We start from the raw sequence: 288,358 nt of genomic DNA on the forward strand, positions 1-288,358 counted from the left end.
GGGGATTATTACTGGGGCACTGCATAGGGGGACCACTACTGGGGGCACTGCATAGGGGGAACTACTACTGGGGGCACTGTATAAGGGGCATTACTGGGAGCACTGCATAGGGTGACCCCTACCTGGACACTGCATAGTGGAGACCACTACTGGTGGCAATGTATAAGGGGCACTACTGGGAGCACTGCATAGGGGGGACCACTACTAGCAATACTGTATAAGGGGCATTACTGAGGGCACTGTATAAGTGACACTACTGGGGGCACTGCATAAGGGGCACTGTACAAGGGTGCATTACTGGGGGCACTGTATAAGGGTGCACTACTGGGGGCACTGTTAAGGGGAACTACTGGGGGCACTACTACAGGGGGCATTGCATAAGGGGCACTGCTACTGAGGACATTGCATAAGGGACACTATTACAGTGGTCATTGCAAGAGGGGCACTACTACTTGGGGAATTAAGGTGCATATGGAATGGAAAGGAATGTTCCCAGAGTGACGAGAAATGGGGCGTGCGCACCTACTTGTGGCAGTGAAGCTCTGTTTTTTTAACTTGCCCTGGGCTCCAAATACCCTAGTTACGCCACTGATCCTACCTAAATAGGACAACATAAGGTGACGCCACCGGGACAGTTCACCCACTACCTCTGGAATAAGCAACTTCATATTAAGATCATATAAGTCCTCAATATGACGTGGTAATTCAATTCCCAGATATCTAAGAGAGAGGTATTAGCCCAAACAACAGGATAAAAGTCACCCCAGTGTGGCCTCACCATGGGTCCTAAATACAGCATTATGTATTATTCAAATTAATACTAAAGCCACAAACTTTAGCATAATCTGACAATTTATCAAAGATCTTGTGTAAGGTCTGTTCTGGATCTGAAATATAAAGTAATAAATTATCAGCAAAGGCCTGGACTCCTGGGAACCCACCAGTATACCTTTAAAATCTGGCCAGGAATATGCAATAATGGGTCCAAAGCTATATTAAAAAACAATGGCGATAGAGGGCAGCCTTGTCGAGTGCCTCTCGTCATTGTAATAGGGGAGCTACAGGTGCCATTAATTATCTGGGTAGTGGTCGGCGAACAATATAAAATGTGAAACAGGTCAGAGAAAGGTCTACCAAAATCACGTAACTCAAAGATTTTAAGCAAATGACCCCAAGACACTGTGTAAAATGCCTTTTCCAAGAAAGTGAGTGAGACACTACAGTTGCCAGAGCCATTTTAATCCTTTTTTACTGAAAATCTACCACGTGTAAATCCCAATTGATGTTGTGTTAGGATGCAAGGTAAAAAGAATTGAAGGTGGTTGGCCATTATTTTGGTCAATATTTGCAAATGCATAATTTTCAAACCTTCCCAGCTACAATTCACCATTCTGAATTTTTTAAATGTAGAAAAATACAAATCACAATTTCAAAAACGTCAGGAAAACCTGCCGGAAGAACGTGAGAATAAAAGAGGAAGTGATGACAGGCATGATAGCTCAAAGTGCCGCATACTTGACTACTGATACATCCGAGAGACTCCTGAATCTCCCGGATGTAGAAAAAAAACTTAATAGATGGCACGCCAATCAGGAGAGTTCTTTCATACCTATAGAGAACAGAGATTGATGCTGAGTAGCACAGCCTGTTAGTAAAGAGGAGGAGGGATTTTGTTTTTTGTAATATTAACAGTTTCCCCCAAACCACATTGGGCTTTGGCTAAACCATAGAGGTCTATGTCTAAGTGTTGGAAAATGGGTCAAAAGCTTTAACCCTTTGATAAATGACATGAAGCAGTGAAAATACTATTTCCCTGCAAATATTTCATATTATAAATTAGAATTACCATTGCAAATTACATAATACATGTAATCAAAACCAAACAAGTTATCTAAACAATTAGCAAAATTCAATATGAATAAAATTGAATGTAATCACCACAGTCTCATGGTTATAATATTCAGCCTTGTTCTCAGCAGAATACCCACCACAATCCAAATTATATAAAACCCAGTACCCAGCATAACAGTCTCATGCTCACAACAGTTCAATGCCAACCCTGTTGAATTGGGCCTAGTCGATCAGTCTTTTGTTCTGCATATTTAAAGCCCACCACATACAGACACATTTCCAAGTTCTTTGGTGGTCAATGGCAACCCCTAGAAAACCTGAGGTTCTTTATATAAAATTATCCCCCGTTTTCTACCACCTACTGTACCTCAAATCAAAACCATACACAACCAAGATATCCAGTGTCCAGCATAACAGTCATATGCCCATCAAAGTCCAATGCCCGCCACATAAAGGTCAATCTTACAGGATCATGTTTCAAAAAAGTCTATTGTCTGCACCTTTGACCTCTTTCCTTAAGAATCACCATTTGTACAGAAAGATGAACTACAATTTCCTCAGCCTCATAGATACTAGAGTCTCCTGGAAAATAAGAGAAAATATCAGCGGGAACTGATCACTTCCTTCTCGGGGGGGTAGATAAGAACTAGTTTAGGGGACAATCTCCATTTATAGGCAGATTACTTATTTAATACCATTGAGAAATAGTAATTTCCCTGCAGTAACTTGTGTAGGCTGAAGTCTTTGTATGGGCGGCCATAATAGATGTTTTATCATACACACACACACAAACACAAACACATTCATTCATACACACACATTCATACACACACATTCTTATACACACACACACACACACACACACATTCATATACACACATATTCATGCACACACATACATTACATACATATAAATTCATACACAAACATTCATACATACACACATACACACACATTCATACACACATTCATACAAACACAGTCATACACACACATACACACAAATTCATGCACAAACATTCATACATATACACACATACATACACACACAGTCATACACACATTCATACATACACACACACAGTCATACACACACATTCATACACACACAGTCATACACACATTCATACACAGTCATACACAGTCAGTCATACACAGTCAGTCATACACACATTCATACATACATAGACACATATTCATGCACGCACATTCATGCACACACAGTCATACACACACAGTCATACACAGTCATAAATACACATACCGTCATACACACACAGTCATACACATATTCATACACACACAGTCATACACACACATACATTCATACACACACAGTCATACACACACAGTCATACATACACATACATTCATACATTACACACACTGTCATACACACAGTCATACACACATTCATACACACACACAGTCATACACACACAGTCATACACACACTGTCATACACACAGTCATACACACAGTCATACACACACTGTCATACACACATTCATACACACACACAGTCATACACACACAGTCATACACACACTGTCATACACACATTCATACACACACTGTCATACACACATTCATACACACACACATTCATACACACACAGTCATGCACACACAGTCAGTTTAGCTATACAGGTGATTCTACTGAAAGCAGCAATACGTTTAACATGTCATTGCTCAAACATTACTATCGTCTATTTACAACCAACAATTTCCGTTGGCCGCGCCTTCATCTTACTAAACGGTGCATAGATATTCAAATTTAAATGTATTTTTCCTCATATACAACCTATCTGGTTCCTGTAACTAAAATTACTATTATTGAGAATAATTAGTTTAATTCTGCTTTTCAGAACATCGTAATTAAAAATAATGCTTCCAGGCAAAAATGAAAGGATTCAAATCTACCTTCATCACCAAGAGGGAGTCGTTCTTAACTAACGTATTTCAGCAATTTGCTCATTCAGCGTGGCACGCACAGCTGCTACATGATAATATAAAAAGATAGAAACAAAACAAGACACAACACATTTATATCTATATTATATAACTGGTGTATTATTCACATTCATAGTGAGATAATGGGGGAGATGTACCAAAGCTTGGAGAGAGATAAAGTGGAGAGAGATAAAGTACCAACCAATCAGATCCTAACTGTCATTTTTCAATGACAATCTGTAAATTGGCAGTTAGGAGCTGATTGGTTGGTACTTTATCTCTCTTCACTTTATCTCTCTAAGGCTTAATACATCTCCCCAAATATAATCTACTTACAGACCAGTATCTACTGTATAACAGTATTATATACTCTGTTATAATTGTTTAATAGTGACACCAAAGTTTAGTAGTGAGTATTATTAAGACTGTTAGAACATCATTAGGAATAAAAACATACCTTCTAATGTATATATGATATAAGTATATATACTTATATCAGTTACTGTAGGAGATGATTGGTTCGTACTTTATCTCTCTCCACTTTAACTCTCTCCATGGCTTAGTACATTTACTCCAAAGTACCAGCCAAGCAGCTCCTAACTGTCACTTTATAGGGTGGATGTACTAAACCGTGGAAAGAGATAAAGTGAAGAGAGATCAAGTACCAACCAATCAGCTCCTAACTGTCATTTTATAGGGTGGATGTACTAAACCGTGGAAAGAGATAAAGTGAAGAGATATCAAGTACCAACCAATCAGCTCCTAACTGTCATTTTACATTGTTTGAAATATGACAGTTAGTAGCTGATTGGTTAGTACTTTATCTCCCTCCATGGCTTAGTACATAGACCCCTTTATGATTATCTCTCCACTATATCTCTCTCCAAGACTTAATACATCTATCCCATAATATAGAGTGCAGCAAGGTAAAATATTGTACTTTCTAGCTGGATTTTCCTAACTCTAAATGGGGCCCATAGTGGATAACAACCCCTCTAAAAGTTATTTTATTAATTGTAGTCGCTGAGAACTAACTACAGGTAAATTGCTGTGAACAAGTAGGGTCATTTAAAAAACTGCAATGCTACAGTCCCTGTAGTGCAAATGTGATTATATGCCAGCCTGCACCTATATCTACGTAGTTGTACCCGGGTATGTGAGCATTGTGCTACTGTATTTGTGGTGGAGAGATCAGGGAGACTCAAGGCTCCCTCATTAGATAAAGGAATCATATTGTGATGTTACCATGAGGCAGAGGAGACCTGACACACCTCTTTCCTGCATCTAATGGTAGTCAGCTAGTCAGCTCACAAGTCCCTGTTATAGGTAGAGATGTGCGGTTCGGTTCTCCAGAAATCCAAATCCACTCAATTTTCGTGAATCCAGACAGATCCGAGTCCCAATTCTAATCTCCTGAGGGGATCTGGATAAATAAGAGTTGCATTTCTGATTTTCCAGCAGTTTGGAAGTTGGATTTTAAATTTGAATTTCGGGTTTTGGATTGCAAAAATGACATGACTTTAGCTGTTTTTAAAAACTTTTTAGAATTAAAAAAAAAAAAAAATCCAGATCCAAAATAAAAAAAAAAACACTTGAGGGTGGTTTTGCAAAACCAAAGTCAGTACCCAAGCACGAAGATAAATCCAGATCCAAAACCAAAACATGGAGCTCTAGTTATAGGGAGAAGATTCAGTTAAGCGCAAGGGGGTCTATGTACAGTACTAAGCCCTGCAGAGAGATAAAGTGGACATAGATAAAGTACCAACCAATCAGCTCCTAACTGTCATTTTTCAAACACAGCCTGTAAAGTGACATTTAGGAACTGATTAGTTGGTACTTTATCTCTCTCCACTTTTTCTCTCTCCATGGCTTAGTACATAGACCCCCAGGTTCCTACACAAGGTTTGGCTGTGCACATTGCGGGTAATTACAAAAGGGAAAATCTCTGCCATCAGGGACAATAAGGGCTTTACTATTAAGACTTGAGAAAGGGGGGCAATAATAATATTAATCAAGTTAATTAATCGAGTTTTTTAAGTATTAGTAAATGTGTGATCAAAATCGATTAAAATGGACCTTTAGTAAATGTACTCCTTATGGTGCGTACAGACGGTACGATAAAAATACATGATATGAATGATAACAATATCAATCATATCGTTATCGTTCATATCGTGCATTTTTTGGTGCCTTCCAACCCACAAACGACCAGCGAAGCGCGGGCACGTATGGACGATAACGATATCGACCATCGCCTGTGCAGGCCGACCTGGTCGATATTGACCAGGTTACATAGGGACCCACGATCGTTGATTGCGGGTCACTGGCCCGTCGTTGGTGGGTTGGTGGTGTGCTGGATAATTGATATCGATCATCCTACATCCTGGGAAGGTGCAGGGAGATCGTTCAGCGATATTGTTTACATTTGGGTGTTGATACTCTTTATAGTTACTAGGTAGCGTTTTGTCACTGGGTGTCAAAGTTCAGCTAAATATAATGCAAACAGCACAATGACCTTATACATATTTCTGGTAAAGGTACCGCATGGTGTTATAAATCAAAACACTATTAGATTAGTATTAAAAAAAACTTCAGTGGTAAATTTTTTTAAAATAAATAAAACAATATATCTTATACCCAGTTCTAAATCACATAAAATAAAATATAAGGTTGGACACGAATACCTATTTCTAATAGCTTAGCTCAGAGGTTCTCAAACGCAGACCAACAGTTCAGGTTTTAGAGATATACATGGTTGAGCAAGGGTGGTTAAATTAAATTGACTGAGGTACTAATTAAGTCACCTGTGCTTAACTCAGTGGCGTCACAAGGAGGGTGCAGGGGTGCGGCCCAAACCGGATGTCACCCTTCAAGGATGTGACACCAAAAAGAGCAGCGCACAGACCCGCAGGCTGCACCACAGCAGACACGTCCGCTGCCGGACACCCCCTTCCATGGCACCACCGCACCCCCGCCGACCCCAAACATGCCCTGCACGCCGCCGCTGCGGGTCACTTCATTCTCACCGCGGCCGGCGTCCAGATCCACATACAGACACAGAGCACAGAGCATCTCTCTGTGTCTGTGTGTTGCTCTGGACGCCGGCCGCAGTGATGTCATCACGCATGCAGCACGCCGGAGGGAGAAGGAGGTGTGCTCCCGGACACCCCTAGTGAAAGTCAGCCTGAACATCGGGAAGAGAGGTAAGTAGTATTGCACAGGGGAGGGGGCACAGCATAAGGGGCATTACTGGGGGTGTTCTGGAGCCACTGCATAGGGGCACTACTGGCGGTACTGTATGGGGGCACAGTATAAGGGCACTTATGGGGGCACTAATATCTGGAGGCACTACTGGGGGCACTGCATTAGGGGAGCTCCTGGGGGTATTGTATAAGGGGCACTACTGGGGGCACTGCATAAGGGGAGCTCCTGGGGGTATTGTATAAGGGGCACTGCATAAGAGCACTACTGGGGGTACAGTATAAGGGCACTACTGTCTGGAGGCACTACTGGGGACACTGCATAAGAGCAGCTCCTGGGGCTATTGTATAAGGAGCACTACTGGGGGCACTGCATAAGGGGGCACAGTGTAAAAGGCTCTAATACAGGAGACATTGCATAATGGGCTTTAATACAGGAGGCATTGCATAAAGGGCTATAATACAAGGGCATTGCATAATGGGCTCTAATACAGGGGGGATTGCATATTGGGCACAACTACAGGAGGCATTGCATAAAAGGGCACTACTAAAGAGGGAACTGCATAATTGGCACAGCTACAGGGGGCATTGCATAAGAGGCACTACTACTGGGGGCATTGCATAAGGGGCACTACTACAGGTGGCATTGAATAAGGGGCACTACTACTGTGGGCATTTTATAAGGGGCACTACTGTGGGCATTGTGTATAAGGGTCAATAATGTGGTCATTGTGTAAAATGGGCATTACTGTGGGTATTGTGTAAAAGGGGCACTACTGTGTGTTGTAACATAAATAAGGGACACTACTTTATGGTGTAATGTGATTCAGGGGCACTATGGGCCTGATTCAGACCCGCTCGCGAGCGCTATGTGCTCGCAAGCGGGTCGATGGTGGCCCAGTGCGCATGTGCACGACAGAGCCTGCTCCGTCATGCGCATGCGCGAGTCCCAGATAGCGATGGGCAAACCGTCGCTCTGGGTCTCGTACCAAAGATACGTGCTGTCGATGTTGAGTGACAGCACGCCCCCTTTGGTGGGCGGGCCGGGGGCGTGGCTGCCCAGACGGAGGCGTTCCCATAGGGACGCCTACCGTCTGGGGCCGGCCCCACTGACATCACAAGTGATGTCAGTGGGAGTGCTTTCGGCTCTTGTTGCACTCTAGGGCTTGCGGCAACAAGACCCTACCACAATTGTATAAGGGGCACTACTGGGGGCACTGCATAAGGGGAGCTCCTGGGGGTATTGTATAAGGGGCACTGCATAAGAGCACTACTGGGGGTACAGTATAAGGGCACTACTGTCTGGAGGCACTACTGGGGACACTGCATAAGAGCAGCTCCTGGGGCTATTGTATAAGGAGCACTACTGGGGGCACTGCATAAGGGGGCACAGTGTAAAAGGCTCTAATACAGGAGACATTGCATAATGGGCTTTAATACAGGAGGCATTGCATAAAGGGCTATAATACAAGGGCATTGCATAATGGGCTCTAATACAGGGGGGATTGCATATTGGGCACAACTACAGGGGGCATTGCATAAAAGGGCACTACTAAAGAGGGAACTGCATAATTGGCACAGCTACAGGGGGCATTGCATAAGAGGCACTACTACTGGGGGCATTGCATAAGGGGCACTACTACAGGTGGCATTGAATAAGGGGCACTACTACTGTGGGCATTTTATAAGGGGCACTACTGTGGGCATTGTGTATAAGGGTCAATAATGTGGTCATTGTGTAAAATGGGCATTACTGTGGGTATTGTGTAAAAGGGGCACTACTGTGTGTTGTAACATAAATAAGGGACACTACTTTATGGTGTAATGTGATTCAGGGGCACTATGGGCCTGATTCAGACCCGCTCGCGAGCGCTATGTGCTCGCAAGCGGGTCGATGGTGGCCCAGTGCGCATGTGCACGACAGAGCCTGCTCCGTCATGCGCATGCGCGAGTCCCAGATAGCGATGGGCAAACCGTCGCTCTGGGTCTCGTACCAAAGATACGTGCTGTCGATGTTGAGTGACAGCACGCCCCCTTTGGTGGGCGGGCCGGAGGCGTGGCTGCCCAGACGGAGGCGTTCCCATAGGGACGCCTACCATCTGGGGCCGGCCCCACTGACATCCCAAGTGATGTCAGTGGGAGTGCTTTTGGCTCTTGTTGCACTCTAGGGCTTGCGGCAACGAGACCCTACCACAATTGTATAAGGGGCACTACTGGGGGCACTGCATAAGGGGAGCTCCTGGGGGTATTGTATAAGGGGCACTGCATAAGAGCACTACTGGGGGTACAGTATAAGGGCACTACTGTCTGGAGGCACTACTGGGGACACTGCATAAGAGCAGCTCCTGGGGCTATTGTATAAGGAGCACTACTGGGGGCACTGCATAAGGGGGCACAGTGTAAAAGGCTCTAATACAGGAGACATTGCATAATGGGCTTTAATACAGGAGGCATTGCATAAAGGGCTATAATACAAGGGCATTGCATAATGGGCTCTAATACAGGGGGGATTGCATATTGGGCACAACTACAGGGGGCATTGCATAAAAGGGCACTACTAAAGAGGGAACTGCATAATTGGCACAGCTACAGGGGGCATTGCATAAGAGGCACTACTACTGGGGGCATTGCATAACGGGCACTACTACAGGTGGCATTGAATAAGGGGCACTACTACTGTGGGCATTTTATAAGGGGCACTACTGTGGGCATTGTGTATAAGGGTCAATAATGTGGTCATTGTGTAAAATGGGCATTACTGTGGGTATTGTGTAAAAGGGGCACTACTGTGTGTTGTAACATAAATAAGGGACACTACTTTATGGTGTAATGTGATTCAGGGGCACTATGGGCCTGATTCAGACCCGCTCGCGAGCGCTATGTGCTCGCAAGCGGGTCGATGGTGGCCCAGTGCGCATGTGCACGACAGAGCCTGCTCCGTCATGCGCATGCGCGAGTCCCAGATAGCGATGGGCAAACCGTCGCTCTGGGTCTCGTACCAAAGATACGTGCTGTCGATGTTGAGTGACAGCACGCCCCCTTTGGTGGGCGGGCCGGGGGCGTGGCTGCCCAGACGGAGGCGTTCCCATAGGGACGCCTACCATCTGGGGCCGGCCCCACTGACATCCCAAGTGATGTCAGTGGGAGTGCTTTTGGCTCTTGTTGCACTCTAGGGCTTGCGGCAACGAGACCCTACCACAATTGTATAAGGGGCACTACTGGGGGCACTGCATAAGGGGAGCTCCTGGGGGTATTGTATAAGGGGCACTGCATAAGAGCACTACTGGGGGTACAGTATAAGGGCACTACTGTCTGGAGGCACTACTGGGGACACTGCATAAGAGCAGCTCCTGGGGCTATTGTATAAGGAGCACTACTGGGGGCACTGCATAAGGGGGCACAGTGTAAAAGGCTCTAATACAGGAGACATTGCATAATGGGCTTTAATACAGGAGGCATTGCATAAAGGGCTATAATACAAGGGCATTGCATAATGGGCTCTAATACAGGGGGGATTGCATATTAGGCACAACTACAGGGGGCATTGCATAAAAGGGCACTACTAAAGAGGGAACTGCATAATTGGCACAGCTACAGGGGGCATTGCATAAGAGGCACTACTACTGGGGGCATTGCATAAGGGGCACTACTACAGGTGGCATTGAATAAGGGGCACTACTACTGTGGGCATTTTATAAGGGGCACTACTGTGGGCATTGTGTATAAGGGTCAATAATGTGGTCATTGTGTAAAATGGGCATTACTGTGGGTATTGTGTAAAAGGGGCACTACTGTGTGTTGTAACATAAATAAGGGACACTACTTTATGGTGTAATGTGATTCAGGGGCACTATGGGCCTGATTCAGACCCGCTCGTGAGCGCTATGTGCTCGCAAGCGGGTCGATGGTGGCCCAGTGCGCATGTGCACGACAGAGCCTGCTCCGTCATGCGCATGCGCGAGTCCCAGATAGCGATGGGCAAACCGTCGCTCTGGGTCTCGTACCAAAGATACGTGCTGTCGATGTTGAGTGACAGCACGCCCCCTTTGGTGGGCGGGCCGGGGGCGTGGCTGCCCAGACGGAGGCGTTCTCATAGGGACGCCTACCGTCTGGGGCCGGCCCCACTGACATCACAAGTGATGTCAGTGGGAGTGCTTTCGGCTCTTGTTGCACTCTAGGGCTTGCGGCAACAAGACCCTACCACAATTGTATAAGGGGCACTACTGGGGGCACTGCATAAGGGGAGCTCCTGGGGGTATTGTATAAGGGGCACTGCATAAGAGCACTACTGGGGGTACAGTATAAGGGCACTACTGTCTGGAGGCACTACTGGGGACACTGCATAAGAGCAGCTCCTGGGGCTATTGTATAAGGAGCACTACTGGGGGCACTGCATAAGGGGGCACAGTGTAAAAGGCTCTAATACAGGAGACATTGCATAATGGGCTTTAATACAGGAGGCATTGCATAAAGGGCTATAATACAAGGGCATTGCATAATGGGCTCTAATACAGGGGGGATTGCATATTGGGCACAACTACAGGGGGCATTGCATAAAAGGGCACTACTAAAGAGGGAACTGCATAATTGGCACAGCTACAGGGGGCATTGCATAAGAGGCACTACTACTGGGGGCATTGCATAAGGGGCACTACTACAGGTGGCATTGAATAAGGGGCACTACTACTGTGGGCATTTTATAAGGGGCACTACTGTGGGTATTGTGTAAAAGGGGCACTACTGTGTGTTGTAACATAAATAAGGGACACTACTTTATGGTGTAATGTGATTCAGGGGCACTATGGGCCTGATTCAGACCCGCTCGCGAGCGCTATGTGCTCGCAAGCGGGTCGATGGTGGCCCAGTGCGCATGTGCACGACAGAGCCTGCTCCGTCATGCGCATGCGCGAGTCCCAGATAGCGATGGGCAAACCGTCGCTCTGGGTCTCGTACCAAAGATACGTGCTGTCGATGTTGAGTGACAGCACGCCCCCTTTGGTGGGCGGGCCGGGGGCGTGGCTGCCCAGACGGAGGCGTTCCCATAGGGACGCCTACCGTCTGGGGCCGGCCCCACTGACATCACAAGTGATGTCAGTGGGAGTGCTTTCGGCTCTTGTTGCACTCTAGGGCTTGCGGCAACAAGACCCTACCACAATTGTATAAGGGGCACTACTGGGGGCACTGCATAAGGGGAGCTCCTGGGGGTATTGTATAAGGGGCACTGCATAAGAGCACTACTGGGGGTACAGTATAAGGGCACTACTGTCTGGAGGCACTACTGGGGACACTGCATAAGAGCAGCTCCTGGGGCTATTGTATAAGGAGCACTACTGGGGGCACTGCATAAGGGGGCACAGTGTAAAAGGCTCTAATACAGGAGACATTGCATAATGGGCTTTAATACAGGAGGCATTGCATAAAGGGCTATAATACACAAGGGTCTCGTCGCAAGCCTGATGGTCGCGATGGTCTTTACCATCATCATGGCCGCTCGCTATAGCTGTGGGTGGTCACCCACAGCTATACGAGCCGCCAGGAGGTCGCTCTGAAAAACAAGAAGGACGGCCCTGATTCAGAGCGAGCGCTCTGTCAGAGCGTCCGGCTGTGAATCAGGGCCAAAGTGCAGTGTAATGTGGATAAGATTGTGCTACTGTGTGGTGTAATTTGAATTTGGGATAGTATTGTATGACCATTCCCCTTTCTTTCAAGATCACACCCCTTTTTTGCAAGACACGCCTTAGGCGCACGCTGTCCTTTTATAGCTAAATCGACGAGGAAGGGGGAGGGGTCATTCCAACACGTCTCTAGGACCACTTTAAGCACTGCTACCCAGAATATCGGGCGTGGCATCATCACCTGGCATTCTGGGAGGAGCACAGTGTGACTGCTGGACTGGTAAGGGGGAAGAGTTTGCGGAGCTATGCACTCCGGTCCTGAATTTTTTTTTTCTTGGTGGGGGGGGTGTTATCGTGCATTACAGCACCGGGTGACACCAGCCCTAGTGATGCCTCTGCTAAAACCTGAACTGTTGGGGAGTCTTGAGCACTGAGTTTGGGAACCTCTGGCTTAGCTAATACCTATTTTCTTAATGGAATCCAGAATATAATTTTGGTAGAAGTTTAAGCATGTTGAACACATGACTGAGCTTTTGTGATGGTGATGGTGATGGGGGATTTAAATCATGTAATAATGAGATAAAAGTAGCCACAGTAGCTAGTCTTCTAGCTGCCCTAACAGTAGGCTATCCTAGGTTGACTAGTTTGTTGGCCTAAAAGGACCAACAATGCTGATTGGCTACTGAACGCAACGTACATGTTCACCTGGCAGCTACACTAAATGGATCTGTCCAGTTTGGAGGCATACACCAATGCTAACAAGGCATGCTTGAACTTGTAGTTTCATAACAAGAAAAAGAAAAATCACTCTGAGCTGAATACTCACTGTTACCACTTATCTCCCTTCTCCCATAACTATGCTGCCTTATCAAGTGCAGGGAAATTAATACTCATTTGTTTGAGATTTACATTTTATATTGTAAATCACATGTAAATATTAACCCATAATAATCAGTAAATCATTCATAAATTACATCCACAGCATGATAGAGAGTGATGTAAAGTGATACAAGTGAATGATTCAGTGTTACAATGTTACACTGTCAGCTCCTACTCTAGTTATAATAATTAGTAGTGCAGCAAAACGTGTCTGCAATGCAAGTTTAAAGAATAATTCTATACAAATAAATCAAAAGATATGTTTAACTAGAACCAGCATCCCTCCTGTAGGTGGTATGAGTGCAGTCTGAGTACTGATATGCATGCAGCAATAACATTGCATGCAGGGGCGGGCCCCAATGTACCACCCAATGGTGAAAAATGTATATAACACAAGTAACTTTGACAAGGAATATAAGCCTCTCTAAGCTCTGGGCCCCTAGCACCTATGGTAGATTGCATGAGTTGCTACATTGGAACCAGTGGCGTCACAAGGGGGGTGCGGGCCGCACCCGGGTGTCACCCGCTGAGGGGTGGCGCCAAGCTGCTGGCTCCGCCTCAGTGACAGGAGCCGGGTGCTGCACTGTAGCATTGAGTGCAGCACTCAGCTCCTGTCACAGTGAGGGAGCCAGAACTCTGCACCTCCGGCACCCCCCAATTATGATACAGAAGGTTTTATACTCTTCTGATGATACCCAAGGCATGGGCCGGGGTTCGGGCCGCGAGGCCATGCCCCCTGTTAGCGAGGCCACGCCCTGCTCATGAGGCCACGCCCCCTTTTTAGCGCATGGCATCCCTCCCCGCACCGGGTGTCATAGGTCATAGTGGGGAGGGACGCCACTGATTGGAACCAGTCTTGTTCTGACACTTATCCCAATAATAATTGCAACACCTATTATTATTATTATTAGTATTATTATTATTGCTATACATTGACTGAGCATTACATTGAAAACAGGTGTCCCTTCTATGTACACATGCCTCAAGCAAGAAAATCTGGCTATACGACCAGGCCACTCCCATTACTCTCCCATCAGATGGATCTTTCAGCTGCCCAATTGCCCCCCAGAAATGCCAATTATCCAGACGGGTAGATCTTGCCACACATGGAGTGAACTGGCTGCTCACCTATCCTCCGTGAAGGTTGTCCGGCGCATTCGCAGTCTGCCATTGTTTCTTGTGGCGCATGCAAAGTCTGCCTAGAATCGTGAGAAGCGTCCACAGCTGGAGCTGAGTCTGACTCAATCAGGCCCATAACCTTTTATGGGAGGATAATTCATTGGGTCATATATCCTGGCTCTGTGTATCTCAATGTTGTTTTAATTCACTTTACTAGCAGAGCCAGCTTAACCATGGGGCGGATAGAGCTACAGCTCCAGGCCTCAACATAATAATAGGCCCATCATCATGACAGTATGATGATGACCAGCCACCAGCTGGCCACACAGTCGGCCATAAATCATTAAGTATTAAAATTGTATTTTTATTTTCCTCACAATATTATGCAATTTTTATACTTGTACCTGTTTATGAAGACATTGGGGCTGATATTGTAGGGAGGGCCACACCCATACGGCACTGCCCACACCCATAAGGCACTGGCCACATCCATATGGCACCGGTCACACCAATATGGCACTGGTCACACCAATATGGCACTGGTCACACCCATATGGCTAACTTTTGGTCATTATGTGACACTAAAATTCATCCGAGTATGCATAACATTACACAAGCGGAAAAACAAGCTATTAAAGCACTTGCCACTAACCCCTCCATTGTCATCAAGCCAGCTGACAAGGGAGGTGGTATAGTTGTTCAAAATACTGACGATTACATAAGGGAAGCAAAACACCAGCTCGATGATCCTACTTTCTATCAAAAGCTGACACAGAACCCTAAGGCTTTATTTCAATCAGAACTTAAATCGCTTTTACAATTAGCGTTATTAGATGGTGTTCTTAATAAGAATGAGTATGGTTTCCTCTACCCCCTCCACCCAATAACACCCGTTTATTATCACCTTCCCAAAATACACAAAACACTTCACGGTCCCCCTGGGTGACCTATTATTTTGGGGATTGAGGGTTTAACCTCTAATTTATCATCCTACGTTGATCACTATTTACAACCACATGCTTCCTCTCTGAGATCTCACATCAAAGATACTACTGTCTTTATTAAACTTATTGAAGGGACACTATGGAAAACAGATTACATGCTCTTTACCTGTGATGTCCAAGCATTACAGGTCATCGGTAAGGCGATGGGGACCAGATTCGCACCGAGTTTTGCGAACATCTATATGGGCTGCCTACAGCAAGAACTGATCTGGGACGGTGCCTTCGCTGCGAATCTGGTCCTCTATTGCCGCTATATCGACGACCTGTTTTTCATTTGGAGAGGGGACCCTGATTCAATCACTAATTGTATGTTCTATTTGAATAATAACACTTATGGTTTATCCTTTACTTGCACTCACGATCTGTCACGTATTAATTATTTAGATATCACATCGGAGGTGGTAGAGGGAAAGATAGTCACCTCTACATATAGGAAACCTGTTGATGTTTGTAAATGTATTCCCTATTCCAGTAATCATAATTAAAAATGGCTCAATAATGTACCTAAGAGTCAACTACATCGGATTAGAAGGAACTGCACCAATGTTGATACATTTTGGGTTCAGGCATCAACCCTGGTGGATTCCTTCAAAGAATGCAAATATCCGCAATCTATTCTTGATCAAGCTATTGCACAATCTTTATTTTTAGATAGGACTGAAATGTTAAGCAAAAATAGATTAATGAACCAACAATATAAGAATAATAGTGGATTCAAACAAAATCCAAGTTTGACATTTGTTTCAAAATGTAATGTGGCAGCTAACAAAATAACTAATATAATAAGAAAAAATTATAAACTACTTTTTACGGATCTGATCCTAAAGAAAAGTATTCATACAAAACCAACTGTAGTTTTTAAGAGAGCTAAATCTTCGTAATTTTCTTGAGCAAAGTTTTTTCAAAAATAATACATATCAAAATAAGCCTAATACCGGATGTACATGGTTAGGTATCCCCATTACTGGATTCTATAGATGCAATTCCAACCAATGTATCACATGTCTTTTTGCACTTAATAATACAAGAACAATATGTTCAACAATAGGGAAAACTCTATTTTCTATAGATACACATATTAACTGTAATTCTCAATATGTAATATATCTACTCATTTGTCCGTGTGGACTCTATTATATAGGTCGGACCACATGGACTCTAAAGTTAGAATTATGGAACATAGAAGAAATATACTTAATAGATTTCTTAAACATAGTGTTCCTAAACACTTTATGGAAATGCATTCAAGTGGCCCCACTGGTTTAAAACTTGTTGGGTTGGAGGTGATACCCAAGACTCCCAGGGGTGGTGATCGCTTTAGATTACTGTGCAGACAAGAGGCCGTATGGATTCTGAAAATGCAGTCTCTCAAACCACATGGCTTAAACGATAACATAGATCTGGAATTTATATGATTCTATTTGTGATCTAGTATATTGTTATTCTATTACTTTTAAAGTATTTATTCATTTATTTTTTGTTCTAGTTATCATTGGGTTCTTCATGTATTATCTATTTAAGCATATATACATGAATTTCCACTTTGTGTCTATTTTATTTATGTTCATTTTTATAAAATATTATTATGGTCCCACCCATGCTTCTCTTTATAAGTCAGATGAGGTTTATTAATATCTATATGCCTATAACACACCCTCTCTCTTGATATATTTAATATTTTATAGTACTATCTAATTATTATAATTTTATTGATTAGTCCTGTATAATTATATATTCATATGTACTTTATGTATAGATTTGTCTATCTACTTTATTTCTATTGCTCTATAGTTCTCTCCGTTTATTGCTTAATATTTGTAATTTGTCTGTGTGGCAGGTTCTTATAATTATTACTTCAAAACTATTATTATATTGCATATTATTATAATACACAATTTATTATTTATAACTTCTTTTTTTTTATTGTGCTTTTTCCTGATTTATTTAATGTACGTAAATCTGGAGGAATATAGCCCTATTGAAGGCTGACTGACAAATAATTAATCAGTTAATTAAACAACAGCTTTGGAGGAGGTATTTAATCCCTCCCAGGCAGGGCCAGATTAAGGTCTGTGGGGGCCCCTGGGCAACAAACCTGTGGGGGCCCCTATCAATAGAAGTTGAATATATATATATATATATATATATAGTGTGTATATATATATATATATATATACCAATCTTCCAGATTCCTGGTACTCGCTCCTGATGAGATGTTTAATGCACTGGTGCCCTCCTAGGAGCAATACCAACTGGCGGCACTCAGCGTCTTCGTAGAAAAGTTATAATTTTATATCCTACGTTTCGGGCCTCCGCCCGTTATCAAGAATAACTTCTCTATGAAGACGCTCAGTGTCTCCAGTTGGTGCTGCTGATATATTGTCTATATACTGTGTGTATATATATATATATTAGGGGTGTGCACCGGCCACTTTTTGTGTTTTGTGTTTTTGGTTTTGGATCTGGATCTTTGTTCGTGTTTTGGATTTGGATTGGTTTAGCCAAAACCACCCTTCGGTGTTTTGGGTTCTGGGTTTTGTGTTTTGGATCTGTATTTTTTTTAAAAAAAGCATAAAAACAGCTAAAATCACAGAATGTGTTGATTTTTCTGCTCCTATGCTATTATTAACCTCAAAAACCTTAATTTCCACTCATTTCCAGTTTATTCTGAACACCTCACACCTCACAATAGTGTTTTTATGTCCAAAAGGTTGCACCGAGGTAGATGGATGACTATGCTAAGCGACACGAGTGGGCGGCACAAACACGTGGCCCATCTAGGAGTGACACTGCAGTGGCAGACAGGATGGCAGTTTGAAAAACTAGGCCCCAAACAGTACATAATGCAAAGAAAAAAAAGAGGTGCAAGATGGAATTGTCCTTGGGCCCTCCCACCCACCCATATGTTGTATAAACAGGACATGCACACTTTAACAAACCAGTCATTTCAGCGCCAGGGTCTGCCACATGACTGTGGCTGAAATGATTGGTTCGTTTGGGCCCCCACAAAACAAGCTGGAAATTAATCTGGCCCTGCACAAACTGGCTCTACGGAGACAAGATGTCATCCTCATCCTCCTCATTCACCGATTCCTCACCCTCTTCAGTGTTGTGTACATCCTCATCCTCACAGAGCATTAATTCGTCCCCGCTGGAATCCACCACCACAGGTCCCTCTGTACGTTCTGGAGGCTGGTCTCCCTGGAAAAGTTGATAATTCATTTTTATGAACATCATCTTCTCCACATTTTGTGGAAGCAACCTCCTACGCTTTTTGCTGACAAGGTTCCCGGCTGCACTAAACACTCTTTTGGAGTGCACACTGGAGGGGGGGGCAACTCAGGTAAAATAGAGCCAGTTTGTACAGGGGCCTCCAAATTGCCTCTTTTTCCTGCCAGTACATGTACGGACTGTTTGACATGCCTACTTGGATGCTGTCACCGATGTAATCCTTTAACAGACAGACGCACGCTTGTCGCTGCTTCTTTAAGGATGCAGGTGCGGCTACAGCCCACACATTTCACAAAGACAGAAAAAAAGAAGAATTTTTTTATTGTTTGTGGAGCACACTTTGAGGGTTACACCACCCTTTAACAGACAGACACACGCTTGTCGCTGCTGCTTTAAGGATGCAGGTGCGGCTACAGGCCACACATTTCACAAAGACAGAAATAAAAAGAAGAATTTTTTTATTGCTTGTGGAGCACACTTTGAGGGTGTCACCACCCTTTAACAGACAGACGCACGCTTGTCGCTGCTGCTTTAAGGATGCAGGTGCGGCTACAGCCCACACATTTCACAAAGACAGAAAACAAAAGAAGAATTTTTTTATTGTTTGTGGAGCGCACTTTGAGGGTTACACCACCCTTTAACAGACAGACGCATGCTTGTCGCTGCTGCTTTAAGGATGCAAGTGCGGCTACAGCCCACACATTTCACAAAGACAGAAAAAAAAAAGAATTTTTTTATTGTTTGTGGAGCACACTTTGAGGGTGTCACCACCCTTTAACAGACAGACGCACGCTTGTCGCTGCTGCTTTAAGGATGCAGGTGCAGCTACAGCCCACACATTTAACAAAGACAGGAAAAAAAAGAAGAATTTTTAAATTGTTTGTGGAGCGCACTTTGAGGGTTACACCACCCTTTAACAGACAGACGCACGCTTGTCACTGCTGCTTTGAGGACAGTATCATATGCAGTGACAGTAGACTTGTCAGAAATTGTTGGCATGTCCTTCAGTCCGGACCAGATGTCCAAACCGGCCCTTGACTTATGACACAGGTGCACGCTTGGCGCTGCTACTGTGTTGATGCACGTGTGGCTACATCGCACACAAGTCACAAACACATAAAAAAAATAGTTTTTTATTTTTTGGAGCACTTGAGGGTTACACCACCCTTTAACAGACAGACGCACGCTTGTCACTGCTGCTTTGAAGATGCAAGTGCGGCTACAGCCCACACAATTCACAAAGACGAAAAAAAAGAAGAATTTTTTTATTGTTTGTGGAGCGCACTTTGAGGGTTACACCACCCTTTAACAGAAAGATGCACGCTTGTCGCTGCTGCTTTAAGGATGCAGGTGCGGCTACAGCCCACACATTTCACAAAGACAGAAAAAAAAAGAAGAATTTTTTTATTGTTTGTGGAGCACACTTTGAGGGTGTCACCACCCTTTAACAGACAGACGCACGCTTGTCGCTGCTGCTTTAAGGATGCAGGTGCGGCTACAGCCCACACATTTCACAAAGAGAAATAAAAAGAATAATTTTTTTATTGTTTGTGGAGCGCACTTTGAGGGTTACATCACCCTTTAACAGACAGATGCACGCTTGTCGCTGCTGCTTTGAGGATGCAGGTGGAATCTAGACGGGATTTGGAACCGGGGACACACTACCTCCATCAATTGTCTAAATCCCACTGCACTAATGACGGATACCGGACGCACGTCTAACACCAACATAGCAGTCAAGGCCTCAGTTATACGTTTTGCTTCAGGATGACTGCTGTCGTACTTCATCCTCCTCGCTAAGGACTGTTGGAGGGTCAATTGTTTAGTAAAAGTAGTGGTGTTGCTACTTCCTCTCTGGGATGATGAAAAACTCCCAGCAGCAGCAACAGCACTAGGAGGAAGTGGTTCTTGATCTTTCCCTATTTTATTTTTATCGGAGAAAGTTTGGTCCTCCATTTATGTTATATTGATATATATGTGCGGCTTAGGCGCACACAAACACAGAAAATATTTTTTTATTTTTGCTGGAGAGTAGTGCACTTTGTGGGTTACACCACCCTTTAAGAAATGAGCCAGCCAGCTCTTTACTTATGGGACACAGGCGCATGCTTGGCGCTGCTCCTTTGTTGATGCACGTGCAGCCACAGTGTACACAATTCACAAACACAGAAAATATTTTTTATTTTGTTTGGAGTGTACTTTGGGGGTTACAGCACCCTTTAATGGACAAGCCAGCCGGCCCTTTACTTATGGGACACAGGTGCACGCTTGGCACTGCTCCTTTGTTGATGCACGTGCGGCCACAGTGCACACAATTCACAAACACAGAAAATATTTTTTTTATGTTTGGAGTGTACTTTGGGGGTTACAGCACCCTTTAGTGGTCAATCCAGCCGGCCCTTTATTTATGGGACACAGGCGCACGCTTGGCACTACTTTGTTGATGCACGTGCGGCTACTGCGCACACAATTCACAAACACAAAAAAAAATATTTTTTTATTTGTTTGGAGTGCCCTTTGGGGGTTACAGCACCCTTTAGTGGTCAATCCAGCCGGCCCTTTATTTATGGGACACAGGCGCACGCTTGCCACTACTTTGTTGATGCACCTGCTGCTACTGCGCACACAATTCACAAACACAAAAAAATATATTTTTTAATTTTGTTTGGAGTGCCCTTTGGGGGTTACAGCACCCTTTAGCGGTCAATCCAGCCGGCCCTTTATTTATGGGACACAGGCGCACGCTTGCCACTACTTTGTTGATGCACATGCGGCTACTGCGCACACAATTCGCAAACACAAAAAAATCTATTTTTTTATTTTGTTTGGAGTGCCCTTTGGGGGTTACAGCACCCTTTAACGGACAAGCCAGCCGGCCTTTTACTTATGGGACACAGGCGCACGCTTGGCGCTGCTCCTTTGTTGATGCATGTGCAGCCACAGTGCACACAATTCGCAAACACAGAAAAAAAATATATTTTTTGCACTTGGGGGGAGCACCCCTGACGGACAGAGCAACCACCCCTTTAGGACTGGGACACTGCACAGGACTTTGGAGTGGACACAGCCCCTATGGACAACTGACTGCACAACACAGTCCAGCCAGCCCCTATGGACTTTGAAGTAGTGGACACAGCCCCTATGGACAACAGCAGCACAGCGCAGCACAGCACAACACTACACTGCACTACACTACAACACTACACTACACAGCCCAGCCAGCCCGAACTCCCACCCTCCCTCTTCAATGTCCACAGCCGACTGAGAAAATGGCGCCGACGCGGGTACCTTATATAGGATCCAAAACCCGCGAGACCCGGAAGGCGGGATGATGATGTTTTGCCTCGATTTCAGATCAGAGTCAGGTGGTAAAAGTCGAGCCTGACTCGGATCGGCCTCGGATCGGGGGTGATTTCAGAAATCCGAACCCGCTCACCCCTAATATATATACACACACACACGTTTGTATGTAAATACATACTTAAATACTTATATATGTATATTTTACATATATGTGTATATATATGTATATACATATATGTGTATTTGTGTATATAGAGTAAATATGTATAATTAAATATATATATTTATATAATGAAAATACATATATATGATATACAGTATATATATATATAAAATGTATATATATATATATATATATATATATAAAATACATATATATATATATATATATATATCTAAAAAGTAGGTCGACTGGCACTCCTGGTTTACCAAGAAAAATCAGCTGCGTCCGGTGCCTTCCGCTTTACCTCTCACTCCAGTGAGGGACAAATGTATAGAATGAGTGCCGCCGGGTGGAATTCTATATATATATATATCTATATATATATTATATGTATGAGGTATCCGAGTATAGGGAGGGAGAAGGGGAGAGAGGGGACTCACAGAACTCACCGGTGGACGCTGGCAGCCTTGCACTGTTCTGTATCTGCTGACTGATAGAACTTGTGACGGAGGAGGCTGGAGACTGGCTGCGGAGAAACTGCAGGCGGAGCGGTCAGTGGTGACGGCTCCGGGCTCTGCAAAGGCTCATGGGAGGAGCCGCTGCGGTAGCTCCCCCGTCGGCCAGTTTTTTTCTGTGTAAGCTGCCCGATCGGAGCTTAAAGTTCCGATCGCGGCAGCGGAAGCTTGGGTAGGGGGGTGAGTGAAGGGCTGGCTGTGCGGCTGCCGGCCACCAAAGGCACCAGCCCAGTGGGACCTTGCCCGGAGTCCTGGCGGCAGGTGGCCGGGGTTCAATAGGAGAATGTGGCTGGGGATAGTGTGTGGGGCCCCTTATGCGTGGGGGCCCCAGGACGACCGCCCCTGTCACCCCGCTTATAATCCGGCCCTGCTCCCAGGACATGGAAAGGAATCTCTGCTTCTCAAAAAAGCTGCCGTGTGCAGAGAAACGCATTGAAGTTTACGGATTCCTTTACACCAGACACTACCTGTTATTGCCATATCCAGTGGCGTCAGCATCAGCTTTTATTGCACATGCCCGTTTTCCACCTGTTCCCGTGACCGTGCAGTTTGGAGCAGCCTAATCACCTGGAGGTGAGCACGCAGCATGGAAGCCCTGACGGGGGTAGAAGGCAGACGTCTGCTACACTGGTCCCTGTGAGCATCACGCTGCAGGACACCCACTCTGTAAGGCTAAGCACCGAGCTTCCTGACGGTAACTATACCTCACCGTGCTGGCATTACACTCCAGGACACCCTCTCTATAAGGCTAAGCACCGAGCTTCCTGACGGTAACTATACCTCACCGTGCTGGCATTACACTCCAGGACACCCTCTCTATAAGGCTAAGCACTGAGCTTCCTGATGGTAACTATACCTCACCGTGCCGGCATTACACTCCAGGACACCCTCTCTGTAAGGCTAAGCATCGAGCTTCCTGACGGTAACTATACCTCACCGTGCTGGCATTACACTCCAGGACACCCTCTCTGTAAGGCTAAGCACCGAGCTTCCTGACGGTAACTATACCTCACCGTGCCGGCATTACGCTGCAGGACACCCTCTCTGTAAGGCTAAGCAACGAGCTTCCTGATGGTAACTATACCTCACCGTGCTGGCATTACACTCCAGGATACCCTCTCTGTAAGGCTAAGCACCGAGCTTCCTGACGGTAACTATACCTCACCATGCTGGCATTACACTCCAGGACACCCTCTCTGTAAGGCTAAGCACCGAACTTCCTGACGGTAACTATACCTCACCATGCTGGCATTACGCTCCAGGACACCCTCTCTGTAAGGCTAAGCACCGAGGTTCCTGACGGTAATTATACCTCACCGTGCCGGCATTATGCTGCAGGATACCCTCTCTGTAAGGCTAAGCACCGAGCTTCCTGGCGGTAATTATATCTCACCATGCCAGCATTACGCTGCAGGACACTCTCTCTATAAGGTTAATCATCGAGCTTCCTGACGGTAATTATACTTCACCGTGCCAGTATTACGCTGCAGGACACCCTCTCTGTAAGGCTAAGCACCGAGGTAACTGACGGTAATTATACCTCACCGTGCCAACATTACGCTGCAGGACACTCTCTCTGTAAGGTTAAGCATCGAGCTTCCTGACGGTAATTATACCTCACTCTGCCGGCATTACACTTCAGGACACTCTCTCTGTAAGGTTAAGCATCGAGCTTCCTGACGGTAATTATACCTCACCATGCCGGCATTACGCTGCAGGACACTTTCTCTGTAAGGTTAAGCATCGAGCTTCCTGATGGTAATTATACCTCACCGTGCCGGCATTACGCTGCAGGACACTCTCTCTGTAAGGTTAAGCATCGAGCTTCCTGACGGTAATTATACCTCAATGTGCTGGCATTGCGCTGCAGGACACTCTCTCTGTAAGGTTAATCATCGAGCTTCCTGACGGTAATTATACCTCACCGTGCCGGCATTACGCTGCAGGACACCCTCTCTGTAACGCTAAGCACCGAGGTTCCTGACGGTAATTATACCTCACCGTGCCGGCTTTACGCTGCAGGACACTCTCTCTTAAGGTTAAGCATCGAGCTTCCTGACGGTAATTATACCTCACCGTGCCGGCATTACGCTGCAGGACAATCTCTCTGTAAGGTTAAGCATCGAGCTTCCTGACGGTAATTATACCTCACTGTGCCGGCATTACGCTGCAGGACACTCTCTCTGTAAGTTTAAGCATCGAGCTTCCTGACGGTAATTATACCTCACCGTGCCGGCATTACGCTGCAGGACACTCTCTCTGTAAGGTTAAGCATCGAGCTTCCTGACGGTAATTATACCTCACCGTGCCGGCATTACGCTGCAGGACAATCTCTCTGTAAGGTTAAGCATCGAGCTTCCTGACGGTAATTATACCTCACCGTGCAGGCATTACGCTGCAGGACACCCTCTCTGTAAGGCTAAGCACCGAGGTTCCTGACTGTAATTATACCTCACCGTGGCGGCATTACGCTGCAGGACACTCTCTCTGTAAGGTTAAGCATCGAGCTTCCTGACGGTAATTATACCTCACCATGCCGGCATTACGCTGCAGGACACTCTCTCTGTAAGGTTAAGCATCGAGCTTCCTGACGGTAATTATACCTCACCGTGCCGGCATTACGCTGCAGGACACCCTCTATGTAAGGTTAAGCATCGAGCTTCCTGACAGCAATTATACCTCACCGTGCCGGCTTTACGCTGCAGGACACCCTCTATGTAAGGCTAAGCACCGAGCTTCCTGACGGTAATTATACCTCACTGTGCCGGCATTACGCTGCAGGACACCCTCTATGTAAGGCTAAGCATCGAGATTCCTGACGGTAATTATACCTCACCGTGCCGGCATTACGCTGCAGGACACTCTCTCTGTAAGGCTAAGCACCGAGCTTCCTGACGGTAATTATACCTCACCGTGCCGGCATTACGCTGCAGGACACTCTCTCTATTAGGTTAAGCATTGAGCTTCCTGACGGTAATTATATCTCACCGTGCCGGCATTACGCTGCAGGACACTCTCTCTGTAAGGTCACGCACCGAGCTTCCTGACGGTAATTGTACCTCACCGTGCCGGCATTACGCTGCAGGACACCCTCTATGTAAGGCTAAGCACCGAGCTTCCTGACGGTAATTATACCTCACCGTGCCGGCATTACGCTGCTGGACACTCTCTCTGTAAGGTCACGCACCGAGCTTCCTGACGGTAATTATACCTCACTGTGCCGGCACACAGTTCACCACTCTGGATTATTTATCAGCGCTTAGAGACTGACAGACACGCTTTTGAGAGTCTCTACCTACCTATACTATCTGCATTATTCCCGATTATGAGGAACTCATTTATTATTCACCATTGACTTTCTATTTATTTACTTTTAGTTGCTCTTTGATACATGTATCAGCTGCCATCGTATGGATACATTATCTTTCTAGAGATTGATAATCTATCACCACATGCTACTGTTATTTCCATTTAGCAGTGCGCACGATTTGTCTTTATTTCATTTATTCTATGTCTGGTGTATTTATAGATTGTTTTTTAATTCATTGCATTACACTCCCGGGAGTATTTTTTATGTGCATACCCCGTTCATATTTACAATACAAATTTTTGAATATATAGCAGCACTCTGTGTATTTTTATTCTTGTTGTGATTATTGAGGATTGGCAATCCTCTTTTCAGGTTGGTTGCTGCTAGTTTTATATTCATGGTTCTGTGTCACGCCTGTCTGTCTGCCCCTCCCCTTTAGAATGTAAGCTCTCATGAGCAGGGACCTCTTCCCTCATGTCCTTCTCTTTTACATTTTCTTCGCCTCTTTTCTCATAAGAGCACCTAACACGTCTCTGCCAACTCCCGGCTGCTTATTGTGAGTGTCTAACTGCTATTGCAGCAATGTATATAAATTGTGTCCTTGTCTTGCACTGTAATGTACTGTAAGTTACTTGTTTCTTGTTCACTTGTTAGTTCTATGTACTATATATATAGTGTATAGTACATAGTATATATGTATATAGAAACCGTTGTAATTCCTACACCGTTCACCTGATTTGTATGTAATTACCCTCAAATTAAATCTGAAAGTCTTCAGTTAAAGCACATCTTGTTTGTTTCATTTCAAAGCCATTGTGGTGGTGAATAGAGGCCAAAATATGAAAATTCTGTCAATGTCCCAATATTTATGCACCTGACTGTATATGCTGTGTGTCAGTTCTGGGACTGGTTTTGGGGTGCGGGGCTCTCTGGGCTGGTATGGCTGGACTGCTTCATGGCATCATAATGTACATTTTTCCACCTCTTTAATTTTTTTTATATATATATGTAGCACTTTATACACTTTTTATTATAACCTCCTACTTATGTAGGATTTAACACATAGGCTTTCTTCTTTAATATTCTTTAACCCTCACTTTAAATCTCACACTAGTGTGATGCCATGGGGCGGTTCTGCTGGGTTGGCCTGGGTGGTCCCGTGCCCTGTATTTGTTCCATAGGAGTGATAGGGACCTGCCTGATAGAGGTCACCTGGACGTGATGGGCAGGCCCATAATTATGGCCATTATTATGCTAAGAACCTCTCGGATGCAATTTAGCAGTATTATTATTAGGTTCAGCATGGTTAGAGTGTGCACTTACATTTGTCTTTCTGCTTGCAGCACTACAAGTCTCAGCAGGTAGCACCTCACATTGTGCTTAGGGTGTACAATCTAGGGCCCCTCCCCCTATGTAATGCCATCTTTAGATGGCGTTACCCATTAGATGCCTATGGGCTTCTATTTGCAAAGTGTGTGAGAGGGATCCCTCCCAGCACCCCCTGCAGCATATGCATCACTCGACGCATATGCAGAAGGACTCCTGGGTCATAACCCCGGAATTCCTTCTATCACAAAGGACGGCTCTTCCCGGGAAAGTTGTCTTTTGCGATTTTATTCACGTATAGGACCGTCATGCATGTGATGAGTGTCGGGAAACATCGCATGCAAAATGCAATGCGTCATACATCCCGCCCTGAAAGTGATATTATTTTAATTCCCGAACCAGTCAGTGCCACCTATCTGTACCCTGCTTCTTTTTTGTCCCATCTACGTATTTTCACAATAGCCACAGAAAGCTTCTTACTTCCACGGGAATTGATATGATATTTGGACGCATGGGATGCCGGCGGTCAGAAGACCGACAGCAGCATGCCGATGGTGAAGATCCCGACAGGGGCCAGTAAGTAACCTAACCCTCCCCATCTCCCCCTCTCATCCTAACCTCCCCCTCGGTGGTGCCTAACCCTAACCTCCCCCCCGGTGGTGCCTAACCCTAACCTCCCACCCGGTGGTGCCTAACCCTAACTTCTCCCAAGTGGTGCCTAAACCTAACTTCCTCCCGGTGGTGCCTAACCCTAACTTCCCCCCGGTGGTGCCTAACCCTAACTTCTCCCCAGTGGTGCCTAAACTTAACCTCTCCTTCCCGCACCTTAAACCAAACCCTCCCTGGGTGGTACCTAGCCCTAAGTCCCCCGCCCCACAGATTAACCCTAACCATCCTCAGTCAATGCCAAACCCTAACCCACCCTGGCAGGTCCCTAAATCTAACCCCCCATCCCTGGCCTAACCCTAACCCGCATACTTACCTTTAGGATGATGGTGGTCGGGATGCCGACGTTGGTATCTTGATCCCTTCGGGATGCCGGCGTCGGCATTCTGACAAGTGTTGGTATATTGTTGTCAGGATTCCGGCGTTGGTATCCTGACGTCCGGCATCCCGTCCGCCGGCATCGTGACTGGGTCCCCTTCCCCGGAGTATAAGTAAAAGTCCATCTCCATACATAAAGTGGTGTTGTTTTTACGAAAAAGCGCCTCTTTACGTAATTTATTCACATTACGCAGCAATCATTTACTCTCAGGTGCGATCTGTTTGCTTAGAGTAATTTGCAGTTGACTCCTCACAAGAGCAGGTTATCACCATTATAATTAGCCATTGCTATTATGTTGGGAACAACCGTGTAAAAGGATCTTTCCTTCAACTTCAAACACTTCATTTGAAGTCCGCATTCACGGCAAACAAATTGTACATCAATAACATACCACGGCAGTTCCTTTTCATACGTAAGGAACAAATATGTTTTTGAAGTCGCTGGTTTTCCCCTGTACTCACGTTTTCTCCCCCGACCATTTTGGTCACCAATTACTTAGGAACTTAGGGAAAAGAAAAAAAAAAAACATCAAACACTAATTCTGCATTAGCAATTACAGCAGACTAAACCGTACACCCAGCTCACTTTTTCCATAGTTCATTGGTAATATGTGTTTAAAACTGCAACCCTTAGCCTTGATAAATAATGTTTGTAGGATGTAATGGGCCATGTAAATGATACAGAAGGTCCTATTATTCATCAAGTTAGTCATTATAGTCATTTGTGTTGCTTTATATATTATTATGCTGTGCGATAGTAGATACAGCTGTTTGTTACATGCTGCATAGGTACTTAAGGCATACGGTCATACAGTATGAGGCTAATGAACCGTACTATACATTAGTTACTTTACTTCATCCTTTAACGTTTACATTAAGTTTAAATATAATTGAGATTCAACGAACTTCACCTACATTTCCTATAAATACTGTGATATATGCCTGTGCCGCGGAATGTATAAATTAAATGTATAAAGCTGGTTCTCGCTAAGCCTGTATTTGTTTTGCAGAGAGTACAGTACAGCCACATGCAGGCAAATAACCCGCAAACTCTGCTTTATGAGATCTAGACATAAATGTTTTGTGAGATTAAAGTTACATTACTATTAAAAGCCATGAATATTTTTTTGCTCGCCATCTAAAGTGGCTGTAGAAGGGTGAGGGCAATCAGGGGCTGGGATGTCATTCACATCAGTCTTGGTTGGGATGTATCAAAGTACAGGATGTGGTACAGGGTTCTATTTACTAAGCAGTGTTAGGAGACAGAGTGAAAAGTGATAAGGTACCAGCCAATCAGCTCCTAACTGCCATCTCACAGGCTGTTTTTGAAAAATGACAGTTGGGAGCTGATTGGCTGGCACCTTATCGCTTTTCACTCTGTCTCCTAACACTGCTTAGTAACTAGACCCCTAAACCTCTGAAAATTGTCGTTTTTGAAGGTTTACAACAATATACGAGGGTGAATCAAAAATGGTCCACCCTCCAGTTATATTAAAACTTCTGTTGGCCGCACTGTCTTATCAACGCTTTCTGTACTAGGTCACTGTCTCCCCAGTCACCGCTGTGTAAGTTTGAGCGTGTTACGTCAGTTTATTTGTGATTGCAGTGCAAGGAAAAATGGCTGCCCCACTTGTGATTTGCACGAAAGAAGAACAGCGTGCAGCGATTCGTTTTTTGTGGTCTGAGGGTGCGTCTGGTGCCGATATTTATCGAAGACTTTGTGCACAGTATGGAGAAAGTGTTTTGTCGCGAAGAAATGTGTATGAATGGATAGAGAAGTTCAAAGAAGGTTGCAAAAGTGTCAGCCATGAAGAAGGACCGGACGCCCGTCCACGTCCACGACTGATGAGAACATTGAGCGTTCACATGAACTGATCCTGTTGGATAGACGAGTGACAGTGGATTATGGGCCTGATTCACTACTGCACGAAACTGCGAATGCTATAAGGATTACGCACGCAGTCTCACTGCGATAGTATGCTAGTCGCCGCTGCACTACACAAGGTCGGCCACTTTACTTACCACACATCCGTAATGTTTAGCAATACTGCGAAACCATCAGTACAATGGAGTACCATCGCAGCCTCACGCGCACTTGCACAAGCCCTGACCTTACTCAGAAATTGCTAACAACCATGCACGCTATCAGGCCACAGGCCCGTAGGCCATCGCAATGGATAATTTATGCACGCCCCTGCAACGGCATTGAAATGCACTGGCACACCTACGTTTATCCCGCCCCATTACCACCCACAAACGTCACTTCCTGTCAATCACTCTGCGATGGGTCTGCGTGGTCATTGAGATCGCAGTCCCAATTGCAATGGCTAGTTCGCTGCGATGTATTCGCATGCGCAGTACGCAACAATTGGCCGATTGCGTGTGTAATCACAGTTGCGTATGGTAGTGAATCAGGCCCTATGTTGCAATTCATTTGCAAATCAGCCATGGCTGTGCCTATGCAATAATCCACGACAGACTTGGGTGAAGACAGCGGTGCATTCATGGCTTGCAGCTCAGCCTAAGACATGTTTTAATGAGGGAATATGAAAGCTTCTTGACAGATGGACCAAGGGCCTGATGAAGTCCCTCTCGCAAGTGGACGCTCGCTCTTTCGCGGCCAATGTTTTGCGACCGCGCATGCGTATGGTCCGTTATGCGCATGTGCGACCGAGTCCTTGCGATCAGATTTTCAGTTGCTCGTACGGACTGCGAGCAGTTAGTGACTCCCGTTAGTTGATTGACAGGAAGGGCCGTTAGTGGGTGGTAACAGGGGCAGGCCACTGGAAACAGGGGAGTGGAGGTTCGAACTCAGGCGTTCCTGAGAATCTTAACGCTGTTTCAGAGGCGTGCATTATTAGCAGCAAGCGTCATAGGACACATCACCTGGCTGGTTTTTACATTGAAGTGCTTGCGGTAGGGTATGGTCTGCCACAAGCGCTGCGATCGCAACCGATGGTTGCATACACTTCTAGGAGATGACGTGCGCAAGTGGGCGTCAGCAGACACAAAGTGATCGCCTGCCAAGACATAGTGGGCATGTTTATGCCTTGCCATGCAATCGCCTGCCTTGACGTCACTGAGCCGAATTTGCATACACTGGGAGCGAGCGTCCGCATCTAGCGAACGGGTCTAAATCAGGCCCAAAGTGTATTGAAAAGCAGGGGGATTATGTTAAAAAATAATGTTATTGTCTTTTCTGAAAGTTGATTAAAATAAATTCTACAGCCAGAGTGCAGATCATTTTTGACTGACCCTCGTATATGGATTCCTATATGTATTAAAAAGGTCCACAGCAGATATCAGAAAGAAAACACTCACCCTCTTTAGTATGTGCAGTAATATATCACTAACTGCCCCAATGTTACCTGGTCAGTGGTAACTATGCTGTATTACTGTTGTTTCCTGGTTCTGTATGCCCACTTATGCTAGACCAAAGCAATATTCCTGCCTACCTATTAGCTAAATACCGGATTACCTCATTCAATTAACTTTACATTAGTAAGAAAGTTCCTCTGCATGTCTCATCCTGATTACAAAATTAGGCAACTCATGGACATAAGGGATTAAAGTTGATGGGCTTCATTCAAGTGTCAGAAACATGCGTGTTAGGCTGTCATATGAATGCATACCTACTTCACACATCTGCACGTATCACACACTGGGTCTATTTACACGGAAATCCATCTAACCAAATCCTAGTCAGGTCCCATATATGACTCTGGTGTTCTGCACTTTTGGAAATCGATGGGTATAGATAGACCAGGGGCGGGATGCGCAAATCCCCTAGAGAACGCCCTGAAAGGACCCAGCCTTTGTGCAGACTATGGCCCTCATTCAGAGGCGCTCGCAAGAAACGAGCACTCGTTCTGAATGAGGGCGGCCGCTTGTATTTTTAAGTGCGGCCTCCTGGTCGCTAGCTAAGCTGTGGGTTACCACCCACAGCTTTAGTGACCGACCAGGTTGATGGTTGCGATGGTCAAGACCATCGCGACCATCGGGGCTTGCGACGAGATCCTAAGGTTGGGTCTAGGCAACTGCAAGCCCCAGGGAGCTTCCTACTCTGATCGAGCAACAAACTCCCCACTGACATCACTGCTGATGTCAGTGCGGCCGCCCACAAAACGTTTGTGAAACCACGCCTACAAAACGGGCCGACCTGTCGATCAACATCGACAGCCGGCCCTTTTGTAGTGAGCTCCGGAGCGAGAGAATTTCTCTCTTGCTCCGGGGCTTGCGCACGCGCAGTGCGGCCGCTGCGTGTGCGCAGGGCCTAAACATCGACTTGGTTGCGAGCGCTCAGCGCTTGCGACCGGGTCTGAATGAGGTCCAATTTCTCTAGGGAATGCGCAAATCACCTAGAGAACGCCATGAAAGGACCCAGCCTTTATGCAGACTATTTCTACCTATGACCAAAACCTAGGCTGCCTGATTTGCCATAGACAATATCTCAGGCATACATGGAGCATAAGAGTACATATTATTTATTTACTAACATTTATGTTATCCCGCCATTTTCTACAGCAATAGGGAACACAGTAATAGAGCAAGACCGGGTATTAACAATCAAACAAATAGGTAAGAGGGCCCTGCTCATAAATGTACACTCCATACGGCAGGCACAACTATTATACACATATGCAATCATGATATTCAGTAAATAGTGTTAAACGCTCAAATAAATGACCTTTAATGGTGCAACTGCATTGACAGCCAATGGAAACGGGAAGTAATTATGCAGCCGCCGGTCTCAATCCCGACAGTGTAATCCCGGCAAGGGATTTAACAAAGGCGTTAAAATACCGACACGTATGTTAATCCCAATGCCGGAACGCCGGACGTATCTTCCTCTCTGCCAGGTAAGTATACACTTAGCCCGGCGATGGGGGGGTTAGGTTTAGGGACCCCCAGGGGGACTTAGGGTTTGGCACCCCCCCGGGGAAGGTTAGGGTTAGGCTAGGGGAAGGGGGCGTTAGGGTTAGGCACTAGGGGGGGAGGATAGGCACCCTCCCCGGTAGGGTTAGGTTTAGGGTGTGGAGGGGGGGTTAGGTATAGGCACTATGGGGGAGGTTAGGGTTAGGCACCCTTAAAGGAGAGTTAGGGTTAGGGGGGAGAGGGCAGGGTTAGCATACTTACCACCGGGCATCGGGATCTTCACCTGTCGGCCTGTCACTGTCGGTATTTCAATCCCATAACGTGATTTAGTGAACAGTATAACTCTAATCTAGTCTGATTCTCTATTCTGGCAGGACAGCCCTGATTTAAAGACAGTCCTGTTGTCCCATGCAGTCAGTAAGTTGTACCAAGTACACAAGGCTGTCAGAAGGCATGTACCGGTTACTGCTAGGCCAGGTGAGGCATGTACCGGTTACTGTAGGCCAGGTGAGGCATGTACCGGTTACTGCTAGGCCAGGGGAGGCATGTACCGGTTACTGCTAGGCCAGGGGAGGCACGTAACGGTTACTGCTAGGCCAGGGGAGGCATGTAACGGTTACTGCTAGGCCAGGTGAGGCATGTACCGGTTACTGCTAGGCCAGGTGAGGCATGTACCGGCTACTGCTAATCCAGGGGAGGCATGTACATAAAGCAATTAGGATGAGTCAAGAGGTCTCTCTCTCTCTCTCACTCCCCCTCCTTGACCCTATAGTTATGCCGGCCGCACTATCTCACGGTCCCTTCTCTTCGTTAGCGGGAAGGGGCACCATAGCTCCCATGTCAGACTTGGTAAAAACCACCCACGATTAGTTTACAAAGTAACACATTATTATTAATAATTAGTTATTAATAATTTGTTTTTAATAAAAATAACAATGTTCGCCGTACCAGCATAGCTTTGTCTGCAACTCCCGTCCTTTCATCTCCCAGTCAGGAAGCATTCAGTAAATTCAGTTTCAATTCAGTTTGCGTACATCTCCGATGGTTGGAGAGCTGCATATGTGCAGGTCTTTTTCTGTGACTACAGCCTCAGTGCCCTTAACCCGCAGCATGGTTGACATGCTGCGGCCATTTGGGGGCAAGAAATGGGCGTCATCGGCCAGTGTTCCCTAAAACAAGGGCATGTTGGCCCCGTTATCTGGGAGGGTATACAATCGGGAAGCCGGCTGCCTTAATACCAGCAGCCGGCTTCCCGACTGTCATATCCCGGCGAGGGATGAAATGCTGGGCGTCTAGATGTAGACGCCTGACATTTCCCCGACGCCGGGTGACAGTCGCCCGGCATCCCGATCGAAGGGATGCCGGGCGCCACGAGCGGACGACCGCGGGGGGGAGGGTTAGGTTTAGGGCACCCAGGGGCAGGGGCTGGCTGGCAACTTTTAGCCTGGGGGGCAAATGCATGCAGGCGGCCCTGGCAGAGGAGTAGCGTGTAGCCAGGGTGCCTGAAAGAACGTGCGTGCTACGGCGGCCCCCCACCCCTCAGGAGAGAACACCCTTATGCAGGCCTCGAGTAGTGCCCCCAGTAGTGATCCCCCCTATGCAGTGCCCCTTGTGCCCTCAGTAGTAAGCCCCTTATATAGTGCCCCAAGTAGTGGCAACCCTTATGCAGGGACCCCTAAATAGTGGCCCCAGTTGTAGTCTTCCCCCTATGCAGTACCCCCACTATTGCCCTTTATATAGAGCCCCCAGCAGTGGTCCCTCGATGCAGTGCCCCCAGTGGTAGTCCCCTCCCCCCTATGTAGTGCCCCTAGTAGTAGTCCCCTCCCCCCTATGCAATGCCCCTAGTAGTAGTCCCCTTGTAGTGCCCCTAGTAGTAGTCCCCCCAGTAATAGTCCCCCCCTTGTAGTGCCCCCAGTAGTAGTAGTCCCCCCTTGTAGTGCCCCCAGTAGTAGTAGTCCCCCCCTTGTAGTGCCCCCAGTAGTAGTAGTCCCCCCCTTGTAGTGCCCCTAGTAGTAGTAGTCCCCCCCTTGTAGTGCACCCAGAAGTAGTAGTCCCCCCCTTGTAGTGCCCCCAGTAGTAGTAGTCCCCCCCCTTTGTAGTGCCCTCAATAGTGGTCTCCTCCTTATAGTGCTCCAGGTCACGCCGCCGAGATCAGCTCCTCCGTCCGCCGCTTTGCATTATGGAAGTGACGCGTCACTCCCATTACCCACTGTGGGAGCCGGAAGATGTCCAGCTCTGGCAGTGGGAGCAGCAGCCGATGAGAGTATGTCTGACTCTCATCAGCTGCTAAAGCAAACACACAGCTGCCAGCTCTGGCACGGTGACACAGACATGGCACCCTGCCCCCCGGCCCAGCTCGCCACTGTCCAGGTGGGACTTAGGGTTAGGCACCCCCTTGGGAGGGTTAGGGTTAGGCTAGGGGGAGGGAGGGTTAGGCACCCCCGGGGGGATTTAGGGTTAGGCACCCCCCTGGGGGACTTAGGTTTAGGCAGCGGGGAAGGGGGGGTTAGGATTAGGCACTTAGAGGGGGGATTAGGGTTAGGCACTTGGGGGGGAAGTTAGGGTTAGGCACCACTAAGGAGGGTTAGGGGGTTAGGTTAGAGAATACTTACCTATCCACGATCGGGATTTCCAGCGCTGTCAGGCTTCCGCTGCCGGGAACTCTGCTGTTGTCGGCCAGGCGCTGTCGGCCAGGCATGGCCGGCGGTATTTCATACCGATTCCTCTGGGAGTGGTGAGTTCAGTATCTGAGTCTTTCAACGTAGATTTACTGGCTCAGCTTGGAGCTGCGAAAGCCCTAGGCTCACTCAGATGGCCAATGCCGAGACCGGTGGTATCGATGTTCATTAAATGCTGCACTTCAGAAGCAGCACTCGGATCTGCGATGCTGGCAGTGGGGGTCTTTGATCCTCAGACGCCTCCTGCGGCAAAGTATATGTTCACATCGATGCTTTGTCCAAAGACACAGCAGCCAAGCAGATAGCGTCCATTTCTGAATGAGGTCCAGTGTTTCCTACAGTAATTCATTAGTTTGTCAGAGATGAAGCAAACTTTGTTCTGTAGGATGACAGAGATGTCTTTGCTTATTATGTGGCAGATCCTATCCAACTGTTCATATATAACCTGGTTTCCATTTAAATACAATAAAATGAGATTGTTCTTCGCACAGACCCTTAGGGGATGATTATCTAAAGATGACTGCACCCTGTGCGGCTTCCTATCTGTTATAACAAGCCTTTAATGTGGGCAAAAGGATCTGTGTTTGTGCCAAGACAAGTTGTAGCTTTGTGGATAGAGCAGTAAAACAGAGTTATGGAGATTGACAAGGAACTTCAGACACTGATAACAAACACGAGTCCATTGAACATATTCGTGAGCTGCATTGCCGCAGATCACAGTGGTGGAAATTAATACTAAGACCAGAATTGCAGCGTGAGCATTTTTTAATTGCTTTTTCTTTTAAATGAGCAACATATCTTTTGGACGTGTATATCAGTCTTATTTCAGTTCTAATCCAAAGTGTTTTCATTTTATCTTCTAGATGTTATTTTTTTTGTTTGAGAATTAGTCACCGTGGGGATTAAGTGGATCATGTACTAACTTTAGGCAAACTTTTAATAAGTTAAAAACTGGAGAGAGCACATTGGGCAAATAGTTCTGTGTTTTGTAATCCATAGCAACCGGCCAGATATTTGCTTTGATCGGTCGGGTACAAACCAAACTAATGAGAGCATACCTCTAATTGTTTCTTTAAAAAAAATATATATCTGTTTGTGTTGCAGAACTATATACAATAAGATTCAATTTCATTAAATAAAACTGATTTTTTAATGTATGCATTCTTGTTTTTTTAAAAGAGTAAAAACAAACAGAAAAAGATGTTGCAGATATGTCTACAGATGTACTTTTACACCAGAATTAGGGGGAGATGTATCAATCATTGGAGAGAGATAAAGTGGAGAACCAATCAGCTTCTATCATTTCACAAACTGTACTAGATAACATGGAAGCTGATTGGTTGCTTTGGCCAACTGCTCCACTATGTATTACACATAAATATACAGTATACAAAACAAAAAATATATTATACAAGTACATTTATTAATGTATGTAACAGGAGTAGAAATATTTTATAGGTCTTGTATTAAAAGTTTTTTGTTAATACTGAGCACACATATACAGTAGGTGATCTGTACCAGAAATAAATGAATAAAGGCTTATCTGTGTATATCTTTGAAGGCCATCAAGGTGTTCATACAGTATACTTCATAAAGTTTTCATCAATGATATTTCCATATATAGGGCGGAATATATGAAGCTGAAAAATGCGGTAAAATCAAAACTGAAAGTGGATAAATCAATGGGGCCGAATGGGATATACCCAAGCATACTAACAGAGCTTAAAGGGGTCCTGGTAACAGCATTAACAGAATTATTCAACCAGTCGCTAGTATCAGGAGTGATTCCAGAGGACTGGAAATGAGCAAATGTAATACCTCTGTACAAAAGTGGAAGCAAAGAAGAAGTACGGCCCTAACTGTGTGGAGTTTGTATATTCTCCCTGTGCTTGCGTGGGTTTCCTCTGGGTGCTCTGGTTTCCTCCAGCACTCCAAAAATATGCTGGTAGGTTAATTGGCTCCCAACAAAAATTAACCCTAGTGTGCATAGGGGTCTATTTACTAAGCAGTAATAGGAGACATAGTGAAAAGTGATAAGAAAATGATGAGGTGCCAGCCAATCAGCTCGCAACTGTCATCTCACAAGCTGTGTTTGAAAAATGACAGTTGGGAGCTGATTGGCTGGCACCTTATCACTTTCTTATAACTTTTCAATCTGTCGCCTAACACTGCTTAGTAAATAGACCCATAGACCCATAGATTGTAAGCTCCAGTGGGGCAAGGACTGATGTGAATGGCCAACTATTCTCTGTAAAGCGCTGCGGAATATATGTGCGCTATATAAATAACTGGTAATAATAATAAGTAATCAAGAAGTAGGGGAGTTTAATTGCGCACTGGACTGTTTCCTAATGAGCGGGGGTGGCTGCAGTGATAGAGAAGGGTGTCTAACCTTCTGGTTGAATTGGTAAAATGAGGATAATAAATGCGCTCTAAAACCCCCTTGGTGATTGAGTGTGATGAATGAGGTACAAAGGAAGAGTAATCAGTAGGGGTGTGCACCGGACACTTTTCGTGTTTTGTGTTTTGGTTTTGGATCTGGATCTTTCTTCGTGTTTTGGATCTGGATTGGTTTTGCCAAAACCACCCTTCCGTGTTTTGGGTTCTGGGTTTTGTGTTTTGGATCTGGATTTTTTCTTAAAAAATAAAAAAAACCCGCTAAAATCACATAAATGGGCCTTTTTTTGTTCCTACGCTATTAATAACCCCAATAACATTAATTTCCACTCATTTCCACTCTATTCTGAACACCTCACACCTCACAATATTGTTTTTAGGCCAAAAGGTTGTACCGAGGAAGCTGGATGACTATGCTAAGCGACACAAGGGGGCGGCACAAACACGTGGCCCATCTAGGAGTGGCACTGCAGTGGCAGACAGGAAGCCAATCAGCGTTATGGTGCCCATTTGCATGTAGCACGAACCCGGGAGATCCGTGCTACATGCATCTGTGTGATTGGCACAGAGCAATGACAGGTCCGTGAGACCCGTCTGTGCTGCTGTGGTAAAAAAAAAAAAAAAACCTGTGTAAAAAAAGAAAAAAATGGCGTGCACCCCCCCAAAAAAGAGCAACCAGCCCCGGGCATTAGTAACCCAGTGCTGGGTGTGCTTAAATACAGGGGACAAACGACGTAGGGGTCCCCTGTACTTAAGCACAACCAGCACCGGGCTAGTCAGAACCAGCGCTGGTTGCCAAAATACGGGGGACAAACGACGTAGGGGTCCCCTGTATTCTGCGCAACCAGCTCTGGGCTCTGATCCGGTCCTGGTTCTGGAAATATAGGGGACAAAAAATGAGTAGGGTTCCCCTGTATGTTCCAGAACCAGCACTGGACTTTTTCTAGCGGGGGGCTGATGCCACAGCCAGGGGAGCCCTTTCACCGGGCCCCCCAGCCGCAGCATCAACCCTGACCGCTAGTCAGCCCAGGCCGGGGATCCCTGGAGAGCTGGGGACCCCCCCAATAAAGGGGTCACCCTCTCCAGGGCACCCCAGGCCCAGGCTGATAGCCCGGGGCTATCCCCGCCACCCCTGGTGGCGGTGGGTGGCGGGTTGATTGTGTGGTGTGGTGTAAATAAAGAATATCAAACATTGTCTTTACAAGTAGAACTGCAAGTCCCAGCTAGCCTGCCCCGCATGCTGGTACTTGGAGAACCACAAGTACCAGCATGCAGGGCATTAAGGGCCCACTAGTACCTGTAGTTCACCTGTAAAAAAAATGTTTAAAAAAACACAGGACACACACACCGTGACAGTATAAGTTTATTAAACATACATACACACACACACATGTACACATACTCACCTATGTAACCTGTAGCATCGGTCCACTTGTCCGGTAAAGTATCCCTAGGGGACCTGTGAAAAAAAACATACTCACCATCTCCTATGCGAGGTTCTGTCCTCTTCGTTCCAAAGTAGGCATCCCCGGACTTGGCAAAAAAAAAAACGAAAACGCGATCCACGAACTTAGTACCGTTCTATAGAACGGTACTTCCCGAATGAGAGCTTAGCGGCGGGGTATCACCATGGAAACCCCGCTGCTAAGCGTTCATTGGCTGAGAGAGGTCATCTCCCGTCTCTCAGCCAATGAACGGCTCCCTCCATTGTAGTCAATGGTGGGAACCGCAGGGTAAACTTTAATAACCTTGCGGCTCCCAGCATTGACTACAATGGAGGGAGCCGTTCATTGGCTGAGAGAGACGGGAGATGGCCTCTCTCAGCCAATGAACGCTTAGCAGCGGGGTTTCCATGGTGATACCCCGCCGCTAAGCTCTCATTCGGGAAGTACCGTTCTATAGAACGGTACTAAGTTCGTGGATCGCGTTTTCGTTTTTTTTTTTTTTGCCAAGTCCGGGGATGCCTACTTTGGAACGAAGAGGACAGAACCTCGCATAGGAGATGGTGAGTATGTTTTTTTTCACAGGTCCCCTATGGATACTTTACCGGACAAGTGGACCGATGCTACAGGGTTACATAGGTGAGTATGTGTACATGTGTGTGTGTGTGTGTGTGTGTATGTATGTTTAATAAACTTATACTGTCACGGTGTGTGTGTCCTGTGTTTTTTTTAAACATTTTTTTACAGGTGAACTACAGGTACTAGTGGGCCCTTAATGCCCTGCATGCTGGTACTTGTGGTTCTCCAAGTACCAGCATGCGGGGCAGGCTTGCTGGGACTTGCAGTTCTACTTGTAAAGACAATGTTTGATATTCTTTATTTACACCACACCACACAATCAACCCGCCACCCACCGCCACCAGGGGTGGCGGGGATAGCCCCGGGCTATCAGCCTGGGCCTGGGGTGCCCTGGAGAGGGTGACCCCTTTATTGGGGGGGTCCCCAGCTCTCCAGGGATCCCCGGCCTGGGCTGACTAGCGGTCAGGGCTGATGCTGCGGCTGGGGGGCCCGGTGAAAGGGCTCCCCTGGCTGTGGCATCAGCCCCCCGCTAGAAAAAGTCCAGTGCTGGTTCTGGAACATACAGGGGAACCCTACTCATTTTTTTCCCCTGTATTTCCAGAACCAGGACCGGATCAGAGCCCAGAGCTGGTTGCGCAGAATACGGGGGACCCCTACGTCGTTTGTCCCCCGTATTTTGGCAACCAGCTCTGGTTCTGACTAGCCCGGTGCTGGTTGTGTTTAAGTACAGGGGACCCCTATGTCGTTTGTCCCCTGTATTTAAGCACACCCAGCACTGGGTCACTAATGCCCGGGGCTGGTTGCTCTTTTTTGGGGGGGAGGACGCCATTTTTTTCTCTTTTTACACAGGTTTTTTTTATTTTATTTACCACAGCAGCACAGACGGGTCTCACGGACCCGTTAGTGCTCTGTGTCAATGACACAGATGCAAGTAGCACGGATCTCCTGGTCCGTGCGTGCATCTGTGTCATTGAAATACACAGCAGCACAGACGGGTCTCACTGACCCATCTGTGCTCTGTGTCACTGTCAATCACACAGATGCATGTAGCACGGATCTCACGAGTCCGTGCTACATGCAAATGAGCACCATAATGCTGATTGGCTGAGAGCCGTGACAGACGGCTCTGTCAGCCAATCAGCACTTTGCCCATTAAAGGCAAAGGCATTTTTTTTTAAATGGCCGCTCGAGGCAAAACCTCGAGATCCGACAGCAGATCTCGAGGTTTTGCCTCGGGAGAGGGATCCGGGGCAGACAGGGAGATCTGAGCTTGGGCTCGGATCGCCCCGGATCCCCGAAGTTCGGGTGGGTTCGGTTCTCAGGGAACCGAACCCGCTCATCCCTAGTAATCAGTGACAATGGATATGGCAAATGGAACTTTACTTTTTTCGCAGTAATGAAACAATAAAATGTGTAAATATATCTACACAGAATAAATGAAAATAACTACACAAAATTGATGTTAATGCTGCTGCACATGCACTGATCATGGAATGAAACAATAGTAGCTCTGAAATATGTGCAAGATCTTACACAATAAGTGTCACAATAACTGGTGATAATAATGGTCAGAGTTCTGGTATCTCTGAGTGGTGTGTGAAATCACACTGTGAATTAATCCTGTAGTAGGTTAATCAAACTGATTTGGGTGAGTAATGAGGTGATGGAGGACCATGAAGTTTTGAAAATTAAATATATATGATACTGACTGCAGCATCCCGCTGGTCGGTGTCTTTCTCCTGGTGGTGAGTGATGGCGACTCTGTGTGCCTGGGATAGGGTGTTCTTAGGGCAAGTAGTACGGGGACCGGAGATCACAGGGACAGGAGTCTCACAGCTGTACAGTCCGGCACCTGGTGTGCGCAGCAACGCCCACCCAATTGGAATGACGAGCACCACTAGCACAAGGTGGGGCGGACTGCACTAGCCTGGGGTGGAGGCATAGCGGTTGTGACTTGTGGAAACCAAAGACCGCACACCCCTTCGGATACAGACTTACCTCCCTCGCACTCGACGGAGTCCCGCTCTTGCCCCTTGCCGGCTGATGTTGTTTGAAGTCCTCTATCCTTTGACTGGCACTTCCGGGTCCCGTGGTCCGTCCGTGGCTGACTGAGGGTGGATGTAACGATCGCGGGTAGATGGTATAATTCTGGTTGCTCCTGGTATAGTCTTGGGTAACGGGGATAATGAGAGACAGGTGTACAGTAGGTGCTGCAACGCATTTCGACCCTCTCAGGGTCTTCTTCTAGGCAGAGATGCATGAGAATGTTCTATTCGGGGAGGCTGTTAGGAGACGGGGAACTATCCAGCTACAATGTGATAGGTTCTTTCATATGTGTTTTGATTGGTGGATGCTTCTAGTGTATGCTGACTGGATAGAGGTCTTGTCATTCAGATGTTGGGTTGTTTTGCTGGATCAAATGCGTTCATCCAGAAAACATGTTTAAGGAACACATTGAAAGCATAAATTATGTCACGTTGTTTAGCTGGAGAGTGATCTTAATGCCTTCTACTGTTTTTAGAATCATAAATTAGAGCTGTGTAAATAAATGGTGCTTGTGTGCAGATAACACGTTTGATGATCGTGAAAGGACACGATTGTATATGGTAAGTTGATACATGGTAAGTTGATATATGCATGGGGGAAGCATATTCAGTGAACGCATTATCGGTCTATGATGTATTGCATGTTGGCTGATTGGTACACCTAAAAAATAATTTGTTTGTTGAAATTTGAGAAATGTCAGTCAAGCATTGGGTTGACTATGCATGCATTCAGGGGGGATGAACTGTGGTCATAAAGTGACATGTGGGACATATAGGATATGAAAAAATATCAAATAAAATTAAGTATATGGTCTGGAGTCGTAAGGAGGTCCGAATGAGTATAATTAAATATTTGGCTGGTGTGACCTAATCTACTAGTTTGCTACTGCTTCTGCTAGAATCAATATTATTGTTACTCACAGATGATGGATCTAATTTCATTGTCCCGATTAAGACCCCAAAGATGGAGGGACCCTATGTTAATCATGATGCGTAATTCTTCTCTGTTGATTTGTTTGATGTAGTCGCTGCCTCTCCAGTTGGGTTTTACTAATTTGAGGGCAGTGAAATCAAGGACCGAGGGATCTGACCTATGGTGGGTTTTGAAGTGCATGGAGATTGGATGTTCCTCACATCCTTTTCTGATGTTGCATATATGTTCACTGATTCTTAATTTGAATGGACGGATGTTTCTCTCTATAAATTGTAGTGGGCAGGGGCATTGTAACAAATAAATCACGCCTTTGGTGCTGCATGTCAAATTTTCTCGTATCTTGAATATTGTATTGTTCGATGTGGATAGTACTGATTTTTTCGGAATAGTGCTTCTTTTCCTCGTGGTGGTGCAGGCCTGACACGTGCCACAATAAAAGAACCCTCCCTCTTCCTCTCCTAATGTTTTGTGTTTCCAGATGTCGGTGAGTGTATTTTGCTTCAAGACTTTAGGTGCTAGGTGATTTCTTACTACTTTGGTTCTAAGTTCTGGAGCTTTACAGAACACTACCTGGGGTTTGGGGGGTAGGGAGGCACCAAGGATCTCATCCCCTAGGAGTATTGACAAGTGTTTGTTAACTATTTTTTCGATTTAACGTGCTTGACTGTTGAATTGGGTGATGAAAATATCTTGTTGTCAGTGTCTGTGTTTGGTTCTTTGTTTTTATATTATAAGAGTGGACCTCTGTCTGAGTTTTTTATGGTTTGAAAAGCTGATTGTACTTTACTGACATTATATTTCTTGTTTATTAGTTGTGTTTTCAGTATGTTGCCTTGTGATTCGTAATCGCTTAATCTGGAGCAGTTATGTCTCACGCTCTTAAATTGTCCTGTGGGTATCCCATTGAGCCAGCTGGGGTGGCGACTTCTAGTGGCTAAAGTAAAACTATTAATGTTCACTTGTTTGTGGAATATGCTAGTGCGAATGTGGTTGCTGTCGATGAAAATGTTTAGATCAAGAAACTCTACACTTGTCTTTTTATATTTGGTAGTAAAGGATAAGTTGTAATTGTTGTTGTTGATATGTTGAATGACAGTTTGAAGGGATTCCTCGTCCCCTCTCCAGATGAAGAAGATATCATCTATGTATCGTGTCCAGAGGACGAGGTTTGCGCCAAAGCCATGGTTGGACCAGATGGATTTGTCCTCCCAATAGCTCATGAAAAGGTTCGCATAGCTTGGCGCAAACCTCGTCCCCATCGCTGCGCCAGTTGTTTGTAGGTAGAACTGGTCTTCAAACCAGAGGTAGTTGTGTGATAAGATGAAGGTAATAGTTTTAAGAATGAAGTCAGATTGTATGGAGGTCATTGTTGGGTCCTGGTCTAAGGAATATTTGGTGCTATCTAGTCCTTGATTGTGTCTAATAACTGAGTAAAGGGACGTGACGTCGTTAGTGACAAGCCAGAGGTCCTGATCCCATACTATTTGTGTCAATTTGTTGAGTATGCTTGTGGTGTCTTGAAGATAAGATTTCAGTTGTTTAACGTATGGTTGTAGGTAGGTGTCCAAATACTGGGAAAGGTTCGAGGTGAGTGAATTTATCCCTCTTATTATAGGTCAGCCTGGTGGGTTTATGTGGTCCTTGTGGACCTTTAGATGATGGTAAAACACTGGGATAATGGGGTGTGCAGTGTTCAGAAAATCGTATTCTTTGGTGGGGAGTATGCCTTCTTGTAAGCCCTCTTGTAATAATGTGTATAGTTCCTGTTGGTACTGTCTTGTGGGATCCTTCTTTAAAGGTTGATATGTAGTGTTATCCTGAAGAATTCTTTGTGACTCTTTAATGTAATTGTTTTTATCTAGGATGACTATACTCCCTCCTCTCCTTATCTGCCGGTTTGATGTCTATGTCTGTGTTTGATTTGAGTTCTTCTAGTGCTCTGTGTTCAGCTTTGGTTAATTTGCTCTGTTTATATTTTGATGTGTTTTCACTGAGTTTCCCTGAATCTTATACTAATATGTTGGTAGATGTGGAAATATGATTGCCTGTTGCCTGTACTGGGTAAAATTTGGATGGGGGTTTGAGCCCACTGTGTAGGTAACAATCTTGGGTTAGGTGGTGATGAGGTGATAGTTTTTGTTGAAAAAATCGTTTGAGGGTTAATTTTCTGGTGAATTTCTGGATGTCTAAGTAGGTGTTGAATCTATCCACGTGTTTTGTTGGGGCAAATTTGAGTCCCTTCTCTAAAATGGAGATGTGGTCGTTTGTTAATGTGAAATTGCTAAGATTGAAAATGCCTTTGCCTTTTTCTAGTGTTATTCTATTCCTTGATCTGGCCTTTTTGACACTCTCTCCTCCCCTACAACCTCTTCTAATTTTCTTTTTGTTTGTTTGGGTGGGGGGTACAATGGTAGGCCTGTCTGTTCTAAAAAACGGTCTACACATGATTGATCTTGTTTGGATGGTGATGTAATTAGGTCAAGGTTATTGCTCCTATGTGGATCAGTGGCATTATACAATGTATTCGAATTGCTAGTTTCGTGGATGGTTAAATCTAAGAGCTCTGGTGCTATCTCTAGCCAGTCTCTTTCTAATGTGTGTCTCGCAAGTTCGTGATCAGTATTTTCTTCTGTGCAATGTAGTGAGAAGAAATCTTCACTTATAGAGCTGGCGTCAGAGACTGATGACGCTGTTGGTGTATTGTCTAGAGTACTGTTAGGTCTATTGGCGTGATGATTTTCTTGTTTATGAAGTTTTGTCTGGTATTCTTGATAAGTTAAATTTAACCTTTTGTAAACAGGAGTAACCCTTATTTTCCGTGTTATTTTCCGTGTTATGTGTTTGGAAATATGCTCCTTTTGTCTTGTGACCTGGTGGTGAATACCCTTTTCTGGTATAGACGGAATCCTGTGCAATGTCATTAAGCTAATAAACAGGAGAGGCAAAGGGGCCTGGCAGAGCTCGTAAAACTGTGGCGACAGCGAAACTGGTTGGAAATTCGCGATCAGCTGGTAATACGACATAACATCAACCCCAAGACCCATCTGTTTAATATTCAGATTCTTATTCCACCTACCAAGATAAGGTAAACTGCAGGCGTACCATGATCGGTCTGGCCTCTTTGGAACTCAAAAAACAGAAACGACGGTGAGACAGCGATTCTGCTGGATAGACCTGTGGAAGGACGTAGAGACCGTACTGCATGCAATTTGCGGCGACCATTACCAGAAACTCAAAAGGCCCCACTCCATCCTATAGTGACTAAGCAACCATTTGGAGTTAGTCACAATTGATCACGTGAAGCTTCAAAAAAGCCTTGCTGGATACGAATATGCCATTACCATAGTGTATCACAATACCAAATTTGCCGTAGTCTTACCCGTTAAAAATTTGACAGCAAAAATTACTGCAGAGATTTTTTGGAGGGCATTTGTGCGTCCATATGGATACCCTACCAAGATCCTAACAGACCAAGGCCCTGCCTTCACATCAAAATTATTTCAGGAACTATATCTCCTCTGTGAATGTAAAAAATTGCAAACCACAGCCTATCATCCCCAAGGGAACGAATTGTGTGAACGGACCAATCAAATGCTTATCCACCTGTTATGTGCCTTACCATCACAACAACATCCCGAGTGGCCAACCTTATTAGCAGAACTGATATACATCTACAACAATACTACCCATAGTTCTACCGGCTATACGCCCTATTACCTCTTATTTGGACGACAGGGACAACTCCCTGAAGATATCCAATTAGGAATACTAACGGACACATCAGAGGAACCTTTTCCAGAGACTGACTGGGTGTCGGAACACCAAAGGTGTCTAAAAACCTCCCAACAATTAGTCGACCAGCAGATGGAAAGAGTTCGGAGTCGACAAGAAGAAAATTATAATCTCTCCGCTAAAGCCGCCCCATTAAAGGTGGGGGATCGTGTACTAAAGAGGAATCAACAACATCACAGCAAGTTGTCTTATTATTGGGAATCCATCCCTTATAAAGTGACAGAAATTCCCCAACCGAGGGTGCCGGTGTACTCTATTAAACGAGAAGATGGCACATGATTGGGGTTGATCCATAGAGATCAACTTAAACCATGTTTTGATCAAGTCAATAATCCTAGGCAGATAACAATCTCAACATGACCGAATAAGCGCCTCATCTCCCAAAGACTCTTACAATTATCTTAGCCTTATGATGAACAGCTTTTGGCCAACTATCTCTAACAGAGAATGAAATGAATCCATCATGGAGTCTGAAGGTCAAGAACCAGAGGTTCCAAGTAGTGAGTGCCCAGAAGCACCCTTGCTAAGAAGTTCAACACGGAGTACAAAGGGAGTAGCACTGCTCCGTTACAGACTATAATGCACTGTTATACTGGTGTTAAAGTTAGTGTTGAACCTGTTTAAATCTGTACTCCTAATGAACTGTAATAGAATGTTATCGGTATAATTGTTGTTGCTAACATTTGTAACAAAGTTATTCTTGCTACACTTGTCATAGTGTAGCTAAAGGTGATAATTGTAAATACAGTTTGCTTACACTTGTGAGGAACATGCGTGAGGACACGCATGATTCAGTAGGGAAGGATGTGATACCCCCAGTCTTAGGAGTATCACTAATAGTTGCCTTCTAATGTAGAACCCCATATATGTATCCATGTGTTTTTGGGGTACTATTTAATTGTGTTTCCTAGCATGTATATTTTAAATAGGCACTTATATGCTTCTATAAGTTAGTCAAAATGTCTATGCACCCCCCCCCCCCCCCCCGCTTGAGCTTGTGGACAAGCCCCTGTCGTAGACTATTCATAATGAAGGGGCACGAGCCTAGGACTCCTCCACCAGACTTTACAGGGGGGCCCGGTTTGCACTCCTGTAGTGAGTTATGGCCAGTGACTGTATTATGACACGCGCGCCTGGTGGGAACACGGAGGAGCTGCCCAGCTGACCGTTGGGCAGTCCTGAGGCAGCAGAGTGTGGTGCAGGGTCTGGGTGCACTTACCTTGAAGACCCGTGGAGATCATCAACGGGAGCTATGCTGCTGGTCCGCTGTCCGGGATGCAGCCATCGGCGGTGCTGAGAGAAGTCCTGTGCCTGCTGGGAGAGGAGGCGGGCCAGAGGGACGTGAAGGCGGGCTGTGGGAGGCAAGAGGTGTCGGAGACTAACTCAGAGGAAGGAGGTGTGCCGGAGGTGGAGACTCCCCAAGGGATCCCTCCTTTCGCATGTAAAAGCTGCCAGAGAGGTCTGTAAAGAAAAAAGCACATAACATCATCCCGCATTAGAGGGGCGTTACCCTGTGGCCAGGTTATCTGAACATTTAGTTACAAGAAGGGACAGCTACTGTGCCAGTGAGCTTCAGTTGTAATAACCTCCATGGATAATTACTTCAGGTAGTAATAGCATGATAGACAGAATAGAGACTGTGACCCTCAGCTGCCTGCATTAGACTCAGCACCCAGTCAAGGATACCCTCCAACTGTGTGGGCAGTGTATAAACTCCATAGCTCTGTCAGTCAACCAAAACCTGATTATCCTCTTAAATAAAAGTACCAGCAAATTGCATAAGAGTTGCAGTGTTAAAAAAACAGGGACTATTTTCTAGCGATAACTACGATTCTAAACAGGAGATTAAAATACAATTACCGGTCACTGGTTAGTTGCATTGCATCATATCCTACCCTCACGATCACTCGCTACCAACATAATAGTGACAGTATAGCTGCCCCTGCAGTTCAGGAAGCCATATCAGAAAAAGCAGCTAATGTACATGAGAGAGTGTTGGTTCTCTGCACTTACCCACCACCAGCGCACTGTTGCCCTATGAACTGCATTACTGTAGCAATTACTAATTATAGTCTGCATAGAGAGTACATCCTTACTGAACTCAGCAAACCAGTACCAGCGCCGTAATATTGCAACAGTATTGACAGCAGGGCCGTCTCTTCCATTGGGATTTTAGGGCTGTTGCCCAAGGGCCCAAACCTTCAAGGGGCCCTCCAGCCCCCTGCAGCCGCTGCCTGTTACTAAATTTTTTTTTTAAAGCACTAGTCTATGCTAGTAGTTGTCCCCCGCCCGTGACGAGTGACCTCCCCCCTTCTCTGTGACACAGCTGCACCGCGTGTGTAGCGCTGACTGGACGAAGTTTGGTCAGCACTACACAGTGACAAACACACAGCCGCCGGCGCCGGCAGATGTGTGTTTGTTTTAGCAGCTGATGAGAGCCAGACAGACTCTCATCAGCTGCTGCTCCCACTGTCGGAGCTGGGCATCTTCCAGCTCCTGCAGTGGGTAATGGGAGAGATGTCATGATGTCATGACTTCTCTCCCATAATGCAGAGCGGCCCGGCCAGGGAGGATGGACGAAGGAGCGGATGGCGGCAGCGGGGATTCAGGTAAGTGTTTATTTTTTATTTGTCTACTGGGGAGTGGTGGACCACTACTGGGGGCACTACAAGTGGGGTTCCACTACTGGGGGAAATACAAGGGGGGGACTACTGCTGGGGGCAATACAAGGGGGAGACTACTACTGTGGGCACTACAAGGGGGGGACAACTACTGGGGGCACTACAAGGGGGGGACAACTACTGGGGGCACTACAAGGGGGGGACTGCTACTGGGGGCACTACAAGGGGGAGACTACTACTGGGGGCACTACAAGGGGGGTCAACTACTGGGGGCACTACAAAGGGGAGACTACTACTGGGAGCACTACAAGGGGGGACTACTACTGGGGGGCAATACAAGGGGGGGACAACTACCAGAGGCACTACAAGGGGGGGACAACAACTAGGGGCACTACAAGGGGAGAGGACTACTACTAGGGGCACTGCATAGGGGGGGACTACCACTGGGGGCTCTGCATCGGGGGGCCACTACTGGGGGCTCTATATAAAGGGCAATACTGGGGGTACTGCATAGGGGGGGACTACAACTGTGTCCACTATTTAAAGGACACTGCATAAGGGGTACCACTATTGGGGACACTGCATGGGGGTCTACTGCTGGGGGCATTTCATAGGGGGTATCACTACTGGGGAAACTGCATTGGGAGACCACTACGGCGGGCACTATATAAGGGGCATACTACTGGAGACACAACGGGTGAGTAGTGGCCCCAGTGCATTGCTTTGCCCAGGGCCCACACTGCTGTTAAGATAGCCCTGATTGACAGGATAAAACAGAATTTACCAGTGCTTTGTAAAACAAGAGGAGAGATAGGAAAGTGCAGCAGACACAATAACAGGGACCTAATAAGTTTATTGAGGCAAGTCATCTGTGTTTCTCATGAGATAATAGACTCATTAAAACAATGATTGTGCACCACCTTTAAAGTAATAGCTGGCCAGCATTTAATGAACTTAATTTATATTGTGGATGTTTTAGTTATTTAAGATAAGTTGCAGGATAATACTATATTGTCTATAAACTGTTATTTTGCTAACCTTGATTCATGTTTTAGGAACGGTCATCGGGTGACTTGTTAGTCAGCAGCGTTCCACCAATTCAATTGTTGTATGTGTACTTACTTACCTGCAAATATATTTCTGTATTTCCATTTTACAAAGTATTGCGATTTGTTTCATTGCCTATACGGTTAGCTTAACCATTGTGAAGGCAAATAAAGTACCACAAACTTGTTGACTCTTTTAGGTCAATTTATTGTGTGAGAACTTGGTTTTCCTAATCTCTATTGGGAAAGCACGTCGCTGAAGGAAAAGTTTGTGAGTGCTACCTACATCAGTGGTAAGAAATCCATACCTTACTACACAATTCAATCCTAGTGGTCAGGGTATCACACATGCACTTCAAAACCCATCATAGTTCAGATCCCACGGTCCTTGATTTCACTGCCCTCAAATTAGTAAAACCCAACTGGAGAGGCGGTGACTACATCAAACAAATCAACAGACAAGAATTACGCATCATGATTAACAATGAAATTAGATCCATAATCTGTGAGTAACAATAATATTGATTCTAACAGAACCAGCAGCAAACTGTTAGATTAGTTTCAGACACGTTCCAGCATCCTCAATCTAATACGTTACGGACCCCAGAGTCCTACCCTGCACAGTACTCTGCTAATAATTTTAACATTGTTTTTGATTGTGCAGAACTTTTGTAGAGCCTCATGAAACTCAACAGTCTTTCAACAGGTCGAATAGATTCTTAGCACCATCATGTGCCACAAGCAGTGGGGGTCAACAATGGAGGCACATGGGAATGAGATACAGGCAACATCTTGACCTCGAGGATTCCGGTGGTCAGAATGCCGGCACCAGAATCCTGATGCTGGGATCCCGACCGCCGGAAGCCCAAAGGTATGTAGCTGGGTTAGGGGGAGGGTTAGGGGTTAGGGTTAGGCACTAGGTAGGAGAGTTAGGTTTAGGGTAAGGGGAGGTTAGGTTTAGGCACTGGGGGGATGTTAGGTTCAGGCACCAGGGAGGGAGGGGGGAAGGGTTAGGGGTAAAGAGAGGAAGAGGGTTAGAATACCTACTGACAAGTGTCAGGATCCTAACCCTGTCAGGATGGCGGGATCAGTATTCTGACCGCCCTCATCCCGACTGCCAGCATCCCGTACCCATCCCATGGAAAGGGATGCAGTCAGGAAGCCGACGGTCGAAATGCCGACCGCCGGCTTCCTGACTGTCTAAACCCGGCAGGGGTCTAATGACAGGCGTCAAAATCCCTAGTTGTACTTACCGAATCCCTAGTTGTACTTACCGAAATCATCTGTCTGGATCTTGACTCCTGCTTGCTTGTCTTTCGCTGTCAGGATTTCAACCGCAGGCCATGCGGCCGGCAGTCAATCATACTGATTCCCATGGAAATGCCTGGTTACAATCTTCACTAAGACATTTATCATCATAAATACTAGTCAAAGGGCGTTAGAGAAACTCACTCTCTGTCATAGGGAGGCACGATATCTTGTACTCCCCACCCCGTCTCACTGGCTTGTAGATAGCAGTCCCTTTAGAAAGCAGCATGGGCAAGAAGTGGTGAAGTGCAGGAGGGGGCGGAGTTGCACGTTGTGTAAATGGTTGCATATTGCCTCTCTAATACTACAGGCAGTGCACAGCCCAGACTACATAGATGCCAGACCAAGACACAGCTCACCCGACCAACCCTGCCTCCCTCCCAGCGCCAATGCTGGAGCCCCCTTCCCTTCCACCTTATAAGCAATTCTAAAGGAAAGTTAGACTTGCAGATGTTGCAAAGTGACAAACTGTGGAACTGGGAACCTCAAATATAATTTCAAACCAGGCAAGCATATTTCAAGGAGTGTTTCTCAAACTCACCCCTTAAGGCACCCTAAAGCTGCTTGCACACTACTGTATACGGTACATTGTAACACATATCGTTCTATCATGGAACAATGTAATGAATGACCCAGTGCTTTTACAAGCAAAATGTAATGAAACATTGCGTCATCATACACCGGAGCAGGCAGTGTGCACTGGCTGCGCAATGTATTATTACATTGCATCGCACAGTCGCTGGGTACACAGATCACAATAGTGTGTACCTAGCTAAACAGTCCAGGTTTTTTCCCTGCATAAGCACCTGTGACTTAATTATTACCTCAGTCAGTTTGTGATTAGGCATGGATATCCTTAAAACCTGGACTGTAAAGCTGCATACACACGTAAAGATTTTCTGTCCAACCATCCAACTAGTTGATTGGTTGGAATGAAAATCTGGTAATGTATGGGAGTAACTGATGATCAGCATTTTGCTCCTAAATGCCAGAAAACAGATGAAAATGGTCGTTAGACAAGTTTGTTAAACGATTGATCTAAACCACAGGTTCTTAAACTCGGTTATCAGGACCCCAAACATTGCATGTTTTCCAGGTCTCATCATAGAATCACAAGTGAAATAATTAGCTCCACCTGTGGATCTTTGAAAATGTGTCAGTGAGTAATGAATGCACCTATGCACCTGCTGGGTGACCTGGAAAACATGACCTGTGTGGGGTCCCGAGGACCGAGTTTAAGAACCACTGATCTAAACAATTTGTTCAAACAACAGTATTTGTCCATTTTCCGGTGTTTGGGAGCAAATTGCTGATTGTCCTTTACTCTCATACCTTACCAGATTTTCATTCTAACCAATCAACTAGTTGGATGGTTGGACAGAAAATCTTTACATGTGTATGCAGCTCAATACCCCTTTTACACCTAAATTCCGTGTCTGACCCGGAGTTGGAACAGGGCTCCAATCCGGATCAGACCTGGAATTTTGCCTGCGCCGACCCAGGACATTCCCAAGTCGGCGCCGTTCACACCGGAGTTGGGTCTGCATAGACCTGGCTTTTCCGGCGTTGAAGTGGACGCTTGGAGATGACTGAAGCCGGACCAATCGGTCGGCATGCGACGCGCTCCATGTCATCGTGACCCGGAGTACGCCGTTCACACTGCAGGGTTTCACGGGTTACTCCTGGGTTAAACCCTGCAAGTTACCTGGGTTGGATTGCAGAGTCACTCGACCCGGCGATCCAACCCTCTCCCCTTTTACACCAAGGAGCTACCCGGGTTAACCCTGCAATAACCAGGGTTTTAGCTCCGGTGTAAAAGGGGTATTATAGTGCCTTGAGAACCAAGTTTGTGAAACCCTGTCATAAAGTATCAATATGCTTGATAGACATTTACTAACAAGGAGGTAAGGCAAGCCCCAGTGATTGCAAGGATTCATTTAACCTAATCAGTGCAAGTCTTAAACAAGCTCTAATTCTACAAGATGCAAGAGGCTTGTGTTGAATAACAATCACACGTTTTACAATATATAATTGTTTCTTTTTTCAGATCACAGCAAAACATTTACTGTAAAAACATTAAACAGAGTTGTTACAAAATCAGCCAAAGATTACAAAAAGAAATAAGCAGGGAAATTAGCCAATAACAGCGCAAACTCATCCTTATGTAACTATTGATTTAACACACAACGGCTCGGCTCTCTCGGCAGTGTAAGACATGAAAATGGCAAAACTCAAGTGCTAACGGCAAAAGAACAAACAAAACAACATTTAACTAAAAGCTAAATGTAAGAAGCCTGATATAATGTATAGTATGCAAACATGAAAAAGTGGTACACAAATTTTTTTTTAATTAATATACTGTTATTCTGCATTGTTATTGCTTGCTAACTAACTGATAGACTCAGAGCAGTAACTAGACTGTTTGGTGCCCTGTGCCAGAGAGAACTTTGGCACCCCCCCACCGTTTTTAAATAGGGACATAAGATAGTGTATCTGAAAAAGGGGCATGACTTCATGGGGAAGGACCAGGGAAGAGATAGGGGAGGCCAGGAGATGCTGGGGATAGAGGAAGAGGAGGCTACAAGTGAGAACGATAATAAACAGGAAAATTGACAGGCCCAAACAGCGCCCCCTGCGGTGCCCTGTGCCATGGCACTGATTGCACCACCCTAGTTATGGCCCTGGATAGACTACACCCATAGCACACCTTCCAACAATCTTATTTAAAAAATCGGGACCCCCACATGCCGTTTTCCTCACTCTGGGAGCTCCCTGAGATGCTGGGCTGTCCCCAGGCTTTCCCCACGCAGTGAACAGATGCCGTGCGCATGCGCACAGCATCTATTCATCCACTGCTCTGCACAACAGCGGGTGTATAGCTGCAGAGCAGCAGTGAGAGTGCTCTCACCCAACGGGACACTGTGGCACGCGGGTGGGACAGCGGGACAGCCCCTGAAAAGCATGACCGTCCTGCCGTAATGTATGCCATAAGGTACGAGAGGTATGCTAATATCCATCTGTGCACGCCTGTAATCTGTCTTTGTCCAGATCCCCAAATCACTAGACAGATATGGGAGATGGATGATTGACAGTTAGAATGTCAACAAGCAGAAGTGGGACAGCGGTATGTCAAACCCTGCACGTCGGCAAGCTAGCACTGCACTGTAAAGCACTGTAACCATGTCGGCTTTAGAAGTTTAAACATGTTGGTAAAGCTGAAGCATCAAGCTGTAAAGTCGAGATGGTGGCGATGATTTACAGCGCAGTAATAGCATGCCAACAGGTCGGGTCCTTCATAACGCTGACCCCTTCTACCTGTCGATAAGCCGACTACTGTACACCCTACTAAACAAGATGAGACTAAATTGCGATGACCGTGGCAGATGTAATATATAAATGTACCCCAATATAATTTCCTCATGCAATAACTTGTGTGCCAATCATTGATACGAAATGTGTTTAAAAATGAATTATTTAGCTAATAATTAAGCGATTGGAAAATAATTGAAAAATAATAGGGATGAAAGGGAGCATGTCATCTTGTTCCTGGCTGGATAGTGATGTAGCCCTGATAAAATCTTTGAGTGAAGAAATGGACAAGTGGAGAAGGGCAACCGATCAGCTACTACCCAGCACTTATCAGGCACATTCTATAAAATGATAGGTAAAAGCTGATCTGCACCTGTCCACTTCTCCACTATTTACAAGGGTTGATACATCTCCCCCTGGGATGCTGTGTGGGTGGAATACACAGGGAGATTCTTCCGCCTTTACCCACCAATTGAACAAAAACATTTTTGCACAGAATTATTTCATGTATCCGCAGGGCCTGCACTAACACAGGAAATAGTAGGACCACTCATTCAGGATTTTTTGTCTGTCTGTTGGGGTCACTAAATAACAGACACTAAATTCACAAATTGGATTAATGTGATAGACAGATAAACAGATGTCGACAGGCAATGTGTAGATATTCTCAGAAAGTCAACAGTTGGAAGATCGACATTAGGTTTAGGCTGTGGACTTCAGGGTTTCGGTTAGGCTGCGGTGTCAGGTTAGGGCTAGGCTGCGGGGGTGGGAGGAGGAGGTTATGCACTACAGGGCTGGTTAGGGGTAGGGATTAGGGATAGGGAGGAATTACTTACTGGAACGCCGAAGTAACACAGCTGTGACACAGAAGTCACATGATCGCCAGGACCCGAAAGCCGTGCTAGATACATTCTAACATTTCAATATTTCATCACTGTCTACATGATGGATGTCAATATGGTCAATTTTGACATGACCATGCCGACATTCTCATGTCGACATTATGCCGATCTACATATCATACCAAACCCAAATTAAATACTGCAAACCCATCAATGTGAGCAATGCATAGGAGTATATGCAGGAGCGCCAAGAGGGGGGGGTAGTATTTACCTAGGCCTGTTGGAGGGGCCCAGTGGGGGCCCAGGTCCTGCATTCCACCCCCGTCCCCTACCCTCGTTGCAGCTACTTAGTTAGGGCAGGAAAAGAGAGAGCAGACTGCTGCTGCATCAGCCTCTCTCCTCTGCCCAACACACACACTGCTGTCACGCTGTGTGCTGGCCGGACTAGGGAGGGAGGTTACTACAGAAGCAGTCAGCTCTCTCTCGCTCCCAGCATTATATGCAGGGTGGGAGCGATTTTACCACCACCCATGACACCCGTGCCCCTTGTGTGGCGGGCACGGCCGCAAGATTATTATTGTTTTTTTAACTTTTGTAAGGAGGGAGTCTGGCCACACCTCCTTGGGTTGGCCACGCCCCCTCCCTGTACTTGGGCCCAACAAAGCTATCGGCAGCCCTGGGTATATGTAGCAGGTTGTGAGATCCGTGAACCAGTGCAATCTCAGTGATTAAGGCTGTAGGTTTAAAGCAGCAATAAAGCTTGGTTTTACCTTTGAAACTAATGCCACTTAAAATCACAAGCCTTAATGGCCAAAATGTTGCTGGTGTGAAGATCTTTGATAGAGTTATAGCTAAATGTAGTAAGCAAATTATATATAGTCTTTTAGAGCAGACAAAGCAATTCTGACATACAAGAAAATATGAACAATATATGTCACCCTCCATTGTAAAATATTAAAAAGCATATCCTTTTTTAACAACTGGAGCATTGACCATAATTTAAAAAACAACACGCAGGGACAACACTGGTTTCGAATCAAATTATTACTATACTGCTGTGCCGAAATCACCATGACCGATTCTGATGAAGTGGACAGTTGACCAGTGAAACAGGTCAATTTGCAATTTGGTTGAAAAATCCCTTGTTCACACCTAACAAGTGTTCTTGAGTTTGGGAAATTGTGAATCACTTTACCATCAATTCTATGTTTTTAATTGACTATATTAAAACTAGATACTGAATTGAACCACTGCTGGAATAGACTACATCATTGGCTACCACACCATGCCAAAAGGGGAACTACCTCTTTGAAGTCTACATTTCTTAACCATAACTGACCTTAAATGGTGAGTACCTATTCTACATACTGCTGAAACAAATTATACTTTATACAGGGTATACTATGCAATTTTTTTTTAGTACATCTGTCCCATAGAGAAGTCTTCTCTACTTTTTATTTCCTGGGTATCTTAGACCAATGTAGTTTACTCATGCCCAAATTAAACTGCATAAAATATCTAGTTTTGACTCATTGCAACATTGCTTCTAATGTCTCCATACCAGGGCAGTGCTTTACTCCATCAAGTCATTTTTTTATCATTATACATTATACAATAGTTTACAACGTTGTATACTTATTCTACACTATGCACACTTTTTTCCTCCTAAATATTGGATTTCAAAGACAGTTACAGCAACTTCTACGATGCATATAAAATATGCATAGAATGGGTGCTCCAGGGGTGGGGCTGCAGCACAGTCCAAAATTCAAATAGGGGAACCACACCAACTGCCCTTCCAAACGCTGCCAAACATCGCCAGCCGGGACTCACTGGCAGTTGGTGTGGCTCCCCTATTTAAATTTTGGACTGCGCTGTAGTCCCACCGCTGGAGCGGAGCCACCGCTGGCGGGGACATAAAGAAAAAGAACTGGGGAGGAGAAGGAGAGAGACGGAAAGATGGTATCAATCACCAAGTACACCTATCACCTACACATATGGGGGAATATTTATTAATTAATTTAAATTGACCAAATCTCCTTTCTGACAGCCCCTTTTCAACTCATTTGTACAGCTTGGCCCAAAACCACTCCACACTACCAATAGGAAAATTCTCAATAATTAATCTCCGCCAGGTCCCCTCATAGACTTGGGGGAAAGTGTCATGAAGAGCTACTTGCCAAATACATTATTATCTGCACTATTAGCTCCGGGATTTAAAGAGACAAGTTTTTTAAAGGCCAAACCTGCCATTTTGGGTGGAAAGATAGATATTTCCAGACCCAAAATACCAGGTTTTGCTGTAAACAAACTGATACTTTAAATCCTGTCACATAGATCCCTTTTCACAGTTTGAATACCCCAATATCGCTAAACATGAAATAATTGCTTTCCAGACTTTGATTGTGGTTCCAAAGCACAAAAAGTTCTTATTGCAACAAAAAGTAAGTTACACGCTTTGATCTATCACAATTAGTACAAAGACAATGAAATACAAAAGGTACAGAAAATACATATGCATGCGCCCCGGATCCAGGTCCCAGTCATCAATCCTGACATCTGTGGTCATCAAATGGGTATGACTGAGATCTAGCCTCAAAAGCACAAGCCTATATACCTTCCGGAGTGTTACACCAACAATAGAGACAAGCTTATGTGATTTCATTGGTTCTTGATTCTTGTCATTCTGGTACGATACAGGCCATAGGACAGTTCATATGGTGACAATAGGGATATGGTCCATCCCTCCAAACAAGTTAAAACTGATTAAGACACTACATACAGAGTACACATTCTAACCAATAAATCTCCAACCGAACGCAAGATGCGACTCCTTCGCCGATAGATTTGGATATCTGGAATTAAACAAGGTGTCAGTATGATACCAAACACGACATGTCTACTAAGTTCTATACCTTAAATATCATATATATATACATTTTACACCATAATGATTAGCTAACAAAACCTGTAATATTACGCTCAATGCTAGGGAACCTTTTATATATGTGCTTGCATAAGTGAATGTGAGATATTTACAGGAATTCATCAATATGTGTTGTGTGTCTGTATATTGAAATAGCAACTATGTATATGTATGTGAGTATGCATGTAAGCGTCTATGTGTATGCATGTGGATACACATGTGATCGTCTATGTGTATGCATGTATATATGTGTGTGCAAATGTGCATCATTGTATGTGTCATGGAGTAATATATATATATATATATATATATACACATTCTAACCAGTATTTCCCCATAATCCATAACCACCGAACGCAAGATGCGACTCCTTCGCCGATAGATTCGGATATCTGGAATTAAACAGGGTGTCAGTATGATACCAAACACGATATGTCTACTAAGTTCTATACCTTACATATCATATATATATATATATATACATTTTACACCATAATGATTAGCTAACAAATCCTCTAATATTACGCTCAATGCTAGGGAACCTTTTAATTATGTGCTTGCATAAGTGAATTTGAGATATTTACAGGAATTCATCAATATGCGTTGTGTGTCTATATATTGAAATAGCAACTATGTACTGTATATGTATGTGAGTATGCATGTAAGCGTCTATGTGTACGCAAGTGGATACACATGCGATCGTCTATGTGTATGCATGTATATATGTGTGTGCAAATGTGCATCAGTGCATGTGTCATGGATTAATATATATATATATATATATATATATATATATATATCGCTTTATCCATTAACTGCCATTTTTGATATTATATCTGTCTGAATCTAAATCCAAGGAGTCATGTACAATGAAGTTGTTCTGCTCACAGGTGACATAGAAAGCTTTTGCAGGAGTCAAGAAGTCTGATAACTCAACAAAGGCTTCCCTATGCTTATTTACAATATAATTGTCTGTTCTTCTTAACCACATTAGCATTGAACACAAGGCATACAATTGCTAACGATAGTCAAACTTCTGACAATTGTTTCTAACTTTGAAATTAAAATATTCCTAAACACTTCACAGTATCTTTGTGTATTTCAATTACTAGTTACAGACATGTATTCAGAACCTGTTTCTCATCACTGACTAAACCTTGCATAGATATAAATATACATATACACATTTGTGCGAATCAGATTTCACCGATGCAGAGCAGCGTCCGATTTACTCTTTATCAGCCCACAGATGACTAGATCGTCATATAATAATTACAAATGATCATAACCAATTATTTGACTTTGACAGTCCACCCTTTGATAGCAAACAATACGCTATCACACTCTGATCTTAACCTTTTGTAGTCATGCACAATAATGTATTATTCAATGTTATAAACGGTGCAACACAAGTAGGTCACTGAACCATTAATAATGCATTTCAAGAGGGTAGAACAACCCTTATACACCATCTGCGGATCTATAGGGATCATTGGTGGGATGTGTGATCTCATCGAACCTATAAAGGAAGTTTGGGGACTTGAGATTACATTATCTAGGATGTCTGAAAATAACTTTAACAATACATCCATGCATGACCACACGGTTCCATATTCCATCATCTGATGGTACACTCTAATTCAGGGTTGTAAGGCAGTTCTTCCTTGACCTTGGTATCCATACTATCATTGCGTACCACCATCATAATCTCTGTTTCTCTGTTTGGCCTTGTACATTCTCCACACTTCAAGACATTAGGAACACACCTGACACATAAGCCAATTACTAGGATGACAATAAGTATGAGGATCAGGAGCTTACCCACAATAGCAACCAGTTCCTGTACCCACTCTCCTAGACCGGAGAACCATTTCACAGGGGTCAACCAAGAGAACCACTCTTCTACCTCTTCCTCTACTTCAGCCAGTGAAGCATTATGGTTCTTTCTAAATTCCCATTTCAGCTGCATAATTTCATCCATCTTCTGGTCTATCACCTCCTTGGGGTCACTAGTGTTATTGGTGATGTACGTGCAACACTTGACACCAAATTTGGTGGCTAAATCAAATAGTACCCTCCAGTAACATCCGTTAAATAATTTAACACTAGCCTATGTTGCACAAGTTCTTTCTTATAAGCCTGTAACTCCTTACCTGTATACCTGAATGTGTTATCATACATCTTGGTGATATTATCTATTAATTTAGCAAGATCTTGGATGCATCTAAGATTTAAAGTACCCCGAGCGATCCTGGTGAGATCTAGTGCTACCAAAATTTAGAAACCAGTTGTTTCGCTAATCGACTGTGTAGCTGTATGTATTTCACTAGGTATCATGTTTCTTTTGTCACGGTGTTCATAATGCGTATGGAGACATGGGGATGGTATGTCTTTATGGATACCAAGCATTTCACCATGTGTAAGGGTCATAACCTCTGGGAGTACCCTTCCCAGGTAACATAAACCTTCAGAACTCAGAGAGAGCCATTTATACGCTGTCCTTCCACATATAAAATACACATCATCTGGGAGTACATAAGGATTAGAATGCATCATTATCATCGGACACAATTCTCTGACAAAGAATCCTACCCCAGATTTTCCCATTTGACTGATACATGTTTTAGGTTGTACAATAACAGCACAGTACCCTTCTGATACTCTGCCAACCATTATCCTTGGTAGAACTTAGTGTATACCTATACCGGAAGTATCTCCCACTGGTAGTAATGTTGCATATAAGTACATCATCTACTGGTTCATTATCAGCTCTATGTGAAAAGGTCATTGTCTGATTGTTCCCGGACACCTCCCAATTTCCTGGTTTAAACATAGCAGGGATCTATCCACCGGGTACTGCTGGAGCTTAAAATTTGAAGGCTTGAACATAATAAGTTTTCCATCCAGCGTCTTCCCCTTATGTAAATTAAGTAGAATGGCACTAGTCCTACATTATGCTGCCGTGAGAGCACACCCAACATTCAATCTGATTTAAGACTTTGCCCACCAAGGCATGATAATCCTCTAAAGGATGCCCACCCCAATACTGGTTATACTTGGGCTGGCACCGTTGGAGGCATCTCTCATCGATTAGGGACCCACAATACTCACAAATACAGTATTCCTAAGACAATAACCCCTCACACTGTCTCCGATTTTCTAGGATAACAGATCTCTTAGCAATTACTGTACTGAGTTTGGTCAGATACCGCCCTGCTGAATGTATTGATCCTTCTCCTGACTCCACTCTATCGATATCACCATCAACCTCTCCCTCCATCATCTGTCCTCCGTTACAGAAACAGGACATCCCGAAACAGACAAGAATGAAGAGAACTCTGGAAGGAAACAGAAACGCAACCCCAGCCCGCCACTCCATTGCTGTAATAGTGGACTGCAAATTTCCCTAGCTCAGGTATCTCACTGCAGTCTTTAACTCTCCCGGAACAAAATCGCAATTGACAGGTCTACATTATCTGCCTCGACTCAGCCTTGTATCTCCTCCAGTTGGTTGACCTTTCTACAGTGAGTGGAATGGACCCAGGAATCTCTCTCTGCCACTTTCAAGGATGTCATACTTGTCAGCAACACTTGATACGGACCTTCACACCAATCTGTCAGACAACCTGAATGTAAGAAATTTCTGATCATAACAAATTCTCCAGGTTCAACATCATGACAGTTTGTTTCTGGCATATCAGGTGACAACAATTTCAGTTTCTGCTGCTGCTGTTTCAACTGTTTACTCACTGCTATAAGATACTTCACAGTAACCTCATTGTTACTCTTCAAATCTTCCTGTGGACTTACAATCAGATGAGGTTGTCTCCCAAACAGTATCTCAAAGGGGGACAGATTAAGAGGGGGTCTAGGAGTTGTCCTGATGCTATGAAGGACTAGCGGTAAGGCTTCTGGCCATCCTAGTCCAGTTTCTGCCATGATCTTACTCAGTTTGTTCTTAATAGTACCGTTCACTCTCTCCACGTTCGCACTGGCCTGTGGTCGATAGGGGGTGTGAAGTCTACTATTAATACCCATTTACTTACACATGTTCTGGAAGACATCACCTGTGAAATGAGTACCCCTATCACTTTCTATGATTCTAGGGATATTGTATCTGCATACAAACTCCTGAACAATTTTTTTAGCAGTAAACGCAGCAGTATTAGTGGCAGCTGGATATGCCTCTACCCAATTAGAAAACACATCTGTACAAACTAATACATACTTGAGATTCCTGCAGGGTGGTAATTGGATGAAATCAATTTGTATTACCTGAAAAGGTCCGTCTGTGGGAGGGATGTGAGATGGCTCGGTTGGTATTGTTTTCCCAGTGTTTTTCCTCAAGCAAGTCAAGCAGGACATTATCCTCTTTTCAGCTTGGGAAGAGAAGCCCGGTGCACACCAATATGCTCTGACCAACTTGCACATACTTTGCTTTCCCAGGTGAGTCAGACCATGCGCTGCCTCAGCCAAGCTTGGGTAGTATGCCTTGGGTGCCACTGGCTTACCTTGTCCATCTCTCCAGAGTCCAGAGGACTCCTGTCCACATCCCTTTGATTTCCAGACTGCCTTTTCCTGAATGGAACACAAATTTTGCATCTCAATTAACTTCTGAGTATCAATTGCTTGAAAAACCATAATTTGATTAACTGGCATGTTAATGCTTAACCCTGCTGCCCATTTGGCAGCTTTGTCTGCCCTGCTATTGCCCAGTGACACGGGGTCTTCTTCACATGTGTGGGCTTTATATTTGATGACGGCTGCTTCTTTTGGTAGCTGAATTGCTGTCAACAGTCCTTTTATGTGGTGTGAGTTTGCAACTGGTGTACCTGCTTGTGAGAGATGAAGCAACAATAGTTTAGTATCATTCAAACATGACATAAACGGATTAGAGTACAACACATATTCAGCAAACCCTCAAATCATAAACTGCAATATTATATGTGGTTTACATGCGATCTAATACATAGATAATACAGTATAACACACCACATGTTACCTTACTAAGAAGTGAATTCCTTAACTGCTGTATTGCAAGGATTTGTTTTTCAGGAGTACATACACATGCGCACATACAAAACTCCAGACAGAAAATTCTCAAATGCAGCATGTACAAACTTATACATAGAGAACCTTCATATTTGGGTTTGATGTGATTAATTCTGAATGCATAAGTTTCACTGCAGATTGCCTAGACTTTCAAGGAGATCAAGGAAAAATTAACACATATAGTAGCTATTTTGGCTTCAGTTCTCAATCTCAATATTTACTGTAAACAAAGACACCTGATCTTTTCCTAGAGGTGCAATGACTAAGGCTTGTACACACTTAAAATTCCTAGAGGTGATTTAAAACACATTTTATTTATATTTTTCAGTTACATTTTTCTTTATAGTTACTTGTTACGATTTTTAGAATTTTTGGTATTGGCTGCACCATCGCCTGCAGTCGCATAGGGCGGCGGAGGCGAGCATGCGCTAATAGCTAAACCTTGCGCAACTCTACCTTGTGGTGCGTGCACACTCCCTTATTGCGCGCACCTGACGCTAACTGGCGTCGTGGCTATGTTTCCTGGTGGTGCCTGCCCAATGCTGTTTTGCATTGCGTGCACGCTCTTTTGTGTAGTGCTCACGACGCTACTTAGCAGCGCGAGCGCACCGCTCAACCACATGTTCCCTTCGTGCTGCCACAATTTTAAACAGTCATTATACTTTACTCATTTATTTAGAGATTTCACCATACAGATGCCATCCCTAACATTCAACACCTCCACATCAAAACTGCCAATTTTAGGAAAAGGTTTCACACATCTCTCGGTCATCTTAACCCATACATTACAGTATGCAGTGGCATACACACCATACTTAGTATACATTATATGCCTTGCCAATCCTGTCGGCCCTTCCAAAAGCAGCACATCGTCGACCATTCCCAGCGTCAGCTTGGCATCCATCTGGGAAAACGCTAAGCAGCTTTTCGCTAGTGAATGTGGACCGGTGAACGATTCCAATAGAGCTACGTTGACGCACTCCTATCCCGTTGTGCATAACCGGCCCGCTAACCGTTATGGACGGCGCGCACAACGAGGTACAGAATAACGTCTTATATGATTATACTGTCTTTCCGGACACCTTTCAGCCCTTGTCCGGTAGCTCACCCTTTTTGAGTACTCTCCCCTGTTAGAATTTAAGTGTTCCAATAACACTTACCCTTTCCAGTGATTTCCTCCACTACAACCCAAGTCACAATCACGGTCTACCCAACCGTGCGGTCTAGTCGCAGTGTCCAGAGAACCTAACTGATCAATGGGCTCTGCGACCACTATGGGGAGCTGAATTTCGAAAACCCCTTGTTTACTTCAAGGTACAAAATCCCTGTCCTTGCTGCAATACACCTGCTATGTGTACATACTCAGCAGTTTTCTGCCTCATCAAACACCTACTGAGTCTTTCAGGCCCGACACACGGTACCTCGCCTATAGGTCTGACACACAGTCCCTATCTACATTACAAGCACACGTCTGTTTTCATACACTCTTAGTTTTCTGCGCAGAAAAGAAACTTTTTTTCTAATATGGCTGTATGATTTAGAGGTTTTAAACAATGTAATCGCTATAATACAACAATACTATCAGAACAATTGTTTGAAACACTTGACAGCAATACAGGAAACATGTAGATGCTATTGTGCGAATCACACTTTAGCGTCGAGACAGACAATGAAAGCAACAAACTTTTCTCTCCTGCCCCAGGTTCTAGCCAGCGCTCCTTGAAATCGCACAATAAAGGATATCGGTTTCACAACACTGGATGGTGCAGGTTTTGAACACAGTGCGTTTTTTCCTGAGTATGTCGTCTGTCCACCCTTTGTTGAGAAATCGAGATCCGGCCGCTATCGTGCGATCGCATGGTAGCGTGACCTCCAAATCTATGAGCCCCATCTATGAATACCCCAATATCGCTAAACAAGAAATAATTGCTTTCCAGACTTTGATTATGGTTCCAAAGCACAAAAAGTTCTTATTGCAACAAAAAGTAAGTTAAACGCTTTGATCTATCACAATTAGAGCAAAGACAATTAAATACAAAAGGTACAGCCAATACATACGCATGCGCCCCGTATCCAGGTCCCAGTCATCAATCCTGACGTCTGCGGTCATCAAATGGGTATGACTGAGATCTAGCCCCAAAAGCACAAGCCTATATACCTTCCAGAGTGTTACACCAACAATAGAGACAAGTATACGTGATTTCATTGGTTCTTGATTCTTGTCATTCTGGTACGATACAGGCCATAGACAGTTCATATGGTGACAATAGGGATATGGTCCATCCCTCCAAATGAGTTAAAACTGATTAAGACACTACATACAGAGTACACATTCTAACCAGTATTTCCCCATAATCCATAACCACCGAACGCAAGATGCGACTCCTTCGCCGATAGATTCGGATATCTGGAATTAAACAGGGTGTCAGTATGATACCAAACACGATATGTCTACTAAGTTCTATACCTTACATATCATATATATATATATATATATATATATACATTTTACACCATAATGATTAGCTAACAAATCCTCTAATATTACGCTCAATGCTAGGGAACCTTTTAATTATGTGCTTGCATAAGTGAATTTGAGATATTTACAGGAATTCATCAATATGCGTTGTGTGTCTATATATTGAAATAGCAACTATGTACTGTATATGTATGTGAGTATGCATGTAAGCGTCTATGTGTACGCAAGTGGATACACATGCGATCGTCTATGTGTATGCATGTATATATGTGTGTGCAAATGTGCATCAGTGCATGTGTCATGGATTAATATATATATATATATATATATATATATAGCTTTATCCATTAACTGGCATTTTTGATATTATATCTGTCTGAATCTAAATCCAAGGAGTCATGTACAATGAAGTTGTTCTGCTCACAGGTGACATAGAAAGCTTTTGCAGGAGTCAAGAAGTCTGATAACTCAACAAAGGCTTCCCTATGCTTATTTACAATATAATTGTCTGTTCTTCTTAACCACATTAGCATTGAACACAAGGCATACAATTGCTAACGATAGTCAAACTTCTGACAATTGTTTCTAACTTTGCAATTAAAATATTCCTAAACACTTCACAGTATCTTTGTGTAATTCAATTACTAGTCACAGACATGTATACAGAACCTGTTTCTCATCACTGACTAAACCTTGCATAGATATAAATATACATATACACATTTGTGCGAATCGGATTTCACCAATGCAGAGTAGCGTCTGAACTACTCTTTATCAGCCCTCAGATGACTAGATCATCAGATAATAATTACAAACGATCATAACCAATTATTTTGACAGACAGCGCAGGGGACCTGTGAATAGCACAATCTGCTGTATCTCAAATTACAGCGACCCCCGTGCTTTCGTTTTGTATCTGGATTCAACTTTGTGTTTTGATTTTGGATCTGGGTTTAAAAACTCGGATCTGTCTGGACCTCCTCAGTAGATCAGAACCGTGACTAGGATCTGTCCGGATTCACAAGATTCGGGTGGATACAGAGGCCCTGATTCAGAGCCGGACGCTCTGATAGAGCGCTCGCTCTGAATCAGGGCCGTTTTTTTTTTAACGGCCTTCTGTGACCACCCACAGCTATTGCGAGCGGCCAGGAAGATGGTCGCAATGGTCAAGACCATCGCGACCATCGGGCTTGCAACGAGATCCTTGCTGCAAGCCCCAGAGAGATTTCGGCTCTAACAGAGCTGAAATCTCTCCCACTGACATCACTCGTGATGTCAGTGGGGCCGGCCCCAAATGGAGACGTTCACATGGGAATGCCTCCGTTTGGGCAGCCACTCCCCCGGCCCGCCCACCAAAGGGGGCGTGCTGTCACTCAACATCGACAGCACGCCCCCTTTGGTACGAGACTCGGAGCGACGGATTGCCCGTCACTATCTGGGTCTCGCGCATGCGCACGACAGAGCCGGCTCCATTGTGCGCATGTGCTCTGGGCCACCATCGACCCAGTTGCGAGCGCTCAGCGCTTGCGACCAGGTATGAATCTGGCTCAGATTTCTGGAGGGCCAAACCGAACATCTCTAGTTAGCATCTGTTCCTGCATCAGTAGAACCTACCACATGTAAACATACGTACACAATAGGGTTGTTTATTTACTTTGTCTGAAGTCAATGAACCTACCAGTAATGTTATGGAGTGATAAATTACCGGAGCACCCGGAGGAGGCCCATGCAATCATGGGGAGAACCAGTGGTGTTTTCTATAATGTGTACAGAGTGTGCGCTTCATATGGGATCCTGGGCCCAGGGCGTTCAACACCGCACACATATATTATACTTACCTCTCTGGTGTCCCGCATAGGTGCTGCACAAATTACCAGGAAAAAGGGGCGGCATTGTGGAAATTGGTGGGAATCAAACCTGTGACCTTGGTGCAGTGAGGCAAGCTAACCACTGCACCACCGTGCCGTTCATCCTACCAGCTTTTTCAAATACTTTGCTTCTCTTTTTCTTTTTTTTTGCTTTTTTACCCTCCCTAATTAAAAAAAACTTTAAAAACATGTAACATTCATTGTGGTTTTATACATAGCTCAGGTCTCTTCATTAGCTTCGATGCAAAATTAAGATTTCTTAACGCAATGGTGTGATCAACAATGTTACAAGTATTTTGTTCTATTTTAATGTTCTTTGATCGTGTTAAATAATGCAGGAAAAATGTCAGTACTGCAGAAAACCGCTACAATGACATGATCAATACAACTAATCATTTTCAGCAGAGAGCTTCAACAAGAGAACAGTCGGACGCAATGACAATGTTCAAGGGGTTCAGCATATTTTTTTATTGCGCATGCGTTAAAGTTGCACTGCGCATCCATCCTAATTGTATTCATACCACATTGCAGTTGCGATGTTCAGATGCACGCACAGAGAAGTACACTGAGAATGTATTGCGCGTTTCTCGGTTACTGGGAAGTGGCTATTCAGTAGGGGTGTGCACCGGTCACTTTTCGTGTTTTGGTTTTGGATCTTTCTTCGTGTTTTGGATCTGGATTCGTTTTGCCAAAACCACCCTTCCGTGTTTTGGGTTCTGGGTTTTGTGTTTTTGGATCTGTATTTTTTTTTTAAAAAGAATAAAAACAGCTAAAATCACAGAATGTGTTGGTTTTTCTGCTCCTATGCTATTATTAACCTCAATTTCCACTCATTTCCAGTCTATTCTGAACACCTCACAATAGTGTTTTTATGTCCAAAAGGCTATGCTAAGCGACACGAGTGGGCGGCACAAACACGTGGCCCATCTAGGATTGGCACTGCAGTGGCAGACAGGATGCCAGTTTGAAAAACTAGGCCCCAAACAGTACATAATGCAAAGAAAAAAAAGAGGTCCAAGATGGAATTGTCCTTGGGCCCTCCCACCCACTTTTATGTTGTATAAACAGGACATGCACACTTTAACAAACCAATCATTTCAGCGCCAGGGTCTGCCACACGACTGTGGCTGAAATGATTGGTTCGTTTGGGCCCCCACAAAACAAGCTGGCAATTAATCTGTCACTGCACAAACTGGCTCTACGGAGGCAAGATGTCGTCCTCATCCTCCTCATCCACCGACTCCTCACCCTCTTCAGTGTTGTGTACATCCTCATCCTCACAGACTATTAACTCGTCCCCACTGGAATCCACCACCACAGGTCCCTCTGTACGTTCTGGAGGCTGGTTTCCCTGGAAGAGTTGGTAATTCATTTTTATGAACATCATCTTCTCCACATTTTGTGGAAGCAACCTCCTACGACTTTCGCTGACAAGGTTCCCGGCTGCACTAAACACTCTTTCGGAGTACACACTGGAGGGGGGGGCAACTCAGGTAAAATAGAGCCAGTTTGTACAGGGGCCTCCAAATTGCCTCTTTTTACTGCCAGTACAGGTACGGACTGTCTGACATGCCTACTTGGATGCTGTCACTGATGTAATCCTCCACCATTCTGTAAATGGTGACAGTATCATATGCAGTGACAGTAGACATGTCAGAAATTGTTGCCAGGTCCTTCAGTCCGGACCAGATTTCCAAACTTGGTCCTGCCTGCCCTGCATCACCGCCAGAGTTGCTTAGGATACCTAAGTTTTTTCCTGGCAGCCCCAGTTGCGGGAGAAAATGAAGAAGGAGCTGTTGACGTGTCACGTTCCGCTTCAGCTGACAGTATTTTCACCAGCAGGTCTTTGCACCTCTGCAGGCTTGTGTCGGCTGGAAAGAGAGACACCGCATAGGCTTTAAACCTAGGATCGAGCACGGTGGCCAAAATGTAGTGGTCTGATTTCAACAGATTGACCACCCTGGAATCCTGGCAAAGCGAATGAAGGGCTTCATCCACAAGTCCCACATGCCAAGCGGAATCGCTCCGTCTTAGCTCCTCCTTCACCTTCTCCAGCTGCTTCTGCAAAAGCCTGATGAGGGGAATGACCTGACTCAAGCTGGCAGTGTCTGAACTGACTTCACGTGTGGCAAGTTCGAAGGGCTGGAGAACCTTGCACAACACGGAAATCATTCTCCACTGCGCTTGAGTCAGGTGCATACCCCCTCCTTTGCCTATGTCACAGGTGGATGTATAGGCTTGAATGGCCTTTTGCTGCTCCTACATCCTCTGAAGCATATAGAGGGTTGAGTTCCACCGCGTCACAACCGCAGGTTCAAGAGTGTTTGCTGGCGCTCCAGTCTTCGGCACGCAGACGCTGAATGGTGAAAGTGGCCAGAAATTTTTCGGGCCACCCAAAGCGTCTCCTGCTTGCCCCTGTCGCTTTTCAGAAAATTCTGCACCACCAAGTTTATTGTGTGAGCAAAACATGGGACGTGCTGGAATTTGCCCAGATGTAATGCCCGCACAATATTGGTGGCGTTGTCAGATATCACAAATCCCCAGGAGAGTCTAAGTGGGGTAAGCCACTGGGCGATGATTTCCCTCAGTTTCTCTAAGAGGTTGTCGGCGGTGTGCCTCTTACTGAAACCGGAGATACACAGCGTAGCCTGCCTTGGAACGAGCTGGCGTTTCTGAGATGCTGCTACTGGTGACGCTGCTGCTGTTGCTGCGTAAGGTGATACATCTACCCAGTGGGCTGTCACAGTCATATAGTCCTTAGTCTGCCCTGTTCCACTTGTCCACATTTCCGTGGTTAATTGGACATTGGGTACAACCGCATTTTTCAGGACACTGAGGACACTTTTTCTGACGTTTCTGTACAGTCTCGGTATCGCCTGCCTAGTGAAGTGGAATCTAGATGGGATTTAGAACCGGGGACACACTTCCTCCATCAATTATCTAAATCCCACTGCACTAATGGCAGATACCGGACGCACGTCTAACACCAACATAGCAGTCAAGGCCTCAGTTATACATTTTGCTTCAGGATGACTGCTGTCGTACTTCATGCTCCTCACTTAGGACTGTTGGAGGGTCAATTGTTTAGTAAAAGTTGTGGTGTTCATACTTCCTGTCTGGGATGATGAACGACTCCCAGCAGCAGCAACAGCGGCAGCAGGAGGCGTAGCAATGCAGGATCCTCCGGAGGAATCCCGGATAGGAGAGTTAGTCATGCCAGTGACATGGCCTGCAGGACTACTTCCGATCCTAACTAAGGAGGAAATTGACGAGGAGGGAGTTGACGGTGTGGTTTGCAGGCGCTTGGATACAACAGGACAACGGGATTTAGGTGTCCCTGGACTGCTTACGGTCTTAGCCAAAGTTTCTGAACTTGACAGTAACTTTTTATGAACGCGCTGCAGGTGCCGTATAAGGGAGGATGTTCCTAGGTGGTTAACGTCCCTACCCCTACTTATTTCACCTTTACATATGGTACATATGGCAAGACAGTTGTTGTCCGGATTTGAATAGAAATATTGCCAGACCAAAGAGGTGGAATGTTTGGTCTTCTGCCCAGGCATGACCGTGATGGGCTTTTTCATCCCACGGACAACAACTGTCTCCCCCGGAGCCTGATTTAAACAAACCACATCACCATCAGAATCCTCCTCGCCAACTTCCTCCTCAGCGCCAGTTACACCAGTATCCTCATCCTGTTTTACTTCAACAGTGACATCTTCAATTTGCATATCAGCAAGTGGACTGTGGGTGCTCCTTTCAGCACTTGCAGGGGGCGTGCAAATGGTGGAAAGAGCCACCTCTTCCCGTCCAGTGCTGGGAAGGTCAGGCATCGCAACCGCCACCACACTTGGACTCTCCTTGGGGATTTGTGATATCTTCTTAGAACGCACAGTTCTTCGCTGTGCTTTTGCCAGCTTAACTCGTTTGATTTTTTTAGTGGGAGGAGGGCTTCCATCGTCATGTGAAGCTGAACCACTACTCATGAACATAGGGAAAGATCTTAGCCGTTCCTTGCCACTCCGTGTCGTAAATGGCATATTGGCAAGTTTATGTTTCTCCTCAGATGATTTAAATGTTTTTTTCAAGGTCATTTTCCTGAACTTTGTCATTTGGGATTATATGTGCCCTCTACTATGACATTGGGCATTGACCTTTGCAGAGATGGCATGTTATCGTCTATGTCATGACTAGTGGCAGCAGCTTCAGCACTAGGAGGAAGTAGTTCTTGATCTTTCCCTATTTTATTTTTATTGGAGAAAGTTTGGTCCTCCATTTATGTTGTATTGATATATACGTGCGGCTAAGGCGCACACAAACACAGAAAATATTTTTTTCTTTTTGTTGGAGACTAGTGCACTTTGTGGGTTACACCACCCTTTAAGAAATGAGCCAGCCGGCTCTTTACTTATGGGACACAGGCGCACGCTTGGCGCTGCTCCTTTGTTGATGCATGTGCAGCCACAGTGCACACAATTCACAAAGAGAAAAAAAAAGAAGTTTTTATTCTTTGTGGAGCGCACTTTGGGGGTTACACCACCTTTTAACAGACAGATGAACGCTTGGCGCTGCTATTTTGAGGATGCACGTACAGTGCAGACAATTCACAAGCACAGAAGAAAATGTTTTATTTTTGTTGGAGTGCACTTTGGGGGTTACACCACCCTTTAACAGACAGACACATGCTTGGCGCTGCTCCTTTGTTGATGCACGTGTGGCTACTGCGCACACAATTCACAAACACAAAAAATATATTTTTTTATTTTGTTTGGAGTGCCCTTTGGGGGTTACAGCACCCTTTAATGGACAAGCCAGCCAGCCCTTTACTTATGGGACACAGGCGCACGCTTGGCACTGCTTCTTTGTTGATGCACGTGCAGCCACAGTGCACACAATTCACAAACACAGAAAATATTTTTTTATTTTGTTTGGAGTGCACTTTGGGTATTACAGCACCATTTAACGGTCAAGCCAGCCGGCCCTTTACTTATGACACAGGCGCACTCTTGGCAGTACTTTGTTGATGCACGTGCGACTACTGCGCACACAATTCACGAACACAAAAAAATATAATTTTTTTGCACTTGGGGGAGCACCCCTGATGGACAGAGCACCCCCTGGACAACACTACAGCACCCCTTTAGGACTGGGACACTGCACAGGACTTTGGAGTGGACACACCCCCTATGGACAACTGACTGCACAACACAGTCCAGCCAGCCCCTATGGACTTTGGAGGAGTGGACACAGCCCCTATGGACAACTGACTGCACAACACAGTCCAGCCAGCCCCTATGGACTTTGGAGGAGTGGACACAGCCCCTATGGACAACAGCAGCACAGCACAACACAGCCCGCCCCTATGGACTTTGGAGGAGTGGACACAGCCCCTATGGACAACAGCAGCACAGCACAATACAGCCAGCCCCTATGGACTTTGGAGGAGTGGACACAGCCCCTATTGACAACAGCAGCACAGCACAACACTACACAGCCCAGCCAGCCCTAACTCCCACCCTCCCTCTTCACTGTCCACAGCCGAGTGAGAAAATGGCGATGACGCGGGTACCTTATATAGAATCCAAAACCCGTGAGACCCGGAAGGCAGGATGATGACGTTTTGCCTCGATTTCAGATCCGAGTCAGGCAGGAAAAGTCGAGCCTGACTCGGATTGGCCTCGGATCGGGGGGGCTCGGGGGGGTTCGGATTTCAGAAATCCGAACCCACTCACCCCTACTATTCAGACGCACCAAGCTGTATTTCAGCAACAATAGATGCTGAAAGTGGATGTCTCAGGGAGAGATGTATCAAGTCTTGGAGAGAGATAAAGGGCCTAATTTATCAATGAGTTTTATCGTACGAAACGAGTGATAAAACTTGTTGTGTATGACAGTGGTGCTCCAGCCAATCAGCTCCCAACTGTCATCTGCTTAAAAAATGACAGTTGGAAGCTGAGTTTTATCACTCGTTGCATATGATAAAACTCGTTGATAAATGAGGCCCAAAGTACCAAGCAATCAGTGTCTAATTGTCATTTTTCAAGTAAAGCCTGTAAAATGACAGTTAAGGCGCATATCCACTACACGATAAATTGGACGATTTGAACGATAACGATATCATTATCGTTCATCATCCACAATATCGTCCAGTGGATATGCCATCAACGACCAGCAATGCACGCTCCCGCTGGTCGTGTCCAACGTCGCTCATCGCCTTAACCTGCTGTCCTACCCTGACGATATATCATCAGGTTGTGCAGGTTCGGGGATGAGGGAGGGTGCCGGCACTGAACGATATATCGTACAGTGTGGGATCAAAGTCCACTGCACAATATAATGAACGATAACGATATCATTATTATCGTTCATTATATCGTGTAGTGGATACACGGCTGTAGGAGCTGATTGGTTGGTACATTATAAAGTGGAGAGTGATAAATGACCAGCCACTCAGCTCCTAACTTTCATGTTACAGGCTGTGTTTGAAAAATGAGTTAGGAGCTGATTGGTTAGTCGTTTATCACTCTCTAATGTATCACTTTCTACAGCTTAATACATCTGCCCCATTATCTCTCTCCACTGTGGCTCTCTCTTCTAGGCTGATATATCTCCCCCTCAGTACTTGCACATTCATATGCACAGATTTACCCCAGGGAATGGCTTTGTAATGGCATTTGCATAAAGTCGCAGACGTACGGCAAGCAAAAGACACAGACCTGGCTGAGTTCAAATCAGGCCCTATGTGTGAAACTACTCGTTAATTCTCTGCAGCTACTGGATTGAACCAATATGACAGAGAGATTTCCAGAAAGATTCCAAAGAATTGAAATAACATGATTGTGTCTGGCTCTATGAATATAATTTATAGCTGCCGAAGAGTATGTTAATTATATAAAATTGAATAGCTCCAGCAACTTTAAAACTGCTTGGGGAGGAAACAGTATTAAGCTTCAGTGTTCTGCACAAATATATCAATTCATTTGATTGAATATATCAAATGGGACATTTAACACACCAGATCGTTACTGCTAAATGAAAAAACAATATATTTAAATTGCTTAGCAATATAGAGCTGATTCAGCAGAGGACCCAATGACGATTTTTTATTCAGAACGAGCAATTGTTTGCTATTGCGCAGCAACGAATGCTGCACTGCACATGCAAAGCATTTGCATTGCGATTACTCTCGTACATAGTAATCACTCGCAAAGTAAGTGACAGGTAGTCAGTGTTTGGGGGTGGTAACGGGGGGGGGGGTATTTATAAAAACGCTGGCGTATCTGCCTGTGTGTATGCCGTTTCATGGACGTGTATAAATTAGCCATTGCGAGCTCCTGTGCAGCATGAGAGCTCTCTGCCTGTATTTGCGGTTGGTCAGATTTGACTTACAAGCTGCGTGACTGGCCAATGTGCTTCGATGTTACCGATGTTTACGCTGTTGCACGTCATCGGACGGATACGAGAAGGCAGCTGTGGGTGTCCCTATGCTAGATTAAGCTTTGGAAGGAATTAGCATATTTTAGCAAATGCGATCCGTAAGAGATCGCAGTTGCGAATGCATTAGCGTCCTCATGTTGAATCAGCCCCTTAGTAAAGATAAGATTTATATGACTGTGCTGCTCATTTGCATTTGCTATTAAGCTGAACAAATACAATACAAAGTGGACAGTATTTGCAATGAACCAGAAACACAAATAATATATGTGTCAGAATATCTGACATTGTTGAAGGTTTTAGACATGAGCAGGATAAAAAGGGTCTTGGGTCTCGGAATAAAAGCTGTTTATAGAGGTTTCAATGAAGTCATTGTGAAGTGGTAACTCTTTCAGCTGTTCAATAAAATGTCCTTCGCCCCCAGGTCACAGTGCATATGTAAACACTTAATTAACTTGGATTTCACACAGTGAGAGAGTACAATTTCTCTGGTGATGCTATTTTATAGTTCATTTCATATGTCCTCACATGTCCCATGTTATGTTACTTACACTGTGGAAATATTATGAAACTAAAGGGTTGTTTTATGTCCTACTGTATATTATACTTACACTGGATTAATGCTGCGTCACAGCCAATTGTTATGACAATGTGTTTGCTGCCCACAGGGCCGCCGAGATAAACTACGGGACAGGGAGAGACAGAGGGTAAATTCTGTGAGGCATGGCCTTCAGAAAATGTAAACAGAAAAATTCTATGAGCTTGGATCAGTGACACGTGCAGTGGAGAGGGTTATTTATTATCAACTATAGCTCAAGCAATGACGGGCATGGGTAATTAGTGCCCCTCTCTACACCCCTGAGCAGAGGAGTAGCGTGGAACCATGGTGCCCGAAGAAAGTGCATATCATAGCGCCCCCCTCCCTGTACTGAGCCAGTGGGGTATGGCCAGCCTGCAGGGGAATACTGAAGTGAAGAGAAAAACGACAAACCGTGGCAGTATCAGGCTGGGCATTGAGGTACGGTACCATTGGGGGAATATAATGCTTCGGTGATCTGACAGGTATGCACACGGGAAGCCAGCAGAACTAATCCCGACAGCCGGCTTCCTGACTGCTTAATCCCGGCGAGGGTTAAATGGCAGGTATCTAAATCTAGACACCTGTCATTTTAACGACGCCCGGCATCCCGATTAAAGGGATGCCGAGCGCGGATAGCCGCGGGGGGGGGGGAGGGTTAGGTTTAGGGCACCCGGGGGGTACTTAGGGTTAGGCACCCCCCCCCCCGGATGTTAGGTTTAGGCGGTGGGGAAGGGGGGGTTAGCGTTAGGCACCCCCGGGGGGGACTTATGGTTAGGCGGCGGTGAAGGGGGGGGGTTGGTTTAGGCACTTTGAGGGGGGGTTAGGGTTAGGCACTGGGGAAGAAGATTAGGGGTAGGCACCCCTAAGGGAGGGTTAGGGGGTAGAATTAGGTTAGATAAATCATACTGATTCCATCTGACATTAAGGGGTGGCTCCTTTGGCACTGTTTTATTTATTTATAGCACCTAGGATGTGACTTTTATCTCCTTTGAATCATTGTTATCAGTCAATAGAGCAGATTGTATTATATATTCTGATCATTTAACTTATATTGACAGAGTACATGTGCTAGAGTGAGATTCCACAGGGTGCACAGCTTATTACTGCAATTACTGCCCCAAGCAGCTATCACTGTAGTGGGGACACATATGGGAAGCTCCCTTCTCAGCTTTGCTCGTACATTGCATATATACATTGCACCTATATTAATGTGAGTGCTACTAACCATGTCATGTTCTGTCTACCACCATTATTATTATTTCAGGACTCCTAATATTTTTAAAAATCTGTAGCTTATTTAGGATATAGAGCAAACTAACCGAGATAAAACTAACAGGCGGCCGTTATACTATGTAGCACCCCATGAATTCCGGAACTCTGGATGGTACCCTCTGTCCATTTGGGCGCCCGGAGCTCATGCTCCACTGGAACCACCTTCGCTACTCCCCTGTCCTTGAGTACCCAAGGAAATATGGCCTAGAAGATCTAGACTGGTTGTGTAGCAATGCCGCATGTAAAAGATCATGCATTTTTAAAGATACAAAGAGCAGGGAGCTTGTACTATCAAGCAGAATAATTTGTACCTGGTAAACAGTCTTCACATCTCTGTAGTGGGGTTTTGGAGTCTCTCCAAAAAATAGAGTATGTAGTTCGTTTTGGATAAGCAAATAATGTTCCCTACAGGAAAGCAGCTTCCTATTCTCCTTGATACTCTTTCAAACCTACCTTCATCCTCAGGTCTGGTGCCGTATCCTTACAGAATAAGTCCACTGTTTTTTCCAAAGGCTATTTAAAAGGTCTCCTTCACACCAGTGGATGTTTGCAGACAGTGAATGCAGACAGTCCTGCAGAGTGCGGAGGAGTTAGACCTCTGAAGAGAGAAACATCTGTGCACTACTGCTAGTGTGACTTACACTCTGCTTCATAGTGTACCCAGCAACAAGCCTGCAAATAGGTCTAGCAGATAACTGAGTGTGGTGATCTCACTAACACAACCCCATGTCATCGGGGTGACCTGTCCAATGAGGTCATCCATGTGGATTGTCAATTTACCAAGTCACCACGCAGCTTGACAATTAGGTCAGCCCAGGTGAGCCTAGGAAAAAATCAATCTAAAGCAAAGGACCCCCCTTCTCATTGCTAGTTGGAAGGCATGAGATTGCAGCAATCTCCTTGGTTTACTGACTAATTGAGCAAGGAAAGATAACCCTGCACTCAAAGGCCAAACAGTGCTAGGCGAAATTTGGTTAAGGGCCCGGTGTTGCTGCTTTGGTCTCCTAGGCAAAGAACAGAGCTGGTGGTTACAGGGCTGTAGCTAGGGTAGTGTGGCTGGTGCCATGGCACAGGGCACCACAGGTCAGGGGGCGCTGTTTGGGCCTGTCAAATGTCTGTTTATTATCATTCTCACTTAGCTTCCTCTTATTTCACCCCCAGCATCTCCTGGCCTCCCCTATCTCTTCCCTGGCCCTTCCCCATGAGGCTATTCCCCTTTTTTGGGTGCATTATGTCCCTTTGAAAAATGAGGGGGGCGCCAATGCTCTTTCTGGCACAGGGCACCAAAAAGTCTAGTTACGGCTCTGGGTGGTTATATTGACCATGGACTGTACTGAGCTTACATCCACTGTGCATGTGTGCGCTGTTCAGATGAGGCCCTCCACTCTGTATTTTGGGAGCAGAGTGCTGGCAGGGATTGGCACATCAGGTGGCGAGCAGGGACCTTAGACTATGAGAGCAACTGGGGATTGCCAGGCCACCCTCAACCTTTAGCCCCTTAGCAGTTGTATCACCTGTATCAACAATAGTTCTGTCACCGCGTGCATCCGTCCTCATTGGTAGAAGTTCTTACAGAGTCACAGATGGAAGTCTTTATTTTACTCTAGTACAAAGAGTTGGGTCAGCTTTAAAGCTTGGCAGCTTAAATTAAAGCTACAATTAGACCTAGAGTTATGAACAAGGATCCTAATTATATTATTCCCAATGTAATTCACTTAAAGTTTATCCAACATTATTATGCTCCCTAATTAGATACAGGAGAAGTTTGTATAATTATTTAAAAAATATCTTTTAAATGTCTTTAATGGGATCCTGGTTACTGAGAAAGAGCCATAAAGTTTTACATTTTAAGATGGCGGACGGAAGACCCAGTGGTCACCACTGCATATGTCTCAGCTGTCCCACTTTTTATGAGTTGGGTTAAGTTGTAGAGTTGGCGATGTTAGAAAACGAATGACCTGAGTAAATTCAGGGATTGGTTGGTTTTGTCCCAGGTATATCCCCTCTGGAAATTCTCTAGAACCTTGAAACAACAGAATTATCCAGAAAACATATTTTCTATTTTCCTTAATACCCGCTCCGTATCAAAAGTTAGAATTATGCGAACACAGCCTGTTTTACCATAATTATTAGCATAATCTTATTATTACAGTTGATTATGATCCAGACCACCCATGAAACAAGTGTTAAAATATTTATCTGAATTAATAATAAATTAATCAATGAATTGTTACATTTCACTGAAATATTTAAATGTATTTTAAAGCCAATCAGTTTCGAGACCTCTTGCGGCTAGATAATACAAGGATTGTGTGATACCTAATGCTGCCCACTCATACAGAAACTTAGTGGGGGTAACATGCCGATTTTCTATCACAGTTACCCAGACATTGCTCTGTTTGTTGTCTGAAAAATATTTTAAGTAAGATCATTCATAATTTGACTGTGGATGCTGCAAAAAGACAGCGAACAGATGACCGTATCTGTTATATGCGCAGCCATTGCCTGACTGCGCTAATCGGGCCCCGTGTCATCCTATTGTCCGAGCCAGCTATAAGTTTTACTAATTGACCACATGTGGGCAAATCAAACACAGATGCAATCACAGGCTGTTGTATATCTGACTAATTGGCCCCATGGTGCATGCATTGTTCAACATCTATTGTTTGTAAAGGTTGTAAACTATAGTACCATTTGGTCATTAAAGACTAGGGCGTCTATTCATCATAACTTAAAATTCGATGGAGGTAATTAGGTTTAGAACTCGCATGGAGTTCTACCTAATTACCGGAGGAATTCATCATTCCTCCTCTCTATAACTATCTATTTTGAAAAGCCGTCCCTCTCTACTCTAACTTCCCGCAGCTGTAATCAGTGCTGCGCATGCGCTGTTACATTCGTAAAACCAGCGCATGCGCAGCACTGCCTACAGCTGCGGTCATTTTGTGTGTCCCCCCCAACCCCCCCTTCCCTCTCCGCATACCTCCCTCCCGTCCACGACTTACCTGCCCGCTGCAGCGCCTCCGGTGGCTGTTCTGACACGTGTTCTCCCAGCTGACCACAGTGCAGTTTAGAAAAAAAAAAAAAAACTTTTTTTTTTCTTTTAAACATTATTGTGTTCTGCTGGGAGAACACGTGCCGGGCAGCCATCCCAGAGGAGGGATCAAAGCGCCGGAGGAAGACGCCGGGGACTTGCACACGCTGACAAAAGTAAATGTTACCTGCTATACGCCACCTCACAGTGGCGAATAGTAACTCCATCAATTTCCGAAAATACATATTTTTCGGAATTTGATGAATACCATAATTTCCATATCCCCATACTAATTTACTAATGCACTAATGTATAGGGAGTGTGGAAATTAACGCAGGGGGACTTAACCAGGAGATATCAGTGATATCTCCTGTGTTAAGTCTCTTCATGAATACTAAGACAACGGTAATTAAGGAAAATGTCCTTAAAAACTTTATTTTAGTGTTGATGAATAGGCCCCTATGGGTTCTGTTTATCAAGTAGAAGATCATGAGGAAACAGCAGTTACATCATGATTTAAGCATCATGCCTAAAGTACAGGAGATATCTCTGTGCAAGACAAACTAATACCCCTTTCACACTGCCGAAATAACCCAGGTTATTGTCAGGTCGACCTGGGTGTGAAAGGGTCCCTGAAAAATAACCCGGGTCGAGTGACTGTACAGTGTGAGCGGTCCGACCTGGGTTATCCAACCTGGATCATGCCTACACTGAGCTGATTGGTAGCTGTGGAGCAATCACCACTCACTTTTTATGACCGCACAAGTTTAGCAAGGCCCGGGGTATGGTGTGAACGGAGCATACCCGGGAATAACCCGGGTCGAAGGTGCAGTGTAAACAGGGTCTGACCTGAGATTCATATGGGACTGACCCATGTTTAAAAGTTTTGGTCGGACCCGGGATTTTGGTGTGAAAGGGGTATTACACTGGTGTCTGAGTCAATTTACCAAGCTCTGAAATGCAGAGCCATAATGGCACAGTTGCACCCTGTGCCAGTCCTGCCCACTGAGCGCACAACGACATTACCTCACGCAGAAGGGGACATGATCGACTGCTCCGGTAAGTGCATCGCTGAACAGGCGTCTTCAGGACGCCCGATTGACTGTTTACACCTACCCTCCAACATGAACAGGAGCAGAACATTTTGTACCTAATGAAACGGGTCATGTTGGAGGGTCTGCATACACTGCAGGGTGCCTGTCTGGAGTCCACAGGACACTCAGCAGCAATCCTGGCTGATGGGCTGCCGTTCCCTGTTAGCCAGGAGCAAGGGCTGGGGGGATGGGGGGTGTTGGTGCCACCCAAAGAGCCTTTGCGCTCTGTGCGACGGCACCATTCCCCCATACGGCCCTGCTGAACTGTTACACAGTCACTAAGAGCTTGGTCCCAAAAGCTAGTTACATCTTCAGACGTAGAATGTTGGCTACAGTTTCGCTGGAGCGCGATCTTCATATTCCTTCCCAGCAGCTTGATAATTGCGCAGTACCTACAAACACCTCCTTACCGATAAGGTCCTCGCTGGGACAGCCTCCTATCAAAATCTCTGTCATTTCCGGAACAGCGACCTATCGGATGCATTGTCACGGCATGACTTCAATACTAAATTGCCATGTTAATTAATCTGCTATCGCTGCAATCCCAGATTAATTAACATGGCAATTTAGCATTAATCAAGTTTTTAACCAACACTTAATTAATAAGCCCCACTAAAGATAGGTACACTCCTGACCAATATATCCGCAGATCAACTGATCTGCAGATGTATCTGCAGACTATGCAGAACATATGATCTGCATACAGACTGCCTGATTCGTCATGACTGACGTCACCAGGACCGGCAACAGAAATCTTGGGGCCCGATACACTGATGTCTCTGGGAGCCCCACCTTCTCCCCACCACCCCCGATCCCGCACATCCCTCGCCTGCATGTGTGATATGTGAAGCATGATAATGTTAACTGAAAAACATGCTAGCCTTTACATAAAGTAATAATACACTATGACTTACCACACAGTCTCTCTGTCACTGACGATGCAGGCTGTAGTTCTTGTCTGCAAGGTCTTCTTGATGTAGTGCTGTGGATGTCTCAGGGGTAGGAGGGATGGTGTCTGCAGCCATCACCTTCCTCAAATTCAGTCCCCCATCACCTTTCTCCAACCCCAGACCCCATCCTTACTCCCCAGCCCCTTTCACCCTCTGCTCCTTCACCTTCCACTGCTATCAGCCCCTGTCACCTTCTGCCCCCAGTCCTCATCACCTTCCTCTGCCCCAGCCTCCTTCATCTTCCTCTGCCTTTTCACCTTCCTCTGCATCCAGCCCCTGTTACCTTCTGCCCTAGCCCTCATCACCTTAATCTGCCCCCAGGCACCACCGTCTTCCTTTGTTTCCAACCCATGTCACCTTCTGCCCCCAGGACCTTCCTCTGCCCCCAGCCTCCTTCATCTTTCTCCGTACCCAGGCACCATCACCTTCATCTGCGTCCAGCCCGTCACCTTCTGCCCCAGCCCACATCACCTTCCTCTGCCCCTTTCACCTTCCCCTGCTTCCAACTCATCACCTTCTGCCCCAGCCCGCATCACCTTCCTCTGCCCACAGCCTCCTTCATCTACCTCTGCCCCCTTTACCTTCCTCCATCCCCAGGCACCATCACCTTCGTTCAGCCCGTCACCTTCTGCCCCAGCCCACATCACCTTTCTCTGCCCCCTTCACTTTCCTCTGCTTCCAGCCCATCATCTTCTGCCACCAGCTCCCATCACCTTCCTCTGCCCCGGCCTCCTTCATCTACCTCTGCCCCCTTCACCTTCCTCTGCGTCCAGCGCGTCACCCTCTGCCCCAGCCACCATCACCTTCCTCTGCGTCCAGCCTCTTTCACCTTTCTCCGTCATCAGGCACCATCACCTTCCTCTGCCTCCAGCCCGTCACCTTCCGCCCCCAGCCCATTACCTTCCTCTGCCTCCTGCATCTTTATCCATCCCCAGCCCTAACAGTAGCCTCAACTACTTACCAACTGATGGCCGGACGACCGACTGGACGGGGATCCATCCATTATTGCCCGGGCAGGTAAGATGTGCGGCGACATGACTTATGATGTCACACCACCATGTTGCAGATGTAAAGGTCATGCCTGGCCCGGGCCTCAGCTTAGCCACCTGGAAGAGCCCAGCGCTGCCCGGTCCAGGCTACAAGGGAGCTGGGGCTGGATGGCAGTGGCTTTGGTTCCCGTCTGGACTTCGGGGCCCCTCTGGACCTCAGGGCCCGGTACGGCTGTTCCCGTAGTCTCCCCCTGTACCCAGCATAAGTCTAGAGCTAATACTTTTAATTTACCTTGCTACATATGAGCTACACATGAGCCAGAGTACAATAGATTGAATGATCAATAGAATGATCTAAGGGCTGATTCAGACCCGTTCGCTAGGCTGTGTTCGCACGTAGCCTGCCAATGTTTGCAATCTGTGCATGCATACAAGATGCAGTGCGCGTACGCAAACTAGTCTATGCGATCGTGAAGCATTCGCCCCCTGTGCACAGACGCCCTGAAAACATGAGTGACCGGACGAGCCTATGTGGGTAGTGACGGGATGGTCGCTGGTAACAGGGGTGTGGTGGTGCGAACGCAGGCGTGTCTGTGCGTCTGAACGCCGTTTCAGGGGTGTGCATAATTAAGATGCAGCGTCAGCATACACATCACATGGCTGAATTAAACAAAGCAGCAGACGCAGTGCTTGCGGTAGGGTATGGTCAGCCACAAGTGGTGCGTATAGGTCCGATGTTACCAATTGTCTAATACACTTTCTGGAGATGACGTACTGTATGTTATTTAGGGAAAGTGGGCGTCTTGCGTCAGGCTGGTGGGTGTCTAAATACACACTGCGATCGCACGGCAAGACATAGTGGGCGTGCTAATGTCTTGCTAGCGATCGCGGGATTTGCATACTCAGGCTGCTGACGGCTGCGTCCTAAGAACCAAACTCAGCGCAGGCAGTGGGAGAATAAGAAAAATACTTTTTTTGTCTGCATCGTTTTTATAGTTTATAAACATCCAGCACTAAAACATTTGGACTAGTTACAGAGTGCTGATAAAAATACTATCATTCATTAACTACCGTCTTATCTGCAAGTGTGCAGACACATTGTAATGCAGATCTCTGTACTATGTTATCTGAAACAGAAATGAACCTTGAATTTATGGACATAACTATAGATTTCAAATGTTTACATTAATCATCCTAGTCACTCTCTAAAGACATTAATCCTATTTTCAGCATGCGGAGGGTAAAATGGGTATTTATGTCATTTCAAACTCCACTTTTTTGGGAAAGCATTTGTAATATGCTGTACAGAGGTTATGAGGATGTATACAAATGTCTTCTGAAGGTTGTAGTATTGTAACAGATATACAGTAGGGCCACTTATAGACTTGGATGAATTTGCGCATCGAATGCATTCAAAAAGAGCGCCTTTACCTGTATATTGGAACGTAGCGTAGGCATGCGACTTTACAGTGCGTATACAATAAAATTATTAGATTTTTACATTGTATACGCACTGTAAAGTCGCATCTCTACGCTACGTTCCAATATACAGGTAAAGGCGCTCTTTTTGAATGTATTCGATGCGCAAATTTTTATTTATTTATTAACAGTTTCTTATATAGCGCAGGATATTCCGTTGCGCTTTACAATTGGAAACATTTATAGAACAAAACAGGGTAATAACAGACAGACATAGAGGTCAGAGGGCCCTGCTTGCAAGCTTACAATCTATAGGGAAATAGGCATTGATACACAAGGATAGGTGCTATATATTGCATTTTGGTCCGGCCAGAATGCAGAGTTTCTTGGTTGGCTGCATGATCCAGTCACACAGGAATGTCAGCCAAATGTCATGAGGATGTGAGAGAAAGACAGTGTGTGAGATTGTGTGTGGACTGTAAAAAGGGGGATGTAATTAGATATGGAAGCTATGAAGGTTATGTGGGCGGTTCTGGAATCTGATAAGCTTGTCTGAAGAGGTGAGTTTTCAGGGAACGCTTGAAGGATTGACGACTAGAAGAAAGTCTTATTGTGCGAGGGAAGGCATTCCATAGAGTGGTGCAGCCCGAAGAAAGTCCTGTAACCGTAAATGGGAGCAAGTAATGTGTGGGGATGAAAGACGCAGTGTCATACACATATGTCTTTCAAACTTAACTGGCAAATTAAAAAAAAAAGTATCAGAAATGTTTAATTTTTTAACGAATTAATTAGGTAAATATTATTTATTTAAAATCATATTTGATAAGGATATTAAGCATGGATAGCCTTAAAACCGGAACTGTTAGTGTGCCTCGAGGACTGAGGGCCTGATTTATCACGGATCGCAATTGCAATAGCGTACGCAGATCGGCCAATGGTGCGTACTGCGTATGCATATGCACCGCAGAGCGCGAGCGCAGGCCATCATTGCAATCACACTGCGATCACATACGCAGATACAAAGCTATCGCAGACTTAGTGACAGGACGTCAGAGTTTCGGGTGGTGACGGGGGAGTGGTTGGAGAAACACAGGCATGCCTGTCCGTTTAAACGCCGTTTCCTGGGCATGCATTAATTAGCCACTGTGACGGCATTTGCAGCTTGAGTACTCGCTGCGTACGACGAGAGTTGCAATTTCTGAGACAGGTCAGACCTGCTGTAATTCTGCGTGAGGGTCCGATGCTATTCGATGTTACCGATATATATGCAGGATTGAGAGGTCGGTAGTGGGCGTCTCTATGCTGGCTGAGCAGTTGCAAACATTAGCAAATTTTCGCAGCAGAACTCCGTGCTTAATCGCAACTGCAATCGCAATAGCGATCCATAATAAAACAGACCCTGAGTTTGGAAAAAAACAATCTACAGTAGACTGAGGGCCTGATTCAGACCCACTCGCAAGCACGTCAATGGTCGACCAGTGCACACGCGCGGCGTTCACAATGTGCGTGCACGAGCCCCGAAACGAGTTAGAAAATGGGACGGCTGTCGATGTTGACCGACAGCTCGCCCCGTTTTGTAGGCAGGGACGAGGGGGGGTGGCTGGACAAACGGAGGCGTTCCCAAAGGAACGCCTGTCGTTTGTGGGCGGCCCTACTGACATCATTCGTGATGTCAGTAGTGAACTTCCTGGTCAGAGCAGGAAGCTCACTCGGGCTTTCGGGAACCGAGACCCTACCATAAGGGTCTCGTCGCAAGCCCGATGGTCGCGATAATCGACCATCGCCAGGCCGCTCGCAAAAGCTGTGGGTGGTCACCCACAGCTATGCGAGCGGCCTGGAGGCGGATTTTAAAAAAATCCGCCCTGATTCACAGCGAGCGCTCGCAAATAGCGAGCGCCTCTGAATCAGGCCCTGAATCCTTGCCAATGAAAAGTCAAGTGTGCTGAAATGGGCCTTGGGGGGAGAAGTGTGGAGTTAGGTTGAAGCTCTGCCTAGGGCGTCCAGGATCTTTGCACCTGTGCTGGAGTTTCAACCAGTCTAATGCTCATCCATTATGTCCTGAGTTTTCACATGAGCAGTAATTCTGAACAACCAGCTCACAATGAGGAGCTTATTCGCCTGCTCCTGCCTGCATTGCCAAGTTGTATGGATATAAAATGACCTGGTTCATTGATCAGCCCGGTTCAAAAGCGGTATTGTGAAAGATCATTTTTGTTCCATGTCAACTTGCACCAGAATTTTGAGCTGCATTTACAACACCTGCCCAAGTGTAGTTCCGTAAGAACAGACAGACGTAAATGAAGCATGCCGCTGTGTCTAATATTGTGTTATTTTCATTTTCCGACTGTCACCCAATTGGGCATAGAATAACACATTAGTATGTTTAGATACTTGAAATGTTTAGATTTTTTTTTCCACCTGTAGATAAAGCCGTGACATGATATACCAGTGAGATGAATCTGTTTGTATATAATCCAGCTTCCTCAGTATAATCCAGGTACATCTTCACAAGTAAGTCTTATTAACACAATTTTTAAGGTATTTCAAATATTCTGTAATGAAGTGAGCTGGAAGTGGTAAAATTCAGGTACATCTTACTAATCGCCCCCAGGCTAAATATAGTCATTAGTCTAGTCTTGGCAAATAATTATTTTCCATTTGTGTCTTCCTCAAGTGCGATCTGTAGAGTAATGATAAGACTGAGAGCTGTAAACCTGAGATCTCTAGAGATAAGAGAGCCCCAGGCATACTTACCAATAACATTTATTACTGCTGATGCGACAGAATGATTACAGTGATGTATTAGTGGTCATTTTAAAGTCTGAAATATTGTAGCTTCTGTGTTGCACTGCAAATACACAGGCTGGCAGTCCATTTGATATATTATATTACGGCTTGCTGCCAATGGTTTATATGCATGTTTTTAGTCTCATTTCGAGATGGACCTATATGTACTTAGAAAAGCATATATTGTATTTAGTCGGACATATCTCGAGCTCAAAAACAGTAGCATTTGTACCCGGTGTACATCATTGTGGATAACTACACCCCATGTTTGTGTAGAGACTTGACAGGGTTATTTTTGAAATTCTAAATATACAAATTGTTTTCCCCTTAAAAAAAAGCCAGTGGTAATCTTCAGGGCTGTACTGGGGGCGATGGGTGCTAGGCCACAGCCCCAGTGTCCCCTGTGCCCAGCTCATACCATACTCAGGCCCCTGGCACAATAAAGGGCACCCTAAGGCTCATCTTTCTACAGGTTCTCTTCTCTTTGCAGCGCACATGGATTTACAACGCTGAGCGTGGAGACGAGCCATGAAGAATAGAAGAGAAGAAGAAAGAAAAAAGAGAAGTAGAGACAAGAACAGACAGAGGTCAAAAGAGGAGGGTGAGGGGGTGGGTGGAGAGAACCTAGAACTTAATCATTGCTTAAATATTTATGGAGGGGTTGTATAAGTGCCAGAGAGAGTGTGGGGTGGGGGTAGTTTTGTATTCTATTCAGTCAGTGTTAACTGTTTTATATTTTATGATATACTTATTATATGTATCAACTGCGTACTTGGGGCCTGATTCAGACCCGCTCGCAAGCGCTATGCGCTCCCAAGCGGGTCGATGTTAGGCCATTGCGCACGCACGGCGTGCGAAATGCGCATGCACTCGCTCCAGGGTACGCTACAAACGGGGCGGCTGTCGATGTTGATCGACAGCTCATAATAAATAATAATAAAAAAGTGCATGCTGTGTATGTCGTTGAATATGTATTAGACATACAGTATATTTAATATTTTTCATGTATGTACTTATAGAGAATGAAACAGTAGCTTTTCTGTTACTCAGCAAGTGGTCCCCAGTATCAGGTGTTTTACTTAAATGCGATGTTTACGCAAATCTCTGATGTCTTTCCGTCTGCACGTGTACAGAAGCCGCACTGCTCATTTGCAGATCTGGGGCTGCTGTGCTGCTTGCAGTGTCCCAAATACTGCAGCATGATTGACATGCAGCTGGCGTTTAGGGGAGGCGACGGGGCGGCGAAAAGATGCATCCCAGAAAATGGGGCCGTGCCAAAGCCAGTGACTGCAGTCTTGGATGCAGCATGATTTAAAAGTGTTAAAGGTGTTCATCTCTGAATTAGGCCCAATGCACTGTGGGCTGTATTCAGAGGCGGCCGTACGGTCTACGACTGCACGGCCGCCTCGATGTTTGTCTAGTGCGCACGAGGGAGCCGGCTCCTTCGTGCGCATGCGTGAGACCCACTACGACCGACAGCGCCGGTCATAGCGGGTCTCTTTCCAAAGGGGGCAAGCTGTCGATGTTGATTGACAGCTCGCCCCGTTTGGAAGGCGGGCCGGGGGGGTGGCAGCCCAAACGGAGGCGTTCCATGGGAATGCCTGCTGTTTGGGGGGAGGCCCCACTGACATCACTAGTGATCACTAGTGATGTCAGTGGAGAACTTCCGGCTCTGACAGAGCCAGAAGCTCTCCGGGGCTTACGACAAGTGAGACCCTACCCTAGGGTCTTGTCGTAAGCCCCGATGGTCCATCACGACCCACAGCCTAACGACGGCTGGTCAGGATGCAAGCGGCCGCCCAGTTTCTGAGCGACCGCTTGCATCCTCCGACCGCCTCTGAATGAGGCCCTGTATGTGGAGGGGGCAGAACACTTTGGGACCGGTGAAGAGTTGCAGGCAAATCAGTTTGCAGACAAATCTTGCGGTTAACAGCCAAGCATACGTCATGCTGAGCAACTACTGTACTTAGCGCAGCATCATCTGTGCTGGCGACTGAAAGGGCGGAACTGGGAGGTTATTTTTTCATTATTTACTGAGACTTTTACTTTGCATATGAATCAGTTGTGACCTTGTTGGCTAATGTCTGTATAAAGGATCTATTCTCCATTGTTCTGAGGCATTTTTAGAAGCAGTGTGACCACATATGAACTGATTGTGATCCTACTTGCTTACCCCTGATGAAGTCCCCAAGTGGATGAAACGCGTAGGATTATATATATGCCGACGCTAATGGCTTTGTTTAAAAAAAAATTGTCAAGTTCAAAGAATCACAAACTACAATAATCCACAAAGTGACATTAAGCTTGATATCATTTTATGTAAGAACAATTATCGTTGTATTAAACATATTTTACACAGGAAGAAGTTTTATTAGTGTTTATTAATATTTTTTACATTTGGCCTCATTTTCTGGGTGAATAGTTTTTGGTGAGTGGGTATAATTACAGACGCCCATGAAGTAGTCAAGCATATCCTTCCGGAGTTGATTGAAGGTATCAAGAGTATCAAGCAACCCACACTGTGAAAAATATAATATTTTTAATACTGTACTAGCGCCCTTTGAGATTATTGGTTTTATATTGTTTTGTGGGGTTCGGCTAACAGAGGAGCCTCTTAGTGGTGCTGCATTATCAGTTTTTTATTGTAAACATAGATCTGTCTGATTTGTGCCACACATTCTGCCATCAGAGGCGGCACCCGAAATGGCGCACCTTCTGCCCACTTTTATACAAACTAGTTAAAATTTTTGACTATAATTAGTGTAATGTAAACTATAATAACAGGCAGAACATCTTATCAGATAAAGGGTAGGTCTCCATGTCAACCTCTCATTGCTACTGATCCATATTACTCCTTTTCCATGGCAGCAAAAACCTGGGTTATTGCCGTGTCAACCTGGGTCGCTCAGTGGAAATTGGTTCTAGGAAAAATCCTGGCTCTAGAGCATGGTTTTACATGGGATATTCCTGGGTCAGACCCGTAGTGGAAAGGGGTAAATCCTGGGTCTGACCTGGCTTGGAACTGTGGGCCCGATTCAGAGCCGCTCGTAAGCGGCCGCTCGTTCGCTCCGAGCGATGTTCGCACATCTGCGCATGCATATGGGTCGTAATGCGCATGCGCCAACCAGTCATTGCGGTCGGAAATCGAGCACTCGCAAAATAGCGAGTGCCTGCTAATTTGAGTGACAGGATGAGGCGTTTGTGGGTGGTAACAGGTGAAGGTGCTTGAAAACGGGGAGTGGAGATCCGAACGCAGGCGTGCCAAACGGTCAAAACGGGCGTTTTAAGGGTGTGCATAATTAACAAAGCAGCGTCATCGGCCACGTCACTTGGTTGTCTCTTATACCCCTTTCAGACACACAACCCGGGAAATTTCCTGCTCAGACCCGGGAATTTCTCCTGTGCAAATTCCCGGGTATTTGGTCGAGACCCCCCTTTCACACTGCAGTGTCTACCCGGGAAATTCCCAGTAGACCCCTTTCAGACATAAGCCAGGTTTTTTAGTTTTAAATATTACCTGCCTCTCCGCTGCTCTTCTTAACCTAGGAAGCCATCCAATCAAAGTGCAGCCTCTATTAAATAGTTAATATAATAACTCCTATCTATAATATAATAACTCCTATCTACCCTGGTGGTCCAGCGGGAGTGCGGGCGGCCCGCTGTGGCTGTAAACCACCGGTGGTCTCCAGCGCCGGTGTGAGGACCATGCCATGGTCGCTGACTCGTTTGTCAGCGCCACAGCCACCGGTGCGGGGGGTGATGAGCAGCAGCGCAGAGCGTCCTGTCGGACGCCCTGCACTGCCAACTCATTGTAATGAGCAACAGCGCAGAGTGCTGTCAACTCATTGTAATGAGCAGCAGCGCAGAGCGTCCTATAGGACGATCTGCGCTGTCAATGTAAAAGCTGCTTGGTGCTGCCCGGGAGTAGTAAATTCCCGGGTAGCACCATTCAGACAGAAGCAGGGTAATTTCCCGGGACTTAAGTCCCGGGAAAAACCCTGGTCGATTGCAGGGGCGGCTACCCGGGAACATGTTCCCGGGTAGGCACCTTTCAGACAGACTCGGGTACCCGAGAATTTGGCTGAGGCAGGCAAAATTCCCGGGATTCTCGAGATGTCTGAAAGGGGTATAAGTCTGAACTGTTCGCATGATTGCGGTAGGAAAATCCTACCACAAGCACTGCGAGCAGTTCAGACGCCTTTCGATGTACTCGATTAATCTAATAAATAGCGGAGATGACATAGGATGCGAGCGGCCAGGGGGGCGTCTTTACAAAATAGTGAGCGCATGTTTCGTTCGCTCGCTCACACATAGAGGCGTCAACAGACCGCAAAGAGCGAGCGCTCAATTAAAATATCCGTCCCCTTTTTCTGAACGAGCGAACGCAAATAGCGTCCGGCTCTGAATCAGGCCCTGTGTTCCAAATCCAGAGTCAGACCCGGGATTTCGGTGGAAAAGCGGCATAACTGTATACAACAATAATTTACTTGAGGGCCCAAAATTTTGTATTTAGTTTCAGATATTGCACATGCATCTCATATATACAAAAACTAATGATTAATGTTTGAAATTTGCTAGTATTTTTTTTCTAGGCATTGTAAACAGTGGGTTATTATAACCCTTCAATAGGCAATCTTCACTTCAAAATATATAATACTTATCATTCTCTTTGTGGCAAACTGGTTGACCTTTTTTTGTCTTTTGGGAATTCCCACCCAACAAATGGGATCATTATTAATTAAGCTGTTTCATTAAAACACCTGAAAGGACAATAAATCATTGTTTCATCTCACAATAAATGCTAAGTGTGGCTGGTAAAAGTCACACTTTACTCTTTGTGCCAAAAAAATACTTTTCACTTATGATATAAACCCACATAAATATTATCTGTATCTGCTTTGTATCTGTGTGTGCTTTAATCTGTTTGTACTTTCATATGAAGGACCTATAGATGTTCTACCATGTGCCATCACGTAGAGGCCATTTGATGATACACACTGCCATCTAGCTAGTTGTTACGTGTTCCCTACAGCTGGTCCTAGATAATATTTAGTCACAGATAGACCAATAGGTTTAGGTACTTGGTGAATAGGCTGATCACGTCAGCTGATAAGTAAGAATATTTTCTATTGCACAGATTACTGTACATAGGTCAGTGGGGGCACAGCTCTACTGGCCGGATCGAAATTCTTCCTGACCTGATATGGATTTAAATGGGTGCTCGATTTGAGGTCACCTAGCCAGCGCTTATGGTCTAATCCCACTTACTACAAGACAAGAATGCAAGAGCTAAATACACATCAATTATAAAAAGACACACTTGTGTCTCAGACTTTGTAATATTGCTATAAATAATATAGCTTAAATAATAAACATGAGGGTCTAAATGCACATTTTGATACAATTGGGAATGCACATCAAGATAACCTCATTCAACATCAGAATTATCATTATACGTGATTAATTAATTATATCACTGAATGTAATAAATATCAATAATACAGAGTCTAATGCTGCAATAGTACATTACAAAGCACACGGTCCGACGAACGGATAAGGGCTGTGCGATGGCCCGATAATAGCCGTGCCTCCATGCACTGAACAACGTATGCGTGTGAAGCACAGATCGACGCATGGAATCGGCTGAATGACGATCAAACATGTTGGATAATCAAACGATCCCGACTGTTCTGTTGCTATTTTCAGCTTTGTACAATTGTCGTTCATGTATATACATTAGGCCTGATTCAGAGTTGTACGCTAATTCCGTTACAGCTGCGAATTTGTAAGCATCCGCTATGCAAAAACACGCAAATGCCGCAGCTGCCAGAAGAGGTACTGGGACACCCACCTGCGGCTCTGAAAATCCAAGCAACTGTGTAAAATGTTGCAGGATCTGCGTACAAAAATGCATTATCGGTCCCATTGTTGCAGTCTTGACTGAGTCTATGATCCCGCAGAATAGCCATGGGATTTGAGACACTGGAGCCATATTCCTTGCGTACGGGATCGCAGTCGCAGGGTGTGACCTGCCCCTAAAATGGTTGCAACTCGTATGCTTTCTTTGTTGCCACTCCCCGTTACCTCCTCCAAATACTCCCTGACCGACAAACACACTGCGAATAAAGGGCCTGATTCAGACCCACTCGCGAGCGGCTGAGCATGCGCACGACGGAGGGAGCTCCGTCGTGCGCATGTGCCAGACGCGACGAGCGAAGGAAAGTCTGATCAAAGGGGGCGTGCTGTCGATGTTGATTGACAGCACGCCCCCTTTGGTGGGCATGCCTCCCTGACGGGGGCGTTCCCACGGGAACGCCTCCCATCAGAAGCCAGCCCACAGACATCACTAGTGATGTCAGTGGGAGTGATTTTGGCTCTGATAGAGCCAAAATCACTCCGGAGCTTGCGGTTGAAAACCTCAACCGCAGGCTCCGGCTCGCAGTTTCGATGGTCACGATGGTCACGACCATCGCGGCCATCAAAATGCACACTCGTATAGGCTGTGGGTGGTGACCCACAGCTATACGAGCGTCCAGGAGGACGCTCCATTTTCGCTCTGCTCAGAGCGTACGGCTCTGAATGAGGGCCAAAGAGTCCTACAGTAATAGTGCTACTCCTTCACAGCTAACAATAGTGCTGATATGGCAGGGAAAACAAATTAAGAATAGTTGGTCCTCTGGAAGACCACACATCCAGCCGTGGATATTTACATGATTCTTTGGTATTGTTTTTAAGCCGTTTTGTTCCATCAGCGACTTATGAGGAAAGAGTTAATCATCACGTAACCTAACAAACAACAAAAGTGAAGTGCAACATTGCAGTATTTGTGTTAACATAGAGAGGACTCATATAGCGTAGTAGGATATATAGAACTGTGTGCAGAATCTAAAACAATTTCATGATATAAATAAAATAAAAAATAACATTACACAGTACTGTGTGTAATAAATCTTTGATGATCATAAATATTTTCTTAGCATTAAAACGCATCTAGGCAAGACTTTCTAAGGGATATTTCAGGACTAATTTTGTAGCTGCCAAATCTCACAGGCGTTAAAAATAATTACTTTTTTATGACACTACCCAAGTATAAAAAAAACACAGTTTTTTCTTAAAGTGGGGAAAAAAAACAACATAATACATGTGAAACATTCAGTAGTTCTACGTTCTCTTATGTTTTAGTAACACACTAAAATATGCTGTAAGTGTCCTTAAAAGCTCTCTCTGGGGGGTATAAAACTTAGTTATTTTCAGTTGCAAAGATCTTTGTCCTAGAAAACATCACAAATTCATGTCTCCCTTTTCGAATCTGTCAGATCAAAGTACAATTAATGTAAATGCTTAGTCACAGGTAATGTCTTCTGGTATATATCTTTTACACCAGCGGAATCTGTCTAACATAATCTACGTTAGTAAGCAACTTTCAAAGCCATTATGATCTTGTATTTCAAGTTAACTTGCAAATATCTACGTGTGTATGTTGTATCCTTTTGCGCGTAACGTAACGGATGTGTGTATAGTTCAATAAATGAGCAAAAACAATGTTTGTATACACGAAAAAAAACAGTTTAATAAATAAGCCCTGAAACTGTAGGGATGGGGAACTAGCTGACACTTAGAAAACAGATGCAGTCTATGCAGACTGGTAAAAAAAAGTCCCAGCAGATTGTATCTGAATACCTCATCCTTACATACCCGCACTATCTTTAAAGTGGTCAGTGGATTACTTGAAAATAAACTGAGGACAGGATGAGTCACTGTAAAAATGCTTATGTTTGCTGGAGTTAGGTCAATACACTTCTTTTGAGACTAGCACATTTTTCAGGGGAGATACACAGTGCTGGGGTTATTGCTAATGAATACAGTGCTGCTTATTTACTAAGCTTTATTCAGCACCGATATAGTGGAGGAGAAAACACACTTAGGAATGTGATTAATGATAGGGTTCAAAATGCAGAGTACGGGCGAAAATTAATAGGATCACATTTACGATCTATGTGCTTGGCGCTTGGACCGTTTGGGCGGGTCATTGACAGCATCAATAGAAATGTATTATATGTTCAACTCTACAGTGGGTTCTACAGTAAATGGAATTGCTGGTGCATCTGATAATCACGCTGCAGTCCAACACTGATGTCTGAAATGATCCTCTACAAATATGCCCAGTTATATTGCTGCCGCTGGCGCAGTGAATCGCACTACGCCTAGCGCGAGAAACATGCACCCTTGATCGGATAAGCGCACTGCATAGGCAGATGTGTCTCCATAGGAATGTCTGGTGTGATAGCAATGCGTGCCATAGCGTATGCAGGCACGGGGAATCGCATGGCGTGATGCATGTGCACCAGGGCTGGATTAAACCTTTGAGGGGCCCGCGGCACTTAAGACAGAGGGGCCCTCCCAATCTCGTCAGCACTGCCTCCTGGCTGTGCCTGCTGTGTGCCTCCTCCCAGTCCCCCCAACACTTTCATGAAGCAGCAGTGCAGGTGTTACCTGCACTGGGGGAAGACTTCTAAACCTCCTCCAGCCTCCGCCAGCAGCAGCGTGTCATCTATTGTCATGTACCTGCTGGGAGAGCTGCTGCTGGGCTGTAAAGGAGTAGAATCGTCCTTGGACCTGGGGCAAACACCGGAAGGGGAGAGTTTCTATCAATTATAATATATATATATATATATATATATACACACACACACACACACACACACACAAATACATGAAAAGTCATGCACTCTGGCTACAATCAAGTCGGGTTTGATGATATAGGAAATTGTGTAGCACATAATTTATTGAGAGTACGGAGAAGAATTATGGAGCATATTGTAGGTAGTGCATAATGCTGTAGCCATTACCATGGAGGGACATCCACCTCCCAGACAGACAGTGGAGCATGGTGCCCACATTACTCACCTCCTGAAGCCAAATGGCATTGTGTACCGCCTCCCACCGAAACTGGTTTTTGACTTGCAGGGGCTGCTGCGTGGGAGTCACAATCTCTCTGCAGGGTAGACACAGAGGAACTGGCATCCACAATGGGTTGATGCTACACCTGACCTAACCATCAGTGGTGCTCAGGAGCCGGCTGTGATTGGGAGCTGAGCTGACTGTGGCCCTGATTCAGAGCCGCCGCTATTTGCGAGCGCTCGCTCTGAATCAGGGCGGGACGTATTTTTTAACCCCGGCCTCCAGGCTCTTCACTCAGCTGTGGGTGACCACCCACAGCTTTAGCGGGCACCCTCGCCATGGTCGAGACCATCGGGCTTGCGACGAGACCCTTGTGGTAGGGTCTCGTCCATCGCAAGCCCCAGAGAACTTCCCGCTCTAATAGAGCAGGAAGTTCACTACTGACATCATGTGTGATGTCAGTAGGGCCGCCCACAAATGGCAGGCGTTCCTAAGGGAACGCCTCCATTTCTGCAGCCACCCCCCGACCCACCTACAAAACGGGGCGAGCTGTCGATCAACATCGACAGCCACCCCGTCTTGTAGCGATCCCCAGAGCGAGTGATTTCTCGCTTCTTCCGGGGCTCGTGCAGACGGAGTGCGCATGCTGCTCGTGCGCACTGCCCGGCCATCGACCCGCTTGCGAGAGCCTCTGAATCAGGCCCTGTGGCAGAAAAGTCACATCCGGCCACAGCTTCAGGATGGCATCACTGTATACAGTCAGAGAGCTCTGCCAAACAGAGCTCTGAGGAGCTGCCACGCAGGCGCAGGCACAGCCCCCTGCAGCACCCCAGGGGGGATGTAGTTAGCAGACCGGCGGACGGCATGCCACCAGTCTGAATCCCAACGGTGGAAGCCCGACATGGGACTTAAGATAGGCGTCGAAATACGCTTATCTTAATCCCGATACCAGAATAAGTCAGGGGCGATTTAGCTGTTAGCCGCGGGGGATTGTTAGGTTTAGGCAGCATAGCGGGGTTAGTCTTAGGTTTTGGGAGGGGAGGTTAGGGTTAGGCAGCCCTAGGAAGGTGGGGGGTTAGGTTTAGGCACCACTGGGGGGGTTAGGCACTAAGGGGGTAGGGTTACCGACCATCGGGATGCAGTTGTTGGTATTTTGACAGGATGCATCCCAACAGCCCAACTGCCGGTATTACATACCATTCCCCCCAGGGTGCCACAGAACCCGATTTGGGAACCATTGGAGTAATCCAAAATGGCTGACAAAATCGTTTGTGTCCAACAGCTGCGCAGTCAACAGGCCTGCAAATAGCAATAGACATCTATGCTAAAGTTACTGTAGATCAGTAATGTTATAAATGGGAAACCAAACAGTTTAATACCATCATTCTCATAATCTAAGATGGTACTGTATATATCTCTTTTATCTTATACTGACTTGCTGACAAAACAAGTTCTGTGACGGGTTCAGTGTATTGCTCTAATAAGCAGAGGGCTCATCAAACAATATTAATATCCTCAATTTGCATGTACTTCCCAATCTGTCCTTCATTTGTTCAGCCAAACTTGTATGTCTCAGGCAATGAACAATTTACCTACAATACAAATGACAAGATTTAGTTTAAAGTACATATGTGTATGTATATTGCTCAGCTCGCTGGCTGCTGATTGGATGATACAGATTCCATCTTCTGGTCTATCCATCACTGTCTTTCTTTCCACATCAAGCTGAGAGTTCAAAGGGTCGAATTCAGGCCCTGATTCAGAGCCGGACGCTCTGGCAGAGCGCTCGCTCTGAATCAGGGTGTCTTTTTTTTTATGGAGCGGCCTTCTGGCCGCTCGCATTGCTGTGGGTTGCCACCCACAGCTAATGTGAGCGGCCATGATGATAGTCGCGATGGTCAAGACCATCGCGACCATCGGGCTTGCGACGAGACCCTTGTGGTAGGGTCTCGTGGCCGCAAGCCCCAGAGAGCTTTTGGCTCTAACAGAGCCGAAAGCTCTCCCACTGACATCACTTGTGGGTACGCCTCCGTCTGGGCAGCCAACCAAAGGGGGCGTGCTGTCACTCAACATCGACAGCACGCCCCCTTTGGTGCGAGACCCGGAGCGACAGACTGCCCGTCGCTATCCGAGTCTCGTGCATGCCGGCTCCGTCGTGCGCATGCGCTCTGGGCCACCATCAACCCGGTTGCGAGCGCTCAGCGCTTGCGACCGGGTCTGAATCAGGCCCTCAATTCAGTGCGATGTTGAATAGCCGCCGGAGGGAGCTCCCACAGCTATTCAATTCAACGCGCTGTTTGTCTGGTTGGGAAAGCAGGCAAGTCTGAGAATGCCGGTTCTCGCGACTTAACCTCGGTATTAAGGCGCGGTAACCAGCATTCTCCAACTAAAGTTCTGGGTGCACGGCTGTTAGCGCTATGCTAAGCCTGCAAACAGCTGCACGCCCGGCACTTTTGTTGGATTTCTCCTCGCATCCCCAGGGGGGTGAGAGAAGAAATCTTTTAGTCGCCCAAACAGCGCGGTGTATTGAATAGCTGCGGGAGCTCCATCCCGCGGCTTTTCAACATCGCACTGAATTGAATTCGGCCCAAAGTTTGCTAAATGAGACATTTTCTCAATGCGAGATTCTCTACCAGGACTAAGCATCTCTTACTACCCAAGTTATAAAATTTTAATAAAATGTCCGGCGGTTGGAATCCCGACACCAGCATCCCGGCAGAAGTAGAAATTTCCGATCGTCCTCAGGTAAGTATTAGCTAACCTAATTCTACCCCCTAACCCTCCCTTAGGGGTGCCTAACCCTAACCTCCCCCTCTGTACCTAACCCTAATCCCCCCTCTAAGTGCCTAAACGTAACCCCACTTCCCCGCTGCCTAAACCTAAGTCCCTTGGGGGGGTGCCCAACCCTAACCTCCCACTGGGGGTTCCTAACCCTAACCCCCCCTTCCCCTAGCCTAAGACTAACCTCTCGGGGAGGTGCCTAACCCTGAGTCCCCCCCGGGAGCCCCTAACCGTACACTCCCCCCCCCCGCCGGTAATCTGCGCTCGACGTCCCTTCGATCGGGATGCCGGGCGTTGGGCTCCCAGCGTATGTCTAATGACAGGCGTCGGCATATCGACGCCTGTCTTTAGACCCTTGATATGACAGTCAGGAAGTCGGCTGCTGGGATTAGGTCCGCCGGCTTCCCGGCTGCATACCCAGTAAAATATATGATCTTACTCAGGGCAGTTTCTAGCCAATCCGGCTCCCAGTGCGAGCATTCAAAATGCCCCCCGTTATAATATTTTCACAAAAATTTCTTTTTTGCCCCTACTGTCATAACATGCTCCACTCCCCAGACATAACATTGTCCATACCCACCTGGCATAACATGTTCCACACCACGTGACATAAAGTGCTCCACACCCCCTTGCATAGCATGCTCTATCCCCCACCTGGCATGGCATGCTCCATACCCCCGACACAGCATGCTATACACACACACTGACTGTAATAACATGCTTCACCTTCCCCTACTGACATAGCACATGCCTCACCCCCCCAACTGACAGCACATGTTGCACTCCCCAACTGACATTGCACATGCTGCACCCCCCAACTGACATTGCACATGCTGCACCCCCCAACTGACATTGCACATGCTGCACCCCCCAACTGACATTGCACATGCTGCAACCTCCAACTGACAGCACATGCCTCACCCCCCCAACTGACATTGCACATGCTGCACCCCCCAACTGACATAGCACATGCTGCACCCCCCCACCCCTTCCCCCCCACAGAGGTGCAGTTACCTGGTGAAGCACATCTCTGCTTGTCCCTTGCCCAGTGCCCAGACCGGAGTGCAGCAGTTGGGAGCGGACAGCCGGGGCCCCTACCACTATGTGAGACCAGAGGGGACAGAACTTAATCTCGAGCGGCATCCGGAGTGCGACCGTGAAGTGTAGAGGGCAAAAGTGAAGGAAGGAGGTCTCAGCCAGCGGAGGTCTCAGTGCAGCGGATGTGAGTGCCAAGCGGATAGAGCGGAGAGCTAGGGCCCTTCCTGTCATGTGACACCCAGGAGGAGAGGAGGGAAGGCGGCGATTGGATGCGAGGTTACTGCCGCCGTGATGATTGGTTAGGGACACGCTGACAGCGCTGGTGCAGGACCCGGTAATTTTTCAAGTTTGAGTCCCACGCTGCCTGTAGCGCAGCGCATATTTTGCGATCATTGGTCAGGGCGGAGCGCCCCGTTCGATTGCACGGGTTGCCTGCCCCTAGAAACGGCCCTGATCTTACTCAACACCTGGACATAATCCTCTGCAGCTTCATGCTCGATATAAACATCTTGTGGGATCATGGAACTGAGGGCCTGATTCAGACCCGCTCGCAAGCGGGTCGATGTTGCCCAAGTGCGCATGCGCACAACGGAGGCGGCTTCGTCGCGTGCATGCGCGAGACCCGAATAACGATGGCCAAGCCGTCGTTATGGGTCTCGCACCAAAGGGGGCATGCTGTCGGTGGTGATTGACAGCACGCCCCCTTTGGTGGGCGTGCTGGGGGCGTGGCTGCCCAGACAGAGGCGTTCCCTACCGTCTGGGGCCGGCCCCACTGACATCACAAGTGATGTCAGTGGGAGTGCTTTTGGCTCTGATAGAGCCAAAAGCACTCCAGGGCTTGCGGCAGACGAGACCCTACCTTAGGGTCTCGTCGCAAGCCCGATGGTCGCGATGGTCTTGAACATCGCGACCATCATTACAGCTATGCGAGCGGCCGCTCTTAAAAAAGATAAGGACGGCCCTGATTCAGAGTGAGCGCTCTGTCAGAGCGTCCGGCTCTGAATCAGGGCCTCAATTCTGATGATGATCTTTCACATAGTTAAAAAAACAAAACAAAAACAAAGTTGTGGAACGTGTTAAAAATACCTCGTGTCTATTGTAGATTGAATCACTAAATGGAGGTTGCATAGGAATAAATTGGTCCATATTTTTTAAAAAATTTACCCACTACTTACACAATGGACTTGAAGTCTGATGCAAGTGGAAATGTGAATGGATCTTATGGCCATGGATACGTGCAAACTCAGGCCATGATTCAGAGCTGGACGCTATTTGCGCTCGCTCGTTCAGAAAAAGGGGCTGGATATTTAAATAGAGCGCTCGCTCTTTGCGGTCTGTTGACGCCTCTATGTCTGAACGAGCGAACGAAACATGCGCTCGCTATTTTGTAAAGACGCCCCCTGGCCGCTCGCATCCTACGTCATCTCCGCTATTTATTAGATTAATCGAGTACATCGAAAGGCGTATGAACTGCTCGCAGTGCTTATGGTAGGATTTTCCTACCGCAATCATGCGAGCAGTTCAGACTAAAAGACAACCAAGTGACGTGGTCGATGACGCTGCTTTGTTAATTATGCACACCCTTAAAACGCCTGTTTTGACCATTTGGCACGCCTGCGTTCGGATCTCCACTCCCCGTTTTCAAGCACCTTCCCCTATTACCACCCACAAACGCCTCATTCTGTCACTCAAATTAGCAGGCATTCGCAATTTTGCGAGCACACAATTTCCGACCGCAATGACTGGTTCGCACATGCGTATTACAACTAGGGGTGAGCGGGTTCGGATTTCTGAAATCCGAACCCCCCCGAGCCCCCCCGATCCGAGTCCGATCCGAATCAGGCTCGACTTTTCCCGCCTGACTCGGATCTGAAATCGAGGCAAAACGTCATCATCCCGCCTTCCGAGTCTCGCGGGTTTTGGATCCTATATAAGGTACCCACGTCGGCGCCATTTTCTCACTCGGCTGTGGACAGTGAAGAGGGAGGGTGGGAGTTAGGGCTGTGTAGTGTAGTGTAGTGTAGTGCTGCTGTTGTCCACTACTTCAAAGTCCATAGGGGCTGGCTGTGTTGTGCTGTGCTGCTGTTGTTAATAGGGGCTGTGTCCACTACTTCAAAGTCCATAGGGGCTGGCTGGACTGTGTTGTGCAGTCAGTTCTCCATAGGGGCTGTGTCCACTCCAAAGTCCTGTGCAGTGTCCCAGTCCTAAAGAGGTGCTGTAGTGTTGTCCAGGGGGTGCTCTGTCCATCAGGGGTGCTCCCCCCAAGTGCTAAAAAAAAAATTATTTTCTGTGTTTGTGAATTGTGTGCGCAGTAGCCGCACGTGCATCAACAAAGTAGTGCCAAGCGTGCGCCTGTGTCATAAGTAAAGGGCCGGCTGGCTTGACCGTTAAGGGTGCTGTAACCCCCGAAAGTACACTCCAGTCCAAACCAAAAAAAAAATTATTTTCTGTGTTTGTGAATTGTGTGCGCAGTAGCCGCACGTGCATCAACAAAGTAGTGCCAAGCGTGCGCCTGTGTCATAAGTAAAGGGCCGGCTGGCTTGACCGTTAAGGGTGCTGTAACCCCCGAAAGTACACTCCAGTCCAAACCAAAAAAAAAATTATTTTCTGTGTTTGTGAATTGTGTGCGCAGTAGCCGCATGTGCATCAACAAAGTAGTGCCAAGCGTGCGCCTGTGTCATAAGTAAAGGGCCAGCTGGCTTGACCGTTAAAGGGTGCTGTAACCCCCAAAGTACACTCCAGTCCAAACCAAAAAAAAATTTATTTTCTGTGTTTGTGAATTGTGTGCGCAGTAGCCGCACGTGCATCAACAAAGTAGTGCCAAGCGTGCGCCTGTGTCATAAGTAAAGGGCCGGCTGGCTTGACCGTTAAAGGGTGCTGTAACCCCCGAAAGTACACTCCAGTCCAAACCAAAAAAAAAAATATTTTCTGTGTTTGTGAATTGTGTGCGCAGTAGCCGCACGTGCATCAACAAAGTAGTGCCAAGTGTGCGCCTGTGTCATAAGTAAAGGGCCGGCTGGCTTGACCGTTAAAGGGTGCTGTAACCCCCGAAAGTACACTCCAGTCCAAACCAAAAAAAAAATTATTTTCTGTGTTTGTGAATTGTGTGCGCAGTAGCCGCACGTGCATCAACAAAGTAGTGCCAAGCGTGCGCCTGTGTCATAAGTAAAGGGCCGGCTGGCTTGACCGTTAAAGGGTTCTGTAACCCCCAAAGTACACTCCAAACCAAAAAAATATATATTTTCTGTGTTTGTGACTTGTGTGCACTGTGGCTGCACGTGCATCAACAAAGGAGCAGCGCCAAGCGTGCGCCTGTGTCCCATAAGTAAAGAGCCGGCTGGCTCATTTCTTAAAGGGTGGTGTAACCCACAAAGTGCACTACTCTCCAGCAAAAATAAAAAAATATTTTCTGTGTTTGTGTGCGCTTTAGCCGCACGTATATATATCAATATAACATAAATGGAGGACCAAACTTTCTCTGATAAAAATAAAATAGGGAAAGATCAAGAACCACTTCCTCCTAGTGCTGTTGCTGCTGCTGGGAGTTGTTCATCATCCCAGAGAGGAAGTAGGAACATCACTACTTTTACTAAACAATTGACCCTCCAACAGTCCCTAGCGATGAGGATGAAGTACGACAGCAGTCATCCTGAAGCAAAACGTATAACTGAGGCCTTGACTGCTATGTTGGTGTTAGACGTGCGTCCGGTATCCGACATTAGTGCAGTGGGATTTAGACAATTGATGGAGGTAGTGTGTCCTCGGTTCCAAATCCCGTCTAGATTCCACCTGCATCCTCAAAGCAGCAGCGACAAGCGTGCGTCTGTCTGTTAAAGGGTGGTGACACCCTCAAAGTGTGCTACACAAACAATTAAAATATTGTTCTTTTTTTTTCTGTCTTTGTGAAATGTGTGGGCTGTAGCCGCACCTGCATCCTTAAAGCAGCAGCGACAAGCGTGCGTCTGTCTGTTAAAGGGTGGTGACACCCTCAAAGTGTGCTACACAAACAATAAAAATATTCTTCTTTTTTTTTCGGTCTTTGTGAAATGTGTGGGCTGTAGCCGCACCTGCATCCTTAAAGCAGCAGCGACAAGCGTGCGTCTGTCTGTTAAAGGGTGGTGTAACTCTCAAAGTGCTCCAAAAAATAAAAAACTATTTTTTTAATGTGTTTGTGACTTGTGTGCGATGTAGCCACACTTGCATCCTCAAAGCAGCAGCGACAAGCGTGCGTCTGTCTGTTAAAGGGTGGTGACACCCTCAAAGTGTGCTCCACAAACAATAAAAATATTCTTCTTCTTTTTTCTGTCTTTGTGAATTGTGTGGGCTGTAGCCGCACCTGCATCCTTAAAGCAGCAGCGACAAGCGTGCGTCTGTCTGTTAAAGGGTGGTGTAACTCACGAAGTGCTCCAAAAAATAAAAAACTATTTTTTTAATGTGTTTGTGACTTGTGTGCGATGTAGCCGCACTTGCATCCTCAAAGCAGCAGCGACAAGCGTGCGTCTGTCTGTTAAAGGGTGGTGACACCCTCAAAGTGTGCTACACAAACAATAAAAATATTCTTCTTTTTTCTGTCTTTGTGAATTGTGTGGGCTGTAGCCGCACCTGCATCCTTAAAGCAGCAGCGACAAGCGTGCGTCTGTCTGTTAAAGGGTGGTGACACCCTCAAAGTGTGCTACACAAACAATTAAAATATTGTTCTTTTTTCTGTCTTTGTGAATTGTGTGGGCTGTAGCCGCACCTGCATCCTTAAAGCAGCTGCGACAAGCGTGCGTCTGTCTGTTAAAGGGTGGTGACACCCTCAAAGTGTGCTACACAAACAATTAAAATATTGTTCTTTTTTTTTCGGTCTTTGTGAAATGTGTGAGCTGTAGCCGCACCTGCATCCTTAAAGCAGCAGCGACAAGCGTGCGTCTGTCTGTTAAAGGGTGGTGACACCCTCAAAGTGTGCTACACAAACAATAAAAATATTCTTCTTCTTTTATCTGTCTATGTGAATTGTGTGGGCTGTAGCCGCACCTGCATCCTTAAAGCAGCAGCGACAAGCGTGCGTCTGTCTGTTAAAGGGTGGTGACACCCTCAAAGTGTTCTACACAAACAATTAAAATATTGTTCTTTTTTTTCGGTCTTTGTGAAATGTGTGGGCTGTAGCCGCACCTGCATCCTTAAAGCAGCAGCGACAAGCGTGCGTCTGTCTGTTAAAGGGTGGTGTAACTCTCAAAGTGCTCCAAAAAATAAAAAACTATTTTTTTTATGTGTTTGTGACTTGTGTGCGATGTAGCCGCACTTGCATCCTCAAAGCAGCAGCGACAAGCGTGCGTCTGTCTGTTAAAGGGTGGTGACACCCTCAAAGTGTGCTACACAAACAATAAAAATATTCTTCTTTTTTCTGTCTTTGTGAATTGTGTGGGCTGTAGCCGCACCTGCATCCTTAAAGCAGCAGCGACAAGCGTGCGTCTGTCTGTTAAAGGGTGGTGACACCCTCAAAGTGTGCTACACAAACAATTAAAATATTGTTCTTTTTTTTTCGGTCTTTGTGAAATGTGTGGGCTGTAGCCGCACCTGCATCCTTAAAGCAGCAGCGACAAGCGTGCGTCTGTCTGTTAAAGGGTGGTGACACCCTCAAAGTGTGCTACACAAAGAATAAAAATATTCTTCTTCTTTTTTCTGTCTTTGTGAATTGTGTGGGCTGTAGCCGCACTTGCATCCTCAAAGCAGCAGCGACAAGCGTGCGTCTGTCTGTTAGAGGGTGGTGTAACCCTCAAAGTGTGCTCCACAAACAATAAAAATATTCTTTTTTTTTTTCTGTCTTTGTGAATTGTGTGGGCTGTAGCCGCACTTGAATCCTCAAAGCAGCAGCGACAAGCATGCGTCTGTCTGTTAAAGGATTACATCGGTGACAGCATCCAAGTAGGCATGTCAGACAGTCCGTACCTGTACTGGCAGGAAAAAGAAGCAATTTGGAGGTCCCTGTACAAACTGGCTCTATTTTACCTGAGTTGCCCCCCCTCCAGTGTGTACTCCGAAAGAGTGTTTAGTGCAGCCGGGAACCTTGTTAGCGAAAGGCGTAGGAGGTTGCTTCCACAAAATGTGGAGAAGATGATGTTCATAAAATGAATGATCAACTCTTCCAGGGAGACCAGCCTCCAGAACGTACAGAGGGACCTGTGGTTCCAGCAGGGACGAATTAATACTCTGTGAGGATGAGGATGTACATAACACTGAAGAGGGTGAGGAATCTGTGGATGAGGAGGATGAGGACGACTTCTTGCCTCCGTAGAGCCAGTTTGTGCAGGGACAGATTAATTGCCAGCTTGTTTTGTGGGGGCCCAAACGAACCAATCATTTCAGCCACAGTTGTGTGGCAGACCCTGGCGCTGAAATGATTGGTTTGTTAAAGTGTGCATGTCCTGTTTATACAACATAAGGGTGGGTGGGAGGGCCCAAGGACAATTCCATCTTGCACCTCTTTTTTTTCTTTGCATTATGTACAGTTTGGGGCCTAGTTTTTCAATGCCATCCTGTCTGCCACTGCAGTTTCACGCCTAGATGGGTCACGTGTTTGTGCCGCCCACTCGTGTCGCTTAGCATAGTCATCCAGCTACCTCGGTGCAACCTTTTGGACATAAAAACACTATTGTGAGGTGTGAGGTATTCAGAATAGACTGGAAATGAGTGGAAATTAAGGTTATTGAGGTTAATAATAGCATAGGAGCAGAAAAACCTACAAATTCTGTGATTTTAGCTGTTTTTATGCTTTTTTTCAAAAAAATACAGATCCAAAACACAAAACCCAGAACCCAAAACACGGAAGGGTGGTTTTGGCAAAACCAATCCAGATCCAAAACACGAAGAAAGATCCAGATCCAAAACCAAAACACAAAACACGAAAAGTGGCCGGTGCACACCCCTAATTACAACCCATACGCATGCACAGTTGTGCGAACATCGCTCGGAGCAAACGAGCGGCCGCTTACGAGCGGCTCTGAATCAGGCCCTCAGGGCCTGATTCAGAGCCGGATGCTATTTGCGCTCGCTCGTTCAGAAAAAGGGGCCGGCTATTTAAATTGAGCGCTCGCTCTTTGCGGTCTGTTGACGCCTCTATGTCTGAGCGGGCAAACGAAATATGCGCTTGCTATTTTGTAAAGACGCCCCCTGGCTGCTCGCATCCTGCGTCATCTCCGCTATTTATTAGATTAATCGAGTACATCGAAAGGCGTCTGAACTGCTCGCAGTGCTTGTGGTTGGATTTTCCTACCGCAATCATGCGAACAGTTCAGGCTAAGAAACAACCAAGTGACGTGGTCGATGACGCTGCTTTGTTAATTATGCACACCCTTAAAACGCCCGTTTTGACCGTTTGGCACGCCTGAGTTTGGATCTCCACTCCCCGTTTTCAAGCACCTTCCCCTGTTACCACCCACAAACGCCTCATTCTGTCACTCAAATTAGCAGGCATTCGCTATTTTGCGAGCACACAATTTCCGACCGCAATGACTGGTTCGCACATGCGTATTACAACCCATACGCATGCACAGTTGTGCGAACATTGCTCGGAGCGAACGAGCGGCCGCTTACGAGCGGCTCTGAATCAGGCCCTCAGTATCAGGTCCAGTGTAGGCAGCCATTTTGTGTGTTGAGCCAACATTCCTAAGAATGCAGCCACCAGTTCACTGGGAACAAGTGACGTCTGCGGAGGCCTGATAACTAACATTTTCATTGTGGAGGACGAGTTTTATCAGGCAAGAGGAAGGGGTTTGCAAGGGGACAGACCCTGCCATACTGTACATATAATTGGGTGGATATACTATCTTTTTAGGTTGATTTAAAAAAAAAAAAACTAGAAAAAGTATGGGGACAAGGCAATCACCCACCGCAATAATATATATGATGTTGCTTTCATTTGTCTGCTTGCACTAGACTGCTAAAAGCTGATTGTTAATTGGTTGCTTTGGGTTATAGAACATTTTTGCTCTTTGCACCATGGGGGAGATGTATCAAACTTTGGAAAGAGATAAAATGGAGAAATGACAACCATGTCATTTTACAGGTTGTGTTTGAAAAATGACAGTTAAGAGCTCATGGGTTGATACTTTATCTCAACTTAATCTCTCCAAGGTTTGATACATCTATCTCTTCAAACGTTCATGTGACAACAGTCATAGTCTGACCTGTTCAACTGATTAATAAGTAATAACTGTTATAGACGCACTTACATTCCCTCCTGGAATGTCCGGAAGACTTACAAATTTCAGGAAGTTCTCTGGGACTCCTGGGACAGCAGTGCTCCCTCTCAGATTTCAGAGGAACACAGTGCTGGGGGTGGAACAATGTGCTGGTAGTATAATGTAGTCCTGGGGGAGAAGGCTGTGTTGAGGGGAGAAGGCAGTGCTGGGGGGGGGGGGTGAAAGTAGTGCTAGGGGGAGAAAGGAATCCTGGGGGGACAAGGCAGTACTGGGGGAAGCAGGCAGTGCTGGGGGAGATAGGAATGCTGGGGGGACAAGGCAGTGTTGGGGGGAGAGAAAGGAATCCTGGGGGGACAAGGCAGTGCTGGGTTAGAGAAAGTAGTGCTGGGGGGGAGAAAGGAATGCTGGGGGGACAAGGCAGTGCTGGGGGGAAGGAATGCTGGGGGGAGAAAGGAATGCCTGGTGGGAGAAGGCAGTGCTGGGGTGAGAAAGTAGTGCAGGGGGCACAAGGCAGTGCTGGGGAAAGAAGGAAGTGCTGGGGTGGAGTAAGTAGTGATGGGGAGAAAATAATGCTGGGGGAGAAGGCAGTGCTGGGGAGGAGGCAATGCTGGGGGAGAGAAAAAAGTACTAGGGAGAGAAAGGAGTGCTGGGGGTGAAGGCAATGCTGGGGGGAGAAGACAGTGCTAGGGAGAGAAAGGAGTACTGGAGGGGAAAAGGCAGTGCTGGGAGGGACAGTGCTGGGGAGAGAAAGGAGTACTGGAGGGGAAAAGGCAGTGCTGGGAGGGACAGTGCTGGGGAGAGAAAGGAGTACTGGAGGGGAAAAGGCAGTGCTGGGGGGACGGATGGCAGTGCTAGGGAGACAAAGGAGTACAGGAGGGGAGAAGGCAGTGCTATGGAGAGAAAGGAGTCCTGGGGAGGGAAAGGAGTACTGAAGGGAGAAGGCAGTGCTAGGGAGAAAAAGGAGTGCTGGGGAGAGAAAGGCGTACTGGAGGGGAGAAAGGAGTACTGGAGGAGAGAAGGCAGTGCTAGGGAAATAAAGGAGTATTGGAGGGGAGAAAGGAGTACTGTAGGAGAGAAGGCAGTGCTAGGGAGACAAAGGAGTACTGGAGGGGAGAAAGGAGTGCTGGGTAGAGAAAGGAGTACTGGAGGAGAGAAGACAGTGCTAGGGAGAGAAAGGAGTACTGGAGGAGAGAAGGCAGTGTTAGAGAGAGAAAGGAGTACTGGAGGAGAGAAGACAGTGCTAGGGAGAGAAAGGAGTACTGGAGGAGAGAAGGCAGTGCTAGGGAGACAAAGGATTACAGGAGGGGAGAAAGGAGTGCTGGGGAGAGAAAGGAGTGCTAGGGATAGAAAAGAGTACTGGAGGAGAGAAGGCAGTGCTAGGGAGATAAAGGAGTATTGGAGGGGAGAAAGGAGTACTGTAGGAGAGAAGGCAGTGCTAGGGAGACAAAGGAGTACTGGAGGGGAGAAAGGAGTGCTGGGTAGAGAAAGGAGTACTGGAGGAGAGAAGACAGTGCTAGGGAGAGAAAGGAGTACTGGAGGAGAGAAGGCAGTGTTAGAGAGAGAAAGGAGTACTGGAGGAGAGAAGACAGTGCTAGGGAGAGAAAGGAGTACTGGAGGAGAGAAGGCCGTGCTAGGGAGACAAAGGATTACAGGAGGGGAGAAAGGAGTGCTGGGGAGAGAAAGGAGTGCTAGGGAGAGAAAAGAGTACTGGAGGAGAGAAGGCAGTGCTAAGGAGAGAAATGGAGTACTGGAGGGAAGAAAGGAGTGCTGGGGAGAGAAAGGAGTACTGGAGGAGAGAAGGCAGTGTTGGGGAGAGAAAGGAGTACTGGAGGAGAGAAGGCAGTGCTAGGGAGACAATGGAGTACTGGAGGGGAGAAAGGAGTGCTGGGGAAAGAAAGGAGTACTGGAGGAGAGAAGGCAGTGCTAGGGAGACAAAGGATTACAGGAGGGGAGAAAGGAGTGCTGGGGAGAGAAAGGAGTGCTAGGGATAGAAAAGAGTACTGGAGGAGAGAAGGCAGTGCTAGGGAGATAAAGGAGTATTGGAGGGGAGAAAGGAGTACTGTAGGAGAGAAGGCAGTGCTAGGGAGACAAAGGAGTACTGGAGGGGAGAAAGGAGTGCTGGGTAGAGAAAGGAGTACTGGAGGAGAGAAGACAGTGCTAGGGAGAGAAAGGAGTACTGGAGGAGAGAAGGCAGTGTTAGAGAGAGAAAGGAGTACTGGAGGAGAGAAGACAGTGCTAGGGAGAGAAAGGAGTACTGGAGGAGAGAAGGCCGTGCTAGGGAGACAAAGGATTACAGGAGGGGAGAAAGGAGTGCTGGGGAGAGAAAGGAGTGCTAGGGAGAGAAAAGAGTACTGGAGGAGAGAAGGCAGTGCTAAGGAGAGAAATGGAGTACTGGAGGGAAGAAAGGAGTGCTGGGGAGAGAAAGGAGTACTGGAGGAGAGAAGGCAGTGTTGGGGAGAGAAAGGAGTACTGGAGGAGAGAAGGCAGTGCTAGGGAGACAATGGAGTACTGGAGGGGAGAAAGGAGTGCTGGGGAAAGAAAGGAGTACTGGAGGAGAGAAGGCAGTGCTGGGGAGAGAAAGGAGTACTGGAGGAGAGAAGGCAGTGCTGGGGAGAGAAAGGAGAGCTGGGAAGAGAAAGGAGTACAGGAGGAGAGAAGGCAGTGCTGGGGAGAGAAAGGAGTACTGGAGGGGAGAAAGGAGAGCTGGGGAAAGAAAGGAGTACTGGAGGGGAGAAGGCAGTGCTAGGGAGAGAAAGGAGTACTGGAGGGGAGAAGGCAGTGCTAGGGAGAGAAAGGAGTACTGGAGGGGAGAAGGCAGTGCTAGGGAGAGAAGGAGTACTGGAGGGGAGAAGGCAGTGCTAGGGAGAGAAAGGAGTACTGGAGGGGAGAAGGCAGTGCTGGGAAGAGAAAGGAGTACTGGAGGGGAGAAAGGAGTACAGGAGGAGAGAAGGCAGTGCTGGGGAGAGAAAGGAATACTGGAGGGGAGAAAGAGCTGGGGAAAGAAAGGAGTACTGGAGGGGAGAAGGCAGTGCTGGGGAGAGAAAGGAGTACTGGAGGGGAGAAGGCAGTGCACAGCACCAACTGTCCCAAATTGTAAATCAGAGCCAATATTTTCCCTGTTGATGTTCTCATTTTTCAGTTTTGAGCGCAACAATTCCAGTTATACCAAATGTGAAACAACTCTCCCTCTCTCACGTTATTCTCTGGGTTTGTACGTTAATATGTAAAATGGAAATAACAAAACTTAATAACCAATTATTGCATTTATAGTGCTTCAATATGCTTTCAGGCAGCACAATGTGTCACAGGCTTAGTCAAACCTGCAAGGCAGGAAAGTGTCCTTGGTCACTGTTCTACAAGAATGGGAACTATGTATTTTGTATTCATACAGAAACATGACAGCGGTCACTGACTGATCATAGAAGAAAATAGAGTTGATCATGACAAAAACATAAACCTTGGATATCATTAGCCATAGAAGGACATAAGCTAGACACATACAGCAAGCCTCCATTATTAATGTGTGATGTCAAACAGGATGGTGCAAACACCATCCTTGGGTCACATTTCTGTTCTTGTATCCCAAAATCTCAGAACAAAGTGGAAGAGGAAACAATTAAAGTGATAACGACAGGATGTTATCATAGGCCGGAAATCTAATGTGAAGACATGTGCACGCTGTTAACCCCTTGTGCTTCTTACTGAAATACTATCAAGTAAATGCAATTATAATTGAAGATATATAATAATATTAAGCTAATTTTGTCTACATCTAAGATTAAGGGGCCAATTTAGTTAGCGCAGGTTTTCACAATTTATTAACACATAACTATCAGTGAAATCATAATCTGAATCGCTGAATCGCATAGATCTCTACGGGGCATAGGCTTCGCGCAATTTACTAAGTGACAAAGGCATTACCATACACCTGGCTTCGCTTTATCCCCGCTGGGTCAGGCTACTGCCTGCGTATGTGCCTTTTACTGCAACCCTTTGTCGCCAGCACTAGGCAGAGGTGGAGGGTTTTCACCTGTGCTCTTTTGGAAGGCCCAGGTTGGTAAATCACAGCACAACTAAAGTCTGTATTGTTTACATTAGCTGCAAAAACGATTTTTAGCTAGCAGACAATTTAAAATAAATAGACGCCTAAAGCAGCAGGAAATTAATTCTTTTTTTTCTGCATATTATCTTTAATTGACAGAAGTAGCATCTGATAATTTTGTTGATGTCTGCCCCGTTACTCCAAGGTCAATTGATCCCAAATATTATTATTATTACCAGTTACTTATATAGCGCACACGTATTCCGCAGCACTTTACAGAGAATATTTGGTCATTCACATCAGGCCATACTTGCCTACCCTCCCGATTTGGTCGGGAGCCTCCCGAAAATCAGGTGCCGCACCCGACCTCCCGGGAAGGCAGGCAATCCTCCCGGCCCCGGCGATGTGTCTGCACCCCCTCGCGCTTTTAAGTAAAAACCCAGTGACGCGATTCGTGCTGAGTCGCATCATCATGGCTCCGCCCCTGGCTGCACAATGCCATTAATCACGGCATTGTGAAGAGGAGGCAGAGCCCGATGACGCGATCGCGCTGTCACACCCCATGCTCCGCCCCCAACGCAGCATCATGTGCCGGGCCCCTTCCCATTTGGCCACGTCACGCCCCCAGCCCTGTAAGCCCGACAGCTCCCTTCCGGAAGGAGGGAGTTAAATGTCGGCAAGCCTGCATCAGGCCCTGCCCCAGTAGAACATACACACTAGGGTTAATTTGTGTGGGGAGCCAATTAACATACCTGTATATTTTTGGAGTGTGGGAGGAAACCGGAGCACCCGAAGGAAACCCACGCAAGCACAGGGAGAATATACAAACTCCGCACAGGTAGGGCCGTGGTGGGAATCAAACCCATGACCTCAGAGCTGTGAGGCAGTAATGCTAACCACTACACCGTCTGTGCTGCCCGAATAAAGTTTAACAAGCAGCATTTATTTGAAACCAAAATGAAAAGATTTGCACTGCAGTGTAGGCATTTTTCTCTACAGCGTGCGTCTTTGGGATTTAAAGAAAAAAAATTGCAGTGGAGAGAGATAAAGTACCAACCAATCAGCTCCTCTCATTTTACAGGCTTTAACTCTCTATACTTTATCTCTCTCCAAGGCTTTATACATCTCGCCCATAATGGAGCACTGAATATGTGTGGTCATTGTCCTACCACACTATGTACCCCATGCCATACTTGCCTACCGTCCCGATTTGGTCGGGAGCCTCCCGAAAATCGGGTGTCGCTCCCGACCTCCCGGGAAGGCAGGCAAGTCTCCCGGCAGCTGTCGACACCTCCTGTCCCCCACCGCAATTACAAGAAAATCCACGGCAGCGTGGGGCCTGTGACGCGATTCACGTCCCAATCGCATCATTTTTGCCCCACCCTCTGCTTCACACTGCCTGTAATATCGGCAGTGTGTAGCGGGGGCGGGGCCAATATGACGCGATCGCGTGACCCTGCCCCCCGCCCTGCCCGCAAACTCTTGTAGTCTGGCCACCCCCGCCCCTGTTTGCTGGCCACGCCCCCCCAGTCAAGCCGATCTGGCTGCTCCCTCCTGGAAGGGGCAGCCAGATAGTCGGCAAGCATGCCCCATGCTCTGCAATATAAATACTGTACATAAATAAATACATACACTTTTATTGGAACCTATTCATCGCCACTTATGGTCACCAGGACCGTTTCTAGAGTTTGCGGAGCTCAGGGAGAGAGTTTCCTTTGGTGCCCTGAGCTCAGGCGGTGTAGCTTAATTGAGGGTATTGCTATGGGCAACAAAAAAAAAGCCATAAAGAAAATAGTAATTGCGAGGCCGCACGCTGCACGGGGACGGGGGGGCTCTGTTTGCCCAGGGGGAGGAGGGGAAGGAGCAGTTTGCCTAAGTAGTACCATGTGAAGGCAGATGGATCCCTCTTCCTTGCTGCTGCTCCTCTGTCTTCTCTCTCCAGCAGCCGCTCCCAGAATGCCATGCTTGATGATGTCACATCCAGCAGTGGCAGTTTTGGGAGATTTGGACTCCTAGTGGTATGGTGCCATGGCCAATTGTAAATATGGTACCTCGGCCGCTGCAGCTTATATATGGCTTTGGCACCGTCAGATAGGGTTGTCTTGCCCATACCTAGAACCACCACTGATGGTCACCAATGATCTCTAGAAGCTTAGATACATATTTTTTCTTTTCTTAGTTGGTCTTCTGCATAAATTAATTATATTCTATTTTAGGTTTGTTATTTGGTTTTGCATTTACTGTAAGGCAAACAAACACTCCTCAACATATAGAAGTTTTTTTTTTTCTTAATGTTTATAAAATGCTCATGTATTCAGACACAAGCTGATTAATGAAAGGGCCTCTATATATAATTCACATTGTCATAACTGTTTTAAACCCTACTGTTTTCCATGGAGACTCCCTGGCCTGACTGGGTCACGCGTCCTCCTCCAGATGTATACATTATTACCCCTATAATATATGATACCTAACTGAGCCTGCAACCGAGAGTAGTAAAAATAAATGCCATGTGTACACTATTCTTTGCTTATCTCCCTTAAACAATTTAGATTCCAGAAAGTTTGATGAACAAGGGAAGTTTCTAATAGGCAGAAGAATGTTGGGGTCAGAGGGCAGGTAGTTGCTAAGAGCCGAATTTACACGAATGTGAAGGCCAATATGAAGAAAAGAAGGAGATACTGTTATATACAAGAATACAAGGTATTCCCGTCACCACTATAGGAAATAATGTAAATAATCATTAGACCGATGATACGTTTAGATCCTGTAGAAACCTCTCATTAGCCATTAAAGAAAAAAAAACTGAGTTGGGTTCCCGAGGGCTGGATTGGCCTCACTGGGCCCTCTTCCTCAGTTTTGTTCCTGCTTCCACTGTATTGTACAGAGAGTGTATTGTATTGTTCACTGTATTGTACAAAGAGTGGACGAGGGCATTGTAAGAAGTGTATTTTTAGGTGTTTCTTACTGGGATAATGATGTCAACTTCTGGAAACCAAAGGCTGATGCCGTATGTCTTGTAAGTTGCTAAAAAATTATTAGTTTGCCATTTAAATACAGTAGATACAGTAAATATCTATTATATGGAGAGTTATAGATAGAACGGGCCAGGCACCTGCACTTTTTTGACCAAATTAGACCAATGATATAGCAGGTTTTCCTTCCAAATGATCATTCAATGCTATCAATATTGAGATTTATTGGATAGCATCTGATAGGGATAAACAGAATATCTGGTTGGCTTATAAACTCTGCGTGAGGTCATCGGCTGATCTGAAAGCTGGCAGATCTCCATTTACTGTACCTACGAGTCCGTTATCGTTCTGCTTTCCCCAACAAACCATGGGTGTGTAGCATAAGTTACACCGTATTCTAAGCCGCGTGTATGCCAAGGAGACGCCATTTCACTTGTATATCTTGAAACTAGAATGGGGTAGGTATGATAGGTGATGATAATGATGACATCTGTTTTCGTGTACAGAAAAGTTGGGCCGATGCGTGCCCATCAGGACATGTATACAATGAAATTAGCATTTGATTTGCATTCAGAGGGAGCAATTCATTTATTTTTTTGGGCACCCAAAGTAATGGACGGCCCTCCTGATCGGGTGTCCATTATTTTTGACGAGCTCAATAGCACCGGGTTTAGCCTCGCAGAGCGCCTAAGCCCGCCTAAAGTCTGTGTTAGGGTGCCCAAACCATGGACCTAGAGTACATCTCTGCTCGCCCCCTCAGGAGGCTTGAGCAGATATGGGCGCCCAAATGGCAGAACAATTGAATTGCTATTGGGGGGCGCCATCTAGTGGTGGGCGCGTGAAAACACTTGAATCGCCTCCAGAAAGCTCCCACTTTTGGATCTGCGAGCAACACAGAATCCATCCCTCTTTCACCCTAATGGAATATGTACTATCCAGAGCAACCTGTATTCTTACATTTCACCGAACATTTGCAAAAAATTTCAATCTACTTATAAATAGTTTGTATTTTCCTGTAATGCGTGATTTAAATAAATCTTATATGCATTTCAAGGCTCATACATCTGATTAAACCCAAGCGCTGCCGTTATTAGGAGATACATCATTTAAACATTACTTCTGCAAACGTTCTTGTAATGTGATTGGAAGGATGAATACAGGGCTTATCGCTCAGTGAGTTATAGCATTAACAATGGTACAATGCATTTATTAAGCTTCTTTATAACAATTTAGAAGGTTTGATCCATAAAAAATCATCAGACACACAAACCATTTAGAATACACTCTATGCAGACATGTTCTGCATACATAGCAAAGGGCTTTCAGGGTCGAACCTAACTTTTAAATGCCAGCTATTGTACAAAATAATAATAATAATAATAATGTTATTAAATGTACAGTACATTAAAAGTCAGATTTTACTATTTTTGCTGAAGCTCCAATCGCATTAAAAGAGACAGCTGAGTTCATGACGGTCATGGAAACCAATGGGAAATATATTATCGAACTGCAAAATGTTCAATAATGGTGATAAAAAAACAAACCAGCGGGTCAGTCAGCAGCCGGCCCAGCCTGAAAACATGTGATGCTCCTGTCAGATAAGTCTGTGATGAAGCGACAGACCTACTGTGATTAGGGGGAGACAGAGCCGGCCCTCGGCAATTTGGTGTCGCAGGCAATATTTGTAATATATATACACATTAGCCACAAGGAAATGTGTATATATATATATATATATATATATATACAGTGTATATATATATATATATATATACAGTGTATATATATATATATATACTGTGACACAGTCAGATTAGGAGGTCCCTCTCCTGGGTAGAGGTCTCCTTCCTTACACACACACACACAGCAGCAGGGAAGCAGCACACCAGTCTGGATGCGAGTACAAGCTGGTCGGCGCCAGTCTTTATTGTACAGTGTCGGAAATAACATAAAGAAAACATAAACATAAATCCTAGCCCTGTCGGGGCACTAACTTCACAGGTGGTTCCCTCACTACCAGAACCTGGCAGGGCCTAATGCCCTCACCAGCAACAAAGGCACAGCACAACACTCACAGTTAGGTTTTCAAGTGTCTCTGAGCAAACTCCCTGCCTGCTCTCCCAGGTGAGACAATCAGCCCTCAACACACTAGGCTTATATTGGCCACTCTCAGGTGGAAACCCTAACAAGCCTGTTACCAGGCTGCAAGGCCCAAAACCTGGAGCGGCCATGGGTGGAGCCCTCCCTCTCCTCTCACCCACAACCCCCAGGTCCCAAACCGGCTTTTCAAAAAGCCGAGACTCAAGCCTGCTACACTGCAGACTTTCTCCTGGGGGTTTAAAACACATGACAAGAATCTGGGACAAATGTACCTGCCACAGACCACTTTACCAGTGATCCTATCACATATCCCCCCCCTTTGTTTCGACCTATGGGGCGGAACAACTGAAGCCCCCAAACAATGAACGCGTGACAACGCGTCTGCTTTAGACAACAGGCCCCCTGGCCTGTGCTCCACTGAAAATTTAAAAGTTTGTAACGCCAAGAACCATCTCGTAATTCTCGCATTACTGTCCTTACTCCCGGACATCCACTTCAAAGGGGCATGGTCAGTGATCAATTTGAACTTTCTTCCAACCAAGTAGTACCTGAGAGCCTCTAACGCCCACTTTATGGCCAACGCCTCCTTCTCCACTGTGGCATTGGGTAGGCATCGAATTTTGATACATTGTTCAACTTTCGGAAGTCATTGCAGAAACGCACACTCCGGTCAGGCTTTGGAATCAACACAGTGGGACTTGACCATTCACTATGTGACACTTCAATAACCCCTAACTCTAGCATATTTTTAATTTCTTTCGACACCGATTCTCTTGGCGCTTCTGGTAACCTATAGGGCTTTAGATTAACTTTAACCCCTGGGTCAGTGATGATGCCATGTTTAACGACCGAGGTTTTCCCAGGTACGTCAGAGAACAGCACCCTATTTCTGACCAGAAACTCCTTGACCTCTTGTTGTTGAATTGCCGACAGGGTTTTTGCCACTGTCACTTCGGGAACTAAGGGCCCTGGATTTACTGGAGGGGCTCGGATGGCCGACAGTACCGTTCTATCTTTCCAGGGCTTTAACAGATTTATATGGTATATCTGTTCCGGCTTTCTTTTCCCCGGCTGGCAAACTTTGTAATTGACCTGTCCCACTCTTTCTAAGATTTCAAAGGGCCCTTGCCATTTAGCCAAAAGTTTATTTTCCACAGTGGGAACCAACACTAACACTCTGTCCCCAGGAGCAAAGCTGCGTAACCGGGCATTGCGGTTGTATAACCTCTGCTGTGCCTGTTGAGCCTGTTCCAGGTGCTCTCTCACTATCGGCACTACCGCAGCAATTCTCTCCTGCATTTGAGAAACATACTCAATCACCGTTTTGTAAGGACTAGACTGCCCCTCCCATGTCTCTTTGGCAATGTCTAGTAACCCCCTTGGGTGTCTCCCATACAACAAGTCGAAGGGTGAAAACCCGGTGGAGGACTGGGGAACCTCTCTTATGGCCAACAATAAATACGGCAATAAGTAATCCCAATACCTACCATCCTTGTCGACCACTTTCCTAAGCATGTGTTTTAACGTCTTGTTAAACCTCTCGACCAGCCCATCGGTTTGGGGGTGATAAACCGAAGTTCTTAACTGTTCAATTTTGAACAGGCTGCATAACTCTTTCATGACTTTTGACATAAACGGTGTACCCTGGTCAGTTAGTATCTCCTTGGGTATACCCAGCCTGCTAAAGACATGAACTAGCTCTCTGGCAATGGTCTTGGTTGACGTATTGTGCAACGGGATCGCTTCCGGGTACCTGGTAGCGTAATCCATTATCACCAGAATATACTGGTGTCCCCTGGCAGACTTCATTAAGGGTCCAACCAAATCCATCGCTATTCTTTCAAACGGCACCTCTATAATAGGCAATGGAGGACCCTTAAAATGTGGCCTGGGAGCATGATACTGACACTCAGGGCAGGATGCGCAAAAGTCAGACACCTCTTTATGAAGCCCGGGCCAGAAAAACCTCTGCATTATTCGCTCAGTGGTTTTCTCTACCCCTAGATGGCCTGCCGTTATATGACCATGGGCCAGTTCCAACACTGTTCTTCTGTAGGCTTTGGGAACTATTAGTTGTTCCACAATATCTTCCCCCTTCTTAGACACCTGATATAACAAATCCTGACACATTGCCATGTGGGGATAGGACAAAGGACTATCAGGGTCTACGGGTTTACCATCAACTACTTTTACATTCTCCCTGGCTTTTACCAAAGTAGGGTCATTCAACTGCTCCACTGCAAAGACCTCTCTTCTGACCTCTAAATCAGGCAGACGATCACCTGGCCCAACAACACTTCCCACCTCAATGGGAGGCACATCAGTTGGCGAGCCACCGTCACGCTCTGCATTCTCTAGTTCGCCAATCATAGTAGAAAAAGGGAATAACTCTGACTCAGAAGAAACTCCCTCCTCCACTACATCGACAACCTTCTCAAATGGATCGGGGTTGTTCAGCTCTGGAACAAAACGGCTTTCCCACAACTTCCAGAAGTGAGCAAAGTCTCTCCCCAATATTGCATCGTACACCAGACCATGCACCAAACCCACAGAAACTATAGCAGAGCCACATGGTGTCTCGATGTTCACCTCGGCATTAACATAATATCGAGTATCCCCATGTATGCAGGTCACACCAACAGTTTTCCCCTTACGCCTCAAGGGGTTCACCAGCTCAGCTTTTATAAGTGTCACCAAGCTACCAGAGTCTAACAGTGCCTCTACTCGGTTGCCATCTACAGTGAGTACACACATGTGCTTATCAGTCTCAGCCTGCCGGTCACCGTACAGGCTGTCTGTGCAAAGAAAGACCCCCTGTGGTAGACATGAGCAGTATCACATTGCATAGGTTCAGTTGTAAGTGAACAATTAGCGACAATATGGCCGAAGCCACCACATCGGAAACACTGAGTCATATTAATGTCTAGTCGTTTACGGGGCAAGAACCTTCCTGGCCTGGCAGGCCTGTCTCCAGGTTCTACACCCTCAGTCTTAGGTACATTCCACCGCCCAGCACCCTTCTCCCCTGGAACAGTCTTACCAGTGTCTGTGGGAGTTCGCCGGTGCGCCATCGGGGCTCGGTGGGGCATACTCATCAGCTCCTCAGCCGCCACGTACCTCTCCACCAGCTCGACCAACTGGTCCGCGGACTTAGGGTCTGCATGGCTCACCCACTTGCGCAGAGTCACAGGTAATGACCGCAGGTACCGGTCCATCACGACCCTTTCCACGATCTGTGGTCCCGTCAGCGTCTCGGGCTGTAACCATTTTGAGGACAGATGGACGAGGTCATGCATCTGTGAACGTGGAGGCTTGTCCTTATGGAACTCCCAGCGGTGGACCCGTTGGGCACGAACAAAGGTGGTGACTCCCAAGCGAGTTAGGATCTCCTGTTTTAATTTTTTATAGTCCTTGGCATCAGCCAGGCATAAGTCGAAATAGGCCTTTTGTGGCTCCCCAGACAAAAAAGGTGCCACCAGACTTGCCCACTGCTCCTTGGGCCAACTCTCCCTTTCGGCCGTTCTTTCAAACGCGGTGAGATAGGCCTCCACATCATCGCCCGAAGTCATCTTTTGGAGGAAGTGACTGGCTCGTACGGAGTGAGTGGGGGTGGGAGGACCAGCAGTAACCTCTCTGGGCCGGGCGACCAGGTGCTGTACCACCTCTCTTATGGCCTGGCTGTTTTCCGCTAAGGCCTGGCGGGTTTCCTCAATGGCGACCTGTTGAAGTCTGTTAGTCTCCTGCTGAGCTCTGGTAGATTCCTGCTGAAGTTTGTTTGTCTCCTGCTAAGCTGCTGTGGCTTGGAGCAAGGCCTTAATAATGTCCTCCATTTTGTCCTGGGGTGTAGGTTGGAAGCTGAACCTTGCCTCTCTGAGCATTGGCTGATGCCTCCTCTATGGGACTCCAAGGACACAGTGTTATTTCCACACTCACAAATTGGGTGTCTGTCCCTTTAATTTTTAAACGGAAAGTTTTCCTCTCGCTGCAACTTCAGTGTGTGTGGGTGCCCGCATTCTCCACCATATTGTGACAGTCAGATTAGGGGTCCCTCTCCTGGGTAGAGGTCTCCTTCCTTACACACACACAGCAGCAGGGAAGCAGCACACCAGTCTGCATGCGAGTACAAGCTGGTCGGCGTCAGTCTTTATTGTACAGTGTCGGAAATAACATAAAGAAAACATAAACATAAATCCTAGCCCTATCGGGGCACTAACTTCACAGGTGGTTCCCTCACACTACCTACTCCCCGCTCCCACATCCTGCACCTCACTCTACATGCTTCCCTCTCTAACATCCTGCACCCCACACTACATGCTTCCCTCTCACATCCTGCACCCCACACTACATGCTTCCCTCTCTAACATCCTGCACCCCACACTACATGCTTCCCTCTCACATCCTGCACCCCACACTACATGCTACCCTCTCTCACATCCTGCACCCCACACTACGTTTCCCTCTCTCACATCCTGCACCCCACACTACATGCTTCCCTCTCTCACATCCTGCACCCCACACTACCTGCTTCCCTCTCACATCCTGCACCCCACATTACATGCTTCCCTCTCACATCCTGCACCCCACACTACGTTTCCCTCTCTCACATCCTGCAGCCCACACTACATGCTTCCCTCTCTCACATCCTGCACCCCACACAACATGTTTCCCTCTCACATCCTGCACCCCACACTACATGCTTCCCTCTCACATCCTGCACCCCACACTACATGCTTCCCTCTCTCACACCCTGCACCCCACATTACATGCTTCCCTCTCTCACATCCTGCACCGCACATTACATGCTTCCCTCTCACATCCTGCACCCCACACTACATGCTTCCCTCTCACATCCTGCACCCCACACTACATGCTACCCTCTCTCACATCCTGCACCCCACACTACATGCTACCCTCTCTCACATCCTGCACCCCACACTACATGCTACCCTCTCTCACATCCTGCACCCCACACTACATGCTACCCTCTCTCACATCCTGCACCCCACACTACATGCTACCCTCTCTCACATCCTGCACCCCACACTACATGCTACCCTCTCTCACATCCTGCACCCCACACTATGTTTCCCTCTCTCACACCCTGCACCCCACACTACATGCTTCCCTCTCTCACATCCTGCACCCCACACTACATACTTCCCTCTCTCACATCCTGCACCCCACACTACATGCTTCCCTCTCTCACATCCTGCACCCCACACTACATGCTTCCCTCTCTCACATCCTGCACCCCACATTACATGCTTCCCTCTCTCACATCCTGCACCCCACATTACATGCTTCCCTCTCTCACATCCTGCACCCCACACTACCTACTCCCCACTCCCACATCCTGCACCCCACACTACATGCTTCCCTCTCTCACATCCTGCACCCCACACTACATGCTTCCCTCTCACATCCTGCACCCCACACTACATGCTTCCCTCTCTCACATCCTGCACCCCACATTACATGCTTCCCTCTCTCACATCCTGCACCCCACACTACATGCTTCCCTCTCTCACATCCTGCACCCCACACTACATGCTTCCCTCTCTCACATCCTGCACCCCACACTACATGCTTCCCTCTCTCACATCCTGCACCCCACACTACATGCTTCCCTCTCTCACATCCTGCACCCCACATTACATGCTTCCCTCTCTCACATCCTGCACCCCACAGTACATGCTTCCCTCTCTCACATCCTGCACCCCACACTACCTACTCCCCACTCCCACATCCTGCACCCCACACTACATGCTTCCCTCTCTCACATCCTGCACCCCACACTACATGCTTCCCTCTCACATCCTGCACCCCACACTACATGCTTCCCTCTCTCACATCCTGCACCCCACATTACATGCTTCCCTCTCTCACATCCTGCACCCCACACTACATGCTTCCCTCTCTCACATCCTGCACCCCACATTACATGCTTCCCTCTCTCACATCCTGCACCCCACACTACCTACTCCCCACTCCCACATCCTGCACCCCACACTACCTAGCCTGAGGGAGCTGCAATATAGAACCATGTCAAAGTGTAGGAGGGACTTGTTAAACCATCACACAACACAGCTGTGATCCACTTACATAGAGATAGGACAGTGACATTCATAGTACAAAGGAGGGGGGGGGGGTATCTGTACTTTGCTGGGCCGAAGAGCTTACAGTCTGTTACACTGATGTACACACATATACTGTAGAAATCTGAAGATCCCCACAGCTGCTATTCTTCTACTGCAGCAAGGGATCATGATAAACAAAGATGAACTGTTCTGCATAGGCGTAACAGGAGAAAGGAGTTTGTACTCATGAAGCCTCTGATCACTGCAGTTCTCCTCACCCGTGAGGAGCCAGGCACGGGTGATACTTACCTGACCTCAGGCTGCTCTGGTAGTAGAATATTAAAGTATGAAGGAGCCCAGACATGTGGCAGGTCCTGGTCCATCACCCTGCTTCTCCTCATACTGCATAGAGAGTCAGCCCTGGCTGAGTGTGGGCAGAGCACATGGCCTCTGAGTCACTGCGTTTAGCCTGCACTCTGCTTTCTTGGCCAAGGAGGAGCCTGCACAGGAGTGTTCCATACCGCCATGGAACACTCCTTACAGCCATGAATACAGCCCCCTCCCCCCACCCCTGCATATAACACTAAATACTCCCCTCTCTGACCCCCTGTACCTGCCCAAGTCCGGAGTCAGCGCTGACAGTCTAGTGCAGCTTTTCCTCCCCTTCCCCAGCAGGCGGTGGAGCTCCGCTGGCAGATCTGCATCCTCCTTCCAGGCTATAGACTTGGTGCCGGCTTTGAAGTTGAACCAATCACGGCACGGAACAGCAGCCAATCAGATGCAGCCGCGTGGCTGCTTCTGATTGGATGCCGGTCCGCAAGCCATGATAGGCCAGTGACCAGCCCAAATTAAAATGACCACAGCAGATAATTCTTGATTCGGGCGCCGGTCCTTGATCGGTTCACGACCGGCGCCGGGTTTGTAATACTGTGGCCGCATCTGTCATGGTGCCGGGAATCATCCTCACCTCCATGCTAGATCAGGCAAGAGCTGCTTGGAGAGGTGTCCCCAGCAGGACACTTCTCCACATTATGCTGCAGCTGCTCTTTAGCTCCCAGCGCCGTTGGAACACTGGCTGAAGTAGCTGTATAGCATACCGCTGTGTGTGTGTATATATATATATATATATATATATATATACCCAGCCCCAGGCCACCAGTGGCTCTCCATTCCAGCAGCACAGCCAGGCCGGCACAGTCACTCAACATCCCAAGCAGCATCTCTGAGACTCCATCTGATGATGACCCATCCAGCAGGCAGCACAGCACCCCTCTGCCCAGTACTCCTCAGCACCCCAGGCAGCACCTCTCATCAGAGCCGGATTAAGGGGGGGGGGGGGGGGAAATGGGGCAAGTAACCCCGGGCCCCCCTCTCACAAGGGGTCCCCCTGGACCTGTAGAAAACTTTGTGGCCAGGTCCAGCACTGCTGCTGCTCTGTGTTGAGCAGTACTCTGTGCCCTGTATGCAGTAAATTATGCAGTGTGCACTGCAGGGCTGTGAGTGCGCTGTAGAGATGGCTAGTGAGTGAGTGTCTCAACACAGTGACTCGAATCATTCAGATGAGTGAATGATTCGAGTCACTCAGTGTTTGGTGTGTCGAGACACCCACCTCCCTAGCCTCTCTGTCAGTGGGAGCCAGAGTGAGTGCCAGCTCCGCCCCCTACACTGCTGATCCAACCTGATTATACTTCTCCACCGAGTCAGATCAGCAGTGCAGGGGGCGAAGCTGTGAGTGACTCACTCTGAGTTGCGCAGCTACTGCCAGGGCTCGGGGGAGTGCACTGACTCAGGAGAGTCAGTGAGACCCCTGAGCTGTAGTGCTGGGCTGTGGGGGGGCGGAGCTGTCAGCGACTCACTCTGAGTCGCTGGCTCCCCTGCTGGCTACAGTGCTGCACTATCTAAAGAGTCGTGTCACTTCTCACTGACTCGAGACACTTCTCTTAGTTGAGCCATGTGGCTCAACTCAGTGTAGTGAATCGTTCTGTCCATCCCTAGTGCGCTGCAGTAAGGAAGCCTCTTTCTCCTCTGAGGCCTCCCGCTTGACTCCGCCCCTTTGCTTCCATTAAGCCCCGCCCCTTTCCCCCACTCTACCCTGTGTTTAGTCTTCTCCCCCCTTAGTCTCCACCCACCGCCCAGTCCTCTTCTCTCCCTCGAGTCCCCTGTCTGTGTAGGGCAGCCTGTCTCTCTCCTCCTCCGAGCTCTGCAGTGACAGTCTGCTGAAACCAGGACACATGATCTTCCTGCTGAGGTAAGTACAGTGGATGAGAACGTACGGTGTATGTTAATACAGTCTGGGGGTGGGGTGCATTAATGTTATCTGTGGGGGTACTGTTAATAGGATGGGGGGTGTATTAATATTATGGGGAGTATATTACTACCATCTGGGTGGTGGGGTGGGAGTGCAGATATATTATGGGGAGTATATTACTACCATCTGGGTGGTGGGGGTACAGTAATATTATGGGTGGTATATTATTGCCATCTGGGTGATGGGGTGGGGGTGTAGCAATACTGGGCCTGATTCAGAGGTGGATGGATCTGCAGTAGCAGCTGTGACAAAGTCGCAGCCACTACAGCGTCTTGATGCTAATGCCGCGGTCAGTAGGCATCTTATTGAGACACCCACCGGCCGCAAAACAAATCCGCTGATGCGCACATGAAGACGCACCATCAATCGAACATCAACTGCACCATCAGACATTAGAGCAACCTTATGGTTGCTCAGAATGTCTGCGGCGGTTCCAGTGAAACTGCGTCCGACACCAACACGGTCCTCGCCATTTAAGTCCCTGCCCAGGAACACCTATTGAAATTGCATAGATCCACGTGCAATTCCAATATGCGTCCCCGTCGGTAACCATAGCTGCACTCACCTCGGAATCAGGCTCACTATGTGGGGTGAGGGGTATAGTAATACCATCTGGGAGCATATACGGCAGAGCATACACCCATACACACACATTATATGGTAACAAAATACATATTTTATATAGCGAGAGAGTGAGAGAGATAATTCATCTGCCTACCTCTATAATAGGGCCCCCTGTCTGATGTACCCCGGGCCCCCCCATAGCCTTAATCCGGCCCTGCCTCTCATAGTCAAACTCAGTGAGTCAGATCAAGCGGGCAGCAGCACCTCTCTCTGCCCATTGCCTGCCCCTCTCCCAGCCTGAGCTAAGACAGACTCACTCTTGTATGGTGGTGGTCTGACCGTCTGCCTCTTCTTCAGCCAGGCCTACAGTAGGAGTGGGAGTCAGGAACGTCCCTGCTGCAGTGCCGGTGCCTTCTCTTGATGCCTGGATGGGCGCTGGGCGGCAGCTAATGGAGGCGGTCAGTACCTCTCAGAGTCAGACTCAGATCTCATCCAGCAGGCAGAAGCACCGCTGGCGCCCAGTTCCCGTCCCTCTCCCAGCTCAGCTAACTTATTTAGAGGTAGAGTGACTCTGGTCTGCCTACTGTCTGTCAGTCTCTTCTTCAGCCAGGCCTGGGGGAGTGGGGCCGTCCCTGTTGCAATGCAGTGGCTTCGCCTGGATAATGGGCACTGGGCCGCAGCTAATGGAGGTTGAGCCATGAGTTGTCATTCACGACTCAGCTCCGTAAAGGCCCATGGGAGGAGTGTCGACAGCTGGGCATGTGCAGCATGCCCATCTGCGCCCATCTTACTTGTCATGTAACCAAAATGAGCTTCTGTGCAGAAGCTTATTCTGACCTGACCGCAGAGCACCGATCACAGTAGCGCCATCACTGTGTTACAGCCGGCAGCTGCAGGTCCGTGGGATGTCCTATAGTCATTCCAGGTGCCTTAGGCATTTGCTTAGAATGCATATGCCTAGGGCCGGGTCTGTTGGGAGATGTATCAAACCTTCCAATGAGGATAGTTGGAGGTTGCTTATAGCATCCAATCAGCTTTTATAATTTTATTGAATGTACTTGATAAAGTACAGCTAGAAGCTGATTGGTTGCCACTTGTCCTCTTTCGAAGTTTTTGGTACATCTCCCCCTAATACACTTTAGTGTTAATTTTATTGTAGATTTGTAGATTGCTTTGATCATAGAGTTTTAGAAACAGTCTACTTGTTATGTTACTAAATCACAATGCACAGCATGAGAACATTTGTGCCTTTGCACTAAATTACACTATAGACTTATTTGCAATCTGTTTTTCTTCTTTTGTATATATCAGATGATTTATTTGATTTTCTTGTCGTATTGTTGCTTAGCAGCACAACATTAAGTTTGTGGTAATACTAGTCCTATTAATAAGAAATACTAAAATAATGTACACATTCTTAAAGTTGCAACTTTACTCAGTTTTGTTTGTTTTTAAGCATCAACTCTTGTACTTGTCTTGTACTTGCCTAAAATCAAGCTGTCACTTTCTCTAGAAAAATAGTAGATTTGCATTCCAGCACTCAAGCTCAATGCCAAGGAGTCCTCCACGTACATGATGACAGGGGAATGAAGAGGGGTGCCAAGAACAGGGGTCGGGTACAAACAGGGCTGTCTTAACAGCAGTGTGGGCCCTGGGCAAAGCAATGCTCTGGGGCCCCTACCCACCCATTCATGGGGAAAAAATGTAAATGGTCATATATGCTGTCCAGAACAATGATATGACACAGCCACCATATAGTACACAAGAGAGCCTGCTGCCCGCATTGGGAATCAGTATGAGGTTAAAATCCCGATGCCAGAAGACCGTCGCCGCTGGGTCCGTTATTATCAATGTGGATGATGTAGTCCTCCTGTGCAGTGTTCTATCACCATGGGCCCACTCCCAATAGCTCTTCCCCTTTCCCCCAAAGCAGTGTCATAAACAACCTGAGCCCCCACTCCCCATGTGTTTCTGCCTTCTGTCCTCCCCCCCAATAGCAGTGTCCTCAGCCCTGAGCTCCCACACACCCTTGTCCCTACCTCCCCCCTATAACAGGTCATCAGCCCCCACATATATCTGCCTCCTCCTCCCCCCATAGCAGTATCATCAGCTCCCTGAGTCCCTACACCCCATGTATATGTCTCACCCGCCCACAGCAGTGCCATCAGCCCCCAATCCCCATATATATATATATATCTCCCCCTCCCCCATATAGCAGTATCATCAGCTCCCTTAGCCCCTCTTTGTCTCCCCCTCCCATAGTTGTGCCATCAGCCCCCACTTTTCAAATGTTTCTGCCTCCCCTATTCCAGCTCTTACCTTTATCCTATGTGGTGGAGCCGGGGCTGTCAGCAGCTCCGCAGGTGTTGCCTGGCTTCTCCTCTGTACTCCGCAGTAGCTCGCGTCAGCCTCATGGGCAGAAAGTGGAAGTGAAACTAAAAACACTTCTTGCCTGTGTGAGTGCCCTGCTACTGCAGCCGCCTGATCTCTCCAGCTGGCTGCTTTGGATTACCGCACCCGAGCAGCTCAAAGAGAGAAAAAAGGGCGGGCCCTGCTGGCGGACCCCTTGAAGCTTCGGGCCCTTGGGCAACTGCCCAACAAGCCCAATGGCAGAGACGGCCCTGGGTACAAAGTACACCGTCCTGGGACTCTCTGGGGGTCCAGGAGTGCAAAGAAAGCTATTTATGCCTCTAATATGGCACAGCCCTGAGCAGGGGCAGATTTAGGGTGCCCACATTTCACCCCCCCAGATTCTGACAAGACTTCGCCCCCTCCAGCTACCTGTTTTGGCCTTTTGCGGGCTCCTAGATTGTACATGCAAATGCTTACAGATTTTCCCCGATATGAACCTAACCTTCCAGGCTCCTGAACTGCTCATGTGCCCAATCTTGAGACTCCCCGATGCATCATGGGGGATGTAGTCTTTGTTCTGTGTCCGTATAGCAGCGGCAGAACTGGGGGCACTGTAAAGCTCTGATGCAGAGGGATTGCTGTGCCACCCCTAGCCAGTGGGGAATCCAACACTGGCCCTGAGAATGAAAGATGAAGGATTGTGCTGTGAATAAGCATAATGACAACTTGGATGTCACAATGGTATGCTGCTCACTACACAATATAGTATGTCATGTTTATACCGTTCAAAAGAATGTCTAGTCCCAGAACACTTCACTTATTCATGCAGGTCAGTGGACCTTTGACATTTAGCTGATGCCAGCTTCGATGGTAGGACCAATGGTGCAAAGATGATGCGTCTAAAGATGCACCAAGACGCATTAGCACAGCTGCAAGTGATTAGTATAAAAACGCTACTACGACAAAAAACGCGGCCGCAGAATAGGCCCAAAAATGTTTTTATTTACTACGGTATGTTTTTGCTATTCAATTTAAAGATTTGGTTGAATTGTAATAGTAAGAGAGCTGAGTGCGGTCTGGGGGTGCCTCCCCGACCGTGACTCTATACGACCACACAGGTTTAAAGGATTTGAAAACAGTACCTCACAGAGCCCCTGTCTGTCCGCCAAACTGTTTGATATGAGTTAGTCACCCAAATGAGTCTGGGATATGATGGAAAAGTCTTGCAGGAAAATGCATCATGTCACATCATTACTATCCCTGACTGACAGTTCCATACACATTACCTGACTCACTTACAGCAGATGTTCAGAATAAGATGCAGCTCGGGTCTGCGCCTCACTGCACCGCAGGAATATCATCTTAATTATCCTACTTAGATCACTACGTGTCTCAAATTAAATCTTCTGATCGTGTCAGTTACAGGCAGATTTATACTGTAGCTAGTGAGTTTTTGTATAGCGCCAGTGGATGTGGCATACCAAACTAGAATACAAAGAACAATCTTGATAGGCACCCCCCAGCACCAACTGGGTGTCAGCTAAATCCAATATATATTAAATAGTGGTTGGCAACTTATAGTAAAGTAAAATATAGACAGTGTGATCAGATCACAGCGCTCTAAAGAGCCACAAGATGAATGAAAGTGCTTATGTGCCAACAGTGCAAATAATTCATGCGTGACTTAAAACATCATACATAGTTAAAAGTTAGTTTTGGGCCTAATAAGTAATAAAATATACATAGAGCACATAAATGTAAAAAAGGTGTACATTTATTGAGAACACAGATATAAAATATACGATGAGACGAAAGTAAAAAAAATTAAATTAATAGTTGTGGATGAGGTAGATTGAATACATAAAATAGATATAAGCTTATCTGGTTTTAGATGTAGAGGATCATAGTGTCAATAGGGTACAGGTGCCCAACGCGTTTCGTCTCTGGTAGACTTGTTCAAGGGGATGATATTGCATGTGGGATGTTGCTGTTTTTATACCCTAAAGATTGGGTCAATTTCCTGCACATGAGTTCAGTCATGATGTCACTTCTGGTGACGTCACTTCCGGTTCTATCCGGAGAATAATTGTTGAACTTTGGTTTGCCAACATATTTATGAGAGATCACAGGTAAGGTGTAGTCCTTAAGATAATCTATATCTGGAGTTCAAAATATAAATGGATATATGTTTGTAAAATGATGTACTGTACTTATCTCAGAGAAGCCAAAATCACAGAAATGAAAATGAAAAAAGTTATCAAATAAAAAATATATAGTACAAATTAGAGAAATGATTCAGCAAAGTGGAATTTTAAATTGTATAACTTGCATGACAAAAACAATAAACACTAACTGAACAAAGCTTAGTTTATAAGACTTTGCCTATCCTTAAAATGCATTTTTGTTGCCTTTTTTCTTGTTTCAGTCATAAACGATATGTGATTTGATTTGCATGAAATAGTATAATGGTTTCAATATGGCAAATCATTACACAAAATGAACTTTGGGAAATTTGCGCCCCCCATAACAGGCTACGGTACATCAGGTAGGGATTGAGAGGAGACTGTTGTAGCCTCTCTCCTCAGTCCCTGCTGTGAACCACGGTGCAGGAAATTAAATCAGTCCTCGCTCTCCCTGTATGTTGTGGTGTTTGCGCATATTGTTGTTTTACATTTTTGTAGGGGGGGGGTGGCAATGCCTTCCCCAATTTGGCCACGCCCCCAGTACCGGGCTCTTCACAGCTCTCGCTGGCCCTGTGTAGTGTAGAGCAAATATTGATTGCTAATGGAAGCTTAGCCAGTTAGACTAAAAGTGTCAGTGCTAGACCAATGTTTCCTAATTGATTTGAGATAATATTTTTTCATCGCTTCAATAACTTATACTGTGATAATTGGCATTGTGATTTTTTCTAAACACTATAATGCCTCTTTCTACAGACAATTTTAAGGGGTCGAAAAAAAGAGGGTGGGGGATCTTATAAATATTGAGCACAGTACATACTGTATGTGTCCACATACAGCTATACTCAAATTGTGCCAAATAGCCCCGTTTGGCGAGTCAGGGACTCCAACACACTTTAGTATAAAATGTGACAAAACTACAATGCACAAGTACCCTGCACCCCTTTTGTGCTGATAGTTGCTGTGTGCTACTCAGAAGATATCCTGGGTAAAAAGATAAAGGACTTGGGAGCGATACATGTGAGCCACGCCACACATTGTTGTGTTTTATCTGCTACTTTATATCAATTACGTTATGACAAAAATACTAATCGTAAGTACCTAAGACACTATGGGGCATATTCAATATGGGAGCGAAAAGTCCGTGCTGGACTTTTCACTCCACATCGGAGGTTTGCGTGGGGATAAAGTATCGGGCACGTGCCTGTTATCCCTGTATTCAATTTAAAAGGTGAGGAATCGGGACCCGGCGAAAAACTGACTGGCGAAAAGTCCTATGAATTTTTGGGAATTGATCCCGGCACACACCAAAATATGTCCTGACATGGAGAATCATTTCTCCATGGCCTTCTGCATTTTTCCCCGACATTGAAGAAATGATGAAGAATAGCACTTAGGTTTTTTGGGGGCAAAAATGTACTATGCCAATCAAATTTGGGGTACATGAAAATGGATGCAAGCATATTTTTAAGTCCCTATAGTGCATTTTGAAAAGTCTTCAAAAATGCACCTGCGGCTACCACCCGCATTCTTTTAAACACCTGCCGCATACTTGGGAAACCCCCCCTCAATTAATTTCGTTATTTAAAAACTTTCCCATATTTTATTTTATTTAACTCCAAAATTAAAATAATTTTTTCTGGGGTGTCCCTATTTTTTTATTAAACTTTTTTGACACAGTTCATTTTCAGGGCTATTCCCAGGGGTGCAGGCTATTTTTTTTAAGCCTGCACCCCTAAACCCCAATTCTGCACTTTTTTTCGCCATGTAAAACATGGTGAAAACTTATCCCCGATTTTTTTCAAAGACTTTTCGCATCAGCGAAAAGTCTTTGAAATTGAATACTGTGATAATTAAATCAGGCGAAAATGACGTCATCTGCGGATTCCAACATTTCGCTTCAAATTGATAACTGACTGTAGATGTGGTTACAATACACATACAGGGGTATTCAATACGGGAGCGATAAGTCCGTTTTTGAGTTAATATCGCACCTATGATGTCATTATCGCAGGTTTTAGTTTTACACCGTATTCAATTTCAAAGACTTTTCGCAGGTTCGAAAAGTCTTTGGCAAGAAACAGGGATAACTTTTCACCACTGAATAGGTGGCGAAAAAAAGTGCAGAATTGGAGTTTAGGGGTGCAGGCTTAAAAAAGATAGCCTGCACCCTCCAGAATGACCCCATGAAATGATCTGTGTCAAAAAAAAAAAAAAAAATCGGGACACCCCAAAAAAAGCACTTTGAATTTGGGGGCCAAAAAAAAAATGTTGGGGAACAAAGTTAAAAAATAGCGAACTTGACTCTGGGGGGGTTCCCAAGTATGCCCCAGGTGTTTTTTCCATTGCGCAAAGTAGCGGAAGGTGCATTTTTGCAGAATTTTTAAAAATTACCTTTAGGGACTTAAAAATATGCTAGTACCCATTTTCATGTACCCCAAATTTTATGAGACCACTTAAAAAAACTAAAAAACAAACCTAAGTGCTCTTCTGCATCACTTCTTCAATGTCGGGTAAAAAAACACCTGCACAGCTATTTAAAAACCCCAACTTTCTTCTGCAGGCAAAAACGGGGGTACCCATAGTGATCCCCAAGGTCTGGACATCTTTAGGGGGCTCCTACAATTAATTCCTGAAAGTTCAAGTTTTTTTTCGCCGATCCAAGTATCGCCGGTTCCCGTTTTCGATGATTTCAAATTGAATACGGGGATACGCTGGAGCGCGCGCGATACTTTTTCGCTGGCAAAACCTCCTATGTGCGGTAAAAACCTCGCTGGCGTGGTTAACGTTTCATATTGAATACCCCTAATAGAGGGGTATTCAATATGGGAGCGAAAAGTCCGTGCTGGACTTTTCGCTCCACATCAGAGAATTTTCTGGGATAAAGTATCGGGCGCGCGCCCGCTTTATCCCCGTATTCAATATAAAACCTCTGAAAACGGCAATGCGAAGTGGGATTTGCGTAAAAAAATGAAATTTACCTGAAAAAAATTGTAGGTCCCCCCCTAAAGTTGTAAAAACATGGGGGATCACTATGGGTACCCCTGTTTTAGCCTGCAAATGAAAGTCAGGGATTTAAATAGCTGCGGCAGGTGTTCTTTTCCTGACATTGAAGAAGTGATGCAGAAGAACACTTAGGTTATTTTTTTTCATTTTTTAAAGTGGTCCCATCAAATTTGGGGTACATGAAAATGGGTACTAGCATATTTTGATGTCCCTAAAGTAAGTTTTTTAAAATTCTGCAATTGTGCACCTGCCGCTATAATTCTATTCTAGAAAACAGCTGCCGCATACTTGCAGAATAGCCCTGAACCTATTTCCCTATTGTTAAACAATTTTTTCCCATTTTTTTTTTTTTCACCCCAATTTTTAAATGAATTTTTTGGGGTGTCCTATTTTTTTTTTAAACTTTTTTTGACACAGTTATTTTTAAAGTGACATTCCCAGGGGTGCAGGCTATTTTTTTTAAGCCTGCACCTCTAAACCCCAGTACTGCACTTTTTTTCGACACCTATTCAATGGTGAAAAGTTATCCCCATTTTTTATCAAAGACTTTTCGAACCTGCGAAAAGTCTTTGAAATTGAATACGGTGTAAAACTAAAACCTGCGATAATGACGTCATAGGTGCGAGTTTTCACTCCATATTGAATTCCCCTAATAGGACGCTAAATTCATAAAAAAGTAAGGAAGTCCTGTTTCGCTACAAGTGGCTTCTAAGTTGCGCCATGTGTCTCATGCTAAAGGATAGGTGTAAGAGGACACATTTGTAGTTTATTATTTAACTTCATATATGTTTGATACTTTACTCTTAGAATCATACTTGCCTAAACTCATAATTGCCTACTCTTCCGTTTTGGGCAGGAGCCTCACAAAAATCGTGTGACGCTCCCGCGCCCCCAGAAAAGCAGTCAAGCCTCCCAGCCAGCCACTGACCCCTCCAGCCCCCCCGCAAGTACCACACAAACCCCCGCAGCGGAGGGGAGGGGGGGGTGAAATTTTGTGATTCGCAATTAATCGTGCCATCATGACCCTGCTCCCCGCTTCACAGTGGCGAAAATATCGGCATTGCGTAGCGGGGGCGGGGCCAAAATGACGTGATTCTGTGGCCACGGCCCCATTACCGGGTAGTATCCTTTGCCATGCCCTCTCTATCGCATCACACACCCCTGCTTGTTCGATCTGGAGGTGGCTGCCAGAATGTCGGCATGTCTAAACTGCCAGAGTGTCTGGTAGACTCCTTATTTTTGGGGACCTCTTCTAGAGAGTAGACCAGTCTCCATGATCCCACCCATTTGAAGTGAACTATTCGAGGGCTTCATGACACAATTTTAGGACAGTTGGTTAATTATGACCCAGTCCCTTCTGCCCAATGATGCAATCTGTGAACCCACGCGGGTACTAATTACCAGGCCCCCAGCCTGTTTGAGCGTACGAAGCAGTACTGTGCATAGTATTTTACATTGTTTTTTTGCAGAGGGGGCAAGGGCACACCTCCCTGATTAGGCCATGCCCCCACAGTACCAGGCCCCATGGATGTCTCAACGGCCCTTCTCCCACCTGTGCTCTCTCCCAGAGAAGACAAAAAAGGCAAGTACAGTTACAATACACAATACTGTATGTAATTAATACAAATTGTAGAGCGCAATAAATGTCAGTAATAATTAATGCATCCATACTGTACAGTACATAGGTGTTTTAAGTGATTCCAATAATAAATGTTTATAATTATTTTTAAACTCCAGGTTTTTAGTTTCTTCTAATTTGTCATTTGTCCACAGATGACTTTTAGTGTTTTTCCCCATTAAACTAAATAAATAATGAAGGAATGCAAAGTAAGGGCAAGTACTTAGAGATGAACGAAGACTAGGATCACATCAAAACATCTTCCTTCTCAGACAATTACTTTGGTCACATTTGCTTGTCAAGAGGGGTCTAATTTAGTCTCCGTAGAACGTCAAATAGGCGATAGATGTGTAATACAGTTACAGTTGAAAGAAAGCCTTGTCAGGTGGAAGATGAAGGCCTTTTCATGTTTCGCTAATCAATCTACAGTTTTTTCCAAAGTGTGAGGTTACGGAAAAGACATTCAGAGCACACCTGCAGCATTTTTGCTGGTTGTCAGACAGGGTTTTGTGTTGTTATAGGGATTTTTTACATTCTACCATAATACTTTAATAGATCAATTGGCAGCGGGAGAGATCATCACAGCTGGGAACAAGTTGTCAGAGCTTACATACTTGCTGTCCAGCGGGAGTATGAAAGAAGTGTTCTGTCATGTGACCTCAACCAGTAAAAGCCACAAAGAAACCTAAAACGAAAACAATTACCGGTAGGAAGACCACAAAACACAGGATAAAGGAGTCCTCCAAATTACAGGACCAGACGTAAATACGCTGTGTGGGGGTCAATGTATTAGTCACTTTTGTGTGTTTCTCTGAAAGGCAACATTTGGCGGACTGTTACACGATAGAACATCATGGACCACTTACAAGGAAAATACACATGGAGGCGAAAGGTGAAATAAATGCAAATCTTGTTTGCAGCAAATAATATATATATATATATATATATATAAATAATTAATTACAGGAAAACAACAACTATTAGCAATAACACACAAACACTCACATATTCAGTATTAGTGTATAACAAAATATGGCAGATCATGCTTCATTAGATCATGTACATATTTACAGTCAGGTGCATAAATATTGGGACATTGACAGAATTTTCATATTTGGCCTCTATTCACCACCACAATGGCTTTGAAATGAAACAAACAAGATGTGCTTTAACTGCAGACTTTCAGATTTAATTTGAGGGTAATTACATCCAAATCAGGTGAACAGTGTAGGAATTACAACGGTTTCTATATGTGCCTCCCAGTTTTTAAGGGGCCAAAAGTAATGGGACAAACTAAACAATCCTAAATCTAACTTTCACTTTTTAATACTTTGTTGCAAATCCTTTGCAAGCAATTACAGCCTGAAGTCTGGAACGCATAGACATCACCAGACGCTGGGTTTCATCCCTGGTGATGCTCTGCCAGGCCTCTACTGCAAATGTCTTCAGTTCCTGCTTGTCCTTGGGGCATTTTCCCTTCAGTTTTGTCTTCATTGAGTGAAATGCATGCTCAATCGGATTCAGGTCATGATTGACTTGGCCATTGCATAACATTCCACTTTTTAGCCTTAAAAAACTCTTTGGTTGCTTTTGCCGTATGCTTCGGTTCATTGTCCATCTGCACTGTGAAGCGCCGTCCAATGAGTTCTGAAGCATTTGACTGAATATGAGCATATAATATTGCCCGAAACACTTCAGAATTCATTGTGCTGCTTTTGTCAGCAGTCACATCATCAATAAATACAAGGGAACCAGTTCCACTGGCAGCCATACATGCCCACGCCATGACACTGCCACCACCATGCTTCACTGATGAGGTGGTATGTTTTGGATCATGAGCAGTTCCTTTCCTTCTCCATACTCTTTTCTTCCCATCACTCTGGTACAAGTTGATCTTTGTCTCATCTGTCCATAGGATGTTGTTCCAGAACTGTAATGGCTTTTTTACCACAGTTGTTTTCCGTGGTCTTCCGGGTCTTTTGTTGTTGCTGAGCTCTCCGGTGCGTTCTTGTAGATAGCAGCGCCGATAATGACAAGGGCACAGTACTTGTGTGTTATGGACACACAGTGGGGTACGGCCAGCAGAGTCACAGTACTTGTATACATAGTGGGCTATGGCCCAAGGAGTCACAGTGCTTGTATACAGTCACTTGTATACACAGTGGGATATGGCCCAAGGACTCACAGTGCTTGTATACACAGCGGGGTACTGCCAGCAGAGTCACAGTACTTGTATACATAGTGGGCTATGGCCCAAGGAGTCACAGTGCTTGTATACACAGTGGGGTATGGCCAGCAGAGTCACAGTACTTGTATACACAGTGGGCTATGGCCCAAGGAGTCATAGTGCTTGTATACACAGCGGGGTACGGCCAGCAGAGTCACAGTACTTGTATACATAGTGGGCTATGGCCCAAGGAGTCACAGTGCTTGTATACAGAGTGGGGTACAGCCAGCAGAGTCACAGTACTTGTATACACAGTGGGCTATGGCCCAAGGAGTCACAGTGCTTGTATACACAGTGGGGTATGGCCCAGAAAGTCACAGTGCTTCTATACACAGTGGGCTATGGCCCAAGGAGTCACAGTGCTTGTATACACAGTGGAGTACGGCCCAAGAAGTCACAGTGCTTGTACACGTAGTGGGCTACGGCCCAAAGAGTCACAGTGCTTTTATACACAGAGGGCTACGGCCCAAGGAGTCACACTGCTTTTATACACAGTGGGCTACGGCCCAAGTAGTCACAGTGCTTCTATACACAGTGGGGTACGGCCTGCAGAGTCACAGTGCTTGTATACAGTACACAGTGGGGTACAGCACAAACAACTGTTTTTTTTAAAGTTTTATTATTTTTTTTTACTTTTTTAAACGTTTAACTTTTCTTGTGTTAACTTTTCATAGTACTTGTGTGCTAGGAACACGCAGTGGGCTTCGGCCCAAGGAGTCACAGTGCTTATACACACAGTGGCTACAGCCCAAAGAGTCACAGTGCTTGTATACACAGAGGGCTATGGCCCAAGGAGTCACAGTGCTTGTATACACAGTGGGGCACAGCCAATAGAGTTACAGTGTTTGTATACACAATGGGCTATGGCCCAAGGAATCACAGTGCTTGTATACACAGTGGGGTACGGTCCAAGGAGTCATAGTGCTTGTATACACAGTGGGGTATGGCCAACAGAGTCACAGTAATTGTATACACAGTGGACTATGACCAAGGAGTCCCGATGCTTGTATACACAATGGGGTACAGCTAAAAAAACAACAGTTTTTTTATTTTTACTTTTTAAACTTATTTTAAAAATATTATTTTACTTTTGTTTACACTGGAGCAGATGGGCATGAGTACAGCATACATCAGCATGCCTTGTACACACAGACACTTGTGAGTCTGGACACAGCCACTTTAATCAGCAGACTATAGTGCAGCATACATCAGCGTGCAGTGTGCCGCTATACACAGTCACTTTACCAGCACAACCAATTGTGAGTCTGGACACAGCCACTTTAATCAGCAGAGAATAGTGCAGCATACATCAGCGTGCAGTGCGCTTCCTATACACAGTCACTTTAACAGCAGTGTCACTTGTGAGTCTGGACACCGCAACTTTAATTAGCAGAGTATAGCGCAGCATACATCAGCGTGCAGTGTGCGTGTGGTGAATGGTATGTTGCCAATTTTCCGTTCTCCTGCACTAAGCTTTAGAGGTGTTTTTGTCTTTACCCCTGTAAAATCTCAATTTTTTTTATTTCAGATACCCTGATTTTATAAAGCCTCTACGCCCTTGAGCATCAGCTTTAGATGATAGTGAAGGACTAGTCTCGTCATCATGACTGGTTGCAGCAGCTGCAGTGCTAGCATTTGCTCATGCTCTCCTCTCGGTTGGTTGTCGTGATCCATATTGATGAAAACACTCAAGTTGTACAAAAACGACTTACTAGTATTATGTATTTACTAATCACCACTCACTGCAGAGTCACAGTACTTGTGTGTTATGGACACACAGTGGGGTACGGCTAGTAGAGTCACAGTACTTGTATACACAGTGGGCTATGGCCCAAGGAGTCACAGTGCTTGTATACATAGTGGGCTACGGCCAAAGGAGTCACAGTCCTTGTATACACAGTGGGGTATGGCCTGCAGAGTCACAGTACTTGTATACAGTACACAGTTGGGTACAGCACAAAAAACTTTTTTTTTTTTTTTACTTTTGGGTGAGGGGGCAGAGGCACATGGGAAAAGGAGAAGAGGGCATAGATAGGGAGGGAGCAGGGGCACAGATATGAAGGGGGGACAGAGGCGCAGATAGGGAGGAGCAGATGCACAGATACAAGGGAGGCAGAGGCACAAACAAGGGGAAGGGGCAAAAGCATAGAGAGGGATTGGTCAGAACAAGTGAGTGGGGTAGTCTGAGTAAGGCACAAATATTGGGAAGCAGCAGAGTCACATATATGAGGAAGGGGCAGAGGAAAGATCGTAAAGAGCACAGCAACATAGAAGGAGGGGCAGAGGCACAGATATGGAAAGGGGGCAGAGGCAGGAATGATAAAAAGGGCGGTGAGACAGACTATATGGGAGGAAGGGCTGGGGCACCTCTGTGTATGGCAGCACTGTCTCACTCACATTGCAATCTTCTGTGCAGTACATGCACACTACGCCTGGTCACTGGGAGCAGGAGAGGAGAGCTGGCAGTTGTACAGGCAGAGATAAGAAGGGAACCTTATCCGGTGAAGGGCCAGAGAGAAGGTACGCTCCTAACTTCCCATAATCTGGCAGGTGCCAATGATCTCTGTGGGGTGTAGTAACAAAGTGACTTTCCCGGGTCCTTCCCTGTCCTTCACGCCCCCCTTTGTTATGGCTCCGGCCCATTTCTGTGACAGCAGCCAATCAGAGGAGCCCAGGGCATATACATATTCCGGCTTATGCATATGGATAAGCGGGTCGCCTCCTCTGATTGCCCGCTGCCCAGACAGTGCCCGCTTGCTCTGCCCTACCTCCGCCACCACCAGTAAGGTGACCCGACATACGGGCAGCACAGATGGTAAGCATTACTGCTTCACAGCACTGAGGTCATGGGTTCAGTTCCCACCACGGCCCTAACTGTGTGGGGTTTGTATATTCTCCCTGTGCCTGCATGGGTTACCTCCCACACTCCAAAAATATACTGGTAGACTAGTGTCTACCCTAGTGTGTATTTGTGTGAGCCTGTGGTAGGGAACATAGATTGTAAGCTCCACTGGTGCAGGGACTAATGTGAATGGCCAAATATTCTCTGTAAAGCGCTGTGGAATATGTGATGCGCTATATAAATAACTGGTAATAATAATATCCATATGCCGGGTCACCATTTCTACTGCCCGCTGCTTTCCCTTGCACTGCACCGGGTCATCTCACTCTGCTGAGTCCCTGTTGCGCCCCTGGACTGCATTCTGTGTCCCTCTTCCTCTGGTCTGCATGCTGTGTCCCTCTTCCTCAGGTCTGCATGCTGCGTCTCTCCCTCTCTGGTCTGCATGCTGCGTCTCTCCCTCTCTGGTCTGCATGCTGTGTCTCTTCCTCTCTGGTCTGCATGCTGTGTCTCTCCCTCTCTGGTTTGCATGCTGCGTCTCTCCCTCTCTGGTCTGCATGCTGTGTCTCTCCCTCTCTGGTCTGCATGCTGTGTCTCTCCCTCTCTGGTCTGCATGCTATGTCTCTCCCTCTCTGGTCTGCATGCTGCGTCTCTCCCTCTCTGGTCTGCATGCTGTGTCTCTCCCTCTCCGGTCTGCATGCTGTGTCTCTCCCTCTCTGGTCTGCATGCTGTGTCTCTCCCTCTCCGGTCTGCATGCTGTGTCTCTCCCTCTCCGGTCTGCATGCTGTGTCTCTCCCTCTCTGGTCTGCATGCTGTGTCTCTCCCTCTCTGGATTGCATGCTGTGTCTCTCCCTCTCTGGTCTGCATGCTGCGTCTCTCCCTCTCCGGTCTGCATGCTGTGTCTCTCCCTCTCCGGTCTGCATGCTGCATCTCTCCCTCTCTGGTCTGCATGCTGCGTCTCTCCCTCTCCGGTCTGCATGCTGTGTCTCTCCCTCTCCGGTCTGCATGCTGTGTCTCTCCCTCTCTGGTCTGCATGCTGCGTCTCTCCCTCTCCGGTCTGCATGCTGCGTCTCTCCCTCTCCGGTCTGCATGCTGCGTCTCTCCCTCTCTGGTCTGCATGCTGCGTCTCTCCCTCTCTGGTCTGCATGCTACATCTCTCCCTCTCTGGTCTGCATGCTGCGTCTCTCCCTCTCTGGTCTGCATGCTGCGTCTCTCCCTCTCTGGTCTGCATGCTGTGTCTCTCCCTCTCTGGTCTGCATGCTGTGTCTCTCCCTCTCCGGTCTGCATGCTGTGTCTCTCCCTTTCCGGTCTGCATGCTGTGTCTCTCCCTCTCCGGTCTGCATGCTGTGTCTCTCCCTCTCTGGTCTGCATGCTGTGTCTCTCCCTCTCTGGATTGCATGCTGTGTCTCTCCCTCTCAGGTCTGCATGCTGCGTCTCTCCCTCTCCGGTCTGCATGCTGCGTCTCTCCCTCTCCGGTCTGCATGCTGCGTCTCTCCCTCTCCGGTCTGCATGCTGCGTCTCTCCCTCTCTGGTCTGCATGCTGTGTCTCTCCCTCTCCGGTCTGCATGCTGTGTCTCTCCCTCTCTGGTCTGCATGCTGCGTCTCTCCCTCTCTGGTCTGTATGCTGCGTCTCTCCCTCTCCGGTCTGCATGCTGCTTCTCTCCCTCTCTGGTCTGCATGCTGCGTCTCTCTCCATCTTTGGTCTGCATGCTGTGTCTCTCCCTCTCTGGTCTGCATGCTGCGTCTCTCCCTCTCTGGTCTGCATGCTGTGTCTCTCCCTCTCTCGTCTGCGTGCTGTGTCTCTCCCTCTCTGGTCTGCATGCTGTGTCTCTCCCTCTCTGGTCTGCATGCTGTGTCTCTGCCTCTCTGGTCTGCATGCTGCGTCTCTCCCTCTCAGGTCTGCAGGCCTCCACACACCCCCGCATTGCCAGAAAGGAGTATTTAGGGAAGAAACTAAAACACAATGAAAACCAAATAGAAGACCGGACCGCATCCGACAGCATATATCGCATCTCTTCGCAAAACAGGTGAGGGTAAATGAATGGCTACTTATTTAAGCTATAGATCGCATCAAACTGATGTGATCTATAGTGATAAGTAACAATTCTGTACTGCAAATCTTCATGAATAGACCCCTATATATGAATATACAGTATGTACTTATGGATATGAGTGTATGCGTGCATATTGGGCATTACAGTGTGGCGCAATGTGTAAAGGGCATTACTGCATGTGACATAATGTATTATTAAGGGCATTACTGTGTGTGGCATAATGTGTTATAAAGTACAATGTGTTATCAAGGGCATTACTGTATAAGGCATACTGTGTAAGGCACCCCTTTCCGCGCACAGAGGAGCACCTTCTATTAAAAAAAAATTCGGGGGGGGGGGGGGGGTGCAACTGGGAACATTCGCCCTGAGCTTCACAATGTCTAGAACCGGCCCTGTATACATGGATCTCATACCCATTATAAAATAATCAGGGTCTAGTAACTTTCTATACATGATTTATTTTCTTTATTCATTGTATCAATTTATTTTAATGATGAAAGACATGCTGTCATGGAAACTGTTTTCATTCAATCTTTTTGGTCTTTTCCTTGGAACGTTTAATAATTCCCTGGAGGCTAATGCCAGAATAGGCAGGATAACAATTAAATATGATGTTCACAATACCATTTGCACCAAATGTACTGCAATAGATTGGTACCAGGTCATCCACTTTGCACGGTTGGCACAAGAAAGTGTGGAAGTGCCTGAGTGCAACACCCAGACGCCAGACTTCAGCAGATATGATAACTGAGAGGGGAAGTGTCACCCAATATTAATTCTGGGTAAAGTTATCCTCTAAGTAATTCTACATTCAAGGGGCATTTATTACAGTAACAAAAAGATAGACTTTTATGGTAAAAATATGGTAAGTAGGTAACTCTTTCACACTTAGGGGCTCTGGTTCCACAGATTTTGCTGCGTGAGTGCCGTAACAGGGCGTTGTTGTGCCCTATGCTGACCCCGCCTCCTAAGTGAATAACGTTGCACCAAGTAGGCAGAGCTGATAGCTCCGTGCGGTATGGCACTGCCAGGAAGATTATGAGGGGGGCGGCTGTACAGGATGCTCCTGGTGGCGCTGCATCAGTGATGCTGGCTGCTGTTCCATGCACCCTACTAGCCAGATGCCCAGGCCACGGGGCAGTGACAATGGCGCTCCCTGGGCCGTGCTTCCCAGGCATTGGCACCGCTCGCATAGCCCTTGGCTGCATTATGTGTTTTGGAAATAATTGAGGATCGCTCTCACCCTGCATTCAAGGTTGGTCACATTTATGCAGCCACACGGTGCAATGTTATGCGCTTAGGGGGCGTGATTCATTATAGGGCACAACAACGCCCTGTTATAGCACTCATGCAGCAAAATCTGTGGAATCAGCACCTAAGGCCCATATTCAATTAGAGGTGAAAAGCCGCGACCTGTGAAAAGTTTTCGCACATGCGCGGTTTTCACCTGTTTTCGCCGTATTCAATTCCTGGATGTTTTCACCTAGGCGAAACTCCATAGGCAAAAACAGGCGAAAAAGTTTCTCCACCAAATGGCAGGAGAAAAGATGTGCAAAATCCAAATTTTGGGGTACAAATGTTGGGACTCTTTGGACACCCCCCTAATGACTAAATAAATGAAAAAAGTATCTTAATTCACCCCCCAAAAAAACATGTCATTTTTGGGGTGAAAATGTAAAAAGTATAGGAAAATGGGGCTTAAGTACTGGGATGGGTATTTTGGGGGTGCTATATGGAGGGGGCAGGTGTTTTTGGATTGCAGGAGGCTGCAGCAGGTGTATTTTAAAAATATTATTCTGCACTTTACAAACCCCAAAATATATTAGTATCCATTTACATGTACCCCCAATTTAACTACAGCAAAAAATTTTCCACATTTATGCAAATATGGGCTGCACAGATGGTGCAATGGTTAGCATTACTGCCTCACAGCGCTGAGGTCGTAGGATCGATTCCCACTATGGCCGTAACTTTATATTCTCCCTTGCCTTGCATGGGTTTCCTCCGGTTTCCACCCACACTCCAAAAATATACTGGTAGGTTAATTGGCTCCTAACAAAAATTAACCCTAGTGTGTATGTATGTGTGTATATGGTAGGGAATATAGATTATAAGCTCCACTGGGGGCAGAGACTGATGAGTGGCCAAATATTCTCTCTGTAAAGTCCTGCGGAATATGTGTGCGCTACATAAAGAACTGGTAATAAATAGATATGCATAAAACAGCCCTTTGACTCAAAATAAGAGCCCTAATTACTTCTATTATGGCTAATAACACAGTTCTATATTGATTCCCCAGGTGAGTTAGGCTTTATTGAGGATACCGACTAAATTTCCCCCCCAAAAAACTGACCTATTCGCTGCATTCGCCCATATGCATTTTCGCCTGTTTTACAATTAAATAGGGCAAAAAAGCAGGTGCGCGCATTGAGTAAGCAGGCGAAAATTTTGCTTCAAAACACGCGAATGAGCCAAAAACATCTCGGCTTTTTACCGATTTCTACTTTTCGCGGCTAATTGAATCCACCCCTATGTATGAAAGAGTTGCCTACTTACGATATTTTTCCATAAAAGTCTATCTTTTAGTTTTTACTGTATTAAATGACCCCTGAATGTAGATTGACTTAGATAACTTTACCCAGAAATTTAATTAGGTGACACTTCCACTCTCAATTATCATATCTGCTGAACTCTGGCATCTGGGTGCCGCTCTCTGGCACTTCTACACTTTCTTGTGCCAATCGTAAAAAATGGCTGACCTGGTACCAATCAATTACAGTACATATAGTGCAAATAGTGTTGGGGTAACTCAAATTTAAATGTTATCCTGCCTATTCCAGCATTAGCTCTCAGGGAATTATTAAACGCTCTCTAGAAAAACCCAAAAAGATTGAACAAAAACAATTTTCCATGACAGCATGTCTTTCATCATTAAATGAATTGATACAATGAAAACAAAAGAAACCATATATAGGAAGTTACTAGATCCTTATTTTATTATGCGCATGGGATTCCTATAAATGCAGATTTCAGTAATAAATGCTGCGCACAGACATGTGCCGATGAAATTAGCCATGTAAAATCAGCAATTTAGTACATTACAAAGCAAATAAATGTGTCTCTGTACATACAGTAGTAACTTGTTAATGACAGAAGGCAGAGTCTGCTATCTCAGCATTTCCCAGTGCCAGGGCTTGGGGAACATGTACCTAAAATAGAAAGGGCGTTCCATTCGCTATACCTTTGCAAGGACTTGTACCTTGGTGCGGTTTTTTGCTCTGCCAACAATTTTACACATGGAATATATTATTGGTCTAATTAAAGGAAAATAATTTGAAAATAAGGAACTCTTAAAATACTTTATTCTACAAGGGCTGCAGAATCTGGCTGACTGATATATTCTCAAATGTTGGTAACTGGTAGCTGACAGGCTCCTTTATGACGGGATCGGTATGAATGACTGTCGGACCTATGTCCGGCGGTTCAAATCCCGACGCCGGAAGACCGGCAGCAGTGAAGATCCCGACAGGGGATTAAGGTAAGTAACACTAACCCTATCCCCCCCTAACCCTCCCTTAGGGGTGCCTAACCCTAACCCCCCTCTAAGTGCCTAGCCCTAACCCCCCCATAAGTGACTAAACCTAACCCCCCCTGTCCCCACAGCCTAAACCTAACCCTCCCGGGGGGGTGCCTAACCCTAACCCCCCCTTCCCCTAGTCTGACCCTAACCCTCCCAGGGGGGTGCCTAACCCTAAGTTTCCCCCGGGAGCCCTTAACGTAAAAGCGCGGCTGTACGCACCTGCCACCCGGCTTAACTTCGTTCGGTATGCCGGGCGTCGGGCTCCGGCATAGGAATAATGATAGGCATCAGGATTTCGACGCCTATCATTAGTCCCCTGACGGAATTGCACAGTTGGGAAGCTGGCGATCGGCATTTCGACTGTCGGTTTCCTGACTGCATCCATTTATGGCATACTTGCCTATTTTTGAAAAAGCATTTCAGGGAGATTGTGAAAGCAACACCTATGAGCGCGGCGTTAAAGTGGGCGTGTACTGCTACATCTTAGAGGCGTGTCATAAAGTTGACTTACATCCAAATGTAAATGAGCCCCAAAGCAGTTAGTAAGATCTACTTGTTGATGAAAACACACTGATGTGTATGTAGCCATAGGGATCACTGTGCCTTGTTATAACTAAGGATCCCATTTGTATGTATATATCTCTGTTTTTGTTTTTATGTATGGGGGTAAGGTGCAATCAGGGAGATTGTTAGACTTTTCAGGGAGTCAAGGAGATTGCTACTATTTCAGGAAGTCTCCCTGACAATCAGGGAGAGTTGGCAAGTATGCCTTATGTAGAGTTGCCAAAAGCCTGGTATAACATGGATTTGTCCTCTGTTTAAGAGACAAATCTGGTTGTAGATGATATTAGAATGTAAACTCTCACGAGCATGGCCCTCTGCCTCTTGTGTTCTCTTTACTTAAAATTTCATCTACTCCTTACACCCCACTAGGGCACCTAACACTTTCGCCCAGTTACTTATATGAGTGCTATGAACGCTAATGCCGCAATGTATATGAACCATGTCCTGCATTCTATTGTATTGTACTGTAAGTCACTGGGTTCTTGTTCAATAAATTGTTTATGTACTATGTAAGGCGCTGTGGCACCATATAAATAAAGGATAATATTAATAATTGGTGTCTGAGAGCAGTACACTGCTATTCTTGTGGTTAGCAGCTGTCAATAAACAGTAATTCAGGATGTTCTTCTGACACTAGGTGCAACACCCAGTAGGATAATAGTGTCTACTCCAATGGCATACCTCCCAACATGATCCTCTCCAGAAGGGACACAATGCTCTGGTCCTGGACTTCCCTGGTAATTTGTGATTGGTGGCGGCTCCAGGGGTGGGGCTGCAGTACAGTCCAAAATCCAAATAGGGGAGTCACACCAACTGCCAGTGAGTCCCAGCCAGTGATGTTTGGCAGCGTGTGAAATGACAGTTGGTGTGGCTCCCCTATTTGAATTTTGAACTGCGCTGCAGCCCCGCCTCTTACCAGGGAAGTCCAGGACCAGAGCATTGTGTCCCTCCTGGAGAGGGTCATGTTGGGAGGTATGCAATTGGGCGTTAGGCACCATGTTCTCAGAGCCTCTGTTCTCATAAAATGAAGTTGATTATTGAAGTTTGGTATGACTGGGTTTCATGTTCCAAGTGTAAAATTACTCAGGGGTCTATTTACTAAGATGCAATTTTTCGTGGTGAGAAGTGCCCTCCTGCTTCGCCTGCTAGTGCTGCGAAGCAGGAGCTGGCTACTGCATGCATTACTAATAATAGACCCGCCGAGGAGGGTGAACGCTAAGTCACCCCCTCGGCTGTGTAAGCAGCACACATGAGACGCTGTACTCGCCATCACCAGGTCTCCGTGCAACAGGAAGCGGAGAGGTCTTTTTTTCTCAACAAACTTTATTTACAAACGGCCTACCTGACACAGCTCAAGTGCTGCTTCCCCAGTGAGGAGAAGCAGATACCGGCAGCTACAGGAGGCAATATCAGCGCTGGAGAAGACACCCAACGGTAAGTGACATCTCCTCTTAGTAATACCTGGGGCACGTATCGCTGCCATAGGTGTTTATGGCAGCACTAAGTGCCCCAGGTGCATTGTGATATTGTAGCGCTGGCAGGCTGCAGGCTGAGAAAATTCCTTTAGTACATACTGAGACGCGGTATGTACAGGGGTTCTGCCTTTAGCATTTCTAACACCTTTTCTCCCCTTAGTAAATAGACCCCTCAGTGTTTCAGTAACTGAGGGCCTGGACGCAGTGACAATGATTGCGTAGTTGAGCGAGTATTTGCTACTACGCATGCGTGGAAAAGTCCTGGAATCCCCTACAGCGCATCTGTACCACTGAGTGTACGCAGAGACTGCTGCTGCATATGGAGTCTCTTCCATATGAGCTAGTTGCGGATAGCCATGGTGCAGATGGTGGCATATAGACAGACATCGGCGGTATTACAGAGCAAAGAGACACTGCAGACGCTGAAAATGAGCGACGCCGGCTACTACGCCAGGGAAAGGCTGATACTAGCATCTACATATTATCGCAGCCACGACTCCGGCAACAAACAAAAGAGCGGACACAGCAATGTCCATCTCTGAATACGCCCCATAGTGTTTTATCCCTTTATGCCTGTCTTACAGATATGTGGATACTATAAACCTAATACAACTTGCACCGACCTAGGGCTAGATATACTAAGAAATGCGTTTGACTTCTTAACCAAATCGCTGGACATCGCCGGCAGTTTAGAAGGTCAAAATCCACGAATGTTCTAAGCCGAGTTTTCGAGTGTCTATTTCATTCTGATAGTGATACTCATCGGTTTCTTCCGCGTACGATTTCAGTCGGATTTCCCCAGTGACGATAGGCTCCGCAGCTAAATCGAATTATGAATCCGCAGACAGTCGGCAGCGGAAGCCACTGCACAGATTAGTGCAGGCTTTGGTGTGTTAAAGAGTATAGAAAGGGTTAATAAATGTAAAAAATTTACGTGACCCCCCCCAAAAAAACAAAAACGCATAACCAGCCCCGTACCTCAGTGCACAGTCTGGTACTGGAAAATCATTGGAAAAACCAGTGTGGGGGTCAATGACACACACTCAAAGTCACTGCACAAGCTGAAGCCTCCATGCTGCTCCTGCCACCAACTGCTCCTCGATCGGCAATGTGGGAGAGACATAATGACGTTTCTCCCTATACACTGTGCAGGAGTCGAAAAGTGAAGCTCCAAAGATTGCAGAAGGAACCGGGCGCAACGTCCTGCGCGGCGGCTGCACAGAGTGCTCAGCTCTGCTCGGCATACTAAAAGACGGGGCATGCCACGAGGCCAGGCCCCCGTGACTCACGGCATGCCCCCGTGAAGTGTTACCATGCCCCCTTTTGCTGTGAGGTCACGCCCCTTTTGCGGGCACGCAAGCATCTTCGGCACATGCAAAAGGGGACTGCCAGAGCTGCTTAGCAGTCCCAGTCCATCCATGGTGGGGCCACACCGTCAGTGTCATTATGCCCTGCCCCCTCTCAGCAAAATGAACGTATATAAATGCATAGGGAGCCGAAATACTAGAATTGAATTGTCACTAGACTCCGCCCTCTTCACGGACTGCGATTCCAGGTATTATTCTCCTCATCCTGCCCACTTCATTAGGACGGGACATGGGAGGAGTACACACCCTTCCGGGAGCCTGGGAGACTGCCTGAAAGTCTCTCCCACAGCTTCCGGATGTATGACATACATAAGTGTGCTTTTTTGCTCAATAGACTTTTTCCGGAGTGTAAAATCTGCTAAACTCTAAATGAGGCCCTAAGCTTCTTATCTTACAAAACTCCAGGGGTGAACATGACGCCTCTATGTAAACCTGATAATCATGATGCCAGAGGCAGCAGTGTAGCTGGGCTCCGGAATGCCCTGCGCTGTCCCCGCTTACTAAGCGCATGATTATGGGCAGAGGGGGCTGGGCCGCAGGCGCAGGGAAGTGCAGCACTGCCTGGAGCATTCTGAGGAACCTCTGATCGGCTGTTCAGACTGTAGGGTCCCTGTCATGGAGGGTCCAAAGGACGCTGCAGCAGCGAAACTGGCTGCAGGGTGCCATTCCAGGCACCCTGCTAGCTAGAAGGATTGGCAATAGGGCAGCAACGGTGCCAGCCACATAGCTCTGCGGCACCGGCCACACACCCCTAGTTATGGCCCTGGTCAGAGGGGCTCTATGTGGAGCATAAATGTATTTGTATATTGTAGTACCCCTTTCAAAACTTTTTGAAAGTGCAAGTCAGTGTACGTCCAAATATTCTATTCTTTCCTTCAGTTCATTATATTTTGTAAATTACATAGAGGAATTTTACTGTATATTCTAGAACAGGCCTCCACAATGCCATGAAGTGGGGCAAAATGATAAATTTTTCATTCTATGGGGGAGATGTATCAAACATTGGAGAGCGATACAATGGAGAGGCATAAAATACCAGCCAATCAGCATCTTAAGCTGGGTACACACTAGCCGATTTTATAAACAATTAGTCGTTTTCCGATGGATCAGAACGTCAAATCGCTCCAATTGGCCAGTTTTACACACTATGCTCACTCCCACTGTGTCGTCCGTTGCTTCTTCAGAAGAAAGTTTATGTGAATTCCCGCACAGAACTTTATGTATTAGTCTTAAGCCCCCATTCATTTTATTCTCATTTATCTATGCACTGACTTCATATTTACTATTAATATTTATATTTGTATATTTAATTTCAATGAATAATTTGTTCACTTACAACACTATTAAATGTGCCAGATTACTGACACTCTGAATATCACATTATTATATTAGTTAATATTTTTATACAACCTTTCACCTTTATAATTTTTACTTTTTATCTTTTCACATGATATTAAATATTTTTTTGATAGATAACATAAATCAATAATAAAAATAATATATCTTCCTATACATATCTTATTAAATAAGAAAAAGTGTGGGAGCATATTTATACAGTGAAACATAATGATTTATTTGCAATTTACATGTTTACACATGATATTGTGAAATGCCCATCATATCTGTAATGATGGATGACCATACAACCTATATAGATACTATTTCTATTTATCTTTGGAAACTCATAATTATTTTATTAGTTAAATTATAAACAATTTAAAACAATACCTATTAATCTCTGGGAATCTATAACTATCATACAGCAATGGAATAAATACGATAAAAAAGAATTATCCTTTATTGAGGAAGAAAATAGAATGAGATCCATAAAACACACCCCCTAGCAACGGTATCTAAACACAAAGTATTTAAACCATATCAAGGGACCCGCTCGGCTCGCCCTGAAGAAGCCGGACATCCGGCGAAATACGTATTGGCTGTTGTCATTTCTGACCACGGAGTCACAGTCTGGGTGGTCCACAGTGCTAGCGCGCCTGCAAATCCCGGCGTCTATGCTAGTGTACGATCAGAGTACTTCATATGACCAATGTAAAATAATGAGGCTGCGGCTCACTCCAATCTCAGTCTCCAGTATATAGTATCAGCGCGTCTGACTACCACGGCACCGAAGCTGGCGCGTGGTTGGAGAAACTTTAGATGGCTGATTAATTAAACACACTAATAACAGCATTTATTGGTATGCGTGTCTAGCATACATAAGCGCTCATGCTTTAACGACAACGAAATATTACTCTATGATATGTACTCAATCATGTGTGTGTTCTATCATTAATACCTATATGAAGTCAGTGTGGTTATGTTAAGAGCATACTAATATAAGAATTCCTATATATCTTCACACATTAATAGTGCACAATAGACTAAATATATCTGTGTATAAATATTTGAATAAATCATGTGAATTTAAATACTTGGGGCACATGAATAAGTGTTTGTGGAATGGTTAGGAAAACTATAAATAATAAAGAATTATATCCATATAAGTTTTTTGGAACATACCCTTTACCAAAACAAATATGAGTCCCTAAAATAGGAATTCGAGAAGATTGCTTAATAGAAAAGCGGACGTGCTGCATGAATATATACTAACAATTTGCTACAACACACATGAACTGTGGATCAGAGCAACAGTGAAGCAATAATTAGCTTACACTGTTGCAGTTGCTCTTTCTTTCTAACTGTTATAAGACTATTCTGTGTATAAGGATATTTACTATGTTGCCATTACATGCCACTGTTTAACTAGCAGGAACATATATTTTCATTTCATTTTATAACTACACAGAATTTCTTTTACATGACGGCATGCATTAAATAGCTAGCATAAATATTAGAGCCAAGAATATTGTCCGACTGTGACTCAGTGGAACGATCTGACTGATTTTAAAACACTTTTTCATACTATAGCACTTCTTTCTTTGCTTTTAATTAAAAGAAATAACAACATGTTAACATTAATAGATATTTTTTATATAAGAAATAAAAGTTAAGTTTTATTATTTTGTAAAAATAATTTCCTTGTGTCTTAGTGTGCACCTTAATAGTCTCACACTGTTCTCCTTTTTTTGATCTAATATTATTTCGTCCGTTGCTTCCTCAGATCTGCCGTACATGCTGTTCAATCTGAGGATGTGAGTGATGACCCCATGCATTTGAATGGAGCGAGGGAGTGACATATCGTGCGGTCGTTCACCAGATAGTGTGGTGTGTACGGGCTGCACGACATGTCGTTCGTTGCATTGGCCGTTGGCCCGGTACACAGGTCATCTAGGGTGCACCAGGCATAACAGTCATGTTACAGGCTGTGGGGCAGATGTATGAAGCTCTGGTAAAGTGGTGAGTGATAAACGGCCAGCCAATCAGCTCCCAACGGTCATTTTTCAAACACAGTCTGTAACATGACAGTTAGGAGCTGATTGGTTGGTCGTTTATCACTCTCCACTTCATCACTTTACAGAGCTTTATACATCTGCCCCTGTGTTTGAAAAATCACAGTTAGGATCTGATTGGTTGGTACTTTATCTCTCTCCAAGGTTTGATACATCTCCCCTTATGTCCTTTAATATATAAGGTTATCCTGCTGTAGATTGTAATTGTATGTTATTACTAGAGATGAGCAGGTCTGGTTCTCCGAGAACCGGACCCACCCAAACTTCGTGTTCAAAGGCGAGATCCGAGTCCGGCTCAAGTTTTCTCGCCTGACTCGGATCCGAAAACAAGGCAGAACGCGTCATCCTCCCGCTGTCGGATTCTCGCGGGTTTTGGATTACATAAAGGTCCCCACGATCGGCGCCATTTTCACTAAAGCTGTGGAGAGAGAATCTACCAGACGTGTAGTCACTAGTCAGTCACTCACTGTGTGGGTCCAGTCAGGGTTTTGGCCTGAAGGCTGTTGCTGTGTTGTCCATAAAGGCGCTTAGGCTGCAGTATATTGTCCCATTACTTTTGGCCCCTTAAAAAGTGGGAGGCACATATAGAAACCGTTGTAATTCCTACACCATTCACCTGATTTGGATGTAATTACCCTCAAATTAAATCTGAAAGTCTGCAGGTAAAGCACATCTTGTTTGTTTCATTTCAAAGCCATTGTGGTGGTTAATAGAGGCCAAAATATGAAAATTCTCCCAATATTTATGCACCTGACTGTAAAGGGGGGCTTCCTTTAGTGAGTGCTGCAGCTGCTGTGTCACTTGTCCTGTCAATTAACTGTGGCTGCTGCTGTGTTGTTGTCCTGTCCATCAGGCTAGGGCTGCATTCCATAAAGGGGTGCTGTGTTGTCCAGGGGGGTGCTCTGTCATTTAGGGGTGCTCTTCCCCAGTGTAAAAAAAAAATAAAAGTACTTTTTTTCTTGTGTGTGTGCATTGGCAACTTAGCTGCGCTATTATTGTTCGGTGACACTGCCGCAGTTTATCGTCCATGTATTCTTGACTCTACAGGTGGTCTGTCCGCACTTGGCAGGGCTGCTTTGTTGTCCATAAAGAAGGGGTGCTGTCTGTGTTGTTTGTCAAGGGGCTGCTGCCTCATTCAGGGGTGCTCTTCCCCAGTGTCAAAAAATAATGTTTGGTGACACTGCCGGTCAGATCGCAGTGTAAGTTTGTTGATATGGAGGACGATCAAATGAGAGAGCAGGAACCACATACCAGTCTTGCAGTTGCTATCAGCAGTCATGATGACGATGCAAGGCTGTCAACGTCATCTACGAAGGCCGATGCCCTAGGGTTTAAGTCAAAATCAAACAAGCAATGTTTTACAGTGTTAAAGAAAAAAAATTAAAAGCTAGTTAGCTGCAGAGAAACAAAAAATTGGCAATATGTCATTACTACACAAAGTGGCAAGGAAAGGATAAGGCCTTGGCCTTTATTTAAGACTGGTGGTTCTGCATCTTATGATGATGTAATCCCTGTAGAAGTGTCAAAAAATTAAAATTGCTAAGGCACATGAACCAACTGTGTGCTCAGAAAAGTCACAGATCCCTGAGGAGAGTACAAGTGTGTCCGCGGTTGCCATGTGTGAGCCTGACTTTTCTAATACTGTACTTGAAGAGGATCCTCCTTCCACCATTTGTGTGCTCTCTGTAAATGTGGGGATGAGCAGCACAAGTCAACATGCTGACGTAGAAATCGAGGATGCTTCTATGGAATTGCACCAGGACTATGAACAGGATATTTCTGTTGTTGGCGCTACAACCAGGGGCGGAACTAGCGGCGGTGCAGCCGGTGCCTTGCACTGACCCGCTGTTGTGCAGGGGCCCATGGCCGCCTGCATCCGACAGCGCCGCTGCCCGCCGACCTGGTCCCCATTAATTAAATGGTTGGAGCCGGAGTGGGCCCGCTTTGGCCGCTCTGCCTCCAACAAGACAGACAGCCGCTGTGGCCCTGCCCCTGGTTATGACACAGCGCGCGTGACGTTATGATGTCACGTGCGCCATGTCATAACAAGGGTCCGGGCTGCTGGAAGGGATCGAGAGGAGCAGAAGAGGAAGAAGCAAATAAGGTAAGTAAGTGGTGGTGGTTTGGGGGGGGAGAGAGAAAGAGGCTGACACACATGCTGGGGGGGAGAGAAAGAGGCTGACAAACATGCTGGGGAGGGAAAGAGGCTGACACACATGCTGGGGGGGAAAGAGGCTGACACACATGGTGGGGGGAAAAGAGGCTGACACACATGCTGGGGGGGAGAGGCTGACACACACACTTGGGGGGAAAGAGGCTGACACATGCTGGGGGGAAAGAGGCTGACACACACGCTGGGGAGGAAAGAGGCTGACACACACACTGGGGGGGAGAGAAAGAGGCTGACACACACACTGGGGGGGAGAGAAAGAGGCTGACACACACGCTGGGGGGGAGAGAAAGAGGCTGACACATGCTGGGGGGGAGAGAAAGAGGCTGACACACACGCTGGGGGGGAGAGAAAGAGGCTGACACACGCTGGGGGGGATAGAGGCTGACACACACGCTGGGGGGAAAGAGGCTGACACATGCTGGGGGCGAGAGAAAGAGGCTGACACACACTGGGGGAGAGAGAAAGAGGCTGACACACGCTGGGTGGGAGAGAAAGAGGCTGACACATGCTTGGGGTGGGGGGGGAGAGAGGCTGACACGCTGGGGGGGAAAGAGGCTGACACACGCTGGGGGGGAAAGAGGCTGACACACACATTGGGGCTTTGGGGGAAAGAGGCTGACACGCTGGGGCTGGGACACGCTGGGGGGAAGAACAAGGCAAAGACACGCTGGGGATGGAGGGAAATTGAGGCTGAGACGCTGGGGCTGGGACACACACTGGGGCTGGGGGGGACGAGGCTGACACACTGGGGCTGGGAGGGGAACGAGGCTGACACACGCTGGGGTTGGGGGTGAAAGAGGCTGACACACTGGGGCTCGGACACACGCTGGGGGGAAGAACGAGGCAGAGACAAGCTGGGGCTGGAGTGAGAATGAGGCTGACAGGCTGGGGGAGAGAATGAGGCTGACACACTGGGGCTGAACAGACTGGATTTACTGACTGGGGGGGCAGTGAGGGGTGGTGAAAAAACAAGGCTGGGCAGCAGGACAGACACTGGATTTAATTACTGGGGTGGAGTGAGGGGTGGAGAAAAAATTTTGTGGTGCGGCGTGCCAGGAAAGGGCGGGGGGGCAAAGCATAATATTCTTGCACCTGGGCCCGCCACTCTCTAGTTCCGTCACTGGCTACAACATCCTCAATCATGATCGGAAGTAGTCCTGCATTCAATTTCATAAGATTAACTGACTCCTCTCCTATCCATGATTCCACAGCAGGATCCTTGAGTGCTACACCTGTTTCTGCTGCTGCTGCTGCTGCTGCTGCTGTGAGTGGATCTTCATCCCAGAAGGGGACCAGGAAGAAAACTAATTTTAGTAGTTTAACAAAACAACTGACTGTCAAACAATCATTTGCATGGGGGAACAAGTATGACAGCAGTCACCCAGTTCCACAGCAAATTACTGACACCATAACAGCTATGCTGGTATTAGATAAGTGTCCAGTATCTGCCATTAATGCAGTGGGTTTTAGACAGTTAATTGAGGTCATGTGTCCCCGCTACCATGTACCTTCTATATTCCACTTCACTAGAACAGTAATTCCCAGTCTGTACAAGGACATTAAAAAAGAACTTATTAGTGTCCTCCGAAATGCCGTTGTGCCCACTGTCCACTTAACCAGAGATATGTGGACAAGTGGGACAGGGCAAACTAAATATTACATGACTGTGACAGCCCACTGGGTAGGTGTGTTGCCTCCAACAGCGCAAACAGCAGCAGCAGCAGCATCTAACAAATGCTACTTCATCAGAGGCAGGCTACTCTGTGTATCACCGGCTTCACTAAGAGGCATAGTGCTGAGAACCTCTTAATTGCAAAATGGCTTACCCCGCTTGGACTCTCCTCGGGATTTGTGATTTCTGACAATGCCACAAATATTGTGCGAGCATTACATCTGGGCGAGTTCGAACACGTCCCATGTTTTGCTCACACAATTAATTTGGTGGTGCAACATTTTTTTTTTAAAAGACAGAAGGACAAACGTTGGGTGGGGATGAGTGATATGTAGTGTATTAACACGGGACTTATAGACAAACTGTGTCCTTCTGTATTTTTTAATATATATGTCTTAACACAATGCAGCCGGCTAAGCACCAAAATCTAATTTGAATCAGTTTGATAGAAACCATGCCTTTGTAACATTGGAACAAATAACATTGTCTTTTATAGTACTCATGACCTAGCGTGAAGTATTTATTATCACTGTTCCATATTACATTGTATTGTGTTTTAATTATCAGGCATAGCAAATATTTAACAAATCACCAGAACAGAAATCTTATACACACCATGTACAGTAAATATTAGCAGAATAGACATAAAATAAAGACATATAAGGTCAGCGCTAGGGTAGCACCATCTAGGTGCAAAAATTATATTTGACGATTTCTGTAAGTGAGGTTGGTAACCTCATTCCCAAGCAGCTTGCGATTTAGGTGTCAATAGTTTTTTGTAGGGCAGTGGTACATACCCCTTTGTCTGTGGTGCAAAGAGCCAGCAAAGCTTTGTGGCCCATTATTTCCACAGATAAAGACCTACTAGGTCTACATAATAAAATACAGATGGCGTGGTTTAAAAGAGGTTGCAATATTAGAGATATGGTGGTCCATACGGACATCTCCAACTTTGCAGAAAAAGGACCTACTAATCCCCCTCCTTTTCTACACAGACCCTCAGGGTGCATATGATTACGGGAAAATTATTCAAACATCCACACAAAGAAAAATTCTATAACATTCCATTTGTCTTAAACTGTCAATACTCCTATGCCATATATGTAATCATCTGCCCTTGTGGACAATACTATGTAGGTAAAATGGTATGCAGTTGGGAAGCTGGCAGACATAATCCCGAAAGCCGGCTTCCCGACTGCTATATCCTGGCGAGGATTAAATGACAGGCGTATAAATCTAGACGCCTGTCATTTTACTGACACCGGGAAACCGGCGCACCGACATCCCGATCGAAGTGATGCAGGGCGCCGCTGCGGACAGCCGCGGGGGGAGGTTTAGGTTTAGGGCTCTGGGGGGGACTTAGGGTTAGGCACCCCCCTGGGAGGTTAGGGTTAGGTTATGGGGAGGGAGGGTTAGGCACCCCCGGAGAACTTAGGGTTAGGCACCCCCCTGGGAGGTTAGGGTTAGGGGGAGGGAGGGTTAGGCACCCCCGGGGGGGACTTAGGGTTAGGCACCCCCCCCGGGGGACTTAGGTTTAGGCAGCGGGGAAGGGGGGGTTAGGTTTAGGCACTTAGAGGGGGGATTAGGGTTAAGCACTGGGGGGAAGGTTAGGGTTAGGCACTCCTAAGGAGGGTTAGGGGGGGGAGGTTAGGTTAGTTAATACTTACCTTGGGATGATCGGGATTTTCAGCCATGTCGGCCAGCCGCTGTTGGGACTTGCGTCCGGCGGTAATTCATACCGATTCTGGTAAAATGACCCGCACCATAAGGGAAAGAATGGCACTATACCGCTCAGCCATCAAACTGGCTTTGAGTCGCAAGAATTCGGATCAACCAGTAGCTCGCCATTTTTATGGAACATGGTCACACACCTGGATCACTTAAACATATGGTCATTGACCATATACCAATATTGCTACGTGGAGGTGATAAAGATAACAAATTATTAAGGCTCGAAACAAGATGGATCTACCAGCTTAATACCATCTCTCCACTCGGATTGAATAAAAAAATTAATTGGAACTCTATTATGAACTGATACATATTAAGTTCATCATTCCGTAGATAGAGACTCCAGACATCATGGTTTTCCTTTCTTACTGTGTTATATATATATATATCTTATAGGTTCCCATAGGTGTTACATTCACGGTTTAGACATGTGCTTCATGTCCTCAGTAGCTTTAAGCCACTAGTCTAGACTATGCAGACACGCTGTTGGTTACAGAATGCCCTACAGATTTTTTTGATACATTATATCCTGCATACGTTATGCACATATCAGGACTCTCTTCATTTGTACTCAGTAACATGAAGTGGTCCAGGCGATACATGTGTTCATTTCATGTTATACAGTATTGTGCATTTAGCCTATTAGCAAGGACTGAGGTTTCTCTGCATGGAACTGTTTAATACAGCTCTCCTCGTCAATATAGCCATTTACCCAGTGACATTCACTTTATGGCACAGAGGCAGGTATCCTACATGTACAGCCAGGGTTGGACTGGCCCACAGGGGTACAGGGGAAACCCGCGGTGGGCCCCACTGCCTGAGGCCCACCTCCATCTCTAGTGATAAAGTGATCTAATGATAAAGACTGTGCACTTGAACTATACATTATACACCGACAATGCATTGCTGTTATTAATCTGGTACATTGTCATGCATCCACTTGCAGTATTTACATTTATTTTTAAAGGGGCCCAGACCATGCACTCTTTAATGGTTAGCCAAACCTGTGTAGAGGCTGGTCACTCCCCCTCTGGAGGCTGCCCGCTCCCCTAAGTATGGGCCCCTATTACTGCATTCCCCCAGTGGGCCCTTCATGTCCCAATCCGACACTGTGTACAGCTACTTTCAATGTTTGGACTTGCTACAGATACTAGATATGCACTCATGTATCATTAACATTCTGGTTTCGCTTTGGTCTGCAGCGCGGACCAGGGAGACAGACTCGGCGCATGGCAGGTTGCCTTGACAACTCTGCCTGACAGCGCTGACGTCATCGCGGTGAGACTCCGGCAGCTGCGCCGTCATGGTCCTGCGTCCACCCAGTCTGCACGCAGTTCAGTGACACAGATCATCTACTTAAGGTATACAGATATACAGGATATATGTGTATGTGTGTGTTTGTGTGTCGAAATCCCCCTGTAAATATCCTGCGTTTGCCCCTGGGGATAAGACGCTCTGCCCAATGACTTTGTCATCAGCTGGAGAATACTGAGTCTGGCTAACAGAGAAGTTGCAAGACACCTGGAGGTCATAGTGGGGAAAAAGAGGGAACTTGCTAAAGAGCAACTAATGCACACTGTGTATTTTTAGGGGGGTAATCATTCATTTGGCTGCACCCATCACTGCTATTTATGGCAACACATAAGAGGTAGGTGTAAATATTTGCACTGTTGGTGGCTTCAGGGAAGCATTTGCAACACAGGCACTGAATATCCCCATTTTTTTTAAACCCTTTGTAAACATTATTTTATTTATTATTCTTTCTGTATTATCCACCTCTGATTTTAGAATACTGCTCCCAGACCTGCTCTGGTGTTCCCCTTTTATTTCTACAGCATTCTTCTTCCAGTGGACCCTTGAGAGATCCCACAAGCAGGTGAGCACACATACTGTATACTAGAATCCCCTATACCGTACTAAACAAAGAGTAAAAAGTAACAGGCAAAGTAGACATAACTTTCAGCTTAAAAAAAAATAAATCAGTTTTTTTTTTTTCAATGTTTAAAACATGATGCAAATCAAAAATAAATTCACATTCTCCATGTAGGTTTTTCCTTTTACAGGTACTTTCTCTATCATCTATCCAATAATCCTTTTTCTCTCCACCAATTCATCTTACTTAAATGAGGATTAAGTTGTTACCATGGAACCAGATTTTCTCATTCCGGTAAATGGACAAACACAGCCTGCACTGTTCTCTATACAACTTATACGCTTGTAGTAGCTCAGCATATGAAGCGTACAGAGCACGGGGTCAGCTCAGACAAACATGAAGGGAAAGGAAAACTAGAAAAATGACAAAGAGCAGTTGAGAAATACATTTATTCAGAGGCTATAAAATGACACACATCAAGGCCTGCGATAATGTTAACTGTCTGATTACTGGCAATCGTTTTTTTCTCTATTAAGATTTTCAAACCTTGAACACAATAGAAGATGTTTCTTATTAGAAAAGGAAAATGTTATGATTATTGTGACAGTCACAGCATTGTAGAGAGGGAAATATCTTTCCTTAATAATAATTCAACTATTGCTCAAATGATAACTGTAGATATAACCCAGTTTTTGTAAATGTAAGGTCATTATGGGCAAGTAATCTGAATGTCCTTTTGCTAGGTTTAATCATCCGGTGGTATTTATCACATAAGGAGTGTAAAGGAATACCAAAGGTTATTAAATGCAGAACACATGGAAGGCTTTCATTAGTATGTAAATCACTAATGAAGCCTGAAGGGGGGGTCTGGTGTAGTTTTGTTAAATGTGCATCCCTTATGGTATCCTGTCAGCAGGAAAAAGCAGTTAACTGGACAGAATAGGAAGACAAAAGCCCTTTTCATTTAGGCTTCCATATAGATTAGTTGGAGAAGAGGTGTAGCTGGCACTAAACACAGCAGGGGCAAGCTCTCAGCAGTCTGGTCAGCAGGTGTGACTGTACTTAAACAGAGATGAAAGATCTCATCATATTTCATCTGTTTTTTTACATTAAATTGATATTTCCATAATAGCTGGGAGTTTCCAAAACCATAGAAATATACCAAAAGTCTATACGCTGGTCTGATGTGATTTGGGAGTCACTAGGATGTATAGTTTTAGATAAATGAGGTATCTAACCAATCACACATCACAGAACAGTCATGATTGCACTCATATAATAGCTTAAATATCAGAGATTAATGCGAGTATACCATATTTCATGTAGCTATTGCATAGGGGAAATTATGTACAATTATTTGTACTTAGCAAACAGTGTCCACATATTTATATAAGGACACAGTTTGCTGTGTTTGTGCAATACAAAAGTGCATATGTTTATGCCACAAAAACTAAAGTATGTCCAATTCTAAATAGACCCCTGTATGTTTTTTGCTGAATAGAAAAATTTGTATCACTTACATATATGCATGTTACATTCTTCTGAGTAGTCCTGATTTTGAAAGTATAGTTTCTATTGTCACATAGGCTGTGTGGAATGTGGATGTAGACATGGCAGTTGAAACATCAATGGTACTGAGGGGGCGTGACCAAATCTGAAAGACGTGTCCATGCCCCTCCAAAGAACAAACTAATGTAAAGTACTATGTGCAGTGCCACAAAGTTGCATGCTGCAAAAGGAGACCCACTCAGTAGCTGGTCCAGGCTCCTGCCAGGTCCCCCCAACATATCCGGGCCCAAGTGAACAGTATCTGCCCTATTTCAACATATATGGGTGTAGGTGGTCATATCTTGGTAAGCTTGATGAGTGGTTTGGCAGATTGAGGTCGTGATCAATGGTGGATTTTATCCAGTAACTCCCCCTCCCCAGTCATATCCTTCACCTTAATTGAGCCAGTGATTGGAAGTGGCTTCTCATTGGAAACGCTATCTGCCAGTCACACAAAGAACAGGCAGTCCCAGGAGGAGGTGTTTTCTCTCCCTGGGACTGCCAGTCAGAGCTGGGATTAACAGTGAGCGTGCTTCCAGTGGGAAGACGGTCCTCAGCCTTTCGAACAGCCCTACCCAGCTTCTAGGGGCTGCAGCCGATGCAGTGCTTTGCTCCAGATGTCCTTCAGGGGAGCTCTGCCAGGGAAAGAGACACCTCCCCAGATAGCTTTTCTGTTTTCAGAGGACGATACAAGTTACACAGAATATTTCACAATAAGACTCTAGAAAAGACAAATGATGCAGCTGTGGTTATCACGCAGCAAACTATGACTGCCACCTTATGGTGAGGACAGTTATGAAAACAAGTAGAAAAATAAATGATAAAATATAACGGTATTGTCTAAAGTAGCCAATCTGGTTCTAGTTGCCACTGTAAGGGTAGTTTAGAAAATAAAAGCAAATATCCGACTGGTTGCTGTACTACCAGTCACTTAATTGCGGCTTTCCAGGCAAACACTGAGTGCACTCATCTGAAGCAATGACCAATACTTACTGATTAAAAAAAGCAAGACAAAATTGGCCACGCCCCAATCCAAACATGTTCTACTCCTGAACTAACTGCAAGTCTAAATGGTGGACACTTTAAAAGTGGGAGCTGTTGGAAGCATTGAAAAAAACTCCAAGTTTCTAATGGTTTTCTAAACTGCAATTAAGGGATGAATAACAGACTCGAGGCTTGTCGGAATGTATATGTAATGCAGGCTGTTGGGATGCCTCCTGTCACAATACCGACAGTGGTATCCCGATTGTTGGTATCCCAACAGGGGGCGGGTAAGTATGCTTAACCTCGCTTCTTCTCCCCCTAACCCTAACCATCCCTTTTTGTAGCATATCCCTGACCCTCTCCACCTGTACCCTAACCCTCCCTGTTTGTGCCTAAACCTAAGTCTCCCCCCTTCATGCCTAAACCTAATCCTCCCCTTAGTGCCTAACCCTAACCCCCCCTCAAAGTGGTGCCTAACCCTAACCCTCCCCCCTAGAGGGGCCTAAGCCTAACCTTCCACCCACAAAACCTAACGCTACCCCTGCTATGTAACCTAAACCTCCCCCCCGCGGCTAACACTAAGGACGCCCCGGACTTACCTCATTCTGGCAGGCGTCCTTCTGTGTTTCGGCGTTGGGATTAGGATAGGTGTTGGTATTTCGACGCCTATCTTAAGTCCTACATCCCGGATGTCTACCAGCAAACATGTCTCCCATCTCATGTCCCATGTAACACTTCACTGACACACGCAAACAATGTGAATAAACCATAAACCAGTGCATAAACCGAGAACGTGATTCTATTCTCATTAAGTCATACGTGTTTTTTTCAATCTGGTAATTAAAAAAGAAAATCATATTCCATTAGTGTGGCTTTTACAGCATTGACATCTGAACTCCCAACGTGAAAAGACTTTGAAGACCAACCAGAGTTTGGGAAACTTTTTGCTAACACAGAACGATCCTGGCCCTGTTTTTTTTTTCCTGAAGGAAAGAATCTTCAATTTTACTAGAAAATAAACTAACTGTAATTCTTTGAAGTCAACACACAGATGTTATAGCCAAGACATCAGTGTGTAAACACTAAACAAAATGTGAGTGAAGTACAGGAAGTTGGTCAAACCACAAGCATCCAGCACGATGGGGTAGGCCTGGAGCAGCTGTAGAGGGAGGAGTGGGGGGAGTACGGCAAGCTGGACCGATTGTCTTAAATAAAATATGCATTCTAATATTTCCATGAAGTGCTGAAACAAATGTTCAGTCTTTTCTCTTGTCTATGTGAGGAATGCTTAGATGTAACTGACAGACGGAGAGTATTAAGGGGGGACATGTACTGTATCAAACCTTCTAAAGAGGAAAAGTGGAAAAGCTGTTCCATAGCAACCAAACAAATTCTAGCCATCATTTATCTAGCACAATATATATATAAAATGACAGTTAGGAGCTGATTGATTGCCATTCTGCTTATAAAAGTGGTGTCGAATGAGGGTTCCGGACTATAGATAGGGTCGACAATGTCTAGATAAACACCAGGGGCCATATCTAATAGGGTGAGTTTAGAAAATGAGAGAGTTTAGCAGTAACCTCTCATACTTTTTAAACTCGGCCACTGTAATAGAGTCCGAGAACATGCAAACTCGCATCATGTTGTAGAGTCAAAAAACTCTCACGAATTAAACTTCTCATCCAGATGTTTTTCCATTTTGAAGATAAAACTCGACCAATGTGAGAGATTACTTCTAAACTCTCACATTTTCTAAACTCTCACCATATTACATTTGGCCCCTGATGTTACACAGTCAATAGGTCGTCTGGGACGAAAGGTCGACAGGAACAAATTGTTGACACACTAAAGGTCAACATGTAAGTAGGTTTGACAGGTACAAATGGTTGACAGGGTGAAAAGGTTGACACAATAAAAAAGGTTGACATTTTTTTTTAGTGTTAGGCACTTACCGGAGGGTAGGCACTTACCCGGACGGTCAGGGTTAGGCACTTACCCCGACGTTTAGGGTCAGGAACCAGGAGGGAGGGTTAGGCACTTACCGGAGGGTTAGCATTAGGCACTAGAAGGGACGGTTAGGGTCAAGTACCTACCCCAACGGTTAGGCACCAGGAGGGAGTGTTGGGGTTAGGCACGAAGGGGAGGATTAGGGTTAGGGTGAAGATTAGGGCTAGAAAAAAAACCGTGTCAACCATTTTTGTTTTGACTATTTTTGTGTCGACCTTTGACCCTGTCGACACTTTGTACCTGACAACCTTCTTACATGCCGGCCTTTAGTGTGTTGACATCTGGTCCCTGTCGACCTTTTGTCTCAGTCAACCTATTGACTGTCTAACATCAGGTGTCTATCTAGACACTGCCAACCTTTTTACTTTCTATCTCTTAATCCACACCCATGGAACGACTAGTCGATACTCAGTAGGTCGCCATTCAGAATGTTGACAGGTTGAATGTTGACAGTTAGAATGTCAACATGGATGTTAGTTAGACAACTGATATGTCGATAAACAATTACGTCGACATGGTAAAATGGTGAGGTGCTCTGAATGTCGACATTTAATATGTCGACACCGGAATGTTTACTTTTTTGCTTATTTTAGCCTAACCCTAAACCTATCCCTAAAAATCAACATAAAACCTTGTGTCAATGTTAAAAGACGATATTCTGAGCGTGTTGACATGTTAACCATGTCGACCAAATTGTATGTCAACATATTGGTTGCCGACCTATTGTCCAAGTAAGCATTCTGACTGCTGACATTCAGAACCTGTTGATCTTCTGAGTATTGACTAGCTGACCGGATACCCTTTACAAGGTTTGATACAGTACTGTACTGTACCATCTAACCCCCATGAGTAGAGATGAGTGGATTGTTTCTGTAGACATTGATGCAGAGCTGAGGGAGATGAACACTGCACATGCTTAGAAAGTGTCAATGCACAACTGCACTAATCAAAGCTTAGAACCAGGGAGCATGGGTGGACCCCGATCCTGAGGGTGGCTGGCCAGGAATGGGCGTTGCTACAGGCTTTTGGGTGTTGTTTGCAGTAGATATATTTTGCAATTATGAGCCCTGAGGGAGGCGTGTACCATTTTTGGGGGTCACGGTTACGCCTCGATGACAAGCCCCTCCTTGGAGACCCTTCGTACGACTGACCATCGGAGTTGGGAAGGAAAAAATTCTCATGTAGGTAAAATTCAGGTAAGGCTGTGTTCATGCAAATGCAGCTTATGCAGACCAGCAAGTAAGTATATATACAGTGGGCCAAATGTAATTGGGTGAGAGTTTAGAAAATGTGAGTTTAGCAGTTACCTCTCACACTTTTTAAACTCGGTCAAAGTAAAAGAGTCCGAGAACATGCAAACTCGCATAATGTTTAACTCTCATCCAGATGTTTTCCCAGTATGAAGATAAAACTCGAGCAATGTGACAGGTTACTGCTAAACTCTCACCCTATTACATTTGGCCCTGTAAGTCTGATAGGAGGCGTATCTTTTACTCCTTTTACTTTTATATGTACACACAGATGATAACCTGTAGTACGTATGCTGCCAATGCTGAAGCATGTGCACGGGAGTTTCTTATGAAGGGAAGGGGCCGGGTGCTGTGTAGGAGCACCTCACCCTTGTACCAGCTCACTTTGCCAGAGTATACCATGCATCTGTATATCCTCGGGCAAATGGCATAGGGGGCATTTTCACTGTGATTTCTCTACTGCTCATACACACATCTCCGGGAATATGGCACCATTTTCCCAGAGATTTCTTCTGAGTCAGAGGCAGCCACCGTAGGAGGTAAAGGTGGGTACACACCTAAAAGATATATCTGCAGATGATGATTGTTCATACACTCTGGCCCACCATCATCTGCCATCTGGACGCAGGTCCCGTTGGCCGGGGGACGCATCGAGCCTTCCTACCCACGGCCTCTGAAGCAAGTGTACGGGTGGTCAGGCTACACAGCCAATGCGATATGTCTGTGCACGTCGCTCATAGATATATCACCTGTACACACTGGCTGACGTGCACGCGATATATATCGGCCGTTCGATAGGCCAGTGTGTACCCCCAGTTTATGGAATGACTACATGGTGTGGTGTGTGGGCCTCCATGGACCAAGGGCCAAGGGACCCGTGTACACCACACACCCGGCACCCATTACAGATATGCCACTGTTCATCTACAGATACAGATTGGCATTTGGGCACAAATAGGTATTTTATGCCTACTGTACTTTGTTACCAACTCGGCATCTTCCCCTGAATGTATTAGTGAGCTTTAATATTCCGAAAACAATCGTCATCTAAGAAGTTGTGTCTCTTACACTTACTTTTTTAAAATGATACTTAACATCTTAATTTGAACAAATGTACATTTTAAAAGTCTTTTTATAATCTAAATATTTTTTTTAATAATTTAATAAAATATCAAAAATGGAAATGCTGGACCCTGGGCCTTAATCAGGTTGGATTGTATCGCTGCGTTCGCACGCAGGCGGTCAATGTTTGTGCTCTGCACATGCATATGGATCGCAGTGAGCACGCAGTTCAACAGCATAATGATTGACATGACGTGACCATTTACGGGTGGAGAGGGGGGGTGGTCGTCGGAACGCAGGCGTGCCTGTGCATTTGAACGCCGTTACATGGGCGTGCATAATTAAGCCCCTGCTATTGTATCATTGTAACCATGGAGGGTGTCAGTCTTATTAATCAGGGTGTCTTGAGTATATAAAATATACATTTACTAACTTACTGTAAGGTGCATTGTTCACAGTCAGTGAACAGCTAAAATTTCCGAATCCAGAACCGAGTTTGGTTTTTAAATCCGAGTTCCGAACTGGCAACAGATCCAAACTGGGACTTGGTTCAAACCGTGTCAGAAGAGTGAATCCAAACCTTGACCCGGTTCTATTCGGAACCCCTAAATTCGGGTGTGTTTGGATTTCAGAAATTCAGACCTGCAGATCTCTAATTATTGTACAGTATTAATAATTGACCCTATAGATGGTCTATATCAGTGCACCCCTAACAGTGCATGTTTTCCAGATATCCTAGTTGGTGCACAAGTACAGTATATTCATTACTGGCTGAAACATTTTAAAAGATCAACAGGTGGTGCTAATTATTTCATTTGTGACACTGAGGGGATCTTAAAAACCTGCAACTTTAGTATTATATGCTATTTCTATTGTTGTCATCATGGTCTGGGTTAGAGAGGGGGGGTCTCCAGAAAACCGGAAAAGTGTAATATATTCAATGTGCAAGTAGTCCTGGCACTAGGCAATAACCAAGTCTGTATATTATTGAGTTAAATGATACGTCTGAAGAGTTTTAATGTACAATCTGTTTAAGAGACATTAGCTTCTCTGTCATCTATTATTCCAATAAATTATAGAAGTCTGCGTGACAAGATTTATAGTCGTCTAAGCAACATTAATGCTGTATACAGAATGGTGCATTCAAAAATATAGAATGATCCATCAATATCATCTCACCAAGCACAACTGACACGCTCTGCTTTACCATTTGAGCCTTTTATATTTGGAGCCTTTGCCATTTTCTAAGAGATGGGTCTTAAGTTTTTAGCTCTTTATGATACAGTAGTTGGGGCAGATACCACCCATAGGAGCCTAGTCATCACTTAGTTTTTACAAAAGTAGTGGAAAATTAAAATTTTCACCATCAATTGTAAAAATTAAGTTATCGGGCCATTCACTGATATGGTATCACAGATATCTCCTGCTTACCTTCCTCTAGCGGAATAACCCACTGTCCCCATACACTAGTATCACAGATATCTCCTACTTATCTTCCTCTGGCGGAATAGACCGCTGTCCCCATACACTAGTATTACAGATATCTCCTGCTTACGTTCCTCTGGCGGTATGGCCCGCTGTCCCCATACACTAGTATCACAGATATCTCCTACTTACCTTCCTCTGACGGAATGGCCCGCTGTCCCCCATACACTAGTATCACAGATATCTCCTGCTTACCTTTATTTCCCAGAATGGCCCACTGTCCCCATACACTAGTATGACAGATATCTCCTACTTACCTTCCTCTTGCGGAATGGCCGCTGTCCCTATACACTAGTATCATAGATATCTCCTACTTACCTTTATCTCCCAGAATGGCCCGCTGTCTCCATACACTAGTATCTCAGATATCTCCTACTTACCTTCCTCTTGCGGAATGGCCCGCTGTCCTCATACACTAGTATCACAGATATCTCCTACTTACCTTCCTCTCCCGGAATGGCCCGCTGTCCCCATACACTAGTATCAGAGATATCTCCTACTTACCTTCCTCTTGCGGAATGGCCCACTGTCCCCATACACTAGTATCACAGATATCTCCTGCTTACCTTCCTCTCCCGGAATGGCCCACTGTCCTCATACACTAGTATCACAGATATCTCCTGCTTACCTTTCTCTCACGGAATGGCCCGCTGTCCTCATACACTAGTATCACAGATATCTCCTGCTTACCTTTCTCTCACGGAATGGCTCGTTGTCCCCATACACTAGTATCACAGATATCTCCTTCTTACCTTTCTCTTGCAGAATGGTCACTGTCCCCATACACTAGTATCACAGATATCTCCTGCTTACCTTCCTCTCCCGGAATGGCCCGCTGTCCTCATACACTAGTATCACAGATATCTCCTACTTACCTTTCTCTCACGAAATGGCTCGCTGTCCCCATACACTAGTATCACAGATATCTCCTACTTACCTTTCTCTCACGGAATGGCTCGCTGTCCCCATACACTAGTATCACAGATATCTCCTACTTACCTTTCTCTCACGGAATGGCTCGCTGTCCCCATACACTAGTATCACAGATATCTCCTACTTACCTTTCTCTCACGGAATGGCTCGCTGTCCCCATACACTAGTATCACAGATACGGTATCTCCTACTTACCTTCCTCTGGCAGGATGGCCCGCTGTCCCCATACACTGGTATGTGGACAGAATTCATCAACCCCTGAAAATATTATATTTTCGGAGCTTGAGTACGGGGGTATTTACCATCTTCGGATGGCAAATACTCAATGCTCCCGATACCCGCTCCTTCCCTACGGGAAGGAGTCCCGGGCCGCGAGGAGGGATCCTTTCAGATCCTTCCTGTAGGTCGCGCATGCGCACTCCCGTCACTGCTCTGAAAGGAGCAGTGAAAAGATTCACTGCTCCGAAAAGGAGCAATGAAGCCGCTCGCGGGATAGATGATTTTCGCATCAGCTGTCACCGGAGCAATGATTAATTGTTTCGGAATCCGCGGCGAGTTAGATTGTTAATTATTGGGGTCCGAATGGTAATTAACATCATGAATAGTCCTCTTTATCTTTGTTTCAAGTTGCAACAGGAAATAAGTGTGTACTGCATATTTTCTCTTTATGATTCATGTACTGTATATGAAAATTTAAATTTGTGGAATTAGCTGCCCTTGAGATCACAGACTGTCTCTGTACACAGTTTGTACAATGGGAAATGGAACAGGGCTGGAAACAAGGAGTTGCATTATTCAGCTCCTGTGAGGTCCTCCACATTTGGAAGTTCATCTAAGGCCTTGTATACGCTTAGGGGTCGCACTAACCAGCACCTCCTGAACTTTCCTATCCAGGAATTTCACTCTGCTGAAATGTTCCCACATCCTGGATTTTCAAAAGTTATCTGCACTAAGTGAAATCAGGAATCATGAGACTCATTTTACAGAATGATCTGAACCACAAAGCATGCCAGTGCTATATAAATATATGACAGATGACTATCAGTTACACAATGCAAAGCTATACTCTGACACAAATCATGTCTGCATCTCGCTTTCATCATGAGCACTTGTGTATTATATAGTAACATAATCCTGGGGTATGTTATAAAGATATCTGAAGACACTTGTCAGAAAGACAGTAGGACGAGGATAATTGGATACAGGATGATTTGCACAACAATAAGGCAGATGAGCAATATTTTAGGCCCCCACAGTGTTCCATGTCCTGTGTAAATCAGCATATCTTTGCATGGAACATACTCAGTTACTTGTATAATAATAACCTCTTATTAACACCAAAACCATTGAAGAATAGCTGCTAAACCAAAGTTTTCAAGCATGATCCAACGCTAATTGATATCCCGATATTTTCTAATCAAAGAATACAGTAACATGCAGTTACACAGACCACAGACTAATCTGCCCCTTCATATCGGGCCCTGCTGTTCAGCATTGCTCCTAGACCTCATGCGGGGGGGAGGGATACATTCACTTGTTTCCCCTTACCCTCACTAAATAAATAAATGTGTGTACCTTACTTAATTAAAATGTTACGTGTGCCTCCTTAGTGTAATATGATGCTACCTGTGCCTCCTTTTCTATATTAAGTCTTCTAAGTACCTTTATATATTGAACTGATTATTGTTATTATTATTATTATTATTATTATTATTAATAATAATAATAGTAATAATAATAATATATTTGCTCCCTTTATTAATTTTAATTAATTTATGTGATCATTTATTAAATTTCATTCATTTTAATTTTATTCCTGATTAGCTTATGAAAGGGTGCTTCTTATTGGCTGCCTGTCTATAAAGTAGGGAAGCCTATTGTAGCTCATTTGCATCAGGAATGGTATTGTAAGGGTATGCAATCGGGAAGCCGACTGCCTAAATACCGGCAGCCGGCTTCCCGACTGTCATATCCCGGCAAGGGTGAAATGCCGGGCGTCTAGATGTAGACGCCCGGCATTTCCCCGACGCCGGGAGACCGGCATCCCGATCATAGTGATGCCGGGCGCCGCGAGAGGACAGCCGCGGGGGGGGGGGGGAGGGTTAGGTTTAGGGCTCCCGAGGGGGACTTAGGGTTAGGCACCCCCCCGGGAGGGTTAGGCTAGGGGGAGGGAGGGTTAGAGTTAGGCACCCCGGGGGGGGACTTAGGGTTAGGCACCCCCCACGGGGACTTAGGTTTAGGCAGTGGGGAAGGGGGTGGTTAGGGTTAGGCACTTAGAGGGGGGATTAGGGTTAGGCACTTGGGGGGGAGGTTAGGGTTAGGCACCCCTAAGGAGGGTTAGGGTTAGGGGGGTTAGGTTAGACAATACTTACCTATCCACGATCGGGATTTCCAGCGCTGTCGGGCTTCCGCTGCCGGGATCTCTGCTGATGTCGGGCTGCCGCTGCCGGGAATCGAACCGCCGGCGGTCAGCGGTATTTCATACCAATTCCATTGTAAGCTTTACATTAAGAGGAAAGAACTGCCTGACCAGCTGAGTACTATTCCTGTTTTACTTGGTTGCTTTGAATAGCAAACACTGTTCAACAGTCAACATTGCTGTTCAACTTTAGGACTGTCTGGCGTACCCCTTCCTACGTCAGACTTCATTCTGCGTAACATTCCCTGCAGCTGTTAGGTCTGTACAGGCATGAATGAGTCTGTAGGTACAGACAGCTTGGTGATGATTTCTCAAGGGAGAGATAGATACTGCGAGTTCCAAAACCAAAATACGGGGGTCAGCGCACATCTCTAATATAAAAATTATATCTCTCTCACTTTTCTGTCTTACTGTCACCTCTCATTCATTTTCTCTTCAATTATATTTTTCCGGTGCCCGTCTATGTCTCCTGCAAATTTATTGATTGATTTGATTTATTCCTCTTGCTGATTCTCTGGCCACAATTTTATATTATGCATCGATAACAAAGATTTTCCATCGCCACCCATCACGGTGATAGATAATCTTTCCATTTATTTACAAAATTTTGCTAATGCAGCTGAGAGATACGGAGTTTCACTGGCGATACTGGCTGGCAGTGGAGAAAGGTGTCTTACCGCTATGGCAGTTAGTCAGAACTTGGTCTTCCAGTTCCACTTGCACTAAAAATTAAAAATAATAATAAAATTTAAAAAAAATACATAAAAATAAGTAAAGAAAAAATGGAATAAATATTGAAACATTTTTAACATAAGAAAAAAATGCATTATTTAAATAATAAAGCATTTCCTCTTCGAAGGATCCTCTGCAGCCAGTAGAGCTGTTGCTGAGTTGCCCCTGCAGTCTGTAGAGCCACCCGGAGCATCCTAAGGACACTCTGGGCAGTGCTCTTCCTGGTGTTGATGGCCCCGCCCCCCCTCAATGTGATGTCATGATGTCACATGTTTGGGGGGCACCGCTGCAGACTGGAAAATCGCCCTGCTTCAGCCCTGTGCCCACGCATTCACAGTCTTGTACTATGCTGCCCAAGCCAGTTCAGTAATAAAACTTCGTCCCACGTGCTGCTTATTCATAGCACGACAAGAGGGGAAAGTAGAGTTTAGACATTACGCCAGCCTTGGCCCCCACAGTGCATATAATGCTCAGAGCACCTGCTCTACTTCCTCTGCCCACGCTACGCCCATGTGCACTGTGCAGAAGCATAAACACATCAAAGTCGCGCTATGGGAAATGTCTTTATTGCATTCAACCAGGAAAAGCTTGAATGAATTAAGGGGGGGCGGTCCAAACGTGATTGGTTGATAATACTGTAGGGTATTTGCTTCACGTGCTCCTTTTATTTCTCCTTAAAGTAAATTTATTAAGCTTCTGGTCCACAGAGCGTTGGCAGCGGACTCTCCCTTGCGATGTTATTAGCTCAGTCTCTTGTATTTGTATTAAAGTTGCCAAAAGCTTTGCTTGCATAAGTTTCAATGCATTTAGAACAATAAAACAGATTAATGTAATAATAACTGATCCATTATTGATGAATCCCGGTGGCATGGTAATTTTATTCTAAAGGGGAAAAACAAATCTATCAATATGCGCTCAGAATAAATATTTAGGCAGTAATAATGTTATATATTTACATAATTGTTTTTCACATTATACAGCGCTTTCTGCCAGCCCTGAAAGTAGGGTCCTCAAAGCATAGAAGAGATCAGCATTTAAATAAATATATGTGATGGGGACAGAGCAAAGACCATGCTGGATGTGCCTGCCGTGATGCTATGTACTATACATGCCTCACAGCTTTGTTTTCAGGTTACGGCAGATCTGTAAAATGCTGTAAGTGAAATTGAGCAGCGCCAGTTGTTTGTGCATTAGAGAGCAAATTGCTGATCACAGGACATGATGTATACCAGAGGCTGCTGTGTATTACTGAGCGATAGCGGTGATGATATAGCTGAATGAGGCAATTACTCCCATCCATGTACTCACTAAATAGGGGAAGGAGTAGGAAGACAGAAGGCATTTTGTATCTGAGTCTGAGTCGGATGCAGCGGAGCCTATGTCTTCATGTTTTACCGGTCACAAGTCTGCGACTTTAAGCAAATAGCTCTACAAGCCCTTCCCGGGCGTCCATCTGTGCATCTGAATGTGCAGTGACTAAGACGCCCACTTTGAGCGTCTTCAGATGCTGCAATCGTGCTTGGTGCGTCTTTAGATGCCACCATCATTTGCACCATTGAAACTTGCCCCAGCCCCATGCTAGGTGCAGATTTTGCCTCCAATGTGAGCGATTATGCCACTGTTTACGCAACCAATTCAGCGACACCACCATAACATGCCCATAAGATGGACCATCTTCGTGCCTCTGAATAGCCACCTCCCAGTCACCACCCAGTCACCACTCAGGAATGTCCCATACATTTCAATATTATGTGCATGTATCGTTACTGCGACTCTGTGCGAGCACAGTCAGAACGCAAGCATGGGCAACTTAGCCATATGCGCAGTACTCAAGTTTAGGCTGATTCCACCCTACTCTGGACAGCGATGGACCTTTTTGTGTAATACCTTGAGTTGTTGTCGATGGGCTGGGAGTAGGCCCCCATCTAAGCCTTGAGTTGTTGATGATGGGCTGGGAGTTGGTACCCCATCTAAGCCTTGAGTTGTGCTCGATGGGCTGCGAGTTGGCCCCCCATCTAAGCCTTGAGTTGTTGTCGATGGGCTGGGAGTAGGCCCCCATCTAAGCCTTGAGTTGTTGTCGATGGGCTGGAAGTAGGCCCCCATCTAAGCCTTGAGTTGTTATCGATGGGCTGGGGGTTGGCCCCCATCTAAGCCTTGAGCTGTTGATGATGGGCTGGCAGTTGGCTCCTGTCCAGCGGCACTGCACCCTCTGCTGACTACGCCCCCTGCTGGGTGATATAATGAAACCACCCCAAGGGGGCAGGCCAGTTCAGCATTGCCCGCAGCATCCTCCAGATTGCAGTGAGCATGTCTGGAGCATCTAAAAGACACTCTGGGTGACATGGCAACAACGTTCCGGGCTGCAGGGTGCCCTGCGCTCTGTGCGGTGGCTCTGCTCGCACATCCCTTGTTACAGCCCTCCTCCCTTATACACCTTTTATTGGATTATTTTGGCAAGATGGCGATATTACTGTATGTCTAGGGTCGTTCTTTCTTTGCCACCATACCTTTTCTCTAATTTCAATAAATATATAAAGCTGCCCTGTTTCTCCACCAATATGTCTCCATGGGCTCTATTTACTACAATCCGCATTGGTAATGCAGATTGTAGTGTGATATTACCGAGTGAATTCGCATTGCGAATTCAGGCAATATCACAGGGATTTACTACAAATCCCTTGCAGGGACAGAACTTGCGAGAAAGCTCTGTCCCTGCGAATCCCCTCCGCACACTAGTCACGGTATTTTCGCCAAAAAATTCAGTGACAAGTGCCCCGCGCATGCGCCGACCGGGCCGCCGCTGCTACCCCCCGACGCTAAGCCCCGCCCCTGTTGCCAAGCCCCACCCCCGCAATCGCGGACCCCCCCTCTCCCTTAATTACACTTACCTGCATGATCCGGACTCCAGTGATATCCTCCATGTCCTCCGGTCAGCTGACATCCCATACTGCACTGGGACCTGGTCAGGTGACGACCGGGCCGCAGTGCAGCATGGGAGACCAGCTGACCGGAGGGAGGACATCACTGGAGCCCTGATCACCGGTCCCTGAACCCAGGTAAGTTTGGGTTTTTTTACTTTTCTTTTTACAGTGAATCAGTGTGTGGTCTGTTTAGACCACACAGCTGATCACTGGGGCCAACTCCGGGCTCTGGGCCTGATTCAGAGCTGCTCGTAAGCGGCAGTATGCTCGTTCCGAGCGATGTTCGCACTGCGCATGCGTACGGTTTATAATACGCATGCGCGAACCAGTCAGTGCGGCCGAAAAACGTTTGTTCGCTATATAGCGAATGCCTGCTACTTTGAGTGACAGGATGAGGCGAATGTGGGTGGTAACAGGGGAAGGTGCTTGAAAACAGGGAGTGGAATTAAGAACGCAGGCGTGCTTAAAGGTCAAAACGGGCGTTTTATGGGTGTGCATAATTAAAACAGCAGCGTCATTGACCATGTCACCTGGTTGTTTTATAGTCAAAACTGTTCGCAATATAGTGGTAGGAAAAACCAACCACAAGAATAGCGAGCAGTTCATACGCTGATCGATGTACTCGATTAATCTAATAAATAGCGGACATGATGTATGATGCGAGCGGCCAGGGGGCGTATTTTTCAAATAAACGTCCGCAAGTTTTGTTCGCTCGTTCAGACATGGAGGCGTGAGCAGACCGCAAAGAGCGAACGGTTCATTTGAATAGCCACCCCCTTTTTCTGAACGAGCGAGCGCTAATTGCGTCCGGCTCTGAATCAGGCCCTCTGCTCTCCCCGTCAGAGCGGAGCAGGAGTCCGGTAACCGGGGGAGACCCTGGATAACGCCACCTCCAGGTGGCGTTATTATCACAGGGCTTTCCCTGGTATTTTTTCACAATTTATTATTAGTAACTTTGGCCAGATCACATTTCCCATTACAGTTATGGGAAATGCGATCTGCTTACTAAAAATAAGAGATAATTAGGGGTTGGAGTAGAATTTTACGAATTCCACTCCAATTGCCCTTTAGTAACTTTAGGTGAAACAAAAATTATGTGAAAAGGGTGTGAAAACACCCTTTTCACTTTATTTTAGTAAAAATAATGTTAATAAATAGAGCCCCATGTCTTTATTGAAGATATGTTTTTTCCACTATTCACCATTTGTAGAAATGTAGGCTGACAACAGTCTATGGGAAGTTTAAAGGTTCAAGTTCAACAAGGGATGTGCAGTCAGGGTAGGCAAGGGTGGCAGAGCCTCCCCTGTCAAACTCCTGAGATTTGATTTAAAAATTATTAGAATAACACGAATGAGATATTTATAACTTATAATTATAAACAACTTCTTTGTTTATTGTATTCATTTTTATAGTTAACACTCATCAGCTTTGTGAAGCTCCTTGGGACTGCAAGGAGATGAGAGATGAGGCAGCATCAGCTCAGCCTTACTTCTGTATAGTCAGACACTGCTTGCAGAGCTGGAGGTGGGGCCACACCTCGGGCAGTAAGCTGCAAAGATAGAGAGCTAATAGAGGCATGCCTCTGAGTATGGGGCGCGTGCCTTGAGCACTGATGGACACATTGGATGTTTCGTGTGACCAGGAAGTGTACTGCAGTATTTAGAGATCGGAGCTCAGTCAGCAGCAGCAAGAGAAGACACAGTGATGCAGGCAGGAGAATCAATGGACACTGAACATTAGTGTAGTGAGGGGAGAGTTACAGTGTGTAGGTGGTGAGACAGGCTCCCATCACTCAGACACATCTCCATGTGTGCCTCCCCAGCCATTGACCTCACCGCAACACATAAGAGACTCATTTGAGGAGATTTATTAAAGCTTCTAAAAAGGATAAGTACCGGTGCTGAATCAGATTCTACCTTTAATTTACCAACTACATTCTACAAAATGATACCTATATAGGCAACACCTCCTCTTGTCCCCTGTAGAAGAATAGTGAGCGGTTGCACTATGCACGCACTGCTTCATAGTACTGTAATGTGCATATACAGCTTCTCTCTCACCTCTATACATTGCCAATCTGAAACATTTCCCTTTATTGACGTCAGACAAGGAAGAAAGGAGGAGCAGGAAGCTGGACTCTTCCCAGCAGACTGGAAGTCCCGACTTTCTCCGGCAACTAGTAGGCTGTAACGGCACTCAGAGATGGCATCAGAGCTATGCTTTTTGCCATTCGATAATTTAAGCAACTATTTTTATTCCATAGCTGGCGATATTGGTGACGATATTAAACACTAGGTTTGGCACTGCTTTAGAAAACCCTGATTTCTCCACGGAATGCCTTTGCATACATATGGAGAAGTGGTACTAACGCCTTCGGTGCAAATGCTGAAGAAAGGAGTTGTCACCACTTGATAATCTGCCCCTCAGTGGCTTATCTAAGGCTGGAGCATCTGATACAGTGGGTATGGAGGCACAGATCTGGATTCCCATGTTCTGTTTTTTGTCGGTAAATGTGCAGTACAGTAAATAATTGATTCAAAGCTGAAATCCAATTGGGGCGTCACTGCGCATGTGCCAGTCCCTGTGTTTGTGCCGGTTTACTGTCAGCAACCAACTGTCACCATAAACCTGACTCCAAACAGTGGGAAGTGAAAATAAGGAGGGAATAGCTATCAATGGGAAAACTATTTTGCCCAAAAGAAAGACATTAACTGTCAGGAATCACACTCACTCTAGGCGTGCTCCAGAGGTGGATGCACGAGTGCCCGATGTTTTACCTCCGTGCATATGTAACACCCCCAATTTGGTGGGATGTCACTGAGTGGATCGTACCTGCTTTTCTTCTGGAACCTGCTTGGGCGTGGATCAGTGCAGTTCCTCTTTCAGGCTCCTCCTATCACAGCAGAGAGACAGGAGACCCCCCAGAACCCAGCGCAGAAACAAGACCAATATAAAGAAATGGGGGTTTATTACTCTGGATCACTTTTCTACTAGGACAATTCTAAATGAACATTAGAACATGCAATATTGTTGCAATGCAAAAGGTACATATATAGGATATCACATTAATAAGCTTAGATTCACTCTATACATACTGTATACTTCTAATAAAACCTCAGACTAAACATATGAATGCCAACCTGCTCCCTCTATGTGTTAGAGGCGGTTAAACTAAATATAACAAGTTGCAATTGTAGTTGGCAGAATCTCGAATGATTCAACTATAAATTCAATAGAGAGCACAATGTCCCTGGGAGTACTCAGAATTCACTGTACAGCCTTTAGTTGGTGCACAAACTTTATAGAGGACACTGAACTGTATTACTGGTATCCAACATGGTGTCACTGTCTCTGCCTATGGGGCCACTGCACAGTTCTGTGTTATACACTACTGCTGTATATCCTGCTGCAGGCTTCTCTCACTGTACAGCAGTATGCTGGCTGCCCTGAGATTACAGACTTCTATATGCTGACTGATCTCAGGGCCTGATTCAGAGCCGGACGCTAAAATTTGTGCGGCCGTCCATGATGATGGTCGCGATGGTCAAGACCATGGCGACCATCGGGCTTGCGACGAGACCCTGCGGTAGGGTCTCGCTGCCGCAAGCCCTGGAGTGCTTTTGGCTCTATCAGAGCCAAAAGCACTCCCACTGACATCACTAGTGATGTCAGTGGGGCCGGACCCAGACGGTAGGCGTTCCCATGGGAACGCCTCCGTCTGGGCAGCCACGCCCCCGGCACTCCCACCAAAGGGGGCGTGCTGTCAATCACCATCGACAGCACGCTCCCTTTGGTGCGAGACCCCGAGCGACGGCTTCCCCGTCGCTCGCCGGGTCTCGCGCATGCGCACGACGGAGGCGCCTCCGTCATGCGCATGCGCATTTGGGTACCATCGACCCGCTTGCGAGCGTCCTGCACTCGCGAGCGAGTCTGAATGAGACCCTCAGTCTTTACTGTGGTGCTTTTCACATGACATGTGCTGTAATGCTTGGGGTACCTGTCCAGATGCCAGGACTTGTCTTTGCAGCATGCACACTCTCTCCTCTCCTTTGGGCTGCAGCAGCTTCAATAGATCTGTGTCCTATCAGATTCTCTTATCCTGCTGCCTTACATGGAAGGGGTCTCCTCCTCACAGTTACCCCAATCAGCTGCTGATGCCTGGTCTCTGTGCCCTCAGTTACAGCACTCGCCAGCACACACCATGGCTCCTGCCATGCTCTTCTCTCACTTCCTTGGTTTTACTTTCAATCCTGTGCTGTGTAGTGCTGCTCACAGTTGGCTGCTCCAGGGTCCTAGAGTCCCTCCTCACTGCAGATCCAGTACATTCCCCAGCACAGGGCAACACATAAAAGTCCACATAAATGAGATCCTTATGGGGTATCACACATATAGGCCCTCATTCAGAGCCGTACGCTCTGAGCAGAGCGCATGCTCTGAATGAGGGCCGGGCTCTATGAAAATGGTGCGTCCTCCTGGACGCTCGTATAGCTGTGGGTCACCACCCACAGGCTATACGAGCGTGCATTGTGATGGCCGCGATGGTCGTGACCATCGCGACCATCGAAATTGCGAGCCGGAGCCTGCGGTTGAGGTTTTCAACCGCAAGCTCTGGAGTGATTTTGGCTCTATCAGAGCCAAAATCACTCCCACTGACATCACTAGTGATGTCAGTGGGCCGGCTTCTGACGGGAGGCGTTCCCATGGGAACGCCCCCGTCAGGGAGGCACGCCCCCGGCACGCCCACCAAAGGGGGCGTGCTGTCAATCAACATTGACAGCACGCCCCCTTTGATCGGACACAACGAGCGAAGGACTTTCCTTCGCTCGTCGCGTCTGGCGCATGCGCACGACGGAGCTCCCTCCGTCGTGCGCATGCTCAGTCCATAACATCGACCCTCTGAATCAGGCCCATAATGCGTCTCGGATGTTTACAGCTGGGAGACACAGTTTGAAATTGCAAGGACAGCCATGCTGTTTTCATGGGCGTTCCTGGATGGTAACTGGGGGGGAGTGGCTAACAGTCGCAGGCATGTCGGTGTCAGCGGTTGTGTCTAAAGACGTAGATGCATTGAAACCGGCAGTCATGGTCACTGGGACATTCTGTGCCTGCCACAGGCAGGTACAATGTCCCTTCTTTGTACGCACGTTGGCGGATTCGCTCCGCAGCTGGTGGGCGTCTCAATAGGAGGCCCAATGGCCGCAGCATTATCAAAAAGACAGTACTTCTGAAACTGCGCCCACCTCTGTATACCCCCTCTGTCCGTGACTATGGCTGCTGCTGTAAGGTTCACTCAGTATTTCAGCACTCCATCTCTCAGTCACCTATCACTCAGATCAGGGGCGTATTAACTGAGGAGGGGGCCCATGTGCAGTCTCTGTCCAGGCCCCCTCCTTTGTATTGCTAGTCGCCGGCAGCACAAGCTAGTAGTAGACTCTGGCGCTGTACCAAGGTCTACTGCACATGCAGAGATCACCGAGAAAATGGCCACAGCGCCATTTTCCCAGTGATTTGCACAGCTTCTGCTGCTGCGGGACTGCGAAGAGGTAGGTATTAAAGAAGTTAAAGAACATGGGTACAGGGTGTGGAGTGTGGACCCCCCTGGACCCAGGGGCCCATGTGCACCGCAAGCCCTGCACCCATTATAGACATGCCTCTCACTCAGATACAGATTTAGCTGAACTATCCCAAAGCAGTGTTCTTACATCCAGTTATCAGTAGGGATGTGCTCCGGAACATTTTTGCCGGATTTGGTTCTCATTCGTCGTCCGGCTTTGGATTTGGATTTGCCAAACTGCGGTGACTGGCTTTGGATTTGGATTTTTTTACAAAAATTGACAAAAAAAGCTAAAATCACATAAATTGGTCTTTTTTTTCTTCCTAGAGTATTATTAAACTCATTAACATTAATTTCCAGTCAATTTAGAACACCTCACAGCTTATAATATTGTTTTCAACATTATTGGCCAAAGGTTGCAGTGAGCTGACTGGTTACTAAGCGACAAAGCAGCGGCACAACGACACAGACACCACAGTATAAAGCACATCTATGACACATTGTCACACAGCAGTGGCAGAAATGAAAAGTAGTGCACCCACCCAGTGGGGTACGGCCAGCAGAATCACAGTACTTCTTTACAAAGTGGGCTACGGCCCTAGGAGTCACAGTGCACAATCTTATTCACATTACACCGCACATAGTGCCCCTGATTCACATTACACCATAAAGTAGTGTCTCTTATTTATGTTACGACACACAGTAGTGCCCCTTTTACACAATTCCCACAGTAGTGACCCTTTTACACAATGCCCACAGTAGTGCCCCTTTTACACAATGCCCACAGTAGTGCCCCTTTTACACAATGCCCACAGTAGTGACCCTTATACACAAAGCCCACAGTAGTAATGCCCCTTATGCAATGCCCACAGTAGTAGTGCCACTTATACAATGCACACAGCAATAGTGTCCCTTACACAGTGCCCCCAGCAGTGGTGTCCCTTACACAATGCCTAGAGTAGTGGTGCCCCCTATGCAGTCCCCTTAGCAGTAGGGCCCCCTATGCAGTGCCCCCAGTAGTAGCATGCCCCCAGTAGTATGCTCCCCATTAGCAGGCCCCCAGTAGTATGTCCCCCCAGTAGTAGGCCCCCATGTAGTATGCCCCCCTGTAGTATGCCCCCCCAGTAGTAGGCCCCCCAGTAGCAGGCCCCCTGTAGTATGCCCCCCCCTGTAGTATGCCCCCCCAGTAGTAGGCCCCCCAGTAGCAGGCCCCCTGTAGTATGTCCCCCCCAGTAGTAGGCCCTCCAGTAGCAGGCCCCCTGTAGTATGCCCCCCCAGTAGTAGGCCCCTCCATTAGCAGGCCCCCATACACACATAAAAAAAAAAAACTTACCTGTATCCCCGCTCCAGCTGCCGTCCGCTCTGCAGCCACGCAACGAGGAGGGAGCCGGAAGACGGAGCTCCTGAGTGAGCTCCAGCCGGCTCCCTCCGTGCAGCAGCCAATGAGAGTCTGTGTGACTCTCATTGGCTGCTGTAACAAACACACAGCTGCCGCTGGTGGCTGTGTGTTTGTTCTGTGTAGGGCAGACCGCTATCACAGCGTTCTGCCCTACACTCGAGGAGCCCTGATGTCGGATTCCGACAACAGGCGGCTGCCGTTCGGCCCCGAACGGGGATCCGAGTCAGGGTTCGGGTGGACTCGGATCCCTTATGTTCGGAGCGGTTCGGATTCCACAGAATCCAAACCGCTCATCTCTAGTTATCAGTAATCAAACTGCCACCATTTACTGACTCTAGCTTTCTGTGAGCCTGCACACAGGTCAGGTACACATGTTGTTATTCAGAAGCATACTCCTTACATACCAGGGGCGTTTTTAAGAGAGGAGGGGGCCCATGTGCAGCCTCCGTTTGGGCCCCCTCCTCTCTAACTGCGGCTCAGTGGCACTGAGCGCTGTAGATTCTGGCTTCATGCCAGAATCTACAGCGCATGCGCGGGTCTCCGGGAAAATGGCACCCGTGCCTACTTTCCCGGGGACATCTTTTCTGCACATGCGCAGATCACTGGGAAAATGGCCGCGGTCATTTTCCCAGTGAGTGTTTGCTGCTCTACAGCGCCGGTCCGGCGCTGCGAAGCAGCACTTTGGGAATCAGCGGAGAGGTAAGTATAATAACCTATGGGTGCAGGGTGTGCAGTGTGGGACCTCCTGGACCCGTGTGCCTGTGTGCCCCGCACACCCTGCACCCCTTATAGATACGTCCCTGTGACATATGCTAGAGCCTCTAGCAATGGAAGGGTTCATCTTTTCTATTCCTATTATAGCGTTCCCGCTAGGCTGTTTTAGCGGGCAAAAAGCACCCTGCCCTCCAGGAGGAGGGCAAAAAGCGCCCTGCCCTAACAGCCTGCGGGAGCCGTTCTCACCCGCAGGACGCAGCGTCCCGCGGGTGGAGAAACATGCGGTGACCCAGTCACCGCCGGAGAATAGACGCCGGGCACATGCGCCCGGCATCTATTCTCCCTGTCTGCAGGGCTTGGGGGCTGCCCGGCGTGTCCGTAAGTGCCGGGCACGCCCCCAAGAGTGACGAAAAGGGGACGCGTCTTATAGACACGCCCCCTTTTCCGATGACCACGCCCCCTTCTCAGCCGCGGGCATGCCCTCTCTAGCTCCGGCGCCCTGCCTGCCGCCGGAGCTAGAGGGAACACTATATTAATCATACTTGCCTACTCTCCCAGAATGGCCGGGAGGTCCCCACAAATCAGGTGGTGCTCCTGGCCACCAGGAAGAGTGGGCAAGTCTACCGGACAGACGCCAGGAGGCGTCTATAGGAAGCAGAGGCTTCCGTAGACATTGCATCGGACCAGCATAGCGACCATCTGTCAAGTTGCGAGGCCAGAAAATCTGTGTCCACCGATGCAGACCCTGGCTTTGCCACTCCGGGGAATGTACCCACTCCACCCTCGTGTCCGGGAAAGCAGCCCAGGCACGCCCTCGCTCAGTACCCCAAACGCAACAGTATGTCAATCATGCAGCATCTTGCGGGATCTGCAGACCCCATACAATCGGTCTTGCGGGATCTGCAGACCCCATACAATCGGACTTGCGGGATCTGCAGACCCCATACAATCGGTCTTGCGGGATCTGCAGACCCCATACAATCAGTCTTGCGGGATCTGCAGACCCCATACAATCGGTCTTGCGGGATCTGCAGACCCCATACAATCGGTCTTGCGGGATCTGCAGACCCCATACAATCAGTCTTGCGGGCTCTGCAGACCCCATACAATCGGATTAGTACGTAAACCATCAGCTAATTAGAAGCTGCAGATAATCATCAACATTAATATCATTAAGCATCATTGCAGCAGCCCTCCATAACTTGGAAGAGTTAAACTTTGTAACAGATGTAGTGCGTCTGTAGATACAGTACTTCTATCTAATGGTGTCACACATCGGTTACCATGCCCCTATGTGCCTGAGCACTATATCGTGCATTTTTCAAATGAAGCAAATAACAGCAACATGTATCCCGAAGCACCACTTTAATAATTTTTTAATGATAGAAACAAATCTTTAAAGATTTGAATCACATGCTTTTTGGGATAATTTAATTTAAACGGACCAATTTCATTTCATTAAGTAAAGTAGGGTTAGCTCCTTAAAACGTGCCATCAGAGAGTGGAGGAGTTGAGAGCCAATAGCATAGTGCAATGGTTCCAAAACTGGGTACCGAAGGGCAGTTGCAGGGGTGCCATGGGTTGGTGATCCAGGACCAAATCAAATTATTAATGATTGACAGACAGAGTCATTTAAGGGGCGGTGCGGGGGCGGCTTTCCAATTGCGATCATTGCTGAATCAGGGCCCTCTATCTGTGTCACAGTCAGTGAAATGTGTTGCAATATCTCTCAGCATACAGATAAACTTTCTGCTAGTTACTTCAATAAGTTAGCTGGCAAATACTACTTGTAGTTGTTTGGGGACACTGCCCGCAATCGGATACAGGTTTCCAGTTCCAGGCATTGCTTGCACATGCGTAACGACTAACCCATCTGTGATTAAATCTCCGCCCCTTAGGACTTATAGGGGCCTATTCATCATACCTAAATATTCTCTGGAGGTAATTAGGTTTAGAACTTGCATGGAGTTCTACCTAATTACTGGAGGAATTCATCATTCCCCATAAATATCTATTCCGAAAAGCAGTCATTTTTGCGATGACAGCTTTTCGGGAAATAGATAGTTTTCCCTCTCTACTCTAACTTACCACAGCTGTAATCAGTGCTGCGCATGCGCCGTTACATCTATAAAACCAGCGCTTGCGCAGCATTGCCTACAGCAGCAGTAAGTTTGTGTCCCCCCCAACCTCCCCTCCCTAATCCGCTCACCTTCCCCCAACCCTGCACTTACCTGCCCGCTGCAGCGCCTCCGGCTCCGGTGGCTGGTCTGACACATGTTCTCCCAGCTGACCACAGTAGTTTAGGAAAAAAAAGTTGTTTTTTTTTCTAAACTTTATTGTGTTCTGCTGGGAGAACACATGTCAGACCAGCCTCCAGAGCCAGAGGGCGGACCAGAGCGCCAGAGGAGGACGCCGGGGGACCTGTCCATGCTGACACAGGTAAGTGTCACCTGCTATTCGCCACCTCACAGTGGCGGATAGTAACTCCATCAAATTCTGAAAATACATAATTTTCAGAATTTGATGGATACCATAATTTCCATATCCCCATACTAATGTACTAATGTATGGGGATTGTGGAAATTAACACAGTGGGACTTAGCAAGGAGATATCAGTGATATCTCCTGTGTTAAGATAGTTCATGAATACTAAAATAACGTTATTTAAGGAAAATGGCCTTAAAAACGTTATTTTAGTGTTGATGAATAGGCCCCATAATGAGATCTCAGCTAGCAGTGCTAGGTGATTGCTCTGTGAACTTACATTTATGCATACACTGCAAATTTTGTCTGAGACATTGGGGCCCATTTATTCATGATCACATTTGCAATGAGATCTGGGGATGATATTATGCAGATGATCGCATTGCAAAGTGTGATCATAGTGCTGGAATGTATCATACAACACCCACATAAACAGGGCCTCTGAAAGGATGTGCCCGGAGTGCTGCCGGGGCTACTGCGCATCCGCAGTCCCGCTGATTGCACATGCGCGGTCGCCATTGTCATGAAGGTTTCAGAGTCAGCTGTATCTATACGACTTCAATGCCCCTATGCACTTGTGTCATCGCTGTCAGCACAGATTTACACCAGCCCTATCCTGGGTGCCAAAGATCCATCTGAATTTGTGCCCGCTCAGTGGAAGGTGGTTTCTAAGCCCACTTTCAGGGCTGTAACTTGGGGTCTGGAAACTGTGCCATTGCACAAGGCGCAGGGCCCTGGTAGCAGCACCATCGCTGCCTCACAGCACCTGCATGTGGCTTGCAGCGTGCCTGGAACGGCTCCCTGCAGCCATGGTACTGCTGCTGACCTGCCAGGAGGATCTCTGCAGCCTGTGCAGCTGGCGCCCTGGAGCATCCCTAGGACGCTTTGGGCAGTGCTTTACTTCTTAGAGCCGGCGTCCCCATCCCCTAGGTCTGACATCACTACGTCACAGATTTAGGGGGTGAGGCCAGCACAGGGCGACATGGAGCCCTGTTCTGGCCCTGCCCACGTCATCCCATTAGTCACATTACCGACTAACCCCCAGCCCCCCCTTCACCCCACTGAAGCCAGTAACTTGAGCCAGGTTAACTGTCATTTAAAAAATCTTTCATTGCCGACATTGTGTCACCCCAATCGCATCCCCTGAATCCGCTGCTGGCTCCCAGTCGGTTAGGGTAGCAGTTTAGCAGGAAAGTTTGTAAGTAAAAGGTACAGTAACTACTAGGGGTGAGCGGGTTCGGATTTCTGAAATCCGAACCCCCCCGAGCCCCCCCGATCCGAGTCCGATCCGAGTCAGGCTCGACTTTTCCCGCCTGACTCGGATCTGAAATCGAGGCAAAACGTCATCATCCCGCCTTCCGAGTCTCGCGGGTTTTGGATCCTATATAAGGTACCCACGTCGGCGCCATTTTCTCACTCGGCTGTGGACAGTGAAGAGGGAGGGTGGGAGTTAGGGCTGTGTAGTGTAGTGTAGTGTAGTGCTGCTGTTGTCCACTACTTCAAAGTCCATAGGGGCTGGCTGTGTTGTGCTGTGCTGCTGTTGTTAATAGGGGCTGTGTCCACTACTTCAAAGTCCATAGGGGCTGGCTGGACTGTGTTGTGCAGTCAGTTCTCCATAGGGGCTGTGTCCACTCCAAAGTCCTGTGCAGTGTCCCAGTCCTAAAGAGGTGCTGTAGTGTTGTCCAGGGGGTGCTCTGTCCATCAGGGGTGCTCCCCCCAAGTGCTAAAAAAATAATATATTTTCTGTGTTTGTGAATTGTGTGTGCAGTAGCCGCACGTGCATCAACAAAGTAGTGCCAAGCGTGCGCCTGTGTCATAAGTAAAGGGCCGGCTGGCTTGACCGTTAAAGGGTGCTGTAACCCCCGAAAGTACACTCCAGTCCAAACCAAAAAAAAATTATTTTCTGTGTTTGTGAATTGTGTGCGCAGTAGCCGCACGTGCATCAACAAAGTAGTGCCAAGCGTGCGCCTGTGTCATAAGTAAAGGGCCGGCTGGCTTAACCGTTAAGGGTGCTGTAACCCCCGAAAGTACACTCCAGTCCAAACCAAAAAAAAAATTATTTTCTGTGTTTGTGAATTGTGTGCGCAGTAGCCGCACGTGCATCAACAAAGTAGTGCCAAGCGTGCGCCTGTGTCATAAGTAAAGGGCCGGCTGGCTTGACCGTTAAGGGTGCTGTAACCCCCGAAAGTACACTCCAGTCCAAACCAAAAAAAAAATTATTTTCTGTGTTTGTGAATTGTGTGCGCAGTAGCCGCACGTGCATCAACAAAGTAGTGCCAAGCGTGCGCCTGTGTCATAAGTAAAGGGCCGGCTGGCTTGACCGTTAAGGGTGCTGTAACCCCCGAAAGTACACTCCAGTCCAAACCAAAAAAAAAATTATTTTCTGTGTTTGTGAATTGTGTGCGCAGTAGCCGCACGTGCATCAACAAAGTAGTGCCAAGCGTGCGCCTGTGTCATAAGTAAAGGGCCGGCTGGCTTGACCGTTAAGGGTGCTGTAACCCCCGAAAGTACACTCCAGTCCAAACCAAAAAAAAAATTATTTTCTGTGTTTGTGAATTGTGTGCGCAGTAGCCGCACGTGCATCAACAAAGTAGTGCCAAGCGTGCGCCTGTGTCATAAGTAAAGGGCCGGCTGGCTTGACCGTTAAAGGGTGCTGTAACCCCCAAAGTACACTCCAGTCCAAACCAAAAAAAAATTTATTTTCTGTGTTTGTGAATTGTGTGCGCAGTAGCCGCACGTGCATCAACAAAGTAGTGCCAAGCGTGCGCCTGTGTCATAAGTAAAGGGCCGACTGGCTTGACCGTTAAAGGGTGCTGTAACCCCCAAAGTACACTCCAGTCCAAACCAAAAAAAATTTTATTTTCTGTGTTTGTGATTTGTGTGCGCAGTAGCCGCACGTGCATCAACAAAGTAGTGCCAAGCGTGTGCCTGTGTCATAAGTAAAGGGCCGGCTGGCTTGACCGTTAAAGGGTGCTGTAACCCCCGAAAGTACACTCCAGTCCAAACCAAAAAAAAAATTATTTTCTGTGTTTGTGAATTGTGTGCGCAGTAGCCGCACGTGCATCAACAAAGTAGTGCCAAGCGTGCGCCTGTGTCATAAGTAAAGGGCCGGCTGGCTTGACCGTTAAGGGTGCTGTAACCCCCGAAAGTACACTCCAGTCCAAACCAAAAAAAAAATTATTTTCTGTGTTTGTGAATTGTGTGCGCAGTAGCCGCACGTGCATCAACAAAGTAGTGCCAAGCGTGCGCCTGTGTCATAAGTAAAGGGCCTGCTGGCTTGACCGTTAAAGGGTGCTGTAACCCCCAAAGTACACTCCAGTCCAAACCAAAAAAAATTTTATTTTCTGTGTTTGTGAATTGTGTGCGCAGTAGCCGCACGTGCATCAACAAAGTAGTGCCAAGCGTGCGCCTGTGTCATAAGTAAAGGGCCGGCTGGCTTGACCGTTAAAGGGTTCTGTAACCCCCAAAGTACACTCCAAACCAAAAAAATATATATTTTCTGTGTTTGTGACTTGTGTGCACTGTGGCTGCACGTGCATCAACAAAGGAGCAGCACCAAGCGTGCGCCTGTGTCCCATAAGTAAAGAGCCGGCTGGCTCATTTCTTAAAGGGTGGTGTAACCCACAAAGTGCACTACTCTCCAGCAAAAATAAAAAAATATTTTCTGTGTTTGTGTGCGCTTTAGCCGCACGTATATATATCAATATAACATAAATGGAGGACCAAACTTTCTCTGATAAAAATAAAATAGGGAAAGATCAAGAACCACTTCCTACTAGTGCTGTTGCTGCTGCTGGGAGTTGTTCATCATCCCAGAGAGGAAGTAGGAACATCACTACTTTTACTAAACAATTGACCCTCCAACAGTCCCTAGCGATGAGGATGAAGTACGACAGCAGTCATCCTGAAGCAAAACGTATAACTGAGGCCTTGACTGCTATGTTGGTGTTAGACGTGCGTCCGGTATCCGACATTAGTGCAGTGGGATTTAGACAATTGATGGAGGTAGTGTGTCCTCGGTTCCAAATCCCGTCTAGATTCCACCTGCATCCTCAAAGCAGCAGCGACAAGCGTGCGTCTGTCTGTTAAAGGGTGGTGACACCCTCAAAGTGTGCTACACAAACAATTAAAATATTGTTCTTTTTTTTTCTGTCTTTGTGAAATGTGTGGGCTGTAGCCGCACCTGCATCCTTAAAGCAGCAGCGACAAGCGTGCGTCTGTCTGTTAAAGGGTGGTGACACCCTCAAAGTGTGCTACACAAACAATTAAAATATTGTTCTTTTTTTTTCTGTCTTTGTGAATTGTGTGGGCTGTAGCCGCACTTGCATCCTCAAAGCAGCAGCGACAAGCGTGCGTCTGTCTGTTAAAGGGTGTTGTAACTCTCAAAGTGCTCCAAAAAATCAAAAAAAATTTTTTAATGTGTTTGTGACTTGTGTGCGATGTAGCCACACTTGCATCCTCAAAGCAGCAGCGACAAGCGTGCGTCTGTCTGTTAAAGGGTGGTGACACCCTCAAAGTGTGCTACACAAACAATAAAAATATTCTTCTTCTTTTTTCTGTCTTTGTGAATTGTGTGGGCTGTAGCCGCACCTGCATCCTTAAAGCAGCAGCGACAAGCGTGCGTCTGTCTGTTAAAGGGTGGTGTAACTCACGAAGTGCTCCAAAAAATAAAAAACTATTTTTTTTATGTGTTTGTGACTTGTGTGCGATGTAGCCGCACTTGCATCCTCAAAGCAGCAGCGACAAGCGTGCGTCTGTCTGTTAAAGGGTGGTGACACCCTCAAAGTGTGCTACACAAACAATAAAAATATTCTTCTTTTTTCTGTCTTTGTGAATTGTGTGGGCTGTAGCCGCACCTGCATCCTTAAAGCAGCAGCGACAAGCGTGCATCTGTCTGTTAAAGGGTGGTGACACCCTCAAAGTGTGCTACACAAACAATTAAAATATTGTTCTTTTTTTTTCGGTCTTTGTGAAATGTGTGGGCTGTAGCCGCACCTGCATCCTTAAAGCAGCAGCGACAAGCGTGCGTCTGTCTGTTAAAGGGTGGTGACACCCTCAAAGTGTGCTACACAAAGAATAAAAATATTCTTCTTCTTTTTTCTGTCTTTGTGAATTGTGTGGGCTGTAGCCGCACTTGCATCCTCAAAGCAGCAGCGACAAGCGTGCGTCTGTCTGTTAGAGGGTGGTGTAACCCTCAAAGTGTGCTCCACAAACAATAAAAATATTCTTTTTTTTTTTCTGTCTTTGTGAATTGTGTGGGCTGTAGCCGCACTTGAATCCTCAAAGCAGCAGCGACAAGCGTGCGTCTATCTGTTAAAGGATTACATCGGTGACAGCATCCAAGTAGGCATGTCAGACAGTCCGTACCTGTACTGGCAGGAAAAAGAAGCAATTTGGAGGTCCCTGTACAAACTGGCTCTATTTTACCTGAGTTGCCCCCCCTCCAGTGTGTACTCCGAAAGAGTGTTTAGTGCAGCCGGGAACCTTGTTAGCGAAAGGCGTAGGAGGTTGCTTCCACAAAATGTGGAGAAGATGATGTTCATAAAATGAATGATCAACTCTTCCAGGGAGACCAGCCTCCAGAACGTACAGAGGGACCTGTGGTTCCAGCAGGGAAGAATTAATACTCTGTGAGGATGAGGATGTACATAACACTGAAGAGGGTGAGGAATCTGTGGATGAGGAGGATGAGGACGACTTCTTGCCTCCGTAGAGCCAGTTTGTGCAGGGACAGATTAATTGCCAGCTTGTTTTGTGGGGGCCCAAACGAACCAATCATTTCAGCCACAGTTGTGTGGCAGACCCTGGCGCTGAAATGATTGGTTTGTTAAAGTGTGCATGTCCTATTTATACAACATAAGGGTGGGTGGGAGGGCCCAAGGACTATTCCATCTTGCACCTCTTTTTTTTCTTTGCATTATGTACAGTTTGGGGCCTAGTTTTTCAATGCCATCCTGTCTGCCACTGCAGTTTCACGCCTAGATGGGTCACGTGTTTGTGCCGCCCACTCGTGTCGCTTAGCATAGTCATCCAGCTACCTCGGTGCAACCTTTTGGACATAAAAACACTATTGTGAGGTGTGAGGTATTCAGAATAGACTGGAAATGAGTGGAAATTAAGGTTATTGAGGTTAATAATAGCATAGGAGCAGAAAAACCTACAAATTCTGTGATTTTAGCTGTTTTTATGCTTTTTTTCAAAAAAATACAGATCCAAAACACAAAACCCAGAACCCAAAACACGGAAGGGTGGTTTTGGCAAAACCAATCCAGATCCAAAACACGAAGAAAGATCCAGATCCAAAACCAAAACACAAAACACGAAAAGTGGCCGGTGCACACCCCTAGTAACTACAGGCAAATCCAATCTGTCTTGTGATATGTATCAGGAAAACGATTGCGATGCAAAGTTAGGGTCTGGTAAAGTGGATGGTCTAGGCTCCCTGTGCTTTATGTGTCTACATATTAACCTGACCCTGGATGGTGAAACTGGCGCTGTCACTTTGCATTATCCACCAGTTACATTAGTAGGTTCTCAAAAGACTTGGCCCACATCCCAGCTCACAAAATACGCAGTCGCTCCTATCATGCATATGGTATAAATTTACAGGTGACACTAATCAAAAAGGACATTGCTGTTTATGATCGTTATTCTAGAGTTAGAATCACAAATCCATTTAGCATACTGGCATTTGGGCATGAGCAAAGACGGCATTTTCCCCAGGGGGCAAGTGGGTCTATGATTTATTTTTGCCAATCTCACCTTTCTACTTTGAGCAGAAGGGGAGAGATGCCCTCTCAGGACCTTACTAGCCCACTCCTATTGTGTGTGCTTCCTGGAGCCTGCCCTGATGCAGAGCTGAACCCTGCGCTGGCACCTGCAGTCATCTCTGGTCGCACCATCGAAACTTAAACCAGCCCTATGCTAGGTGCAGAATTTCCGTCAGAGTATGACCTCAATGTGAGCAATTAGGGATCTGAGTTCAGCGAAACGCCCATAACACACCTGTCGCACCTTCCACTCACTGCCCAGGACATTTCCAAGACACTTCAGACACCGCTAGTCTCAATCACAACTGTGCGTACACACCGCTTTTGACGGACTTAGGGCCTGATTGCAATGGCAATTATTTGCTAATGCACATGCGCGAATGCCGCACTCCGCACGTGCCGCGATTGCATTGCGATCACACACGCACTCGCAAAGTGAGTGACAGGTAGTCGGCGTTTGGGGAAGGTAACAGGAGGTGGTTAGAAACACGCAGGCGTGTCTGACCGTTTGGACGCCATTACGTGGCCGTGCATAAATTAGTCATTGTGTTCTCCTGCGCAGCATGAGACCTCTCTGCGTGTCAGGAGAGCTGCAGTGTTTGTGGCTGGTCAGACTTGGCTTACATGCTGCGTGGCTGCCCGATGTGCATCAATGGTGCCGTTGTTTACACTGTTGCACGTCGTCGGACATATATGAGAAGGCAGCAGTGGGCGTCCCTAGGCCCGGCTGTGCTTTGGAAGGCATTAGCATATTTTAACAACTGCGATCCGTGAGAGAATGCAGCTGCGATTACATTACCGTCCGTCTCTGAATCAAAGATGGATGTGCAGTTGAAAAACATCAACCACTTGCGTGAATATCAGCATTGCATGCAGGCCCATAATCCGCTGCTAAAGTCACTGATAACTTTATCGAAAATAGGGGAATATACTGTAGCATTGGCATTGAAAGCAGGGGCACCTTAAGAGAGGAGGGGGCCCATGTGCATTCCCCTTGTCAGACTCCCTCGCCGGCAGCAGACTGACTCGGCTGGCCGGCCACCGGCAGAGTCAGTAGACTCTGGGCACTAGAGTGTGCCCAGAGTCTATTGCGCATGCGCAGAACGCCGGAAAAATGGCCGCGGCGGCCATTTTCCGGTGTTCTGTGCAGCGCTGACACCCGACGCGCGACCACGGACAGGTGAGTTTTAGATAATGGTGGGTGCAGGGTGTGCGGTGCGGGGCCCCTCTGGACCAGGGGGCCCGTGTGCATCGCACACCCTACACCCAGTATAGATACGCCCCTGGTTGAGAGTATATTTGAAGAGTCTGTACAAAGCAGCAAGCAATAAGGTCTAGGCAACCAGTAGCTGCTGAGAGACATTCTCGGTGCAAACTTCCTAATGGTCACCTCTATTTTCATGCAAACAGTATTATCTATTTGTTTTTTTAATAAAACTTGAGATCAAAAGGAACTGGCTGTAGGAAGTCTAGCAACATACTTTTTAAAGTGTATATTCAAATATTCAATACCATATTTGCCTACGTACATCTCACAGGAGTGTAGACTAAGCTTCCGGATCCCACCCACTTCACTGGAGATTTGATGGCGCAATTTGCTGTGAATCGTGTGAGCATGGCAAAGCCTCCTACTGCACAATGTCCTGCAGGAACAATAAGAAATGTTGGTGTGTTCCATACACTTTGCTAAGGTTCCATATAAAGGTGATGCTTCTGGGAAAGTTATCTTGGTTCTGATTCTGCATTGGACGCGTCCGGCCATGTCAGCCTAGTTACTTGGTTATGCTGATGTGAGTATCATCCTACCTACATGAGTTTCCCTGCATCTAGACACCTCTGTCGCACCACCTACTGTCTTTCCATCCGTGGCCATAGGTGTCATCATTAGTATCGGCTGAGTCAAAAGATCTGTCAAAAACAGGCGTCTCATTTGTATCTGGATGCCTGAAACAAACACAGAAGTTGGACTACACGCCCACGACAATCCCATGACACTCCCACCAGACGCATCTGTTTGGTACATCCGCATGGTTGCCATCCAGTTGCCACCTAGAAATGCCCATTTCACAATATAGGCTCTGTGCAGGTCGTACGTAGCTACTTGCGCAGACCACGTTTTCAGTTTTTGATCAGGGGTGCCGAGAGGGGGGGAAGGGGGCAGGTACTAACTACCTGGGTCTCTTGGAGGGTCCTGGGGTGGGCCTGGGTCAACTACTGATGGCGATAAATGTCCCACTTTGCAGTGTGTGGTACCGCGCATAATATTTAACTTTTTTGGAGGGGGTGTGGCCAAACCTTCGGAGGGGGACAAGTGTTCCCTTTGTAGCACAGCGCACTGCAAATGCCCCCCTTTGCAGTGTGCCACACCTTCTGGATTTGCCCACACCCCTTTCAGTACCCAGGCCCCTGGTGGCTTACTCAACGGCCCTGTTTTTGACATATGAGTAGCCGACAGCAGAGACGTCAAGATGGGGGCAGGCGGAGCGACAGCTGACCCAGGCCCCCTAGCTTGTTGGAGGGGTCCAGAAGCTGCTGGGTGGGACCTTGTATTGGTATTTTCTCACATCCCCCCCCCCCCCCTTCCCAGTACTCAGGCCCTTGTCGGCTCTCGACAGCCCTGGTTGGCAGAAAATTGCGTGATGCACCCATTTCTGCCAATGCGTCCGATTCAGAATCAGCTGTCTTGTGTGAGGGAGGGATGTGTACATGATTACAACCCCCAAAATGTCCTTGGGAGAAAGTAAGGAGTGTGGATGGGAGGCACAGACCTTGGGCAGAGCAGAGGGGGTTAAGTTTAGCGATGTCTTGCGAGAAGCGAAGAGATCTATGTTGGGGCAGTTTTGTTAATGGCTTGTATATTTACTAGCAGTATTAGCCAAATTAAAATCTTTCATGGATCTGATTCTTTGACTTCTTTGAACTTTGTGAGATATAATGAGTTTGATCAGCAAGAATGGAGTAATTAAACGGAATAGAAGAGAGGGTACGCTTCCTACCGTCATACTTTTTTATTTATTTTTTCACAATGGCGCTACTGCTAACAACTTCAAACAACAGATTCAAATATTAGCTTTCTGTTAGCGCAGCAATTAGTATTCAAACTGCTAACTCCTCATGTTCTATTCTACATCATAAACTCATCTAAAGGTAAAGTATTAATGATGCCTTCTTTGTACCGAATACAGATTTCTGCGTGCTGTCTTATGTAACATTTTGTGTAAATGTTACTGTGTAATTGCCACTGTGTTCCGGTCTGTACATTAATCTAACAAGTCTCTTAATACTGAAATTAGACTGATTCATCAGTTAATACAGAACTGAACAAAGCAGAGAGATATTATGTATTTAATTGATATGATTTTTGTTCATGTTAAAGGCAGTAATGATAAGATCTGATTAGTTTTACAGTTCACTCCTACCAAATATGCAATTTATTCAATGGTGATATGATACCGTAATGAGGTGACCATAGATGTTGTCCAGTATTATCATTTAAAGATAACTGAAATGCTGCTTAGCCTGCAATACAAGTTAATAAAAAATATATATACACAAATATAAATGTGTATTTTAAGAGCTTACAAGTATTGAAGATATTTGAGATAAAGTCATCAAGGTATCAAAATTTGTCTAATTTGTACAGGTTGGGTATGGGTTCCCGGCAATCAGGATGCCGCCGGTCAGCATATCGACATTAGCATCCTGACATACAGAATCCCAACACCCGTAGATAAGTATAATACTACTAGGGGTATGCACCGGCCACTTTTCGTGTTTTGTGTTTTGGTTTTGGATCTGGATCTTTCTTCGTGTTTTGGATCTGGATTGGTTTTGCCAAAACCACCCTTCCGTGTTTTGGGTTCTGGGTTTTGTGTTTTGGATCTGTATTTTTTTTTAAAAAAGCATAAAGACAGCTAAAATCACAGAATTTGTGGGTTTTTCTGCTCCTATGCTATTATTAACCTCAATAACCTTAATTTCCACTCATTTCCAGTCTATTCTGAACACCTCACACCTCACAATAGTGTTTTTATGTCCAAAAGGTTGCACCGAGGTAGCTGGATGACTATGCTAAGAGATACGAGTGGGCGGCACAAACACGTGGTCCATCTAGGAGTGGCACTGCAGTGGCAGACAGGATGGCAGTTTGAAAAACTAGGCCCCAAACTATACATAATGCAAAGAAAAAAAAGAGGTGCAAGATGGAATTGTCCTTGGGCCCTCCCACCCACCCTTATGTTGTATAAACAGGACATGCACACTTTAACAAACCAAACATTTCAGCGCCAGGGTCTGCCACACGACTGTGGCTGAAATGATTGGTTCGTTTGGGCCCCCACAAAACAAGCTGGCAATTAATCTGTCCCTGCACAAACTGGCTCTACGGAGGCAAGATGTCGTCCTCATCCTCCTCATCCACCGATTCCTCACCCTCTTCAGTGTTGTGTACATCCTCATCCTCACAGAGTATTAATTCGTCCCCGCTGGAATCCACAACCACAGGTCCCTCTGTACGTTCTGGAGGCTGGTCTCCCTGGAAGAGTTGATAATTCATTTTATGAACATCATCTTCTCCACATTTTGTGGAAGCAACCTCCTACGCCTTTCGCTGACAAGGTTCCCGGCTGCACTAAACACTCTTTCGGAGTACACACTGGAGGGGGGGCAACTCAGGTAAAATAGAGCCAGTTTGTACAGGGACCTCCAAATTGCTTCTTTTTCCTGCCAGTACAGGTACGGACTGTCTGACATGCCTACTTGGATGCTCTCACCGATGTAATCCTTTAACAGACAGACGCACGCTTGTCGCTGCTGCTTTGAGGATGCAAGTGCGGCTACAGCCCACACAATTCACAAAGACAGAAAAAAGAAGAAGAATATTTTTATTGTTTGTGTAGCACACTTTGAGGGTGTCACCACCCTTTAACAGACAGACGCACGCTTGTCGCTGCTGCTTTGAGGATGCAAGTGCGGCTACAGCCCACACAATTCACAAAGACAGAAAAAAGAAGAAGAATATTTTTATTGTTTGTGTAGCACACTTTGAGGGTGTCACCACCCTTTAACAGACAGACACACGCTTGTCGCTGCTGCTTTGAGGATGCAAGTGCGGCTACATCGCACACAAGTCACAAACACATTAAAAAAATAGTTTTTTATTTTTTGGAGCACTTTGAGAGTTACACCACCCTTTAACAGACAGATGCACGCTTGTCGCTGCTGCTTTGAGGATGCAAGTGCGGCTACAGCCCACACAATTCACAAAGACAGAAAAAAAAAGAACAATATTTTTATTGTTTGTGTAGCTCACTTTGAGGGTGTCACCACCCTTTAACAGACAGACGCACGCTTGTCGCTGCTGCTTTGAGGACAGTATCATATGCAGTGACAGTAGACTTGTCAGAAATTGTTGGCACGTCCTTCAGTCCGGACCAGATGTCCAAACCAGCCCTTGACTTATGACACAGGCGCACGCTTGGCGCTGCTACTATGTTGATGCACGTGCGGCTACATCGCACACAAGTCACAAACACATTAAAAAAATAGTTTTTTATTTTTTGGAGCACTTTGAGGGTTACACCACCCTTTAACAGACAGACGCACGCTTGTCGCTGCTGCTTTGAGGATGCAAGTGCGGCTACAGCCCACACAATTCACAAAGACAGAAAAAAGAATATTTTTATTGTTTGTGTAGCACACATTGAGGGTGTCACCACCCTTTAACAGACAGACGCACGCTTGTTGCTGCTGCTTTGAGGATGCAAGTGCGGCTACAGCCCACACAATTCACAAAGACAGAAAAAAGAAGAATATTTTTATTGTTTGTGTAGCACACTTTGAGGGTGTCACCACCCTTTAACAGACAGACGCACGCTTGTCGCTGCTGCTTTAAGGATGCAGGTGCGGCTACAGCCCACACATTTCACAAAGACAGAAAAAAAAAGAAGAATATTTTTATTGTTTGTGGAGCGCACTTTGAGGGTTACACCACCCTTTAACAGACAGACGCACGCTTGTCGCTGCTGCTTTGAGGATGCAGGTGGAATCTAGACGGGATTTGGAACCGGGGACACACTACCTCCATCAATTGTCTAAATCCCACTGCACTAATGGCGGATACCGGACGCACGTCTAACACCAACATAGCAGTCAAGGCCTCAGTTACACATTTTGCTTCAGGATGACTGCTGTCGTACTTCATCCTCATCGCTAGGGACTGTTGGAGGGTCAATTGTTTAGTGAAAGTAGTGATGTTCCTACTTCCTCTCTGGGATGATGAACAACTCTCAGCAGCAGCAACAGCACTAGGAGGAAGTGGTTCTTGATCTTTCCCTATTTTATTTTTATCGGAGAAAGTTTGGTCCTCCATTTATGTTATATTGATATATACGTGCGGCTAAAGCGCACACAAACACAGAAAATATTTTTTTATTTTTGCTGGAGAGTAGTACACTTTGTGGGTTACACCACCCATTAAGAAATGAGCCAGCCGGCCCTTTACTTATGGGACACAGGCGCACGCTTGGCGCTGCTCCTTTGTTGATGCACGTGCAGCCACAGTGCACACAATTCACAAACACAGAAAATATATATTTTTTTGGTTTGGAGTGTACTCTGGGGGCTACAACACCCTTTAACGGTCAAGCCAGCCGGCCCTTTACTTATGACACAGGCGCACGCTTGGCACTACTTTGTTGATGCACGTGCGGCTACTGCGCACACAATTCACAAACACAGAAAATATATATTTTTTTGGTTTGGACTGGAGTGTACTTTGGGGGTTACAGCACCCTTTAACGGTCAAGCCAGCTGGCCCTTTACTTATGACACAGGCGCACGCTTGGCACTACTTTGTTGATGCACGTGCGGCTACTGCGCACACAGTTCACAAACACAGAAAATATATTATTTTTTTTTTGGTTTGGACTGGAGTGTACTTTCGGGGGTTACAGCACCCTTTAACGGTCAAGCCAGCCGGCCCTTTACTTATGACACAGGCGCACGCTTGGCACTACTTTGTTGATGCACGTGCGGCTACTGCGCACACAATTCACAAACACAGAAAATAATTTTTTTTTTGATTTGGACTGGAGTGTACTTTCGGGGGTTACAGCACCCTTTAACGGTCAAGCCAGCCGGCCCTTTACTTATGACACAGGCGCACGCTTGGCACTACTTTGTTGATGCACGTGCGGCTACTGCGCACACAATTCACAAACACAGAAAATTTTTTTTTTTTTGGTTTGGACTGGAGTGTACTTTGGGGGTTACAGCACCCTTTAACGGTCAAGCCAGCTGGCCCTTTACTTATGACACAGGCGCACGCTTGGCACTACTTTGTTGATGCACGTGCGGCTACTGCGCACACAATTCACAAACACAGAAAATAATTTTTTTTTTGGTTTGGACTGGAGTGTACTTTCGGGGGTTACAGCACCCTTTAACGGTCAAGCCAGCCGGCCCTTTACTTATGACACAGGCGCACGCTTGGCACTACTTTGTTGATGCATGTGCGGCTACTGCGCATACAATTCACAAACACAGAAAATAATTTTTTTTTTGGTTTGGACTGGAGTGTACTTTCGGGGGTTACAGCACCCTTTAACGGTCAAGCCAGCCGGCCCTTTACTTATGACACAGGCGCACGCTTGGCACTACTTTGTTGATGCACGTGCGGCTACTGCGCACACAATTCACAAACACAGAAAATTTTTTTTTTTTTGGTTTGGACTGGAGTGTACTTTGGGGGTTACAGCACCCTTTAACGGTCAAACCAGCTGGCCCTTTACTTATGACACAGGCGCACGCTTGGCACTACTTTGTTGATGCACGTGCGGCTACTGCGCACACAATTCACAAACACAGAAAATAATTTTTTTTTTGGTTTGGACTGGAGTGTACTTTCGGGGGTTACAGCACCCTTTAACGGTCAAGCCAGCCGGCCCTTTACTTATGACACAGGCGCACGCTTGGCACTACTTTGTTGATGCATGTGCGGCTACTGCGCATACAATTCACAAACACAGAAAATAATTTTTTTTTTGGTTTGGACTGGAGTGTACTTTCGGGGGTTACAGCACCCTTTAACGGTCAAGCCAGCCGGCCCTTTACTTATGACACAGGCGCACGCTTGGCACTACTTTGTTGATGCACGTGCGGCTACTGCGCACACAATTCACAAACACAGAAAATAATTTTTTTTTGGTTTGGACTGGAGTGTACTTTCGGGGGTTACAGCACCCTTTAACGGTCAAGCCAGCCGGCCCTTTACTTATGATGACACAGGCGCACGCTTGGCACTACTTTGTTGATGCACGTGCGGCTACTGCGCACACAATTCACAAACACAGAAAATAATTTTTTTTTTGGTTTGGACTGGAGTGTACTTTCGGGGGTTACAGCACCCTTTAACGGTCAAGCCAGCCGGCCCTTTACTTATGACACAGGCGCACGCTTGGCACTACTTTGTTGATGCACGTGCGGCTACTGTGCACACAATTCACAAACACAGAAAATAATTTTTTTTTGGGTTTGGACTGGAGTGTACTTTCGGGGGTTACAGCACCCTTTAACAGTCAAGCCAGCCGGCCCTTTACTTATGACACAGGCGCACGCTTGCCACTACTTTGTTGATGCACGTGCGGCTACTGCGCACACAATTCACAAACACAGAAAATAATTTTTGTTTTGGTTTGGACTGGAGTGTACTTTCGGGGGTTACAGCACCCTTTAACGGTCAAGCCAGCCGGCCCTTTACTTATGACACAGGCGCACGCTTGGCACTACTTTGTTGATGTACGTGCGGCTACTGCGCACACAATTCACAAACACAGAAAATAATTTTTTTTTTGGTTTGGACTGGAGTGTTCTTTCGGGGGTTACAGCACCCTTTAACGGTCAAGCCAGCCGGCCCTTTACTTATGACACAGGCGCACGCTTGGCACTACTTTGTTGATGCACGTGCGGCTACTGCACACACAATTCACAAACACAGAAATTTTTTTTTTTTTTGGTTTGGACTGGAGTGTACTTTCGGGGGTTACAGCACCCTTTAACGGTCAAGCCAGCCGGCCCTTTACTTATGACACAGGCGCACGCTTGGCACTACTTTGTTGATGCACGTGCGGCTACTGCGCACACAATTCACAAACACAGAAAATAATTTTTTTTTTGGTTTAGACTGGAGTGTACTTTCGGGGGTTACAGCACCCTTTAACGGTCAAGCCAGCCGGCCCTTTACTTATGACACAGGCGCACGCTTGGCACTACTTTGTTGATGCACGTGCGGCTACTGCGCACACAATTCACAAACACAGAAAATATTTTTTTTTTTGGTTTGGACTGGAGTGTACTTTCGGGGGTTACAGCACCCTTTAACGGTCTAGCCAGCCGGCCCTTTACTTATGATGACACAGGCGCACTCTTGGCACTACTTTGTTGATGCACGTGCGGCTACTGCGCACACAATTCACAAACACAGAAAATAATTTTTTTTTTGGTTTGGACTGGAGTGTACTTTCGGGGGTTACAGCACCCTTTAACGGTCAAGCCAGCCGGCCCTTTACTTATGACACAGGCGCACGCTTGGCACTACTTTGTTGATGAACGTGCGGCTACTGCGCACACAATTCACAAACACAGAAAATAATTTTTTTTGGGGTTTGGACTGGAGCGTACTTTTGGGGGTTACAGCACCCTTTAACGGTCAAGCCAGCCGGCCCTTTACTTATGACACAGGCGCACGCTTGGCACTACTTTGTTGATGCACGTGCGGCTACTGCGCACACAATTCACAAACACAGAATATAAATTTTTTTTCGGTTTGGACTGGAGTGTACTTTCGGGGGTTACAGCACCCTTTAACGGTCAAGCCAGCCGGCCCTTTACTTATGACACAGGCGCACGCTTGGCACTACTTTGTTGATGCACGTGCGGCTACTGCGCACACAATTCACAAACACAGAAAATAATTTTTTTTTTGGTTTGGACTGGAGTGTACTTTCGGGGGTTACAGCACCCTTTAACGGTCAAGCCAGCCGGCCCTTTACTTATGACACAGGCGCACGCTTGGCACTACTTTGTTGATGCACGTGCGGCTACTGCGCACACAATTCACAAACACAGAAAATAATTTTTTTTTGGTTTGGACTGGAGTGTACTTTCGGGGGTTACAGCACCCTTTAACGGTCAAGCCAGCCGGCCCTTTACTTATGACACAGGCGCACGTTTGGCACTACTTTGTTGATGCACGTGCGGCTACTGCGCACACAATTCACAAACACAGAAAATAATTTTTTTTTTGGTTTGGACAGGAGTGTACTTTCGGGGGTTACAGCACCCTTTAACAGTCAAGCCAGCCGGCCCTTTACTTATGATGACACAGGCGCACGCTTGGCACTACTTTGTTGATGCACGTGCGGCTACTGCGCACACAATTCACAAACACAGAAAATAATTTTTTTTTTGGTTTGGACTGGAGTGTACTTTCAGGGGTTACAGCACCCTTTAACGGTCAAGCCAGCCGGCCCTTTACTTATGATGACACAGGCGCACGCTTGGCACTACTTTGTTGATGCACGTGCGGCTACTGCGCACACAATTCACAAACACAGAAAATAATTTTTTTTTTGGTTTGGACTGGAGTGTACTTTTGGGGGTTACAGCACCCTTTAACGGTCAAGCCAGCCGGCCCTTTACTTATGATGACACAGGCGCACGCTTGGCACTACTTTGTTGATGCACGTGCGGCTACTGTGCACACAATTCACAAACACAGAAAATTATTTTTTTTTTGGTTTGGACTGGAGTGTACTTTCGGGGGTTACAGCACCCTTTAACGGTCAAGCCAGCCGGCCCTTTACTTATGACACAGGCGCACGCTTGGCACTACTTTGTTGATGCACGTGCGGCTACTGCGCACACAATTCACAAACACAGAAAATAATTTTTTTTTTGGTTTGGACTGGAGTGTACTTTCGGGGGTTACAGCACCCTTTAACGGTCAAGCCAGCCGGCCCTTTACTTATGACACAGGCGCACGTTTGGCACTACTTTGTTGATGCACGTGCGGATACTGCGCACACAATTCACAAACACAGAAAATAATTTTTTTTTTGATTTGGACTGGAGTGCACTTTCGGGGGTTACAGCACCCTTTAACGGTCAAGCCAGCCGGCCCTTTACTTATGACACAGGCGCACGCTTGCCACTACTTTGTTGATGCACGTGCGGCTACTGCGCACACAATTCACAAACAGAGAAAATAATTTTTTTTTTGGTTTGGACTGGAGTGTACTTTCGGGGGTTACAGCACCCTTTAACGGTCAAGCCAGCCGGCCCTTTACTTATGACACAGGCGCTCGCTTGGCACTACTTTGTTGATGCATGTGCTGCTACTGCACACACAATTCACAAACACAGAAAATATATTATTTTTTTAGCACTTGGGGGGAGCACCCCTGATGGACAGAGCACCCCCTGGACAACACTACAGCACCCCTTTAGGACTGGGACACTGCACAGGACTTTGGAGTGAACACAGCCCCTATGGAGAACTGACTGCACAACACAGTCCAGCCAGCCCCTATGGACTTTGAAGTAGTGGACACAGCCCCTATTAACAACAGCAGCACAGCACAACACAGCCAGCCCCTATGGACTTTGAAGTAGTGGACAACAGCAGCACTACATTACACTACACTACACAGCCCTAACTCCCACCCTCCCTCTTCACTGTCCACAGCCGAGTGAGAAAATGGCGCCGACGCGGGTACCTTATATAGGATCCAAAACCCGCGAGACTCGGAAGGCGGGATGATGACGTTTTGCCTCGATTTCAGATCCGAGTCAGGCGGGAAAAGTCGAGCCTGACTCGGATCGGACTCGGATCGGGGGGGCTCGGGGGGGGTTCGGATTTCAGAAATCCGAACCCGCTCACCCCTAAATACTACTAACCCTAACCCCTACCCTAACCCTCCCTCTCTCCCTGCTGTCTAAACCTAACCCCCCCCCCCCCCTCAGTGCACCCTAACCCTCCCTCTCTGGTGCCTAAACCTAACCTCCCCCTCCCCGCACCCTTAACCTAACCCTCCCCCTTAGTGCCTAACCCTAACCCTCCCCCTAGTGCCTAACCCTCCCCTAACCCCCGATACTTACCTACGGGATGCCGGCGGTAGGGATACTGGAGCCGGGATCCCGTCACTGTCGGGAATTCGGCGACGATATTTAGACCGTCGGTATCACTCCGTGCCGGGATGCTGACTACATCTCCTTTGTACGGCTGGCTTCTAATCTTAGAAATAATTCCGAGCAAATGTGACCATTTAATATTGGAAGCAGTTTGTCAGTTACAGTAAGATAAAATATTTGCCCAACTGCCGAGTCCCTATGCTGCATTCACATAGACTCCTGCCCTCCTGATGCAATCAAACATGATCGGTAGTCAAATACTATTTCCAAGTGCTTGTGTCACTAATGAGTCGCAGTTCCATTTACTGGGCATCTGTGATCCATTCTTCTGTCCAACACCCCCTTTCCCCAATTTATAGAAACAAAGTTGTCGATACAGCTGATTGGTCAGCTACTATGTCTTGTCCAATCAGCTGCGTTGGTAATATTTAATGACACCAGTGTACTTTAAAACTCCGGGATTAGACGAGATTAAACTGTTTCTGGTACGCGTGGGGGGTGATAAATCATCAACTATTTGCAGAGGTGCATTCAAAATATCACTGTTACAAATGTAGGGGTCTATGTACTAAGGGGAGAAAAGGGGTAAAAATGGTAAAGGCAAATAAAGTGTGTACTAAAGGGATTTTCTCTGTCTGCAGCCTGCCAGCGCTAAGTGCAGGGACCTATGGTAGCACTAAGTGTCCCAGGTGTAACTAAGGAGAGAGGTCACTTACCGTTGTGTTGTCTTCTCCAGTACCAGCTTCGCCTCCTCTTGCTGCTGTTATCTACCTCCTGCAGTGAAGTAGCAAGAAGTGAGCTCTGTCACTTTTGTCCATTTTCAATAAAGTTTGGACAAAAAAAAAGTCTCACTGCTGCAGCGCTACCGAAGGGAGGGTGAGTCCAGTCTCTGCACTGCTGTTGTCATCGCCGAGGGGTTGACTTTTTGTTCACCCTCTTTGGCAGCACAGATCTTAGTACAAGTCGCGGTAGCTGCTTCCTACCAATAACACGCAAAGCTTTAGCGCTGCTGTATGTGTACTCTTAGGGGTATATTTACTAAAGTGCGGGATTTTAGAAGTGAAGGTGTGGCCTATAACAACCAATCAGGTTCTAGCTATTATCTTCTAGAAGGTGTTAGATAAATAACAGGAAGAATCTGATTGGTTGCTATGGGCTGATATTTGTAGGTGCAGGATTTTGGGTGCAAATGAACCTCTCCAGCACGTTCCATAAATGCTAGATTGGGTTCATGTCGGGCAAACGTGGCGGCCACATCATTCGTCGGAACTCTACGGAATGATACTCAAACCAATTCTGGACAACTTGAGACCAATGACATGGTGCATTATCTTGCTGGAATATTCCATCGAAGTCCATGAAGTGCTGCAAATTGTCATCAAGCAATGCAGTGTAGCAGTCACTGGTCAATAACGTATTCAGGCGGACCAGCTGACCCGACCCATGCCAGATGAACACACCCCACACCATTATGAGAGCACCACCAGCCTGCACGGTGCCATCTGAGGTCCATGACTTCAAGGGGTCTGCGCTACACCCAAACCACACCACAAGCCCAAAACAACTGGAGCAGCGACTCATTGGACCATACCACATTGCCAGTCCTCTAGGGTCCAATTAGCAAAGTCACGAACCCAGGTGAGGCACTGTGTCTGGTGTTGTAGTATTAACAGGGTCACTCTGGTGGGTCCCTCTACTCCCATGTCCCATGAAAACTAAACAACACTGCACTGATCTCCTGGATTGAATGTGGATGTGATTTGAGCCAGTGTCGCCTGTCTGTTACAACGGAAAATTCTGGGCATACACCGCTGGTCACAAACATTAAGCACTCATGGTCCGCTTCTGCGCTGTCCACGGTGTTCGGTAATGCCTTCCAAGAGATATTCCCAGGAACATGTGACACCGTAGATTGAGGAATGTTGAATGTCTGCACAACTTCGGGAATGAAATGTCCCATCTGTCAGGCAGCCACTATCATGCCTCGTTTGAACTCTGATAATTCACGTCGCCTTGCCATTAGCAGCTGAACTGGTGTTCAAACTGACTGACAAGATTACAACTGATCTAGGTCTGGTCATTTCCAAGCCGTCATAGTACGGTGACACCACCTACCATTGCATACTGCTATCCCAAGACTTTTGGTACTTTAGTGTATATGTACACATTAGTCTCCTTATACACTGGATAGTATATGTAATACAGTATTAATAATTATCATTACAGAGTGTATATATTAAAGACTGCAAGGGAAGGAGTTAATGAGTGAGTGTCTAGCATGTGCGCATATTGACGCATACGCATGCACAGACAGGCGACTCTCGGCCATAGCGTGCATTCGCGGCTTAGCGTCCGGGTCTGAATCAGGCCCTAAGCGTACAAACATACAGGTGATGCATAGTTGTGTGTATTTCAAGCACATCTGCACTTGCAACTGAAGGGGATTTAACTGGGTTGTAACGAGGGTTCTCACATAAGCAAAGTTCAGAGAGGGCATATCCGGGATTGACTGGAAGCTTAAATATGCCTGTTTTCAGACGTATCTTGACATCAGTGCAAGTGCGCACTAAATTACAATGATAACTGGTGTCAAACCAAGCGTGCGAATAGGAGCGGTCCGGTCAGGATGAATACAATTCTGCAAATGAATTTATATTTCCACTTATCAGTGCATCTGTGGCCAAGTTCTGTTTAACTTTGCACGAGGTACTAGTTGTGAATCAATACTTTAATCCAGCATCCCTGGTTTCTGCGCGCTCAGTTCTTTTAATTGGATCTGTCAGGTTACTCACATTATTGCGCTAATATTTAGCATACTGCATAGGCACTGGTACAGTCATCCTTCCCATATATTAAGCACTGATAGGGAGTTTTGACCCAATTTGCAGATACTGTATGTTTCTGCAGGATAAATATTGTAATTTTCTTTCTCTGTTATTGCCATTCCCCACAGTTTTGTTATTTTGCTTTGCCTATCCCCTGCTACGTTTTGCATGCCTTAATGACATTGAAAATATGGGGCCAGGAAGTTGCCCTTAGATTTGTATAGAACCCTTTCTAATATATCCTCCTGGGTCTCGCCTGCTAAATAATATATGTCTTTGTTTGGGACTAAAACCGGCTCCTAATACAATCAGCCGGGGCTTCAGCTGCACATAAAATAAACGACATAAAATATTCACAAGAATGTCTATGAATATTTCTTAAAATGCCTGGCATAACATGAGATTACATCAGAAAACACTTCTACGTTACTGGGGTGGAAATGGGATCTCGCAGTGATTTTTTTTTCCCCCTTGTAGGAACAGCTGGATGCATTTGACATTCCTGGGAATTCTACAACATGGAGGCCAAGAGGTGAATCCTTTCTGTGCCATGAATTCAGATGGCTTAGCAGTTTGGATTTGCTGTTTATACACTACTTTGGCCTTTTAATTGATTTCCGTAAAGGCGACGTGCTCCCAGGAAAGATTGATGGTTGTTTTAGATTTGAAAGCTTGTCAGAATATTTTAAGAAGAACAAAGTGGTTAAACGGAGGAAGTCGAGACCTGTGTTTTGTTTGCAATGATCCATAATTACAGAAGTGGGGGGATTATATAATAATACTGATCATTTTATCCCGTAGAGTACAGCACACACCATGTGGACACCAGATAACTTGTATTGATAAAATAGGATTGTGTGGTCTCTGTAAATCTTCATCCAGAGAAAAAAAAAAGGACTTTGCAAGTTAGGTTAAGCTGCCGTTTACAGTCTCATAAATATTTATTACTGATGTGCAGAGAATATGGACTAATGAAAAGGATGTAACAATAACCAAAGCTGGCCATGTGCTGTGGTTTCGGAAGTACTGTAAATAAGGCCCTGGACTGTGAGTATACATACAGTATATCAAAGGCAGGGCCATAATGAGGAATGTGTGACTGGTGTACAGTGCCAGATAAAGGTTCATGTGGGCCTGGAGCAGAAATTTATGAAGGGCCTGTTGTGTACTGCTGCAGGGGGTGTAAACAGCGCCATAGGGATGCGTGTTGTGATGTGGGAGGTGTGACCAGTGTTGTGGGGGTCTGCACAGGGGATATATTAATAGTGTAAATGTTAAAGTCTAAGAACAAAGGGAAATACTCCTTGTTAACCTAACCAGACAAAAAAATGTCTATCTCTCTATTTATCCATCTATCTATTTTCAGGGTCATTTAGGTCCCTTTCCTATGGGGTGTCTCAGACATGCCGAGGCCTCCAACTTCCCAAGTGACCCTAACAGTCCCCTTTGGCAGCCACACCCTAACCGTCCCCTTTGGCAGCTTAACCCTAACAGTCCCTTTGGCAGCCTAACCCTAACCGTCCCCTTTGGCAGCCTAACCCTAACCGTCCCCTTTGGCACCCTAACCCTAACCGTCCCCTTTGGCAGCCACACCCTAACCGTCCCCTTTGGCAGCCACACCCTAACCGTCCCCTTTGGCAGCCTAACCCTAACCATCCCCTTTGGCAGCCTAACCCTAACCGTCCCCTTTGGCAGCCTAACCCTAACCGTCCCCTTTGGCAGCCTAACCCTAACCGTCCCCTTTGGCAGCCACACCCTAACCGTCCCCTAGTGCCTAACCCTAATACTAACAGATGGGGATGGTAATCAACAATTAGTTGAGATTAATAGGGTTTATTAGCCCTGTTGTTTAGTTTATGTATGAGGGAGTAAATTAATATAATGAAAAGGCAATAGTATTATAGGGTGGGGGTGGGGAAAGGTGAGCAGACAGGGACAGATAAGTGTGGGGAAGCAGAGGGGGAAAGGGGGATGCTGGCAGTAGCAGGAGACCGGGGTTTGTTCGATGCTGCAGAGACGACGGGATTGTGAGTCACTGCTGCCCGGGTGCTGCGTGTGGGTGGGTGTCTCATTGCATTAAACCCTTTTAATCTCAACTAATTGTTGATTACCATCCCCATCTGTTAGTATTAGGGTTAGGCACTAGGGGACGGTTAGGGTTAGGTGGTGCGTACACACTACACGATATGCTCCCTGAGCGATATCGTGTAGTGTGTCCCCGGCAGGCTGTGCTCAATGTCGTTCATGACATTGAGCACAGCCGCTGAACGATATCATTAACGATCTCGTTCAGCGCCGGGCTCTCTCCCCCATTCCCCAACATGCAGCAACCTGACGAGGTCGTCAGATTGTGCTGCATGTTCAGGCGATGGACAATGTCGGAAACGACCAGCGGGAGTGCGCATCGCTGGTCGTTTCCGACATAAAAGTGCACGATTTGTGCACGATTACTGAGCGATTGCACGATTACGATGTCGTAATCGTGCAGTCGCTCAGTAATATCGCCCAGTGTGTACCCACCATTAGGCTGCCAAAGGGGACTGTTAGGGTTAGGCTGCCATAGGGGACTGTTAGGGTTAGGCTGCCAAAGGGGACTGTTAGGGTTAGGCTGCCAAAGGGGACGGTTAGGGTGTGGCTGCCAAAGGGGACTGTTAGGGTGTGGCTGCCAAAGGGGACGGTTAGGGTTAGGCTGCGGGAGGTGTGGGTTAGGGTTAGAATACTCACTAAGATTAATCGGGAATTTGACCATCGTTATTCCGCTGCCTGTATTGTGATCATTGGGATATCGTACCCAACATGTCTGTGGAGTGCCTACTTTTTTACTTTACAGTATATTCATTACTAATTTGTTAATGATGTGCATTGTGCAACTGGGCTTGAATATTCTTTAACTGCCTCTCTTGGCAGCTTCTTTGTGTCTTCACCACATATGACAGGCAGTTACAGGTGCCTGGGGTTGCAATAATAGTAAGACACTGCTACATACATCATCACAGAGGGCCATTTGTGACAGTATGCTGCTCTTCCTATGTTTCACACGTGATATTGTGGGTGGCACAGTGGGCATGATGGCACAATCACATCATTATGGACCCAACCTTGCTACACAATGTGGCAAATCAGTGTTGTGAAGCAGGGGACAGGTCCACAATGATGCGAATTCCCACAAATCGCGTCATCGGCCATCTTGACCGCCCACTTCACTTGGGAAGTTGGAGGCCTCGGCATATCTGAGACACCCCATAGGAAAGGGACCTAAATGACCCTGAAAATAGATAGATGGATAAATAGAGAGATAGACATTTTTTTGTCTGGTTAGGTTAACAAGGAGTGTTCCCCTTTGTTCTTAGACTTTCACATTTACACTATTAATATATCCCCTGTGCAGACCCCCACAACACTGGTCACACCTCCCACATCACTACACGCATCCCTATGGCGCTGTTTACACCCCCTGCAGCAGTACACAACAGGCCCTTCATAAATTTCAGCTCCAGGCCCACATGAACCTTTATCTGGCACTGGCTGTCTCAGCGGTGCAGGCTTTATAAAAGCCGTGCCTCGGCCAGTGTGAAGCGGTACCCTTCTCTGTCTTGTGGGGTCCCTGGAGATGTAGGGCACATCCTTAGGACGTGCCTGGCAGTCATCTTCTTGCTCTCCTAGCGATTGTTCTGTGACATGATGATGTCATTTGCGCTAGGGGTGGGGCTGCGGCCTGCTACGGCACTGGTCAAAAGGCCACTCATTGTCTGCAAATCCAGCAGCTACCGAGGCTACTACAGTGAATATGCATCTAGTTCAGTCATTGGTATTGCAGTATTAGCCAGTGTCTTATAAAAGAGCAATTCACTTGCACCAGGGGCGAGCATACCAGTTCATGGCACCTCTGCGCCATACTTACCGACATTCTTGGGCACCTTTCTGGGTGCAGCCAGAGGGGACCTGCTGCTCTTCTCTTTGGGGGGCGGGGCTGGACTATAGATGTCATTAGGCCCCACCCCCTTTACAGGAAACACCCGCACTTTGTGTGAGGAGGGGGCGGGGCTAAATGACGCCATTTGCTCCATTTAGCCCCGCCCCTTCCAATATGGACCCGTAACTTCCACCTAAAATTTCCTCATCCTGCCCACTTCAATAAGAAGTGGGCGGGATGCGGGAGATATGCCTACTCTTCCAGGGGTTACCCGAAAACTTGGCGCGTGCGCAAGCCCCGGAGCGAGAGAGAAATTCTCTCACTCCGGGGCTCGCTACAAAAGGGGCGGCTGTCGATGTTGATCGATAGCTCGTCCCGTTTTGCAGGTGTGGTGGGGGGGTGGCCACACAAACGGAGGCGTTCCTGAAGGAACGCCTGCCATATGTAGGCTGCCCTACTGACATCACCAATGATGTCAGCAGGAAGCTACCTGGGGCTTGTGGTAGATGAGACCCTACCGCAAGGGTCTTGCTGCAAGCCCCGATGGTCGTGATGGTCTCAACCATCGTGACCATCACCTAGTCACTTAGCGAGAGGCCAGGATACCACCTTTCAAAAGAAAAGCGGCCGCCCTCATTCAGAGTGAGCGCTCGCATTTTGCAAGCGGCTCTGAATGAGGTCCTATGTTCTTTAATTGGTAACTCCATTCTCATTGGAGGCAGGCCCTCTGGACCTAATGTCTCCAGTCTGTCCCCTCCGCCTCAATCTATTTGTACACTGTCCATCCTTTGTGCTAGCTCTACTGTATGCAGGGCCATGGAAACATCCACAGGGCCCGGGTACTGAGGGGGCATGGCCTAATCAGATAAAATGACAGCAGCTGACTGGTTGTTACTTTATCACTCTCCAATTTATCACTTTCCAGAGCTTAGTACATCTGCCCCCATCTGCCTGAAACGCTGCAAAGGGGGATATTTGTCCTTCTCAGCAGCCCCTCCAACAGTGCAGATTTGTTGTCACATGACTTGTATGCTCATGTACAGTAACTTGTGTCTTATTTGCATTTAATTGTTCTTCGGCTGTCCGGTTCCGTGGACCATTAGGTGCCTTTTAAATAGACTTTGATGATGAGGACGATGAGGATCATAGTGGTTGTTAAATGTGTACATGCAGAGTAGCTTGTCTGTCTCTCTTTTTGGCTCCCTTCCTGAGTATAGTAAAGAAGAATTATTATAACATAATGAAGATGTTGGGTGCCGGCACAGTTAGGAGGTTAGTAGGATGGATGAAGAGTCAGTGGCTTTCTAGAAACTTGAAGTGATAGAAAGATTAACAATAATGTTATAGGTAAGATTGTGAAGGTACTGTCATTGTATTTAATTGCAATGTAGTACTGCAATGGTATGTGGGCCAGGCGCTGTTCTACATATGAATTTGAGAATTGTCTATTAGGTTGTACATGCAGATGTGCAAAAACAAAACAATAAATAGGAAATACATTAAGGGCCTGAGGCAGTATTGTCAACAATTGTGCCCCAAATATTTCCTCTTATCTCCCAACCATTCAGATTACGGCAGGATAGTCCAGATTCCAGGGGAATGTCCCACTGTCCAGCTATAAGGGAATTCATCCAGATTTGAAGTTTCTACAGTGTGATGTGCATGATGATGCTACTTCGTTCCCTTGCCCCTGTAAGAGTTCCTGCAGTAATAAAGTGTAGGAGTTGCCAAAAATGGGAGAAGTAACCAATTGGTAATACCATGAAGAAGATGACTGATTGGTGACCAGAAATATTTGAGGGCTGGGAGTAGAGTAGCATCCTGCTATGATTCAACAGGGTATCTCTCCTGCAATACCCTCCTCAACAGTAGATTCCTATATACTTATTCCATACCACCAGACCCAGGGAGGCTCTCTCATCTGGGGTTCACTGTGGTTCCTGGCAAACCCCAGAAAGCAGAAGCAAGGCTGGGCTCCTAAATATTGTCTGCTTTAATTTTCTCTCACCATCAATTGTAACATAACAGTTACTATTAACTTTATTACCGTCATAGGGCATATTGTGATTGATTACCTATGTTGAATTGATCGTGATTGATTACCTTTGCTGGATACCTTATGGCATACACTTTGGAATCAACCTTGGATATTTTAAATATTATGTTGACCTTTTTTGTTTAGATGGTGGTGATTTATATTATATTAGGCCTATTGACCGCTTGAAATAGGTACATATCTAAAGTCTTATTCATATTATTCTGTTTATGCAGACCGGGACTGTTTTGAAGCTGTACAACATATCCCCACTATATTATCCACACTATATTTATAATTTCCCCATCACCCATTTTGGGATATTACATTGATTCCCCTTACCTTACTCTACCCTTATTTATTACCGTGCACATTTGTTACTTCTTGTGCTGTTTCTATCTGGGAAATAACTATTGACTAGCTTGTAGAGTACTGACTGGGGTAGGCCAGCACCACAAGCCTACAGGGAGAACCTAGCAAGTGGTAGTGGTTCTGGCGATAACTCCGGCTGTGGCATGTATCTGGTGCCATGTGATTGTGCCACGTGACGGATGGATGCTTTTGTCGCCACCTCTCCCTTTAACTCCACCCAGCCGATCCAAGATTCTTTTTCTTGTGAAGTGGACAGGTTGGAGCTTTGTTGCATCACTGCCCAGTGATGAGTGAACCCTGAGTAACATTATTATTATTACATTGCGCCATCATGACCCTGCTCTCTGCTGAGCTATAATGTGAAACACTTAACTACGCACTAGACATACTTACCTACTTTTGAAAATGCATTTCAGGGAGATTGTGAAAGCAGCACCTATGAGCATGGGGGTAAAGTGGTTCGTGTACTGCTACATCTGAGAGGCGTGTCATAAAATTGATTTAAATAAAAATGTAAATGAGCCCCAAAGCAGTTAGTAAAATCTATTTGTTGATTAAAACACACTGATACTCCTCGGAAAATGCATGTAGCCATAGGGATCATTGTGCCTTATAACCAATGCAGGGAAATTATACTAATGATCCCCTTTGAATTTATAGATCTGTTTTCTTTTGTATATAACAGCTACATAATGGGGGTAAGGTGCAATCAGGGAGATTGCTAGACACTTCAGGGAGACAGGGAGATTGCTACTATTTCAGGGAGTCTCCCTGACAATCAGGGAGAGGTGGCAAGTTTGGCGCTAGGGGCTGTGGCAAGTATGGCACGCCTTTGGGTTACATATTCTTTCCCTTATCATCATTATTTATATGCTTTATGCTTTCTGGCATTGTCATTAGTCTCTGAGATCCAGCATCTGTTTCTAAATACAATACCTCTGACCGGTTTCCTCGTGCAAACCTGATAAATGTCTTCTGGAAAAGGTGCTACATTCATTGACGCTATTTCATGAATCATCACTGTTTATCATAACAGATTTTCAAGCAGGCCTGATTGGATATTTTGATCTATATAGTTAAAATGCACAGGGCTAATTACCAAACATGCCAGTTACACAGACTGTACCACTCACTTCAATCCTAATCAAATCCAAATGCAGCCCTTATTTAGGAATGCTGTGCTAGTGAGCCTCAAACCATTTCCCAGCTCATGGCAGTGGGGCAGTAACCCTTTCACGTCCGGCCAGGGCTGACTCTCAGACGTGATGACATACAAGACATTGATGCACCTTTGGGTGACCTAAGGGTTAAAGTGTATGACAATTATAGTGTTTCCAGTCTTCAGAGCGGAGAATTCCCTTAGCAGGCATTTTCCACCATGAATAATTCTGGATTGGGAACTAATTGCTCGAATGTCTGTCTTTTGTTTATACCACATTTTGTCTAATGAACAAAATACTTAGAAAGCGAATGCTGTTTCCAAACAAATGATACTTTACAAGCAAATGTTTTTTTGTGAAGTTTTGTCCGATCCTAAGCTACGGAGGGATTGACAGGGAACAGGTAAGTAAGATGTGGGAGGGTGCTGTGCTGTAATGATAAAGGGGGAGATTTATCGAGCTTTGGACTCAGATAAAGTACCAACCAATCAGCTTCTAGCTGTCATGATGCAGGCTGTGTTTGAAAAATGACAGTCGGGAGCTGGTTGATTGAAAATTTAGCTCTCTCCTTTTTATCTCTCTCCAAGGATCGATACATCTCCCCCAAATTACGGGGCAAAGTCAATCGTGCTATTATAACAGGTGTTATTCATGAAGCCTTCACATTGTTTCACATTATTTTAGTATTAAGAGAAAGCAATAAGGTAGGGTTAGGGGAGCCCAACCACTATTCTCACTGCTTGATACATCTCCCCCTAGTCTGACGGCAGGCGGCTCCTCCATGCTGACTTTCCTGACATGTTTCTGCAGTGAAGGTCTTGCGAGATTGATAGCATCACCTTGCAAGACATTTGGCTCCACGACACCAGCCTTAAGCTGGGTACACACTCGTCCAGTTATCATCTAGTTCAACCTCCGACCTCAGGGCCGGCTCCAGGAGGAGCCGCGCCCTGTGCAGAACGGGACTCAGGCGCCCATTAACCATGCATGTCTGAAAATGGGGCGTGGCCTAATTACCATAGGTGACCCCCCCTAAATTACGCTGTTTGGGGACGGGCCCATAAGGCACGCCTCCCGTTTAACGTCAGGCTGGTGGCGAGCCCAGCACTCCTTCAGTAACTGGGCTACCCTCCCGCCCTCTCCCTATACTGATTGGATGCCGTGCACCATTCCTCTTCTCCGAGGTCCGGCTCCGCCGCGCAGCTGAAATCAGGATGGTTGGGAGGGGTGCGCCCTCTATGGGGTGGTGCCCCTTTTCGGCCGCACTGGTGGAACGTGCCTCGAGCCGGCCCTGTCCGACCTACTAGTTGGTCAGACATTGGTAGAGTTTATACCCTCACGAAAACTGTGGTTTCATCCAATCCTGGTCGCCTGTGGAAATATCAGGATACCAGATGGACAATCATCAGACCAATTTAGAAGTCTGTACGCTTCTGAGACTGGTTTGCCCATTTATTTTCTTAATTCATCCCTGTGAGGGGAAAGCTGATCTGCTACAGATTGGAAGAGTACGGTGACACTTGAAACGTGCATTAGATGGTATCAGCAGATGCAGTTTGGAGATCTGCAGCAAAATTGGACAGGTGTGTATGCATAGATTGGATGTTGAATCTGGGATCAGGTCTCCAGTAGGATTGTATCAACACTTTGGCCTGGAGTTGGATCCCCTGAGGAATGGATAAGTGTGTACAGTACTTATCCATTCCTATCCCAGCTTAACAGCAGGAACAGATTGGAACAATCCCAGGTCAGTGAATGTCAGGAATCCTGGCAAGGCCACTGACAAGTTGCAGGCTGTACGGCAGCCCTTACGGTCTCAGGTTTGTTGCACCAGCTGCTCTACCAGCAGTTCCTCCGCTTAACCTATTAATTATTTGGACTAAACAGAACCAAGACATTTCACCAGGAAAAACATTTAAGGGTACTTAGCTAAATATATTTAACAGTGTTTGTGCAATGCAGCAATTACGGACTGTTTCCTATAAAGGGGTATACATTTGAAAACCTGAGTATGCAACCAGCAATTTGTAAACATCCATGTCACAACTGCGAAGAAATGCAAATATACAAGTTGAAGTGAATAAAAGACAATCTGCAACACTGCAGAAAGCCTGACTGCTCAACAGGGTGATATATTATAATAATCATCAGCATTACCATAATCATACCTATATCGCTCTGGGGTAATTTCATATGCGACAGCTGTGAAATATTATTTTATATTCAAGAGGTCTATGACAATATGCTCATTTAAAGGACAGCAGTGCTTACATTCAGAGCTTAATCTGAATTTCATTATCATTTCGACATGCAAAGTATATCCCCAGATATTAGTTATTAGCAAGACATGTATTGTAGATCTCATCACATGCTTCTCTCAATTTCTAGATGGGTGTAGTGACAGAGGCAAAACAGAGTGATATATATGTGTATATATATATATATATATATATATATACATACACAAAATGCAATAAAATATTGGAAATATGGTTTAGATATGATTTATAGTTTCTTGATTAAAAAACTAGGACAAATTAGACCAGAACCTTATCTTCATGACCGTTCCATAGTGCTACTCGACCTAGGAATTGTCATCAATGGGTTTTCCATTGATGGTGCCATTGGTGGTTTACATCGATGGCAGAAAATCGACTCTGTGGGCCATTCAGGGAAGGAGGCAGGGCTTTGTAGGACACTTCAGGGGTGGCGCTAAGCTTCGTGCCCCAAGCACTGGTGGAGAAAAAATGAAAAAACTTTGAGTACCATTGGATCCCTGCTATCAATGGCAAAAGCAAACCCTCAGTGCAAACCATCGATGGTTTTTAACCAACGAGGATCGATGGCAACCCTAACAACTCCAATCTTTTCAGGTCATGTTTTCAGAATTTCTGTCTGTGGAAACAGATGGGATACTCACTGATCCAGCAAAAAAGATTAACTCACCTTTGCATGATTAATGGAGACCTGAAAACATGAGCCGTTGGTGGTACCCCATGATACACATTTGTCCCTTCTATGTGCAGAAATCATGACAGACGCAAAACTTTCTAACAACATTTATATAACATTGTACAATACAATAATTGGGGTTCCCTCTCTTCATCCCCCTCCTGTCTATATTGGCATTCCTAGAGTTCACAACTTTCCCACATGCATCCCCTACTGGGGGGAGTCTCATTGTTCTTCCTCTTCCTGAATCATAGAGAGTTCCCCAGATTGCTGAGCGTCAGTGGGACTCATGACTGATATGAGCCAGGAACTGATGGCACACTGTCGTCATGTCCCATCCACTGCTAGGCGGCCAGGACACCGCGTCTCGCTGCACTCATCTGTGGCTGCACATCTGGAAGTACCAGAGGGGGTTAAATGCATGCCAGGGGAGCGCGCCTTCCCTGTCTCACAGCCGGCGCCTCCCCCGCTGCACACAGCCCTTGCTGCAACACGCCGACTGTCCCTGTGGCAGCGCTCCTCCCCCAGACCAGCCTCCTCTCTGCTCCTCGGCGGCCATCTTCAAGAACGCATGGTGAACGCTGCTGGAAGTCTGGACGGAGGCATCGTGGTCTGGGTCCCCCCGCATACCTCTCCTCCGCTGTGGTCAGGTCTGTGTATGCAGCGCTATGTCCTACCAGACTCTGTGTCTGTGTAGTTGATTTATCAGCGCTGGTTAGTGCAGGAATTGAGTTTCTTTGCATTGTATGTGACTGTGCTAGCGCTGCTGCCTGTACTTTCCATTTCTGACTGTCAGCCTTATTACTGTTCCTGTTCTTTCTGCTAAAGCCCTTGCGGTGCTGTGCTGCAGGGTGGTCTCTCGCCTTTTTAAAAACAATTGGTGAGAGGGGTCACATACTTTGTACCATCATGTCTGAAAGTGACTTTCCTCTCCGGCTACAGTGTACTACGTGTAAAGTACCTTTAGTGGAGGGGGAGGGTAGCGCGGAGGGCCTCTGCCGGCAGTGTTTGTCAATGGCGCGGCCTATTACGGTTACAGCACCGGTACAGGAGCCCCCCTGGGCTTGTTTCGCTCAGGCGCTTACAACCTTAGTGGGCCAGTTAGCTCCGCAGCCCGCGTTTACGCAGATAGGTTTTTCCAAGCAATCAGTGGTGTCGTCACCCATGCAGGGTTTCCCAAGACAATTGGTGGTACCCCGCAGCCTCCCTATTTCCCCTCTCCCGGTTTCTCAGGAGCCGGCGTGGGTTAACTCCCTGACGAGTTCTGTACAGCACTTGTCGGATGTGTTGCAGGGGGAGGCTGTGATGCGGCCACATAAACGGCCGGTGGCATCTCTGTCGGCTCCTTATGAGGATGACGAAGGGACGTCTGATGATGGGGAGATTCTGGATCCTTACGATCAGGAACCTCTCCATACTAAGGACGCAGACGCTAGGTCCAAGGTGTATATTCCTGGACTTATTCGGGCAGTCCGCACAGCCTTGGTGATTGAGGACGAAGTTCCCCCAGCGGCTAAATCCAAGTATGCCTTTTTTAAGGATGTGAAGGGTGACGCCACAGTCTTTCCTCTTTCGGGTCAGTTGGTGGACCATTTAGAGGAGGCGTGGAAACAGCCTGGCAAGCGATACCAGCCGCAGAGGCGCCTGGCGGTGGCTTATCCGTTCGCGGATAATTATTTTGCTAAGTGGGAATCCCCTCCACAGGTGGATTCTCATGTACACGTCTTGTCCGTAGTGCCACATTACCAATGCCATCCATGTCTTCCCTTAAGGATGCTACGGACCGCAAGGTGGAGATCGGCCTGAAGTCCGCTTATTCCCTTGCGGGGGGGGCAGCGCGGCCGGCTATGGCCATTTGCTGGGTTGCCAGAGCTATGGAGTGCTGGGCGGATTCGTTGGAGTCGTCCTTCGATTCCGACTGTCCGGCTGAACAGGCGGAGTTGATTGGTAATCTCCGTGATTCGGCCAGTTATATCAACGAGGCGGCCTTAGACATTAGTACCCTGGTGTCTCGAATTTCTTCAGCAGCGGTGGCTGCTCGTCGCACCTTGTGGTTGCGATCCTGGAAGGCGGACGCTGATTCCAAAAAGGGTTTGGAGGCGTTGCCCTTTAACGGAGAAGTTTTCTTCGGTCCAGATCTGGACAAGATTGTGGCCACGCTGGCGGCAGCCAAATCGGCATGTCTCCCGTCGGCCGCTGTTCCTTCTGGTTCAGGACCATCGTCCTTTCGGTCTTATAGGGCCCAGGGCAGGCCCAAACCACAGTCCTTTCCCCGACAGGCTGGTCCCAAGAAATCGGCCAAGCCCCGGAAGCAGGCATGGAGTACCAGACGTCCGTCCCCTAAGCCAGATGACAAGCCTGCGGCCTGACGGTCCGGGCCTCCCTTTGCTGCAGTTCGCCCGGTGTTGGTCGGTCACCACGACAGACACTTGGGTTCTCGAGGTGGACTCCCATGGGTACGCCCACTCTTTCTGGCACAGACCCCCGGCTCGATTTTTCACCACGGGTCTACCATCAGACCGGAACAAGGCCACGGAGCTGCGGAAGGTCTTGCACACTATGCTCCAGGCTGGAGTTATAGTGCCTGTTCCATTCTCCCAGAGGGGCCAGGGTTTCTATTCCAATCTCTTTTTGGTGCAGAAACCCAATGGGTCGTATCGTCCGATTCTCAACCTCAAAGCTCTCAACAAGTCTTTGCGGGTGCTGAAGTTTCGGATGGAGACCCTACGGTCCATCATTCTGGTGCTGGAACCTGGGGACTACATGGTGTCATTGGACATACAGGACGCTTACCTGCATGTCCCTATTCTTTTGCACCATCAACAGTTCCTCAGGTTTGCAAGCCGCAGCGACCACTTTCAGTTTCGGGCGTTGCCTTTTGGCCTGGCGACAGCACCGCGTGTGTTCACCAAGGTGATGGCGGTCATGGCGGCTTCTCTGCGGCTGCAGGGAGTCCGCATGTTGCCGTTCTTGGACGACCTTTTATTAGTGGCAGGATCTCTGGAGCTCCTTCTGCGCCACTTGGACCTGACCATTGCGCTACTGCAACGGCACGGCTGGTTAATAAACTGGCAGAAGTCCACTCTAATCCCGTCTCAGCGGATTCTGCACCTCAGAGCCTTATTGGACTCGGGACAGCAAAGGATCTTTGTGACGGGGGAAAAGATCTCTGCTTTACAGTCGAGGGTGCGCAGTTGTCTGCACAGCCGCCGGGTGTCTCTACACTCGGCGATGAGGTTACTGGGCTCCATGGTGTCGGTGTTCGACATGGTGGAATATGCCCAGTCTCACTCCAGACCTCTGCAGCACCTGATCCTGTCCAAGTGGAACGGGCTGCCTCAGTCTCTAAAGTCCCAGACGATAGTGCTCACCCCGGAGGTTCGCCTGTCCCTTGCCTGGTGGTTGCAGACGACCCTTCTCAACAAGGGACGTCCGTTCTGGGTACCAAATTGGGTCCTGTTGACAACGGACGCCAGTCTTCGGGGCTGGGGAGCAGTTTCGGGCCCACACTTGTTCCAGGGCAGGTGACTCCGACAGAAGCGGAGCCTCCAATAAATGTCTTGGAACTCCGTGCGGTCTTCAATGCCCTCCAGCAAGCACATCGGGTTCTCCAGGGTCGCCCAGTGCAGGTCCAGTCGGACAACGCTACCACCGTGGCCTACATAAACCGGCAAGGAGGAACCCGAAGTCGGGCAGCTCTCATAGAGGTGTCTCGGATCCTGGTATGGGCGGAGCGCAATCTTCCGGCCATATCAGCTGTCTTCATCCCGGGAGTGCTAAGTTGGGAGGCGGACTTTCTCAGTCGCCAGGACGTTCATCCGGGGGAATGGTCCCTGCACCCGGACGTTTTTCAACTGCTGGTGGACAAGTGGGGTCTTCCAGAGATCGACCTCATGGCGTCCCGGCACAACAACAAGTTGCCGGTGTACGGGTCTCGCACAAGAGACGAAGAGGCGTCTCTGGTGGATGCTCCGTCCGTCCGGTGGACGTTCCGGTTCGCTTACCTGTTTCCTCCGGTTTCCCTTCTTCCACGGATAATCCGGAAATTCAAACAGGAAGGAGGGACGCTTCTGTTGATAGCTCCCACGTGGCCCAGACGGCACTGGTTCTCAGACCTTCAGGGTCTGTCTGTGGACAGTCCTCTGCGGTTGCCGCTACGACCGGACCTTCTGTCGCAGGGTCCTTGTCTTCACCCGGACCTGACTCGGCTGTCTTTGACGGCGTGGCTGTTGAGACAGCCATGTTGAGGTCCAGGGGGTTTTCCAGCTCTGTAGTGTGTACCATGTTACGAGCTCGGAAACCGTCTTCCGCGAGGATATACCATCGCGTGTGGCATACGTTCTTCCAGTGGTGTCGACTGAGAGGTTATGCACCGCGGGAGTTTTGTCTGTCTCAGATACTCGCCTTCCTACAAGCGGGACTAGATCATGGGCTTCGCCTTGCTTCTTTGAAGGTACAGGTTTCGGCCCTGTCTGTCTGGTTTCACCGTAGGATTGCTACAATCCCAGATGTGCGCACCTTTATGCAAGGTGTTCTCCGCATTCAGCCACCCTTTGTTCCACCTGTGGTGCCTTGGGATTTGGCTGTGGTCCTGAGGGCTCTCCAGGGACCGCCGTTTGAACCACTGGGCTCAGTGGATCTTAAATGGCTAACAGCTAAGACTGTTTTCCTTCTGGCCATAGCTTCGGCCAGACGTGTTTCTGATTTAGGGGCTCTTTCTTGTAGACCCCCTTTCTTGATTTTTCATGGGAACAGGGCAGTGCTACGCACTCGTCCTGAATTTCTTCCCAAAGTTGTTTCCCAGTTTCATGTTAACGAGGAAATAGTTGTTCCGGCTTTTAACTCACCTGGCCTTTCAGTGCACTTTGGATGTTGTACGGGCCTTAAGGACTTATGTTGACCGCACTTCTTCGTTTAGGAAGTCGGATGCCTTGTTTGTCCTCTATGGCTTCCGTAAAAAGGGTTGGCCTGCTTCAAAGCAAACTTTGGCAGCCTGGATCCGTATGGCTATTTCTGAAGCTTCATGAAGGTCTGCCGGTTCCTCCTTCTCTGAAGGCTCATTCCACTAGGTCTGTGGGTCCTTCGTGGGCAGCTCGACGTGGTGCCTCTGCAGTCCAGATCTGCAAGGCTGCTACGTGGTCCTCTGTCCATACCTTCGTTAGGTATTACAGGTTTGACACCTTCGCCTCTCAGGATGCTTCCTTCGGGCGGCGGATTCTCCTTTCAGCACAGGTCCCCACCCTTAAAGGATACTGCTTTGGGACATCTCCAAGGTATCCTGTGGATACCCTATGGACCCTGAAGTAGAAAATATGAGATATGGTAAGAACTTACCTTTGTTATCTCTATTTCTATGAAGTCCATATGGTTCCACAGGACTCCCGCCCTGTCGAACCTGTGCTGCAGATGGGCTTTGTTCTGGTCACCAGTTTTTCCGTCTCCCTCTGGTGAGAGTGTGATTCTTGTGTGTATCCAGATCTTCTTTTTCTCTCTTCCTTCTCCTCCTCCGGCCTATGGCTTGGTACAAAACTGAGATGCCTTGGCTCGGGGGCGGGGTATAGGAGGGGGACCCTAGTGCATCCTGGGAGGCTGAAAGCTTAACTCTATGGTGCCTGATGACTGACGTCACGCCTATACCCCCAAGGTATCCTGTGGAACCCTATGGACTTCGTAGAAATAGAGATAACAAAGGTAAGTTCTTACCATATCTCATATTTTAGCAATAAATAAATAAATAGAGGTTTTTAGCATAATCATTATTATTATTATTATCGTTTATTTATATGTGTTCTGCAGCGCCTTACAAAGTGCATAAACAAATAGATTGATTTACAGTGACTTACAGTACAGTACAATACATTACAGGACATGGATAATATACATTGCTACATTCGCGACCATAACACCCAGGTAAGCAACAATGCAAAGCAACCAAGTGTTAGGTGCCCTGGTAGAGAGTAAGAAGTAGATGAAGGTAGAGTAAGGAGAAGCACAAGAGGGTAGAGGGCCCTGCTCATAGGAGCTTACATTTTAAGGGGGAGGGACAGACAAACAGGGGTAAAACAGATGGGGTAGTCAGGGAGGGAGGAAGGAGTATGTAGCAACAAGTTAAGATGACAGCTGGAAGGCTTTGATGAAATAGTGGGTCTTGAGGCCAAGGTTATGGGCCTACCCACCATATCTAGGTAACCTCTGTAGGGTAGGTCCCTAACATACTAGGGTTCAAATCCAGAGTGCAAGACACCCCCAAACTAGCTCAGCCGAGCCACCCCAGGGCATCGCTCTAATGAGAAAGGTGAAGTGTAAAGTAAGATAGGTAAGAGCAGCTACGGCTGCATATATAGGATAGAGAAGTGAAAATACAAATATAATAAACAAACAGTAAAAGTGTTAAAATGTCCAAAAAAGGAAAAATGTGTTATAATGCGATGCTTTGAAGCAGACCAACCAAAACAATCAAGGGGACCCCTGGAGCTGAAAATTGAGTAATATTAACTAAAAGTGTAGTAGACAGCAGGATAGCCTTCCAACAGAGATGGTAGAGGTTAATATGGTAGAGGAAGTTAAACCAACTTGGGGAACACATAAGACTAAAAACAAAGCTAAGGATTAGATAGGGTCTGAGATTTTTAGGATAGATTGGGTACAGGAAACAAACCATTTGGTTCTTATCTGCTGTCAAATTCTATGTTACTATGCAAGGCAGGGATGCATTTGGAATCTTGCCTGAGCTAGGAAAACAACTGGCCCTGCTCCTGTGTCCTCCGGGAGCTCTAAGCTTTCCAGAATCCTTCACTCTTACGCTGAGCTAAAAAGTTACTGTGATCTATGATTTATGCATTCATATTTAGTAGAATTGCATAAGGCAAGACCAGTGCCTGAATGTACTTTTCAAAGCTACGGAATCAGCCACTGGATTTAAAGGGGTAAATAAAATTACAAAACCAGGAGTGTTCTGTATTGAAAGTAACTGCCCCTTTAAATTCAGCAGCCGAAATTTCTGAAGACGGTGCTGCTATGCAAAAGCGCTACATACTGTAGTACACTTACCCCAGATCTCTGGTAATCAAACATGGCCTGATTCTGAGTAGCATGGGGATATGTTCAGTATCCTGGTACAAGGGATGCTGGCACTTAGAATACCGGCGTCAGAATCCCGACACTGGCATCCCGAAGGTAAGTAACGGGGTTGGGGGGAGGGTTAGGGTTAGGCTCTAGGGGGGAAGGTTTAGGGTGCTGGGAGGGGGAGGTTAGGTTCAGGCACTGGCGAGGGATGGTTATCAGCGGAGTTGGCCGATGTTTTATGTACTGCGCATGATTAGGCTCACCGTACAATCCCTTTAAACCGGGACACTCATGAATTACACAGGTTCTCTGGCTGATTAAAATCAGGTGAAATGCAGGCTTGAAGTCGGCCAGCCACAGAACCTGTGTAATTCATAAGTGTCCCGGTTTAAAGGAATTGTATGGTGAGCCAGCGAATGCATCCCGATTGTTACCGCACAGACAGATCAAATTGGATGCAGGGAGGGTGGTTTTTAGGAGGCGTTTCTGGGAGATAACGGGAGTGGCTAGGCAGATGAGGCTGAGTCGCTGAAGGAGGTTGCATCTAACGATGCACAACTGCTCACACAGGATGCCATTTTCAAAAGGAGAATATGCACCTAGCGTTCCCGCTAGGCTGTTTTAGCGGGGCGCGCCGCCCTGCCCTCCTTCTAGAGGGCAAAAAGCACCCTGCCCTCCAGAAGGAGGGCAAAAAGCGTCCTGCCCTCACAGCCTGCGGTTGCCGTCTTCACCCGCGGGACGCAGTGTCCCGCGGGTGGAGAAATGTGCGGTGACCTAGTCACCTCTGGAGAATAGACGCCAGGTGCATGCGCCCGGCATCTATTCTCCCTGTCTGCAGCGCTTGGGGGCTGCCCGGCGTGTCCGTAAGTGCCGGGCACACCCCCAAGTATGACGAAAAGGGGACGCGTCTTATAGACACGCCCCCTTTTCATGGCCACACCCCCTTTTCGGGTGCGGCGTGCGCACACAGTTGCCCTCTCTAGCTCCGGCACCCTGCCTGCCGCCGGAGCTACAGTGAACACTATGCACCTGTCATAGGACTGCTGCAAGTTTCGATGGTGCGTCCGATGGTGCAGTGATGGTTGGTCCGATGGTGCAACGATACATTGTATAAGGATGCACCAAGACATTTCCACAGGCGCAAGATGCTGCAAGCATGTTTTAAAGACATCGACCGCGACATTAGCATAAGACCCACAGAGTTTTCAGGGAAAAAAATTCTCCCCCTCTTTTAATCTTGATTTTGCATGCCGGGTTTGCAGGGGCATAATCAGAGGTATGGGGGCCCCATAGCAAAATTTCCTCGGAGCCCCCTAGGTCTACCTATACAGTGCCCCTGTAGTTGTGTCCATTATGCAATGCCCCCTGCATTAGAGCCCATTATTCAATGCCCCTTGTATTAAAGCCCCTTATGCAGTGCTCCCAGTAGTGCCCCATATACAGTGCCCATTATGCAGTGCCCCCTGTAATGCCCCTTATGCTGAGCCCCCGGTAATGCCCTTATGCTGTGCCCCCTCCGCTGTGCAGTACTAACCTGTCTTCAGCGCTCCAGCTTCACTCCGCAGTCTGTCCGTGCCTGCCACTGACTGGATCTAACTAGATCCTCACATGTCAGGTGATGCGGGTGACGTCATCACGTCACCTGCACACCACCGCACTGCATCAATGGGAACGAAGGAGGTGTCTTTAGTCTCTGATCGCTTCAGAGACCAGCGTTCCCAGTTGCACCAGCTACAGAGGGTGCAGGGGGATGCTTGCTGGGCTGGTGGGACCCCTAAGCCACCGAGCCTCATAGCAAGTGCACCCCCTGCACCCTCTATAGTTACACAACTGCGGGTTTGGCATACTCATGCATATAGTTTGTGCTCAGCAACTTTTGCACTTTGTAAATTACCATTTTAGTAGCAGGTTTTTCTTATCCAGCGCAAATACTGAAAATACCACATTATGGGGCTGAATCTAAAGGTGGGTACACCCCAGGCAGACCTCTCTGCTGACCAGCCATCCCTCCAAAAGAACGGCAGATCAGGTAAGCTATACACACTTACCGATTGGCCGCTCGACATGACAGCGCTGACATAACAACTGCCCTCCCAGCTGAGATGTCAATCATCATCATCGGTCCCTGCAGCATGTGTACGGGTGGTTGGCTGACCGTCCGTACACACAGCAAGATGCATATGTATCAGACGCCTGTGCTGCAGAGAAGATGTGATATGTCTGTGAACGACTTAGGGCCTGATTCAGAGCCGGTCGCTATTTGCGCTCGCTCGTCCTGAAAATAGGGGTGGCTATTCAAATGAACCGTTCGCTGTTTGCGGTCTGTTCACGCCTCTAGGTCTGAACGAGCGAACAAAACTTGCGGTCGTTTTTTGGGAAACTACGCCCCCTGGCCGCTCGCATCCTACGTCATGTCCGCTATTTATTAGATTAATCGAGTACATCGAACAGGGTATGAACTGCTCGCTATTCTTGTGGTCGGTTTTGGCTACCACAATTTTGCGAGCAGTTCTGGCTATAAAATAACCCAGTGACGTGGTCAATGACGCTGCTGTTTTAATTATGCACACCCATAAAACGCCCGTTTTGACCTTTAAGCACGCCTGCGTTCTGATTTCCACTCCCCGTTTTCAAGCACCTTCCCCTGTTACCACCCACATACGCGTATAACGATCCGTCCGCATGTGCAGTTGGCCAAACATCGCTCGGAGCGAACGAGCTGCCGCTTACGAGTGGCTCTGAATCAGGCCCTTAGTTCACACACATTTCAGGGATACACACCCGCCGACGTGCTTGCGATATATTGGCCGATCGATACATTGCCCAGTGTGTACCCAGCTTAAGGTGGGAGTAAAGTAAAAGAGAGCTAGTTAAGGTGCCCATACACGGTGCGATATAGCAGCCGATCCGATGGATTGGTACGATATCGCTGCTATATCGTACCGTGTATGGGCATTATATCCGACAGAGCGTGGTCCCGTGGGGTCGTACATCGCACCTCCAGATCTTACTGCAGGTTCACTTGATCTGGGGATGCGATGTACGATCCCATGCAGCGCTATGCGGGTGGGGGAGGGGGGGGTGCCGGCATATTGGGCGGTGGGCCATCCCGATCGCACCGTGTGTGGGGACCGCCCGATATGTTGGCCGTTGGATCCCCCGTCGCATTGCAAGGTGCATATCACACCGTGTATGGGCGGCTTAACTTTGCACCTTAGCAGACCCCGTGGGTGGGGCAAAATGTGCAGAGAGATTTAGATTTGGGAGAGGCGTGTCCAAACTCAAATTTAAATTGCATTGAAAAATTAATCTGTCCAGCATTTGCGGGCACATGCAAAAGCATGCAAAAATAATAAAAGTATTTGCACCCCTTGCATTGCAACAGTTTTGGTCCAGATACAAGGTTACTTGCTTGTTTTGCTTTGCTCCCAAATCAGACCCAGCCGCTACATGCACCTCATTTATAACAATCCTGCACTGTTTATATATATTTGAACTCTACTCTACCTGGTCCCAGTTTTATTTCTGTGTTTATTCTGTAATGTGTTTGATTTGGGGAATGAGTCACAATGTTTGGGTCATTCATTTCATTTTTGACAAATTGATTCAAAATTAATTTATTTAAACAAAAATCTTTTTTTTTAAAAAGAGGGGAAGTAAATATGTTCAATTCATGTTTTAAAAGGACACTTTAAAAGACATTTTTCTTCCAAAACAACATTGTAAAATAATTTTATTTTGATTATCAATTGCAACACACATACCATTGTTAAGGAAGCTTGAATCGTGTACATCACTCAGATCTTTAGGGCTGATTCACTACCGTACGCAAATGTGAATACGCACGCAATCTGCTGATTGTTTTGCAGTGCGCATGCATACGTATCGAGGTGTGCGTGTGCGAACCGGCCGCTGCGATGTGGTCATGCAGACCCATCGTAGAGTGATTGACAGGAAGTGCCATTTGTGGGTGGTGATGGGGGTGGTCGGGTGAACGCAGGCATGCCAGTGCTATCAACGCCGTAGCATGGGCGTACATAAATCAGCCACTGCGATAACATACACAGCCTGAGGCCTCATAGCGTGGGCAGAAGTTACCAATTCCTGAGTGAGGTCTGACCTGCCTTAACTGTGCGTATGGGTCCGATGTTACTCGATGTTACCAATTATTTCGCTATGTTGCCAAAGTATACAGATGTGAGTAAGGGGAAGTGGGCGTCCTTATGTCAGGCTAAGATCGCATTGCGAATGCAATCATTTGCATATTATCGCTGATATTAGCAACTGCGTCGTGTGCGTATTAGCAGAAGAGCGGTCTGTAGTGAATCAGGCCCTTTATTAGTTGGGTAGAGGAACTCTTTGTTCTGTAGGTAATTCATGATCTATAATTATGTGGATACTGTTATTGCTTTGTCTGTTTTTACAAGACAATGTGACTTTTTACCTTTTAAAAGTGGTTTTATCTGAAAACGCAGATATAACATTAGCGTTGTCACATTATGTTATAACTGGGGTAGGAAACATGTGGCACTCCAGCTGCTGTGAAACTAACTACACATCCCAGCATGCTCTTTCAAAGTTTTGCTGTTAGGGCATACTAAAACTGCTGCGGGGCATGCTGGTATGTGTAGTCCTACAGCAGCTGGAGTGCCACACGTTGCCTACCCATGCATTAGTATAATTGCATTGCGTTTCAAACACGTAACCACTATAGTGTCCAAATAGCTGTGGTTTAGACAGAGGACAATTATCAGTCATCCATTCACCATGAGGTAAGTGACTGAACATTTGAAAGCACCTCTGGCCATTTATGTCACATTTCAACGTCATTACTCCTGTTTGACTAAGTCCTAATATACTTGTAATGGGAGAAGAGACCTCAGGCTGAGCTACAGAAGGAGCACTTCTGAGTACAGTATTAACCATAGCTGCAAAGTGCTGAGTCTCAGTAGTTAAGTATTCAGCAGACAATGGTCTGGATTTTGTGACTGCTCGTTCCTTGCCCGAGGGTCGCACTTGTCTCTGCAGTTATCTCAGACACCAGTTGGCTATTGCTCATTGCTGACTTGGAGCAAAAAGGGACAGGAAAATATAAATACACTTCTATGGAAGCAATGAGACAATGAGGCTTAAGTTAAGAGCACAAAGTGTTGTTACCCCTAGCAACCAGATATTAGATTTTGTTTTGTAAAACTAAATTAGAAAGTTGATAGTTGTGATATGACTGGTCTGTTACTGCTTATTTGGCCACACATGGTACCAATGCCCCAAATGCATGAATTTTGGAGAATTGTACCACACTCCAAGGAGAGTAGACCGTTTTGACCATTTCCCCTGTGAAGTGGGCAATCGAGGGGCTAGATGGCATGATCTTCGCCCCCTGTTGCCAGATGTTGCAAACATCACGTCAGGGCTGGCATAAGGACTGTGAAGGCTCCTAGACTGAAAAGCTGTGGGGCCCTGTGGACAAGGGCCAATGAGAATTAACTGGCACCATAAGTAGAAACACTATACCCTATATGCCAACTCATAAAACAATGGGATTATATGTATTTTGTCACCCACATAGAATTGAGAAAAGGAGAATTATTGGATTTGATCTTGATTTGTAGGCATTACTGCATGGTGTGATTTGTATATTATATACAATATATATATATAGCGATCCAACAGGACCGCACTCAATAGACTTCCATCAATAAAAAGGTCCTTTAATACTCCAACGTTTCGAGGTTTCCCCCGTCGTCAGGGACAGCAGTACAACATTAACAACATAACAAACAGACATATATAGCCATAAAACAATCAAACTCATCTGCAGTACGCTGGCCTCCAACTCCACGCGTCGGGCGCCACGAACAGGCGTTGCACCACCCATGATGTAATCAAACGGCGCCTCACTTACGTCCGTCTCTGACCTCCCGGGCAGCGCGTCACCACCAGCAGCCCAGACACTATATATATATATATATATATATATATATATATGTATAATATACACAATTGCATCTTGGATTGTGTGTTGTTATTTCGGACACTGAGTGTAGCACCTATAAATGTATTCAGAAAATAGGCTGTGTAGACCACCCCACCTTAAGCTGGGTACACACCTGACAGATATATATCTGTAGATGATGGTTGTTCGTACACACTGAACAACCATCATCTGTCATCTGGCCACAGGTCCCACTGGCCAGGGGGTGTGTCACGTCCCTCTTCCCGTGGCCTCCACAGCAAGTGTATGGGCGATTGGCAGACTGCCCGTACACACAGCACAATGGACAGATATATCTGCAGATATATTGGGCATCGGCTGTGCAGCACAGCTGACATGATGGACCAAATGTAATAGGGTGAGAGTTTAGTAAATGTGAGAGTTTAGCAGTAACCTGTCGCATTGGTGGAGTTTTATCTTCAAAATGGGAAAACATCTGGATGAGATTTTATATCGTGAGAGTTTTTTGAGTCTAAAAACATGATGCGATTTTGCATGTTCTCGGACTCTATTACTTTGGCCGAGTTTAACAAGTATGACAAGTTACTGCTAAACTCTCTCATTTTTGAAACTCTCACCCTATAACATTTGGCCCGATATGTCAGTGAACAATGAAGTCTGATTATTGAAGGACGAAACGCGTTGGAACCACTGTACCTGTACCCCCATTTAAGGACAGATAAGCTTTTTTCGTCTTAAAATCTTGTAAGTGTGTTTTTTAGCCGTTTATATTTTAGAATAAAAATAGCTTTTTCTTTACCCTAATTACCTGTGATTGAGGATTTTATATGGAGCAAATGTGTTCCTAAAAAGGGTATGGGATAATCATCAATTAAGAATACAGTGTTGAAAAATGGTACACGCTACTGTATGTTGTATTCTTTCTTTTTTTATTTCATGAAACCAATAAGGGTCATTTGACCGAAGACACTACTACCAGATAAGTTGTCATCTACTATCAAACACGGGTGTATTTATTTATACATATATACACTTCACAAAAGTTCTTTTTTAGACACTTTTAGGTGCTGATACTTTTCACTATTAATATATATGTGACTTCACAATAGTCCGGCACTCTCAGATACTCATGCAAATTGCTCTGGTGCCATTCCTCATTAATAGTATATAGAATGGATGGTGGTGGAAGGCACTCAGAGATCCATCAGTCAAATAATTAAGACACAAACTCCTTTATCAAGACATAAGTACTGAATAACAAACAAATATTTACCTGTGTTTCACCAGCGTGCTCTGTCGTCCTGTCCCAGCGCCCGGAGGGAGAATCGGTGATGTCATAGGCACTAGACGTGCCAGCGGCCGGGGACTCCTAGTGGGGCGTGGTTCAGGGAGTGGTTAACCATCACCATGGTGACCTTAAAAAACAATGATAGCATACATCAAGGCATGACAGTGTATAATAACATTAAGACCAATAACTTGCGGGTCCAAGGAAACTAATAACTTGCAGGTCCACCTATAAGTATTACATTAAGATGCATCAGTAAGTATGATCAGCGCGCTCTATACCACTGTATAATCACCTCAGACACCCGACTAACACTGTTGCATCTCACTGTCCTTAATAGAAAGCTGACACCACAGAATGAAACAATGTATTGAAACCCCTACATAAACTATATGAAATAACTAAAACCTGTACCAGCTGCAGGTAAAGGATATTGGATACCATACAGGTTAGAATAGACCAGACATCAGGATCTGTTGTAGCTGTATCCTTTAACTCCAGCTATTGAGGAATGTCACCAGAGCAAGTTGCATGAGAATCTGGGAGTGCCGGGCTATTGTGAATTCGTATGTATACACCTGGGAAACACACAGGTTGATTTGTTAAGGCACCCAACTATAAGAAAATTGTGGTCCTTTATCAAGTGGTTCTCTGCTATTGAGTGGATTGTATTTTTTGTGGCACGTCTGCTGAAGAGGAAATCACAGGATTTAGCAATGTATACCTAACACCAGGAGAACTACTAAGCCTAACAGACGCTGAAGCGGAAAATATTATATTTGATACAAAGCTACTGGACACTTCTTGAGAAGACACAGTCGAATAATTATGTGCGCAATTAATTCGATTGAAAAAGAGGGACGTGGACTATTTCCTACATGGAGTATCACTATCTGACTATTTTAGGGACAAAAAAATCCCAAGAGGTTTTCGGATCCGGAATGTCCCAATGATAGGTCGTTACAATCAGGAGTTTTGCCAAAGATGGGCGGAAGTCCTGCTCCTTTGATTTAATTCCTTTGGTTATAGAAGAGTCAAGGAGGGAATTATATCTAGTTAAAGAAAAAAATTAAAAACCTTGAGTCCATAAATCTGACAAAAACTCAAGCAGACACACTACACAGGATTGGCTAAATAAACTGTCGACTCAAGTCAACTAATATCGTTCTGATCTAATACAATTCAAGAATGCCAAACTACAAAAATTTTTTAGGGACTACGAAGAACAGAAGGTCTATAGTTCGGCATACAATCGAGGTCCCAATGGACATACTGTAGAAGACCAAATTTTCGCAGAACTAGAAAATTCCCCCTGGAAACTGAAAACTCCAGTGGAGCAGCCTCATCCAGCGAGGCGGAATGTGTAAGTGGGACACAAGTAACCATGACCCAGAAGCCCCCTTTAGGGGTAGCTACCGCATTGGACCTCACGGGAGATCCTGCACCAGGCGTGGGGGTCAGTGAGCGAGGGAAACAAAAAAAAAACCTACAACAAGAAGAGAGAGTCTTTAATCTAACTAAGAGAATACTTACATCAGATGAATTGAAAGTCCTCAATAGAGGTTTGTCCTTTGTACCCACCCATACACCCAACACATTCCAGAGTAAAGTTGATTTATTCAAATTTGAGAGGAGACTGAAATTACGTGAAAACTTTGGGACGAAAGAACAGGTTACAGTGATGGTACCTATACACAAAAAATCCACATTTATCCTGATGTCCACAAATATGAACATCAAATGATTTACAACACATATGTACCAAGTCATTGAAAAACAATTACTCCCGAACAGACGTGAGAGATCAAATCTACCCCATACAGAGGCTCCATATGAGGAATTATGAGTGGATCTGACAATGGAATATAAAATAGAAATTGACAGAATTTTAAATCAAGCAGAAGAAATTTCGAACACCACTATACAAATGAAAGAGGCACTTATACAAGAATTTCCCAAAACACCAATATTCTATATTATTCCAAAATTGCAAATTGCATAAAGATGCCAGGACAGCGCCTGGAAGGCCAATTATTGCGGCTAGAGATTCGTTGTATTATGTAATCTCTCAATATTTGGATTATTGTCTCTAGCCACTGGTACAAATGCAAACTACAGCTTTAAGGGACAACACAGATTTTATTTCCAGACTCCGGGATCTTCCTCCTTCCATGGAGAGACAACTTCTATGTACAATAGACGTTACTAGTCTGTACACTACTATCCCCCCAAATCAGGGGATTAATGCCGTATATACCTTCATTAGTGATAATCCTAATTACACTGGGCCACAGGTAGATTTCTTCATCCGTCTATTAGAACTCACCCTTAAACGCAATTATTCGATAAGAGGATTTATAGACAATTAGCAGGATGTGCTATGGGGTCTTGTGTGGCCCCTAGCTTTGCTAATATATATATGTCTGCAATAGATAAAGATTTCTTCTTTTCAGACCCTGCTATTGAACAATACATCGCCGATTTCTATCGATTCGTAGATGATATTTTCTTACTATGGACTGGGACACAAGAACACTTTGACAAAGTTATGTCAGACATCAATCAGAAGGATTCTCCCATTAAATTTACGTGTGAGAGAAGCTACGAGTCAGTACATTATTTGCATATCACAATAAAGCAGAATGAGAGGGGAGAACTACAAACTGAATCGGTATGTAATGCTGGCGGTTATGTAGCCGTTGGATCAAATACCGACAGTGGCAGCTCGACGGGTCGGAATTCCGAATGCAGCAGGTAAGTACTCTAACCCTCCTCTCCCCCTGCCCTAACCCTCCCTTAGTGGTGCCTAGTCCTAACCTCCCCCCCTAGTGCCTAACCCTAACCTCCACCCATTAGTGCCTAAACCTAACACCTCCTCCCCCACCCTAAACCTAACCCTCCCGGGGCGGTGCCTAACCCTATCCCCTCCTAGTGGTGCCTAACCCCCCCTTTCCCTACTCTAACTCTCCCGGGGGGGTGCCTTACCTTAAGTCCCCCCCGGTGGTCCCTTAAGTCCCCCCCGGTGGTCCCTTAAGCTAACCCTCCCCGGCTTACCTTCATTCGGTAAGTTGGGTGTCGGGATATAGTACTGGGGCTAATGATAGGCGTCACGATATCGGCAGACGGGATAGCGCCCACCAGTATCCTAACCGCATCCCACTACAAACATCTATGTTCTACAAACATCAGGTTTTCCGTGTAAGCCGTACAAGGCAGAAAGACACGTGCAAGCTCACATCGCCATAGCGCTTAAGTATCGGCTGAGCTAAGATCAGATAACTGGCCACAACTGTGAGTGACGTCATAACTCACTGAAGGGCCGCCTGTAGAGATACCAGTCACCATGGATACCTAACACAGGGCGTGCGCAAGGCGCAAAAATGTAAACATAAAGAAAGTGGTGTCACTCGAACACCGTTAATCAGAGATCATATCTCTAAAACCGGGATAACAATTCAAAAGCCACCATGGAGTTCAGCACACATAGGATGTGGAAAACCTATTGAAAAGTATAGTATGCGAAGGCGGCATAAGTGTGACCATATGTAAGATTACTGGTGTTTTTGCTCTATGGCTGTTTATGACAGCTTTGTTGCTGGGCAGTTTATAGTGCAGGCTGGTCAGATGGTGCTGTATGGCTGTTTATGACAGCCTTGTTGCTGGGCAGTTTATAGTGCTGGCTGGTCAGATGTTTGGTAGAGCCAATGACATGGATTGAGGGAGTGGTCGGTTTATCAGTATATATTCCCTCGTTTGCATAATGACAGCCTCTTTGGTGATGGATCTTTGAAACACTATCAGGCATTATCAGTAGTTTGCATTTTGAGATTGGCTGTACATTATGATTCACTTTTACCATGTCCTTCATTTCTTATCTGTTTTAATTACCCCCTCTGTATTCCCTTTCATCTCCCCCACCCTGGCCATCCTCCCTGCTGTTTGTTTTATAGTTTATTTCCCCTTCAAGGTATAACCCCCCTCCTCAGTTACCTGCTCCAGTTTCCCAGTGGCTGCGTGGTTTTCAGTTGTAACCCCATTATAGCAATTCCCAGTTCATCTGCTACATCTCCCTCTGCCGCACGCGCCTGCCAGTTCCCTCCTCCCTCACCTTGTCGCTCGCCCGTCACGGCATTCCCGGGCATCAGCGGGTGCCTCCGCTTCTATTCTCCCGTCGGGCTCCCTCCTCCCCCTCCCTTACCTTCACTTTACACGGTGTCAACACTTGGCAGCCCCGTCAGCTCACCCCCTCCTTGCCCGCGGGAGCTCCCGCTGCCGCGGCTCCTGCCGCGCTCTATAAGGGCAACCCCCCTCCTCTCCAGCGGCCATCGTGCTGCGTATTTCTGGATGGTGGAACTTGGTCTCCCACCATCCTATCGGCCCCTGGCGTTCGGACAAGATTTCCATCCCGCGCCCATTTTGCTGTGGTGCTGCTCAGCTCCGATTTATGCCTGCATCCTGCCCCCTTTTCTTTTGTAATCAGTCACACTGTTTTGCTAACACATTCCCCTATGCAGGCACACTCTCCGTGTCCCTTTATCCCCCCATGTTCCTCTACCTCCACCCTCTTTTTACCCCCTCTGCTACCTGCAAAAAATTATATATTTTTTTTCCCTTACTACATTCAACATGCATATTTGGTTTTCTCTCCTCCTCATCACACCCCCCTTTTTTCCCTTCCCCCCCTTTTTACTTTCCTCTCCTCCCCTCCCTACCTCCTTGGTTAGCCTCCCCACCCTATTCCACCCATCCCCCCTATGCAGCGTTCATCCACGCTCCCACCGTGTTGCCTCCTTTGCTTTTTCTCACCTACCTCCTGTAGTTGCAGATGTAAGTGGTTGCGGGAGGAATTTTGAGAAGATTCGGTGGATCGTGAGGCTTATGACATGGTTGCGTTTTGCGGGAAGAGTGTTGGGAGAAGAATCGGTGACCCGATCAGCTGATGATACTGTGCGCATCAAGGCGGCCCCGGCGGTCGAGCCAGTGGATCCTCCGCATGTAATCTTTGTGGAGAAGGTTTTGGGACCACAGGTTTCTGGTGTCATTTTGTTGATTATTTCTTCTCTCTATTTCCGTTACCTGGCACGCGCGCGAAAATGACCAAGTAGGTTGCGAGACGTTCATTTAAGAGGATAGGTGATAAGGATAGGAAGGTGATGACACATAAACAGGGGTTAGCAAGACGGAAACTTACATTGTTCGACAGTTTTTCTTCATGGTTGCACTTCAGCGAGGAAAGAGCCGCAAAGACAAATTTGCACAATTTTGCTCGCTCACTGATATCAGGTTGTAGGGGTATTCTTACCAAGAAGACGAACACTATGGGTGGGATGAAAATTTTGATTTTACTATATTTATTGGTTTAAATGCAGGTTCATATTCACCAATTGCGGATGGGTTAGCGGGCTGAAGAGCGTGGGTATTTTCTTGATACATCTCTTTGGCACGTTTTCATAATTGTTCGGTTCATATTTGACAAGAGGGGATTTTGTTGCCCACTTCGGAAGGAAATACACCAGTGTGGTATGCTTTCTGGGAGTTAAAAAAAAAAAAAAGACTTAGGTTGGTTGCAGTGGTGTCGACCCCCCTTGGTCACGGTGTTATTCTGCTGGTGGTCCTAGTTTATCGGAGGTGGCGGGAGGACGATGGTTCCCTGTATGATTCCCGAGGCTCTCGGGGGTTGGGCTGTCTTTTTTCCCACGTGCATCAACAAAGGAGCAGCGCCAAGCATGTGCCTGTGTCATAAGTCTGTTAAAGGGTGGTGTAACCCCCAAAGTGCGCTCCACAAAAAATAAAAAATTCTTCTTTTCTGTGTTGTGAATTGTGTACACTGTAGCCGCACGTCCATCAACAAAGGAGCAGCGCCAAGCATGCGCCTGTGTCATAAGTCTGTTAAAGGGTGGTGTAACCCCCAAAGTGCGCTCCACAAAAATTAAACAATTCTTTTTTTCTGTGTTTCTGTGTGAAATGGATGCGCAGTAGCCACATGTGCATCAACAAAGGAGCAGCGCCAACCGTGCGTCTGTGTCATAAGTAAAGGGCCGGCTGGCTCATCTCTTAAAGGGTAGTGTAACCCCCAAAGTGCACTTCAAAAAAAATTATAAATTCTTCTTTTCTGTGTTGTGAATTGTGTGCGCTGTAACCGCACGTCCATCAACAAAGGAGAAGCGACAAGCGTGCGCCTGTGTCATAAGTCTGTTAAAGGGTGGTGTAACCCCCAAAGTGCACTCCAAAAAAAATAAAAAATAATTTTCTGTGTTGTGAATTGTGTGCGCTGTAGCCGCACGTGCATCAACAAAGGAGCAGCGCCAAGTGTGCGCCTGTGTCATAAGTCTGTTAAAGGGTGGTGTAACCCCCAAAAGTGCACTCCAAAAAAAAATTTAAATCCTTCTTTTCTGTGTTGTGAATTGTGTGCGCTGTAGCCGCACGTGCACCAACAAAGGAGCAGCGCCAAGCGTGCGTCTGTGTCATAAGTAAAGGGCCGGCTGGCCCATCTCTTAAAGGGTGGTGTAACCCCCAAAGTGCACTCCAAAAAATTTTTAAAATTCTTTTCTGTGTTGTGAATTGTGTGCGCTGTAGCCGCACGTCCATCAACAAAGGAGGATTGGCAAGCATGCGCCTGTGTCATAGGTCTGTTAAAGGGTGGTGTAACCCCCAAAGTGCACTCCCAAAAAATTTTCTGTGTTTGTGTGCACCTTAGCCGCACGTATATATCAATATAATATAAATAGGACAAAACTTTGTCCGATAAAAATAAAATAGGGAAAGATCAAGAATCACTTCCTCCTAGTGCTGAAGCTGCTGCCACTAGTCATGACAGACGATAAAATGCCATCAACGTCGTCTGCCAAGGTCGATGCCCAATGTCATAGTAGAGGGCATATAAAATCCCAAGTGACAAAGTTCAGGAAAATGACCTTAAAAAATTTTTTAAATCATCTGAGGAGAAACATAAACTTGCCAATATGCCATTTACGATACGGAGTGGCAATAAATGGCTAAGGTCTTTCCCTATGTTCATGACTAGTGGTTCAGCTTCACATGACGATGGAAGCCCTCCTCCCGCTACAAAAATCAAACATGTTAAGCTGGCAAAAGCACAGGGAAGAACTGTGTGTTCTAAGAAGATATCACAAATCCCCAAGGAGAGTCCAAGTGTGGTGTCCGTTGCGATGCCTGACCTTCCCAGCACTGGACGGGAAGAGGTGGCTCTTTCCACCATTTGCACGCCCTCTGCAAGTGCTGGAAGGAGCACCCTCAGTCCACTTGCTGATATGCAAATTGAAGATGTCACCGTTGAAGTACAACAGGAGGAGGATACTGGTGTAGCTGGCACTGAGGAGGAAGTTGGCGAGGAGGATTCTGATGGTAATGTGGTTTGTTTAAATCAGCCTACGGGGGAGACAGTTGTTGTCCGTGGGATAAAAAAGCCCATCACAGTCATGCCTGGGCAGAAGACCAAACATTCCACCTCTTTGGTCTGGCAATATTTCTATCCAAATCCGGACAACAACTGTCTTGCCATATGTACCATATGTAAAGGGGAAATAAGTAGGGGTAGGGACCTTAACCACCTAGGAACATCCTCCCTTATACGTCACCTGCAGCGCGTTCATAAAAAGTTACTGTCAAGTTCAGAAACTTTGGCTAAGACCGTAAGCAGTCCAGGGACACCTAAATCCCTTTGCTTTGCTGGTGCTGCTGGGAGTCGTTCATCATCCCAGAGAGGAAGTAGGAACACCAGTACTTTTACTAAACAATTGACCCTCCAACAGTCCTTAGCGAGGAGGATGAAGTACGACAGCAGTCATCCTGAAGTAAAACGGATAACTGAGGCCTTGACTGCTATGTTGGTGTTAGACGTGCGTCCGGTATCCGCCATTAGTGCAGTGGGATTTAGACAATTGATGGAGGTAGTGTGTCCCCGGTTCCAAATCCCGTCTAGATTCCACTTCACTAGGCAGGCGATACCGAGACTGTACAGAAACGTCAGAAAAAGTGTCCTCAGTGTCCTAAACAAATGCGGTTGTACCCAATGTCCACTTAACCATGGACATGTGGACAAGTGGAACAGGGCAGACTAAGGACTATATGACTGTGACAGCCCACTGTTTAGATGTATCACCTTACGCAGCAACAACAGCAGCGTCATCAGTAGCAGCATCTCAGATACGCCAGCTCGTTCCAAGGCAGGCTACACTGTGTATCACCGGTTTCAGTAAGAGGCACACCGCCGACAACCTCTTAGAGAAACTGAGGGAAATCATCGCCCAGTGGCTTACCCCACTTAGATTCTCCTGGGGATTTGTGATATCTGACAATGCCACCAATATTGTGCGGGCATTACATCTGGGCAAATAACAGCACATACCATGTTTTGCTCACACAATAAATTTGGTGGTGCAGAATTTTCTGAAAAATTACAGGGGCGTGCAGGAGACGCTTTGGGTGGCCCGAAAAATTTCTGGACACTTTCACCATTCAGCGACTGCGTGCCGAAGACTGGAGCGCCAGCAAACACTCTTGATCCTGCCCCGCCATCATGTGAAGCAAGAGGCTGTGACGCAGTGGAACTCAACCCTCTATATGCTTCACAGGATGGAGGAGCAGCAAAAGGCCATTCAAGCCTATACATCCACCTATGACATAGGCAAAGGAGGGGTTATGCACCTGACTCAAGCGCAGTGGAGAATGATTTCCGTGTTGTGCAAGGTTCTCCAGCCCTTCGAACTTGCATACGTGAAGTCAGTTCAGACACTGCCAGCTTGAGTCAGGTCATTCCCCTCATCAGGCTTTTGCAGAAGCAGCTGGAGAAAGTGAAGGAGGAGCTAAGACAGAGCGATTCCGCTCTGCATGTGGGACTTGTGGATGAAGCCCTTCATTCGCTTTGCCAGGATTCCAGGGTGGTCATTCTGTTGAAATCAGACCACTACATTTTGGCCACCATGCTCGATCCTAGGTTTAAAGCCTATGTGGTGTCTCTCTTTCCGGCCGACACAAGCCTGCAGAGGTGCAAAGACCTGCTGGTGAAAATACTGTCAGCTGAAGCGGAACGTGACATGTCAACAGCTCCTTCTTCATTTTCTCCCGCAACAGGAGCTGCCAGGAAACAACATAGGTATCCTAAGCAACCGCTGGCAGTGATGCAGGGCAGACTGGAACAAGTTTGGACATCTGGTCCGGACTGAAGGACCTGGCAACAATTTCTGACATGTCTACTGTCACTGCATATGATACTGTCACCATTGATAGAATGGTGGAGGATTACATCAGTGACAGCATCCAAGCAGGCATGTCAGACAGTCCGTACCTGTACTGGTAGGAAAAAGAGGCAATTTGGAGGGCCCTGTACAAACTGGCTCTATTTTACCTGAGTTGCCCCCCCTCCAGTGTGTACTCCGAAAGAGTGTTTAGTGCAGCTGGGAACCTTGTCAGCGAAAGGCGTAGGAGGTTGCTTCCACAAAATGTGGAGAAGATGTTGTTCATAAAAATTAATTATCAACTCTTCCAGGGAGACCAGCCTCCAGAACGTGTAGAGGGACCTGTGGTGGTGGATTCCAGCGGGGACGAATTAATACTCTGTGAGGATGAAGATGTACACAACACTGAAGAGGGTGAGGAATCGATGGATGAGGAGGATGAGGACGACATCTTGCCTCCGTAAAGCCAGTTTGTGCAGGGACAGATTAATTGCCAGCTTGTTTTGTGGGGGCCCAAACGAACCAATCATTTGAGCCACAGTTGTGTGGCAGACCCTGGCGCTGAAATTATTGGTTTGTTAAAGTGTGCAAGTCCTGTTTATACAACATAAGGGTGGGGGGAGGGCCCAAGGACAATTCCATCTTGCACCTCTTTTTTTTCTTTGCATTATGTACTGTTTGGGGCCTAGTTTTTCAAACTGCCATCCTGTCTGCCACTGCAGTGTCACTCCTAGATGGGCCACGTGTTTGTGCCGCCCACTCGTGTCGTTTAGTATAGTCATCCAGCTACCTCGGTGCAACCTTTTGGACTAAAAACAATATTGTGAGGTGTTCAGAATAGACTGGAAATGAGTGGAAATTAATGTTATTGAGGTTAATAATAGAATAGGAGCAGAAAAACCCACAAATTCTGTGATTTTAGCTGTTTTTATGCTTTTTTTAAAAAAAAATACAGATCCAAAACCCAGAACCCAAAACACGGAAGGGTGGTTTTGGCAAAACCAATCCAGATGCAAAACACGAAGAAAGATCCAGATCCAAAACCAAAACACGAAAAGTGGCCGGTGCACACCCCTAATATATATACAGAGGTGATATGAAAGCACCTCAGTTCTCAGTGGAGCCTGGACGATGAGGGGAAATCAGATATCTAGAGACTAGGATTGCAAATATATAGTGTAGTTAAGAAGGGATGTGTCTATGTGCAACAAGTGTACCAATGAAAATGAGTGATGCCAGGAAACATAAAAATACTTTCAATCAAGAAGAATGAAATATGGAAATCAGGACAACCTGCTCAGAGTGTACACCAATCAACGACTAGGTGATAACAGAAGTATAACTGCAATACTAAGCTAAAGATATGTAAAGAAAATAATATATTCACTCGTGTGAAATGAACATATGGCATCGGGTGGGAAACAAAGCAAGTCATACATCAAAGAAAGATGTATGCGGATTGTACTCATTAAGTCCACGTGGAGATACAGTATCCAAGGTGTGTATCTAGAAGCTTTCACGATTCTTAAGGGTCAACAGTCTGTCACCGCCTATCGGGGGGTGGGTGGTACCCAATTGATAAGTTTGCATTTATGGGATGCCAGCTGATGTCCCATTTTGCCAACCATCGGGCCACGATTCGCTCTGCTCTTGCTTCGGGTTCCACCGATAAACCTGTAGCTTGACATTTCTTAAAAATGGGACTCGCTGTGGATACTCGTTGTCACCTGCCATTTATCTGTGGTGCCCCGGAGAGTCAGATGCTGCAGTGTACAGCTGGATGTGCTGCTGTTAAGAAGGTTGAGGCTGGGCTTAATACGCGATCTATGGGACTATGCACATATAACAGGTAGTCGCTAGCCACTATCTTCGGCTGGAATATTGCCTCCCTCTGTGTCTCCCTGTCTCTATCGTAGGCATACCTCATGTTAATACGCTGGAACCATCATTTCTAATGCGGAATTCCGCAGGACTATACAGAATCTATGATTGAGCTCTATCTGAGTAAGCTCCGGGACTCCAATTAAATTGCATCGCAATACATGTGCGAACTAAAAACTTTGAGTATCACACACATTTACTTTTTACTGGTATAGCCAGGTTTTTTAGGATACACCTCCTTTAGGTTTAACAGAAAGATTTTATTGTGATATAATTGATATATTTATTAATATTTTTCCATGGAATATTGCTATATGTGGGATGTTTAACTTTATGACTGGTCTTATTGCTGTTTTAAAGATATTAAATATATTATCTTAGTGATTTACTTTGAGTATGTGATTTTTCTCAGTTAGGTTTCTCAAATTTTTCTAATTAGCGCAGAAAAAATTCTAAATATCTGTGTTAGCCACACCACCAGTAAAAAATAAATATTTTTTTTTTGTGTGTGCGCGTTAGCCACATTTATCAGCAATGTAGGTGCGCAGGGGTGCTGTGCTGCCTGTGTCGTTTATCAAGAGGCTGCTGCCTCGTTCGTATGCTCTCACTCCCAAGTGCCAAAAAATAATTAATTAATCAATCAATCAATCAATGTGTTTTTTTTCTCTGTGTGCGTGTGTCCGCGTTAGCCATAGCATCACAAACGCCTCTACTGAGATTTGCATAAATATTTTCAAAGGTGAAAATAGAGGATATGGTTTAAAAAATGGAATACAGCAGCTAAAACTGTGTTCTCTGATTATAGTGTCCCTATTTCCTACACATGGCCCCTTTCAGTGAGTCAGAGGGGCAACTCCATGCAACCGTATTCCAGAGTGCAGCTGCTTCTCCTGTAGCCCAGGTCAGAAGATGTGTAGGGGTTGTGGTGATGATATGGACTAAAAATCTAGCTCACTTCCACTAAAGTGGACAATGAATCCCCAATCTAACGCAGCTGTAATTTATACACAACAAAGAATGGGATGACGATATAATGGGTGATGGTATAATCTGGGGTGATGTATACATCATCTTCTTCACACAATATTAATTTGTACCCGCTGGAATCCAATTACAGGTGCCTCTGTAATTTTTGCACGTAATTGACGGTAAAGGTCTTTCTTGTAGAATTTGTATTTCATTTTGATGGACATCATCTTTTCCACATTTTGGGGAAGTAGTCTCAGGCCAATCACTGACAAGGTTCCCGGCTGTGCTGAAAACTCTGGAAGGTGGACAGCTTAAGTAAAGCAAAGCCAGTTTTTTGTGTAAGGGCCTCCAAGGGGTATATTTATTTACTAAAGTTTCTAAATATGACAAGTGTTCATGTTGCCCATAGCAACCAATCAGATCCTGTCTATCATTTTGTAGAATGCAATAGAGAAATTATAACTACAATCTGATTGGTTGCTATGGGCAACATGAACACTTTTCATTTTTAGAAACTTTAGTAAAACTAAAATTACCCCCAAATTGCCTCTTGTCAGGGTTCAGCCTAGGATCGGCCTTTCTCACCTCTTTGCCAGCTTCCCCTGACTTCCTTGCGGTCAGACGTCTGGTGCAGTGATGGATGTGGGGCTGAGTATTCTGCCTTAGGTGCTTTTTGCGAACTTCCATGGTCGGCTGTGGGTGCTGGGGATCGGAGTTCCCATCATGGGCGCCGCCATGACAGATCCTCTCATGTGACAGTACTCCTAACCTATGGTAGCATGATTTCAATCAGCTGATGCTGTGCTCCAGTAATCTGCTACCCCTGGGTATAAATCCGCCTCCAGAACTCCAGGAAGATGCTGTTCAACTTCATTATTCCAAGTGCCTGTGTTACTCCCACTGTTGCTTTGTGCTAAATCCTTCAGCGTGTTGCTTCAGCCTACTCACAGTTTCCCAGTTTCCTGTATTAGCTTCCATGCTAAACCTTACTCTGAGACTTTAGCTTTCTCACAGTACTTCAGTGTTTCATGTCCCTTCCCTGTGTGTCTTTGTATATGTGCTGCTAATTCTATTGCAGCTTTCCTGTGGCTATTACCCTGTATCACTGAAGTGTCAGATTACCTACTGGTATTTATTAGCTCACAGCTGGACCCCCCAGCACATGTCTGTGTCAATCTGCTCTGTGTCTTGTCAGTGCAAATCTGCACTTGCAGTTAGCACTCTCCCAGTGTATGCCTATCTTCTCTATATGTCTTGTCTGTGCAATCTGCACCTGCATATATAATTATTCCCAGTATTTTGCCTTTGCCCAGTACCAGCATTTCTAGCTCTCCCAGTATTTTGCCTTTGCCCAGTACCAGCATTTCTAGCTCTCCCAGTATTTGGCCTTTGTCCAGTACCACATTTCTAGCATTCCCAATATATTCCTTGAGTCCACTCTACTCTTGTATGTGCAATCCCTAGTATATGTTGTGATTTCCTGCATATTTAGCAAACTCCAGTACCTGCCTGTGTCCACATCTCCCTGAGCTGCTGAGCTAGTCAGCTCCTGGATTTCTTAGTGATTCTTAGTACTTTCTCAGTAATCTCATGCAAGCCGGTGATCAGGATTTCTAATTGTGTTCCAGTGTATCTCCAGTGTTCTAGCAATAACTTAACGTAATATAGTTCCGGTCTTCTGCCATTCCCAGGTACCTGTCCAGAGGGCCGCGACCTGCTCACTTGGTGCAGCGGAAAACCAAATCCCAATTGGAGGGGTCACTGGAGAAAACCACCAAGTGACTTAGACTCCGCGCCTCTGGGCAGGTCTAGCCAAACCTGGGTTCAGCCGCAAATAGGAGACCTAGCCACAGTCACTCCGATAGTCACCTGAACCCCCCGGCTCACCGTCCTCCACAGAGGATCACTTTCACCGGATTGTGACAGTTTTAACAGCCTAATATGCAAGCCGCCGGGTTCCAGGTTGAAGCAGGTTTTCAGGATTTACTCTCTCGTGTGTCTGCACAGGAGACAGCTTTGCAATCCGTCAGACAGCAGCTGCAAGAACTCTCTAGTCAAATGACGGTTATTCATTCAGTTCTAGCTGCTTTGTCCCCAGACACAGCACAAGTTCCGCCAGTGAATTCTCCACAGTTTCTTTCCGAAGTTTCAATTACCCCTACAGATGAAAAATGTTCTGTGCAAGCTAGTGAACCTCTCAAGTGTCCTCTGGTTCGCCAATTTCCTGATATTCATGAACCTGAACCTTTCAAGAGTTTCTACTGGCTTCTAGAACAACTACAAAATCTCTGTCCCAAAATTTTTCAAGTTATTTCCAAGCTTTCTAGTGCTACTCCTGACTTGACTACCAGCTTTTCCAAGCAAACTAAAGTAAAGCATCAAAGTTACCTGCACCCTAAACTTACTGAGGCTGAACGTCAGCGACGCCGGGAACTGCATCTGTGTTTATATTGCGGTTATGACGATCACTTTCTTAAGGACTGTACTCTGCGCACACTGAGAAGTGGTGACAAGTGTGTGACTCCTAATGTCTGCAGTTTCAGTTCTCCCCATCATCCATCAGTGATTCCTGTTTCTTCAGTTACAGATAAGGAGGTGATGTCCACTAAGCAAAAGAAAGTTCAAGTTTTCGATTGGGGCCCTGCTACAAGATGCTTCAACCCTTGTCTAAGAAATATTGGGAGGATATTTCAACCTTCTAAAGTCAGGGACACTACTCATTCCACTTCTACTGGTCATGGCCCGGATTCCATTTCCATCAGTCCCAGCCCGGATTCTGCCTGTTCCGGTCCCAGTCCGGACTCTGCTTTTCCCAATACGGGACTCCACTCAGTAGCCCCAGGAGGGGTCTCAACTTCCTTACCCCAGCAGGGGGTCCCAAGTCTCGCACCCCAGCAGGAGGTCTCAAGTTTCGCACCCAGCAGGGGGTCTCAAGTCTCGCACCCCAAGAGGGGGTCTCAAGTTCCACGCCCCAGAAGGGGGCCTTCGTTTCAAGTTTCATGCCCCAGGAGGGGGTTTCAAATCTCTCACCCCAGAAGGGGGTTACAAGTGTTGTACCCCAAGAGGGGGCTTTCATTTCAAGTTTCATGCCCCAAGGAGGGGTCTTCGTTTCGAGTTTTATGCCCCAGGAGGGAGCCTTCGTTTCGAGTTACACGCCTCAAGAGGAGGCTTTCGTTTTGAGTTTCACGCCCCAGGAGAGGGCCTTCATTTTGAGTTTCATGCCTCAAGGGGAGGCCTTCGTTTTGAGTGTTATGCCCCAGGAGCGGACCGTAATTTCAAGTGTTACTCCCCAAGAAAGGGTCTCAAGTTCCATACCTCAAGAGGGGGTTCTGAGCCACTCATCCCAGGAGGAAGTCTGTGTTCTTGCATCCCAAAAGGGGGTTTCATATTGCGTACCCTGAAAGGAAAAGCCAAGTCAGCTTCCCCAGAAGGGGGTTTTAGGTCCCATACCCCAACAGGGAGTGTCAAGTTCTGTACTCCAGGAGGGGGCCTTGAGTCTCTCACCCCAAAAGAAGGTTTCAAATCTTGTTTCCCAGGAAGGGGCCTCAAATGCTATCCCCCAGGAGGGTGTTTCTAGTGTTATACCCCAAGAAGGGATTTCAAGTGTCACGCCCCAAGAAGAAATCCTCATTTCAAGTTCTTTACCCCAGGAGGGGGTTTCAAGCCTCTTACCCAGAGAGAGGGTTCCTAGTGTCCTTCCCCTAGAGGGGACTTTAAGTGTCTCACCCCAGGATGGGGTTCCCAGTGTAATACCCCAGGAGGGGATTTCCAGTGTTACGTTTCAAGAGAAAGTTCTTGTTTCAAGTTCTTCACCCCAGGACAAGGGTCCAAGTATCCTACCCCAGGATGGGGTTTCCAGTGTTATACCCCAGGAGGGGATTTCAAGTGTTACGTTTCAAGAGAAAGTCCTTATTTCAAGTTCTTCACCCCAGGAGGGGGTTTCAAGCTTCGCACCCCAAGAGGGGGTTTCAGTTTCCTCACCCCAGGAGGGGATTTCAAGTGTCTCACCCCAGGATGGGGTTCCCAGTGTTGTGCCCCAAGGGGGAATTTCAAGTGTTATTCTCCAAGATGGGACCTCAAGTGTCTCACCCCAGGATGGGTTCCAAGTGTTATACCTCAAGATGGGATTCCCAGTGTTATACCCCAGGAGGGGAATTCAAGTGTCTTACCCCAGGATGGGGTTCCCAGTGTAATGCCCCAAGATGGGGTTCGTGGTGTGATTCCCCTGGAGGGGTCTTCAAGTGTCTCACCCCAGGATGGGATTCCTAGTGCCATCCCCCAGGGGGGGATTTCGAGTATTACATTTCCGAAAAAGAGTTCAAGTGTCTTACCCCAGGAGGGGGTCTCAAGTCTTGTACCCCAAGAACAAGGGTTTCCAAGTGTTACTCCCCAAGATGGGGGTTCAAGCATCATACCTCCAGAGGAGGTTTCTAGTTATGTACCCTGGCAGGGGGTATCAAGTCTCATAGTCCAGGAGAAAGTCTCAAGTTTTACATCTCAAAAAGGGATTTCAAAATCTGTATCCCAAGGAAAGATCTCCGGTTCTTTACTCAAGGAAGAATCTTCCAGTGTTGTGTCAAAGTCAAATGCTTTAGTGCCCAATCCGTTAAGAGGCTCACAAGATGATGCTACCACTACATTTAAAGGTATACCTCAGGATCCATCTGATGTTTCAAAGTCCTTTTTTTTTTATGGAGATATAACGCAGTATTATGCTTTGGTGGATCATTTCATCGCTATTATGAAATCCTCTCCATGGTCTGAAATCAAGCCTACTAATGTAGTAAAATTTATAATTTCATCTTTCTGAGGTAAAGCTTGGGACTGGGTTGAGCCTATTTATGATTCAAAGGATCCGATGCTGTCAGATTTAGTAGCCTTTTCTGCGGCAGTCATTAAAGAATTTGGTCCAACTTATCCTTACAGTTCTCTCGAGGATCCTCATCTCAACAAAGTCTCCAGTTCTGGGGTACCACCCTCTGCTATTAAGCTCAGATGCATTTCTTTGAGTCCTTCTCAAAAAGATCCAGTACAAAAACAACCTGTCCAGAAGGATAAGACTCAAGGAGGCATAAGGATGATGAATTATAACACAGATTCTGACTATGATCCTGAGTACGATGAAAAAACTATTTCGGTAGTTCACATGAAAAAACTTTGCAACTTAAGTCTTCTTCTTCTTCAAATGGTTCGAAAAAGTCTCGGAAAAAGAAGAAGAATCGATGACTTCCTGGTGACCAACCTTTCTTGGACCAAGTTGACTATTTCTTCCAATTATTAGTCTCAGAATCCATCTGGTATTGGGAACCTTGTTCTTCTAAATTTTCCAGTTCTTATTGTATCTTCAATCAAGATTTTCGAGTTTGCTGTGTTTTTCAAATATATATATATTTTTTTTGTGTCTTTCTGAGGAGCTCCAGTTGAGCCTTTATGGGTGTTCGGTGCCCACCCTAAAAGGAGGGGGTACTGTCAGGGTTCAGCCTAGGATCGGCCTTTCTCACCTCCTTGCCGGCTTCCCCTGACTTCCTTGCGGTCAGACGTCTGGTGCAGTGATGGATGTGGGGCTGAGTATTCTGCCTTAGGTGCTTTTTGCGAACTTCCATGGTCGGCTGTGGGTGCTGGGGATCGGAGTTCCCATCATGGGCGCCGCCATGACAGTTCCTCTCATGTGACAGTACTCCAAACCTATGGTAGCATGATTTCAGTCAGCTGATGCTGTGCTCCAGTAATCTGCTACCCCTGGGTATAAATCCGCCTCCAGAACTCCAGGAAGATGCTGTTCAACTTCGTTATTCCAAGTGCCTGTGTTACTCCCACTGTTGCTTTGTACTAAATCCTTCAGTGTGTTGCTTCAGCCTGCTCACAGTTTCCCAGTTTCCTGTATTAGCTTCCATGCTAAACCTTACTCTGAGACTTTAGCTTTCGCACAGTACTTCAGTGTTTCATGTCCCTTCCCTGCGTGTCTTTGTATATGTGCTGCTAATTCTATTGCAGCTTTCCTGTGGCTATTACCCTGTATCACTGAAGTGTCAGATTACCTACTGGTATTAATTAGCTCACAGCTGGACCCCCCAGCACATGTCTGTGTCAATCTGCTCTGTGTCTTGTCAGTGCAAGTCTGCACTTGCAGTTAGCACTCTCCCAGTGTATGCCTATCTTCTCTATATGTCTTGTCTGTGCAATCTGCACCTGCATATATAATTATTCCCAGTATTTTGCCTTTGCCCAGTACCAGCATTTCTAGCTCTCCCAGTATTTTGCTTTTGCCCAGTACCAGCATTTCTAGCTCTCCCAGTATTTGGCCTTTGTCCAGTACCACATTTCTAGCATTCCCAATATATTCCTTGAGTCCACTCTACTCTTGTATGTGCAATCCCTAGTATATGTTGTGATTTCCTGCATATTTAGCAAACTCCAGTACATGCCTGTGTCCACATCTCCCTGAGCTGCTGAGCTAGTCAGCTCCTGGATTTCTTAGTGATTCTTAGTACTTTCTCAGTAATCTCATGCAAGCCGGTGATCAGGATTTCTAATTGTGTTCCAGTGTATCTCCAGTGTTCTAGCAATAACTTAACGTAATATAGTTCCGGTCTTCAGCCATTCCCAGGTACCTGTCCAGAGGGCCGTGACCTGCTCACTTGGTACAGCGGAAAACCAAATCCCAATTGGAGGGGTCACTGGAGAAAACCACCAAGTGAGTTAGACTCCGCGCCTCTGGGCAGGTCTAGCCAAACCTGGGTTCGGCCGCAAATAGGAGACCTAGCCACAGTCACTCCGATAGTCACCTGAACCCCCGACTCACCGTCCTCCACAGAGGATCACTTTCACCGGATTGTGACACCTTTTTTTCCTGCCAGTAGTTATTTACACGTATCTCTTTCTCTTCAGATCTGTGTCTGTTGGGAAGAAAAAACAATGTCTTCATCCCTTCTGGGATGACAATCACTCCCAGCAAGCAGGCATGGCGCTCAAGAATTCCCATTAAAGACACAACATAAAACTTACACTGAAATGTTGCATTTAATGCTCTGTTTTGTTTGTTCACATATCTAAGTAATATGGTTAAGTGGACAGTGGGTAGTTTGAAGGCCACTAACTAACTTTGTTTTTTTTACGGTCCCTCTACAGGTTGGGAAATGCCTTTACTTCTGCTAATCCAAAGGATTATTTAAGTCAAATGTTTTTGGAAAGCACTCTTCCTGGACCCCTCCTGGGATGAAAATCCACTCCTAGCCACAGAAGCAGGCGCAGGATTCTCAAGAAAGACACAACATAAGGCCTTAATCAGGAGTAGCCAACATCGGTCCTCGAGAGCTACTAACAGTTCATTTTTTCCAGGCCACCTAGCTGGTGCACAGGTGTATTCATTACTCACCAAAACATTTGGAAAGATCCACAGGCGGAGTTAATTATTACAGTTATTATTCTGTGAGGATATCTGGAAAACATGCACTGTTGGTAGCTCTCAGGGTTGGCTACCCCTGCCTTATATCATAGATCTTATGCTTGAGGCCACTAACTAACTGTTTTTTTTTATGTCCCTGTACAGGTTGGAAAATGCTTTTTCATGTGGAAAGCATGACTAGAAGTCTTCCTGGTCCCCTTCTGGGATGAGAAAATCCACTCCCAGCAGCTGCAGCAGCCATGCTCAAGGATTATTCTGTGGCAAGGACTGATGTGAATGTATAAAAAAAATTTGTAAATGCCTCTTCCCCTCCCCTTCTCCCTCATAAATTTTTTTTGGAATCAAAAAATGAAATTAAATTTGCTACCAATCAAGCCTTCCTGACCCTGCCCTGCCTTCAACTACATACATCCCTCAGGCCTCTCTTGAATAATAAAAGCGTTTCCTGATGTGCCATGTTTGAAGTTGAACTGCCATTTGTTTGTGCCACCCACTGCTGCCGCTTACCTTAGTCAGCCAGCTAGCCTGGTGGAAATTTTGGGCCTAAACTAGATGAAAACAATATAGTGAGCTGTGAGGTGGTCAACATTGACTGGAGACGAGTGGAAATAAATGTTAATGAGATTAATAATACTGTAGGAACAAAGAAATGCCAATTTTATGTAATTTTAGCTGTTTTTATGATTTTTTAAGAAATAATCCAGAACCAAAACCGAAAAACTTTGTTTATGTTTACATTTTTGCACCTTGCGCACGTGTTAGGTATCCATGGTGACTGGTATCTCTACAGAATGCCCTTCAGTGAGCTATGACGTCTCTCACAGTTGTGGCCAGTTATCTGATTTTAGCTCAGCCGGTACTTAAGCGCTATGACGATGTGAGCTTGCATGTGTCTTTCTGCCTTGTACGGCTTACACGGAGTCTGTATCCAGCGCTCCCATATGCATTGACCAGGTAAGCTGTTCCCTGCGGGTTGTGCACTCGTGCACTTGATTTTGACATTGTCTGCTCTTTTTTAGATGACATTTTGTATAGCCACTTAACCTATTGCCGCTATCTGAGTGTATGATTGCGTTTCTCACTCATTTACACATTACCTGTTTTTGACTTTCTCACCCTAGTCTCCATTTAACACCTACATCAGCCAGTATGGCATGGCATGTCTGTTGTAGTCACTCCGCTTGTCATTACAAGCCCATATTTACCACATGTTGTTTATATATCGACTTTCTTTATACGTTTATATGTGGATTTCATATGACACTTTAATTAGCCAATATATTATTTGTCTCCATTTATTGCAGCCACTCTGCCTGTGATTATTCACCTACATTCACCTTTTGGAGTATATATGACGTCTATTTTGCTTTTTCGTTGTGCTTCATTTGCATATGTTTAGCTTGTCGTACTTTTTCTGCTTTCCTTGTCCCTTGTGTGTAATTACAATGGAGCCTGTTAGACTTCGTCATGATATTGTTTTCATTTTATTTTGAGATGCTTTGTTTCATTTTTTAAGCATTAATCACGCCTGTCTTGAGAAAGGTTCTCTAGTAGAACCGAAACGTCGACGCTTAAAGTGGCGGATTACAAATGATGCCATACATGGTGAATTAATAATATGCTTTATTCTAAATAAATGTCGGTTGTTTAAACCTAAGTGGTGAGTGCTTCTTTCCCAAAAACTTTGGATCCATCGATGCTATATTAAGGATCATTGATCTTGGTAAGCACCCCGAAGTTGTCTTCATGTGATGTGAGTGCAGGATTGTTGTTGTTTGTCTGTTTTATGTGAATACTTTAGTTTTAAAAAATTTTGTAATGTGTCCTATTTTTTTATATGCTTCTGTGTATACTTTTGCTGTAATTTTTATAAATATACCCCACTATTTTTTCTAAAAACATATGAGAATATTTCTTTTATGTATATATATCTCTAAAAGGAGAAGTTTTTCATAACAAATCCCTTGATATATTAAATGTATTTTGAAACTATAACAGACACATTATTGTGGGTGTATATTTTTTGGAAAAACACTAAAGCACTGAACACTGAGAACTTGGATCATACTTACCAGCTTAATATCCACCTATTAAGGAGCTATTTGCTACCCACACAAAAGGGATACCTGTTGTGGGAAGGCAATCGGGAAGCCGACTGCCTAAATACCGGCAGCCGGCTTCCCGACTGTCTTATCCGGGCAAGGGTGAAATGCCGGGTGTCTAGATGTAGACGCCCACATTTCCCCGATGCCGGGAGACCGGCGCCCGGCATCACGATCGTAGTGATGCCGGGCGCCGCGGGCGGACAGCCGCGGGGGGGAGGGTTTGGTTTAGGGCTCCCGGGGTGGACTTAGGGTTAGGCACCCCCCCGGGAGGGTTAGGGTTAGGCTAGGGGGAGGGAGGGTTAGGGTTAGGCACCCCCGGCGGGGACTTAGGGTTAGGCACCCCCCCGGGGGACTTAGGTTTAGGCAGCGGGGAAGGGAGTAGTTAGGGTTAGGCACTTAGAGGGGGGATTAGGGTTAGGCACTTGGGGGGTAAGTTAGGGTTAGGCACCCCTAAGGAGGGTTAGGGGGGTTAGGTTAGTGGATACTTACCTATCCACGATCGGGATTTCTAGCGCTGTCGGGCTTCCGCTGCGTCGCACTCTGCTCCTGTCGTGCTGCCGCTGACGGGAATCGAACCGCCGGCCACGCGGCCGGCGGTATTTCATACCAATTCCCTGTTGTGTGTCTACCCTGAATTAAACTATTAGGTGCCTATTCCTCTCTCCCATCTTTGTTGATATATATATATATATATATATCTCAACATAGAGGAAAGGAAAGAGGAAACACCTTCTGTATCAGAGTCTGGATAAAACACACACCTAGCTATCTTTTTTTTTTTTACCTAACTTTATCAGCAGCTGAACAATGATGACATCTGCGTGTATAATAAACAGAAATAAGACTAGTGGTTGCAATATCAAAATGACGCATGTCTACAACATACTTGCCAAATCTCCACGAAGGTGCGGGAGTCTCCCGACTTTTCACATAGTCTCCTGCACCCCTGGAAGAGTGGCCGGATCTACCATATTAATAGTGAAGTGGGCAGGATGGGGAGATAATTGCTGGGAATCGTGGGTCTGTAAGGAGAGGGCGGGGCTACAGTAAGATATACAGGCCTACTCTCCTGAAATTTCTGAGAGGCTCCCGAGGTTGCACTTCCGGGCACACAGAAGAGTGGGCAAGACTCCTGGAAGCCACTTGCCCGTGGGTGCCCACTTACCTAGTGAAGTAGACAGTCCAGGCGGCTGATGATGTGATTTGTGCTGAATCGCATCATCGTGGCCCTGCCCAATGCTGCTAATTGTGACATTGTGTAGTGGGGGACCCAGCCACAATGGCGCTGCCCACTTTGCCACACCATGCCCCCCATAGAGTCAGCCTAGCTGCCCCCTCCCGGAAAGTAAGCAGTAAGGACGTTGTTTGTAAAATTATGGGGTCTATTTACTAAGCCTTGGATTGAGATAAAGTGAACGAAGATAAAGTACCAGCCAATTAGCTCCTACCTGTCATATTTCAAACACAGCCTGTGACATGGCAGTTAGGAGCTGATTGGATGGTACTTGATCTCCGTTCACTTTAACTCCATCCAAGGCTTAGTAAATAGACCCCTATGAGTACTGTAGATACTGACCAGTACGGAAATGTTTACTGTATATTTTTGTCAGTAGCCAAATCTCTTCTGTGTGTTTGGCTGTTTGCAAATTCACCACTGAAGCTGACTACTGATTATTTAATTGATTGTGCATAATTAATCCCTGTTTTTGTTCATAAAAATAAATATAAAAATACAGGTAATTCAGGCACAGATACATTTCTCCATCTTCTGGTGACCTCAATCCTTCTCTGACTTGTGTCACTGGTATTCTCTTCCTTAATCACTTCAACTAAGTTCCACACAGATGTGTAACTTTGTACTGTACATACCCCCTGCAGGTCCCCCAGAGTCTGGAATCCCGTGGCTTTTGAAGTTAGTGCTTTTTTTAATGAAAAAAAAGGAGCCAATATTTACATTAAAGATGCCGGTACTCCAAGTCGGCCCAAACCTAAACTATTTTGGTATGTGAATATAGATTTTGGCGCCCCTTAGTGAAAACAACAATATTATACACATGTAAAGTTAAAGCACATTGGAGTCTATATATCAAAGTGTTTTTTTCATAAAATTATGCAGAAACTACTACTCGTAGTTGTGGTCGCTGAAATGGGATTGAAATACCAGCGGCTCATCCCGAAAGTGACAGGCCGATAGGTGAAGATCCCGATGCCCGGTGGTAAGTATGCTAACTCCCCCCTTTCCCCCATAACCCTCCCTTAGGGGTGCCTAACCCTAACCTCTCCTCTAGTGCCTAACCCTAACCCCACTCCATGGATGCTTAAACTTAACCCCCCTCCCCGCACCCTAAACCTAACCCTTCCAGAGGATATCTAACCCTAACCTGCCCCCCAGTGCCTAACCCTAACCCCCCCTTCCCCTAGCCTAACCCTATCCTTCCCTGGGGGGGTACCTAACCCTGTCCCCCTGGGGGTCCCAAAACCTAACCCCCCATCCTCAGTGTGTATACTTACCCGGCAGAGAGGGTCGGGATTAACATAGGTGTCAGTATTTTTGATGCCTATATTAAATCCCTTGCCGGGGTTATGCTGTCGGGATTGAGACAGTCGGTCTCATAACTACATCCCGTGGTCGCTCATTCAAGCAGAGGATTGCTAAGTCTTCCATTAATACAGACATCAGGAAACTCTTACAAATCCATATAAGCTGCAGACTGGGGCTTTAATTTGTCCTCAGTTTGCACGTGCGCCTATGGCGCGCTCGTATAGAGTAGTGACCAAGCCCCACGGGGGCATGTTAGGTGTTACGCGGGCGTGGTCTCAGGACATGCCCCAATCTAAGAATGCCGGCTGAGCAGAGTGCTGGAGGGAGGAGCTGCTTGGCCAGCCATTCTCACAGCCGGACTGTGGACCGTCTACCCATTAACCTTCAATGTGTGCTGGAAGGGCTGTGGCATGAGAGGCCCATGCTTCCATATTTGGTTGGATTGCCCGCTCATTTCACAATTGTGGCATGCGCTCCTTGGTCTTTACTCTGTGCTGTGCAGAGTACCAGTGAGCATGTAACAGTGAGTACGGCTGTACCTACTATACTTCAATAAACCAACACCACTGGTTCAGTAACTGGGCTGGTCACAGTATGAATCATCCGCTGGTGTGTGCCTACATAACTCTGCTATTTCAACAGCTGCGCACACATCTTTTCCAACAGTTTCGCCTCAGCATTAGGCATAATACAAATGTTCTCCTTAAAATATGGGCTGAGTATGGGATCCCGATGGTCAGGATATCGACGGTCAGAATACAGACAGCGGCATCCCGACGGTCAAAATACAGACAGATTTAGATAAGTATTATAACCATACCCTAACCCTCCCCCTAACCCACCTCTCCCGCAGCCTAATCCATCCTACCCCTCCCCCATGCTGACTACATCCTGGAATATATTTGTACCCAGTGTGCTGTGTTGCAGGTTCTTTAAAATTCTTATTTAAAGTCCTGTCACTGCTTAAAATTACCGTACGTTATTTGATGGTCACCAATCATGTGATGTGTATTGTTTTGACCTATTGAAGCGATACAAATGGCTTACCTAAACAATCTGTATGCTCCTGTTTATAATAAATGCTTATTGATTGTTGCCAGTAAAACTCTATATGCTAACCACCAGTACTCTTAAAAGGAAGTAGTATTTAATTAGTATTTTGTTAAAAAAAAAATATATTAAACAACTTAGCATTTCAAATAAAAATGAGTCAATAATTAATTGAACTACAGCATTTCATATGCATAATGAGAGCTTAAGAAGAACATTCAAAGAAAATTAGTTTTAGGTCTATTTATCACCACTAAAAAAAATTCTGATATCTGGTAAAAAAAAAATTTTTTGCCGGAAATGGTCTCCTCCCTTGTGGTGGCCATCAGCAATCAATGGTATGCAACCATCAATTTATTTTTTCCAACAAGATGGTGATGATTTTTGCCATTCAGTTGTGATGTTTGCCATAGTTCCCCACTCCTTTTTAATGTGATTTATTCCCGATGTTAAATTGCAGCTGTAGAAGGAGGATATTGCAACAATAAAAAAAATATCTTTCCTATTGCCACCTTTTGATAAATATAGACATTAGAGGCCTGATTCTGAAGCAGCGGCGATGTCGGAAGTATTGGAGCGATTTTTTTTTTTCATGTATCTATGACACACTGCGCATGTATCCAAGGGATGGGTACAGGATCCCTGTGGACGAGATGCCAGTGGTCACAATACTGACAGCTGCATCCCGACTTTCAGATTCCCGACCCATCTAGGTAAATACCCTAACCCTCCCCTCCCCTCCGCTGCCTAACAACTAACCCTCCCCACTGCAGCCTAACCCTAACACTTCTCCCCAGCAAAGGTCACAAAATCTCCCAGCACACAACCTCCAGTTAATAGAAAAAAGTACAAAAAGTCTACTGATGGCTAAACATATAAAAATTACTGACTAAAATTTATAATGTTAATATTTATTAATAATATAAATAAAACAGGATATGTAGTCTGTAATCACATCATTAATTCATCTCATGCAGGTTGAGTCTCCCATATCTAAAATGCTTGGGACCAGGGGTATTTTGGATAACGGAATATTCCGCATTTTGGAATATTTGCATATTATAATGAAATATCTTGGGAATAGGACCCAGATACACACACATAATGCATTTATGTATTATATACACCTTATACACACAGCCTGCAGGTCATTTTATACAATATTTTCAATAATTTTGTGGCTTAAGCAAGGTTTGTGTACAGAAATGAAATTCATTTATGTTTCATATACAACTTATGCACACAGCCTGAAGGCAGGGCTGGTGCAAGGTTTCTTGGCACCCTAGGCATTTCTTCAGCCTTACGCCCCCACCCCCATCCTCGATAGCTACACAAGCTCTTATACAGTGCCCCAGTAGTGCCGGCAGTAGTGGTCCCCCCTATGCAGTGCCCCCAGTAGTCCCCCACCTATGCAGTGCCCTTTATATAGTGCCCCCAGTAGTAACCCTCCCTTTGCAGTGCCCCCAGTAGTGGTCCCCCTGATGCAGTGCTCCTAGTAGTAGTCCCCCCCCAGCAGTGCCCCCATTAGTAATCCCTCCAGTAGCAGCCCTCCCCCAGCAGTGCCTCTAGTAGTAGTCCACTCAGCAGTAATGCCTCCCTATGCAGTTCCCCCAGTAGTGGTCTCACCAGTGCAGTGCCCCCAGTAGTAGTAGTCCTCCCAGCAGTGCCCCCAGTAGCAGTCCCCCCCGCAGTGCCCCTAGTAGTAGCCCCCCCAGCAATAATACCCCCATATAGTGCCCCCAGTAGTAGTCCCCCCAGCAGTGCCCCCAGTTGCAGTCCTACCCAGCAGTACCCCTAGTAGGAATCCCCCTCTATGCAGTGTCCCCCAGTAGTGGTCCCACCAGCAGCGCCCCCAGTAGTACCCCCAGCAGTGCCCCTAGCAGTAGTCCCCCCACAGCAGTGCCCTTAGTAGTAGTAGTCCCCCTCACAGCAGTGCCCTTAGTAGTAGTAGTCCCCCCCCAGCACTGCCGTTAGTAGTAGTAGTCCCCTCCCAGCAGTGCCCTTGGTAGTAGTAGTCCCCCCTCAGCAGTGCCCTTAGTAGTAGTAGTCCCCCCCAGCAGTGCCCTTAGTAGTAGTATTAGTAGCCCCCCCCCTCCCCAGCCAGACACACACAAGCACGCACAAAGTGATACTTTGTGCGAAGATACTTACCTTTATCCCCGCTCCGGCATGTTCCTGTAGGATAGGAACCGTATCCAAAAGTCTGATCCTGCTTAAGGTGCCAATGCTCTAGGTGTATTAAAGAGGGTTAATAAGCTGCGCTCTGTGAGTGGTGAGCAGCTCGTTAAAGGTAAAAGTGTGTATTACGGGTACAGCCTAATGGGCTGGTACCAAGCGCTGTAAATGGGTGTTGCTATATAGGGTAATGTGCATGCAAGTAGAAAAATAGAATAAAGTAATCTATTCTTAATAGATTAAGCACTTTATTCTATTTTTCTACTTGCATACACATTATCTTATATAGCAACACCCATTTACAGCACTTGGTCCCAGCCCATTAGGCTGTACCCATTATATGCTCTAGGTGTTATCCAGATCCAATTCAATCAGTGAATAATTAGCTAGATATTCCAAGCACCACAGAGGGTGCAAGGGGAAAAAAAATTTTGGTTCACACCTGATAAGTGTGTGAGTGGTTACCTTGAACTTCAACCGTCTGCAGTGGTGTAAAAGGTTTGCATATGTGCTGGTGACCGGTACCTGTGGAATTGGTCCATGGCCCGCAGTGATCCTCCCTCATACGCATTTCACCTCCTAGACTACATATTCTGTTATATCTATATTATTAATAAATATTAACTGTGGCTGGAGGCAGGCCACACGGGGTTAATGGCTGCCACAGCACTGAAGGGGTTAACCCCCATGCTGTGCCGCCATTTTTAAAAGGACAAAAGGCGCCAGGCGCCTATTGTAAATGTATACTCTGCGCTACGCGCTGAGTGTTGATAAGTGTGTTTTTAATGTTTTACATGTTGCGCCCTGCACCCGCTGCACTGGGGGAGTGTAGGTAGAATGTGTCATAGCCGCTGCGGGACAGGGAGAGCCAGCTCCCACTGCGACCAGCACTGAAATAGTTAAAGTGGACAGTTTAAAAGCACACTGCACATGGTTCATAGTAAACTGTATTAAAGTATATATGTATTGCTGTAATGCACTGTAGCTGATCTGCAATGCATTAGTGCATGAAGCAACGTATATTTAATAGGCTATGCACTATATGGTTTAAATGTATGTTTTGTAGAGAAAATGCACTTCTTGAATATATGCCTGAATATGACATGACCAGCATCTGTGGTTGCAGAAACAAGATGCTAATTGTCATTCCCTTAGCAGGAGGTCTGATGAAGAGGCTTGACTGGAAGTTCTCTGTGTAAAGGTGTGACTAGTGTCATATAGTCAAACCCTTCATGTACAGAAGTTCCTTTGAAAAGACAATCTGTTTTTAAGAACCTTATGGATGTCACTGAATGTGTTAAGGTTGGAAATGCCAAACTGATTGATAAGGATGAATGTCATTTACCATTTCCTGTGAAATGTTATATCAACATTTTAGGAGACAGTATAATGTATGATAAATCAGTTTGTGTTTAAAGTTTGGGTGGTGGATTAGGAAGGAAAATATTGAGTGACTCCTTTGAAATATAATATGTTGTTAATTTATATTTTGTGAGCTAGAATGATTGGCTAGAAGGAACACAGGGTGGATTTGCCCCCCTGTGATGTTGTGTGTAAGAATGACATAAAAAGAGGGACTGTGAGCCCTGTATTTTGTACAACTCTGTAACTTCTTTGAGGAGAAGAATGGCTGCTTGATTTTCTGTGTGATATTCCCCTTCAGACGGAAGGGAGGGTCTTCTTTAAGACTTTCAGCAATAAACATCTTGCCTGACTTCAATTGTATCAATCCTGCGACCAAAAGAATTGCGCCAAACGCTATTCCGTTCTCCGGCTGTTCTGGGTAAGAGCTCCGCGTCTCCAAGTTCAAGCCCTCTGCCAAGCTACCGTGCAGACCTGGTCCATTGAGAGGGATCAGGTGGGAACAGCCGCCACCAAACAGGAGGTGTGTCAGCAGCTAATCAAACGCATACGCAGCAAAAGCGGTTCCAGGTGCCGAGGCAGGAGCCTAGGTGTACTTAAAAAGCGGTTCCAAACGCCGATGGTAGAGTTTGGTGGTGGCAGCATCGTTACACGCCCACGCGCAGTGGGCGGAGTCAGTGACAGGCGGTCACTGACGGTGAGTGGGAATCCAAAAGTGTTAATCCGTGACCAGAGCCGGCCTAGGCGAAAGGCGTCCGGTCACATTAACATTTTAAATTTAACTCAGTCATTTTTATATGTTTAATCATCAGCAGACGTTTTATACTTTTTATTTATTAACTGGAGGGTGTGCGCTGGGAGATTTTGTGACATTTTCTGTATTCAATTTAAGGTTGGAAGACCCCTGACCCCTTCCCAATAGTAGCCTCCTCCACTGCAGCCTAACCCTCCCCCCTGCAGTCTAACCATAACCCTTCCTCCTCGCAGCCTAACCCTCCCCCCTGCAGCCTAACCCTCCCCCTGCTGCAGCCTATCCCTAACCCTCCCCCCACCAGCCTAACCGCCCCCCACAGCCTATCCCTCCCACCCGCAGCCTAACGTGCAGCATAACCCTCCCCTTAGTTCCAAACCCTAACCCTCCCCCCTAACCCTAATACTTACCGTTGGGATGCAGGTGTTCAGAATTCTGGAGCCGGGAATCGGACTGCTGTCGGGATTCCAGCGCCGGTATTCTGAGCACCGGCATCTCGACCGGCGGGATGGTAACTGCATCCTATATGCAGATAGCATGCAGACAGACTCGGAGTTGCGACTGAGGCGCTAGGGAGACGCACGGTCTCAGAAATGGTTGAAATTTTATTGGGTGATCCTGGCCAGTAACAGGGAGGTGTCTTAGTGGGCGCACGGAGATGGGAGTATTATGGGCGTGTCGGGAGCAAGTCAAAGATAGTGGATGCACACAGAGATGCAGAATAGTTCACACAAGAGGCCATATTCAATTACAGACATTGTGCTGGTGCAAGTTTCTATGGTGTGACTAAAAACAGCGATATTTCATCGTATACGGACACTGCAAGTGGGTGACTCAGGCCTTGCACATTCAGACGCACGGATGTACACCAGGGAAGGGCTTTGTAACGGCATCTGCATTACGTCACAGATGTGCGAACGGCAAAAGACTTAGGGATCTATGTACTAAGCCTTGGATGGAATAAAGTGAACATAGATAAATTACCAGCCAATCAGCTCCTGACTGCCATGTCACAGGCGGTTTGAAAATTTACAGTTAGGAGCTGATTGGTTGGTACTTTATTTCAGTTCCCTTTATCTCCATCCAAGGCCCAAGGCTTAGTACATAGACCTGTTAGAATTAAACTTTTAAAGTTAGCTTACTTGGATAGGCGCTCACATCAGTACACACAGTTGTGGTTTTGGTTGTGGAAGACACATATGCAAAATGTAGAACTCCAGCTGATTAAATACTGAGCCCACATGGTATATATACTATCGCTGCAAGTGTCAGATACACAGGCCTAGCAGAGCTATTCAAGGTCAGACAGTAACGTTCAGTGCCAAAGTATAACCTTTTCCTTAATTAGTTTCAGTCTTTTCCGACAGCTCCATTAACTTCTTTATCAGTTTCCAATGTTGGTAATTACCGAGATAATCAAACATTTGCACATACCTTGCCTTTGCTGAACCTACTTTTCTTATTTGGTTGATCTAAACTACTTACACTGGGATGTTATGCTAGATAAATATTGTATCACACTAGATCAAATAAAACAGGAACGATTTGTTTGATTTGATTTGGCATCTAATTTGCTTATTGTAAGGAAATCGACAGACCCAACGTCTTTTGAAGCTAAGTAAAATGTTTGATGTGGTTAGCTCTATAATGCTTTGCATTCACAATATATATAACATGATAAAACTTTAGAGAACAATAAACAAAACAATAGCTATCCACTTCAGTGAACGCACTTTATGGGGGCCTAATCCGCTAGTTACAGGGAATAGCAGGCCACACAGTTTTCTAAAGCTGGGTACACACTTGTAGGTATCCCGTTCGATAGAAGGACGAACGCTATATCATGAGCGCATTGGCTGGTGTGTTCACCTGATATGTCTGTGAATGACGTGTATGCCCTGCAGCACAGCCGATGCTGATAGATCATGCAGAAATATCGGTGCATCTGCATGTGTGTACAGGCAACCTGCCGACCGCCCGTACACTGCCTGCAGGGACCGCCGACACTGATATCACAACGGGTGGGCAAATCTAAATGCGATATCTGGCCAGACATATCGAGTGGCCGATTGGTAAGAGCGTATAGTTTACCAAATCCCCCGCTGGGTCGGTGTAGTGTGTACCCAGCCTCACACTTGAATACATTTAAATTGTTTTTAGTTTAAATAGATTGTAATCTCCCTTTGTGCCTAAAAATAAATTATAATCACTCTCTTTGAAACAAGTTGACAAAGAGAAGATTGAAAAAGGGGGAGGGTTGAATTCTTCATGGGCACTATCTGGTAGCTCACTGCATATAACCAATTAGATGCCACCCGTGTTTTGCCTATAATGGCATCAGTCTGGGGTGCAGCAGACCGAAGTGAATTTTTAAAAAAAAAATATAAAAAATTTAGAGGTATTTACCTTTTTTGCAATATTTGTTTTTGAAAATGCAAACATCATAAGCAAATATTTATATTGGTAACGAATTACAATGAGGCGATTACACATGGCATCTCAGGCAGACAAATGACTAGGATCATCCCCAGGGTACCTCTCACTCTCTGAACACTGATAATTAATACAAAATACCTCTCAAAGGTCCTGATCTTGGCCAACCTCAAAATAAGTGGAGTTTCATCCAAAGTGGAAGTTTCAGGGCAGATATGGGTGGGGTTTGGGTAGATCAGACAGAGTTTGGACAGATTTGGGGTGGGGCTTCTTGTCTCCCGATTTTGCTTGTTTAAATGTTTGGAGGCTGGATATAAGCAGAGCATTTGTTATGTCTTTTTCCTGTATATGTCAATGGAACTAGTTGTAGACCTCGGCAAAAAGATACTTATAAAAACATACATATGTTAATATAATTGTGCTAAAATATGAGTGAGCATAAAAAGCCAAAATATGCTTAGATTATTTTACATAGATATCGGGTACTGTGTTGCTGTAATTAATTTCCTATAGTTTAGAAACTAAAAGATGCGCGTTAAAGTACCTTGCTAGAGTTGGAACAGTTTACATAAACATAACCCCATATATTATTTTGCCCTCACTGGTCTGAAATATTGTATTCTAGGAAGAAAGCGTTTCTTTGGAGCATTTATTTATGTACCTTTCAAAGTAGTCCAGATGTCATTATCACTGGATAAATGTGGAACCTTCAAAAGTTTTTAATCCTGTTGAGCCCAATTACAAACATTCTTTCCCATAACAAAGTTAGGAGAGAGTTTCAGTCCACTGAAGAATAACATTTAATTTTGTTTGCACGAAATTCCCCAATCACAGAGCTTTGTGTTACTAGGAGGTGAAAGGCAGAAGGGTTTGGATGTTCTGCACAGATACTGTTTGTACATCATGTGTAATCATCTACATCCTGCCGCACATTTAGGCACCAGTTCTAAGAAATCTCTCTCAGTTTACCTGATTGCCTGCTGTGTTTCTTTCCTTTCTTTGTTAATCCTTGTTTCCACTTTCATTATTGTCCTAATATAATATTTACATTTCTGCAAATCAAAGTAAAGCAATCAGTGTGTGTGAGGTTTTATGTATGACGTTACGTTAATACTCCAATCCCATGTATACAAGTGATTTGTTTTCCTCCTTTGTTTTTCCACCTTTGCCTGGTTTTTCTCTTGTTCTTTAATGTCTCTCATCATGTACCGGCCAAAGCACCCTTATGTCCTGCTTCTGCGTATATGATTGTACTAATCAGAGCCGTAACTAGACTTCTTGGTGCCCTGTGCCAGAAAGAGCATTGGCGCCCCCTCATTTTTCAAAGGGACATAATGCACCCAAAAAAGGGCCATGGCTTCATGGGGAAGGGCCAGGGAAGAGAGGGGAGGCCAGGAGATGCTGGGGATGAAATAAGAGGAAGCTTCAAGCAAGAATGATAATAAACAGAAATTTGCCAGGCCCAAACAGTGCCCCCTGACCTGTGGTGCCAAGTGCGATGGCACCGGCCGCACTACCCTAGCTACGGAACTGGTACTAATCCCTCATCAGACCATCCTTAGCCTGCCACTTCCTCCTTACCCAGCTAAGTCATGCTGCATTGGTCAATAAGGCATATACACTACAGTGGCTCTACTGGCACAGAGTCCGTCCAGCCCCTTCCCTAGTGCTCCCAACCAACGTTGTCAATCTCTGAAAATTTTGTATAATGATGGTAACATTAAGTCACCTAGTGGTTGATATTTTTCTCTCTGCACCAAAACCCAAACACAAGTAACAATATTTGGTGTTTTTATACGTGTGCCGCCCCAGCCATTGATCTCACCACATGTCACTGCACCTGAGTCACTGCTTTTGTCTACTACTCTCATCTATCTGCTACCAAGGAGCAGGCTGCCTCATTTTGAATCCAAGATGGCCAATGTGAAACTGCTCTATTTGGATACAGTAGGCAGGATTGTATCAACGGGGATGTATTTTCAGGGGTTTTACCGCATTTCCCATATGTACAAAGCACCGGAATGTGGTGCTTCTTAGGGACGCTCCCCCTTGGCAGGGATCCAATCGGATCTCTCCCATCACCCCCCGCGGCCCGTGTCCTTCGGCGCATGTACAGAAGGATGCCAGCGGGACTTCTGGTGTTAAAACTGGAAGTCCCTCTGTCGTGAGAAATCGCAATGTACAGCTCTTATCGGGAGAGCTGTCCTTTGCGATTTTCTAGGTACATACCGTGGTCATGAGCCGAGGTATGTACCCGAAGACAGGTGGGATGTACCACATCACGGATGTGATGCTTAGTACATCCCGCCAAGTAGCTTCACATTGGCCATCTTTTATTCAAAAATAGGCTGCGCCTTCAATAGGAGCCATCTGGGATCCTGGATGGAGACCTATTTATGTAGGCATGCCCCATGCGAAAGCCTATGCCTGCGGTAACCTATTTCCAGCGCTAACATTGGATGAAGGCGGCCGCATTTGTTCATATCAATGATTTTACAAGAGGATATTTATGGGTGGTAATGGCCATAATTATATTTGCTTTTCCATCCACAAAATATAACATTAACAAGTGAACTCTATTTCACAGCAATTGCATGTGTAGAATGAGCCCACTTTGGATGAATTCCAACTTAATTATGTCTTACAAATGAATGGGGAAATACTTTCAGGCACAGCGCAAATGTCAGGAGAGATGTTGATTTTTACCATATTGCTGGGTTTGGCGCAGGGCCAGCCCCCCCCCCCCCCTCTTACTCACCAATCCCAGATGAGCACCATTACCATAATGGTCTCTTACATACATAAGTCATAAAATACCTGAGGAGGAATTTGCAGCACAAAGGTGTATTTTACATTAGCTGGATGGATTTAGGAACAATCATTTCTCCTGATTTAATAGCAGCAGCTTGAAGTCTTTGAAGAAATTTCACAGTTATTTCATAATAGACAGTACAGGTGACACATATTGTGGTAATATAAATTAAAAATGTAATATAGGTACAAGCCTACATTCTAGTCACTGTGTGCATTGAAACTGTATTTAAAGGAGAGTTAAGAACAAGTTTATTTACATAACAAAATTACAGAACTTTGATATATATATATTCCTGTCAGAATTTACTTACATCACTGGGGCTTTTAGGATCTCTTCGTCCTGACCCATTTGTGGACATTTCTGAAAACTGGCGCACAGGTAACTACTACTATGGTTGATTTAATTGTCTAAAGCAGGGATGGGGAACCATTTTTCTGCTGAGGGCCATTTTGCTATATTTAACATTATTTGAGGGCCTGTCACACAGGGGCGGGGCCACAATCGCCGGTGATTACAGCAATGCCCGGAGCATCCTGAGGATGCTCTGGGAGTTGTAAGGGCAGCGGTGTGACCATATGAAGCAGGGGCGTAACTAGTAATTTGTGGGCCCCATAGCAAAATCCTTAAGGGGCCCGCAACTCGGGTCTCACCCAGAGTGTATATATAAATGTATATACGTGCATGTATATGTATATACCAATATATATATATATATATATATATATATATTCACTCCCCTCACCCTGTAGCACCTCACTTCACTGACCTTATATCACCTCTCACTCACCTCACCTTGTAGCACCTCACCTCATAGCACCTCTCACTCCCCTCGACCTGTAGCACCTAACCTCATAGCACCTCTCACTCCCCTCACCTTGTAGCACCTCATTCCCTTTACCCTGTAGCACCTCACTCCCCTCACCTCATAGCACCTCTCACTCCCCCTGTAGCACCTCACTGACTCCCATTAGTCACCGTGTAGCACCTCTCACTCCCCACCCCACCTGTAGCATCTCACTGACTCCCCTCAGACACCTGAGGGAGGGGAGTTTAGTTTATTATTCGGGACAGTCTGACTGGTACTGGGGGGGAGGCTGTCCGGTGTGTACTCAGCTCCATGGGCTGCAGTAGTGCTGCAGCGGGACTCAGGGACATTCAGGCTGGCACTGGGGGAGGCCCGGGGGACAGGTTGTACTCACCGCTACAAGCTGTCAGCAGACTCTCCGGCGGCGTCTCCTTCCTGCACTGCTTCCTGGACTCGCGTGATCATCATCTTGTCAGTGGCGGCTATTCACAGCATGGGACTCCCGGTGAGACCTGAAGGCAGTGGGTCTGCATAACTACAGAGGGTGCAGCAGGGCCGGATTAAATAAACTATATATTGAAAAATCTTTAAAATAAAAAGTGCAGTTTGCTTGCTGGCACTCGGGCCCTCCCAAGCAGCGGGCCCCATAGCAACTGCACTCCCTGCACCCTCTGTAGTTACGCCACTGGTCTGAAGCATCCTAAGGATGCTCCTGGCGGCACTGCTGCATAGATTTTGGCTGCTGGGTGCTATTTTAGGCAACCTGCTAGCCAATTGAGGCTATCTGAAAAAAGTTCAGAGGGCCAGACCAAATGATTCCGGGGGCCTTATACGGCCCCCGTGCCTGAGGTTCCCCATCCCTTGTCTAAAGTATACTAGAAAAATAAGAATTAGAGGGCACTACCAATCAATATTTACCGCAACCGGTGGTACTTTTCATTATTTATCGCTGCTTTGTGTAGCACTAAATGTCCAGGTTCTGCCGGTATTCATCAATACTCACCTGTCTAGTGATGTGTGGCAGTGTCTCCCTCCTCTGCAGTGTCCTGTGCTGGGATGCAGGCAGCTAAACACTGGACAATGTGAAATACTCATTTGGGGAAGCCGTCTACACATGATCATAGCTGTTGAACTCGCCATGGATCTTGTAAAGCTGAAAAGGCTTCACTGGTCTTCATTGCCAGCCATAGACAAAGTATAGGTAATGCCATCATAAGATGGCATTACCAGGCAGCACAAAGCTATTTCCTATTTTGGTAAATAGAGTTAGACTGCCATCCCTATAGGATTAGCGATAAACTGTGGAAAGTATGGTAAGGCTAGAAAAATCTATGATTTCTGCAGTGTTAACCTTTTCATAAATAGCAATATATGATAAATGAGTATTTTACTGGTGATTTCACTAGGAATTAGGTTATTTTGTGCTTGATACGTAGAGCCCAGAATCGGATTGATTGGGATGACTTACAGTACCTTTAGGCTTGATTCAGATAATTTGCGCAATGCTGCTATTTAATAGCCACTGCGCATGGGGGAAAGCTGCACTGCGCACGTGCAGCGATTATTTTGCGTTTACACTCACACAGAGGATTCAATTGCAAAGTGAGTGACAGGTAGTCAGTGTTTAGGGAAGGTAACAGGGAGGTTGTTACCAAAACACAGACGTCTCTGACCATTCAAACTCCGTGTCAGGGGTTTGCATAAATTATGCACTGTGATCTTTTGTGCAGCATGAGAGCTCTCAGCGCGTCAGGAGAGACGCAGTGTGTGAGACAGGTCAGATTTCACTCAGAAGCTGCGTGGCTGCCTGATCTGCGTCAATGTTCCCGATGTTTAAGCTGTTGCTTGTTGTCGGACAGATATGAGAAGACAGCAGTGGGCGTCAGGGGCGTTTCTAGAGAGGAGGGGGCCGGTGTGCAGTCTCCGACACGGGCCCCCTCCTCTCCACCCGGTGGCCGGCAGCGTACTGAGCTGTGCGTGGCCAGCGCCGGAGTTATAGACTCGGGGCACTAGAGTGTTCCCAGAGTCTATAGTGTATGCACATGTCACCGGGAAAATGGCCGCAGCGGCCATTTTTCCTGTACTGCGCATGCGTAAACGACGGGAAAATGGCTGCCGAGGCCCTTTATCCAGCCGTTTTACAGCGCCGGACCCCCTCATCGACGTGGGACTCTGGAGAGGTAAGTAACATTATGGGTACAAGGTGTGTTGTGCGGGGGCCCCCTGGACCCTGGGCCCGTGTTCCGCGCACACCCTGCACCCATTATAGATACGCTCCTGGTGGGAGTCCCTGTGCTCAGGTCATCTTTGGAGTGATTATCATCTTTTCGCAATTGTGTCGAGAGATCGCAGCTGCGATTGCATTAGCGGAAATCTCGGAATCAGGCCCTTTGTGCACAATTACCTGTACACCAGTTTTCACAAATGTTCACTATTCTCTTTAAAAGTTGTACCTCAAAACCCATGCCCCAGCCCTGACGTTTGACCTTAAGCTAGCGGAGAACCATTGATTTATTCAAAACAATCTTTATACACACAAGAATAGTTATTTAATATGAGGGAATCATTTTAAAAAAGGTTTTCTGCAGCAAATTACAGGTCAAAGCTTTGTGAATCAGAACACAGAACATGACTAAGCCGCCCTAAATCTATACTTTTCAATAGAAGACTCAACAGCAAATGCGTAATAAATTACAGATCATGTGGATTGCTTAAGGTCAGATAATAATGGATGTAGTTTCTGATTTATCAGGCTATCAATGTTATCTAAGGCTCCTTGGGCACTGCAGAAGCCTAAAGGGGCCACTGCAAAGGAAAATCTGGGCACTTTTTTGACTTTACAAATAAGTTAATATTTTAGATGATTGTTTACCTATGGTGTAAAGCAGGGGTGGGGAACCTTTTTTCTGCCGAGGGCCATTTTGATATATATAACATTATTCGCGGGCCTGGTGCAAACCATGCCCCCTCTATGTGACGTCACAAGGGGCGGGGCCACAATCGCCAGTGATTGCAGCAATGATTAAGGCATCCTGTGGATGCTCCGGGGAGCTGTAAGGGCAGCGTGTGAAAGTCTGAAGCGTCCTAAGGATGCTCCAGGCTGCACTGCTGCATAGATTCTGGCTGCAAGGTGCCATTCTAGGTGTAAAGTATATGTGCTGTAGAAAATGGTATATGTGGCTGCACAACAAGTCCTTGTGGCTGGATTTACTTGTAGGCCATGTATACAGCAGTATGACACAGTTCAGTGTACAAAAGTAATGCAGCAGCTGGGTGACTGGGTCCATCTATTGTTGCCTAAAACAGTTTAAACTGAGAATATAGTTGTGGGACTACTAGATTCAGCATGCCTTGGGTCTAATTTTTAGTGTTAGGATCCAGACTTGAGTGATTTGGATTAATATTTGGTCAATGGTTAGCCACCAGCTTCTTCTAGCGCCCCAGTAACAGGGGGAGATGTATCAAAGAACTAGGGATGAGCGGGCTCGGATTTCTGAAATCCGAACCCCCCCGATCCGAGTCGTTTCCGAGTCAGGCTCGACTTTTCCCGCCTGACTCGGAACTGAAATCGAGGCAAAACGTCATCATCCCGCCTTCCGGATCTCGCAGGTTTTGGATTCAATAAAAGGTCCCCGCGTCGGCGCCATTTCTCACTCTGGCTGTGGACAGTGAAGAGGGAGGGTGGGAGCTAGGGCTGGCTGGGCTGTGTTGTGCTGCTGTTGTCCATAGGGGCTGTGACCACTCAGTCCTTAGGGGCTGACTGGGCTGTGTTGTGCTGCTGTTGTCCATAGGGGCTGGCTGGGCTGTGTGGTGCTGCTGTCATAGGGGCTGGCTGGGCTGTGTTGTGCTGCTGTCATAGGGGCTGGCTGGGCTGTGTTGTGCAGTCAGTTCAGTCAGTTGTCCATAGGGGCTGTGTCCACTCCAAAGTCTATAGGGGCTGGCTGGACTGTGTTGTGCAGTGTCCCATAAAGGCTGTAGTCCTAGAGAGGTGCTGTAGTGTTCTCAAGGGGGTGATCTGTGCATCAGGGGTGCTCCCCCAAAGTGCACTCCAAAAAAAAAATATAATTTTTTTTCTGTGTTTGTGAATTGTGTGCGCAGTAGCCGCATGTGCATCAACAAAGTAACGCCAAACGTGCGCCTGTGTCATAAGTAAAGGGCTGGCTGCCTTGACCGTTAAAGGGTGCTGTAACCCCCAAAGTGCACTCCAAACAAAATAAAAAAATATTTTCTGTGTTTGTGAATTGTGTGCACTGTGGCCGCACATGCATCAACAAAGTAATGCCAAGCGTGCGCCTGTGTCATAAGTAAAGGCCTGGCTGCCTTGACCGTTAAAGGGTGCTGTAACCCCCAAAGTGCACTCCAAACAAAATAAAAAAATATTTTCTGTGTTTGTGAATTGTGTGCACTGTGGCTGCATGTGCATCAACAAAGGAGCAGCGCCAAGCGTGCGCCTGTGTCCAATAAGTCTGTTAAAGGGTGGCGTAACCCCCAAAGTGCACTCCACAAAAAATAAACAATTCTTTTTTTTCTGTGTTTGTATGTGAAATGTATGCGCTGTAGCCGCACGTGCATCAACACAGCAGCAGCGCCAAGCGTGCACCTGTGTCATAAGTCAAGGGCCGGTTTGGACATTTGGTCTGGACTGAAGGATGTGCCAACAATGTCAATTTCTGACATGTCTACTGTCACTGCATATGATACTGTCACCACTGACAGAATGGTGGAGGAATTATTTTCTGTGTTTGTGAATTGTGTGCACTGTGGCTGCACGTGCATCAACAAAGGAGTAGCGCCAAGCATGTGCCTGTGTCATAAGTAAAGGGCCGGATGGCTTGTCTGTTAAAGGGTGTTGTAACCCCCAAAGTGCACTCCAAAAAAAATAAAAAATTCCTTTTTTTCCTGTCTTTGTGAATTGTGTGGGCTGTAGCCGCACTTGCATCCTCAAAGCAGCAGTGACAAGCGTGCGTCTGTCTGTTAAAGGGTGGTGTAACCCTCAAAGTGCGCTCCACAAAAAATAAAAAATTCCTTTTTTTTCCGTCTTTGTGAATTGTGTGGGCTGTAGCTGCACCTGCATCCTCAAAGCAGCAGCGACAAGCGTGCGTCTGTCTGTTAAAGGGTGGTGTAACCCCCATAGTGCACTCCAACAAAAATAAAACATTTTCTTCTGTGTTTGTGAATTGTGTGCACAGTACGTGCATCAACAAAGGAGCAGCGCCAAGCATGCACCTGTGTCCCATAAGTCTGTTAAAGGGTGGTTAAACCCCCAAAGTGCACTCCACAAAAAATAAACAGAACTTTTGTGTGCAAAATGTATGCGCAGTAGCCGCATCAACACAGCAGCAGCGCCAAGCGTGCGCCTGTGTCATAAGTCAAGGGCTGATTTGGACATCTGGTCTGGACTGAAGGACGTGCCAACAATTTCTCACATGTCTACTGTCACTGCATATGATACTGTCACCATTGACAGAATGGTAGAGGATTACATCGGTGACAGCATCCAAGTAGGCATGTCAGACAGTCCGTACCTGTACTGGCAGGAAAAAGAGGCAATTTGGAGGCCCCTGTACAAACTGGCTCTATTTTCTGAGTTGCCCCCCCTCCAGTGTGTACTCCTAAAGAGTGTTTAGTGCAGGCGGGAACCTTGTCATCGAAAGGCGTAGGAGGTTGCTTCCACAAAATGTGGAGAAGATGATGTTCATAAAAATGAATTATCAACTCTTCCAGGGAGACCAGCCTCCAGAACGTACAGAGGGACCTGTGGTGGTGGATTCCAGGGGGGACAAATTAATACTCTGTGAGGATGAGGATGTACACAACACTGAAGAGGAATCAGTGGATGAGGAGGATGAGGACGACATCTTGCCTTCGTAGAGCCAGTTTGTGCAGGGACAGATTAATTGCCAGCTTGTTTTGTGGGGGCCCAAACGAACCAATCATTTCAGCCACAGTCGTGTGGCAGACCCTGGCACTGAAATGATTGGTTTGTTAAAGTGTGCATGTCCTGTTTATACAACACAAGGGTGGGTGGGAGGGCCCAAGGACAAGTCCATCTTGCACCTCTTTTTTTTCTTTGCATTATGTACTGTTTGGGGCCTAGTTTTTCAAACTGCCACCCTGTCTGCCACTGCAGTGTCACTCTTAGATGGACCACGTGTTTGTGCTGCCCACTTGTTTCACTTACCATAGTCATCCAGCTACCTCGGTGCAACCTTTTGGACATAAAAACACTATTGTGAGGTGTTCAGAATAGACTGGAAATGAGTGGAAATTAAGGTTATTGAGGTTAATAATAACATAGGAGCAGAAAAACCCACAAATTCTGTGATTTTAGCTGTCTTTATGCTTTTTTTCAAAAAAATACAGATCCAAAACACAAAACCCAGAACCCAAAACACGGAAGGGTGGTTTTGGCAAAACCAATCCAGATCCAAAACACGAAGTAAGATCCAGATCCAAAACCAAAACACAAAACTCGAAAAGTGGGCGGTGCACAACCCTACAAAGAACTGATGTTTTCAAAGGATTTCAATATCATTTAAGGATCAACATTATGTAAGAATAGGGATTTCCAGCAGACATCGATGATATCTGTCACGCTTCCTTTGTTTTTGTTTGGCAGCGCAGTACCCAAAGGTTTCTATGGGAACTGCGATCTGGTAGAATATAGCAACCTCCAAAAAGCTTAGCTTTCGGAGGTATCGTCCAGATAGGTAACGCCATCATTTGATGGCATATTTTCACTGACCCCTAAGAAGTCAGCGTTCACAAAACTGGCAACTTTCTGTTAGCTTGCCACCATCACTTATAGGTACTCTTAACAGGGACAGACTGGGGCTCTAGATTAGCCCTGGCATTTCCTTCTGTGTGGGCGTGTTTCCATAAAAGGGGCATAGCCTCGCCTCATGGGGCGTGTTTATATCTCACTGGGGCGTGCCCGGAGTCACGGTGGGCTGGGCCTCACGGCATGCCCTTGGCTCTAATGGTGGGTACACACTGGGCGATATTACTGAGCGACTGCACGATTACGACATCGTAATCGTGCAATCGCTCAGTAATCGTGCACAAATCGTGCACTTTTATGTCGGAAACGACCAGCGATGCGCACTCCCGCTGGTCGTTTCCGACATTGTCCATCGCCTGAACATGCAGCACAACCTGACGACCTCGTAAGGTTGCTGCATGTCAGGGAATGGGGGAGAGAGCCCGGCACTGAACGATATCGTTAATGATATCGTTCAGCGGCTGTGCTCAATGTCATGAACGACATTGAGCACAGCCTGCCGGGGACACACTACACGATATCGCTCAGGGAGCATATCGTGTAGTGTGTACCCACCATAAGTATCCCTGCTGGCTCTCAGTATCCCGGGTGGGAGGCGGAACTGCTTGGTCTTGCAGACCGGACCGGCCAATTAGGCCATCGGCCCTTCTGGCATTAGCCAGAAGTGCCAGACGGCCAGTCCTGCCCTGGTACTCGCAATTGTAACGCATAGTTGAGCAACTATTTGCAACTGTGCATGCGTAAAAAGTTCAGAAAACCCTATGATGCGAGTGTTACACAGAGTATATGCACAAAGATGCTGCTGCTTTCCAAATTCAGAAATGGGACTGCAAAGAGGGTGGTGACTGGGAGGTGGCCGTAAGCGTATCTATAATGGGTACAGGGTGTGCGGTGCACATGGGCCCCTGGGTCCAGGGGGCCCACACTGCACACCCTGCACCCATACTTTCTAAGACTTACCTCTTCGAGGTCCCGAGTCTGGTTTCTCAGCCCTGCACATAACCACGGAAAATGACACCGCTGGCATTTTCCCGGTGACCTGCGCAGTAGACTCTTGGCACAGACTAGTGCCCAGAGTCTACTTATGCTGCGGCTGCTGTCGGTCAGCCTTCAGGCTGCTGGCGGTCGCCGGGCAGAGGAGGGAGCCCCGAACGGGGAGTGCACACGGGCCCCCTCCTCTCTTAATACGCCCCTGGCCTGAAGTGAACATAAATGAAAATGTGTCTCATGGGCGTGTTATGGGGGTGTTGGGGGCATGTCAGTGAAGGCGGCTGCATTTTGACATGCACAGCCACAGCCACGGGATCCATAGTTAGATGGAGAAACTGCACCTGTCATAGGGTTGGCGTAAGTGTCGATGGAGTGTGGTACATAGTTGCCGACATTCAGCTCCCTCCTTCCGGGAGGGAGCTGAATGCCTGCATACAGAAGGGGGCGAGGCCGGGCACTGACTCCACATGGGGGCGGGGTCAGGGGCGTGACCGTGCAATCGTGTAATCTTGGCCCCACCCCTCTTCACAATGCCGAAAATAAAGGCATTGTGAAGCAGGGGGTGGAGCCATGATAATGCGATTTAGCGCAAATCGCGTCATCGGGCTCCCCGCTGTGGGGGTTTTTAGTTGTAGTCTGGGGGGCAGGCGGCAGCCGGGAGGCTTGCCTGCCTTTCCGGGTTGTCAGGAGCGGCACCTGATATTCAGGAGGCTCCCGACCAAATCGGGAGGGTAGGCAAGCCTGGTGTGATAGTGAGCCGATGGTGGTGAGTCATGAATCACCGGCGGTGTTACAGCATACAGAGGGGCAGTAACTTCTCTGATGGTGAGAGGAAGCTGATGCTGCTCAGTGGCAGCAGCCTCTCTCCCCAGCACGTGTCAGCACTCAGTGCTGAATCCTCTACAGATCCCCCCAGCGCCATGTCCCAGCTGGGGATTCAGCAATGAACACACAGCAGACTGAGCAGAGTGGGGGCTTCTGTCCTGGAGCAAGTAGACCCACTCCCCCAACATACACAAAGGGTGGAATGAATCAATGCTAATCGGATCCCTCCCAGCACCCCCCGTGGCCCGCATGCGCAGAAGAGCGCCAGAGGGACTTCTGAGTGTTAAACCCGGTAAGTCCCTCTATCTGGGAGGGAGCTGTCCTTTGCGATAATCAACGGCAGCATGTACCCGATGGGAGGCAGGATCTGTACCGATGCTTAGTCTATCCCGGCCATTATGACACATGTGCTGGGGTAGATGGGGGCAGGGCACAGAAGTTCCCTGCCATGGTGTCTGCAAGTAGTGGAAAATAATTGTTTCCTGTTTCACTGGGGCAGGAACCAGTGTGCCCTAATATCTGTACAGCAATGTAGAATATGTTGCTGCTATATTAGTAAAGGATATTAATAACAACAATGCTCACTTTCCTTTAATGCGATGAAATACTAAAGAACAGTATTTGTCTAAAGTGTGGTGCACACTATGCCGAGCACTCGGCAGATCAGATAAGCACTGTGTGAATTATCAGATCAATGTATACATTCTTCAATGGATCAGGAGGTTGGAATTTTAACTATTAAACTGCCTATAAGATGCGACCTCCCAATCCGTCCATTTAAAGGAGCGTTTTAACTTTTCAGCCATTCGTAAGCTAACTCTCCTGCATACACATCACCTATACAGTTACCGGGACGATCAGCCGATATCAGGTGACTGGCCAGGTAATTGTACAGGTGTGTACCGAGCTTAACACCTCTGATAACTCGATTGCTTTGAGAAAACGGCTGTTACAATATTTTACAAATGAGATTCTGCGACATATAAACAAATTACCTCTGCAATCTGCTGAGATGTAACACTAAGTATGTGTTATGCACTCATGTTGTCTGACAGATAAAGGTTTGCATAACCTATGAGGAAATTACAGTTGAAATGAAGGAATAGACTAGAATTGAATTACGATAGTTTGAGACTCTGCAAAGCTGTTTGGAAAATACACTTAAGGTGTTTCATACTGGAACATGAGATAAAACACTTGGCAGCAGGAAAACATTATTAAATTATTTGAGAAAATAACAGAATAAAACATTTTTCAGGACCCCAGAGTGTGGCAGCACTGACCAAGCAAACGATCTATGGAATCGTATATAGATAATAATACAATATAATGCTATCTGTTTTGTTGTGATCATTGTAATCGATTTACAAATGTGCATCTCATACTGGCTGACTTCTATTCCCTCGTGGTCATGGCATCATGGCTCAATGGGAAGTGGTGACACAAAGATGCTATTTGCCACAATCCATGTCATCAAGCCCCCTTTGACTACACTGAGGAAGGGATCCAAGAGACCATTCTACCCTCCTAAAAATCTGGGAGAACTTCTGGCATTTGGGAGCGTTCCAGACATTCCAGGAGAGCATGTAACTGTTATACACATATCATTTCTTGGATATACCTGTACTATGTAGTATTAGTGTCACACTGGGAAATGAAGGGCCCACTGAGAGAGTGCAGTGGTAGGGGCCCACTTAGAAGTGTGTGTACTACCACAGGGGTGTGGCCAGCCATTGTAGAGGCATGGCCTGCCACAGGAGGACTCTCGTTTAGCCACGTGCATGGCTACCTCCATACCGTAGTATATAAAGAAAAAGTATACTTTGTACATAAGGCCATCTTTTGATATCATGATCATAAACATGTCATCCTGCCTCTTCCACTAGTAAAAATATAGCTTTTTGTGCTTTGATAAATCTACATCATAGAGGAATTCCTGACTAGCATCATGTCAAAATGCCTTGAGCGTGTGTACTAATGTGGTGTTGTCACGCTTGTATTTGTTTGTGGAACCAGAGTTGGGTAGATGTCTGTCTTAGACGTGGGAGGTGCATATGCAAAGCTGGCAGGCCTGAGGAGACCTCTTGACATGTAGTTAGATGCTTCCATGACCGGGAATCGAACCCGGGTCTCGGCAGAGAGATGCTGGATCGTACCCTCTAGCCCACCAGGGACGTCGGTGTTGTTGATGGTATGATGTATGTAACAGAGAAGAGTGTAGCAGTAGATTAACCAGGTGAACCGGGTTAATACTTGATAATAATAAAGCACTCTTCTTATTTGGTTCTGTAGTCCAGGACACTTGAGTGGCAGATCTTGGCAGAAGTATTTACCAGGCTTGGACTGGGTTTTCTCTGTAGTCTGGGAGCACTCTAATGATGACAAGACCATATACAGACCCAACACCGGAATGGATGGTAGCTGTGGATTGGTCTGGAACGGAACCAGGAACGGCACTATACCTGAGCAGACAGGTGGATGCTTTGCACAGGTGTAGCACAGATACAGCACACTGGAACAAGCTGGGATTACCTGTGCAACTAGAGATGCTGATTACACAGGAGTAGAATAGCATAGAGAATTAGTGCAGCAAACAACAACAGAACTGCTCTAGCAGGATAACAATATGAGTGTAAATGGAGCACAGTTGCGCTTCACTCAGTAAGGACCAAACTAGACATTGTACTGGCAATGACTGAGAGCCAGTAGCTAGAATATATATCCCGGGGTTCGCCAGGATTGGATGAACAGTTGTCAGATGGTCCCAGCTGACTCAGATTGGATAGAGATTGGCTGGGTCGGTCAGACGATCGGGACAGCAGTACTCCAGGGCTGGCTGGATATGAGCTGCGGCCTAACAGGCCGGAAACAATGAAGCCTGCGTCTCACTGGGATGACCGTGGACGCATGTACCAAGTTCAAGGAGCGAGCTGGCTGGCCACAGGAGCAGTAAGTGACCCAGTGGCAGGGGTAGCAAGCACGGATTGTGACAGGTTTTGAGCTTGATGAATAGGTTGCAAAATGTTCAGCACTTTATTTTTTTAGTTGCTTCATTTGCTTGACAAAATCTACTAAAATTTACCAGCCATCCTCAGTTCAGTTATATTGTGTTGGACCTTGTTGGGCCTCCGTTCGCCCACATGGTAAAGGGTTAGTAAAGGGAAATAGACAGATGGAGAGACAGAGGTACACATAGAAAATTGCAAGTACAGCACATGAGGAAATAAGAAGGACCTCTCTCCTCCTCCTGGGGCAGAAAAGAGAAGGCAAGGGAGGCTGACACAGACCAGGGATGCCCAGATGAAAAGGTACAGAAGCTGACACACACATTGATTAGCAGAGAGACTGACACAGACAGGGGAAGGGTAGAGAGACTGGCACAGACAGGGAAAGGAGAGAAAATCTGGTTCAGGTAGTGGAAGAAAAGAGGTTGTCCCAAAGAGGGACTGGCATAGATCCTGGGGAAGACAAGGATTGGAAGAGGCTGAGCAAGACAAGTATGGGCAGCTCTTCCTGCTGAATACTCTTAAAAATGGCAACTATGCAGCATCAGCCAACAGAAGCCACAGACCCCTGGTTGCCACCCATCCAGGATTCTTCCAGACCATCTGAAGATCAGGAGTCCAGAATGCTGTTAATCCTGGATCGGGGTGCCAACCGACTCAGCATCTCATGTACTGCCTCCGCTGGTACTCTGGTTTGATGGCTGGTCCCTCCTTCAGGAGCAGCCAATAGTGGGATGCCACCGTGGGTGGTACAGTGATTACTTCCGTCAAGATGTCCCAAGCACTCCCCTCCCTGGACCAGGCCCACCCCATCTTCTCCTCTACCCTGCTCCCTACCTCTATAATTATATTCAGGCCTGCCTCCTCCTTCTCTATATTGCTGCCTCCCTCTAGACTTCTACTAATCCCATCCCTAGGACCAGACCTGCTCCCTTCTTCTCCTCTATCCTGCTGCCTCCCTCTATACAGTACTTCTAATTATCCCATCCCTAAGACCAGGCCTGCTCCCTCCTTCTCCTCTATCCTGCTGCCTCCTTCTATACTTAACCCATCCCTAGGACCAGGCCTGCTCCCTCCTTCTCCTCTATCCTGCTGCCTCCCTCTATACTTCTATTTCTCCCATCCCTAGGACCAGGCCTGCTCCCTTCTTCTCCTCTATCCTGCTGCATGCTTCCATTCTTCTACTCCTCTGTGGCTCCACTCAGACCGACTTGAGATCAGAGAGAAGCCACCGAAGATGTGTGGTTTTGAAAACCGCCGTGTAGTAAATTTACCTCTTTCATTCTTTCTGCCATGTTCATTTTCAGTCTTATCCGCAATCCCTCAAAAGTAGGCACAGACTTATATAGACATGCACCTATGAATGCATTAGGCAGACAAGTAATAACAATTGTGCAAATACCAAAGCTTGTTTGTATTGTGCCCGTACAGTTACAGGTGTACTAGTGTGCTTGGCTGAGGTGAGAGAGTATGTCTAACTAAACGTTAAAACGTGACCTTGGTGGGTGTTTGTATGTAAATCAGTAATGACTTACCTCTTCTCTGCTGAATAATCGTGTTGTGTGTACGCTCGAAATCTGATCTAATCTTGGGATCATTTCTTAAGAATTTTGACCTAGTGGTTAAATGGCTAAATGGGTTATGTGGGAGTAGAAGGTAGTGAGGAGGAATAGAGGGGGTCAAGATTTGGGAAACACTGATGTGTCGAGTTTGGCTAGGTTGGTGATAGGACAAATAATAGAGACAAGAAAATAAGGTAAAATAGATGTTTGTTATAGTGTGGCAAATACAAATATAGAGGTAATGGCGAATTTCCCACTAGGCACATGAGGCGCCACCTCCCCTGCAGATAAATAAATTTTTACCTGCTGCCCGCACCGCTGCAGTGACCAACAGGTCGCAGGCATGCACATGGTCCGTGCTCCGCAACTGCAATAAACCAAAAATATTTATCGCAGTGCAATAAAGTTTTTTTGTTTATTGCGGCACAGAGGAGCCAAGCAGCGGCTCGAATAGGAGCAGCAGCCAGAGAGGCCACACAAGAAGGCATGTGACTGCGGCTGGAGAGACAGAAGGGGACTGTTTATGCAGAACCGACTATCACAGCTATTTGGCGGCTCTGCAGCAGCTATGCTTCACCTCTGGCCCCACCCACCTGCATCAGGGGTACATAGATTGGTAACAAATAATACTTAGAAATGAGTAGAAATCAATTAACATCAGTTTTGTAGTGGTGGTTATGATGACACAGGGCAACATTAACATTGTAATTATAAATGTTTATACAGCGCTATCATATTCTGTTGGGCTTGACAATTGGAGAGTTGACATTCTCTATATTGTATAGTGGTAACTTAAATGCTGACTCTATTGTACAGCAGTATCTAAAGTGCTCTCTGTACTGTATGGCCGTCATTGGGATGATCTCTGTAATATATGGTATTCACTAGAGTGCTAGCGTAATATATGGTGGCCAATAGGATCATCTCTGTATTGTATAACGGTCACTAGGATGCTTTTTGCACTGTATGATGGTCATTAGAATGCTCTCTGTATTGTATTATATTTTCTTTTCTTTTAATAAAATGTGTGTGGCTTTGGCTCAGCTCCAGGTTGCAGGTAGATGCTTATCCTAGTTTCTGGGGTACAATACTTTCAATGGAGATGTGTTAGAAACTGGTCTGGTCTGGATCAGCCACCGTATTGTATTTCTTACTGTTAGATAGACTACAGAGTAGAAACACCCCCAGTTCCCCAACTGGCTCACCCCTTGTCCAGCTGCCCTGTTCCTCCATCCCTAGTCCAGCCAGCCTTCTCTGCCCTGGACCTCCCCCACTAGATCAACCAGCCTTCCCTGCCCAGTCCCTTCCCCAGTCCTGCCACCCTTGCCTCCCCCCTAGTTCAGCCAGCCTTCCCTGTCTCCCTCCTAATCCAGCCAGCCTCCCTGCCCTGTCCCCCCCCAGTCCAGCCAGCCTTTTCTGCCCTGTGCCTTCACCCCTTAGTCCAGCCGGCCTTCCCAATCCCCCCTAGTCCAGCAATCTGATTTCCCTATCTATATAGATTCTGGTTTTGTGTGTGTGACTTTACAGCAATTTTCTCTTGTATATTTTCATATAATATATGATAGATTGTCTTGTTATTATAATGGGATGTATAGTTATGAGACCGGTGGCTGCGATGTCGTTGCTCTAAATACCGACGAGGGCAGCCCGACAAGAGACTTAAAATAGGCATTGAATTACAGTCACCTATCTTAATCCCGATGCCGAAATCCAGAGGGATGCCAGCCCGAACAAGCTAAATCCGGGATGCCCTTAGTGGTAGCCACGGGGGGGAGGTTTAGGTAGCATAGCGGAGTTAGCATTAGGTTTTGGGGGGGAAGGTTAGGGTTAGGCACCCCTAGGGGGGAGGGTTAAGGTTAGACACTAAGGAGGGAGGGTTAGGTTTAGGCACGAAGGGGGGAAACAGGTTTAGGCACTAACGGAAAGGGTTAGGGTGCTGGGTGGGGAGGGTTAGAGTTAGACTACAAAAAGGGAGGGATAGGGGGAGAAGGGGGAGGGTTAGTATACTTACTCTGGATCAGTGCTCGAAGTGGGAATACTGAAGTGGGGGTATGGAAGTTTTAGTGGAAACCCCCCCCAAGATTTGGGGATTTTGTCAATGAGATACAGCCTCTGCACCTCACACCACCTGCTTCCCTTTGCTACACACCCTGTACCTCACACTGCCAGCTTCCCTCCACCTCACTCTGCTTACTTCCCTCACCCACCCCCAGTTCCTCACACTGCCCACGTTCCTCACCGACTCCCTGTACCTCACACTACCTGCTTCCCTCACCCACTCCCTGTACCTCACACTACCTCTTCCCTCACCCAACCCCTCTACCTCACACTACTTCCCTCCCTCTCTCACCCCATGTACCTCTTTTTCCATGTCCGGACTAGACTGTGCTGACAAAGTCCGGCTTCTTCTCCTCCCTGGCAGTGGGGTGTTGGACAGCGGCTCTGCGAGCGGCGTGCCTCCCTCCAGGCTTTAGACTTGGTTCCGGCTGTGAAGCAATCACAGCATGGACTGGCAACCAATCAGATACAGCCGCGTGGCTGCTTCTGATTGGCTGCCGGTCCGCAAGCCGTGATTGGCTAGCGGACGGCACCAAATTTTAAAGACTACGCCACCGCGAATGAGGATTCCTTTAGACTGGCCACCAGTCTGTGATTGGTTCACGACAGGCGCCAGGTTTGTAGTGTAATTCTGTCCTGGCAACGGGACCCGACGTCACCCGGTGCTTGTTCAAGCCAGTGCTGCTCAGAGATGTGTCCCCAGTGGGACACATCTCCAATTAAATCTGCCGCTGCTCCCAGCGCCGTCTGTGGTATGGCATAACACTGTATAAGCCCTGATCCTGGATCCGCTTCCCGCAATAGGTGAGTGAGGGTCCTGAGATAGGTTCTGTCCCCGGGCTCCTCGTGCAGCTGCTTGCCTGATGATAGCTCAGACTGCTAGGGAGCTGCAAATACGGAAGCCTGGGGCTTCCAAAATGAATTTGAGAGAGGATAAGCATAATCAATGTCTGACTACCACTTTAAAATAGGGATGAGCGGTTCGGACTTCTGAAATTCGAACCCCCCCGATCCAAGTCGTATCCGAGTCAGGCTCGACTTTTCCCGCCTGACTCGGATCTGAAATCGAGGCAACACGTCATCATCCCGTCTTCCGGATCTCGAGGGTTTTGGATTCTATAAAAGGCGCCATTTCTCACTCCGGCTGTGGACAGTGAAGAGGGAGGGTGGGAGCTAGGGCTGGCTGGGCTGTGTTATGTTGCTGTTGTCCATAGGGGCTGTGTCCACTCAGTCCATAGGGGCTGACTGGGCTGTGTTGTGCTGCTGTTGTCCTTAGGGGCTGGCTGGGCTGTGTTGTGCTGCTGTCATAGGGGCTGGCTGGGCTGTGTTGTGCAGTCAGTTGTCCATAGGGGCTGTGTCCACTCCAAAGTCTATAGGGGCTGGCTGGACTGTGTTGTGCAGTGTCCCATAAAGGCTGTAGTCCTAGAGGGGTGCTGTAGTGTTCTCAAGGGGGTGATCTGTGCATCAGGGGTGCTCCCCCAAAGTGCACTCCAAAAAAAAATTATTATTTTTCTGTGTTTGTGAATTGTGTGCGCAGTAGCCGCACATGCATCAACAAAGTAGCGCCAAGCGTGCGCCTGTGTCATAAATCAAGGGCCGGCTGGCTTGTCCGTTAAAGGGTGATGTAACCCCCAAAGTGCACTCCAAACAAAATAAAAAATTATTTTCTGTGTTTGTGAATTGTGTGCACTGTGGCTGCACGTGCATCAACAAAGGAGCAGCGCCAAACGTGCACCTGTGTCCCATAAGTAAAGGGCCGGCTCATCTCTTAAAGGTGGTGTAAGCCCCCAAAGTGCACTCCAACAAAAATAAAAAATTATTTTCTGTGTTTGTGAATTGTGTGCGCTGTAGCCGCACGTCCATCAACAAAGGAGCAGTGCCAAGCGTGCGCCTGTGTCATAAGTAAAGGGCCCGTTGGCTCATCTGTTAAAGGGTGCTGTAACCCCCAAAGTGCACTCCAAAAATTTTTTTTTTTTCTGTGTTTGTGAATTGTGTGCACTGTACGTGAATCCTCAAAGCAACAGCGCCAAGCGTGCATCTGTCTGATAAAGGGTGGTGTAACCCTCAAAGTGCGCTCCACAAAAAATAAAAAAATCTTCTTTTTTTTCTGTCTTTGTGAATTGTGTGCACTGTAGCTGCACGTTCATCAACAAAGGAGCAGCGCCAAGCGTGCGCCTGTGTCCCATAAGTAAAGAGCTGGCTCATTTCTTACAGGGTGGTGTAGCCCACAAAGTGCACTAGTCTCCAACAAAAATAAAAAATTATTTTCTGTGTTTGTGTGCGCCTTATATATCAATATAACATAAATGGAGGACAAAACTTTCTCCGATAAAAATAAAATAGGGAAAGATCAATAACCACTTCCTCCTAGTGCTGAAGCTGCTGCCACTAGTCATGACATAGACGATAACATGCCATCAACATCGTTTGCCAAGGCCGATGCCCAATGTCATAGTAGAGGGCACATACAATCCCAAATGACAACGTTCAGGAAAATGACCTTAAAAAAACATTTAAATCATATGAGGAGAAACGTAAACTTGCCAATATGCCATTTACGACACGGAGTGGCAAGGAACGGCTAAGGTCTTTCCCTATGTTCATGACTAGTGGTTCAGCTTCACATGACGATGGAAGCCCTCCTACCGCTACAAAAATCAAACGAGTTAAGCTGGCAAAAGCACAGCGAAGAACTGTGCGTTCTAAGAAGATATCACAAATCCCCAAGGAGAGTCCAAGTGTGGAGGCGGTTGCGATGCCTGACCTTCCCAGCACTGGACGGGAAGAGGTGGTTCTTTCCACCATTTGTACGCCCTCTGCAAATGCTGAAAGGAGCACCCACAGTCCACTTGCTGATATGCAAATTGAAGATGTCACTGTTGAAGTACAACAAGATGAGGATACTGGTGTAGATGGCGCTGAGGAAGAAGTTGGCGAGGAGGATTCTGATGGTGATGTGGTTTGTTTAAATCAGGGGGAGACAGTTGTTGTCCGTGGGATGAAAAAGCCCATCACGGTCATGCCTGGGCAGAAGACCAAACATTCCACCTTTTTGGTCTGGCAATATTTCTATCCAAATCCGGACAACTGTCTTGCCATATGTACCATATGTAAAAGTGAAATAAGTAGGGGTAGGGATGATAACCACCTAGGAACATCCTCCCTTATACATCACCTGCAGCGCGTTCATAAAAAGTTACTGTCAAGTTCAGAAACTTTGGCTAAGACCGTAAGCAGTCCAGGGACACCTAAATCCCTTTGTCCTGTTGTATCCAAGCGCCTGCAAACCACACCGTCAACTCCCTCCTCGTCAATTTCCTCCTTAGTCAGGATCGGAAGTAGTCCTGCAGGCCATGTCACTGGCATGACTGACTCTCCTATCCGGGATTCCTCTGGAGGATCCTGCATTGCTACGCCTACTGCTGCCACTGCTGCTGTTGCTGCTGGGAGTCGTTCATCAACCCAGAGAGGAAGTAGGAACACCACTACTTTTAGTAAACAATTAACCCTCCAACAGTCCTTAGCGAGGAGGATGAAGTACGACAGCAGTCATCCTGAAGTAAAACGTATAACTGAGGTCTTGGCTGCTATGTTGGTGTTAGACGTGCATCCGGTATCCGCCATTAGTGCAGTGGGATTTTGACAATTGATGGAGGTAGTGTGTCCCCGGTTCCAAATCCCATCTAGATTCCACTTCACTAGGCAGGCGATACCGAGACTGTACAGAAACATCAGAAAAAGTGTCCTGAAAAATGCAGTTGTACCCAATGTCCACTTAACCACGGACATGTGGACAAGTGGAACAGGGCAGACTAAGGACTATATGACTGTGACAGCCCACTGGGTAGATGTATCACCTTACGCAACAACAACAGCAGCGTCACCAGTAGCAGCATCTCAGAAACGCCAGCTCGTTCCAAGGCAGGCTACGCTGTGTATAACCGGTTTCAGTAAGAGGCACACTGCCGACAACCTCTTAGAGAAACTGAGGGAAATCATCGCCCAGTGGCTTACCCCACTTAGACTCTCCTGGGGATTTGTGATATCTGACAACGCCACCAATATTGTGCGGGCATTACATCTGGGCAAATTCCAGCACGTCCCATGTTTTGCTTACACAATAAATTTGGTGGTGCAGAATTCTCTGAAAAGTGACAGGGGCGTGCAGGAGACACTTTGGGTGGCCCGAAAAATTTCTGGCCACTTTCTCCATTCAGCGGCTGCGTGCCAAAGACTGGAGCGCAAGCAAACACTCTTGTCCTGCCCCACCAT

Source organism: Taudactylus pleione, unplaced genomic scaffold (genome assembly GCF_031769625.1).
Source record: "Taudactylus pleione unplaced genomic scaffold, aTauple2 ptg000135l, whole genome shotgun sequence".
NCBI classification, from domain to species: Eukaryota; Metazoa; Chordata; class Amphibia; order Anura; family Myobatrachidae; genus Taudactylus; species Taudactylus pleione.